General features: G+C 35.2%; 8 protein-coding genes across 12 annotated transcripts; 4 read left to right on the top strand and 4 right to left on the bottom strand.

The window, feature by feature from the left end:
* Nucleotides 1–5,269: 5,269 nt before the first annotated feature.
* On the bottom strand, nucleotides 5,270–12,053 carry LOC121410905. Its single transcript, XM_041603286.1, has 4 exons — nucleotides 11,865–12,053; nucleotides 10,777–11,196; nucleotides 9,948–10,137; nucleotides 5,270–7,232 (listed from the first exon to the last, which is right to left on the bottom strand). Exons 2-4 carry the CDS (start codon nucleotides 11,157–11,159, stop codon nucleotides 7,122–7,124), a joined length of 684 nt encoding a protein of 227 aa, XP_041459220.1. The 5' UTR covers nucleotides 11,160–11,196; nucleotides 11,865–12,053; the 3' UTR covers nucleotides 5,270–7,121.
* A 26,286-nt stretch (nucleotides 12,054–38,339) lies between these two features.
* On the top strand, nucleotides 38,340–71,111 carry LOC121410904 (pendrin-like). The gene is made up of 16 exons (XM_041603285.1): nucleotides 38,340–39,422; nucleotides 40,581–40,717; nucleotides 50,393–50,503; nucleotides 51,278–51,504; nucleotides 52,053–52,226; nucleotides 54,870–55,022; nucleotides 61,220–61,302; nucleotides 61,599–61,752; nucleotides 63,021–63,134; nucleotides 63,788–63,865; nucleotides 64,448–64,543; nucleotides 65,040–65,216; nucleotides 66,216–66,437; nucleotides 67,029–67,182; nucleotides 67,613–67,716; nucleotides 68,932–71,111. Exons 1-16 carry the CDS (start codon nucleotides 38,818–38,820, stop codon nucleotides 69,013–69,015), a joined length of 2,673 nt encoding a protein of 890 aa, XP_041459219.1. The 5' UTR covers nucleotides 38,340–38,817; the 3' UTR covers nucleotides 69,016–71,111.
* A 6,021-nt stretch (nucleotides 71,112–77,132) lies between these two features.
* Nucleotides 77,133–119,318, top strand: LOC121410903 (sulfate transporter-like). 3 transcript variants are annotated; one of them, XM_041603283.1, is made up of 18 exons: nucleotides 77,133–77,367; nucleotides 77,655–77,733; nucleotides 88,611–88,913; nucleotides 92,737–92,853; nucleotides 99,792–99,902; nucleotides 103,040–103,284; nucleotides 104,225–104,389; nucleotides 106,097–106,249; nucleotides 110,356–110,438; nucleotides 111,062–111,218; nucleotides 111,565–111,678; nucleotides 112,017–112,094; nucleotides 112,869–112,964; nucleotides 113,334–113,510; nucleotides 115,689–115,862; nucleotides 116,503–116,674; nucleotides 117,030–117,133; nucleotides 117,483–119,318. In XM_041603283.1, the coding sequence occupies exons 2-18, from the start codon at nucleotides 77,697–77,699 to the stop codon at nucleotides 117,573–117,575; spliced, it is 2,379 nt and encodes a 792-aa protein (XP_041459217.1). In that variant the 5' UTR covers nucleotides 77,133–77,367; nucleotides 77,655–77,696; the 3' UTR covers nucleotides 117,576–119,318. The 3 variants fall into 3 exon arrangements, with proteins under 3 accessions (XP_041459217.1, XP_041459218.1, XP_041459216.1); XM_041603284.1 differs by lacking the exons at nucleotides 77,133–77,367; nucleotides 77,655–77,733 and adding an exon at nucleotides 80,377–80,653; XM_041603282.1 differs by lacking the exons at nucleotides 77,133–77,367; nucleotides 77,655–77,733 and adding an exon at nucleotides 87,671–87,886.
* Nucleotides 119,319–120,999: 1,681 nt separating this feature from the next.
* Nucleotides 121,000–129,673, bottom strand: LOC121410902. Its single transcript, XM_041603281.1, has 8 exons — nucleotides 129,262–129,673; nucleotides 128,879–128,942; nucleotides 127,306–127,358; nucleotides 125,859–125,987; nucleotides 124,565–124,767; nucleotides 123,360–123,437; nucleotides 122,340–122,547; nucleotides 121,000–121,570 (listed from the first exon to the last, which is right to left on the bottom strand). The coding sequence occupies exons 1-8, from the start codon at nucleotides 129,449–129,451 to the stop codon at nucleotides 121,527–121,529; spliced, it is 969 nt and encodes a 322-aa protein (XP_041459215.1). The 5' UTR covers nucleotides 129,452–129,673; the 3' UTR covers nucleotides 121,000–121,526.
* A 4,140-nt stretch (nucleotides 129,674–133,813) lies between these two features.
* On the bottom strand, nucleotides 133,814–204,444 carry LOC121410901 (general transcription factor 3C polypeptide 1-like). Its single transcript, XM_041603279.1, has 36 exons — nucleotides 204,271–204,444; nucleotides 201,750–201,843; nucleotides 200,322–200,533; nucleotides 196,580–196,725; nucleotides 195,996–196,236; nucleotides 191,360–191,515; nucleotides 190,662–190,853; nucleotides 188,075–188,177; nucleotides 187,691–187,797; nucleotides 186,033–186,151; nucleotides 178,911–179,020; nucleotides 178,298–178,417; nucleotides 177,735–177,835; nucleotides 174,793–174,857; nucleotides 174,097–174,187; nucleotides 173,586–173,717; nucleotides 172,303–172,344; nucleotides 170,618–170,834; nucleotides 169,142–169,401; nucleotides 168,321–168,512; nucleotides 167,490–167,664; nucleotides 165,927–166,077; nucleotides 158,876–158,979; nucleotides 151,650–152,254; nucleotides 151,282–151,398; nucleotides 150,539–150,652; nucleotides 149,483–149,586; nucleotides 145,004–145,178; nucleotides 143,389–143,520; nucleotides 141,813–141,978; nucleotides 141,242–141,324; nucleotides 139,388–140,631; nucleotides 136,918–137,080; nucleotides 135,561–136,006; nucleotides 134,680–134,872; nucleotides 133,814–134,131 (listed from the first exon to the last, which is right to left on the bottom strand). Exons 2-36 carry the CDS (start codon nucleotides 201,802–201,804, stop codon nucleotides 133,946–133,948), a joined length of 6,819 nt encoding a protein of 2,272 aa, XP_041459213.1. The 5' UTR covers nucleotides 201,805–201,843; nucleotides 204,271–204,444; the 3' UTR covers nucleotides 133,814–133,945.
* Nucleotides 204,445–204,712: 268 nt separating this feature from the next.
* LOC121410900 lies at nucleotides 204,713–215,357 on the top strand. Of its 2 annotated transcripts, none has more exons than XM_041603277.1 (7): nucleotides 204,713–205,068; nucleotides 207,779–208,014; nucleotides 208,674–208,820; nucleotides 209,563–209,695; nucleotides 212,474–212,645; nucleotides 213,656–213,812; nucleotides 214,340–215,357. In XM_041603277.1, exons 1-7 carry the CDS (start codon nucleotides 204,881–204,883, stop codon nucleotides 215,044–215,046), a joined length of 1,740 nt encoding a protein of 579 aa, XP_041459211.1. In that variant the 5' UTR covers nucleotides 204,713–204,880; the 3' UTR covers nucleotides 215,047–215,357. The 2 variants fall into 2 exon arrangements, with proteins under 2 accessions (XP_041459211.1, XP_041459212.1); XM_041603278.1 differs by having other exon boundaries at nucleotides 214,417–214,509.
* A 6,228-nt stretch (nucleotides 215,358–221,585) lies between these two features.
* LOC121410897 (F-box DNA helicase 1-like) lies at nucleotides 221,586–262,284 on the bottom strand. 2 transcript variants are annotated; one of them, XM_041603274.1, is made up of 21 exons: nucleotides 262,203–262,284; nucleotides 244,799–246,037; nucleotides 244,188–244,318; nucleotides 243,590–243,728; nucleotides 240,767–240,954; nucleotides 239,881–240,003; nucleotides 239,310–239,404; nucleotides 238,878–238,956; nucleotides 238,577–238,666; nucleotides 237,497–237,725; nucleotides 237,023–237,101; nucleotides 236,027–236,113; nucleotides 235,329–235,465; nucleotides 233,708–233,807; nucleotides 233,003–233,124; nucleotides 232,069–232,138; nucleotides 229,609–229,791; nucleotides 228,614–228,715; nucleotides 227,007–227,116; nucleotides 223,449–223,580; nucleotides 221,586–222,668 (listed from the first exon to the last, which is right to left on the bottom strand). In XM_041603274.1, the coding sequence occupies exons 2-21, from the start codon at nucleotides 245,948–245,950 to the stop codon at nucleotides 222,486–222,488; spliced, it is 3,531 nt and encodes a 1,176-aa protein (XP_041459208.1). In that variant the 5' UTR covers nucleotides 245,951–246,037; nucleotides 262,203–262,284; the 3' UTR covers nucleotides 221,586–222,485. The 2 variants fall into 2 exon arrangements, with proteins under 2 accessions (XP_041459208.1, XP_041459209.1); XM_041603275.1 differs by having other exon boundaries at nucleotides 243,608–243,728.
* Nucleotides 247,659–270,971, top strand: LOC121410899 (ankyrin repeat domain-containing protein 16-like). The gene is made up of 8 exons (XM_041603276.1): nucleotides 247,659–247,774; nucleotides 265,230–265,612; nucleotides 266,010–266,132; nucleotides 266,593–266,690; nucleotides 267,232–267,383; nucleotides 267,971–268,132; nucleotides 269,184–269,262; nucleotides 269,583–270,971. Exons 2-8 carry the CDS (start codon nucleotides 265,266–265,268, stop codon nucleotides 269,729–269,731), a joined length of 1,110 nt encoding a protein of 369 aa, XP_041459210.1. The 5' UTR covers nucleotides 247,659–247,774; nucleotides 265,230–265,265; the 3' UTR covers nucleotides 269,732–270,971.
* The last annotated feature ends 7,504 nt before the right edge of the window (nucleotides 270,972–278,475 follow it).

The following is a 278,475-nucleotide window of genomic DNA, read 5'->3' as shown; positions in this document are numbered from 1 at the left end:
ATACTCGGTATCATTCAACATTCCAATATTACAAAAGTGTAGTGGTCAGTAATGTTTTACAGCCATTAGAATTCAAATTTGGCATTTTTCTTAGGCATCTAGTGCCCTCATTCTTGGTATTGAAATTTATTGAAAAGGGTGGCTTCATCTTCATTACAAAATACTATGTTTTTTTTAATCTAAAAAATATATATATATATAAATCTCGCCTTAGGCTATCCCCTCCCCCCCAAAAAAAGAAAAGAAAGCAGCAGTGACATTTGTCCTGTTCTTTGTCTATTTTTTTGGTCTTCTTTACACTCAAATCGATAGTCCCATGCACCTCTCTTTATGAGTCTGATAAGCCATTTTTGTCTCACCTGCGAAGCAAAGTGAGACTATAGGCGCCGCTTTTCCGACGGCGACGGCGGCGGCGTCAACATCAAATCTTAACCTGAGGTTAAGTTTTTGAAATGACGTCATAACTTAGAAAGTATATGGACCTAGTTAATAAAACTTGGCCATAAGGTTAATCAAGTATTACTGAACATCCTATTAGAGTTTCATGTCACATGACCAAGGTCAAAGGTCATTTAGGGTCAATGAACTTAGACCATGTTGGAGGAATCAACATCAAAATCTTAACCTGAGGTTAAGTTTTTGAAATGTCATCATAACTTAGAAAATATATGGACCTAGTTCATGAAACTTGGACATAAGGTTAATCAAGTATCACTGAACATCCTGCATGAGTTTCACGTCACACAACCAAGGTCAAAGGTCATTTAGGGTCAATGAACTTTGGCCGAATTGGGGATATCTGTTGAATTCCCATCATAACTTTGAAAGTTTATGGATCTGATTCATGAAACTTAGATATAATAGTAATCAAGCATCACTGAAAATTTTGTGCAAGTTTCAGGTCTCATGATTAAGGTCAAAGGTCATTTAGGGTCAATGAACTTTGGCCGAATCGGGGGTATCTGTTGAATTACCATCATAACTTTGAAAGTTTATTGGTCTAGTTCATTAAACTTGGACATTAGAGTAATCAAGTATCACTGAACATCCTGTGCGCATTTCAGGTCACATGACCAAGGTCAAAGGTCAATGAACTTTGGCCGAATTGGGTGTATCTGTTGAATTACCATCATAACTTTGAAAGTTTATGGATCTGATTCATGAAACTTGTACATAAGAGTAATCAAGTATCACTGAACATCCTGTGCGAGTTTCAGGTCACATGATCAAGGTCAAAGGTCATGTAAGGTCAATGAACTTTGGCCATGTTGGGGTTTTTTGTTGAATAACCATCATATCTCTGTAAGTTTATTGGTCTAGTTCATAAAAAGTGGACATAAGAGTAACCATGTATCCCTGAACATCTTGTGCGAGTTAGAGTAGTATTCAAAGTCAGCACTGCTGCTGTCTTGAACCGCGTGATGCAGGTGAGACGGCCAGAGGCATTCCACTTGTTAATGATTGCATCAATACATGAAATGTGGATACATTATACAACTATTCATTTGTCTGAAAGTACCTTTTTACACTCTTCTCTGAAATACTTATTTTTGCAGTAAAAACTGATGTTTTGTAATAATGATTGAATTTCAAACTTAGTGCTTTCATACTTTGTATCATGGCTTATATTTACACGTATCATATTTGAGTTAATACCAAAAGCAAACCACTACATGTTATATAACAGTGAACTCTTCATAGGCTTCAAATCAACCTTTTCTTTGAATACTTATGTCATAAGAAAACTGTTGCCTGGCTAGCACCAGGGATGTCCCTTGACAGTACATGCACTGTGACACTCAAAATCTACTCTATTATTACTACTGATTTATCCCACCTATAATTTCATATTTTAGAAATTAATAATTCCGTTCAGACTTTTTTGTCTTTACCCTTTCATTTTTTTATGTGTGTGCATACAGTGCAATTTATGAAGTTAATGGCTGATGATAAACTGTAATATCAGAGATAGGAGCTTATAGAGCAATTGGTGACCAAGCTTTAGCATATTTTGTGTTCAGATATGATTAGATAAAACACATTTCATCACCTTTCATTGTGCATTATGTACACATCAACTCTCAATGAGAAAGTCATGCCATTATAAAAAAAGATATGATGCTGTTCCATATCATGTATAACTTTTCATTAGTGTGTCTGTCACATTAGGTATTATTTGACCTACAACCTTACAATCATGTGTAGGTATTTAACACAAATTTTACTTTTAATATAAAGCAGGTTAAAAAAAAGGCAATAGTACATGTGTCTCAATGTAATTTATACATTCTGGTTTGTTTTAGTTATTGATTTGCAAAAATGAGTTTGGTATTTGCTAATCAATCATAAATATTTTTAGTAGAATGATTCCTTTTACATGTTTTATTCATGTAATTCGTTCATTTTAGATGAAAGACAAATTAGATAAATTAGCTATTCAATATATATTTATAATTATGTTAACTTTTTGTATTGCTGAATGCTACCATTACCATTAAAGCAAATGACTATGATTTTGATAATTCAACTTTTTATAGAAGTCTCAACCATTCCATGCATTACTTATGCCTGGAGATTAAAAAAATGATAATGCTTACATCCTTTGACTGTATTCTGACCATTTCATAGCTATTCTACAAATATCTATTTTTAAATCATGTACAGTATGTTTAAATTCTAGAAGTTATGTACCACTTTTTAAAGATACCTAACTTCACTACTGTAAGGAAGCATGATAATTAAATCTGACATTTATGCATCCAAATATTATGCATTGTAAGGCCTTTCCAAATATCCCCATAAGCTTAAGGCTTGTATAATGCACCACAAATAGTGATATGGTCATGCAGACGAAATTGACTCCAGGGGGCCATTTCATAAAGCTGTGCTTAACATAAGAGCGACTTTAAGAACGACTGGTGAACCTTTCTTATGTGCTAAACCATCGCCAATGAATATTCCATTTACCACAAGAAAGGATCACCAGTTCGTTCTTAAAGTTGCTCTTAACTTACGAACAGCTTTATGAAACACCCACCCGGGCCGTTATTCAATTTGGTTCTTAAGCCAGAATTTAAGTATTTTGCTTAAGTAAAATACTTATCCATCTTTAGTATTCAATTACATTTTTGGCTAAGTATTTTACTTTAATCTACCGTAAGTCAGCTGACTACCAGACTTAAGTCTGGCTTTGCGTGCTGTTTACCAACGTGGTAAACGCAGTCATATATTCTGTGCATTCATGGATTCATACATTGCATGTTATTTGGATCAAACTTTATCATGTCACAATGGTTATTAGTATTGTATTCTGCTTAAAGTTGGCTTGATAAAGTAAAATACTTAGATATGATCTGCAAACGAGTTTAAGGGTTTTGTTTAGCAAAATAAATTGCCCCTCCCTTTTCAGAGCCATAATCAAAATTTGTAATGTAAATATACCACTTTTACCCCCAAGTGTACCTCCCCCCCTTTTGAAAATGAGGACCCTTTTTTTTTTTGCTTTTCACGTTTTCCAAGGAGGAAATGACCGAAAAAATGTGCCCCCATTTTGGAAAATCCTGTATCCGCCCGTTTCAATTGAATACTGGCCCAGGGCCCCTAATCTGTTATGTTCAATAATTACCAATGACGTACCATCAGATGGTTTGGTTGGTGTGACTGAAGCAAGCCTACATTTTAAGCTGTGCCTTAGAAGCATCTTTTATGCATACCATACATCACATCAGGTTTCTTAAATTCAAAATAATTAGGGTTCAGAGTGGAATACAGCGCAGGATCACTGCTGAATTATAGATGTGGCTCAGACTTTTGTCAAGGTCCCTAATATGACAAGCAATTTATATCATTTTGTTATGTTCATGATATATATAAATCAACACTACAGTATGGTCTCACAAATAAAGTTTAACAGGCTGTGGTAATGAAAAATATTTAGTTTAGTGAAATAAGTCATTGTGTAATGACACTTCATGACAATCATAATTTCAGCATACGTATCACAACTGAATGCCACTTATTACGTTTATTACTTGGTACGCGGCTTTTCTTCAGTTTCTTACAGAATCAATAGGCACATTTGGTTAGTTTATAAATACATAAATCCTTGATTGTCAGTATGTTAGATTCCATTCTAATTAACTTTTACTGTTGTTACCACAACTCCTGAAACTTGTCCATTCCAGCAAAAAGTCATGTAGAAAATTTGGTGCTAAATAGGAAAGTTATGACATTTTCAACTACTGCTTATTTCCACATATTAGTAATATGCACATCATTGGCTGCATGCAAATGAGAGAGCAATTGAAGTCATACACTCATTTATGTATTTTATTACTTTTAAAATCAAGTAGTTTCCACTAAAATTGTCAAACTTTGATTTGATTCCCCCCAGAACTTTTCTTGTCTTACCTCCCACTTCCCTGGTTTAATGATATTCACAACTAAAAAAATGTTGAAACTCTCTCTAAAGTTTGTTTCTTTCTGTTTGTACAAATTGACTTGAAAGGGGTGGAATTCTCAGAATCAAGAGTGGTACATGTACAGTGATTATTCTCTGTGCAACTACAATAATGAGATCTGTAAAACAATAATTTCAAACCAAATACATATCACTTTTATTTACATATATACAATTTGCTTACAAAAAATCTCATACAGCATATTATATTTAATTTTTATGCTAAATTTGTTCATGATCATCTTCTATACATACATCATGATTTCACTCAAAAATATTTCATTCTACTAAAATACTTTTTTCTCTTCCAAATGAGACATGATTTTTTTATACTGATAAAGTTTTTGATCTTGCATAGATTACATAATACTTTAAATCAATTGTTCTCAAATTACCACAATAATATACAAAATAGTTGATTCACTGAGAAATAAAAAATGATTTTTTTTTTCAATGTTGATACATATTGCCTCTTTGATCTATTTCAATAATAAAACTGAAAGGCTATGGAAAATGCAGCACATCACCTTGCTCATTAAATAATTCAACTCACCAACAGCTCTACATGATTAACACGATAAATTTACCATAAAATTACATTATACTTCATATTCCCCTATAACCTTATCACTCAGGCTTTTACCCGATACAACCATTGCCTGTCAATATCATTTCCTCTTTTTTTTATTAAACCAAGATGATTGAGCTCTACCTTAAATACATTATGAAACATCAAGTTTAGAGTTGGTTGAACAAAAAGTTTTCTATTGAAACCTCTCCTATATAGGTTGTAGCCTATATTTTTTTGCCTGTAAATTTTGGTATTCTCCATGTAGACTTTAGTAGAGAATATAATTTATACAATATATATACATGTGGAGAACAATTTACTTTCAATTAATACTTAACTTGGCACAAATGCTGAAAATATGAGTATGATCTTAAAGATATATTTTACCTACAGGGATACATTCAACATTGAACAAGAGCTGATACAATTTAACACAATATAACTGACAATTTCATTAGAAGATAAAAATATCCAAGAATGATTATCATTTTGATAATTACAATATAATTTCAGAAACTAATTTAATGTTGACTTCCATGTTGGTCTAGATGCAGCCAGAAAAAAAAATGATGAGGCTGATTTACAAATGCCATAGCTCTGTAAATTGAGTTTATTAAAATATGTAATTTGGAATTTCAATTTGTATTTGTTATTTTACATGTATGTTTGTTTTTCTTATTATTTTTTTTTCTTGGGGGAAGGGGGAGTCCCAAACAACAATCATTGGGATGCCTTGAAATATTATGAACATTAAAATGGTGAAGAATGAAGATATATTTTTTTTTCAAATTACTTCCTCAGGTTTGTATATGGGCAATTCCATTAAATATTTACATCTGACCCCATGTTTGTGGGACCTTCATGAAATTTTCCATCTCTGATTTCTGGTTCTTTTGACAGTCTGTAATGCTCTCAAACGATCATGACTTGGTCATTACCCAAAGTGAAGTAAAACTTGAGAAAAATGGGGGTCGGATGTACAAAAAGGTTGATTAGTTTACGCAATTGCCCATATTACAGTTAGTACATAGGTAACCTTATAACAAATTACAGTACAAATCACCATATTCCCACATCCTTAAATCTGATGAACAAGTTTGTAAAATTCTTGGATTCCTTTAAAATGAAGACCCATTGGATAAAACAAGAGTAGAGGCAAAAAAAAATCAACTAAAATGTTGAGGGTCAACGTATCAATCCAATAATGTGCTATTTTCAAAAATTACTAAAAGAAATTCTGAAATATTCATGTATGTATAAGACAGGCTACCTGGGCAGTGATGATCAATTTTACCTGCATAAACTTATTCCAGGAGTACACTGTCACATATAGTCATATGTATAATATAATTTAGAATAAATTTCAAATGATGTACATGTATAGTAACACCCACTCACTGTGGAAGTACAACTCTAAATATCTTGGAAAATACTTCTGATTCTTGTGTCACTTATTATGCCATCTTTCCCCATATCTATAGTATAGAAGTAAATTATTAAAATGTTTTTTTATATTGAAATAGTTGAATTCAATACAAAAGTAATTAATGTGAGTCTGAGTAAGTCTAATCTCTTTGGACAAGAGAAGTAGGTTTGACTTGGGCAAAATTTGATTTAGAATGGGTAAATATCACATGCTTTGCATTAACTGTTCTATAAATACACATGTACTTCAACTACCGGTAAGGAGAATTAGCCTACTGTCTTTAAGTGTACGTATAGATGGTCTTGTTGCCCAAGCAGCATTTTAGTAACTGACATTCTACATGTTCATGTAGTTACACGAATGAATAGCCAACATAATTTTGGTTCTTCAAAATGTACTTCCTTATTCTATTTTTTATTCCATCTACTTCAGTTTCATACAATTAAATGATTGATAAACACAAACAAAATATCACAAAATATATACAAGAGTACATGTCAATTCAACATGAAAATAACTTAATGATACATGACCTTCACATACTCTTATGTAATATTGCAACAAATCAGCATCGTAAACAATTGCAAACATAAAAAATGTACAAAAAGTACACAAACATGACCTTTTACAATAAACAGAACAATAAAAATGGAAAAAGTTGTCATTCATCGCAACGACTGACTCCAGTTGATAGGGTTATACTTGAGGAGCTCCTGCTCTACTACATTAGAATGATCTCTGGTTTGCCTAGTGTCCTCCCACTTCTTCTCCATTAGCTGCATTGAGAGAAATGAAAAAATATGGGGGAACATTAAATTTGTGTCAAAGTTAACAACAAGCTTAAGGTATTAGCAAAAATAATCAGCATCTTGGAAAGGAATGATTAAGAGATTTTAGAAAGCATTCAATTCATGCTTGGTTTGAAACTACATGACATATGGAATTGCAAAGAATATTCTTGATAAAAAGTTTTTTTAAAATAATATAATAAATAAAGATACTTGGAAGCAAGAATCATTATTATCAAACAGTCATAAACTGTGAGCGTCTTTACCGTTTTACTGTAATTCTATCCCAGTTGTTTAAAAAGCATCTTATTCTCATGGGTGATTTAAATCATGAACATTGTGTTCTCTAAAACTAAAATGTCATGTAAAAACAGGACATTATATGACAGGACATGGTGTACTTAAAGGGGAAGTTTACCCTGACAAAAGGTTTACTGTAAGAATAGCAGAAAAATAATAAAGATATTGCTAAAGGTTTGAGAAAAATCCATCAAATAATTTAAAAGTTATTAGAATTCTAATTATGTGATTTGTGACGTCAAAAATGCAAGCAGCATTTCTACGTAGCGAATGGTAAAAAAAATATCAATGACATATTTTCTCTGAAAATTGAAAATGGTTTTTACTGTACATTTTATTTTTATATCAATAGACAAATCATTTCACACCCGATCATGAAGAGAAAACAAAGATAAGTCACAATGAACCATTAAAAAAATGAAATTTATGGATTTTATATTACATAACATACATAATATATGGGGCAGCTGCTCGTTTATGACGTCACAAACCCCAAAATTAACTTTCTTAATCTTTAATGGATTTTCGTCAAACCTTCACAAATATTTATTAGATTTTTTTCTATTTTTGTTACAATAAACTTTTCTTCAGGGTGAACTTCCCATTTAAACAGAGTTATCAGTTCAGAGGGACAGGTTATCAGTGCAATTTAAACAACCCCAATGACTATCTAATCTTTTGAATACACATAAGAAATAACTCAATAACACCCTCCTGGAATTACTGTATCTTTGGGTATTCACATCTGCTTAATATGGAAAATATCTATAAATTACTTTTTCAGGCCTCTAAATGCCAGATAATCCATTTTTTGTATTCACTTCATCTTCTACCAGATAAAATTTGCATGATAATAAGGATGTAAAAAAAATCACATTCTTAAAGCAAAAGATTTTATCAGTTTTGGCTTCAGAACAAAAGATTCCAATATGTACATGTATATTGCAAATACATATATACACCAACCTGGAAATTTGTATACTAGTTTGCTGGTGCTTTTTTGGAAGGGGGGGGGGTAAAACAAGTATAATTTTCTTTCAAAAATTTTCTGGCAAAATATGATTTTTTTTTCAATGACTGGGCAGGTGTGAAATCACCTACTTGATTTCATCAAAGTCACATAAAAGACATCACTTGAAGACAGCAAGTGTGTTTACAGATTCTATGTAAATAAAAATTTCAAGTGCCATTTCTGATCATAGGCCTACATATCAAAGAACTCTAAAAATTTGATGTAAGCTATTAAAATATTTGGTGATCATCATAATCAGTGGTATGGACAAATCTCAAAGTTTTGAGAGCTTAAAAGCAGCGGCTAATATTGATTTGACTGAGATGCAAGGTCCCACTTGTCACCTGTGTCTGTAGTATGTTTTTGAAATGAGACCTAGCAAAAAAAATTGTACCGGAAATAATTTAGTGCTTCAAAAAAGTGAAATATAAAGGGACTGAAAACACCATCTTAATTTCATCCTGTTCATATTAATCCTTTCAGGAAATCTAGTAAATGATGATTTTTCAGTCACATACATGTACATGTATCTTTAAAGTCAAGTGACTCTGCACACAAATTGGATTCATATGACTATATCAAATACATGTACTACATAAATCAAGTAAATTTTTAAAGAAGACCTTTGTAATGTTAGCCTACAAGATGCCTTTAATTTTTTTTTCCTGATATGATACACTGGTAGATGTACCACTATCAATCTGAACAAGGTTAGTATTGTTTTATTATGTATTCTAAGAAGGGTCTAAGTTTAACTTGAAAATTTCAGGTTTGCACTAAATGCTATAATGGGGATTGTAAAATGTCAAGGATGCATGATAACACCAAAACAACCTGTGCAGCCTGATCATCATCACCTACATGTATCAAAAGGTCATGGGTGGATGTCAATCATATGGGTAGTGTACATGTATGTTTTCATCGCATGCACGGATGCCAAGGAAAACTAAAATGTCTGCTGCTGTCTTCTTTTAAATGGCAGTCTTGACATGGAATTCTTTTTTACTTTATTTCTACCAATCACAAATTAACACTGTTTAAGAACACGTGTATGCCTAGTCTCAGTTAGATGTTCATTATCAACATTAATTGAGGGTAATAATGATATGTTAAGCTTATAAAGCGCTTATATTGACGGTACTATGCTCCATTAGATAAGTCTTTACGTGCTCTGAAAAATCAAGGGGCACCTGGTACTCATAGCCATTCATATTATGGAAAATAGAGTATTTGGTATTGATCTGCCAGAACAAAAGCATAACAAGACAATGCTGTTTGAAAGAACTACATAACCACTACCCAAAGCGCTAACCAAGACCTTGCACATACCATAACAGATCAATACTGCTACCTTGGATGGTTTTGTTAACATGATAGACAAACAACGTTACCTTTTTGTTCTCATCTCTGAACTGGTGCAGATAAAGGGATTTCTTCTTGAGCGCTTCTTTGTCAGCATCCAGACATTTCCTGTCATAGGCTACAGCTGTCTGACTCTCCACGAAGCGATCCTTCATAAATGTTTTGTGACGAGAATCCTTCTCACTCATCTGGTCTTTCAGTGAGCTCCGGATGTGTTTCCTTGTGGAAGGAGATAAGCAATTAACAAATCAATTAATTACATTTTTTACAGGAGGGGGTGGAATTGAATGGATATAAATCTGCTTGTCATTCAATTGGCAAGTGTTTAGTTCTGATTGCTTTGAATGCGTTTTGAATTGATTAGTCATCATTAAACATCTAGAAGATTTTGACTTATAAAAATCTCACGCAAACAGGTAGGGTGATTTTTTCCCCCACAATGTGAGAAGATAAATATACAGTATATGATTTTGGGAGGATTCAGGATTATAAAAGACAAGATGTCATGACCAGCTTTTGAAATGGTATTATCCAGCTATTTAAATACTGCAAATTAATTAACATTACCCCCAATACTTTCATCCAAAAAGTAACCAATGAACAACCTTTAAATATTTCATATTTATGCTATTAACAACGTCATGAAGCGAGAGAGTTTACAAAAGCAACAACATATTTTTGAAATATTTTTAAGATGGCCTGAGCTACTGTACGTATCTGGAATATCCTGAAAATTTATTTTTAGCTCTTAACTAGATCAATTCCTTTATCTTTATCATGCAAGTACTTCTTCTCCAGCAATTTTGTTTTCAGCAGATGCTGGTATTGTTACAACTTTCAATGCAACTTTTAACATACCTGTGGTCCTCTTGTTCCAGCTTGCTGCCATATATTGGCTTCATCCATGATCTATGATACTTATGATATTGTTCTCTTTTCATATTCAGTGATCTCAGTTCATTCTGAAAGTGTGGGTTCGTGGTTTCTAAGCTGACAGTCCTACTGAACTTAGGCGGGTGAAGGGGATCAAGGCGGGGGTACGATCTTCCTAATCCCTGAGCGGTATGTGAAGTTGGTTTGTCATCAATGTGATGGGTAGCAGATCCTCCCCATGAGTTTGATAGTTCACGGTAGCCGATAGAAGAAAAGGATTTACGTTTGGGTTCTCCATCGCAGATCCCTGGGTGGAGAATGCTTTTAATTGAAGTTTCAGCTGGAGCAAGTCGAGGAAGGGTTGTCATTTTTTAAAGCGTTGGTTCTTTGCTTGGATTCATCAAGCTGCATCAAGTGAAAAAAGGAAAAAAACTGAAATGAGTCAATGTAGGATGGGGGTCGGTGTCCGGACACTTAATATATTTGAAGTCTTCTTTTTCGTCTTTGGATTAATGGATTATACTCAAAATATAAATTCATTAGTTTTAATCATCTTCTATCTTGCTCTTTATAATATTTCCTAACATTTTATACTAAACATTGATGAAAATTTGCATGTAAATTTTTCCAAATGACTTTCTAAAATTGATCGTCCGGACACACGACTTGTCCGGACACACAACAACTGGGTATACTACTTTAACTTAGACTTAGACCTTGGTGTTAATTTAAGGCTTTTTTTAGCCAATTAAGTCAAACAAAATGAATAAAAAAAGTTTAATTTGGAATACTTATAATGAAGTACTATTGTTAGAATTTCTCAACTAAAATTTAACAGTCAAAGATTTATCATTCGAGTCTACCTTACGTCACTTTAAGGTTCTACAGACATAGTATACCATAGCATAGGCCTAGTCGATAAACGCTACGGTGGCGGTCGCAGCTCTTGAACGCGAGCCAGGACATCCCAGCCGGAAGCTCGGTGGGGGAACGGCAGGGATTCGACACTCGCACACGTCACCTCCTCAAACAAACTCAACTTATTCCTAAAAAATCCTCGAACTCAAACTTACCTGAAAATTTTAAGATTGATTTCTACTCCATGCCATAAACCAGTCTCATAATTCATGAAATCCTTTTACATTAACTTAAATTGAAATCTTTTGTTTCTCTTATCACAGAAGTTGAAATTGTTGGTTTGTTGCTATTTTTGTAGTGCCGAACCGGTACCGTGTATGCGACAGGTGTTTATAGGTCACGTGAGTCAACGTCGCTAGGACAACACACACTCACTCCGATTCCCAGCGCGACACAGCTAGAGGCTAGCTAGGTCGAGAACTTAAAAATTATTCGTCTAGGTTATATCTATTAACTATTGGTTTTTTGAACATTTGGAAAATCTCTCTCTTGTGTTATGTTGTATTTTTTTACACTCGAAAAGAGAATGAGTAGGCCTATATCCCAACGTATGATGTTGAGTTTGTAAGTTGAATCGGGAGTTTGTCTTGATGTATATGCGGCGGAAGCCAAAAAAATTAGGGGCGGTCAAAATAATTGACAAGCAAAAAAAAAAAGAAAAAAGAAGGTCATCGACCTAAATTTTAGGGGGGGGGACAAGAGACATTCTAAGGGGGGTCAACCAGAATCTAGGGGGGGGGGACGCAGGAAACAAAGATAGTGTGATATGGCGTTTCAATGTAACACGCAATGTATTTCAAAAGAAAAAAGGTAGCAAGTTAAAGAAACAGAATTTGATATATTATGTTCGTGTTTCTAAAAAGAGAGAAATCAAAATGTATAGTTATATAGCAGGGGCGGATCCAGCCTTCACCAATGGGGGGGGGGGGAGGGGTTGGCGGAATATTTTCTGCCACATTTTCCCGATCGGCCGCTCGAAGTTTAGTTTTTTTTTTCTTTGAAAGGGGTAGTCCTAATAGTCACTTCTTAACTTTATTCTTATAAATCAACAAAAATATAAAATAATCTAATAAGCCTTATCCAAACAGTGCGAGCGCGAAGCGCAAGCTATTTTTCCCCAAGTATTTTGTCCTAAAATTTAAATATTCTGGGCAGTGTTTGTGATCCTAACCATGTGTATCCAATTAATTAATTACTGTGAGCGTGAAGCGCGAGCAGACATTTTTAATATACGTTTTAATCTGACCAAAAAAGGATGTGTTAACGACTTAGTAGTTAGCCATGAAGACCTTACATATTTCACGTACCTGTATAAGAGTGTTTTTTTTTCATAGACATTGACTTATTGTTCAGACATGTACATGTAAATAGTTTTTGTTGTTCTGCTCTGTCAAAGCGTCTTGAGCATCTGATCAAGATGGAAAGTGCGCTACACAAATCTCATGTATTATTATTTATTTATTTCAACAATCAAACAATGCGAGGCGAAGCGCGAGCTGAACAATTTGACATTTTTACCTGAAGAATGGAAATCCTAGGCACTTTTTGTAATCATGATAAGGATAAGTATATAACTAAACAATTGATCCGAGCGCTTAGCGCGAGCTAAGAAAAAAATCGTGATTTCTACCTGAAAATGGGACACTCCATTCATGTTTTGTAAATAATGAAAGTGATGAGTAATTGGAAATCTTTCTTCATCAATAATGCGAGCACAAAGTGCGAGCAGAAATTTTTTGATATATTGGATAATGCTTTCAATAAAGAACAAGCTGAAGAAAATTATGAGTTAAAAAGCTGATATGTTTCAATATTATTCCTTTAGAGTTGTGACATAGGACTGGGATATTCTAAGAATATTGTGTTATCATATGAAAATGATGACTACCTTCCTATTTCCCTTCCTAAGCGCGAGATGAAACTACTCGATATTCCATTCTGAAAAATGGGATACGATGATTAAATATTTATTTATTAATCTAATAATGAGAGCGCGAAATCTGTTAATATTTTGGCTTGAAAACTGGACATTTAAAGCACTTTTGTGATAATGAATAAGATGCATGCGTTAATATATTTTAAACAATCAATACGAGCACAAATCGCAAGCCGAAACATTTTTATAAACTGTCATGAAGTTGGAATTTTAAGTCATTTAATGTTATAGAATTAATATTGATAAATACATAACTCACCAATCTTGATAAATACATAACTCACCAATCAAAGTGCGGGCGTGCAGCGCTCGCTGAAGCGTTTTGACAATGTGACATGAATAGGGATATTTAGAGAACTTTATGGAAAACAGGAAAATAATATGCACCTGACTAATCGAATTTCGAGAGCGCGCAGAGCGAGTAAAAATTTCTAATCAGACCATAAAACCTAATTTTTTACAGAGCACTTTTTAATCAATTTGTAAATCAAACAAAATAATGAAAATTCGATTTCCGAACTGTAATATGCTTTGTATATTGACTTGAAAAAATTTGGTAATTTTTATATTGAGCAAGAAGTGTAAATCACCTAAAAGGCAAAGGGAGCGCGAAGCGCGAGCGAAAATTTTAGTTAATGACATGAAATATTTCAAACTTATTTTCCAAGTCTTCTCCTCATCTCATTTTATTCACTGGTCTACCTTTTCTTTTGTTTCCCCTTCTTTTTGTTCTCCTCACATTTTCCTTTTTCTCTCTTTCCCCCTTTTCCTTTTTTTCCGCCAATGGGGGGGGGGGGGGTGGTGTGCCCCTTGGCCCCCCTGGATCCGCCTATGTATAGGAGTAGTTAACTATCTACTGATTTGTAAATAGATGATGATTCATTTGCATAATGCATTTATTTTGTATATGTCAAGAATTTAATTCATTATCGATAAAAACATCCCAATGCAATAAAAAAGCGGGAGGGGGAATCTGAAGGGAAAGAGAAAGAAGGAGGAAAGGAGAAAAAAGGATTAGTGAAAGAAAAAAGTGAATGAAACAAGAAGGGATATTGGAAAACTAAAAAAAAAATACCTTTCATATATATTTATATATATATAAACGTGCTTAAACTATGTAAACAGGGACCCGTTGCAGAATGAGTTACAATCAATCGCAATTCTAAAAATCATGCGCAACTTGATTTTCAACCAATCAACAGCGCGCATATGGGACTTGCGATTGAATTTTTGGCTTGCGTTTAAACGCAACTCTTTTTGCAACGGGCCCCTGTTCTCTTTCGAGGTCGGAATGTCAAAAGTTTTTAGCTCGCGCTTCGCACACAAATTAAAGATACCCATCCTAGTTACAAAAGGGCTTAGAGTGTCATTTTATCAGGTGGGATTATCAATTTGTTTCAGCTCCCCCTTTTTGGTGTGTGAGCGCATGTAGATGTGTATGAGGGGAGGGGGCTAGGATGTTTGGGTTTGGTTTTATATGGGGGAAAGGGGTTGGTTTCATGTTAGGGTGTATGTGTGTGCAGGAGAAGGAAGAGGGAGGGGGTCCCTCACTTGATTGTCCTCTCTTACTCCGATTTTTGTTCGGAGTAAGACCATTTTTTTCTTCTCGAAAGTTGGTATTTATTTCCGTCTCGGAGCCTCATCCTTGAAAGCTTTATCTTGTTGTTTATTTTTAATCTGATTTTAATTGTTTTACATTTTTATGCTCCATAATTTTATTTTTGTACAATACTAATTGTCTTCATGTATATTATGATTCTTGATTATTCACTTTAATAAGAAATGAAAAAAATATACATTTTTAAATATACATTTTTTTTTAAATCAGCTTTTAGCGCCAGATCAGGGGAATGTGGATAAAAAATGTCCCCAGGGCGAAAGCTAGATCCGCCCCTGTTTTATAGGGAATTAAGCTTTAAATTGACTTTATCAACTTATGAATATAAACTACCCAATGTTGTCAAATATCATGTTAAAATGGACGCTCATCGTCATTAAGAATTTGAAAAGGATGGTTGGAATGGAAATTACAATAGGTAACAATCGAAAACTAACACAGTTTAGACGTAGGCGTTTTATAATAAAGGGTCACTATTGCAGTTGGTTAAAAGAAAGGTCGCTTTTCAAAGTATTATGGGCATTTATTAATAGGCTAGAAAATGGGCAGCTTTACGCAAAAGGACACCTTTCATGGATAAAGGGGAAATTCTGAGCAGGGCGAACTATGAACTCCCGACCCCTATTATGATTGATATGAGAAATGGAAAATAAGATGAAACGTCATTAAAAGGAAAGAAAAAAAATGAAAGGAAAATCACAAAATGATACAAAAATATACAGAGTATACATAAAGCCTTTTTAGTGAATTTGGTTCGAAAACTATCCCGATCGGCGACCCTATCCGCATTAACTGAACCCCTGTTAGATTAACGAGGGAAATGAAATCTGCTTCGCAGAGCTATTTTAACTTCCCATGTTGAAAGTTAGCCACTAAGCTACACCTGGGAGGGGGGTACGTAACGACTTATTGTGCGGCACCTATACACGACAGACTGAAAATGTCCCCTGGTATTTTCAATATCATATAGTTATTACTATTATTTACTAATCTATTTATTAATTCATTTGTAATATTTTCAATAATTATTTACCCATCTGTATTTTTATTCAACCAACTAATTAAATGATTGATTGATTCATTAATGAATGAATGAATGAATTATTTCTTTTGGGGGGATTACTACTTTTGGTCATGAAAAGAACATTCCGGTTTGAAGGCTTACAAAACAAAGGCCCATACACAAAACTTAAAAAAAACGAGGTTGCACAGCATAGTGTGAAAAGATAGTCTTTTCGCCAGTGTCTTAAAATTCTTTTGAGCCAAATCGTCCGGAAGTGCCACAACTGCCCTCAGACACAGATAGTCATGGAAATAGTCTAGGGAGAAGGGGATGACTCACAAACAAACGAACAAAAGAGAAACAACGAGGCAATTTTATTTTCATGAATATTTTACAAATTGTTTTAGACACCCTCGTGTGTCACACCGGAGACGGTTCTCCCCCTGTTCCGACAACAGCCCTACAAAATATAACCTATACACAAGCAAGACAAGCGCCAAGTCCCCGGCCAAGACCACCTTTAAAAAAGCAGGTTACTGGAGAGAAACAGGTCAATCAGGGGGGGGGGGCAGGGGGACATTCCCAGTAGTAAAAAATACCCTTTTTCAAAATGGAGGGTGCCTTTTTTTCAAGACGATGTGTACCCTTTTTCAAAATAAAATACCTTTTTTTGAAGTAAGACATAATACATTTTAGTTTAGAAATCTCCTTTTCTATACTTGCGCTTCACGCTCGCATCAATTATTGTTTAGAATGTACTCATTCTGTGCTTGGTTACAAAACATGCTTAGAATGTCCAGTTTTCAGGTTGGAATATCACCTGTTTTCAGCTCGCGCTTTGCGCTCGCATTATTCGATTGGTGAGCTATGTATCCTCTTCATCAGCAGTTAAATGCAGTCCTTACCAGTTTCTTTCTATGGTCAGTGTATTCAAAAATTCAGCTCGCGCTCGCGTCAACTCTCTAGTTAGATAGACATCTTTTCATGATGACAAAAACTGCTCGGAATGATTAATATTCAGTATTAGTACATGAAATATCCAAAGATTTGAGCTCGCGATTCGCGCTCGCAACATCTCGGATATAGAAGGATGCCCGTTGACAGTAATTTCCGCGATAATTGACCAAAAAGCGAGTTTCACAACTTCAGATTTGAATTTTTTCCAAGCCATACATCTTATTAATCTGAAATCAATTTAAAAAGGCTATGCTCAACTTAATTACTACAAGACACAGCAATTGCTTAGCGCAGATGATAATCTCGTGCTGAAAATATCCGTTTCCATCAAAATGATAATTTTGACATATTAGTGCCCTATTTTGGCTTTGCCCCCAAACGAAAATACGTTCCGCTGCCCCTGGGTTCAATGAAGAATTTGAGCAAATTTCCAAATGATTAAAAGAAGGTTACGATTGTGAATTCGAAACTCTCTGCCTTTGTAAAAATGTAAAATCATCAGTTTTCTTCCCTCCGTTTCATTCCGGTAACTTATGTTAGTTGTAATAGGGGGAATGAGTACGACTATCTGACGTGCCCATTCTTATCGTCAGCTTTCAGAACTTATGGAAAAATAATGATTATTTAGTCAATGTGATTCCGGAGGTATCAATAGTAAGCATTGCCTAAACCAAATGAAACCACTTTTGAAGGGTCCATGCACTTGCGTAAAGATGGATATGTGTTTGGCGCACTGTTTGCCCAAAAGTTACACGCCCAACAACCCCCAAAATAATAAATAAAATAAAGAAATGGAAAGAGAAGGGGTGGAACATGATATTTCTGTTTAAAACGTTTTTTCCAAAATCTATCAAAAACAAGCTTTCAATTTTATTGATGCCAATGTATCCGTTCGCTCGCTCGAGCCTTTTAGAATTTTCCCCGTACGTCACGTGTTGCCCCTCAATTGTTTTGGCTCGTCTCGCCAGAGGCTTGGTCTGAAAAGTATAGTGTATTCCATTTCGTGCCTTTTGTCTGTAAAAAAATATCTGTATAGATTGGAGATTTTGTCAATCTAATCACAGTCCAGTACCTGATATTTCTTTATTACTAAAAAATACCGTCAAAATCCGAAGAAATTATGCATTTTGCGAAAGTCGGAAGTCGCAAATAAAGATTTATGTCATGTAATCTTATACAAAATATTTGAAAAGAAAATAATTATACTTGAACCTCAAATGTCTATCTTTTTTTCAAGGAATAGGGTTATATATCAATATTTTACAGGGAAAGTTAATAATATGCCTCATGATCGAATAATGTTCTCGTTTGAGAGGATTGCCATTTTGAGTTTATTCTTTCAAAATTATCAGGCACATGGTTTCGTCAGGAGGGGGGGGGGGGGGTTGGAGGTGTACAGTAATGAGTGAGAGAACAGGAAAGGGAATCTAACTATTTAAAGAAACACGATGATTCATCCTCACACCCTCCTCTATACATCAACCATTAGTTCTCATGTTCTCTTTCATATCATCAATATATAGTAAGACCAGTGACGCCCCCATCATAGCAATGCCCCTCTAATGCCTCGACCTAACAGGCCACGCCAGCAGTTTACACAGGAAGTTATAACTATCCAGATAATGCATTAAAGTAAGAAAAGTAATAGACATCAATAACTGTTGCGTAATGTCAGGGCTGGATCCAATGTAAATTTAAAAGTTGGGGCACAGAAAAATTTCTCCACTTTGACAAAAAAAAAGAATTTCCATCATCACATTAAAAAAATGATACACACAAAGGAGGTACTTTTCATTGCATGCTCGATGGCAAAAGGGTTAAACTTTTGTTTTGATGGTATCCCCTTATTCGCTTCTGCGTAACGTGTGTCACGTTGCATAGTAAGTGGTTACGAGATCTGCTCTACATGAAAGTATTAAGTTTATCGGGCAGTCTCAAGCCTACAACCACTACAAGACCCCATGGGTGTCGATCGGTGTCCATGGTTGGAAGAGATGAAATTACACATTTTTTTGTTGCTTTTCTGTGAGGTTTCTTTTCTTTTAGGGGGGGGGAACTCGTCTACAATTTTTAGGGGCCAAAATTATATTAAGAGAACAATTTCTTATATTATATTATATTTTGTTTATTAAACAAAAATTTTGACTTTTTCAACAAAATCAAATTTTGTGATATATTTTGCCGTAGTACATTTAAAAATCATATCGCATATCAATATTTTTTTTCTTCTTTTCTTTCTCTTCTACTGCTTTCTTTGTCGTGATATTTTTTTTGTTTCAATGATCCCAAGTCCCTCATCTCTCTGACAGCAGGGGAAGGGGGTGGGGGTAGTCCTTAAAACTGAAGTTTACCTTTGTGTTAGCTTTATTTATACAACAAAACTAGGTACGGCATACATGTAAAGTCTAGATAAGCGAGGTGCGAGATGAAAATTTGTCAAAAATTGATCTTTAAATGCGCCATTTTGGGGGCTCTTGTCAGTTTTCTTTGTATTCATTCCTTCTATTCATTTTTTGGAATTTCAATTTTCATTTCTTTTGTATGTTCTCCACTTATTTTGCATCATAAACCGGGAAAAATCATGAATAATTTTAACAAAAATTAAGTGACATTCAAAAATAGAGGTAGAAATAAACGGGGCACACCCCATGCACTTGGTTGCGGGAGGGGTAAATGTAAAAATATAATGTCATGATTGTGTGAAACATGAAAATTAACATGTCATTTTATTTTATTTCTCAATCCATCTGTTTCTAATAATTTATGAAAGGATTCGAAGGTTTCATTCAATAACAATCAACATAAGAAAATTCCAAAATAAACTCGATGGCCATCAATTTGTTTTACGACAATCAATAATACCATAATCATGATCATGACCATGATTTGTACTCCCTCCCGAGTCTCCCTCCTTATCATCATGATCATACTTTTTAATGATTCATCATAAATATGATGATGTTCGGCCGTAAATTATTGGGGAATGTTAGCACACGCCACCCCCCCCCCCCCTTAATCGACATCCATGACCTCTACAACGGGCGATACTATGACCTGGTGGAATCAATTAACATTTCCTGTGGGGTTTGGCGTGTTAAAATGATAAAGAAAAAAAGAGGATCACACCATATTATATACGCCTTCACGGCGCGAATGAAATTGTTAAAATACCAATCATTAATCCACCTGTCATGTCAAGAAACATCAGAGAATAATTATCATTATTTTTTTATGTTTTATTTCACATTAACTGCGTTTCGATTGGATTACAAAGTAATATTACGTACAACAGAATTGCAGGATGAATACTATCAAGACAAGAAAATCAATATTTTAGGAGCGTAAATGTAACGTTCTAACTTGAATTGTGCAGCGATGTGGCTGAAGCCGTGTCTTCATGGAGAACCTCGTAAAAAGGTTTCCTCACTGTAAGTTCATTCTAAACTTTGAAAGAAAAGGAAATAATTGCGTATTGTACCGTCGATTTAGCATTTCTTGTTTAACACAATTGTTGTGATGATTATCCAGAAAATTTGACATACTGTTAAAATTCGGGGATAAAATATGACATCTTTTACAATTGAAAATGTTATAATAATTTCAAATTTTTTATATATTGCGCAGATAGATCATCATGGAATGGTCCAGTGCTTTTAGGCCTGCCCTCAATTCAATAAAACATTGCAGGCCTATACATTGCATATAAAGATCATGACTTGTGACCATGTAAAGTTGTTTAAAATTATATTTAAACCAATGATATTTATAAAAGAAACACGAAATTTCCACAAATTTACTTTATGTTGTTACCACTACTGCTTGTATTTGGTACAACTGTATTTTTTTATCGGAAATGGAAGTAAATTTAAAATCAGGAACAAAAATTGGATCAGATTCATATCTTTACTGAACTTTGCACTACAAATACCAAGGAGCGCAAGCGACAGACACTGGTCTTATGAGGGGGGGGGGGGGGCAGGAATGTTGTCAGTACTACCTTTTTTGCGACATGTAATTTTAAAAGGGCAATTGTGTCCTTTGGTCTAGTGTGAGACACCCCTCTTCCATTTTTGCTTTTGAAAATTGTAAAGATTTTTTTTTATTTTGCTTCATGAGTACACTAAATATCCTAAATCAGTCACTGATAATCGGGCTAATATCGTAATATGATTTTTTTTATCAAATCAATTTTTCATCCATTACTTAATTCATTTTTCATTCATTATTTAATGATATGCTTTCTGTTGAGGTCAATCGTTTGATGCTAATGTTAACTTCGAGCCGAAATCTCAATAGCAATGTTCGATATCCCCTTCAGATATTGATTGCACTTTACAGCATGACGTTTGACTTAAGAGGCAACGGAGAGCATCACCCCCCCCCCCTTCCCTAACCGTCACACACAATATTTTAAATCACAATCAACAAAGAACACGATGTGCGTGTGTAGAGGAGGGGGGGGGGGTAGATTGGTAAGGGGGCTGTGTGACAGGAAATCCGTATAAGGAAGATGTATAACACCTCAATAGGAAAAGGTGATTATACTATACTTTATAATTAGATCAAAGAGGATTACATATAGGTGAATTTTATATGGATTGACACGGTCATCCTCTTGTCTAAGACCAACGTGTATGTCGATCAGGCTTCAAATAAACAAATTAAAATCTCTTATCCTCCTATGGGTGTGTTATTGAAAATTTAGCAAAGGTCAATGGTGACAAGCAAAACAAAAACACAAAAGCAAAAAAAAACACATCAGCTGCAATTTCATTTTATTGACCACTGCATATTCAATGAAGTCTTCATAATGGTTCTTACAAAATAGGAACAAAATTCAAATAAAAAACTAAATTGTTTAATCGTAGACGTCATCGATTATGAGCAAAGATATAGTTTTACATAATGATGCGCTCTGAAAGAGTCGATCATTATCATCACCATCATCATCACATAATCATCATCATCGTCATTTTTTTCTCCTTTCCTTCTTTCTTTCTTTCTTTCTTTTTGTCTACCTTCTCTTTCTTTCTTTCTTTCTTTCTTTTTGTCTACCTTCTCTTTTCTTTCTTCCTTCCTTTCCCTCTTTTGTCTTTTCTTTTCTGTTCTCATTTTCCGCTCCCTATGACTCTCTTTTTACTTGGTCCCCATGGAAGACCAGCCGCAAATATATATTGGTGCAGCTGAATATGGGTTATTTAACCGTCTCTTGTCTTAAGATTCTTTTAACTTTCTTAACATGTTTCAATAATTAATTTTTCTTTTCTTCTTTTTTTTATCAATGAATTTATTTCATTATGTATGTATATGTTACTCCTTGTATCTCTTGTATATATATTGTTATGTATTTTTATTACGGAAATAAAACAAACAAACATCATTATTATTAATAATAATAGGCCATGCATTCAAACTAATCTGCAAAAGTTGTGTATAAAGCACTTCACTCCTGTCAGAATTACACTTTTATTGTCGTGATATCTCTTGACAATACCTATCAGCCTATGGTAAAAGATTTTGTATCTTGACAATCAGGATGCGATTGGTGAATAGTTTTGATACACACTCAGAAAAAAGGGGGATCGATTTTGCATTCGTGCTGAAACACAATCATGAAGAAGTAAAGAAATGCAAATTTGCATTCCCCTAATAATGAAACCCCCTAAAAAGATGCAAAATTTAGCAATCTGCGCCCTTCAAGGAGCAAAAATAGGCTTCTTAGGGTAGAAAGTTGTATCATGGACCTAGTAGTAGCAGGTCCATGGTTGTTTAAAGGGGAAGTTCACCATGACAACAAGTTTATTGTAAAAATAGCAGAAAAAATGATAAAAAGATATTGCCGAAGGTTTGAGAAAAATTCATCAAATAATTAAAAAGTTATTAGAATTTCAATTATTTGATTTGTGACGTCATATGCGAGCAGCATTCCTACATAGCGAATGGTAAAAAATCAATGAAATGTCATTTTCTCAGAAAATTGAAAACGGTTTTCACTGTACCTTTAGTATATCAATAGACAAATCATTTCACACCCGATCATGAAAAGAAAAAAAAATTAAGTCATCAGGAACCATACAAAATTTGAAATTCATGCATTTTATATTACATAACACATGGGGCAGCTGCTCGTTTATGACGTCACAAATCCAAAACTTTGAACTCTAATAACTTTCTTACTCTTTAACGGATTTTCTTCAAACCTTCACCGATATTTTTTACTATTTTTTCTGCTATTTTTACAACAAAGTTTTCTTCAGGGTGAACTTCCCCTTTAAAGAAGCTCCCATTGTTGAATTTGACGGTGCACAATTAAACCCTTTTTATAGTGGTGGGTATGTTCCTCTTTCTATTACCTTGATATCATTTCAGCATTCCATTTCATAATCTTATAATAATATTATTATAAGCTGCGATGTTGAAAACAATATTTCGAAAACGTAATTTTCACACTTCTGCTTCCTAATCTGTTTGTGAAGAAAAATCTACTCAATTATAGGACTATCAAATCACTTTAAACTACTGGGTGAGAGATCAGTCGAATAAAGTTGTTGTTGGTCATTATATCTAATCTACATTATGGGGATAATGGGGTATCAAGATTTAAAGAAACATAATTCAACTACATGTATGTAAACTGACCCTCTCTCGGCCTCTCACGATCAGGAGTATTGGCGTATTATAGTGGAGATGATATAATCTTCTGCATGAATAGAAACCAAACGTATTCCGTTCCCAATGGGGCCTTCTAAAAGGAGATGATGATTCAGTGTATTATGTAATCATACTAGGAGGGAAGTGACTACAGTTGCTATTTTTGAACCGATTTAGATGTTAAATGTTTAAATGTTAAATAGTTTTGTATTTTTGATGATCCCCTCCAAATAGCACACTGGTGGATGGGTACAAAAAACATCCTAAATGTGATTCAAATTCCACAAAATTAACCGACAGGCAATTCATGCCATTAAATACAAGGGGATAACTACTTTATTTGATAATGACCAGTAGGACTGCTGTTTAGTTAAAGGACTTTATGGACATACAGGGCGGGGAGGGGGTTCCCCTTAAATGTATTTATGGTATTTTATTTTTACAAAAACTCAACCCAAAGTTTGCAGCAGATCATTCAATATTGTAGTTAACGAATACAAGAGCTGCCCTCACAATAAACTTGGACGCTTTGCCCCCTCGCGTAGGTAGATAATTTCCAGTATCTTTGCCCCTCCCCTAAAAAAAATTACACGTACAGACAAGAAATTACCTGATGATTCCATAGAGCCAAGCTAACTAAAATTAACTATTCAATAGCAAATTCTTATAACATAAGTTTAGATCACCGGCGCTAGCAAGTGACAGCTCCGTTTTCATTGTCACATAATGGTAAATTACATTAAAGAGGATATTTCCTCTGCCAGCGTCTATTTGGTTTGTTAAAACCAAAAATATAGCAACTTAATCCATCTAAGGATAACAGAAATAGGCTTTGAATTCATGACGTCATCTGCGAGCAGCTAAATGGCCTACTGCTTTACATTTCGATAAATTATTGGCACAGATTATCGACGGCACAGAAGCGTGTTTACACAAATAGGCGGATCCAGGGGGCGAGGGGCACGCCCCCCCCCATTGGCGGAGCAAAACAAAATAAAAAAAGGGGGAAGAAAGGAAAAGATAAAAAGAAGGGGAAAGTAGAGAGGAGGAAAAAAGTAGAGGAAAATAAGAGGAGGAAGACGAGTGAATAAAATAAGGTCAGGGGAATTAAGACTTTAAAAAGTGCTATGTACAATAATCGTTTTAGGTGTGAATATCAACATTTGCAGCTTGCACTGTACGTTCGCATTTTCATTGGTGAGTTATGTAAACCTCTATATTAATTCTATATCAAACTACTTAAAATACCCTTTTTATGACAGTTTATCGAAAAATGGCTCGCGATTTGTGCTCGCATTAATTAAAAATATATTAACCCATGCATCCTATTCATAATTAGGAATTATAATATAGGGTAATATAGATGATTCAATGCCACTTTGATTACTGCGACATAATTTACTCTAACACAGGAGTTACGAACTTACGGAAATTACAGATATTACAAAACAAAGCTCTTAGAACAGTACTTAGGAAAGAACCAAGATTTCCTTCAGATCAATTGTTATCCATTTTAAAACTAGACAATCTTGCAGTCAGAAGAAGCAAGAGAGAATTAACAATGATGCACACAATTTATTATAATGATGCCCCAAATTCTTTGTTGTGTATGTTTGAAAGATATATTCCACCATATGGAACCAGATATTCTTCTCACAATTTGTCAATTCCCAAAAGTCATACAAATTATAAATTAAGGAGCCTTACCTTTAGGGGATCAAAACTGTGGAACTCACTTCCAGAAAATATGAAAAATATAGATAACATGAATATATTTAAGAAAAGAATAATTGCACATTTCAGATCACCTACACTTCCCTTTTCTTTTTAAGTATCCTGGATCTCGGGGGGGGGGGGGGGGAGGTTTCCGTAGGTTCGTAACCCCGGTTATTATTATTATTTTTTTCATATATATAATTTCGTTATTACTTCACTTCGATGTGATTTATTTTCACTGCAAAATTCGTTTATCGTACTTCTTTGTTTTTATAAGTCATTTGCCTTATTTTTGTGCTATTCATATTGTAACTGAATCTTCATTGTTATTGTTGTTTTTTATTGTTATGTTATTTTTTTATGCATTTTCTCTACTTTTGTTTATCATCAAATAATTTGTTTATATATGTTGTTTCATATGATTTTTACCTTTGCACGGACTCACAGAAGAACAGCCAGTAGGCTGAAGTGGGTATGCCGTGATTAAATAAATAAATGAAATGAAATGAAAAAAGGAGCGCCTTGAGCACCTATAGCAAAGATGGAAACGTGCGCTATACAAATCCTTTATTATTTATATTATTTATTAAAATTACAAAAGTGCTTAAAATTTCCAGCTTTCAGGGACCTCAATATCAACAAAGTTCACGCTCTCATTAGGCTTATTAGATTAATAAATAAGATAACATTTTAATGAATTTCTATTAACTAAATTGTCCATTTTCAGAATGAAATATCGACAAGTTATATCTCGCGCTTAGGTAGAGAAATATGAAAATTTCCTTAGAATGTCCCAGTCCTATGTCAAAGTAATAATAAAAAAAATCAGCTCGCATTCGCGTTCATATCATTAATTAAGTGCGATCCACATCCACTTCAATATACAGTGCTTGAAAAAGTTCTTGAATCGACCCTTTTCAGATCGAAATATCAAATATTTTCAGCTCGCGCTTCGCGCTCGCATTATTGGTTTTCATAATAAAAATGCATTAAGAATGTCCAGATTCTGACTAACTCTATAAGAGACGCGCAAGCATGTTTATTGAGATACGCAGTTGTTCTTTATTTTAAAAATATTTAAGTTATCAAGTTTGTGGTCAGAAAATTGAAAAATTTCTGCTCGCTCTTCGCACTCACATTGTAAATTTAGGAAGACACCAAATTACCCATCCTTTTTCATGTGTGCCGTTTTTAGGTCGGAAATTTAACATTCTTCCGCTCGCGCTTCGCACTCGCATCAATTGTTTAAACCCCCATTCCACAGAGAACAAGACCGGCGAAAGACCTTTGAAAGACCATAAATTCTGGTTGATCTTTCAGAGGTCTCTCAATAAACCTACAATGGTCTTTGAGGTCTTACACGAGTCCTGACCAATCTTTCAGTGGTCTTTGTGGTCTTCATCATGTTCATGGGCTCCAAAACTTTTAGAAACGGTTCAAAACAGTCTTACATCGGTCTTACAGGAAAATGGTCTTTCAGCCGTCTTTCAGCGGTCTTTCAATGAACTTTAGACAGTCTCTCAAGATTTTTGCGAAGATCACTGTAAGACTCAGGAGAGATCATTGAAAAATCATTCAAAGATCATTGAAAGACCAGGCAAAGTCCCATGGAAAAAAATCTGAAAGTTGCACTTGTTGCATATAAGATCTCTATAGGATTAGTTTAAGACCAGCAAGGCAAGAAATATCCATCAGTCTTTCAAAGTTCTTTGAGGGGTCTTTTTGAGCCATTCCACAGAGATGATTAATTTCAGTGATATTGAATACCGCTGTAAGACCTCACCAATTTTAAGTCTTTCAGTGGTCTTTCAATGGTCTCCGTTCTGTGGAATGGGGGCCTTAAGGCTCCCATTCCACATTCCTATCACGTTCATAATTTTTTGAAAAAGGTGCTTAGAATCATAGAATGTCTTCTTTTGTTTTAGGTCGTAATTATCTACTTACATACCCATCTTGTCCAGGATCACCAAAATTGCCCAGAATGTTCAATTTTTAGGACAAAATACATGAAATTTCCAAAAGTTTTAACTCGCGCTTCTCGCTCGCACTATTTAAATAGGGTTTATGAGATTATTACACATTATGGTGTTTTTATAGGAATAAAGCTAAGAATATGCACAATAGGCCCAATGTCGTATGTCTACTGCTGAGGGTTTGGGGTGGATAAAAAATTGGAACTAATTATAATTGTGACTATAAAATTACGTACAATCGTTCCGGCACATCTGACATAATCACGAGTTAAATATGCGAACCTTCTGGTAAATAGACTGCTTATAAATAATTGGCCTAGTTAAGAAAGGTCTAGTTTAAAAGTCTAGTTTTGTAAAACACCCCAAATGAAAATACAAGAGTACTTGTTAACATAAAGATGACATTTTTTGTACTCATAAATTCCCTAGAGATGTTAATTAAATTAGCATTAAAGCACAACGTTGATACCGATGTCATCATTATTTTCTTTTGTCACCCGATTGAACTGCGTATCGTGCTAATATTTACAAGTACAAGTTTTTGTATAGATGACCAGATTTGTTTATAGAAAGTACATTAAATCTCAAGTTTAAAACGATTCCTATAACTTAAGAGATACAAGTGTGTTGCATCCCACGGGATTCCGTCGAACACTTGATGATAACTATTTGAAAGGTATCCATGTCAAACACTTCTTACGTCAAAAGGAAATTTCGATTTTTTATCTTGAGAGAGACCTGGCACCTTGTTTTCTTGGACACGCTGAGTTAAATGTCATAATCCATTCGGTTCTACGTCACCAACTAAATGCTGGCGACGTGTGAAATAATTTCATAACAGGTTTAGATTTGTTTAAGAGAATGTTAACTCTAAACAAAAACATATTTTGTTTTAATTTTGTGTTTACCATGATAAGAAAAAAATTGCACCCCGTTACTCAGGTTTAGATTTATGTTTACTTCGAAATGATCCCCACCCATTTTCAACATAATAATTCAAGCGGGAACTCCTACTTCCCTGTTTCAAGGCGCAATAACATAAATGTATGACTCAATCTTGTCATGAGGGAAACATTTCTGGACAAATTAAAAAGAAGTCAAAGGTCACCTCAATTTCAGTTATAGCACTTTCATGTCAAGATCATCACCATTCCCGAAATCAAATTTCTGATAAGAAAAGAAAACCCCTCCATGATTATTCACCATAAATGTCGATATAAGAGGTGTTTTAATGAGGTAAAAAAGTGCAGTGATAGTAAATGATGAAACATAGAAAAGGTTCATAGATTATCTTAAAACATGTTTCCATCCGGAAATACACAATAATTCTTTTAATTTAAGAGCAACTGCCCTCTCATTATAGGCTCCTTTTCATTATTATTATCATGATTTCATAATAAACCTCACCTTTTAATAAAACAATATTAGTATAGTGAATTTGGTATAAATGATTATGTACAAGTGGTTTTCTAATATGCCTATAGTAAACACGAATTTCTGATGCCATTTAAATTGAATTGAAAGCCACAACAGAGTCCGCGGAAAGGGGCCTGCTGGGTGGACACTTTTTTCACTGAAGGTGTATAACACGCAAAATGACAATCCATCTGGTCGAATGTTTTGTATATTAGCCCCTTCCCACTATAAAACAATTTCGAGCCCCTGCATAATCATTTACTTCTTCGGGACACTAACTTGTATACATGGTATATTATAAGACTTTAAAGGATAAAACAAATTGTTGAATTTTGGGTAAGAAATCTGGGATGCTATGATTAGTTTTGGGTTTATTGCTATTCAAGGTGGTTTAGAAATATTTACATCATAAAGGATGTAGATCTTCCCATTTAGACATGAAGGGTGTAACTCTGCACCTTTATAGGGTGCAAGTCTGCACCTGGCAGGGTATTAACCCTGTCCTTTGGCACATTCGTACAATTAAATTATTAATTAATTGTAATTATAAGTTTTTCCTTCTACATACACATTAGAAAGGCTCATAAACTACAATATTTCTTGGAGTATCAATGGTGCAATGTAGAGGTCTTCATTCAAAGAATTTAGCATTGAAACAGTTGTCATTATTATTCCCCAAAATTAATTCAGCGTGCAAAGAGTGTAAATCCGCATAAAGGTTATAATTCAGCACCACTTATAACGGTAGGCCTTTAACTTTCACAGGGGTGCGACTTTGCACTGTATGGGTTAAAAGTAAGCTCATAGCTCTGATATTTCTTGATTTTGAATGAGCTGTAAGTTTCAATCTCTATAATGGGCCTTCATTGTTGAATGTAAACAGGTAAACAGGTAAAGGATAACCCTTTAATCGGCATTTGCGATGAGTTGTCTCCAGATGTTGTCTGCCTTACTTTAGTAACATGTACCATACACTTATTCGTCAATACTTCATCATTGTTATGTGTTTTTTTTTTCATTTGGAAGTATATGAACTCTATGCATTCACCCTCAAATAATAACGATATCAATAACTGTATATAAAAGAGATTTGTAACAATTTGAACTATAAACCATGATTCCTCCAAAACAACATGCTTCAATTACTTACCGTATACTCATTTATAACGTGAAGAAACACGTATATTATATTGATAGTTGTTCGCATACACCACTACGATCGAGACAGCTTTTTAGGCGCGGATCCAGGAGGGGGCCGAGCCGGCCCCGGCCCCCTATTTTTGACAACCTGCAGAAAAAAGTGTACTCTTTAACTTGATAGAAAGTATGAAAAACAGAAATAGTAATAAAGAGTATCATACCCATGATGTGTAATTTACAGCCTCGTAACGGCCGGCCCGACCCCGAAAGGAAACAAGAAAAAGGTGAGAGGAAGAATTGGAAAATATATTTTATATCAAAATTTAATTTAATTGAATTGAATTGAGCTGGTTTATTAAAAAAACAAAACATGCAGCCCCAAGGCTGATACTGCTTGCTTTACAAATAACAAAATCAGCATGTCATGCAGAAACTGAATCATAATATAATACAACACAATTAAATGACACATTACTTAAAAAGTTACAAAATTAAAAATTTAGTTGTTGTGTTAAGGAGAAGGGAGAAGAATAAGGGACAGGAAAGAAAAGAATATAGAAAGGGAAGTATGGGAAAGATAAGAATAAGCACGCTCGCGCTTCGCGCTCGCATTGCCTGTGTAATGAATCCCATTCAAGAGGATTAAATGGCACTTACATATCCAGTTCTGCAATCAATTTTCACACAATATTTTAGCTCGCACATCAAGCTTTCATTATTTTGTTTGATTTACACAAATTGTTTAAATGTATCAAAATTTTGTTTGATTTGTGAGTTACCTATCCTCTTTGGAAATTCTTACCAAAATTTGTCAAAATGCTCCTTTATCATGTCAAGCTCGTGCTTCGCGCTCGCATTTAATAGTTTAAGACACACAGCTTGTTCTTTATTTGAATAAAAACGCACTTAGACTGTCCAGTTTTCAGATCGGAATATCATAATATATTGAGCGCGCGCTTCATACTCTCATTATTTAATTGGTGTTACTTGTATCCTCTTCATTAATCACTAAAACCAATCCTAATTGAGTCCCTTTTCACGTTGTTTTTGTAAAATTTCGGCTCGCGCTACGCGCACGCATTGTTTAGCTGGATACTTATCTTTTTTCATGATTAAAAAATCTCCTCAGAATCTTCAGGTCTAAGGACAAAAAATATCAAAGGACTTGAGCTCGCGCTTCGCGCTCGCATTATATATTTTGACCACATGAGATACCTTATCTTGTTTATAACAATAAAACAACATACACTTAAAACTTAAGTCTTTAATTAGGACTACCCCCAGAACCCCCCCCCAAAAAAAAAAAATCAGATTATAGCGGTCAATCGAGAAAAATGTTGATGAAAATATTTTCGCCCCCCCTATTGGCGAAGGCTAGATCCGCCCCTGCTTTTTGTAAGTGGAAATACATATTGCTTGTTGGGAAAAAAACATTTTACAGCACTTTTTAAGTGACTATATCTATCGATATGCAATATATAAATGTCTTCAATGTGATTGAAAGAGTGCAGAAAAGGGGAATTACTCAAAGCTACTTTAACATCACAGGAAGCGGGGTCAAGCAGAAAGAAGAAGACGAAAAAAAAAAGTTCCGATTCTACTAAGGAAAGGGCCGGGTAAAGGTATTACGAGTGATTATAGGAGCCCCTGTTTAGCCAGTCCATATTGATTATATCAAGGCACTCGTTCATCCTGTTCAGCATCACGAGAAATGCCTAAACGATTTCCAAAAATGGCATGGAAAGGCCAGGCAACGCTGGCAAGTGTACAAGTTCAAGAAAAAAGGGAAGGTAGCTATTTTTAAGGTCAAAAGTAGGGTGGAATGGGTTTGAAGTGAAAGAGGAAGGGTGAGAGGGCCAAAGAAGGGGGAAAACAGGTATACGAAGGAGCAGAGACAAGGGGGTCACGGCGAACACACAAACAAGAACAAACACAAAAAAAATAATATAAAAATGAGAGTGGGGGAAATGTAGGCAAGGAGAAACAAGGAGCGAGGGTAACATTAAGAATGTTATAAGGAGGAAAAGGAGAGAGAAGAAAAGAGAGAAGGGGGTGGGTGGATGCCAGAGGAGAAGAAAGGTCAACTATATCATGTAATTTCCTGAACACAAAATTTGAAATGATTTTGTTTTTTCACCAGAAAATTTTGAAAAAATCACTTAATTGAATGCCAAAATTGATGGTGAAAATCAATGACTTAATCTTTATCAGACATCCAAATCTGAGGATAGTTCACCGGAACGAAATTCGCCCTCTCGGAGGCTTGACGTACAGAGGTGGTTTCTATAATTAGTACATCTTGTACTGCAATGCTAAATACAGAAATGAACTTGATGTGCAGTTTACAGATTACGATGAATAAACTAATCCAATATTTCATGTATATCAATTGACTTTGATATTTTTTCAACAAAATCTCTTTGAAGATGCTACATACACCGTGGAGCAGAACAACAATTTAGTTAAACATGGTTAATTTGGGCGAAACGAACACTTATAGCGTCATACATCGGGAGGGATGAGGCAAACAAATTTAACAAAGCTTTTGATCAGATCCCTTGTGTGATGCAAAAAGTGTGATCTCTTTTCCAAACAGAAAAAAAGAGTAATTAAGGGCGGGGTTCCCACCTTGATTTAAAATGAACATGTAAGTGATGCACAAAAATGATCCTTTATTATGATTGAAATAGTGGTGCAGTATAGTCAAAATCAAATGAACATTTTTTTAACGGCATGAATGTCTATACATTACGCGGCAAACAAATTCAAATTAAAGTTTATTTCCCAACGAAAATATACAAATTTTTTTGCAAACTTGTGTAACATGCAATGATATAAATGAAAATTAACAAGCATAGATCATTTTGTAGACGATTTACAATACAAAATTCAAATAGAAATATATGAGTGTCTGTGGGATTGTTGTGGGATTCATCACTCTTAAAAACTCTTCAAGAATGCATTCTGTTATTTGGCAATAAAAGAATATGGATATGTGAGAATGATACCCAAATATATGTAGTGAATTGAATTTTCCAAATGTTCAGTGGCGTATCTAGGGGGCAAGTGCCAATGGCTTCACTTTCAGGGATCGCAAAAAGCCCCCTATCAGTGAATACGTGAAACATATTGATACTTTTTATCGGCATGGCCCTGAAAAGCTGGTGTACTTGAAGCACCTCCAAGATTTGTCTAGGGGTGCTGCGTATGTTATACACCATGCATGCCATTGGCACAACCCCAGCTAATAAGGTTGGCATGATAAAAAGTAGAAATTTGACCAAAATCACCTTCATTTTGTAACACAAGAACCATCTCCTCTTTTTTTTGCTTGTCAATTTTTTTTCTGACCAAATCACCTTCAACTTGTAACGAGAACTTTTTTTTTCACTTGCTTGTCATTTTTTCTCCAAAACACCAGCGCCCCCTCTTCTAAAATCATTCCCAGTGCCCTGTTGATCAGGGTCTAGAGTTTGTAGCAATTTTAAAGTTTCAATTCAAATGTGAAAGTAGCAATTTGAGAGGGAGGGGTGCAAAATACGCAAAACTGGAAAAAAGAAAGTGGAGAAATTAAGAAAATGTGACAGGGAAAATGCTTAGGGAGATATTGAAGGTTTAGCTCAGTTTTCTTGGATCCTGGGGCTCAGTCGCTTTGCTCTCTCGTTATAAAATAACTTTGTTTTCATGACCAATATTGAAATACATAATTTAAGAAAAGACAAGTTAATATTTGTAAAGGTAGATTGATTTTGTCGCGGTGGGATTCTCAGGTCATGTGCATTTGCCAAGGACTTCGTTACTTTTACTCTTACTTAATCTGTTATATTTAAGAACGGAAAGCGTTTAATATAGTCAAGTTTTTGATAATCATGATAATATTTACCATTCGATTTCAATTTAGTTTTTTTTCTGTATTAGTTTTCATGGGCAAAGTTAAAAAAACGATCTTTTATTGTTGAACTTTCCAAGCTTTTTCACGTTGCCCCCCCCCCTCCCCATAATTCGAAAATATATATATCGGCAGTCAAGAACGAACACAAAATGTAGATACGCCACTGTCCAAAGTTAATGCGTTAAAGGCCCTCTGACTTTTCACAGACATCTATCAATCAGATGATCTCGGGAAGAAGGTTTTTTTCAATGAATAGTATCAATAATCTCTACCATCAACCATTGGATAGCACTGTACTGGCACATTCACTATCACTCGCTATCTTCTTTAAGGGTATGGTCCAGGCTGTAGATATCTATATCTCAATGAATAGAGTAAAATTCACAGAGCAAAATGATGAAAATTTATCAATATCGAAAAACAAATAACGAAGTTATTACAGTTTAAAGATTTGCATTATTCCGGTGAAACAGTTCTAGGCACGTCTTTAAGAATATTAATTAGGTGGGCTAATGATGTCATATCCCCACTTGTTCTTTTGTTATTTATTATATGAAATTAGGTTTATTCAAAAAATTCTACCAAGAACAGAAACAATTGCATTGACAATTGATTAAATGCATTAGTTATTTGTTGCCGCAACTTATTTCATCATAATGGAGACACATCATTTACACATGTTTAAAAAAATTAAGCAAATCTGATTTCATGAAATAGCATAAGAAAAAGGAAAGTGGGGATGTGACATCATCAGCATATCTAATGAAAATTCATGACGACGTGCATGCAACTGTTTTCACAAAATATTGATAAACTTTAAAATTCAGTAACTTCGTTATTTGTTATCCGATTTTGATGAACTTTTCAGCATTTCGAAATTTACTCTATTTATTTAGATATAAATATTTTCAGCCCGGACCATCCCTTTAAAGGCTCGGCCACACCGTTAGAACTTTGCTGGAGCTTTCCTGGAGCGGTGAACAAAATCATCACCGCTCATTACCGTTCACCACCGTTTAACAGAAGTTGGCCCCCGTTAAGGCAACGCCGTATACGCTCGGCCACCGCTGATGGTCCCTCCTACCGCTCCGAAAGTTTTGAGCTGCACAAAATATTGCGAGCGGTGAGGAGCAGGCAATTTTCCGCTCCGGCATAGTTCACCACCGCTCCAACAACGCCAACGCGCAGTCAGAGTTTGGCGCCGCTAGACGCAAATTCGTGGACGCATGGGTCCGCTAGGCCAACGCAGATATCTTGAACTCTGGACCACCGCTGCTTCGCCAGCTTTGCTCGGACGGTGATTAAACGTTGAACAAACTTTGGTGAAGCGGTTGTAAACGTTTTACGAGCGGACACGGGATTGTCGGAACGGTTTCGGGCGTTGAAGCAGCGATCCATTGCAGTGATGAACTTTGGTATGGAGGTGTCGGAGCGCGACCAGGATTTGGCTATATAAATACGAGGAGAAATGGACCATGAGACCATTTGGAATCGAGTTGAACTTCTATCAAAGCGATCCGTTCAGCCTCTGTAGTCAAAAGCGGGATGCCGCTATACCAACTTTAAATCCCCGCTGAGCCAACGCTCGCATGCACAGAACACCAGTCTATCAACGATCGCTACCGTTAAACCAATGGCGGCTTCAGCGGTGCACCGCTAAGGCATCGCCCGTGTTTTCAAAAAAAAAATCGCATATTTTTTTGCGCGGTGACGAACGTTGCCGAAATTCGCCCTCACCCCCCCCCCTCTCCCTACCGTTCAAGGAACGCTAAACAAAGTTCGGACGTTGTGACCGGGCCTTAATTCAAACATTAACTAACTGAACTTTGAGTTGAATTATCTGAAATTTTAGTTGGCACTAATTATCGAATTTGTCAGTGATGTACATCGAGGTTTCTGATAGTGATTTTTTTTCTGTATACAAATATCATGAATGTTTGGTAATATTCTACGTTTGAGTCTGTGCTATAACATATTTAAAGTAAACTTTGTTTAATATTTTGTTTCAGTAAAATGGATTCATTAAAAATGGAAATCAATATAAAAAATCATAATAAAAATACAATTTTTTGATAATATCGAAGTAAAAATGCTTATAATGACAATACTTCTCCAGCAAATCGTAAATATCAAAATTATTTGGTAGTAGATCATATATGTCTAGAATAAAATTTTATTTAGTTCATTTTTTCGTTATGATTCATGACAAAACAGTAACCAATATATTATGTTTGTTATGTAGTGAAAGTATGATTTACGAATGTTATGAATGCAGAGAAAAATAATAAATGAAATAAAATGAAAAATTAGTTTAATTATGCTCTTGTCTTATTTAGAACTGATATAGTAGATATGACTTTGGTAACCATTACCATTAACATGCAAACGTTTAGCTCTCTCATTTGACTGTGACATAACTTAAATGTATGTTAATAGTGATAGGTGGTAATTGCATACATCACTCTATGACAAATCTACTTAACTACGTTGGTGTAGCCGACCGGATGCATGAAGGGGAAGTGGATGGATCGAACCCCTATCGGACTTCTGTCAACAAAATTTACAAACTGTATCGTAGAACCGAGTGCATATCAAAATGAGAACATAAGACAAGAGGTATACATAGTAGTAGTATATAGTAGTAGTGGTAGTAGTAGTAGTAGTAGTAGTAGTAGTAGTAGTAGTAGAAGTAGTAGTAGAAGTAGTAGCAGTAGTAGATGTAGTAGTAGAAGTAGTAGTAGAAGTAGTAGTAGTAGTAGCAGCAGTAGTAGTAGTAGTAGTAGAAGTAGTAGTAGAAGTAGCAGTAGATGTAGTAGTAGTAGAAGTAGTAGTAGTAGTAGTAGTAGTAGCAGTAGCAGCAGCAGCAGCAGCAGCAGCAGCAGTAGTAGTAGTAGTAGTAGTAGTAGTAGTAGTAGTAGTAGTAGTAGAAGAAGTAGTAGTAGTAGTAGTTGTTGTTGTTGTTGTAGAAGTATACTAATAGAAGCATTAGTAGTAGTAGTAGCAGCAGCAGCAGCAGTAGTAGTAGCAGTAGTAGTAGTAGTAGTAGTAGTAGTAGTAGTAGTAGTAGTAGTAGTAGTACTACTATATAGTAGTAGTTGTTGTTGTTGTTGTACAAGTAGTAGTCGTCGTCGTCGTAGTAGTAGTAGTACAGTGTTGGTAGAAGAAGTAGCAGTATAATAAGAAGAAATAGTCGTAACAACAGTAGTATTAGGAACAGTATAGCATAGAAGTAGTAGTAGTAGTAGTAGATTTATCGTAGCACGAAAATTACCTTTAAAGTCACCAGATCATTATAAAAAGTGGGATCAGTTCCACTCACCAATTTAAAAGGAGATTACTTGATGATATAACATTTCAATCAATTCATTGCAGTTTATGAGCGAATGCATCTACCTTTAAAAGATATTTTAAAAGAGTTGCGTCAGACTACCCAACAAATATCAATCGTCAGCTAGTGGTAATCATTAGTCTGTCACTTTTCAGTTCTTATTATGCAACTTTTATGAGGAATAAAACAAAAAAGAACAAATAACATTGCAGCCTCTCTGGTCTGTCAATATGTGACATGTTCTAACTAAGATAAACGTTTATTAAAAGGGGAAATGAAAGCGAATTCTAGATTAACAGAAAGGGGATATGTCAGTGGGGGAGGGGCCAGTGTGTTGAGATAAATTTAACTTTATTAATGGATATAACCACAGTGCGGTAAAGCTATTTAAAGAAAACCAAGATGCGGTGTTGGCTCATAGATCAGTCCAACAGGTTGCCAAAAAAAATGTCACTTGGAAATTGGTTCTCCCTACATGAATATTGCAATGTATCTGCTAAAACAGTTTTTTTAAATACTAAAACTATTTTTATAATAGGAATATTCTGCTCCAATAAACGAGACTTTGTATATCACCTGGATGAATATAATTAGTGCTGGTTTAATGTATTAATTAATCAACAACCACATTGTCATTTTCATGATCACGCGTTACATCCCAAAAGGGAAAACAGGCGTCCTCGAACTTCGCTTGGGTTCAGTCCTATCAAAGAAAGTCATGTATATATTATTCATCTCTCTGTAGCTTCCAGGTCTTTTTGGCTTCCCTGGCCAGCTCACCCCTCTCCCCACCCACTCAACAAGAGTATTCACACGTACACACACGTGCAACTTCACGTCCTGTTAGGGGGTACACACGGATCGGATGAGGAACCCCTGTAGGCCCCGCCCATCATTGCCACCGCGCATGCTTACACTTGGTGTAACTACCACAGCGAATCAAAATCAACCCTTGATATTCGTCATAGAAACCCGTCAGCAAGCCAATCTTTCTACCTCCTTTGTTGCCGCAGAGGGATGGGGTTTTAGCAGGAGTCACCGTCCTGGAAGCAACACATGATTTGAAATGTTTCATATTGGATTTCATTTGCGTTTTACTTGCATCAGAACACAGTTGATTGAACATTTACTGCTACCAGGTTTAGTCTGAGACTAAAAGGAAACCTAACTTTGTTTGGCTTGTGTCTGCTTTGTTATTCAATTTCAATCTCCCGAGTTTAGATTTCAGTTGCAACAGTAATGTTCTCCATCAGTATATAACTGGACCTAGGCTCTTCTTCGATACGCGTTGGTCTGGAAATAAAGCAAAGACATTACAGCTTACTAACCAGTGCATCAGCAATTCACCAATTCGAAGCTCTTGATTGATCACTTACATATTAAGGAAGCTAGGCTTCTGTTCATCCACCATCATTAAGCGAAGCCGTGATTCATTCTTCCTTATACTCAAAAGATTGGCTAAACGGGACAAATGCATCATGTCTAATCGGGATTTTACAATTAAAGTTGAAAATTCGCACCCAGACTTGAGCGATTTTCGTGATCTTCCCGATTTCTGTGAATTTCGGAATGGAGATCTAAGCACCCAGCGGAATGGAGGAATGGGAGGAGATGTGCGCTGCGGCAGTGGCGGTGTGGCTATACCCATGAGTAACGGTATTACTCGAACCAACAACTTTCCACTCAATGGCAATGTTAACTACGGATATGGCAGTCTAGGAACAGGGCTTGATACAATTGGTACCGGTGGTTATGATGCAGGTAGAGGTGGAGGTGGAGGTGATGGTGGTAGTGATGGAAGAAGTAGTGGGTTAGGAGGAGGTGATGGCGGTGGAGGAGGAGATGGCGATGGTAATGGAGGTGGTCGAGATCGTAGAGATCGACGAGATCGACGAAAGCGTCAGAGTAAAGATACCAACTCGAGTGCCGAAGACCGCCCCCCTAAACCACTTTCTCCAGGACAACTGAAGATGAATGTCACCAGACCGGTGTATACTAACCTTGAGTTCAATCACAAGTATACGCCGCATCAAGAACACAAGACAGCGAGGCAAAGGATAGAGAAGAGATTCAAGCAATTCCAGTAAGTCATAAATTTGGAATGTCAAATAACATGTTTTCGATGATACATGGTAATTCGCAAGGATCGTGACATATGAAACCGTTCATGTTTTCTTAAAACCCGATTATTGCAAATTTTCAAAAGATAAGTCCTAAATGATTCACCTTAATATTTTAATTCTAATCTAAAAGAAATCGATATTAACCCCCCCCCCCCTCTCAAAGTGAGAATGGTCGCTTCGGTTCCTCGCTTGTATGCAGGTATTCCATTACTAGATCCATAAGGAATACCTTTAGGGTTAGATGTATCTTATTTGTCATCGGTTCATCAATTAATCAGTTGGCCTACTTTGTAAATTTATATCGTGCAATAAACGGTGGTAAGAATTGATAAAATGAGTTGAGCTTAACGGGTTTTTTTTATTGATACCAGCATAAATAAATTTCAACAATTTAGATTTAGTTGCAAGTGAACATTAAGATTTAAGGATAAATCTGTGAAAATTTTTCTTGAAAGAGTTTGTTTGCTAAGAAGACTTTTTAAGATGCTAATTGGTGGGTAATACCTATTAGCATATATCTAGAATTTAACGTTATAGACGCCCATGTAGAAAACATCATTAAATGATTTAGTACCAAATTCTCTTTTGAATAAAATGTTCATTTATTTGATTCCTCTCGAATAAAGTCCAATCTTCCCCTAACATCAATTCTATATGAATCACTTATGAAAAATGAAAGATGCATCATACGGCGTTATGTTATTCAGAGATTTATTTACGTCACACGATCAAAGTTTTAGTACATTTATTGAAGCATGATGGTTTGATTTCTCATGAAACTTGTGAAATAATCGTTAATAAAAGTCTTTGTGTTTCTGCAGACATGACAAAGTGCTTCTTCTTTATCAAACATATAAAAAATGAAGTACGTATATATATATGTGTGTGTGTGTGTGTGTGTGAGAGAGAGAGTGTGTGTGTGTGTGTATTCTTCATTGTTTTTTAAAGCGGGTAAAAATTTCAAGTAGGGGAAATCCTTTTTTTACATCCACTGTTGATATAATTTCTAATAAACTGAAATTTAATTGAATGCATGCGAGATATTTCTCTTCTTTTATCAATTCATCTTGATGTCGTGGTTCACTATCAAGTAAATATGTATATATACATTTTTTCAGCTGTGGGGAAGCCGTAAAATCATCTATTCAGTCGGTGCTACCGGTCTGCAAGTGGTTACCTGCTTATAAATTCAGGCAATGGCTTTCAGCTGATTTGATCGCAGGAATTACTATGGGTATCGTCAATATCCCACAAGGTAAGACGTACTGTACACACACAAAAAAGGAGAGCGAAGATAATAAAATATGTGAAGGGGGTATACTGACGGGTGTGAGGTATATTGGGCATGTGTGTGTGGGTGAGTGAGGGTGTGTGCGCGCGCGCGGTTCGATGATGGGAAGGGTGAGTGTGTGAGGCTGGGTGTGTGTGTGTGTGTCAGTAAGTGAGATAGAGAGAGAGAGGGGGAGGGGGGCATGACATGAGGGGGCATGAACTAGGTGTTTGGGGGTAGGGTGGTGGGAGAAATATAATATTTATAATGGTTGGGTGTGTGTGACAGGAGAGGAGGAAAGGGAAAAGTTGAGAGGGAGCGAAGAATGAAGGTAAGGAGATGGGTACGCAGGAGAAAGACAAACATAGACAGGGGCACACCATATTCAATAGGAAGTAGTAACATTTAACCACCAATGAAAATATTTATTTGAAACAAATATTTATTATTCAAATGAAAGCAATTTAAATTATTGGCTAAGAATTACACATTCATCATACGAGACGACGTTATAATAACGCATGCGTGATTGCAAATCTTTCAACATCAAGTTAGTGACGAACTTCTTGCAAAAATTGTATTCATATTAAAGGGTATGTTACCACTGGTTAAAAATTGGGATCCGGTGGAAGGAAGGGGGGTCTTGTATTCAGATAGGAGACACGGAGAAGGGAATATAATTCGGGAAGAGGGGGATGTAAGACAGAGGGGCAAGGAGAGAAATACAGACGTGCAGACAAAGAGAAATTCCAAGGTAGGTCACTATTTCAAATATCATGAGACAAAAGCACGCGGGTGCGAAGAATGAAAGTAATAATGTTTAATATAGTGTCTTAAGAAAAAAATGTTATATTTTTAACCTTGCTTGCTTCTGTAAAGCTCTTGTAACATCCCCTCTCATTTTCCTATAGCCATGATAGCGTCAATGTTCAATAAGAAACGAGACAGACATATTGCAGTAGAAACATAAAGAGATCTTTAAAGCTTACTCATAATACCCAACTGAATATCATTCAACATGATGTGGTCTTACATTGCAGAGGTACAGAATAGGGAATTAATACATTTTTAAGCCGAAGACGCTGACATGAAATGAAAGCAAGTTTATCTCTGTATTCTTGTTTATATATTTTTTATTATTGTTTATATATTTTCATCAACTTTCCCGTTGCCATGACATATTTCCGATCACTTTCCTCTTGGATGAGACTAAAACTGTATGACCCTGTTAATTATTTATTTATGTTATGTATACTTGTAAGCAGATGAACTCATGATAAGCTCCATGGAAATGAGAAAATATTTACGCTAGATTAGATGATTAAACCATACATAAACAGAACACAAACAGTAAGCTTATTTTGTATACATTATAAGTACTAGGAACTAATCTTAAACTTCATCAGAACGAATTAATCCGCAAGGGCCACTTTTTAATCAGTATATAAGCCTTTGGCTAGAATTGTCATTTTCATAACAGCAGTGATTGTTATAGATTATCATGTAATAAGAGAAAGTAATAAGTTCGATTTTTGTCCGGAAATGTGATATGATACTTGTGAGATCAAATCAATAAATGGAAAAGGGATATTTCTAAAACATAGCACAATACAATACGACTACTGAATAGGCGGTACGATAATAGGCTTATGTCTTTTGATTCGGGAAGGATGTTATTTTTTTAGAGATGAATATGGGTAAAATTAGTTACATCACGTACGTGTATTTTGAACGTCTACTATTCTAGAATCAGATAATACTTTCAATGTTATTACTATAGATTTTGAATGACCTCTCCATTACAAAATGTGATCAATGCAATTTTGTAAAGATCTTAAACATCTTACGTAACAGTAATAGTAAAGGTCTGTAAGTCAAATTCCTTGAGAAAACAATCTCCGTGAAAAAAAATGTATTTCGAAGCCAAATATGAAAAACAAACAAAAGGAAAGTATCAATTTTTATGTATATACGGGGATGAATAAATAGAAACGGTTGTTATTTCTAATCTGTGATTATTTGAGTGTGTTCTATCGTAATCGTGTCATTACTTGTAGAATGACTTACAAAGTTTTAACAAAAGTCAAGTGCTTTGAACAATAATACTCAAGCCTTTCGTTAGTAAGATCAGTTTAATTTTTTTTTTATTTGAGGAGTGCCTTTCCTGAGTGAGTGTTAAGTCAGGAGTTTTAAAAGCCCTTGGGAATAAATGCCACACGCCCCTACTGTATCACCCGCAAACCAAAGAGCTAAAGATAGAAACATAATGTCGTAAAAAGAACACCCTGTCGAATACGTTAATCTAACAGGGGGCTCAGGACTACAAAGACATAAAGTGGAAATGACAGGGAGAAGGAACTAAAGAGAAGGTTGAATGGTAAGGATATGAGTCAGTACACGTGAGCTTTATGGATGATAACAACAGGGATTACTTGACAAAGGTATTGATGGGAGAGGTGAGAGAGAGAGAGAGGTGGGGGGGGGGGGGCTCTGAAAAAGGCATTAGTTCAGCAAGCAGCACGTCTCTCCCTAGCACACTCGTACAAGTCACTACTTTTTGTTTTTATCAGAACTTATTTCACGTAGGATAACGTCATGCCATGATAATATGTTATCATTGTCTTTGTTGCTATAATATTGACTATTATACATTATTAACGTAGTATTATTATAATGATTATGTCATTATCATTACTATTATCAATATTGTTATTGGTGTTATCATTATTTAGTAGTATTGTTGTTATCATCACTATTACATTATTACTACCATCCTCACCACATTATTATCGTACCTGCACAGATGAAAATTGAAAAAAAAATCGACCTTATAATAAAAACATTTCCTGAGGCTGCAAAACATTATTTCAGTTTTTCCAACAATGTTTTCTATATTTAGTATCATCTCCTTCCCATCGCCCTGGTTTGTTTCTGATCAGGAAGATGACATATCGTTACTAGACGTTGTGGCAGGCAGACAACCATATCCTAACACACACTGTCTGTAATTATAGAAAGGAAATTCCCTCGAATGGATCGCAATTCGAACATGGCCCAGCCGATTTGAAGCTGGTTATTTTAGCCTTACCCGGAAGTGTTTCTATGGCAACACCCGGGGGGACTTCATTAATGTATTTAGAATGCTCTTCCTTTGAACTTGATGGTGTCTTGATGGTGTGTTAAGCTACCGTATATCAACTTTGTCCAAATAAAGATTGTACAAGGTTTATAACAAATGTTTTATTGCAACTAAGAAAAAGTATTTCATAAAAGAACAACGTTCTGCGTCACCACCTATCGTAATAATTGCATTAAATAGTTCTTTTCCCCTGATTATTAACTCAGTATCAGATGAACGTCTCCATAAGAAGAATGTTTTATACGTTTAGGAGTTATTATAATACAAACCAATAACAATCAGGGGTAGATATTAAATCATTCACTAAGCCTAAAAGTGCAAAAATATGATCGTACTAATTTATCTCTTTCTTGAGCATTTTTGTTTTGCCAACGTCATTAACGTAGACAAGGTTACAGGGTATGTGGTGGGGGATAAACCAACAGGTCGTTTGTGACGTCACAGTAGGAGGGGGAAACCGATGCTGACATTCTGACCCTTAGATAGCAGACGAAAGAAATTGAAAGTCCGTCACGTGGTCATGATATTGGTAATCATCAGAAAATTACCTTATTCCTTTCCCCTGACCCTCAGTTTCAGTTGATACAAAACGAGCTTCCGATGTTCTATAAATTAGTTAGAGACGGATGGCTTTTTGAAGAAAAGTCCTCAGGGGAATTTCCATGGAAATTACCAAGACACTGACATGCATAGTCACATGATGCTGTGGTTAATATCGAGTCTATCTACCCTCGGATTTGGAGGGTTGTAAATTTCATCATAAACACGGACATCTTTGGCAGAAAAAGTTTAATATGTTCCCTTGGCGGATTTACTTCGAACAAAATATATTTTTGGTGTATGATTACTTCAAATGTAAAAATAGATACCAAAATTAATGTCTCTCTCAAAGACCACTAAATAAAATTACATAAACAATCCGTTCGAACGTTATCGTGGGAAGGGGGGGGGGCGCCTGTAATTCATGTGAATAAAAAGATAGAAAAGTGATTGAGAAAAAAATGAGTCATTAAGTGGGGACTTGATCATATAAATTTATACGGTCTCATGATTAAAAAGCAGAAAGGAATTATGAGGAAACAAAGAGCCTACATGATCATGCGAATGACATACAACCCCAACGTATAGGGCGCAAAAGAACTTGCGTATGGACAGTACATGTTTGTTATCCTGATCCGTGTCAAAATGGAGTGACTTGCTATCAATGTATTCAATGACTGTGGTTGGCTTTAAAGAGTTGTAATTTTTTAACACCGTACTCGTACTGATACGCGTACACAAAGAGAACATACAGAAATCACGATTATTTTGTGTGCAAAATCGCAAATATGACGCAGACTTGGTTCACGATTATGTATACATGAGGAGGTATTGCCATTAAAGTGATTTACTATACCATTCATTAATACGACCGTACTGTCTGACTTTGGTATGCTTATTATTACAACGAATCGGCCATGTTCATATAAGAAAATATGTTTGGTACATAGTTTATGAAAAATTAAAGAAAGAGAAATGCAGAAATGTTTATTTTGTTTTAACTACACACAATACTGCCGATATCTCTTTTCATTCTAAATTGTACAATTTTCCAGAGGTACTACATGTCATGAAAATTGTAATCTTATATATGTATTGGTTTCTACGATGGAGAAAAAAAAACACCCTCGCGGTCATTTAACTTTAATAACAACATATTCAGATCTTGATTGTTAGTGTCGCTCATTTGGTCAACTGTAATTTAAACACTTTTTTTCAAGAATATATGAAGTTGACAAATTTTGAGTGACGTAGTAGCAACAATAAATATTATGCTAAACCTCTGACGTATGAGTATAATATTTCTATTAAATACAAATGTTTTTGAACATCAACCTCATCTTATGTTGGCCGGTGTTTTCATAAACATCTCCATGTAAACGATGTGGGTGTGTGTATCTTAACGTCAAAATGTCTAATTACGATAATACTGGATCTATAATAAAACAATACCGATAACCTTTTTGCAATGACAAAGTTATTATGATTCACATCCACTTCGTCTATACTGCCTTATCAATGTCTACTATTTTCATTCCTACGTCACATGTCCTGTCACTTGAGGTCAGTATATGAGCCCTAATTGCTCTTATATTATGGACAATAAAACAAGTAAAATCTTTTGTTATCAATGGGGACTACAAGTCATAATTTGACCTTGCTCTCTTTTGCTTGCGTGACCTGGAAGATGGATAAAGAGGGCACGGTGTTTGGGGTCGTATGGTCATCACTACGATTATTCTCACTAATCTAATATCCTGTTGAGGATAAGCCTCAGAGGTTGTTGAGTGGTCATTATACATCCATTCGGTAGCTCCCATTCGAGACACTTCGAGCACCGCTGACCCGTGATATGTCGGCTTCCAATTTCAGAATCGCGATGCATGAACTCCAGGTGGTGATAGTTTTGTGCGCGTGAGTTTGAGTGTACAATATCCCAATGGTGAAACAAAAGTCTTGAGGCGATATTGCTATTTTGCTGTTTGCATTGTCATTGTCTTAAACATGTTAAATCTGTGTAGCCACTTAACTATTTGACATTTACGGGATGCTCCGAGCTGAAAATAATACGATATAAACAGATAAAGCAAATCAGACAAACAAAACACTAAACATTTGATCAAAATCGGACAAGGAATAACAAAGTTATGGCATTTTAAAGATTTGCATTATTCGGATGAAACAGTTTTAGGCATGTCTTCATGAATATTCAATGAGCAAATTGCTGACGTAATATCCCCACTTGTTTCTGTGTATTTTATTATATGAAATTAGGTTTATTCAATTAAAATGGATTGGCAACTGATTTAATGCCTTAGATATTCGTTTGTGCAACTTATTCCACTATAAAGGAGACACATTGTTTACACATGTGTTAGAATATCAAACAATTATGATTTAATTTGATATCATAAAGAAAAAGGAAAGTTGGGATGTGACATCATCAGCCCACCTAATGAATATTCATGATAACGTGCACATAACTATTTTCACAAAATATTGCTTAACTTTAAAATTCAATAACTACGTTAATTGTTATCCGATTTTGATAAAATTTTCAGCATTTTGCTCAGCGAATTTTACTCTATTTATTTAGATATAAATATTTTCAGCCCGGAGTATCCCTTTTAATAGCATTGTCACGATGTTATTGCGAAATACTGATCTCAATATACATAATATCTGCCAAACAGCTGATATGTTACATTGTGGAAGGGAATATTATTAATTCCATCGTAATAATGACATCTGTTAAAAGGTAATTGTAAATAATTTCTATGATATTTTTTAATATATTAACACAAGTCATTTCCAAAGATATGAAAATTTGTGAATCAATATTCTGTACACCCAATGCAATTTCTATAGTACGTTGTGAGTATGGGAGAGGGGAACTTCCGGTCTTTGAGTTTGAGGTTATAATTCGACCTACTTTTCAATATTCTCGTCTTACCTCTCGAAATTCAATCTCTTATATGAGATTAATTATGTCTAGCCTCTAGATATCGCGGTCTCATATTAATTATAAAAACCGCTCAGATATCATTAGCAACTGGACTTGAATAAGTAATTTTTCTATTGGTTGATTCTGATTTTGTTCCTCTACTCACTGTCATGGTCTTGACATTACAATAATCCTTGAAAAAGGGGTACATACGTAGGACTTTCTTCTAAGGTGAGGGATGGACAGCACAGGCCCATAAACAAGCGAGCGAATCGACCGAGCTAAAAAATGTAGATAAGAACTGAAATTGAAGGATCTGGTAATTAAAAAAAGATAATAGAAAAATAAAACATTTGAAAATTTTATGAATCAAGAACCCCATCCCTCTGCTGCAAATGGCCATACTTCAAAGTCATGTCAATTGAAGGTCAAACTCCCGTCAGTGTCATCCTAATTACAGCCCTTTATAGCTCCATACATCACTGTGATCTAACACCTGTAATCCGATCTCAGATGAGGTCAGAACAGCAATCCCTTCGTAATAATTGCCAGTCTTCCTCCTTGGAATATAGATTAATGTTTTCAAGTTTTCTTCTAGTATAGTCTAATCTTCGTATAGTTTTGGCATTTATTTAGTCTTAATTGCCTTCCCGATGTGCTATCTGTACACATATTTTGGCCTATTTTCTTCGATTGTATATATTGTATTATTGTTGTTGTTGTTGTTGATCTTGTGGGCCGGTTTTCTGACTTTATTACACGGAAAAGGGAATATTTAGTGATACAAGTTTGCCCCCCGTCTTTTCTTTTCTTTTCTTTTCTTATTTCATATAAAATATTGTGTATTAATAAAATATTTGGGCCATAAAACTATCACAAAAATTATTTCCCACATTGAAATGAATCTCGACGATAACTGATCGTCCTCGACATGAATTTCCTCTGCTTCTATCAGCCAAGGATATTTATAGGAGAACTTTCATGTTCACGCATCCCTGGGAGTTTGTTAAAAGATAACAGATTTTCAAATGCAAAAAACCCTAATCTTTGCAAACCTTGCATGACCGTGACTCATTTATTAAATAAACTTGGAACAGCTAGACAAGGTTGCACATGTGGGAGGATAATATGAGAGAGGGTATAGGTATATGAAGATGGAGACCCAAAGAAGTGGAGAAGGGCAAATACAGATAGAAATACAGAAACAAGATAGAAACAACAAGACAGCTATAGACAATCACATATGTCAGAAATATGTGCCAATTTAGACGAGTGTTGGTGATAATCAATGATAAATAAATCGCAATATAAAATGGAGATCTGGTGTGATTCTAGCCAAGCCAGCTGATTAATAAAATGATAATGAAAATAAAGAATATAACACAAATGTTTTTTCAAGGAAGCGTATTACAAGATAACAATACGCATCCGTATTGAACATCTCGGAGGAAAAAAAAGAAATAAAGAAATTACACAAGAGAGCAAGAGAGATTTTCAAAAGGTATACAGAATTAGGAGTTATAGAACTTCACTACATGTGTTCCCCTAATCTATGATCTCAATGAGGCACCCTACATAAGTTGTTCTCTCTCAAGACAGTATATGAGAAAGATGTAGGTGAAGCATCCGTTTAACTTGACTTCCTCACTCCTCCTAATCTCCTACACCCCCTCTTAATCCTTTCATCGGTTTGGTGACATACTGCTCCTATTCAGACTATCAATGTCTAATTCAAACATCCAATTATCCATTTAAGCTGAATTCCCAGACAAGAGAAATATCTTGAATATAACCATTTAGTCAATGATTCATAACAACTGAATAGCTGCCGATAGCGCTTTACATTCCGTGGTATTACCGAAACATCGAGATTTGCTAAAACAGGGTTTGTTTCTTTGCGATTTTTGTTCTATGATTTCTTTTTTTGTTGGTAATTTAAACGTCACATTTCACACATTCCAAATACGTCGGTAACATTACTGATAATGGCATGTAATTAGTGGTGTATGCATGGTATGTGTGTGTGTTGTTGAGTGGGTGTGTGGGGAAGGGAGGGATGATATACAGAGGCCAGAAGGACACTAGTGTCATTTGCCGGAGGGGTGTTTTTTTTACTGTACAACGTCTTACGTATAGGGGAAGGATGCAATCGGAAGGGTCATTATCACCTTCATTTCACTTCGCCCCACATGCCATGTCCATCTTTTGTCATTTCTGTATTCGATTGAGGTGGGCATTATGGCTTAAAACAAGAGTACAACCCTTACGTACCCTCCACTAACAAAATATGATTACAAATATTCAAAAGGCGCCATAATCTACCTAAGATCTTCAGACACTAACATTTATGTAGTCTCAATCCATCGTTTTAGATCAATGTCGCCTCTATAAGCAAACCATGTAGGTTCAAGGAAAGTACACATGGGCCCACTAATGTTTCACCCATCCTTGGCTTCTGACTACCTCTCTTTGACATACAACATTGTCATGATGAATACTGAATCATAGATTAAGGATACTAATAATATCAGAACGAGAAGCAGACGATACGAACCGATCAGCCTTTCCCTCGATTTTGAGTTTGTCAGCTGTCGAAGGATGCGATCCAAGGTGACAAATAATGTGAGATCTCACCCAAAATTATAGCGTCGTCATTGTGAATGTAAATAGGAGACAAGAATAAATTCCCGTTCTTGAACATTCGAAAGGGGGCAAATAGGGTTTAAAATTTGATGCTCCAAAAGGGGTACGAAACCATTTACATGATTTAATTTGTTCTTCAATAATTTTGTGGTTAAAACATCCCTCTTGCGAATATGCAGATTTAATTAGCATTCACTCGTATAATTTACCTTTACTGCATTTTCCCTGTGATAACATTAACAACATTTCTCCATTTTAATATTGACATGAATTCTAAACCAATCATTCGAATTCGTTCATTTAAATGGTTCGATATTTTTCATGGGTAGCCCTACATATGCAACTGAAATGAGATGTAAAGATACAATCGTTCTTTTCTCCCAATCTCTAATAGGTCTCGCCTACTCCATTCTCGCCGGACTTCCTGCCGTATATGGTCTTTACACGACGTTCTTCCCTGTTCTGATCTATTTCTTCATGGGCACTTCTAAACATCTGTCTATGGGTAAGAAGAGTATTGCAGTTCAGTTTATTTATTTCAAGTCATTAAAAAGCCTAAAAATATATACACAACATGACAAAACTTAGGCCTAATCTTAACCTGGAAATCATAAAGGAAAAAGACACTACATAAAAGTTTGAAAAAAATCATATACTTTCTTCCTTATTCAAGAAAGACTACCGACCGGTGAAACATTCCTGTTTTATTTTCAACATGGAACTATATATGCACACCTTTTTAATTTTCGATGCCATTGACCCTACATTAATCAGTTTTCATCAGGACTTTCCCTTTGAACTGTCAATTTTTGTACATGATACGTAACTTTTTTTCTGTTTGTTTATTCAATGGCAACGTTGAATTGAAGGATATCGTGTGCAATATTCAGTGTCTTGAGTGAATCTTTAATGTGAGACATTGTGCCTTCCAGAGGACTGTTTAATTGACCGAATTCATCACATCCTCTGAGAAGGTGGATCAACTCTAAGGAAGGGGGTCAAAGGGGGTATGATGTTCAGTACTATATGTATTGTGGGTGCTCCAAATCATCAAATAACCTAAGAATATTAAACCTATGTCGAAGAATAGGCTCCATACTACATTATAATTTCGGAGTATTTGAGCTCATTAGAATATATTAAAGTTTCATATTGTCCAACTGCCAGTGTCTATTTTGTGAATTGGTATCCTCCGCCATGTCTGTGTAAACATGGCGATATGTTTAAATTTCCTCTCTTATCTATGCACAACACCTTTCACAACTTGAATCAATTACAGGTACCTTTGCTGTGGTGAGTCTGATGTGTCGTGAAACTGTTGGTCGTGTTCTCATGGAGCGATTCCCCCACGCCTCGGCGCTGGAGATGGGTCCTCCTGGAGAAAATTTTCATCTAAATGACAACGGGACGAATACGGACAGTACAGACGCTCCTGGTGGTGTCGACATCGAAGTGGAAAGGGTGAAAATACATGTCGCCCTCTGCCTCATCGTCGGTATCCTACAGGTACGAATCTTGTCGATGATACACCGACAGCTATTGATTTAGTTCTGCCCAAATTCTGCCAGGCAGAGTTCCGTTCATCATTAGTGGCTCGTTAAGCCAAGGCTATTTGTTGTAAAGTGTGAACATGAATTGGCTTGGGGGGGGACGGGATTAATAAAGATTGTGAAATTAAACGTATAATGGGGCTGCGATGGTCAATGATGAGAAGAAAGAAGATGGTATCGATAATAAGTAACCATGAGTGGGGATGTTATTGGTAGTTGTGGGGGTGGTTGTAATGATAATGGCTATGAGAGTACTGGTACCGATGGTGGTGATGATGATGGCTATAATAGCACTAATACCGATTGTGGTTATGACGAAGATGTAGTGATGGTGGTGGTGTTTATTGGGATTGTGAGGATGTATATTATAAACAGAAACTGCAGAAAGAATGAGAAAGAATAAGGTAATATGATAAAAAAAAAGAAAGTAAAAAAATAAGAGCGTAATGGAAAGAGTAATACGTGTGTCATAAAAAATGATAGATTTGATTTGATAAAATCCAGGTTGTGATGGGTATCCTTCGATGTGGCTTTGTGACTGTATATCTGTCCGAAGCCCTTGTGAGAGCCTTCACCACAGGAGCAGCCTTCCATGTTCTCACCAGTCAGGTTCCCTCGGCACTAGGTATCAACGTTCCTGGACGATCGCTCGGTGACAAGACCCCGGAAATCATATTCGTAAGTAGACCTTCTTTTCTCCCGCAGTCAGGGTTCTGGGAATGAGCCTCACATCTCTGGCTCTGGGCTTTCACCAAATTGGAAAGCCTGCTACCCTTGAGGTTTGCTAAGGAAGTGACCTCATCCATGCAAATTTATCACCAAGGTTGCGTTCCATCTAGTATTCCTCAAGTGTTTCAATAGTCAAAATTTCTAGATAAGGGACATGAGGAATGAGAGGAGTTTCTTTTAAAACCTTGTGTAGGATTCCCTTCAAATTCAATATTTCTCCGAAGTCAACTGGATGATAGTGTCATGATATTTTTGCAATTATTAGTACTTTTCGTTTGCACAAGAGTTACGAGTTCTTTAGGGAGAATATATCGATTGGCATGACGTTATTGTGTTGACGTTAATCCTGAGAGAAAAATAAAAACAAACTAGAGGGCGCTGCAATCTTCACAATCTGAGATAGAATGAGATATGATGAATGCTATTTATGGCATCAGCACATGAAGTTCGTAAGATCCTGAGTCATGTTTCGTGCAGACCGCATTAAGTGCACATGCGGAAGAATGGAAAGGGAACTGACATGAATTAATCCAGTATTTCCACAATTATTATTGGAGGAAATTCATGGTAATCGGTTCAAATAGTATATTCACTGTTAAAGTATGTTAAGGTATGTTGAAGTATACAGGGTTTATTCAAAATTGAGGTTTTTTTTCAAATGCAGTACGTATAATAATAAGTCGGGACAATAGCATAAATGGAAACCACTATTTCAACCATATTTTTCTTTTATATTATAACTAAGACTTGTGTCTAATTTTGATCATTACTAGTAGTTGTTTTGACAGAAACTTGCAATTTCTCATGGAAAATGCGGAATGGTCAATGGCTAAATAAAATGTCATATTACATGTAAGTGATATAGTATACGAAGAAGACAATGTAATCAACATAGCCAGCTAAAAGGTTATTTCTTTATACAAGATCTGATGATAAGATGATAATCCATCTGTCCGGTATCAACATGTTTTTGGTTGTTGTTTTTTTATAACTTTTTAATAATTTTAATGGGTCGTTCATTTTACAGGTTTGTGGGATATCCTATTAAGTTAGCTTTCAGAGTCTTTAATTTTTTTAAGTTGTTGCATTAATCAGAATACATTTTGGTCACACACTGTGCTTTACATTGGATCGTATTTCGGCTTTCACCCCTCAAATTACTGGATTGTCTCGAAATGACAATGGAGTATCGCTTTCCAGTTCACGTTTTCTGTATCATAATATGGAATGCAAACAGAATTATGATATTTCCTCTAGGTCTTATCTCATCTAAATGATGTAACTGATAGTGATAAATTCGGCGATAAAGCTGGATAGCTTGAATGCAAGCACGATCTTAAATGCTCAAAATGTGTGTACTTTGATAACCTAGTCCTTGAAGCTTCATAACTAACCATATTTGCCAGCGATATAGTTGTGATTTGATATTTTTATAATCCATTTAATCAACTCACAAATTTGGAAATCCTTTCAAATTATGGATTTTGATTTCAGAATTGTGTCAATGTGAGTATAATCCCATACATCTTATTGCTAAAATATATCTAACAAGAACAATGAACACAATTCGAAATCTATTAACTTAATCATGTTTTATATATTTTCAAATATGCCTTAATTGATTTTGAATCAGTCTTTATCCCAATGGTTTATTTTGGTGATTTCAGTGACAAAAACAAATGAGCAACCGTAAACCTTATTTGGATCATCTGCATGTATGACAAGCTACATGCATAATTACGGATAGAGCTTTATGATTTTGATTTCGACTTTAAAAGAGCAAACATCATTTTAGAAACGACACTGTCTGTTAAAATAGAATTTTATCCCAAATCCATTTAAATCCCCCTTTTCCATAACCGGATCTATTACTGCGACCATATTATTCAGTCAATGGGAATAGTAAGCTTTATCTCTAGCGGATGAGAGCTATTTTCAGGAGTTTAAGAGATGGTTATCCAGTTGAATGTCCGCACTCCACCCCATGATGTAGTCCGGCTCACATTAATTTGTGTTTGTCCCGTGATTGTGAGGGGTATTATTCATATCTTGCCCTACCTCTTTCTGACCTCATAGTCCCCCGCAACCTCCCGATAAATGCCCCGTAAATGCCACCTTGATTTAAAACAGATCGTGTCAACTGTTCATGGGGCTTAGCACATGAAACATGTATTATCATGTATTTAACATGACAGAGTGATGACGCAAAATCACTGGAACATGCGTTTGACACCAAGATAATCATAGAATAAAACTATAGATGACAAGTCTTCTTAGGCTAGACAAAAGAAAACTAATTATCAAAACTGGGATTTAAGAATAGAAATTATGAGAAACATTGTCTCAAGAAATAATTGGGCGATAATTTTGCTTTTTTTATAGAAAGGCCTTTACTGTCATTTCAGTGTGGGGAGCTTTCGAATTTGTTTGTCATTTTCACTTGCATATATCTCTGAAAGAAACACCATTCGAAACAGACTTGTTATTTTGACCGATGCTACGTCACAACGTCTTATGACGGTTGTGACGTCAGTAGAAGCTGATAAACCCCTTCCTGACCAATATTCACTCTTTCTGGTTTTGTGTATTTAGGTATGGCGTCATCTCTTGACTCATCTGGGAGAAAGTAACACGGCAACAATCATCATCTTCATGATATCGTTTGCTGTGATCTTTCTAACCAAGGAGATCATTGAAAAGTTCAAAGACCGGATTAACTTCAACGTCCCTATCGAACTCATCGTGGTAAGTTCTAACATCAGAATTTACTGAAAAGGTCATTAAAATCTATCAACAACATTTAGTGAAATAATTTTGTCAGCCACAGCCCTTCTAATAAAATTTAATAGTATTTCATGAGAGATGAAATGCCAACTACTTTATTTTTGAGTATTGACCTTAATTCTTGAAGTGAAAGGTTCATGCCCGTACAATTACAAGGGGGTCACTGTGTAAAACAAATTTATTCTCGTTTACAAACTCTGTTGACCATTTGGGGGAAGAATGGTTTGATATCTTCATTTCCTCCTATAAAATATGATAATCGAAAAAAAATGATTATCCTTTTAAAAAAAGGTCATCATCCAATGATTTATTGGTATTTGCATTTCGGGGGGGGGGGGTCGCACAAACCCTAGTTTGTGCTTCCCTTTTTTGTTTTCCTAACCCTCACAAACTGGCATGGGGAAAATCGGCAGAAATATACATTGACATTTTATGTTGTTAGAACTTTAATTTAAGTCATCCAACAGTAACGCTGGAACGCTAAGAGCCTGGTGAGCGTTACATCCCCTCCCGCACGTCTACTGCCCTTTATGATTCATTTTAGTAAGTAAGAAAGAAAGTAAGTAAGAAGTAAGAAAAGAGAGGTAATACATGAAAAGAAGAAATACGAAAGCGTAATAAGTAAAGTTTAAGAAAATGAGATCAACTTTGGGCTGTCTGGTCCCCTCTCGAAATACCCCGTTGCCACCCATTCTTTTTTGAGAGGCAACACATATTTGATTCGCCATGGGTTGTCCCTCAAATCATTTTTGTGCTTAGATAGTTCTGCCAGCAATAAAAACGAAAATGAAAATGGAAAGAAAAAATGAAAATGAAATGCAAAATTAGTTCGCCATTACTACTTCCAAAAGAAAGAAGGGATGGGATAAAGGGGTAAAAGAGGTATAATCCTGAATACATTACCCTTTTAGGCGTCAACTATGTGACATTTTGGATAGTTGACAAGCATTTTGACGTCACTTCCGTTTGAGTTTCATCCTTCCATTAATTAGTATTTCCTAAATTACTCTATGAATAAAGGTGATGTCGATAGAGTCAGTGTCATATTAATTTCCAAGGTCGTACCACACAGAAAAGTCACTGTTTACGTAACTACACTCTAAGGCCCGTATTCTGAAGTCGGGTTTAACTTAAAGGTATTGTTTAACTTTGTGAGCAGCCGATTTAAAAAATTCTCAAACCAAGATGAAACATGTGTACAAGTGCATGTATTAGAACTAATAAACCCTGAAAACAACCATTATTTAGAATGAAAAGCTAAAACTACAAGGCAAACCCCGATTTTGTAAATAGGCGTCTTATAGACACCTAAATAGTACACATAAGTGTATGGGATGAAATTAAGATGGTGTTTCCGGTCACTTTATATTTCAATTTTTGAAGCACTTAATAATCATTTTCGAACGCAATTTTTTCTGGGCTTCATTTTTGGAACATATCACAGACACAGGTGACAAGTGTGACCTTCTAGATCAGATTTTTTATAAGTCAAACCAATGTTAACCAATCACTTTAAACTCAGGTCTAAAGATGTGGTTTAAGTGTGGATACCCAATTGCTACATAAATAACTAACAGTAGGGACATCATATTTCAGCCCATTTGGCAATAAATGATTGTATTCACCATCGATGAATCAGGAAAGAGCAGATTAAACATAAGAAACATACAACTGAATAAAAATGTTGACATCTTTGGCTTTCCATAATTTTAGCACAGAGTTAGACCATGGTCTAATTCAAACCTGACTTCAGATTACGGGCCTAAAAACGACGAGCTAATTCAGCTCTTAAAGAGTGTGTATAGTAACTGCACTTCGGAATGCTGATTTGTCTTGTTCAAATTTGAACGAGAAAAATCAGCACTCCGAGGTGCAGTCAGTATACACACGCTCTTAAGAGCTAAATTAGCTCTTCGTATAGCTCTTCGTTTTTTATAGTGTAAGTTGATGTACTATTTTGGAATATGATATACTATGGTGAAATGATTTAAAATATTGTGGAGCTATGGGTCATTTCATAAAAGAGACAGAATTTATGAAATTGGGGCGAGCATAATGATCATTCCAGCATTCAAGATTTCTCTTCTCTGCCCAAATGCTTAATGTCTGTTTTGTTTTGAGCAACAAAAACGCGAGTCAGCACCTGTTGTTCAACATCTTATTGAATGAAAGGAAAAATAACAAAATATTAGCAAAAGCATAACTATTGTATTGCAAAGAAAAATAAAATGTTGCCATGCTCGATAACCCGAGTATGAATGAGATTAATGTGGACACTTCCTACATGTCCTAGGGTATATACTAACAAACATGTGAGAATGACAATGTGTCATGCAAAGATTATTTCCTGTTGCCAAGTATATTTAAAGTCTTGGTGGCAAGCTATTGGTGATAAATTTAGAAACCACTCTCCTTTTGCCAGGAAACATACTGAAACACGTGACTTTAATATCACCTGACATGCTGATGATGGTGATTGCTTTAGTTGCCAAGTTTTCGTATTTTGATGATTTGCATAGTAGCTAGAAGACACCTTTTTTGTGATTTGCATGCACACAGCTAGAGTATGGGATTTGTTGTATTCAAGGAATATTATATTTGATTAATTATCTTGTTTACTATATATATATTTTTTTTTTGGGGGGGTTAATACCTGTGGAGAAAGGAAGTCTACAAAAAGAAAAATAAGCAATTATACAATAGAGTAATTAGTACTTAAATCTTATATGTTATCGAAAATTTCAACGGGCTTTACATCTTACAATATTCAATATCACACCTACAAGATAATCTGTCACCAGCCCCACTCAAGCGTACACATGCACCAGTTCATCCTGTAAATACACTGCAAAAACTCTGGTGTTGATTTAACACCAGCCCGGAATCTATATATGTCCACATCAGTGAAGTGTTTAACAACACCAGTTTCGTTTTGGTCAAACATCAGATAGGTGTTTATATACAACACCAATTAGTATTAAAACAGCATCGGTTTTATTCTAATATGGTGTTGTTTCAATACTTCTCTGGTGTGGACATATATAGATTCCGGACTGGTGTTAAATCGGCACCGGAGTTTTTGCAGTGTATGCCATAGTAATCATAAAAGTGTATTTGGACGGTATTGATGTTGATATTCAATAATTCAGATGATTGTAAACAAAAAGATGTAAATAAATTTCATGTCAGAAATACTAGTGACGCAAAGGGACTTGAATGCCATCACATGAGCCAGAGTATAAGGGATGTGTCCTCTTGACCACGCCCTCTTATGATTTTGTGCAAAATCGCCCTAATCCAAATCTAACATCAAATCTAACATCCAATAAAAAATAGAACTAATTTTCGCTATTCTTTACAGCCTGAAATCACGAATTTGTGGAACATGTGTTATTCGATTTACCCCTTGAACTATTAACAGAATATTCTTTGAACCAATGAGGTTCTCAACACTATCATTCATGTCTTATATGTTGCATGCAGAGTAAGGAAATGTCTAATATGCACAAGAAATAATTGTTTCCTGTCACACATAATTACGTAATAATCAGTGCCCCAATGGACATCGATCTCGTTTTGGCTATCTAATGCTGATGTAAAAGTACCGTTTATTGTTGGAGTAAAACACTATGACATTTGGCGGATGTTATTTTGTTGTTTATCATCATCGATTGGATATTCTATGATAGGTATTGTATACAAAAATGTACTTGATGAAGAAATGTCGTACGGCACACTCCAGACTTTGAATTATCTAGTTACCGTGCGCTAACAATGCGATAATGAGGAAATGTGTGTGTGTGTGGGGGGGGGGGGGGCTTTGTCTAGCTCGATGCCTGACTGAACTACTGATTTGACAGTATTTTTTTTACATGGCATTCTAACGCACCTTTCCTCTCAAAGTATATGGTATATGGATATTGAAACAAAAATCTTTCGTTTCTCTCCTCAAATCCATCCCGTCAAATCTGATTATGGGGATTCCGTGGTATCGAGGTGCATGTGGGATGTTGTATTTGAGTACTGACAGACTTACATGGTTTGAATCATCAATATTGGCTTTAGCGTAATCCAGTTCAAAACTATGTAAGCCACAGTGTTGGTTCTATCCCTACTTTAGGTATCACTTTGTCAACGAGAGGGTTGTATTACGGGTATTCACCGCACAAATGTCATATCGTTATCGCAATTACCTATAATCATGTTCACCCGTCTACCCCCCCCCTCCCTCCTCTCTGCAACCCTCTCCACCCCATCTGTCCCGTCTTCTATCTTACACGAACTTGCACACCCACCTTAACCAACGCCCACGCACTCCTGCCTCTCTTTTCCCTTATGGCCGTTTTCTGTGTCTGATTCATCTTTCTTATTCTCTAATGTCTTCTTTCACTTTGTCTCCCATTTTCCTTCTTACCTTTCCCTGTGTATGTATATCTCTTTGTATGATTGTCTGGTTGCCTACCCCCCCCCTTCTCATTATATTGAGTCACATCATCAAGGCAGCTGTCAGTGCCAATTAGTTTTCAAAATCTTTAGTTTAAAGTCTCACAATATCAGGGCAAATTCGCCATCACTAGACGTACGAGCCTGCATACGCCAGTCCTCATGGCTGTTGAAAATTTATTTTTTAAACTTTGCCAGACGGTGAAGATCTGAAAAGATAAAAGCTCTTATATAGGTCGGAGATGGAGGCTTATTTGGCGGGTTCATATAATTTGTTATCCTTCCACATCATGCTGTGAAACCACATGAATATTGTCGCATTCCTGCTGTGATAAATAAATTGAATCCAGTACCATGCCTGCCATACAGCAAGTAAACTTGGCACTAATGAACCTTCCAGTGAAAGCTCCCAAAACACGCATTAGAGTTGTTTAAAATCATATCATGTCTATAAAATAGTTTGGTAGTTCCTATAGGAACCATTCTCTCAATTATTATTGTAAATCTCATTAAATTAAACAAGACTAAAGTCTAGTGTCCACTTCATGAAAAACATAACACCAGTGCTGACCTAAAAAAAAAAGGTTTGACCAAATTATTTTCCTTTTCAGAATGATTTGTGTTTTTTAGGCTTATCAATTTTCTAAATTTTACTTTATTACTCACTTTATTCCTTTTCCTTATTTCCATTTTGTGTGAAATTGTTAAACGAAAAAATATCAGAGAAGAACAATAAAGTAATATATTGATTTTGGATAAGAGGAAAACACAAAGGATGAAGTTTTAATATTGATTACAATCTATCTAGTTGTATAACAATGCAAATATTGAACTGTTTACACAAGAAAAAGAAACTAACAAATGAGAACGAGAAGATATGAGTATTATTGGTTTCTTCGGACTGAGAGAGCTCACTTGCGCCTTGAAAAAAAAAATGGTACGGTATTCTTTAGTTTTGTAGGGGCGTCCACAAAATAACTTACATTATTATGCAATATTTTTATATCTATGTGAATCTAAACATGTTACACTTCTTGCCAATGGTAATGTTTTCATCATGTAGAAAAACTCACCATAGTTTCATTTATTAATAATATTTGATAGACTCCCCTGCTGACCATCTTTTTTTAAATCCCGGTCCCCTGACTCCTCCCAGGTGAAATGTCGGTCACTGGGTCCTCAAGCACGTGGTAGACATTCAAATTTATCAAATTTAAGAGCGTTACATGTTCTAGCTCGGATATTTTCTCTCTGTTTGATTGTAAGATAGACATGCGGGAGAAGTGGCATTTCCGTGCTTGGTAAATTAGATTTATCAGAGAGGGAAAGCGCGGGGTTTGGGAAGGAAGGTGTGTATACCGCAACACGTGCTATATTTCACGTGTTTCTTCGCCATGATGAATTATATATAGAGGCCTATATTTAAATATGCATATACTGCATATTTATAGTTATAGCGGTAGTAAAAAGTAGAACCGATTTAGGTACTACTATTGGGTATATTTTTTAATCTTTTCATTTTGGATATAAAAATTGTCAAACCTTAACTTGAAAAAGAAAATAGCTTAAATAAGACAGAGTAAAATGGAATGTTAATCATCGTATATTATTAAAAAATCATACTCGTGATTGTGATAACATCTTTTAACAAATCATCTATTGAATTCAATGAGGGATTAATAATGTATTTATTTTCTGTTTCATTCCTTTAATAGGTTGCTATCTCTATCATCGTCTCCAAATTCGCCTACATGCACAGCCGACATGGTGTGGACACTATCTTTGAGATTAAGACAGGGTATAAAAAATGAACATTTAACATTACAAAAGTGATTTTTTTTTAATATAACTTGATATTGCAACGAATTACTATTGTCATTGCTTGTGGTTTCGTTATCTATTGTGGTTACAATTCGTGTTACATCATTCATATCTTTTATCAACGAACATAACTATTCATTAAAATCAAATTTGATAAGAAATTAAAACACCAAATAATCTATGCCACATCACTTGCCCCACATAGTTGAGCCATGGAATATGTTCACTATCACTATGTATTAAAATTTTATTTTTTTTTATTTGTTATTTCAGTTTCCCTCCCCCACAAATGCCAAGTATGTTCGGTCCCCTATTCGGTTCCCTGATCGGTGATAGTTTTGCCATCGCCATCGTCGCCTTCGCGCTCTCGGTATCTCTTTCCAAGACTTTTGCTACCAGGAACAACTACGAAATCGACGCAAACCAGGTAGGCATATAAATTAACAGGATAACAACCTTATTTTGATCATGGTACAGCGTGGATAAGGGGGGGGGGGGTCGTATTTCATTCAATATTTCTGTGATTGAGGTGTATAATAAGTTTAAGATATATAAGGCAAAACTGGGTCTAAAAATGCCTTAAATGAAAGACAAATTGTTTTTTTTTTCAATAGTAACACTTTCTGTGATGCTTGTTTGTTCATTACTCCAAGGAATGCCCGGTACGTAATTTTATACTTAAAAGATGTAACTCACCCAATTCAATTCAATCAAATTCCTAGCCACGAAAGAAAAATACAGTAATGAACCATGGTCCTGCATCGGAGGCAGGGTGCTGGTGGTCCTGGAAATTAGGTTGGTATGGTAACAAAAAATCAAAATCCCCTTCATTTTAGAGTGAACCCTCTCTCTCTCCTTACCAAATTCCCCACATACATTCTTTTTCATCATGTTCATTTTGTAATGAAAGCCATTTTTTTTTTGCTTGTTTACAAACTAGCACCACTCTTTCAAAATCGTTCTCAGGCCCTCTGTAATGAACCTAATGTAATTAGTTTATCAGAGAATATCAACTTTTTTTATTTTTAAATGGAAAACATTCTATTTATGTGGGATTTCCAACCCTCATTTTATTTATATATATGTATATAACCTGAAACCCGTTCTAGACTCCATGAATAAAACAACTACGAAGACCCTTGCGCAGTCATCGTTATCACCACCAAAATGATATACTATAGCACATTCATGGTTTTTTTTAAGATGCCACGTTAATTCTTCAAAACAATAGCTCCAGAAATAAACAATAATTTATCACATGATTCAATCCTATTGAAATAAAGCTTTAACAAAGGTATCATCTTTCAGTGTACTTTCGGCTTCTCAATTATACCAATTTCCTCTCCGCTGTGAGCAATTTAGCGAATAATTTCATGAGTCACGGTCGGTGGCTATTCTAGGCAACTTCAAAATACAATGCAATGATATACTGAAGCAATATTTCACCTCTATGAAATATCTCTGATTGAAAATGACTATTAAGTTGATACATCCAATACAATTATTTATATGTCAAAGGATACTTCCTCTGGACAAATGAATGCAACATTGTTTAAAACCATTTCAACAGATACTTTTGGAAGGAATAAAATTCTTAAACAAAAGGGCACAAGGCCGGCACCATAATACATGAGTTTCTCAAGTTGTTTTTATTGCTTTAATCCAAGCTTGTTCTCGTTTTTGTCGGCTTACTAGGAAATGTTGTCTTATGGAGTGTCAAATATCATATCATCATTCTTCCACTGTTTCGTCTGTTGTGGAGCTCTTGCTCGTACATCCATCCAGGAAGCCGTTGGAGGAAAGACACAGGTATTTTTTTTTTCTTCTAATGGAATCAAGATGATCTTGTCGTCGCTTAACTTATTTGACCGAATGTTACAAGAGTCTTGTCCATTTAATGCATAAGAATGCACCTCTATTTATGTTGTTATGTCGCTTTCCCATAATGATGCGCATAATACTCTACAATTCTTATGTTTATTTGCTTATCAAGTATAAGCTTTATAGATTATCCTATAAAGACTTATACTAAATTATGAAAGGGGTACATGAAGTTTCATAAATTCCTATATAAAGTACAATAGTTTTCAACTATAAGGTTTATGGACTCTTATCATAAAGCCTCGGAATAATTGTTTAATTTTCAAGTGTATGGTATGTATAGTGTTATACTTTGGCTCAACTGAATACAAAAGACGAATTCTAAATTCAAATGAAAGGACATAAGAAAGCATACCCACTCTTTAGTGCTAAATCACCCCTGTTCAAAAGCTAGTTGACGCACCGCTGTCAGGATACGAATTTTCATTAAAAGGGCCCCTTAAGTGAGGATCTAGATCCATCTGTTCTGTATTTCCTGACAGCCTTGCAAACATTCTTGCTTGATCATGAAAGAAGTCACACAATGAAATTTGGGATCAACCAAATTATTATGATTTTTTTTATTATCCTTTTTTTTCCAGATCGTCACCCTAGTCTCATCCACCATGGTCATGTTGGTATTGCTCTTCATGGCCCCATGGTTCGAACCCCTACCCAAGGTGAGTTAATTATATAACATTCAGAAGGATACCCCTGCATAACTATTAAGTTTACTTCATTGAGAAAGCGTGATGTTGACCAGGTCTCACAAAAGCACCTTTCCACTTTTCACCCATTTCGACACAAAATACACAGAAAGGGGACAAAATATCAATAAAAAGCAGCTTTATCATTACACCCCCGAATACCCCCAATCTTCGCTCCAGTCTATTTCTCTTGTTCTTGTTCAGTTTCACCTTTAACATTTGATATCACTGTTTTCTAAAATAGGAATGAGGCAAAAAATTGCTTACACCCCAAATTACGAAGAAAAAATTGATCAATCCGAAAGTGAAATAGAAATTCATACATTCTGCGATCCTTAATTATAAATTGACAGTACTTGGTATCATTTAAGTCATTTTGGCGTCCAAAAAGCAAAATTATGTACTTCATTTAACACTTTTTCAAAATGTATTATCAAATAGAAAAATGACGACAATAATTGCTAACACAGTTATGTTCGAGAACTCGATGCAGCAACTTAAAATTGTGTATTGAATGTGTAACACCAATGATTTTATTTCTTCTCATTATTCCAGTCTGTGTTGGCAGCCATCATCTGTGCTGGTCTAAAGGGCATGTTCCTTCAGTTCCGGGATCTTCATTTCTTGTTCCGATATTCCAAATATGATTTCGTAAGTATTTGGCAAAGACCGAGCTCTTCGTATTCAAATAAACACGTTTAAAAAATATTGAAAACATCCTATAGTCAAAATGAAATAATAAAACAAGTTTCATGTTTCATGATTACATTGAAATCAACTTCTCTTATCACATATTTCTGCAAGGCGAACGTTAAACTTATCTGAAAAGGGGCAATACCGTGAAATAGATCCATATAGAGCAATTTTTTTATTTGCATAAAAGAAGTCAAAATTCAATTCAAAACTGACCTTACTTTTATAAAGTAAACCTGCAATATCAAAATATATGAATTATCAGTGAATAATCGTATTATCAATGGAATGGAATAATTACATTATTCGTCAAATCTTTCATTTATTATTTTTCTTTGTCATACAATGGCAAATGCAATCTCCTAATCATTCACAGATAGGCAAATTGAATATCATTTACATTCAATACTAACAACCCGTCTCTTTTCTTAAAAATCCCAAACAATGTTCACAGATTATCTGGGTATCAACCTGGGCTGCTGTTGTCTTCATCGGGGTCGATCTCGGTCTCGGAGTCGGTGTCATTGTCGCCCTCTTCGTCACTGTAGTGAGAACACAAACACCAAACTTCTCAACCAGGGGCAATGTTAACGGAACCGAACTCTACAAGAACATCAAACGATACCCAAGTGTAAGTAATTATGCGTCCCAGATTTTTTTTCCAGCAAAATTTTGTGAATGATGGTTTCTAAAAAGGAACTTGACCCAGAATTTTCTTATCACTTTTCCAGCATAGGGAAATAATTTATGATATTTTACATTCATTATAAAGTGTATTATACACTTCCTGTGACATAGACTTCGGATGATAGTGATATAATGTACATCTGAAAACGGATATTCATATTTGAGACACAGTGCATATTATAGAGAATATCTCGATCTCTCATCCCATGCATTGTTATCCATTATCTAATCTTCAAGGATCAAATGATTATCATTTTAAGAAACAACTTTAAGCATTGATAATTAAGATTGTAAAACTCGTATTTCAATATACTTATCGTGTTAACATGGGTGCAGATAAATGTTCTCATCATCTTACCGCTCTAATATTAAGCCCCTCCCTCATCATACCCATCATACCCATCATTCCTTATTGTCCAATTTCTCATTTCCTTATATTCAATATAGTTTCATATTTATTTGACTTTTTCATTGTACTTATTTTAATATGCCCTATCTCCTTTCTTTGAAATTGCTAAAAAAATGTTTATCGGTCATAGGTTTTTAATACTCGACTATGAACAATACAAAATATTGCCAGATAACATTTCAACTATATAAAAGAGTCCCATAATATAAGGAGATTCAGTAGATGTAAAGCAACCTGGAATTGAGATTGATCACAATCTGTGTATGCAAGGATACAAATGAAAATTAAATTGAATTCGATGTGAATCTTAGCGCTCTGTAAGAAGAGGCCCCACCGGGCTCCATGGTATGAACACTATGAATGCACATTCCTTGCTTGGGAAACCTGTCATCAGAGCTGATAATGTTTTGGCTTTTTAATCTTAAATTTCACTTCAAGTAACTCTTCATCACAGGGGAGAATTTTTTTTTGTAATATTATCTCCACGTATTTGATTGGTTTATCACAAATTTTACTTCTGATTTTAACATACAGGCTAAGGAATACGACCAAGTGAAGATCGTCCAAATGCAGGGTTCATTGTACTTTGCCAATGCCGAGATGTTCCGTAATCAGGTCTACGATGCCGTCGGCATCAACCCCGTCAAGGTCCTTGTCAAGATCCAGAAAGCCCAGGCAAAAGATAAGAAACTCAAGAAGAAAAAGGAAAATCCAGATATTCCTAATGACGTCATTGAACTGACTGGAGCAAACGAGGTATGGCTTAAGATATTTGTGTTTCAGAAGTACGAAAACTCTATCCAACCATATAAGTTAATTTGAAATACATGGAAAAAGACAGGTCTCATTTAAAAAAGCTTATTATGACTCGACTGGAGTTTGAACCAACGACCTATACTACTGTTCCGAAATGTGTGCTCTATCAAAAAAATGTATGTAACAACTTGCACTTGTACAAATATATGATGGTATATACATGTATATCTACAAAATATTGTATTATTGTAGCAATGCCATCGTAAGCGATATTTCCCAAAATTACAACTTAGGTGACATGTTTGGCTTGATAGTGATTTTCGTTGAAGATAGCGCTCACCTCACTTTATTCCAATCCACATTGGGTCACTTATTTATTCGTTTTCACCTTCATTTTTTTTCTTTAAGTTTAAGTTTGTCTTACATGCGTAGAATGAGGACCAAAAGGTATATACTATACGGAAACAAATACTGTTGATTTGGGGATATAAATTGAATCTGCTTTGAGTATGAATAAATATGGCGTTCTACAAAACACGAGACCTTTGATACACGACGTCCCTTTTTTACTCCTCCCCCTCCCTCCCTTAGGAACATGTGAGAACTCAGAACTTGAAAATCAAAGCTATCATCATTGATTGTGGTCATTTTGGTTTCGTTGACTCTATGGGAGCTAAGACGATGGCATCCTTAGTCAAAGACTTTAAAGCTGTAGGAGTGTGTGTTGTCCTAAGCAGCTGTTCAGGTAAGTCCGTTTGAGAAATTATCTAGATAGATTAAAAAAGAAAGACAATTTGATAAATGAATAAATAAAGAATCAAGGAAGGAAGGAAGGAAGGAAGGAAGGAAGGAAGGAAGGAAGGAAGAAAGAAAGAAAGAAAGATAGATAGATAGAAATAAAGACAGAAAGATGAGCGTGGTTCTGGACTATGATGATATAATGAACATTAGTGACCGCCTTTGAGTACGTACAATTCGCTGCACCAAATTATTGAAAATTTCATTTTCAATTTGTTTGATTTTCAATGTCTTAAAATTTCAGTTCAGTTATTTAGTTCGCGCCCTATCCACACAAGATAAACATTGAATCGTACATAAACATGATAATAGCCTATTTTGTACCTCCCATTTAATTAATAATGAAGCCTATTCAATTTTTTATTTCATTTTTATAGATTCTGTGATGCAATCATTATCGTGCCTCAGTTCGATCAGGAAAGAGCTTTTCTACATGACTGTTCATGACGCATGGCTGTCTCTTCAAAATATCAGATTACAGGTAAGTTTGATGCTTGACATTTTCTTGGACATGCTGATAATGATTTAAAAAACAAGCTTTCGGAGCTAGGCATTTCTTTTTATTTAATCACATAGACAACAAATGTCACAGAAAAGGAGAAAACTCTTAATCTTTAAGGAGTTTAAACTCAAATTTTACAAACTTGGAATTAAAATTGCAATAAGCTATACTTACTGATTTGCATATCAATATACAGATCAGTGACTAAATAAACAATTCTTCTTTCTTTATTTAAATCCAATGTAAATCTTCATACTCATATAATTACAATGTAAATCCTCATCAAGTCACCATTACCAATACTCACACTCGATCTCGAATATTTGTTTTTATCTGTGTCCTCCAAAATACCGTTGTTACTATTTTCATGATTTTTACTTATGTTTACAATATGAGACAAAATTTACTCAATATTTTATTACCCCTTCTCTCACCATACCATTTACTCACCCAAATTTGGTATGAATCCTTAATAACTATGACGATTGCTCGATAATCAACCCTTTACTAAATTCTGCAACTAAAACTCCCTTGCCCTCGCGGTGCCTTCCAAAATGTCGCCCCCATTACATCTGCTCCACCCAGGCCGAAAATAAAAATAATTATCGACTTAAACTTCATAGTGGCATTTCATGGTGGCCAAAAAGTTTACAAGAATTGAATCATGGGGTGGATGCTTATCCATCCGAAGTTTGAATAATGTTAGATAGCAATGCTAGGACCAAATAAAGAATGTGTACCTTGTACCATTTTGAGAACATCTGTTAAGCTATTAATTCGATATCTTTGTAAGTGTTATATCAGTAATTATTTCAGTAATGGTGTCTTGTTAGTTTCACTTGAGATTTAATGCAAGAGCATGTTGAATAGAGAAGGGTTTTGACATTGACACTAGTTTATATTGTATATATTCACTCCCTTTTATTTACGTGTGTGAATAATTTATTTATTATTATTTATTTACTGAGTTATTTGGATCGTTTCGGCCAAATAGAAATATAATGCTCCCCCAAATTAAGCATGTTTTCCTTCCAAACTTTAACTTTTTGAATTTCCTGATGCCATCCTGTAGTAAAATCTACTAATGTTTATACCCCGTGCTAAAACATTCACTTTAATATGACCGAATTTTCCTCTCATTTCCCTCCCTCGCCACTTTGCATGGCAACCCTTTTTTATGGTGGCTATCTTCAGGTGGAGTCTATCATGAATGGAGAGCCTCGCAAGAAACGACCATCAAGATGGAAGAGATTCAGAACACGAGAGGCAACTATCTAAGGGGGTCAAGAAGAGAAAATAAACATTGAAATATCGGGGTACGGTGAAGAATGAAAGATGGTGTGCAAATTTCGAACTACGATGGTATCCATCTTCATAGGGAGAAAGCGAAAATGAGACGGAAGAAGAAAGAATTGTGCAATAAGAACAGAGGGATGATCTCAATTAAAAAAAATAAGATTTGAAACATTACGAGGGAATGTGAACATTTCATAGTTTAATCGGTAGCGGGGGGAAAACGATCACGCAATGAGAGGCGGGGTTTTATTTCGATTAATAGTAAACAAATAAAAATGATATCAAAAAAAGTATTTTAAACAATCCTTGATTCGAGGAAGTTCTAAGTTGACTTTCATCAATTAAGTCAACTAATCTGAACTTTGTCGAAAAGCATAATTATGCAAGTTCAAAATAATTATTGTATAACGCATGTATAAGTCAATAAGAATTAAATCCGAGCTGTTTTTTGCATGATTTGTACAAGTTACTCACTATTTTGAATGAGATTTTAATGGATATTTTCAGAAATTGGCGATATAAGATTTTAATTCTAACTTTTCTTTAAAACTATAAATGAAATTCTAAAAGTGGCTGATTTATGATGTGTGTATTATTTATTTCCAATTTAAATCGTTGTCATAAAGCAATAAGAGTTTTGAAATGGTTGGTTTGGATTTTATCAATCCAAAGTAATTGTTATGGGATGTTTATTGTGTCATATGTATTGTATTTGTGTAACGTAATATACTGTAAATAGTATTGGTATTCCATGTCATATTATTCCACCTGTCGCTACAAATGTATTAAGTGCTGGAACACTGTGAATTTTTTCTGTAGAAATCTACACCTTTCCAATATAAAACTAGCATTTTGTCCCTCAATACTTAAAAAATTCATTATTGGTTTTGAGGTGTATTCGGATCGTACATATCAACTTTTTTTAAATTCACGGTTATGAGATTTGCAAATAGTAACAAGAAAATAAACCCTTCCTTATTCAAATTAATTAGCGAAACTGATATCATGGATTATTTCTGCGCATTGATTTAACACTCAGGAAAGTATATAAATAAGATATAATGCAGCAGAAACAATTAGTCCCATAGAAAACTGCTATGTATTGGTCTGTAATTACATCTCGCGTTTACTTATCATGTACATAGTACGAAAAATTCTTGTTTACTATATAATAATATATGCTGTAAAAATGGCATCTTTATCTATATGATAAGAATTTTTCGGGATAATTGTCATTATCTATGATATGAGCGATTTACTCTGCAATGTGTATGGTATTCATGGTATTAATGCTGTAGGGACGGATTCGGGATTTCATGATGTAGGGGGTGTGGAGAAAATAATTCAACTTTTTGTTTGTTTTTGTTGAAAACAAATACTAATATCATTTCAAAATCGATGACATTTTCTAAAAATTTACAAGCAACATAAAAAAGTTATCACGTCAAAATCTGTCACATTTTATCTCCCCTGTCTCAAGCAAAATAAAATCTCTCCACTCAACCCCAGGATCTATTTTCTTCGTGTTAAAAAGAGGGTCACAAGAATGGGCACTATAAATATGGCATCAAAACCATAATTATGGCACTATCTGTATATGATTTTATAAAGATATAACAAGATTTTTATTACTTTTAAGAATCACTTTCTAAAGTTTTTTTTTCATTATTGGTCAATATTATTTTTTTGCATATCAATAACAGCAATTGGTACGCAGGTTTGACCTATAACTTATGAAAAGCGAAAAGTGACTCGGCTGACGTTAATATCAAACAAGTCTTAAATAAATGATATATGTAATCACTTGGAAATGTCATTCTGTGCTATATTATACTATTCATTTTGGATTCAATCCTTGTAAATAAACAATATTAAGCATGATTTTTCCTCATGTTCAATGTATAGCTGCGATGAAGATTATATTTTGTACACTGTGATTGCAAATTTCAAAATACCTATGTGCCTAAATCCTTGCTCTTTGAAATGTCATACAATGTTGAGTATTGTGTTTTAAAGCATAATTGTATTCGGAGACAATGTAATGTATATGATTTTACTATGCAATAAAATGAAGTAATCAAAATACAATGTGGGTTTCTAATCGTCCTTTTTATTGTTCCATATCATCTAAAATACTTGTTTCATTTATTTTAGCCCAAGCTACGTAACGCTGTAGTAGATTCTAAATAATAGAATACAGTTATGTAAAACTTGATTTTATATTGTCCATGCTGGACCTTGCATATTCTATTAAAAAATGATATATGAATTATACAAGTGCAAACAGAATGATTACTGTATAGCCTAAGTACAATGATCACAATAACACACATGTATGATGATTGCATGCGGCGAATAAAAGATTACAATCATGACTAACAACAAAGTCAATGTGATTAATCATTTCATCTGTCTAAAAATGAAGACTGTGGCCCTTTTTATAAAGAACTTATAAGTAATGGTAACATTACCTTTACCTCTGAGTTTATAACTACCATGGTAATTTGGCTCAGCAAACAACAAATATACTTTTCATATAAGTATAATTAATTAATAAATTATCAAATAATAAGTATAATTTCATGAAAGTATAAAGAGATGGATGAAAGTAACATGAAATACATAGTTATGATTGAAAATATTAACAGGTATAAAATAAAAATAGATATTTGCTCCTTATATCATTGTTATTTCTTCGTGCCTATTAGTATTACTTTATAAAAACATAATAAAAATACTATTATATATAAATATATATATCATTACCTTAAAGGGACATTTTAATGTTTGTAAAATTAATGAAGAGCATTTGTATTTCCCCAATCAAATTAGCGCGTGATGAAAAGCTTTTATAATTAAACCTTTAAAATATGCATTTTAGAATTGTTTTAAACCCAGAGCTACAGGTGAAAAGTTATGATATTTGCATTTTAATAAGGAATATTGAGTAAAATTGTTCCATGGGGTAATTATGTGTCCAACCAACATCGGGCATTTTTATTTATCCAGTGTGATGAAAATTTTGCCCATTCTAAAGTAACTGCTTAGTTTCTTAACCTTACTGGACAATATACTGCCCTACATCAGTTGGACACAGAATTACCCTTGTGATGGTAACAAAATTTACCGAATATTTGGATTTTTTGAAGAAAATAAACCAAAGTTGGCACGAGTTTTCATCCCTTGGATAAAGAATGCAAGATTCATTTTCTAAATGTGTTTGGAATTGCATTGCCATTGTAATAGCATAGGACGGGAGTATTAATCACCTTCAGGGCGATCCGATCGTTTCGTACAGGACATTTCGACAACACTTTCTAGTCTGCGGCTTAACACTTGAACAAGGATTTTTTTTTGTCAATTATAAAGTTATAGTTGGTCGGCATGTGAAAAACTGATAACCAACAAAAAATGTTTGATTACGATTGAATTAAAGGTGAAAATATGTGTCATCCGGGACTCAGAAATGTCCTTTTCGACAGGAAACGTTTCAACTCTAATTCACCCATGGACATGCAACATAATTTTTTTTTTGTTGACATTTCTTACATGTTGACGAACTACTCAGTAGTACTGTACTTAATATTATTACAAAACAAATTGAAGTTCCTCGTTTGTTTGGACTCGAGGTTGAAAAGTGTTGTGAAAATGACTGATTTTTCTAGCATGGAATCGCCCTTCAGTGGTAATCACTTCCTATGCCTTTATTCCTCTGCCTTTTCTCTCCATTTTTTGTTTTCGTTTTCTTTATTTGCGCCCCCTGAAAGTGGCGCCCGGTGCACGCGCCCCTGATTTTTTTTATAGAGATCAGTGCCCCCAGCCCAGTTGATACGCCACCGCTGTCGATTAAATGCCTTGCTCACGGGCGCTGGCCGGGTCTAGTCAGGCGCCTCAGACCACTCGACCACGGCACCTCTAAGCACATGTAGGAACACTTTTGTTCATTCCAGAAAAAATACTTATACGCTAAAACTCGCTGGTATACGTCGTCATACGGCGAGGTCGTCGAAAAATTTTGTGCAAGCACAAAATTTTTCGACGTATGCCAGCGTATGGCTCATACGTCCCGCATACGCGGGCCATAAGTTGTAGGCAAGTTACGCGATCGTTGACACACGTTACTCGTAAGTTACTCATAAGTCGATGTACGTCGAGATAATGTCCAGCGTACCCTAAAACTTACTTCTAACCTATGAGTAACGTGCTTTGAACGTATGTGTAACTTAACTCCAACGTATATTGACGTATGAAGACGTGCTCCGGACGACCACAAAACTTACTGAACGTGTTTATAACTTACAGCTACCGTATAATGGCGTATTGACAACGTTTACAGGAATTGGTATATAAAGGTGGGGTTCACAGGAGTTTTCTTCGGCATGGCGGTGGTGTTGATACGGTGATGTATCGTGCGGTTATGATTTGAATAGTCGAGCGGCAGCCTTTTTATAGGCTACGACACGTGTTCGTCAGCGATACGCTGCCGCGCGCTATGCGTAAGTTAGGCTATCGTAGGGCATAAGTTGTGTACGCCAGCAATACGCTAAGCATTCGTTAGAATACGTTACTTATAAGTTAACGAAGCGTTCGATATAAGTAACTAATACGTTATGTATACGTCCAACTCGTTATGAATACGCTAAGTATACGCCCAGAGTTGAAAAAAATCAAAGTTCAGCGTATGCCGACGTTTTAGAGAAATTTTTTATACGTCGGGCATACGCTGTCTAAAACGCCAAGGTGTGACACCACCATAACTTGTTTCAGTGAGGGTTGAAAACGGGGATGGATCTAAAAGTTCGCGTCATGGCCTAACTCTAATTATCCCCAGCATTCCATCACACCATTTAGGGTGCGTTTCTTAAGTTGTTGATCAGGAGGGATTCAGAGAGCAGCCCCTCCCCCACAAAAAACTAAAGCACACTGTAAAAACGCTGTTTAAAATTTTAAGCACGTTGTTTAAGCCCGTCACTCGAACAACTTTTGTTTAAAAAGTTGAAACAATTACAAAAACAGTTTAAACAACTTTTTGTTAGAGTGACAGGCTTAAACAGCGTGCTATTTTTTTCACCGTGCATATTTGTTAATTTTCGGAGAGTTGAGCATCTTCATCATATTAATCTGTTTATTTTGTTCTGTATGGTTGAATTACTTTTTTTTCTTGACTGTTCCAAAGTCCGAATCAATTATTGTTCTTGTTAGATTTAAATGACAATAAATGCTGTGAAGATGAACGTAATGTAATTCAACAACACAAAGCAATTCATAACATAGCACACTATATCTGAAAATATAGCTGTGACCAGTGGCGTACCGTGAGTCATGGCATTGGGGGGGGGGGCACCAGCAAAAATTTTGAGTCACTAAGTGAGCGCGCGAAGCGCGCCCAGTTGCTGGGTATACTGACCTATTAGAGACATTTTAAGGACAGTGCCATCAAACGGAAATGTCTCTCACTGGTCAAATAATGCGAGCGCGTAGCGCGAGCTTAATATTGTTTATATTCAGACCTAAAAAAGGATATTGTAATCAATCGTTTGTAATGATGATACGTACTTGTCTCGCTAAATAATGCGAGCGCGAAGCGCGAGCTGAATTTTTTGTAAATATTGACCCCCAAATAGGAAGATTTTAAGGACTACATTTTAGGAATCCATTAAGATAATACACATCTCACCGTAGTAATCTAATGCGAGTGCCAATAAGCGCTTGCTTATTTTGTTAGGATTGCATCTAAACATGCACATAAAGCACTTGTAATCATGATTAACATACCCATCTCACTAATCAAATCTTGCGAGCGCGAAGCGCGAGCTGAAAATTTAGGAAATTCAGAACTGAAGAGGGACATTTTAAGGCCTGTTTGTAGGAATCCACGAAGACCATACATAGTTTACTAACCAAATAATGCGAGCGCGAAGCGCGAGCTGAAAATTTTTGATATTCAGATTAGAAAAAGGGACATTTTAAGGACTGATTCTAGGAATTCATATTTCACCAATCCACTACTGCGAACGTGAGCACGGACAGGAAATGTTTTATATTAAGACCTTAAAATGGGGCAATCACTATAAGTAGTCATGAAAAAGAAGCATACTATTGTACATAAAACAATAATATTAAACTCGAAGTGCGAGGAAATATATTTGGCAGTTTGGTGTATGTTGACTTGCAAACGGGAGGTTTTAGTATAGCATGATTATATTTCTCGGTAAACAGACAATGCGAGCACCAGGAACAATGAAGACATAGGCCCTGAGCAAATTATGTCTCATAAAGTTATGAAAAAAATGTTTCTTATGTAATATAACATAACATAATTATGATATAATATAACATTATAATGAACAATAATGTCTTCTTTTCCACTGCGTTTCTCTTCCTTTCTCCCTCTTTTTCTCCTTTTCCCCGTTTTTTTTTGTCAGCCGATTGGGGGGGGGGGCACGTGCCCCCCATGCCCCCCCCCCGTAGTTACGCCACTGGCTGTGACACATTATTATGGGCAGTAAAAATCTTCCCTTTATTTTTCTCATGATTTTATCCCAATGAAACAAACTGCAAGTGAACATATTAATATGAAGTTCAATACTTCACCTGTCTTGTGTGGATTTTTTCACCAGACACATCGAGCATCGAAGACCGAACTTGGCAATAAAGTAGGGTGCAGGATTGATATCGCAAGTGTTACATATAAGAATAATTTTAGAAGAATTGTAAAAGCAATTACATTCATCTATTAGTTATTTCCCTTTAAGGTTAGCCAAGAATTGTAAAGAACATTCAAGAATGTCTTTTTATTATGCAGGCCTTGCCTATTTAAAAGGCCAAGGAGTTGTATTGTTATTTCTGAATAGAGATTAGGAACAATAGGCTTAGCTATGCTATTGACACTCTTGATTTCAATGAGGTCATTCAAGAGTGTTCTGGATTTTGACTGCTCCTGAAAGGAGAAAGTTTTTTTAAAGAAAATGCTAGAACCTTCCTTAATAGTGAGTTCTAGAAGAATAGCTGCAAACTATATAAAGCTGGCGGATTCTTCAAGATCATCATCACACCATCACATCATATGAGAGCAGGAGATCACATCACATCATATGAGATCACTTCACCAGATCAGATCAGAGCAGTTTATGCATCAGTGAACTGTTTGCAGTTATTTTGAGAGAGAAATTATCAGTTCTCATCGAGATCATCAACATCATCAACCTGTTCAATGAACACGCTTCAACCCATGGATTGCTGAAATTGACTGTTAATCATCATCAACATCGTCTTCACGGACATTTCAACTCGTTGCAGTGACTCTTATTATTCATCGGACTTCAACATCAGTTTCATCATCGCCATCATTGTGAATTTTCGCCAGTCAACTGGGATTTTATCATTTGGATTATTACTTGGATATAGTATCATCACTTCGGGATTTTACATTGGACACTTCAAGAGATTTATGTAAGATCATTATTTGTTTTATTTATGTATGATTATTTCCTGTAATAAAAAAAAGGAAAATTTAAACTTTATATTTAAAAATCTTCTTTGTTATTTGTTGCAGTATCGTAACACCAGGTATAGGTTAATCATCTATAGCTCCATGGGTATGGGTTAATTAATTTATTGACCCCGAAGTATGGGTCCCGGGGTTAACGTTCACACGGCGAACGACAACCCCGGGACGACATCACGCAATACTCTTTGAGTCAGTTTATTCAAATCCCGGGATTCAAATCAACACGAACGCCTGTCTTGATGAGAGTCAGTTTATTCAAATCAAATGAGAGAAATTAATTGACCCCGAAGTCTGAGTGACTTGGAATAACTTTCCTTTATGTAATGAATAACAATGCTCGTCCAATTTTTTTTTTCAATGTTACACTTACTGTCTCTTTGAAAGCCATGCTCCGAGCCGTTCCATGATATACTGGGGAAGTCTCTGATCAAGAAAACTGAGATTTATGTTGTGTTTACGCCGATTTAATAGCTAATCCATTCAAACACAACAGATCACTCGAAAAGGCCCCATTCTTCCTACTAAGCTGAGCGTGAAGATCCTGTTCAATAGACCCTTTCAGCATGTTTAGTCCCATGCACTAAAACTGTTGTCACTATAAACCGTCGTCTATGCACTGCATTACACCTCAAATGGAGAAGAGTGGATTAAAAACTTACCTATAATAGACCACATTAGATGATCGAACGGAGGACCTAGCAATATCAGTGCCATGGACCACTGGATTGCGATATTTCAGTGAAGGATGGAGTCCGGGGATGGAGTCTATAGGCTCTATGTTGGGTAGAATGAATCATTAACTTCCCAATTGCTTCCTGGTAATGGTATGTAGGCTTAGTATTGATATTTATGCGTTCAGTGTGTAAATACGATACAAACAAACTATAGTAACATTATATCAACATGATATGCTTGTATTATCATATATACAAGAGTCTTCAATCTAGAAGGAGGGAGATGAACCCAGAGAAGAATATAATCAATTCACTATTATGGAGTCTCTTGCGTACAAATTGCTATCAATGGTAACATTTTTGATGGATTAGTCTTTGCCTATTGCAATTGCTGGTTGATTGATAATAGCATGATTATTTTGTTTCTTTTTTTACAGGGTCATTCTACATCTGTACGGGAACAGTATAATATTTGAACCATGAAACGAATACGGAGGTCGATGTGGCGCATTACAAGTAAGCTGATATATTTTTTCAAATATATATATATATATTACGTACAAACCATCTGGTACGTATGATGCATAGTACCTAACAACAGTATATGGGATCATTGGAGAGAGTATTTCAAATTGTGCTCCAAACTGAGAACACATTGTGGGGGAACTGTTACAGATATAGATTAGTTCTATTACAGATCTATATTAGACAGGTAAGATACATACTTCATTCCTATAGTTATGTCAATCTGTTAAATACTCGCACAGATGAGATCAATATTTAGAACTGAAATTTCTTTTTCTACTCAGTGGAATACATGTTGTAATTTGGTCTTAATGAAATGACTGAAATGAATCCATTGAACTTTCTGTGAATAAATATATCAAGATAGAAGACGTTGGTTCGGCAATTGTGGTTGTAGGTCAAAATAAATATCATACTTTTTTATTTTGTTTCTGTGATTGACGCTTTTTATGTAATTTTTATGATATAATTGATTGCATGGGGGATATTTATTTACCAACCGAATTCGGGGAGTAAGAAGTCCTTTAAAGTACAATGCATTTTAAAATCAATTCTAATCAAACTTACATGGAAAATCTCCATCTCAGATCACTGCCAAATTTCTTTTTGATAAAGATTACGATTTCATTTTGTTATGTCTTGTTTTCGCCCACCTAAATCATCTGCCAAAAAATTCCTTGCTAAGAATAGTTATCCTTTCTTAAACAAATCTTTTTTTTCCACATAATTATGTATATTACCGCCACCGCTACTATACTATACTACTATACTACTACTACTACTACTACTACTACTACTACTACTACTACTACTACTACTACTACTACTACTACTACTACTACTACTACTACTACTACTACTACTACTACTACTACTACTACTACTACTACTACTACTACTACTACTGCTACTTCTACTGCTACTACTACTACTACTACTACTACTACTACTGCTACTGCTACTACTACTACTACTACTCTACTACTACTACTATTACTACTACTACTACTACTACTACTTCTTCTACTTCTACTACTTCTACTACTACTACTAATAATAATGATTATAATCAGGGGCAACGGAACGTACTTTCGTTGGGGGGGGCAAAGCCAAGAAAGGACACTTCGGCATTTCGGTGCAAAAAGATTCACCATGAGATTATCTTTTGTGTGAAGAAGTTGTGTATATTGTGGTAATTAAGTTGAGCAAAGATTTTTAAAAAATGATTTCTGATTGATAAGATAAATATTTCGGTTTCATATTTCCGCGTGCGAGCGGTTTGGAATAAAAAATCAAATCTGAAATCGTAACACTCGCTTTTTGGTCAACTGTGGCACTGATAATTGTTATAAGGGCATTCTTGTGAGGTGATGCGAGCGCGAACCACGAGCTCAAACTTTTGGACATTTCATGTTAAAAGACATGAAAAGTAAACATTCTGAGCAGTTTTTGTAATCACGAAAAAAGAGGTATATCTAAAGTATTAACACGAGCGCGAAGCGAAAGCTGAAATTTCTAACAAATTGACCAAGAAAAGGAACCTGTGAAAGACTGCATTTAGTGACTCATAAATAGGAAAAATATCTCACCAATCGAATAATGCGAGAGCGAAGCGCGAGCTGAAAAATTGTGAAAATTGCATTTTTTCCTAACGGGGAATTCGGGGGGGGGGGGGTGGGGGGCAAGTGTAAAGTTTGATAGAAACAGGTTTCTTTTGAAACCCAATTTATTATACAAGTGTATTGGGAAATGCAAACAAATATTGACTATGTTAAACATGACTTGTTATGGTTAAAGGGGAAGTTCACCCTGACAAAAAGTTTATTGTAAAAATAGCAGAAAAAAATAATAAAAAATATTGCCGAAGGTTTGAGAAAAAATCATCACATACTTAAAAAGTTATTAGAATTTCAATTATTTGATTTGTGACGTCATATGCGAGCAGCATTCCTACATAGCGAATGGTAAAAAATCAATGAAATGTCATTTTCTCAGAAAATTGAAAATGGTTTTCACTGTACCTTTTTTATATCAATAGACCAATCATTTCACACCCGATCATGAATAGAAAACAAAATTAAGTCATCAGGAACCATACCAAATTTGAAATCCATGCATTTTATATTACATAACACATGGGGCAGCTGCTCGTTTATGACGTCACAAATCCAAAACTTTGAACTCTAATAACTTTCTTACTCTTTAACGGATTTTCCTCAAACCTTCACCAATATTTTTTACTATTTTTTCTGCTATTTTTACAACAAAGTTTTCTTCAGGGTGAACTTCCCCTTTAAGTAATAAATTATTATCACACCAACAACCAAACAAATTATTTTCGTTCAATGAAAAAGATAACCATCTTTATATGACCTAGACACTGATTCTGGCAGCTTACAAGCCATGCAGTCCAAGCATTATACAACATAGCAATCAGATAGTGATATCTCCTTGATACAACATAGCAATAAGGTAGTGCATGCATACTATGGATTCCAAGTATAGTACTTAATTCATCATTGTCACTAAGCATGCTATAGTCATTAAGAGCGCATACATCCGGGCATACAAGATTCCTCAAAGCTTTATAGTGAATCTAGGTATATAAATGGCATTTCTAATGTGCACAAAATCACAAAGTGGACAGATTTCTTTTGTGAACATTCTTTCTGAACCTGAGAACATTATCACAAATCGAATGATGCCATAATCTAATAATGCCATATTACCCACAATCAACTGTGAAGGGCTCCAGCTAGAGGCCAAACGACACCTTCTAAAACTTCTTTCAAAAAACTGTTGAGTGATTTCGTCTTTTAAGCCTAACTTCTGTTACTTTCAAATAACACTTGCACATCTGACATCTTTATAGTGTACTGAGAAGCCCAGAGGGTCTTACAAACCGATACTGGTAAGTATTTTTCTTCTCCGTAGTTAATTAAAAAGAATACACAAGCTGGTTGCGCCCTGGATGCGCGTTTCCGTTTTACACCCTGGCGAAGGCATTTTCCGGAAAAGTAGCCAAAAAGCGACTAGTGAAGAGTCTACACACGTCGCTGGTTGCATGCAGCGTGCGACACAGGCGAGTCCACCACCGCATGCAATTTGCACAGTTACTGATCAGAGCACAGAGTTCCTCGGCACTTCATGTACAGAGAGAGCGGCAGTCAGGAGTGAAATCCGAACATGCTTTTGCAGTCGCGTTGCTTATGATAGTTTTTTTTTCTAAAAATAAATTATTAACTAAATGAATAGAATGACTGGCAAAATCAAAATAAACAGATACTTATAATGGAAAGACAAACTGAAGTTTGATGGATTGATACACTTAGAAGCTGCCAAAAGATAGAAGACTGGTATTAGAGACAAGATAGACAGATAGATAGATAGAAAGAGAGAGAGAGAGAGAGAGAGAGAGAGAGAGAGGTGGATAGATAGAAAGAGAGAGAAAGAGGGAGAGATGGATGGATAGATAGATACATAGAGAGAGGGGGAGAGACAGAGAGGTCGATATATAGAGGGAGAGGGGGAGAGAGAGAAAGAGAGCTAGAGAGAAGGATAGTGAGGGAGAGAGATGTTGTAGATAGAAATATGGACGGACAAAGAGAGAGAGAGAAAAAAGACAGACAGATGCTAGAGAGGGAGAGAGATAGAGAATTTGAGAGACAGATAGATAGATGTTAGATAGATAGAAAGATAAAGAATGAGAGAGACAGAGAAGATAGACAAATCAACAGATAGATAGATATATAGATAGAGAGAAATAGAGAAAGACAGACAGATGGATAGATAGAGATAGATAGATGAGAGATAGATAGATGTTAGATAGATAAAGAGGGAGAGAGGCAAAGATTATTAACAAATTAGCAGATAGATAGATAAGTTAAAAAATAGAGAAATAGACAGACAGATGGAAAGTTAGACAGATGGATAGAGAGATAGATAGATGTCAGATATAGATCAAGAATGAGAGAGAAGAGCGACAAATTAACAGATAGATACTGTAGTTACATAGGTAGGTAGAGAGAGAGAGAAATAGAGAAAGACAGACAGATGGATGGATAGATAGATAGAGATAGATAGATGTTAGATAAAGAATGAGAGAGACAGAGAAGATTATTAGATAGATAGATACTGCAGTTACATAGATAGATAGAGATAGAATTTGAGAGATAGATATATAGACAGATAGAGAGAAAGACAGACATCAGCAAATCGGCAAGGCAAATGATCAAGGCAAACATTCGTATTGAACCTGGAAAGTGAAAGTACGGTATGTTCTGCGGATAACTTCGGTGCGGACTTTGGATCGCGCGCCCATCTGATAATGTAAACAAACGTAGACGTAGACTCTTCACTAGTCGCTTTTTGGCTACTTTTCCGGAAAATGCCTTCGCCAGGGTGTAAAACGGAAACGCGCTCCCTGCGCAAGGCGCTAGTTGGCATAAAGACTATTATGATGGCCGGTTGCGACAACGGAGACCCACAGCAAGAAAGTAAATGCAAATAAGAAGTACATCAATGTTCTTTTGTGATGTCATCCGATAACCTGGGTCTGTTGAATAATGCTCCCTTTTCAAAAGAACGTTTCGGCCTTGGATTCATTCGTACCACGGGATACATACAGTATATACCTAGAGTGCATTATTTTGGAAGAACCCGTTCATGGTTTTTTTTTTGGTGGTCTTTTTTATGCCCTTTTGCTCCACTTAGTTACATCATGTTTTAAATAATATAGGCGAACAGAATGAATGCAAATGTGTATGCCAGCCGTGGTCTGATGAAAAGATTTTGCTCATTTTGTTAGTCGGCTCAAGTACTTTACATTATCTATCATTTGTTTACTGCATCCACCCTGCCTGTGGGGAATCTACATGTAGATCTATGCAGTATACAACACACATTAAAAAAAAATCATTAAATGTCTCTTTTGGAACCAAAAATACTAATTTCCATACAGTTGCTATGTATTTTTGATTAGTAACTTGGGGATCATGTTTGTATTCACCAGAGCGCTCAAAAAACTTGAATTTTGGGCATATTAACTGAAGGCCCTCTATTGGTGAAAAATGAAATTTCAAGAAAAAAAATTAGAAGAGCTAAATTTACTTAAGAGCCAAGTTATTCGATGATTATTTGTAAAGGAAACTGACAGTGTAAAAAAAATCCAGCATTTGTCTCCAAGAATAAGAGAAAATACACCAAACATTGCTAATCTTATTTTGCCACACAGAAAGTAGTAACAGAGAACAAGGTATATATCATAACCCTATTCATTGAATGAGTGTAGATTATTATATCAAAATGCCTTTATCTGTTGATATTCATTATACAATCATGATTACTCAAACAATTAATGCCCACACAATCATTCGACCCTTCAATGCTACCGTTAACGGTTAACTCAGAGTTAACACCTACAAAAACAAATATTTCTTTGTTCCTTTTCAGATAATGTCTTAATATAACAATAGAAAGACAAACTTGTTATCTATATCATGGTGATAAGTGGCAGACATACAAGGGCATCGGAAAATTCAATAGCAAATTTTGAGTCCCATCAAAACTCTATGTATGTTAACTGGTACAAAACGAAGCACGATTCATTAAATCTAAAAATTCAAGATATTGAACAGGTAAAATCTATTTAAAAAAATACCTAGGTATTACCATGTAGCTATAAACAAATCTGTGTTAAATAGCTACATGGTATTTCTATTGATTTTGAACTAAAATGGAATAATGATAATAATGTAGAGTATATTACTAAAGCACCAAATCAACACGGGTCGTGTGGTCCAGTGGTTAGAGCATTGGACTCATAATCGCAAGGTTGTGAGTTCGAATCCCAACTCTGCCATTGTTTCCACTTTGATGAAAAGGCCCGAGAGTGATATCTGTCGTCTATATAACGTCAGCCACTATGACTGATTAATCTAGACGTAAAATGTTTCAAAGGTAATTGGTTATATGCCAGCTTGGCGTTTACCAGCAAAATGCTGCCTGCCGAGTTCCTACGGGAGTTACCACAAACAGAAACAGAAACATTGATTATGTGGTCAAAATCATGTGCTCTTTTATATAAGGCTGTAATGTTGCCACATTTTAAACTATGCAGACATCGTTTGGTCTTCATGCGACTAAATCTTGTCTAAGCATGTTACAAAAACTGCAAAACCGTGCAGGTAGGATCGTTGGTAGGATCCGTGCAGGTAGGATCATTAAAACTGTCAGAGCACCGACAGGCTGGGATACTTTACAGCAACGTCATTTTTCATACTTATTGTCTTTTATATAAAATATTCCATGATATGTCGCCTGCCTATTTAGAACAAAAATACTCGGAAAGGTAGTCAAGTTGTCTTGCCCAAACCTAATACTGAAAAATGCAAACGTACATTTCTGTATCATTGTTGAAAATTGTCGAACAGTTTACCTCTTAACATCCAAAAACTTAACTACTTTTCTACGTATATAAAAAAAGAAGTTTTCCAAATAACTGGTAAAATGACAATGAAGGTTTCATGTTTCGGACTTTCTAGCTGGGTGGGGGGGGGTAGGTAATCTTCCACCGCATGTTCATTCATCAATTCTTTTACATTCCAATATTCATTTGTTCTATATTTATTAGTGATTTACATATATATTGTAATATCAATTTAATTAATTCATCTTTAGGGACCCCGGGGAAGAACTGATTGGCTATTCACAACGGTTTTATCCCTGCGATATAATTTCACATTTTGTATACCATTCATTGCTAGGTTAAATTATTGTTGGATATACTAATTTGATCATGTAAAGTATAATTTGTTTATATTATATTATATTTAATCGTGAATAAAAACAAACCAAACCAATCGATTTTTTTCATAATTCACTTCTGAAACCAACCGCATCATACGCAGATTGTTATTGTTGGAGTTAAGAATAGAATTTGTAAACTTTTCTTAAACCAGTGATATCGGTCAGTGCAGCGGCGTAACAGCAGAGAGAGAGAGGGGGGGGGACGTGTGGCGCTGGATGATTTCGAAGTGGTGAATAAGAAGAAATACGGGAAAAGGGAAAAGATGAAAGACTGGTAAAAAGAAAGAAAAAGAAGAAAGGGGAAAGAAGACGAAATTGAAATAAAATGTGGGTAGAATGATTGAAAAAGGACTGGAAAACGGAAGTAAAGAGGGGAAATAAAAGAAAGAACAAAGAATGAACCAGAACAGACCAAAATATTAATATTTGGAGGGAAGGGGTGGGAGGTCAATTGAAGGATGACAAACTGGATTGGGAAATGAAGGAGGGAAAGGAAACGAATACAGTATTGGTGAAAACTTGGTCATTTTCATTATCTACATTTAAGACATTGCGATATTGTGTTGACATATAGGCCATCTGAACAAGTTTGCACATTAATTAAAGAAATCTGATAACATTTTTGTTTTGAACCAAAGTTCAGTTAAAGTTGACCTCTTAACACTCAAGGAGATATGAGATTCACTCAGACACTCAAAAACTCGAGAGTTCTTGACCGATTATACCTTGAAACAAAGCACACCCCCCATCAGACTTTTATTGCGGGTTTGTGTGTGTTCGAGTTTCTAAGAAACTTGTATCAATCAGATGGACGTCTCGGGCCGAGCTTTAACGTCACCATCTAAAAGATGTGAATTCAGGGCTCGAACCTAGAACCTCTGCATCGATTCGTAATTGACCCCCCCCCCATGGAGCTTTTATATATTGGCGATCGCCTAATTAATGATAATAACACAAGTAATAATAATTCTTATTTACACACAAGTAGCCCCTTGATGAACTGTTCTAAGAATGGGCCCTGCAATGTGCATGTCTAATATCAACCTTCGCCCTTCTAATAAATGAATTGAATCGGATTGAAATGATCGATAAACGTCTGATTATCACCCTTCGCCCTTATAATGCGTCAGTTCATAAATTGAATCGAATTGAAATGATCGATAAAAGTCTGATTATCACCCTTTGCCCTTATAATACGTCAATAGATGAACGGGATCGAATTGAAATAATCGATAATCGTCTGATTATCACCCTTATAAATGTTATAATGCGTCAATAAATGAATTAAATCGAATTGAAATGATCGATAAACGTCTGATTATCACCCTTCGTCCTTGTAATGCGTCAATACATGAATTGATTTGAAGTTAAATGATCGATAAAAAAAGTCTGATTATCACACTTTGCCCTTATAATAGGTCAATAGATGAACGGGATCGAACTGAAATGATCGATAATCGTCTGATTATCACCCTTTGCCCTTATAATGCGTCAATAAATGAATAAAATATTGAATCGAATTGAAATGATTGATAAACGTCTGATTATCACCCCTTTTGCGTTATTCTCCGGGTTTTCCAAGGATATAGGATCAAAGGTAAAGGCCTACGAATTTTCAGGAATTGTTGACGCTTTGAGTTTTATTGAATTAAGGGCCACAATCAAATTGACAAGTTTAGAAATCAATTTTACTTAGTAGATATCCCTCTTACAAAGCATATTTGCTCACACACACACACAAAACGATCAAGGTTAAAAATGAGAAGTTTAAATAAAACAACAAGTGACTCGAATACTGTTACGTATCTACAAACAAACAAAAATGAATTAATAAGATTCCACCCTGCCTGTCAACCATGGTGCGCCGTGGTGTAGCGGTTCTGTCTCTCGCCTTGTAATTAGAGGGTCGTGTGTTCGAATCCACCATGGCCTAGCAAGGCGTCAATCCACACATTGCCACTCTCATCCAGGAGCTAATTGGGTACCGGTTGGAAACAACCGTCATTGTGGTTGGTTTAACAAGTAAGCGGCTGCATGATATGCTATCAATCCAGTGACCGAATAATAATAATTGTGAAGCGCTTTGAACAGTCGTAGATTAATAAAGCGCTATACAAATGCCAATTATTATTAACCTAAATTAGCACTTACCGTATGGTAAAATTTGGAGTGAATTTGCAATGCATACATTATTAGGTATACTTTTATAAAATCCTTTTTAAAATTCAGTCGTGTAGGTTTCGGGATAATTAAGGGATTAAAGATAGAATGTCACATAGTAACGTGAACATTTACAAATGCAAAGGACTCTAAATAGCATGGGGCTAGATCATTTACGTAGCATGTAGACTCTTTCCTGATTCAACATTCTGCAACTGATGACTGTTTTAATTTTACTGGATCATGGTGCTATATCACGTTGATTTTATAGAAGTGACTGTAAATTACTCAAGCTAATGTATAATTGAAAATGGAAATACAAAAGTGAAGAGTCAATATTGGGGAAATATAAAAAAAAATTTAAAGTTGCTTAAATCGAAATCACATCAGCAGATGGGCATGGCAAAAAGGAGAAGGTAGATTCCTCATTCATTTTAAAATCTAATTTTGTGCAAATCCTCACAAAGAAGACGTGGGCCAGATCCTTTCGATTATAGACGCTTAAAATTATTTTATAATTAGCTCAGTCTTTTGGTTATTCTTATACAATTCACTTATTCATCACTGCCAGGAAAGAATATACCCGCGTATGGCCTTTCATGAGTCAATGTATGGGTTTAAAAATGTATAAATATGTATTTCTGTATCATATTCTGTCTGAAACAACTAAAACATTTATCATGTTTGCTTTCATTAATAAAAGAAGAAAATTGGTATACATTTAAAATGATAAGTTAAGCCAAAAATTAGATTACGTTATATTGAATATATTTCAATTTGTGTAGTTTGCTTTTTTGCAAGCAAAAAATTTCTCTTCTATATAGACTTCTACATTGATTGTACTAGGCTCTTGTATCATGCTTTACAGTGCACAAAAGCGGAGGTACATCAAAACAACTTTTGAATCACTAGCTCTACAAATGCTAGGAGTAAAGGTTTTAATCAAAGCCTCTTCATATTACTATACGGGCTAACAAAATCCCATGTTAACTCGAGTAAGGTAGGGTGGGGTTCGGCTTCAGTCAGCGCTGCCGTGCGGCCGTGTGCGTCCACTATTTTTGTGCTGGTAATATTTTCGTCAAAACCATATTAAATATCATCGGAGGTGTCACAATGCATCGGGGATCCACGACAGGTAGCGCCGCAGTCTCTCCATCGAAGTTAGATACTTATACAGGTAGGAAGGAGCTAAGTCATAAGGCATTTCAACGAGTGCAAAAATCACTCGTTTTGCTGAATTGGTGTACATTTACCTTGACTAAAACACAAGGTGAACTTTAAACCCTCTTCTGTTCCTTTCAGCTGTTAGGGGTGATAATGGTTTCTTATCTAATTGGATTCAACTATGGCAGATAAAATAGGCTTGATGAATCGTGAAATTTGATGATCATTTGACACTTGATGACAAATATACAGATAGATATTTAAGTGTAATTTCAATAGTCCTCAACTTATCGGGCTAAATGAGACTGAATAACTTTCTTAGTTAATTAGCCATTGTAACTACTTAAACATTATTACATAGTTGGCCAGCGTACGTCAATGGAGAAAGGAAGTGTCTTTTGTTGGCATCTAGACACAAGGTACGTTTATGATTTACCTCATCGAAATACAATCTGGTATGCTAATATTATTTGTTACTTTGGTGGAAAATAGAACAAACTGCATGCTTTTTCATCAGAATGCAAACACTTATCGTTCATATGAGTATGACATTTCAAGGTATAAAATTGCTAGTAAACTATTAAAAATGAAAATCATTGGCTATCAGAAAGAGAGAAAGGTGGACAGAAAAAGAGAGAAAGAAACAGATTCATATAGACACACAGACAAACAAGAAAAGGAAAAACACATCGCATTTATATAGAAATAAATACTTTTACTAATCTATTTTTGCAAAGGCCAACGTCTCTACCCTCGCTCGAATAATCTATACGTCGCGATGACCGAAGACGATCTCGAAGTGGATGTCAGCGACGACGACGCTCAGAATGGAGGCGTTACGAACAACGGCTTGAAGCGAAGAGAGGAAATGGAGGTGGACAGCGACGAGGTAACCAATCGCGTGGTCATCAATCGGGGCTGCTATTCGATGTCCGAATTTCATGAGCAGCACGGATATCACCGAAAGACTCAACCGGGCCCGAGGGAGTACGTGCAAAGCAAGATCAAGCGATGTCGATGCGGAGTGGATAAGATTGTTGGTAAGAATGATGTATCCAATTTTAATGATTATATGAATGGATGGATTAGTGCATAATAGATAGGAAGATAATTAACTTTTTGATAAAATATATTACCTTAATTATGGAAGTAAATGAAATATGATTAGCATTCTATTAATAAAAACGAAATACAAGTCGAAGAGGGTTAGCAAATTCCAGGTATATACTAGGGCAATGCTTCATACAGAAAAGTTCAAAGTAATTTAAAATTCAAATGAGCTATAGATCCCCACACAGCTATAAATGGGCAGGAATCCGAGTAAGTATTGATCATTTCAAATAATAGAAGAGTAGATCAAACAATAATGCAGACAAAAGAATACGGACATGATCATGATAAAAAAGGAATACATATTCTGTCAACTTTTGTGAAAACAGACTGGCAATGGGTGGGTAATCCTAATCCTGAGGATTGGAACCTCTATGACTTGTATTTCGTTATTAACATGATTAATAGAAGTCTAATTATACTTGAATTCATTTGCATAATTTAGGAATTCTATTACATTACATCTTATACATATCTTTTAGAGGGATAGCATGTTCAAAGAAGAGCAGGGAAGTTGACCTAAAATAGACTGAAGTGAAGAAGGAAAGAGGAGATTAATTTGACATTGATTGATGATTTGTCAAGAAAACAGTACTACCAAAATTACCATGTGGCCATAAAAAAGACATACTGTAACTCATGTTCAACACGTAATTTAATTGGTAAAATTGCCGCGGTGATTAAACAAGCCGTATAAATGCATCCAAAAGACATCCTCTCAATTGATCATTTTTAATAATTTATTGTCAATATAATATGTTGTAATATTAGACTCATATACAACGAGAAGTTGACATTGTGGTAAATCTGCAAATTTTCCAATTAAAATCTAAGATTAAGCTTTAGCTACTAGAATTTTCTCTGCCACTGATTGACAAAACACGGTATTTTCTTGATTGATCGTGCAAGATCAATATCTCTCTCCAAAAAATCAATTCGAAAAGCGAATGCATTAAAAACCACTCAGATATTACGACATTAATGTCATGATGCCTTTGCGCATTAGACGTGAAACTCCAGCTGCATTGTGATAAGTTCTGCAAAGATCTTAGTGTACTAAAATAATTGTTCAGAGGCATCAGATGGTAGAAGATCTTTCTTAGAAAGAGATAGACATCACAGCAAAATGGAGTGTCGAAATTAGACCTAAATTTTATAGCGCATAAATATTGTTTTTAAGGCGATATGCATATCAGGGATTCCATTGAGTTGAAATGGACATCGTTATACATGTATACAAATCGACAATAACGGGAGTGCGACTTTAGTACTCAGAAAGCGTATAATTAATAACAGACATAAAGGCATACAGGAACATTGATGAATCACATTTTTATGATTAACTATTCTGTATAAGAAGACCAATTATTATGTTTTATCACAAATGTGTCGTTTGTATTATCAAATGAGAAATGACGGGTAGAGAGAAATGCATATTATCCGGTTGGTTATAGGGAAAGGGCCTCTTGCTTGAAAGAAGTCTTATATTTTAAGTGTCAAAGTACATGTGTACCAAAATGAATATTCGATTTGCATTTAACAAATTTCTTTTCACCTGGGTCTCTAAGACATATAAGAGCCATTGATTTCGACATCACTGATAAACCTAACCAAAATCATTGGAATTGTGGGTAGGGAATATAAAGACCTATTATATTGCCAGTCTAAAAAAAATTATTCCCGTCTTTTTCTTTAAAAAAATCGGATTTAGTGGCAATGTCTGTGCATGGATTATGATGATGTTATTCCGATATTACATTAGTAATTGTTTATTGCGTGTATCCCATAGGGATGCATCCAGTCACAAGTCTCGGATCAAATGCCAAATTTGCACAAGAAAACATAGGAATTCACGATTTTGGAGATAGGAGCTGCATCCAATTATGAAGTGGTAAAAGGACACCGAGCCTATTCAAGACCTGTCAAATGGACTTTAAAAAAATGTTGAATGATTTTGGGGCTAGAAACGGCTTCCAATCATGTACTAGTGAAAAGGACATAGAGCTTATGTTAACCGTATCAAACGGGCTAAAAATGATTGAATGAATGAATTTGGAGATATAAGCAGCATCCGATGATAGTACACCCAGCCTGTAGGTAAATGATTTTGGAGCCATAATGTAGTGGTGTATATTATTATTGATATGTTTTATTATCATTATTATGATTGATGTCATTACGATTATTTTTATTATCATTTTTGTTTTGCCGTTGACATTATTATCATTCTTGTTACTACTAATACTACAACTACAACTACTGCTTCTTGTAGTAGTCCTAGTGACAGTAGTATATTATTGTCATGATTGTAGTATGAGAAGAGGTAGAAAAAAGCAGCAGTAGCAGCAGGAGTAGTAGTAGTAGTAGCAGTAGCAGTATTAGTAGTAGTAGTAGAAGAAAAAGAAGTAGTAGTACTAGTACTAGTGTTACGATACTGCAACAAATAACAATAAAATAATTCGAAATTTATTCCCCTTTTTTAATACAGGAAATAATTAACCATATACAAATAAATCATAAATGATAATTGTCTTACGTCTCATGAAATCAGTTCTGGCAATTATTCCAAATTAAAGTATCCAGATAAAAGTCCAAGTTGGCTTAAATTCCTTAAGTAAAAGTTCACAATGATGGTGATGATGAAACCGATGTTGAAGCACGATGAAGAACAAGGGTCACTGTAATGAGTTGAAATGTCCGTGAAGACGATGTTGATGATGATTAACAGTCAATAACAGCAATCCATAAGTTGAAAAGCGTTCATTAAAACAGGTTGATGATCTCGATGAGAACTGAGAATTCCTCTCTTCCACAGAGAGAATTCCACAGAAGATAAATATTCCAGGTGGAAATAAAGTCTGCTCTGACAAAGTCTGGCGTGAAACTCTTAAGGCCTGGTCACACCGCCCGAGCGTTGTTGGAGCGACCGTGGAGCAGTAGGGAGAGAGGGTCGAATTTCGCTCACAAAATTGGGGAAAAAAATCGAAAAAAAAAAAACATCGAAATCGAAAATGGTGATCGGTAACGAGCGGTGATGATTTCTTTCTCTCAGCTCCACGACCGCTCCAACAACGCTCGGGCGGTGTGACCAAGCCTTTAGCTCTGATCTGATATGGTGAAGTAATATGATCTGATTCACTATTCTGGAAGCTTCTGGTACTGTCTTAAAAAAAGTACATTCTGCTCATTTCTTGAAATTTCTTGACATTTAAAACACTCTTGAATGACCTCATTGAAATCAACAATGTCAACAAAATAGCCAAGCCTATTGTTCATTTCCACTACCAATACAAGTATATTATAAAGCAATTCAGAAATAACAAAGAGTACTCAAAGATTAGTGTCCAACAAAGTTGTACTGGAACATTCTTGATCATTCTATGCTATAAATATCTTTAAAGAGGAAATAACTAAATAAATGAATGAATACTTCTTCTTATATATAACAGCAGTAGTAGTAGCAGCAGCAGTAGTAGTAGTAGTAGTAGTAAAAGAAGAAGTAGTAGTAGTAGTAGTAGTAGTAGAAGAAGAAGAAGTATAGTAATAGTAGTAGCAGCAGTAGTAGTAGTAGTAGTAGAAGTAGAAGTAGTAGTAGTAGTAGTAGCAGTAGCAGAAGTAGTAGGAGTAGTAGTAGTAGAAGTAGTAATAGTAGTATTAGTAGTGGTAGTAGGGTAAGCGGGGGAAAAGCAGCATATAATATATTGGGGGCACATGTTCACTGCACATAGACTGACTGTATGCTTTTTTTTAAAGGTCTACTGCTCTACATCTTCCCTGCTTTTGACTGGCTTCGTAGGTACAACCTTAGGACTGATGCTGTTGGAGATTTGATGGCTGGAATCACAGTTGGTATTGTTAACATACCACAAAGTAAGCTTTTTTCATGATATGATACATAGGCAGGTGGGATCTAGGATTGACCATACGGGAATGGTCACTTCATGACAAGCAGAACAATTATTGATCCCGATAGAGGGAAAAACCGGGAAAAGGTAGAACACAGTGAAAAATATTTGCAACCAAACAAAGTCTAAGAATACATGCATACGTGCATTGGACTCCAATGTGCTTTACGATACAACTTAGTCAAATCATGTTTAAAAGGTATATACATACAATCTTTTATCAGCAGAAACAATTTCAAAAGATCGTAGTATATCTAATATTTCTTTGAAATATGTACACTTTATTTTTTATTCATATTTTATAGCGGTTTGCAACAGAAAACGAACAATACACACCCGAATCAAGTATATACAGATTGTAAATATGAACATTTCTTGTGAGGCTACATTACCTATTAGTTATGTGTAACTCTTGTGATTAATCATAAACTTGTAATTATATTGTTTGTAGTTTGTTTCCCTATCTTAGATTATTCCTATTTTGTTTTCATTACGTTTTTCAGGATCATTTCCTCTTGCTCAATCCTGTCAACGAAATAATTGTTTTCTCCCTCGTATTATGTAGCTTCTTAATAGAATTATTGTGAATTCATTAAGTACTTTCAGTTGATGTTGTATGTTAACAAGTGTGGGAATGCGATTGCTTGTATGTGTGGGTGTGTGTGAATGGGGTGCACATTTTTATCAAAAAAGGGAACATAAGGTGAATGAGAAAAGGGTTTTGTGCGTTTTGTGGGGGGGGGGGCTGAAGATTTATAAGTAAATGTAATTTTGCACTAGAAGGTGCCATGGCCGATTGGTCTAAGGCGCTTGATTGGAGATCCCAAGATCGGGGGTTAGATTCCCAGCACGGCACCTATGCCCTTGAGCAAGTCATTTTTAATCACATTGCTGTTTTTATCGTACATCAAGTAAATGGAAATGCTATATGCATTATGAATAGCAATGTGTGGACCTGTTTACAAAAAATGTTATTAACTGAATGTGTGTGTGGGTGTGTATGAGGGAGAAAGGGAGGGAGAGGTGGTACGCTGTGATAAGAGACGTCATTGTGTGTGTGCTTGATGTGCCTATGCTTTGTGGGGTTTCATTGGAAGGGATAAAGAAAGAGAGATTATGGCAGGGGAGATATTGTACATGAGGGTTTGAAGAGTGTGGATAAAATGTACAAAATGAGGAGGTATTATTCGCACGACCCTATTTTTTTTTTTTTACCTTAGTTGGTAAATTCCTGAGCGGCTTATTTTCATGTTCGCAAAGGAATTTCTGAGTGATAGATTCCAAATCACATTAAAAGATTTCCTTCACATCATTCTTTCCTGACAACATGAACGTCATCAATCTGTCTTTTGTCATTTGGAAAATTTACTGGCACGAATGCCTTTTCGCGTTTTCGATTGATAAAGTGACCTAGAAAATTAAAAGATGAAATGATGGATTATCCATATTAGGTACATAGACAAGAAATATTCCAATAATTTGTTTTTTTCTCTCTCTCTTTTATTTTACCTTGGGAAATTTGTTTCCGGTTTCATGCCGAGATGCCCACGTTTTACGCTTTTAAATTCGAGGGAGGGGATTACTTCTTTTTTCATTTATAAGAATATAAGATAAAAATAATAGAACATTAGAAAAGACTAGAAAATTCCATTTTGGAACAAGTGTATTTTCAGAATGATGAAATTTGGCCTCTTCCCACTACCAATTTTGTCCTCTATGATTTTTGACAGTTTGATCCGCTTAAAAAAAATCACCCATCTCCGCGTCTCTCAGTTCTATTGTCTCATGACACACAAGTTTTATTCATATATGATCTAACTGAATAGACATTGGCAGTTATTCTGTAGTCCACGGTCAATCTCTGTGCGAAAATGGTGCGAGGTAAAAATGGCAGAGGTATAATGGTAGAGGTAAACATGGCGGAGGTAAAATGGCAGAGGTAAACATGGCGGAGGTAAAAATGGCAGAGGTAAAAATGGCAAAGGTGCAAATGGCAGAGGTAAAATGGCAGAGGTAAACATGGCAAAGGTGAAAATGGCAGAGGTAAAATGGCAGAGGCAATAATGGCAAAGGCAAAAATGGCAGAGGTATAAAATAATCATAATTTCTTAGTTAACATTCTATCGAACTGTTTTGAAGGAGGAGTTTACCCTGACAAATGGTTTACTATAAAAATAGCAGAAAATATATTGTTGAACGTTTGAGGAAAACCCATCAAAGATTAAGAAAGTTATTACGAATGTTATTTTTTTTAAATCTGTTACTTCATTTTGCCCCGTATTTTGTGCACCCAAATGTATATTTTTCAATTTTTAAATCAGTGGGTCATGACTGCTTAAAAATCTTTCCGGAGCGAAGGTGAAATGATTTGTATGCTTGATATACTTAAGGTACAATAAAAACCATTTTTTACTTTTTTTTGGAAAATGACATTTCATTGATATTTTTTTATTACACCATATATAGTTGAAAATTGCTCGCAAATGACGTCACCATTAAAATACAAAATTCTAATAGCTTTTTAATCTTTGATGTTTTCCCTAAAACCCTCACCAATATTTTATTTCATTTTTAGTTTATGTCAGGGTGATTTCTCTTTTTATGAATGAAGTACAATACTTGGGATCCAAAGTGTGCTTCACTTAATTTGAATATCAGAGGGGCGATTTTACGTGAGAAGGCCGCGTGCATGTAAGTCTAGGAAAAAAAGAAACACCAACTCAAGTATTATCAATTTGATGCAGAAGATCTACAGTGTGATTTAAATATGGTACCTTTTCCATTAGTTCAACATTATAACTCCAATTTTCTTCTCAGAACATTTCTTATTTTATCTACTGTACATGGAGGGGCTTTTTGAAGTTTAATTTACATAGGGTTTAAGACTGGTCATTTACATCTCTGTCATTTAACTGCTGTCATTTGTACCTCTGCTATTTTCACATCTGCCGTTATTACCTATTAATTATTGCGGTATAAATGTATTGAGTAGATAATTAGCGTGTTGTCATTCAAGTGGGTCTTACTTTACTAGACCACACTAGCATTATGGGTCAGGAAACTGGCCATGTACGAGTAGTTGAGGACTCGAGATGGCGCTATTGGTTTGAATCTGCTTTAAATGCTTTCTGCTCTTTCCTCATGCTTAAGTGATGAAGAAAACTATTTTAGTTATCATTTCTAGACAGAAATGAATGATTTGAGTTCCAAAGGAGCTGATTAAAGAACCTGTAATGTTATAATTTTGCGTCACAATTGGCTATCCATAATTAAACCAATGATTTAGACTTAGTCCCGGGAGGCCACCTCCATTCATGAGTGGATACCATGCGCGACCATGGGGTCTCAAAAAGCACCCTACACACGTAATTTCCATATTCTGAAAATGCACCCCTTAACAAGTATTGGCGTGTGAAACCCTACCCTTAACAAGTATTGGAAACAAAACGATACTCTTGGCAAATATTCCCTGAAATGAACCCCTAAACAAGTACAGGAATGTTTTTTAATGTTACGGGTCCACCGGTCGTCGGCTTTACCTTACGACCCCACTTCTACACCTCGCGCAAATCGGACTCTAAACACGAAGTGTTGGGGCAAAAAGGACATCCTTTATAAAACATTTTAATTTTGTTTTATCATCCCCGCAAATTCGACCCTAAACACGTAATTTTCCTCGCGAAATAGATACCCTTTTCCAATATTTTTGTGTTTTTGACACCCTTATCAGGGGGCTAGACAGGGGACTTAGTTAAGCCCGAGATTATTATTACGGGCCATCAGGTATACCTTTCATGATGAGAACATGTGTGTGTGTGTGTGGAGTGTAAGGATGTGGGTGATGGATGTGTGTGTAAATATATATTGGTCATGGAAACATGCAACAAAACATTGTGTTGAATTATGTGTGCATGAGTGGAACTTTAAAAGTCCAATGATATCGAGGTAGGATGTGGGTTAAAAGCGTGTACGTTAATGTAGACACTTGTGAAGGTGTTTGGGTGTGTGTGTGTGTGTGTGTGGAAGCAGTAGAGAGATTATGGGGGGGGGCTAGACGGGGGACGGCACTGCAACGAGAGAGGGTGGTGTTTGAGGTTGTCCTGATGTGCATGTAACTGAGTGTTAACGGGGTGTTACTAGTAGATAGACGAGTCCATATGAGGTATTGTGTGGGGTGAGGTGGGTAGATGATCGGTATGTACATGTTGACCTAGACTAGAGTACATGCCACAAAAATTCGCATTACACAAGCAATATATTCATGGTAGATAGTCAGGAACTATTTAACAGGGAAACGATTCCCCCGAAAATACTATTCAGCATTCCCATGATAATAGTAATATGTGATCTTGGCACCAAAACAAGTCACGTACTTAGGGCACGTCACTTGTTATTATATTCAGATTCATCTACTTCTGTTTTTCATGTTTCTATGTCTAGTATAAATTTCATGAAAAAAATAAGTATAAAGTTTCCTTTTGCATTATGATCGCAGTCTCTTTGAGTTTCGTTTGCTGCAATCATGAAGTCTAAAATAAGACATTCCTCCTTGCATTGTTAATATCTTTTTCGCACAGTCTGTCTTCTTTGAAACCCTAGTGGAACGATTAAAAGTTATCTGAAATACTTCGAATCATGGAAGTTCATGGAATCACTTTAGGAAACAAGGCTTTGAAGTAGGGCACTTGGAATGATTTTGGTTTAGGGGGTGCTGGTGAAAATACAAAAAGCAAAGAAAAAACAATTCACTACAAAACAAAGGTCATTTTGGTCTAGAGAAATTTGACATCCCCCAAAAAAGTTTTCACTAAGAGTACGTCATTTTGGTTATATTTTTCAATTTGTCCACAACTACCAGAATTCCAGGGGGTACTGCCTAGGAGAATAAATGCCCCAGCATCCCCACTTTCCCGGGCCATGCTACATTATTTTTTATTAAACATAACCGTACACTCTTCGATGATAAGTTGGCTGATCTTTTATTTTCTGCCAGTGTTTTTTTTTTTTTCATATCCCAAATTACAAGGGAAGTGGTCCCTCGCATTGCAATGGAAAAAACCTTTCTACGTGTAACTTTCTGATTAATGGTTATAGCAAAATTAATCATTTTAATTCATTCAATCTTTTTTAATAACGTTCTGGAAATCATGAACACCAATCATCCTAATTTTCTTGAATGTACACACTAAGAAATAAAGGTTCAAAATTGAACCCCGAAAGGTTGATGCAAAATCAGCACCCTATGGGTTCAAACATTGAACCCCTGATTTGGGGTTCAACAATTGAACCCTGCTGTTGGGGTTCATTTTTGCACCCTGCGGGTTCAAAACTGCACCCTAAATTTTAAATTGAACCCCTAGGGGTGCAGTGCAGTTTTGAACCCGCAGGGTGCTCAAATGAACCCCAACCGCAGGGTTCAATTTTTGAACCCATAGGGTGCTGATTTTGCATCAACCTTTCGGGGTTCAATTTTGAACCTTTATTTCTTAGTGTGTAATGAAAACAAAAATTGTATGTAGGACGAGATAAAGGCGATACTCTCCTTAATCTATACTCTTTTAGGCAGTATATTCAGTTGACAATGACAAAGATTTTATTTCTTTGACGGCCCCTCCTGTGGCTACGAAGAAATATAACAGGTTATTACAATGACATTGATTGGCATAAGAAACATACAAACAAAGGTTTAAAAAAATCAAAGATGATAGGAAAAAACATATGTAGAATATAAGAGCAATAATAGTAACTGGCACAGATTGAGCCACCCACCTTTGTCATATCTGCAGTAAAGAAGTACGTGCCGAACACAAAAGGGAATACATCAATGTTGAATCGCACAACATCAAATAAAGTAATTCTCAGGAGGGCAGAACTGCTTCAGAAGTATAAACATGGATTTTTAACACGCTCGTTGACAACAATAAAAATTCTAGAATACAGCTGTCACTTCAAAGTAAAAACATTTCAGAAATGTGAACATGTTAGGAATAGAAATGTGTTTGGATAAATGTAAAAAAAAATAAAATCTATACATAAAGTTTTGCTTTATGCTAAGATCTAGGTTCACTATCGAACTTACTTTCAGACGCAGGAGTAAAACTATTTTTCATTAAAATGTATCAACATTTTCGACAGGAATTACCCTCAGTTTCTGAGAAAACCATGCAAAATAATTCTAAATTGTGCAAAATTGTCTGCTATGTCCATTTGATTGGCGGTCAAAAAATTATTCAAAGAGATGTTTTTTGAAAGCAACTACTGAAAATGACGAAGAATGCTTTTCCTACTCAAAACAGTGCCAATTAGATGACAGCAAACATCTTTCTGTAAATATGAAGTCTGTGCTGTAGACGTCAATAACACATATCTAAAGTCATGTGTAGTTGAATTTTACTATTATTTGATTTTACAGTGTTAATAGTTAATTGCATTTCTCTGTAATGATTTGAATAAAGGTAGCTTGGGAGGTAAATTGAATAAACTTGTTTTATCTTACTAAAATAAACTTTCTTAGTACTGAAAGTATGTCAATATGAATAAATTATATTTTCATACTTTGATTTTTTTACCATAATCATTACCTTGCTAACAATTCTAATCTTGTAAGTGCAATTTACACGTTTTCCGAACGGTTTGATATGACGGAGGAATTATTTCTGTGATCAACATTAATCACATGTGACGAAACAGTCAACTAGAAAGAACATTTTCGTTACTGATTCAATTACTGTTATTACTTGACATGTAGGTATTGCAGTTTCTGTTAACTTGGCTCTTTTTCATCATAATCATTACATTGCATGAATGTTTTTTTTACATTTTCATGATCTATTAAAAGAGTAAATTCTCTGCTTTTGGTGATGATTGTGTTATTTTCATGAATGTTTATTCTTTTTTTTTTAGGTATGGCGTTTTCTCTTTTAGCCGTTCTACATCCAGTGTATGGTCTGTATACAGCATTCTTTGCACCTCTGGCCTTCTTCTTCATGGGTTCATCCAGACATTCATCAGTGGGTAAGAAAAATACTATGTTCTTAAATGAAAAAAGTACAATTATTAACCTAGGTCCTTTGCCAGTGACAATGAGACAAACTCCCCTTCACTGGCAATAGGAAGCGTTATGCGATACATTAATGTATTTATAGACAAATGATTTATCGATGAGCAGGTGTAATTCATAAGTTGCATCACATAAGATATAACTCATGAATTACAATACGGGTTAAAAAGAGTTTTAAAATAAACTTGACTGAATGGAATGGTGGGGATGAAGTATGCTCAACATCATTAAAGGACAAGTCCACCCCCAACAAAAACTTGATTTGAATAAAAAGAAAAAAAATCAACAAGCGTAACACTAAAAATTTCGTCAAAATCGGATGTATAATAAGAAAGTTATGGCATTTTAAAGTTTCGCTTATTTTCAACAAAATAGTTATATGAACGAGCCAGTTACATCCAAATGAGAGAGTCGATGATATCACTCACTCACTATTTATTTTGTTTTTTATTGTTTGAATTATACAATATTTCAATTTTTACGAATTTGACGATTAGGACCTCCTTGCCTGAAGCACAAAATGTTAAAATAATGGAATTCCATGTGTTCAGTGAGGAATAAAACTTAATTTCACATGACAATGATGAGAAAATAAAAATATTTCATATTTCATATAATAAATTACAAAAGAAATAGTGAGTGGGTGATGTCATCAACTCTTTCATTTGGATGTAACTGGCTCGTTCATATAACTATTTTGTTGAAAATAAGCGAAACTTTGAAATGTCATAACTTTCTTATTTTACATCCGATTTTGATGAAATTTTCAGCATTGTGCTTGTCTGATTTTTCTCTATTGATTCAAATCAACATTTTTCTGAGGTGGACTTGACCTTTAAATATCAACGTACCCATCTTTCTCCCCCCTCGTCTCTCTCTCTAACGCACAGACTCACACACACATAATACGCACGGACTTTCTCTCAGACGCACTCTCGAATACACACACATCATCCAAACATACCACACACACGCACATCCCCGGCGCACACCCTACGAACCCGCCTAATAACCCCCTCTCGTGTTGTCTTGTCTTTCTCTCTTGTACATGTATATAGGCGGCCTAACTTCATCTCTCCCCCTCTCCCTTTCTCAACATGATTATCCTTGCCCCGGCTTCACTCATCTCCTATCTCCCATATATTTTCACCCAATCGCTCTTAAGATTTGTTTTAATTTGACCATTACATCATTTGACATTACAAGGGTATCCATCGTCCAAGAAACTACTATTAATTTTTCGTGTATAATCCAACATTTACCAGAATGGAATTGTTATTCCGATATCCCTCGGTTTAATGATCACGATACTTTCCTTTAATTTAGAAACTTCCCTGAAATTTTAAAACCTCATTTATTAACAGCGAAAGAAACCAGATAAATTACAGGTTGCGGTTGATTTATAAATCTGGTTACTGTTTGAAGAAGTGTGTAGTATTTCAATAATTCATTCATATGTAGTTTGATTTCAGCGACTTGTTTCTCATTGATATGTTTCTAATAAAATGAATGGACACGCCCAGTTCAAAAGACAGAATTATGTAGATCAGAGAGAAGATAAGATAGCATAAGGAAATTTGTCCTAATCATAATTACATTTGATTTTCTATTCGACCTACATCATGATCTAATCAACGTAAATGGTGTTAATGGAAAATATTGTGATAGAAGTAGGTGGAGAGGGAATAAGAATCCCTGTGAACGCTGTTAATGTCAATCAATAAGGTACGATGCCTCTTTTCCCCCTCTCTTTTCTTTAAGCTGTATCATACGAATGAGATGCATGTTCAACGAAAGATTAAATGGTTAAAACGGCGACACATTGTATTGTAATTTCCACTTTGTTGATTAGAAAAATGCAGTTCGTGCTTAAAGGTCAAGTCCACCTCAGAAAAAATGTTGATTTGAATCAATAGAGAAAAATCAGACTAGCACAATGCTGAAAATTTCATCAAAATCGGATGTAAAATAAGACAGTTATGACATTTCAAAGTTTCGCTTATTTTCAACAAAATAGTTATATGAACGAGCCAGTTACATCCAAATGAGAGAGTCAATCATATCAATCATATCAATGATGTCACTCACTCACTATTTCTTTTGTTTTTTATTGTTTATTATACAATATTTCAATTTTTATTAATTTGACAATTAGGACCTCCTTGCCTGAAGCACAAAATGTTAAAATAATGGAATTCCACGTGTTCAGGGAGGAATGAAACTTCATTTCACATGACAATGACGAGAAAATAAAAATATTTCATATTTCATATGATAAAATACAAAATAAATTTAAATTATGATCAATATGCTAGTTTCTCTCCGTGGATTTATATATGCATGTATTTCTAATTACTTTTATCTTATTATTCATGTTAAGTTTGTTGTGGATTTGTTGTGCCTATCATCATGACCATATTTGTATCATTTTTAAAATGTAAATTATGTACAATTCTGCTTTTGGCTGCGAGATATAATTTGAAATGAACCATAAATAATAATAATATGATAAGGTTGGATATCCCAGAGCTGCAGTGGAGATCTCTCTCTCTAATATGAAATTATGCAAGTGTTTGTTTTTCATTTGATTTTCGTCTTGTTTTATGCTGTTTTTGTTGCAGTTGAAATTGTGTTAGTTTGTTAGTTTGTTCAGCTTCAGTATCTCATAATATTAGGGGGTGTCGGGGGAGCCGGATGATGCATAATACTTTCATTCAGTGTATTTGATCCCGTTTGCTTAGCCGCATTTTTGTTTTATGTAATGTCATATTTTCTAACTGCTCAGCTGCAAAGCCGTTGCAAATTATGCTATTTTCTGTGATTTTGACAATGTAGATCCAACTTACCAAATATGTTATTTTTTATATTGGTGAAGTCCGAAAAATACCATATTTGGCATCGCAACATATCTCCACCACGGGCAAAGGAATTCGCCTGACCAGGCCCTTCCTTGTAAAACACCTTTTACGTACGTACCGCTGGCGGATATGCTGTCGTCCAGCTATTCTGACCTAAGATAACCTCTCATTAACTCGCTTCGCGCGTTAAGAGGTATTATTATAACTATACATTCATGATTCTTATGATGTAGGTACATTTGGTGTCATCAGTATTCTATGTGCCGATGCTGTTGAGAGGATTGTAGGTGAAAGATACCCACCCACCGAACTACCATCAACCACTGAACCACTCACAACCCTACCAATGCAATCCTCTTCCTTCTTCACTACTACATCTATGATGATGAACGCTACTACGCCTGCGCCGTGTGGACCAATCTGTGACGAGAGACTGCAGATTCATACCACACTTTGTCTTATGGTCGGCTTGATACAGGCGAGTATATATATAGTTTTTAAAAATTTCAAAGCTACTAGCAAATATACCCAAGGCATTTTATTTTATTTTTAGTGTGATAGTACCTTCATGAGAGCATGAATTAACAATCCCGGGGAATAATTTGTAATTAGCTCAGATTGATATGAGGGTTTGAAATGTTAGTGATTGATAGTTTATTATTACGGTCTCAAGTTATACACGCACAAAAAAGTGCACTACGTGATCGATTAAATGATCTATATCATTATTATTATTTTTTTTTATTATTATTATCATTATTATCACTATTATCATCATCACAATCGTTATGATAATTGACTATTTTCACTGTTATCATTACTGTTTATTGTAATTACTTCATTTTCATTATTACTGTCTTTTTTGTTTTTGTTATTGATAATTATCATTAGTAATATCATTATTATTACTACCATTACTATTATTATTATCATTATTATTGTTGTTATCATTATAATTATTATTATTGTTTTATCTGCGGGTGAATACGCAATACGCAAATAGTGGGCGGTGTTTTGATTGATTAAGTAAAATCACCGAGGAGGAATACATCGGTCCATTCTAATTCCATGATCGATCGTTTGCCTACGAGAACCACATTTTTTTTTTTTACAAAGAGAGGTAATTTTAAAGATCTACGATCTTGTAAAATAAGGAGGATATCATCTTTCATTCTCGGTAACTTGTTTGAAATTGTACATCTTTAAAAACACATGATTCTTGCGATATAACGTATTAGAGTTAGATCTTTTCACCATGGAACGTGTTTTTTTTGGCAGAGTCATGCATGTAGCTCATATTTTACAAAGTTACAAAATCACTTATTATTACGCATCTCGAATGGTGGAAGTTAAATATTTGTATGAAATGGTTATCAAAAGCACATGATATAATGACTCTTTATGCTCACTCGCTTCAGATGTTAATGGCTATTTGTCGCCTCGGCTTTGTTACTACGTACCTTGCTCAGCCTCTCGTTCGGGCATTCACCACTGGTGCTGCATGTCACGTGATCACGAGTCAGGTGCCACCATTATTTGGTCTGGTTCTCCCTCGATATGCTGGTCCACTCAGTCTTATTTACGTAAGTAGGAATCTACTTCTACGAATAAAGATAGACAAGCAATATTTTCTTCTTGTGATAGCAAAATAAATGTTAATCTCGGTTCTACTGCTCGACCGGTAGTATATAGGCCTATAACTTGGGGAGCGTTTCATGAAAAGATTTGTTTGACATTTGATCCGACAATTACCATACGAAATTCATTTCTCTGGCAATCATAATAACGAAGAGTTGCCAGATTTGACAACTTGCCGGACGACAAAATGTTGGTGAAGTTCTCTCCTGGTCTGGACACGATTTTTTTTCTGTAAGTAGAGCCGCGAGGCTGGAATTTACTCTGGTTTAAAATTCAGGCAATCTAACTGTAATAACATTTCAATGACACTGGGTCAGATGAATAAAAAGAATAGCAATTGCTTGTCAGCGATTTCTTCAAGCATAAGCCATTGCTAGCCAAGCAGAGGATACTGGGTCAGATGCATAAAAATAGCATTTGCTTTTGCTTGGCTTCTGCTTGATTCCATATGCATAGAAATGAGCGAGCAAATGCTTTTGCTAGTAAGTTCAAGCAATCACTATTACACTGACTGCTATAGCAGTTCCTTGACGATTGAGTCATTGCTAAAAAGCGTATGCATAATAAGCGAACATGTCGCTTGTGCGTATAAAAGTACTAAGGTTTTTTTTCAAGCTCTGTCAGAGGAGCTTGAACGTTTGCTTGATCAGGGCGTTCGTTTTTTTTTCATGTTTATGCACCTGAGAGAAGTCCCCAAGGTGTACCGTAGCCTACATGTACATGTTTTCTTCTTGATAATTATAAATCAAATGCCAAATATATAAATTTATTTAAAAAAAACAAGTTAGTTGAAACCACGTCTGAGGGAAAGATGTTATACATGTAGGAAAGAAGCGGTAATTTGCAGACAGAACGCAGAAAATGTAGGATTCTAATAAATTTATATATTTGACATTTGGTGCATGCTTAAACGCATAATAAAATGTTTGCATTATGCATACGCTTTTTATCAATAGCTAAATAGTCAAGGAAATGCTAGCGGTCAGTTAGCGATTAGTTGGACTTACTAGCAAAAGCATTTGCTCGCTCATTTTTATGCACACGGAATCAAGCAAAAGTCTAGCAAAAGCAATTGCTACTTTTTAGTTATCTGACCCACTATTGTGTGAATAGCAAATTGTATGTTAAATGAATGCTTTTTTTTCAGATGAATATGACACTTTCATTCAGACGATAACATTCTTTCGAGGAGATTGTCCCCTGAGTGCTTTTAAACTTATAACTCAATACAATGCTGCAACGCTGTCAATCAACATCACTATCGTTATCTTAATATTCTTTTATAGCATGTTCAGCAATGATGCGTTTGTATTGTTTATTGATGGTCTATGGTCTATCACATTGAAATCATGTAACATATTTTATTTAATAGAAATCTATTATCTTTTGAATATGTTTCAAAATTTAATTAAACTCTTTTGATTTCCGGCATTGATCGATTATCTTTCAATAGAGCGTTGATTTTTTAACCAACTTTGTGACACCATTTAAATATACATAAACAAGACACCATTTAAATATACATAAACAAGCTCTGAAATTAATATCATGTATCGTTTTGTCATGAAACTTTGGATAAGTGCACTCGCACATATTAAAATATTACCTACGAATTGATTATGAGTTTTAGGATAATTTGTTTTACGTTACAGACTTGGCGTGATATCTTTATCAACCTTCCTAAGACGAATGTGGCCACATTTCTTTTCGGACTGCTTACTTTTCTTATCTTAGCCCCCGGCAAATACCTTTCTGAGAGGTATAAAAAGCAGCTCAAAATACCAATTCCTTGGGAACTCTTTGTTGTAAGTGGATTGAACTTTTTTCAATGTGATTTAATCCCATCATACTAATATTTCCATTTCCCCTTTCTACCAATTCTGTTCGCTATCTTCTTTTAATCGCGTATTCCCCTTTTCATATTAATATTTGTTGTCATTCTTTCCCCTCCCCCTTTCTCAATTGTGACATTCTTTCCTTATACTCTTTCCTATCCTTTCCAGTAAAATGTATGCATATATATTTTTTAAAATTTTGTTGATATTTTATTCATTTTAGGTCCCTTTTTATGTTTTAATAGTTATTTTTCCTTCTCAGATAGTACATTAACGTTAACATTGTCAGTAATTATCCTGATGCGTCGAAAATCTATCATGTCTATACATTAAGAATTTAACCAGTGGCATAACTACGGGAGGCACGTGCCCACCACCCCCCCCCCCCCATCGGGTGGCAAAAAAACCGAGGAAAAGTAGAAAAAGAAAGAGAAACGTTATTGCGTAATTGGGGAAGAAGAAATTAGATCATATGTTATATCATATCATATACAAATAAGTATTTGTCATAACTTTGCGAAACTTATTTTGCTTAGGGCCTGTGTTCATCATTTTGGTGCTCGCATTTTTCTGATAAATGAGATCCAGTTGTATTAAAACATCCCGTTTTTAAGTCCATACGCACCCAATTTGCTCCCTCGCACTTCGAGTTGTTATTGTTTATGTAGTGACGTATGCTCTTTTTTTCATGACTACTTTAGGTGATTGTCCCATTTTTAGGTCTCAATATACATTTCCAGTCCGTGATTACATTTGCACTAGTGGATTGGTGAGATCTGTCAGCTCTTCATTAATTCTTAAAAACAGTACCAAAAAATGCCACCCTTTCTGGTCTGAATATCAAATTTTCAGCTTGCGCTTCGCGTTCACATCATTTGGTTAGTGAAATATGTATGGTCTTATCGTGAAATCCTACGAACAAGCCTTAGAATGCCCCTCTTCATTGAATTTGAATTTGAATTTCAAAAATTCTCAGCCAGCGCTTCGCGCTCGCAATATTTGATTAGTGAGACACGTATCATGTTTATGACTACAATGACTACAAAAAGTGCCTTATGTGTTAAGGTGCCAATCTAACAAAATCAGCAACGATTTGACGCTCGCATTAGATAACTATGGGAAATGTGTATGCTCTTTATTAATTCATCAAAGAAATATTTTGGGGTCAATACATACAACAATTTCAGCTCGCTCTTGTATCGTTTGTTCAGTGAGAAAGATATGTATCATGATTACAAAGATTGCTTATCATGTGCCTTTTTTTAGGTCTGAATATAAAAAAATCAGCTCGCGCTTCGCGATCGCATTATTGGATCATTGAGATATCCCTTTAATCCCTTTAATGGCGAAGTCCTTAAAATATCTCTATTAGGTCGGTATACCTGGCAATCGAGCGCGCTTCGCGCGCCAACTAGGTGACAAAAAAAATTCTGGTGCCCCTCTAATTCCATGACACACAGAAAGCTAATATTTTGAACTAACCTATTTTTTAGATATTGTTTAATAATGTTTCACAACTTTACATACTTTGTCTTATTCTTGTGGTTGCTTGGGATATATCAACCGAAATCATTTCGGTATGTCCTTTCGGATATTCATTTGAGATTCTTTATGCCTTATTTCTTGTATTATGCTCAGTTTCTATTTTTTCATAGTCGGGTCTAAAAATTCTTTTTAAAGAATGTTTTTGTTCACGATGTTTTTTGTTTAAAAAAATGTCATAGGAAGTCGATACATCACGCCTTTGAGGAAACATGTTTTTTTCAAAAAGACTTTATATACCCCAAATAATGTAAATAAAGCCATAAAAATGGATTGATTGATGACGTGGAATTAGTATGGGATTGAATATTTAAAGCTCATCTGTTGCTGATTCTTCAACCTACATCGAATAGAAAGGTCAAACAAGGTCAATCCAGTATTGAACATCATTTACCATTTATTTCCTTGTTTGCGTCATGAAATATTCACGATTTAACTAGGCAATTGGTTTTACTTTATACCGATAAATAGAAAAAGAGTCAAATATAAATCTTCAATTCAATACAATATATATTTTCACATCTTGAAAAAATTAAAATATAGGCCTGTTTGTAGGCATCAGCGGTAAGAAATACTAAAAACACATCTGAGACCTATCCGGCTTGATCTGGACTCATGCTTTGATCCGTGAAATTAAAACGATAAATGTCCCGCATGTCTGTGTTGTCTTCTTGTTATAATTGTAAATTAATTCAAACACAATATGTTCCTATGAATAAGCTAAATTTAAATTAGACTGAAAACAATGGCCGGGGACTTATCCGATCACTATCAATAGCATAAGCCGAGGGGAAAAATCAGAAAAACTAACAAACGAGCAAAAAAATACACCAACCAATATTTTGTTGGTTTGATATTTTTAACTACAGATCTTTTAACAGAGGAGTATTTTTCTCTTCGGTTGAAATCAAATATTCATCTTTTTACGTAGTTCTCTTTGCATATTAAATCCATGTTTCCTCTGGGTTTCCTCCATGTTCCTATACAAACATAAAACACACTTTAAATGTCAATATTTGGTAAAGTTTTCTCATGTTGACAATTTGCCTATCTGTCAATTGGAGACCTACCCAAATATCTTGTTTCTATAGAATGTTATAAAGTACGCATTCAACCAGTTTTAAATCTGTTTTCTCATGGATATTTCTTTCATGTCTTGAAATGTCAATGTATTGTTCACCCTTTTATCCACATTTACCGACAATCTCGATCTCCTCATTGTTCTCATAAAAGTTGACATTAAATAGTTTGTAAATTGACAAAATAAAAGGCAGCTTCTGGTATTTAAAAGGGGAGGGGTGCAAGAGGGCCTAAAGAAATATGCCTTTTTTCTCAATTGATTGGAGTATGGTCTTCCTCTTTTCTTCATCTCCATCTCCCCCTGTGTTGGTCCCATTTTTACTACTTGTCAAAACACAGAATTGGTTCACTCCCTGTAGCGCTTGATTCCCCATGTTCATGATTAACCAATTGAATATCTTACCCTTTTATAACATTTTTTTTGCCAAACAATACTTTAGTTCTGGAAACATAACTCTTTTGTCAGAATGTTAGAAAATCTTAGTCTTACACAACCAATAAGATACTGTTTGAAATTTAAGAACAAGATTCTTATCATTGTTGGGCCATTGTCATCATCCTTATTTACATTATCGATTTTAACTGACTGATACTTGTGTCCTTTCTGAAGATTCTGTACCTGGTGTATTCAGGTCCCAATATTATGGGCTCCCTGATAACAACGCATCTTTTCCTTACCTATTTGCTGTTTCTGCTTGGAAGACTTGTCAATAGTATGTTTAGATATTTGAAAGAAAAGGCAAAACGAATTAATGCATAACAATAAAAAATGTCATCAAAATCTGATGAACAAAAGAAAGTTATGAAAGTTACATGCACACTCTAGTCGGTATGCAAATGAGGAGACTGATGACAGCAGCGCCCACTAACTTCTTTTTAAAATTTTATTACATAAAATATTTGATTTTCTCATTGAAACAAAGTTTTATTCTTTCCTCAATATGTGGAATTATTTTGTTGTTCAGTGAAGTTGGTCAATATTGTGAAATCTGTATAAATCTATACATTATATAATTCCGACGGACATCATTGGTACTCATTTGCATATCACCTAGTTGTGCACCTAACTCTTTTGTGAAAAAGAAGCGAAACTTTAAGATTTCACAATTTTCTTATTTTACATCAGATTTTGAAGATTTTTTCAGCATTATGCTTGGTTTTTCTCTATTGATTCAAATAAACATTTTTTTTCCTCTGTTCATTGCAAGCCAACTTTATCTTTTGATTTGAAAATTTTGATGGGAGATATCATCGTATATTTATTTTTGTTTAAATATCACAACATAATTTGTATTTGTGGTTCGATGCGTTTTGGAATGTGAAATAATGAAATCTATAGGCTTAACCCATTGAAGAACTTTCATTCGTCATTGTATTATGTTTGCGTAATTGAAATGGGATAGTTTTTTATTTGACATCGCATAACTTTGGCGTATTTTCGTTGTCTTTATCAGGTCATCATCACAATTCTCATATCCTACTTGGTTAATGTCGGGGAGAAGTATGGCGTTGATATAATAGGAGATGTCCCTGTTGGGTAGGTCAAGAATAAAATTTTATTTAGTGTCTTAAATAAGATCACTTTAACATGATAATTTCTCAACGAAAAATCTTTCTAAAAGACACATAAAAATGTCAAAATCTCCTTCCCAAATAACCAGAAGAGTATTTTTTTTTTTAATTTCATATATATTTATTTTTGCATAGTGTGATGAATTATTGTTTTCGATCTATACCCACCTAGTTATATTGATTCTGGGAAGAATAATTCCTCAGTTCATATTTCTAAAACTGTAGTAATAAATTGAATTATTAGTATGATTTCGAATATTCTCACTATGTACTGCATGTTCGCATCAATCTTTCACCCTCTAACAAAGAATTTCGTTTCATTGAATTACACTGAAAAGAATCTATAAATCTCGAATCGTCAAAATATATGAAGCCATCATGGCGAATTATCTTGTGCAATGCATTCTACAAATTACATTTTTGATATATATACTTACGCCGCACAGGATTTAGTCTATGAACGCAGTTTTTAACAAAGCATGTTAATTTGAATAACATTCCGATAAAGCTTCTGCCTATAGTGTTTTCTATTTTTTTTCAAATCAAATATTTTGTTTTCTCATCAAACATTATCTTTGTTTCGGTCAGATTTCCCAAACCTACTGTCCCATCTCTGCCATCTGGTGTAGCCATCAGTGATCTAATAGGATCTGCCATCGCCATAGCTATTGTGGGCTTTGCAGTGTCTGTATCTCTTGCCAAAATTTTCGCAAGCAAAAATGATTACGAAATTGATGCAAACCAGGTGAGTAAAAGTGATATACGGATTTATTATACTTAATGATCATTTTAATATGTACGCTTCTACTTATAAGCCCTAGTACCTTTGAATTGAAACCTCTGGAATTACCTCTTTTATGCGAGGTACAAAATACGCACACGGCGCCGTTCTTGGTCATGTGATCAGCCCATCAACAGCCAATCAGTTTATATTATGGGCATATCATGCAATGCCTGATTACAGAAACATTAAAATGTTAACAATTAGCTGCAACAATTGGGTTTCATTTTGATTGACAGAAGATAATGTTTGATAATATGAAACGTATAAAAAAACTGTGTTAAAAGTGTTTTATCATGTTTTATTTTAGGAACTTCTTGGATATGGTGCCGCTAATGCGTCGTCATCCTTCTTTCTTTGCTTCGTGTCCGCCTCCGCTCTGGCTAGGGTAGCCCTCATCGATGGCGCAGGAGGAAAGTCACAGGTAATCGAATTCATTCTTATTCGTACAGCACGCCTCGTCAATCTTTAAAAATTATTAATAGCTTGATCATAGTACCATTTCTGTTTAGAATGGTAATTACGATGTTCGGATGTCGGTTGACTGATAATTCTCCGCCCACCATGAGGCGATTGCGAAGGCTGTTTTCTAAAGGTTTTTGATAAAATAGTCAACAACAAATATTATTGATATGTAGGCAATTATTGAGGTTTACTTTACTAAATAGAAATAGAATTGGCAGTATTTTTCTACAACAATATGGGCTAGAAAAGTGTTAATAATAAGTTGTCTTGTTTTTGTATACATTTTTCCATCATTAGATTTCTATGTTGGTTTCATCAATTATCATCATGTTCGTTCTTCTCGTCATAGGCCCTCTCTTTGAACCCTTACCAAAGGTATGTAACCTCACAATATTAAGTAACCTTAGAAGATCATCATGATCTCTATTCGAAATATTATCAAGAGGTATGTCACCATATAAAAAAATCAAAAGCTATAAGGTTCGGATCCGAGCAACGTCATTTGGTTAAACGTTAATCATCAAGTTCAAAGTTCATTTTATACCTAATATGATTCAATTATCGTGCCGGAAAGCTACTCAACACTTTGCATTATCATGATAATGTTAAGGTATGCTAAGACAAATCGCCTATTCTAAAAACGCAAAGTAATATTCTTCTAGTATAGAAAAAAAATGTTACGAGTCAAGATACATTTGTCACGTGTTGCAACACGCTGAAACAAGGTCTCTTGTCTCGGCAACGTTGTTTTATGTCTCGTACCCTCTTGAATTTGAACACAAAATGTTTCTCTGCACCAGGAGAGAACAAGAAAAAAAAAGTGATACAAGAAATGAGAATCTTACCTCCTTATTCTTGAAAATAGAATAATGTATATCAGGGGCCGCGAAACGGTTTCCAAAGTGGGGGGGGGGGGCTGACCATGCGAAAAATCACAATCATACGGTAATTTTTACGTTTTTGTACATGGTTTTGGAAAAAAAGTGGGGGCTGAAGCCCCCCGCTTCCGCGGATCCTGTATATGTGTGAGTAACTAGCTCTTCCCCCCAAAAGGAACAATATAATCGCATCTAAGAATGATTTCATCATTAGTGTGATTCACTTTCGAATCGTGATCACGGAGACCTTCTCTTTTGTTTCCTTTAATAGTCTGTGTTGGCTGCGATCATCATTTATGCATTACGAAGAATCGTTTTCCAAATAACCGAAATAAGAGGGCTTCTCAAGACTTCCAAAGTAGATTGTGTAAGTAAAACAATTTTTTTTAAAAATACGATTCTTCATATGTAATGGCGTATTTAAAAAATTCATAAATGAGGAATTATACAGTTTCATGTCAAAAAGTAAACGAACGAAGCATTTGTTTCACTTTAAAATGTTTGGGTTATCGATGAAATATTGATAAATTGAATTTAGGGTTCGTCGATAGATATGGTAAATGGTAAATAATTTAGGATCATTGGAGATCAATATGAAATATTTTAAAAGCATTGAAAATAGAGGTATACCGTATACACATATATTGAAAAAAAGATACAATATTGTATGCATTGATGTGGATATCCACTACACAATTACAATTTATAATCATTAGTAGACCTACTTTAATTCTAGTCCATCTTTGTCGTGACGTTCCTATCGGTTTTCATCCTCGGTGTGGATCTTGGTCTTGGTGTCGGGGTCGTATTTGCTCTCTTCACCGTGATCGTAAGGACTCAACTTCCCATCTACAGCGAGCAAGGTCGTCTTGTCGACACCGAGCTCTATCGCGATGTCCAAACATACAGATCAGTAAGTGCACTAGTAAAATGAATTGTTTTAACTTGGTTCTTTTCGAATATTATTAGCTCATCCGGCCCGAAGGGCAAGATGAGCTTATGCCGTGGCGTCCGTCGTCTGTCGTCCGTCCACAATTTCAAAATGCTACTACTTCGCCATTTCAAGTCCGATTTCAATTCTGTTTGCTTTATATGATAGCACTAGGTGGGGCATTCAAAACTTCTACACAGAATTTTGAAATTCATTAAATATGCTAATTTATGCGCATTTTTCAAAATTCACAAAAAATGCTACTTCTTTATTTGTTGACCGATTTGGATTTTTTTGCTTCCATCTGGTAGAACTTCATGAGGTACACCAAACGTCTACACAGAATTTTGAAATTTTGACCAGAACAATTTTTTTTTTTCTAATTTATGCAAAATTAATTTATGCATATTTTTAAAAATTCACATAAATGCTTCTTCTTCTTTATTTGTTGACCGATTTTGAATTTTTTGCTTCCATCTGGTAGAGCTTCAAGAGGTTCACCATTCTTCTACACAGAAGTTTGAAATTTTGACCAGAACAATTTTTATGCTAATTTATGCATATTTTTAAAAATTCACATAAAATTCTTCTTCTTTATTTGTTGACCGATTTTGATTTTTATCTTCCATCTGGTAGAGCTTCATGAGGCTCACCAATCTTGTACGCAGAATTTTGAAATTTTGACTAGAACAATTTTTATGCTAATTTATTCGAAATTAATTTATTCGAAATTAATTTATTCATATTTTAAAAATTTCAAATAAAATGCTTTTTCTTCTTTAATTGTTGACCGATTTTTACTTTTTTTCTTCTTCCATCTTGTAGAATTTTATGAGGTTCACCAAACTTCGACACAGATTTTTGAAATTTTCAGTAGAAAATTACTCATGCTAATTTATGCGAAATTTATTCAGAAATCACAGAAAATGCCTCTTCTTCTTTATTTGTTGACAGATTTTGATATTTTTTCTTCCATCCGGTAGAACTTCATGAGGCCCACCAAACTTCTACACAGAATTTTGAGAATTTTCAGTAGAAAATAATTTATGCTAATTTATGCAAAATGTATTCATAAATCACAGAAAATTCCTCTTTTTTTTATTTGTTGACAGATTTTGATTTTTTTTTCTTCCATCTGGTAGAGGGGTTCACCAAACTTGTACACAAAAATTTTAAAATTTTGTCTGGAAAATTATTTATTCTAATTTATGTAAAGTTTATTCATAAATCACAAAAAATGTTTTTTCTTCTTCATTTGTTGATCAATTTCAGTTTTGTTTGCTTTATATAATAGCTCGAGGTGGTGATACGAGATTTAAACATAGAATTTTGAAACTCATTGAATCTGCTATTTATTCATATATTTTCAAACTCACAAAAATTGCTTACTTATTTGTTGATTGAGTTTGGTTATTTTTGTTCCATCTGAGAGCTACATTAGGTTCACCAAGGTTCTACACGGAGTTAAGAAACTTTGACTAGATAATAATTATTAATACTTAATTCATATGAAATTTATTCATAGATCACAAAAAATGCTTCTATGTCATTTCTTCATTAATTTCAATTCTATATCCTCATTTTATGTCACCAATATAATTCACTAAAGTGTCAACTGGGCTGAAATTAAAATTGTGTTAAATTGTGTTGCGAGATGCCGGATGAGCTCCACATCATTGATGTGCTAGTTATTTTTTGTATTCAAAACACTATAAATCCACCCATAACAAAAAATATTTTAGATTAGAACTGTATGGCTCAACAATTCCGATAAATAACAAATTATTGGATTTATGTTACTCCATGGGCCTGCATTGCAAATATATTATTATAAGAACCCATTTTTATGTGAGAAATGTGAAAAGATTCGAATGTACTCATACTCGTATACCATTTATATAATATTTTGTAAAGCAATTCCCATATATTTGTCTTCAAATAATAGTCCTGTGTCCTGTACTTCTATCCCATAGTCTATGTCAAATTATTTAGAAATATCTGTTTATATAATAGAGCATGTTTACGGACTTATTGTTTTGTGTTGAATGTCTTGATAGTTCTGTATTCTAGAGAGTAGAGACAAAGGTTTTTTGGGGTGGTTATATACAAGTCATTGAAAGAATATTTTATTCGGTTTGTTAATATTGATCTGTAAATCAGGTGAAAACAAGACCAGGGATGGTGATTTTCAAGATGCAAACCACGTTGTATTATGCCAATGCCCAGCAGTTCAGACAGAGAGTTTTACGGGCTACTGGAATAAACCCTGTTACACGATTAGCTGAAATCCGCAGAGAAGAGGCGGCTAAAGAAAGAAACAAAGATGGAACACTGGTAAATCCTCATAATTCATTTACAGGTCAAATACTGAAAGTAACATGGATTTGGAATTCGATACGGTATTCTATCGTCATGTTATAAATGAATGAATGTTGCAAAGGAAATCTGTGAAGATTTGGTCACCATTATGTCATAGGATGCCATGCAGTTCAATCAGAGCATGTTCACAAGAATGATTAGACATGAAACCATATTGACCATTGTTTAGTAAAGATTTGTTGTTACATCATACGACACTGAGACAGATGAAAGTGCCATTATTACACCATACTAGTATACGAGATGACATGATATTCTATCTTCGCAAGCCGGCGTGGTTACAATATAATATTACTAAAGTCATTTCTACAAAGGTATGTCGCCAAGCCGACTTGGTTACAAAACTGATATTGCCAAGTCAATTTCTACAAGGTTACATGTCGACATTGCCAAGTCAATCAAAAAAAAAATACAAATTGTGTCTTGTTCTAAATTCAAGTCGTCAATGTTTTGAACTTTTTGTAGTTAGGTTTGTAGTAGATTTTTGATCCGGCAATAGTAGATACATGAGTTTTGACCACGTGCAGTCGAGAATTCATCTAGTTAGAGTTTTATTTTCACAACATATATTCATGTGATCTGTTTACAACAACAGGAAACCAGTATGGCGATGAAAGAAATCGATGTAGCCAAAGATGACTTGCATTCTCTCCTCATTGACTGTAGTTTATTTGGTTTCATCGATGTAACAGGCGTTACCACTTTACTTGCTCTCGTCAGGGATTACGACAGGATTGGCATAGCAACCGCCTTCTGCTCATGCCCAGGTTAATATCGATATGTTATAAATTTCCATATTTTCATATCAAGAATCCCTCTGTATGATTGCTCAAATTGACAGTCACGTGACAGAAGTTGAAGCTTGGCCCATAAATTATCCGTTGATGTTCATTTTCGCATTTTTTTCAGATTCAAATAAAGACAATTAGAATGATTACATCCTTTCTAAATATCTGGAATATGCGCGCATGCACGGGAAATCTCTTTGATTGTGCACCAGCTTAAAAAAAATAATTTGATATGAATCATATTTTATTTAGATCATTGCAGGTTTTAATGGCAACTAACTGGACAGTGTCGTTAACCAATAAGAAACGAGAATTCAATTTTCCATTGCTGTAGATTCTGTGATGCAGTCGATCAAGTTGATTGGTCATCTTGATGATGAGAGTGATAACTTCTATCCTTCCATTCACGACGCTGTATTGGCTTTGTCAAGGAAACATGTAGGTATTCTTTTTGTACCTCCGCCCTTCTTGTCAAAGAAACTAATTTTCTGTCTAATGAATTTGTATTGTTGGTATGCATACTTAATGATCTTTCCTTAATAATGTCTTAAACTGAGTGCACCCACCTTAAAGGAATGCAGTACATTCTATACATTTAATTAAATATATATATATTTATATGTATATCATGTATTCGATTGTGTTATTCAAAATGAATATTCATATTTTCACTATTTTCAAAACTATTCTTGGGGATCTATGAGGGCTACTCAACTATACATGACCACCTGTTATATACCTTACACCATTCGACTCTGAAATATTTCTTTTACATCTCTTTTTCCAGGCTCTTAAGGACAAAACACCATCACAAGCAGAGACGGTATCCGTTGACAACAGAGATTTCGAAAACTCAACAAATGAAGCAACAAAACTCTAGAACATTCAAATCATCGATCGGACGGGGATAATTCTTGGTGACACTGAATCGATGGTTGGTTTCCTAAGCATAGAGTATAGCATCGGTTTTATTATTTACAGTTCAGAGTAGATGTACACTTTACTTCTTTGGAAGAATGTGAATTTTGGGGGTGAATTGAAGATGAAATTCTGTGTGGTGTAGGCTTGATGGTGGGCGAAATGAAATACAAAAGAAATTAATTCAGTCATGGTTTACCAATATTAACTCTGAATATGTATAAGTGACCTTCTGTTGGCGATAAAGATATCAGATTCTTTACCAAATAAGTTGTTAAAGTTGATTCGACTAATTTAAAGAATGCATTAATTATTTGATATAGGTTCGTTAACATAGACACACATGTCTGGAGATCGGAATATTCTACGTTTGAATCTTAAAATGAAAATTATAAATCCCGTTATGTATGAATTCATTCATGGGATTGTGTATGAATTAAGCATTATTTTGGGAGTAATTGGCGTTTAATACTTAAATGTGAATATAAAGGAGTATGAACTACATTATTTACACCTTTAGTACATTTTTCCTGTAAAATGTCTTATTCTCAGAGAATGTACAATTGTCTAAATTGATTAAATCGAAATGAGTATGTTTATTTTCAGTATACCAACAATACACACCATCTCTGAACTCGAATTATTCACAATTATTTCCTATCATTTTGATGCTTGTTTAGTAATCATTAATAAACGACATTTTATCTCATAAATTGCATTGTAGTGGCCTTTTGAACAGTCATACTATATTATTCCGTGTGATATCAGCTTTATTTCATTCCGTTTATTTTGATATAGAAATGTTTAGAGTTCATACCACTTTTATAAAAAAATATATATATATCTATATCTACAAAATATGTTTGATCAATTATTCTTCTTACGGGGTTTAAAATGTGTTGTGTGTTTGCAAAATGTATGAAATAATCATCTTACTTTGATTTTCATCAATTTATGGTGCTTATGTGTTTATAAACTATATTAATCATTTGTTTTCTATTTTTTGTATAAAACTCTTCTGGAATAAAATGCAAAGATATGTTTATTCGACATGCTTTAATCCCCAATTTTGTGTCTGTTGTTGCTGAAATACATATGTTTCCATTGTAATGTAAATTTGAATTCTCTCTTCTAACCTTATAAAGGTATATTCCCCCCCCCAAACAAAAAAAAAATCGACAATGAGCAATTTAAACAAAATTTTTGAGTGATTCCTGAGTGAACTTTCATAGAATTTCATACTAGGCTTCCATGTATTTATTTTGAAAATGTAAGTTTTACTCCCTTTACTAATCATAATTAGGAAATGAAGCAAACAACTTGAAACCCTTAATTGGATTGAATGCATATGAAATTGACGATGTACTAAACTATATTAATCATTTGTTTTATATTTTGGTATCAAAACTCTTCTGGAATAAAATGTAAAGATATGTTTATTCGCCATGCTTTAATCCCCAATTTTGTGTGTTTGTTGTTGCTGAAATACATATGTTTCCATTGTAATGTAAATTTGAATTCTCTCTTCTGACCTTATAAAGGTATATTTTCCCCCCCAAAAAAATCGACATTGAGCAATTTAAACACAATTTTTGAGTGATTCCATTGTGAAATTTCATAGAATTTCATACTAGGCTTCCATGTATTAATTTTGAAAATGTGAGATTTACTCCCTTTACTAGAAACAGGCGCGTAGCCAGGGGGGCGGTCGCCCCCACAAAACGTCCCCAAAAAGAAAAAAAAAGGAAAAAGAGAGGAGAAAAGGAAAAGGGAAGGGAGGAAAGGTAGCTTTGTGTTTATTTTTCCTTTTTATTCTTTTTTTTCTCAAAAGAGAAACTCCTTCATTCTTGCTCTATGTTTTTATATGAATTTTGCTTCCGCGCTGCGCGCGGTTAAATGACAATATTGAAGTTCTCCATTGTTTCCCCCACCCTTTCCCTAACCCTATTTTTTCACCTCAGCTATAAATTATGTGTTTCTTGCCAGTTAAAGTTCAAATGTATATAGGGCATAGATTTAGAGTAAGGTTAGGCCGAAGTATATGAAGTTATCCTTTCTTTTTATCGATCGCGCAACTTTTGGTCGGGTCGGCTCCGGGCGGGTAAAATCTTTATATCAGTTTCTGCCGTCACCTCCATAAAGTCAACTTCTCCCGCTTTTCAGCTCATTACTAAACAACCACAATTTGGGGGCAAACAGGTTCCTAGTTTAAAAAGAGGAAGGTATAGAATTCATGTCGTATTGAATAAAAAAAAGTACAATATTTTTTATAAAATTCTATTAAATTTCATGTCATTTCCCTGCACGTTCATCTCCTGTCCTGTTTTGCGCCCTCAGTTTGAAATTTTGAATGACACTTACGTTTCTTTGATTTAAAATGAAGCGCTTCATGATAAGTCAAAGAAATTAGGCATCATTTTTTATATAATTTCAATAAATCACAGAAGTATCAACTGTTTGCGCACTAATTTCCTTGTAATGAAGTTCAATAATCTTAGAAAATCAATTGAATTAGAGCCGATGGGGTACAAGATACCTGCATTAGATGAAACGTCCGCCCTTTGAAATTTCAGAGTATCATTGCTCTGTGCGGGAAGGAATATCTTCCTCCCGACAAATACATTTCTTCTCCTCTGTTTTGCGAGTTAAAGATATGCACTGTCGCTAAATTGTTTTGTAATCAATTCTGATCTTTCCAAGAGAAGTATTCAATATATCTTTGAGAATACCCTTTTCTCGGGACCCTTTCCATGGATAAAAATTGATAAAACGCTTTACCTTCCGCGCTTCGCGCGGGGTTATCAGTATTTTAATTTCCACCATTGTATTCCTTGTTTGTGCGTTCACAATCACTGTTGAAAAGAAGGTTCAAAATCGTCAACTGAATTGGAGCTGATATAGGTACTAGAGACAAGAGAGATGGCTCCTTTTCATTTCAATTTATGAAACACCAAAAGCTTCGCGCGGGAGGGGAAACTCCCCCTCCCTGCATCCACCCCCTTTATAGGGAGCGCGCTTCGCGAGCATTTACCGCCCCCTCCAAAATGAAATCCTGGCTACGCGGTTGATAAGAAAATAATGCAAACAACTTGAAACCCCTATGGATTGAATGCATATGAAATTGACGATGTATACAGCTCGGGGCGGTCCTAGAATATTTCGAAAGGGTGAAGAATTTTTTTATAATTTGAACAATGGGGATTTTAAACAGTTACAGGTCCCTCTTTTCAATTCCTTTCTTTCTCTTTTCTCCCTCCTTTTCACTTTTTTCCCTACGAATTGAAAAGTAGTAGGGAGCGGTTGGCCGTCCCCTTTCCCCTGACGTGATTTTACAATGTAAAGTAGTGAAAACATATCCATAAATAAGATTCTCAGCAATTGAATTCCAAATCAAACTGGTTTATTACAACAATCTGCTTCACTTGTCTGGTGGTTAATTTACAAACGTCATCAGTAGATTCGTCAATACAAAACATGTAAAAAAAAAAGAAGAACCACTTCGTTATCATTTGAAAGAATAAAAATATATTGCCTCGTCAGCACCAATAATCGTTCCTTCTGGAAACTTAATTATTAAGATATTCATAATCACCTCGGTCATCATTGCTAAGGGTGCTGAAGGTGCTGCAGGACGCCCCAGCATTTTTTTATTTGGCCGGTATTCAATAATAGATATCATTTGGGCTTCTTTTACCAAATGAAAATATCCACAAAATGAAATGTTTTTATATCCTCACAAAATAGAATAAAACTTCGTAAAATTTAACTATACAAGAAAATTGATTAAAAATCATCCTTAACTTCGTAAAAATAAACCATACAAGAAAACGCTTAAAATTGGGCTTATGAACTTCTTGAGAAGCTGATGATGTCACTAAATCTTGTTATAAGCTTGCTGCTGTCGATATTGTTATTAGTCAAGGCACACGACATCTCCACCAAATCCACGTTGAGATCCTTTGAAAGCAAAAAAAAATATATTTTAAGTCTTTGTGAAAATTAAATCTATTTTCAATGTAGTAATTAACAATAATTCGCCTAAGTTTTCTCGATATTCTTGCATCACATATTAACACCGTTGAGCCCGCGCGGATCTGAAAACAGGGGGGGGGGGTCAAATTATCCTTTTGCATAACCACATTCCATCTTAATAGTCTTCATGAAATCATTCTGATAAAACAACTTTGGACATTTCCACGGTTTAGGGAACACAACCAGAAGATGCAAATCCAAGGGTGTCTTGCATATAAAAGTATTAAACATTTCGAATATCATTTAAAGGGTACACACATCCATTGCCGAGGAAGTTCTCATTCTCTTTCGTAGCACAAGCGACGTCAGTGTTAGGTTTCCAAATCAATCATATATCTTGTGATTAATTATAAATTTGTAATTGATTACTGGTCTTCTTCTTGCTAAAAGAAAGTAAATTTTTTATAGTTGCAATTGAGTAGTGTAGTGGTTTCATGGTACACAATGTATTCTTTCGTGTGCATATGGGGGCATATGTTGTTGCGGAAATGAAAAGTACCACCCAAACTCGACTTTTCGAAAAGTATGTTCTTGTCGTCTTCAGAAGAATATGCCCACGAAAGAATAGGACCTACACGGAGTACCGTGAAACCGCTACATTTTCTTCTTCACCATGGAAACTTTCAGAAGTCGCTATTGATTGCAAATATTTTCTTCTAATGCTCCATAAGACTGTGAGATGTGTATTGCTTACCATGTTCGTTATCTAACTTAGCGCAGATATCCTTGTAAGCTCCACTTTGTTTAAGAGCGTCAAAGGCTGGGTTCCACCAGTCAGGCAGTGTACTCTGCATAGGAGTCATAATGGATCCACCTGCTCGTTGACAATTGGTTATGGTTGGTCCAACCTGTTCAAGCCCACTGTTTAATAGTGTATGGGCATTGGTGAATACTGCCACTACCTAGCGTAAAGATCAAAGTATAAACTTATTTAGACTGAACTGTTCATTTCCAAACAACTTTATACAATAATACTGTAAATTTGGAAAGCTATGTGATTGATTTTTTTCGATAACATGCACAACGAATACTTTGATATTCATGCAAAATTCTAGTAGCCAATAACGACAAAAAGAGGTAGGTCTATATTTTTAGGTCCAAATAATGAATGATAATGCGAGCCTCTCCTGGTGACCTAATGTTAGTCAACATACCCCCCATTATACTATTCTCGTGGAATGCTAACATTATAAGTATAAGAAATCGCAATGAAAGATTCAATGAAGATATATCAAATTGTGACAGTGACCATCTTGTAAGCAACGCAGAATTTGGTGAAACTAAACCAAAATTATTCTCCAATTCCAGTAGGCCAAATTTTTCATCAGCGTCGTATCCAGCGTGAAAATGAAAACTATTCAGTAATATGAAGCCCAATTTACAGTCTTAGATGTTGAGATCACCCCAAGAACAAACACTAACAAAACACAAAAACAATCAAAACAAGCAATAAGGAGAGAACTTGATCGAAATCGAAAGTTAAAAAAAGAGAAAATAATGGCACATCAGATTTTGCTTTTATTTATGAAATTGCTATATACACCACGCAGGTGATAATGCAAGTGAGAGAGTGCCAACTTCTCTCTCCTATTGTCCTCTTTAATAATGTCTTTCCATTTATATCCTTTAACGTTTCAGTGTATGCTGCTTGATCATTGTATAACGAATGCGTAAATGAATAAATAGATGGTATATCTAGAGTGTTTATACTCGCCTCATTATTATTAACTGCATCTATCAATTGATTTCTGTTGCCATAGTGAACCACCTGGGAGGGGTCAAGGGGCACACCCTACAAAACAACAAAGAAACAAATACAAATGCGATTTATATGTCTAAAGAAAAAACATCAATAGAGGAAATATTTTTAATCCTAATCATTAACGAGATTGATATCAATCAGTACACTGTTTATCACACACAGGACGCACCATTTATCTGTGCAGAAAATTTCAAATTTCAAAATAATTGACAAATTAAATTGCCACGAGATCGTTCATTTACACAATATCATACATTCGATATTGACATTTTCGAGAGTACTACACAATATCATTTTCCAATTACAAGGATGTGGTGTAAGTTTAGAATATTGGGTTAATAACTCTTATGAATAATAAGCTAGTATTAACTTTTCACTATTCCCATTTCGGCTATTATCATTATTTATTTATGTTGAAAATTTTATACATATATTGGTCACTTATGCATGGGCTTTATGACCAGGGGAGCGTTTCATGAAAGGACTTGTCAGACGTTTTATCTGACAAGTTCTGTTTTATCCGACAGTTACTATAGTAACAGTGCTTCACAACCAATCAGAATCCAGGAAAGTTGTCAGATCTGACAACTTGTCGGACGAAAATATTGATGAAACGCCCCCAGGATGGCTGATCTATGCAAGATGCGATATAAGCCATGAACGGACTATAGAACATAAAAAGTAATCCATCTAACCAATAAGAACTGAACGGAACTAGACTAAACTTATCGGGTCTAAATTTAACTAAACGGAAAGAAATAAAAATAAACTTTTCTTAACTGAACTGAAATGAACTAAACTAAATGAATTAAAGTAAGGAAATAAACTAAACTAGACTAAACTCGGTTATACTCATCGAGTCTGTCAGTCTGAACTAAACCACACTAAACTTTAAACTAAACTGAAAAAAAAATAACAAACTGAAACTAAACTGGATAAGCTGAACAAGATAAACTAAACTGAATTTAGGGAACCTAACTTAAGTAAACTGGACTAAAAAAAACTAAACTTGTCAAACATATCAAAACGAAACGAAACCAAAAATAAAATATCAATTTAAATACTAGACTAAACTATGATAAGCTAAGGGATGTATATAAGCTAAACTAAACAGAGCTAAAATGTAAGTAGTCTTTGAATAATCTATGCTAACATACCGAAATAGTATCCGAGTTTCTTCCAAGACAATGTTCATCACTTGACCAACCGTCTCCGAATCCAATCTTCTGGGTAGAACCAATAGATGTAGGATTAAAGCTGTTTGGGTTTCCTTGTTTAACGAAGAATTGTCCGTTGAATTTCTTACGAATGGGATTGGTGAACTTGAAAGTTAAAGCTCGTTCGTATGTATTAAACCATCCTGTAAATCATATGAAATACTGCCTATGATACGAGTTGAATAGTGATGACAACCTTTAGAGACACGGCAAATACATAGTTCTATTATTCGACCAATAAAAGCACTAATTCAATAATAATAAGTCCAACAACACCAACAAGTAATATGATTATAATATAATAGAGTATAATAATTTTAGTCATACATGTATTAATAATAAAGACACGATTATAACAATCATAATAATAATCAGGATATTTTACTACGTAGGCCTATATAGGTCTTATCTACGATAGTGTTTCAGGCAGGATTTCATTTAATTCCTAAAGCACGTGATGTAAAGTCGACTATATTTTTTCCCCTAAATAATGTAGAGTATCAGAAGGCCGATACTAGTTCCTGACTTTGATTGATTTACATGTAAGAATAAACATCGATCGAATATCCGTTTATCTAGGCACTTCCTTCTGTACTTTTGCCGCTCCTATACTGGTCAGGGCATAATTATACAGACGAGGAAACGATTTCTTGGGTTAATTTGGTTTCACTCTCAGTTGTATTTTTAAGATTTTATCTCAGCGATCTGATTTTCTAGATTTCAAACCAAATTTGAATGTTCAGTTGGTGATTTATCAGAATTACATTATACATGCTTACAACAAATAAAAATACAATCTCAAAATTCAATCATTTTATAGAGTCCATGAGTGATTACATGTCACGAATATCTGATTAAAATTGAAAATACAATGAATCAAGTTTAGTATATTAATAATTATATTAATCACTCTTGACAGAAGGTAAATTACTGATCACTGGTGTGAACTGTGTTAACGAAGCTACTTTATATCCTTCATTATATCATTTCCAACGTTTCCCTATCATCATCATCACCATCATCATCACCACCTTCATCATCACCATCATCATCCGATCATCATTATCACCATCATCCTCAATATCATTGTCATTATCATCACCTTCATCATCATCATAATCATCATCATCGTCATCCTCCTCCCCATCATCATCATTATCACCACCATCATCGTCATCATCATCATCATCATTTGTCATCACAGTCAATCATGGTTGTAATCAATTCTACATACCTGTGCACGCGTCATACCATCCGCCCATAAGACCGATTCCACCCCGTGCTAACTGACCAGCTTGTGAATCCCAACAATTGCTGTAAACATCCCATATCAAACGGCAATTCTTGTTAGCTTGGGCGCAAACTACAAATACAACCACAAAACAAGAATTATGCATTATTATCAACATCAATATTAAGACCGATACACAATATTGTTTTTTTCGCCGTACTAAAAAATTGCATGAAATATTCTGTAAGACAAAATCACTAGTTTATCAATTTCATCACTGACAAATCAAGACAAATTTAATTAAGACATGATCACAAAAAGTAGGACTATGAACATGAAGATGATCTTTACCAAGCCGTCTTCGTTATACAGTGCGTCCCAGAATAAACGAAACCGAGATTTAGCGATCATTTATCATTACTTAATCATAAATAAAATAGACAAATGACCTACCAATTTAAAGCTTAGAATCTCCTCTTTCATCTAATATTACTTAGCTTATTTCTTATTCACGCATGAGTGAGCAAAAACAATGTGAAGAAAGGATACCAAAATCTCATTTGGCGAGGGGTATCTGGGTTTCAAAAAGAAAACCACATTTCTGAAAAGTTAAATATCTGCTCTTTAATTTGGTACCTCAATTACAGAAAATGGTCAAGAAATAAAAAAGTTCTGGTCATTTGAAATAAGGCTTGCATTTCCATAATTTCATGAGATAAACTGGTTTCACCTGTTTCCCACAGAAGCTTTCACATGGTGAACAAAAGATTCAATGCATGGCTGATCGTCAACAAAACGGAGTGTCGAGTGAGTTTGATAGCCAGCCTGGAGAACCTTTTCATTTTATGAAATTATTGAAATTCAAGCCTTATTTCAAATGACCAGAACTTTCTTATTTCTTGACCATTTTCTGTAATTTAGGTATCAAATTAAAGAGGAGATATTGAACTTTTCAAAAATGTGGTTTTCTTTTTGAAACCCAAATACCCCCCCCCCAATGAGTTTTTGATATCCTTTCTTCAAATTGTATTTGCTCACTCATGCGTGAATGAGAAATAATGTAAGTAATATCAGATGAAAGAGGAGATTCTAAGCTTTAAATTGGGAGGTCATTTGTCTATTTCATTTATGATTAAGTAATGATAAATGATCGCTAAATCTCGGTTTCGTTTTTTCTGGGACGCACTGTATATTGTTTTATTTAATTATCTATAAATATTAAGGAAGGAATGACAAGATCTTTCTCAACGGAAATGCATGAAAGAGGAACCTAAAAATCCCAGTAAAATACAAACATGCCCACCACTGCCGTAAATCCAAGTGGCGAACGTAATTGTTCGGGGGGGGGGATCTATTGTTTCATCCCCCTACTTGAATAGTTTGACGTTATGGATTTACGGCAATGATGCCGACTATATACTTGTTACATATTTAAAAACTTTCAACTTACCTGCATTGACAATGTCGACATGAAACCCACGAAGCGTTCCACTAGTCTGATCACTATGGATAAAGGTTATAAAACATTGTAAAATCATCAAAAAAAAAAACATAAATACAACGAACAATTATTTTCATATGTGATTCTTATCAATTATTATCCTACTAGTTAATTTTGTGTATCGGAATGGGTAAAATTGTATCTATAAACATTTACGATTGTTTATAGATAACGAGTGGTCTAAGGCGCCTGGCCATACATAGAAAGTCCGGGGTTCGATCCCCGGCTGCGGCACCTATGCCCGTGAGCCCGGAGGTGTTTAATCTGCAATGCTCTTTCATCTTGCTTTCAAATAAATGGAAATGCTATATGCATTATTGGTAACTAGGTGTGCACTTGTTTATATATATATATATATATATATATATATATATATATATATATATATATATATATATATATATATATATATAATATGAATGATGCAGCTGTAAACAAAATGATAGAAATTAAATGATAATAATTGAATATATATGAAACTGGTGGTTCATGGTGGTTCATTCGCAGGATAGAGCCATTGTTTGTATAGGCCTACAAACCCAGATTATGAATGAGACCATATAGTCAGAGATCCAAGGTTTCTATTCCGGCTCTAAATATATATCAGGGGCGGATCCAGCTTTGTTCAATAGAGGGCCCGATAAAACAATGATCTACACTGCTTAAAGAGCTAAAAGCTTGGGTGGTTTTTCTTTTATTTTCAGTGGCTATATAGGGGAATCACTATAGACTTAATCTGAAGTACATTTTGCCTTTGTGTTATTTTACCCATTATTGGGTAAACCCTTTTTTTTAGAGTGTGTAAAAAAATGGCAGCTCGCGCTTCGCGATCGCAACATTTGGTTAGTGAAATACGCATTCCTACAAACAAGCCTTAGAATGCCCCTTCAGGTCTGAATTTCAAAAACGTTCATTTCGCACCGAAAAAAGTGCTTCATGTGTTAGGTGTAATTCTAACAAAATAAGCTTGCATTAGATGACTATGGTGAGATATGTATGCTCTTCATGAATTCCTTAAAATGTCCTGTCCCTGTTTGTGGTCAATATATACAATTATTTTCAGCTCGTGCGCTTCGCCCCCTCACGGTCTGTTTTGTGAGAGAGGTTCGTATCACGATTAAAAAAAGTTGCTTATATGATATTTTTTTTTAGGTCTGAATATAAAAAAATTTCAGCTCGCGCTTCTCGCTCGTATTATTTGATAAGTGAGATGCATATCCGTTTAATGGCACAGTCCTTAAAATGTCTCTATTACGTCAGTATACCTGGCAATTGAGCGCGCTTCGCGCGCCAACTAAGTGACTCAACATTTTTGACCGTGCCCCCCCCCCATGTCATGACCCACGGTACACCACTGATCTAAAAAAAATGCTTCTCATAATCAACTAGAATCTCACTCACACTAATGTGAGGTTCGGTACAGACAAATGATCGAAACTCTTTGTAGTATACATCGGATACAATGATATACGATAATAATAATGAACAAACACTTGATCAGTTTTGTTTTAAAACCACTCACAAGTACTCAACGTTTGATCCATCGTGACCTATAGCAAAAGTCCACACGTCATCAGCAAGCTTGCCTGCAAGGATAAATTAATATTTGAGATATTTTTCTTAATTTAAAAAATCAACAATTTCTTAGAAGGCCTTATTGTGTGTAATATTTTCAAAGAAGATAAACTAATTGAAATTTTATTATAAGAAATTAGTTGCAATCAAATAAAGGAAACAAAGAGAGAAGTGATAGAGAAAAAGTGCGAGATAGACAGACAGACAGATAGATAGATAGACAGATAGATAGATAGATAGATAGATAACAAGTGAAACGCATCTGACAGTCTCGCCTGGATATATGCAAGGCTCCGGCATGCTCAGTATTTAATTCTAAAATGTGCATACCTGCAGAGCTTCCTGTGGTAGAACCGGCATCGCCAACATTGATGGTTGTCCCTTCTCTGGAAAGACTTGTAGCAGACAAGATGATGGCGATCGTAGATACCATCAAACTAATGATAACAAGGATGATCGTTATTCGGATCAAACCTTGGTTTTCATTGCTTTTTGCCATTACGAGAGTCTCCCCGTCCATCGTTGTTGTATAAGAGGGATGGTATGAAGCGTTGAGGATTCAACGTTGCAGGAGACCAATTCCGGGACGGAGAATTAATGAGAAAGAGATTTGATTACCATCCCTGAAACCAATCAGGAAGTATTATATACAGTACAGCTGCCTTACCTCCGCCCCATTATTCAGCCACAATGGATATGGAGACGCTGCATAATTATGTTCTAGAAAACTAGTATTCCGAATACCAGTGACATTTTTTTGTGAGAACTTTTTAAAGATACGATCAGGGGGGCGTTTCATGAAAGGACTTGTCGGACGTTTTATCCGACAGTTACCATAGAAACAGCGCCTCCCAGCCAATCAAAATCAAGGAAAGATGTCAAATCTGACATCTTGTCGGATGAAAATATTGATGAAACGCTCGCCAGGTGTACAAAAAGAAAAGAAAGCAGGATTTTTATTGTTTCGAAATCTATCACAAAGTTGAATTTTCAATTTAGTAATGCTAAAAAGTTTGAGAAATTTAATGTCGTGCTCCCTAAATTGTCTGGCTCATTGAGCCACTGCTTTCCAGACAGAATGAGGATTGCATGTAAATCACATATTTTTCCAATAAAATGAAAATGTCAGAATTCAGGATACTCTCAATGACAAGTGGCAGATATCGGGGGGGGGGGGGACAGCCCCACAAAAAACCCAAACAAACCACCCCTTTTTGCGGACATTACAATACAATAGTAAGAAGCATACCTTTTAATAAAAGTTTGTGCCTGTCCTTGGGTTGTGGCCTCCCAATAGATATGATACATATCAGTTTTTAATATTGAGATAGAATTCCATCCAATTATTACGGATATGGTCCAAACAGCCACTTTATCACATTTATAAAACACATTTGTTTCTTTTTCAACACACCCCCTCCCCCCGGTTCTGACCTATTTTTCTACTAATTCACACATATTAAAACCTGCAGTAGCTACTTATCATTTCCGGTCGGGATGATATAAGTTGCTCAGCTTCATAAAAAACTTTCTCTTTATATGAAATTTTCACTTTACCTTCATTCTTTCCTTTCTAAATAGATTCATATACCCAGGTCGGAAAGTAGAGTCAAGGTCTTCGGGAAATAAGCTAGTTTGAAGTTCCATTCTGCTCATGATCAGGTCATTTGAACTCAAATGGCATGCCTTAATATACGAGATAAGCACCAACTTTGATACCTTGATTATTCATAATATTCTTTTGAATTGTGCTTTTCATTGGATACATTGAAAGCAATAATGGGCGACTGGTATTACATCGCTGACCAAGAAAATTGTAATAGCAACATGCACAGGCATTCAAAGTAGAAATACCTTCATAAAGACAAGTGTTCATTGATGTGCTATTCTAGTCACCTGGTCTGTGCGATTTCTGCATCCTGCTATGGTAGACATGCTCGCATATCTTGCTTTGAGATCTGCCTATCATAGTAAAAGGAAAGGTCAATTGTTCAAACTTGACCCCCCCCCCTTCCGTCTCTCCCCTCTACTAGTCTATGAAATTTAAAACACCTATCAAACACAGAAGTCAAGAAATATGAACAATCCCTTTATATATTGGTCAATGACATAAAGAAGGAAAAAGACATGAAATCCACTGGTGAAAATTGCCCTTTTATGAGTTTTGTCTACCTTACTACAAAAATGTTCACATCAAACAGGGACCGCGGAACGGTTTTCAAAGTGGGGGGGGGGGGGCTGACCATGCAAAAAATCACAATCGTATGGTCAATTTTTTTTGTGTGTACATGGTTATGAAAAAAAAAGTGGGGGGGGGGGGTTGCAGCCCCCCCAGCTTCTGCGGTCCTTGTCAAATAGACAGTAGGTACATACATTAAACACCCTTTCCCTGATTCTCTCTATCCCTGCATGTGGGTGTGTGTGGGTATGTGAGGGTAAGGGTGGGTGGCTGTGTGTGTGTGTAGTCTATATATATCTCTCTCTCTGTTTCCCCACTCTCTTGCCTCCTTTCTCTACCAAAACACACCAACTGATTTTGTTTGTATCACTCTTTGGTTTCTGAAAATGATTGTAATGTAACAATAAAAATGATACAACATATTCCTGAAACATTAAAATCTTTTTATTAATAATAAATACCATCATAAAATGTGTGGTTAACATACTACCCACTGTAAGTGTTCATTGTTACACTCCAAATTAATGGAATGAAATTTACATATAGGGCATATTCATTTGAAATCAGTCTTAACATTTTGCATGTCTTTAGTCTGAAATTATGCAAAGCCAGCAGATATTGAAGATATTTATTAGAAATACTTGTACCAAACTTGGACAATGAATATTGATTGCTTTTTGAAAACATTTATTAGATTGATATATATTTGTTTCACCTCAAAAATTGTATTCAAGTGGCCATACATTCATATACAAGCAAGTCAGCTGAGTGTTTTGTGTTGAAGCTCTGTGTACGAGAAAAATAAAAAAAATATATAGACTGGTCTGGTTCCAATACACATTCTGCTGCCAATGCTCACCCAATTTACATTTGAATTCAAACTATTTGACTAAACAAATGGTAGTATTCTTGGAATAAATCTGGTGTTGGGCAGTTTACGCAACTTTCATAACCATATGTATAAAAGATATCTATTATTCTTGCTTGGAATTCATTTAAGTTTTATTACTTTAACTCAACTGTATGAACAATATCTTGTATTCTTATCTGAAATTCATATGGTATTATAACTTTTACTCAATGTTTAGATCTTTCATTCCCCATCATGATCATTTGAACTTGAAATTGGAGTCATAATGGAAGTGTAAAAAAACCTATGTACTACAACAAATTATATTCAGTATTGATCTAACTGGGCTTGAGGGCAGATAAAGGGCAGAACATATCCAGCTATCTGATATTACTAAGAAAATATGTATTGATCAGGGTTAATTAATTAAATACCCTTAGATGGTAGGAGAAACAGCTGGAATAGTGATACAAGGACAACTTCATACATGTAGTTTGTATTTCAGCAGGTAAACCCATATCTGAAGTAGGAAAAACACATTCACATTCCTGCTATGTGCAAATGGTATAATTTATCCTTGTAACAACTTTAATTGATGGCTCAGGAATAAATGAGATGGCAGCATAATCATTGTTTAGCTACATAAACCTTGGCCATCCTGAAGAACCAGTTCATCTGTGCTTCTATTGATTCAGCACAGTAATCTTTGTGTGTCCTTAGTGCTCAATGGATGAACAAAACACATCCTACAACATTGCACTTTGATAATTTATCATTCAATAGAGCTAGCATTCATCATCATCCATAGGTATTAAAGGTTGGTGGACTTAAGCCTTTAATTTGATGCTTTAATGAAAATTCACACAGAATCAGATAAATCACCTTAACTCATTTGACTTGACTACATTTTCCCCTTTAATACCAGCATAACTGCCAAAGGTCTGTTGTTAGAAGAGGATTTCAAATTGGATGGTCAAGGGCGGACCAAAAGAACTGAGATAGCCAGCTGGTCATTTATTTCAAATTGCTGGGGTTTCCTTCAGAAAGCTGTACTTTCAATATCAATTAGACAGATTTGTAGAGGAACGTTGTCTTGGGTTTGGTGTTCAATGGAGATCAGGGACTCATTTCATAAAGTGTTATCACTTTTGAAACTTTGTTGTTGATTGCAATAACCATGGTAACAGGACTCAGGAGCCAATCACAATCAAAGTGTCAATGGTATTTACAGTAATGGCAAAGTTGCTACAATTGTAATTCTTTATGAAATGAGACCCAGGACAGAGTCAGCATAACAAACTTTCAATACATTTTGGATTTGATAACGTTTATGATAACTTAATTACAGTTCAAAGGAAATCCGAATCGGCCATTCACAAATAGTTAGGTGTGAATGAAACCGCACTTAAATTCCAAGTTATCATAAAATGCATCACTAAATTCAGCACATTTTAAGGAGACATGTACTCCCACATGATGAGATAAAGTGTTATAATTATTGTAACTTTGCCATTGATTGCACTAACCATGGTAACAGGACTCAGGAGCCAATCACAATCAATGATGAGATAAAGGGTCATACTTTAACCCTTTGCACGCTAATTTCGCAATTTTGCACATTCGTACAATTAAATTCAGTAATAATTAGTTTTTTCCCCTACCTTCAAATTAGATAAGCTTATAAAAGGCAATAATTCTTGGATGACATCCAATATAATAATATGTATCAATGGTGTAATATGGATATCTTGAAAGACCAAGACATGGAAACAATTGTCATTATCATCCCCCCAAAATTAATTCAGCGTGCAAAGAGTTAATAACTCTTTGTGAAACAACCCTTTATTTTGTAGAAATCAGCTACTTTCTTTGGATTCATAGAGGTTTCCTGTCAATTGTTTATTTCATCAGGGATCCCTAAGGTCCAGAGGTACTTGAGTGTGTCCATGAGTCTAATGTTCAAGGCAAGTCCACAATCAGATGAGTTAGCTCTCCTCTTTATCTGAATTAGCAAGATTGTTTTTCAGCAGTGTTAAATTCAAAAGTGCTGCTACTGTTGGTTGGTAGAAGATAACCACCTTGGGTTTAGTGTTCAATGGAGCTCCAAACAGATTCAGTTTTGTGCTGGTGTATGTCGAATGCCTAGTGATGATATCTGCATTCATCAAGATCTGTAGGATGTAATAATAATCAATATTTAGACCAATGACCATGAGCAATTCATAAGCTGAAGACGGAAGTGTACGCAAACCATGAAAGATGCTAAAATTCTTATGTTACAATAATAGAAAATGTACATGTCTGGTAGCACATTCATTATTGTTTTTAATTCTAAATCATCAAAGAATAGGAAGGGGATGTCTTGATATTTTGTGCCATTATTCTGAAATGCACACAGAAAGTGTTACAAATTCTATAATTTTTTTGCATTAAGAAGGAGCTCATGACCCCCAGTAAGATATGTTCTCTATTGACATGTGTTTTGACTAAGAAAATGTGATACCTTCAGGTCTTATAACAGCTATCCACTTAAAGCACACTTCAAATCTCATATGATTTTTCCCATATTTTGGTCTCACTTTGATCAAAGTATATTGATGCGAAATTTTTTGAAAATGAAAAGGATTTCATTTGAACCATGGAATGTTCTTAAGTGACACTGTAAAAACAACCTCCTCACAGGAATGATGAGATGGAGAAGAAAAAAAGGATGATTCACCTTGAAGAGGTGTAAGCAATCTACTGGAGACATGCAGGACTGGTAATGTTGAAAGATATCACTCTCTTTGATTCCTGGCTTAGATATTATCATCAATCCAACACTACTTAGAAATAAGATGAGTGACTTGATGCTGACTGACCCATCAATGTTCGTCCAGGGATGGCACAGAATGGACACTTGTTCATATTTCCTGTAACAATAACCAATATGCAATGTTATATATCCATGATTGCTCCTGAAAACAAGACTTAGGCTTGGGATGGAGCCTCTCTGGTTCATAGTTCATTTCACTAATATTGTAATTTGATTTAAATCTAAATTATGTTCTAACATCTTAGCTGAAAATTCTCACTTCACCCTTTACATGCTTGAAATGGGATCTGATCACTCATGTACGTACTGAAAATTGTTCTCAAGCACAAAATTTGAATTAAAAATTTAATTAATCATCTTGAATAATGTCATACCCTGAATCTAGGTATTAAAAGGAATTTCATTTAGAAAACATTAATAACATTAGATGGGGAGGGGGAGGTGGTTGCTACATTTATTCATACATTCAAATTCAACAAGTTTTCGTTACTAAAGCAGTGGTGAAAAATGATACATCAGTCACTACACATTTGGAAGATATGAATGGCAGAATTTAAGTCCAATATAATCATTACATACATTAACAATAGTTAGTACAAGCCTTTCATCCAGCAAGCATCCCTAATCCTAGTTTAAATTCATCAAAAACAAAGATGAAAGGTGCCGTGTACCTTTAAAGCTGGATTCCAGCTGACAAGGCAAAGGCCTTTCTTAGGGTCTTTTGAATCTTTACTATTACAATAAAAATGCTTTGATATGACTTTAATAAGCACATGTATACTTACACTTCAACCGCTTGTATCTTTTCCTTCTTGTCACCTTTCTTCCGTTTCTTTCCCTTCGATACTAATGCTTCATCATCATCTTTAGCTATAGTCTCTGCTAAGCGATTTTCTTCTGATACCTCTTTGTCTCTCTCAAACTCTTCCCCCTCCCCTCTCCTGTTAATAGAAGCTGCCAGGAGTATCTCATCTGTTGGCACTTGATTTGAGGAGTGAGTTTCACAATGAACGTCTTGCTTGTCCCTAACAGAATTATCACCATTCATCGTCCCTCCCTGTGAAATGGATTCTTCTGGTACTTTAGTCTTCTTTGCTGGACTGGCCAAACCACTGTTATCTGGAGGGGTGCTGGTGGTAGGCAATGGTACTATCTTTACTGATTTTAGTAACCACTTGGAAGCATTCTTCTGTGCCACAAGTCTCACAACAGAGGTACCCACCTCTAGGAGCTAAGGTAAGCAAAGATAATAAATTTCTATTACAATACAGTGATATTTTTATAAAAAGTTTTTATTTACTTTACAAATCAAATATATGTATTCAAAGTGAATGATGGAGATATAAATTCACCAAATAAAACCTTTTATGAATTCAGTCATCAAGCAAAAATCTCAAATTATCATTTAGTCAGTATAAAGGGATTTCCTTAAATATTTTATTCAATTTCAAGAACAAGACACGACCTCTGAGACCTTTGACCATGTGATCCCCAAAATATAATCAGACCATTAACGATAATATGCATACATGAACCAAGTCTAAAAAAATTTTACAAGAAAAGGGAATTTTCAAGTAATTTAAGACATCTCTGAACTTACACATGCAAACATAGGGAGTTGGTCACTTAAAATATGATAAGGTCCATAATAATGATATATATATAGTGCAGTTTGTATAGGCCTATACTCTACTGCGCCTAAAGCCAGGTTAATAATAGCAAGCATTTTGTGTCCTCAGGCAAAAAGCGCTATATAAATCCAGCTATTATTATTATCACTATTATTACCCTGTCATAAAGGTGCTAAAGTTTTCAAGGAATAAATCATACAGATCACAAGAACTAATTATTTTCAGGTATATGATCTCTGAGACCCTTGATCTGAAAGCCCTAAAATTCAATCAGGTCATCTTCCATTGTGGCTTTGACAATGAATAAAAATTAAACAAGAGACCATGGCAAAAATGCAAGAAGCTAAATTTGCATCAATCATTTACATTTACATTTCACAAGAATGTTTCAATTGTGAGTTTGAATACTATAGACCTGCCTTAATTGTAATTCATATTGATTGCTGGCATAAGACTTGAGCATCATGTGCATCATAACCATAAACATATCAAGTCAAAGCCAAGTACTTACTAACTGTTCTTGAAGCAAGATCCTCAAACAGCTGAATACTCTGTTCCTTGCATGGTGTGTATTCGGATGGATGGCATGAAGAAGCCGGGGATAGGTAAGACCTAATGATCCTGCTGCCTTAACAAGTTGGTAGATAGTCAACATATGTGAATGGTCTTCATGTCTGGATGAAAATATAACAAAAGACAAATAAGTGAGTCCAGAGTTTTAAATCAAATATCCTCCCCATGAATAGGTAACCAGATTTGCCTCGCACTCACAATAATCAATATTTACCCTTACTCAATGCATTCTCCATCCTAAAACCAGAGGAAGGCCATTCTGCACTTCTTCACTTGCTACTTCCAAGAATTAATTAGTTGTCTCTTCCTCTGATCGCCTACCTCAAATTCAAAGCCCTTCATAAATGTCTACTACATGTATGTGTTAACTTCCATCACTACCATTGAAGATTGTACCAATGGATTCAAGACAAGTGGAATGCCTCTGGCTGTCTCACCTGCATCACGCGATTCAACATAGCAGCATTGCTGACTTTGAAAACTACTATAACTCGCACAAGATGTTCAGTGATACTTGGTTACTCTTATTTCCACGTTTTATGAACTAGACCAATACACTTAATACAGAGATAGGATGGTAATTTAACAAATACCCCCAATGTGGCCAAAATTCATTGACCTCACATGACCTTTGACCTTGATCATGTGACCTGAAACTTGCACAGGATATTCAGTGATACTTGATTACTCTTATGTCCAAGTTTCAAAAGTCAGATCAATAAACTTGCAAAGTTATGATGGTAATTCAACAGATACCCCCATTATGCCAAAAGTTCATTGACCTCTGACTTTGGTTATGTGACCTAAAATGCACACAGGAGGTTCAGTGATACTTGATTACTCTTATGTCCAAGTTTCATGAACTAGACCAACATACTAACAAAGTTATGATGGTAATTCAACAAATACCCCCAATTCGGCCAAAGTTCATTGACCCTAAATGACCTTTGACCTTGATCATGTGACCTGAAACTTGCACAGGATGTTCAGTGATACTTGATTACTATTATGTCCAAGTTTCATGAATCAGATCCAAAAACTTTTAAAGTTTTGATTGTAATTCAACAGAGTTCATTGACCCTAAATGACCTTTGACCTTGGTCATGTGACATGAAACTCATGCAGGATGTATGATGATACATGATTGACCTTATGTCCAAGTTTAATGAACTAGGTCCATATATTTTCTAAGTTATGATGACATTTCAAAAACTTAACCTCAGGATAAGATTTTGATGTTGATTCCCCCAACATGGTCTAAGTTCATTGACCCTAAATGACCTTTGACCTTGGTCATGTGACATGACACTCTGATAGGATGTTCAGTAATACTTGATTACCTTATGGCTAAGTTTCATGAACTAGGTCCATATACTTTCTAAGTTATGATGTCATTTCAAAAACTTAACCTCAGGTTAAGATTTGATGTTGACGCCGCCGCCGCAAAAGCGGCCCTATACTCTATAGTCTCACTCTGTTATGCAGGTGAGACAAAAACTAACCAATTCACATACGTGTGTGTGTGTATTAGTGTGTTTACCCATTGTCAGTTTTTGTACAATTTAATACATTCAGATGCATGATAATGGGGCATTTACAAATAATATGTCTCAACAATCCAAAATACAACAAGAAATAGTATGATTTCTGTCATTTGTCATAAACAAAGTTTGCAAGTTTTAAACTCATGGACTCAAGTGTAATATTCAGATTAAAGGAAATATCCAAAGTGTCATGATTGACATCTGAAAATCAATTGTGTAAACAAATATTAACCACCACTAATATCTATTTAGGGCAAAAAAACAGCACATAGCCCACATGCCTTCTCAAACAAATTTATAAACAAGCATATGTGTATGTAATCTATTTCCTCTTCTGTTGGTTTCATATTTCCTACACTATACTTTGAGATGGATGGAAGATAACTGTATCTTTGCTGTTCAATCATGGTTGTATTCAATCTGTGTACAATCAGATCTACTTCTAAGATGGTCTAATACCACATGGGTTGACGTTATTTGGTCTACTATTAATTTGGTCTACATGCTGTTTGGTCTACACAACAATTGATCTAATACCCAGTCAGTTGAATTATCATATAGTCTCAAGGAAATTGGTTGAATTTTACACTTTTTCTACTTAAGAAATAAAAAAATATAAAAAAAAATTGAAAATCAAACAGTTCATTTTAACCACACAGATTAAGTGGTGTTAGACCAAGTTGAAATAAGACAAAGTAGTACATAGACTACATAGCAATGAGACCAAATGGTTAGTAGACAAACAGGTTGGAGACGATCTAGGGTTATACCATGTGGGATGAGAAAATAAATCAAAGTTGACTGAATGGGTGAAGACCAATCAGGAATTGACCATTAATATCTGTAATAATGTCAATAACTCACCCTTTGCAAACGTCTTCCAGACTCCTACGAGGGTTGTTCATGGTGTACCTGAAGCTTGGTTTGAAATCACTGCTAGTGTGAGGACCAAGAAATGCCACAACTGGTCCACAGGGCTGGTGAATCAATTCACCAAGGGTCTGCACATATTGTGATGTTGTACTTTTACTAGTTCTAGCCTTGCTTTCTGAATGCCTTGAGGGGCTCATGGACTTTTCCCTTGGAACTAGATCCCCTCCATTGGTGCCATTCCTGGATTGGATAGGGGTTTGTTGATTACCATCATCACCTGTCCTTTCAATGTCCATGCTGTTTTCTTCACTTGAAGAAATGCTAGGTTGCGAACTGCCAGTTCTTTGATGGGAAGTGTCCTTTATGCTACGCACTTTATCTTGATCATTATGTTCTTGTCTAGAAGGCACATGAAACCTGTCTAGAATACTGATAAGACTTGGGGTCGGTGTCATGAAAACACTACATCTACGGACAATGATGTCCTCGTGGATATTTTGAGGCTTCTTGGTGTAATCCTGGGTCAGAAACCCTCTCATGGTCAACCAATTAAAGAAAGAACTAGATTTTGTAGCCCTGGGTGTTCCGTCAGTTGAAGCTGAGTTCACAGAAGCTGTGTCATCGACCTGCTTGGAATCATCTGAAGGTAATTCTTCTCTTGGAGTCTCCTGAGAGGAGTCTTCAGGATTGATTTCATCTTGGCACGTCTCTGGAGTTTGTGCTACTTTAGGCATGAAGTAATCATGGTCCAAGGCAAGAGATCGTCTAGCTGCTGATGCTGCATCAAGAGCAACAGCTGCTCGAGATGGCATAGTGGGTTTGACACTACTCGCATCCACACTGTTCATCTCCTTCTTCACATCACCCAATAATCGAGGAATCAGTGACTTCATTGCAACCTTCTTATTCCCTTGTTCTGACGTCTGCTGTTTGTCGGCCACTTTCTGACTCCATTCTTCATGTGCTGTTCTGACAAATGCTACCTTCTTCCGTCCAGCAGTTGCCACAAGGTGCCTCCTCAGCTTCCTTGGAGCTACATTCTCACTGATTTCTGATGCCTTTCGCTTCCCTTCTCTTGATTTCCCTGAAATACTGTCATCATCCTCCTCCTCAAAGTCACCCTCTTCAATGGCCAACAACATTTCTTCTTCATGTCTCTTCTGTAGATGTGCTCTCTCGCTAGCACTCAGGTCTAATGATATAATTTCCTTCGGAATGTCCACTGAGTCATATGCCTGAATGAAAAATAATGAGTCTTTTTTTAACAGGTTGTAAGGCTTAAGAGATCATAAACATATTCTTTTAAACAATAGCTGAAGAAGTATCTTTAATTAAAAATAAAAAGAAATCACATTTGTTCATGCTGTTTTTCAAGCCATGTGTTGATTCAGACATGGTTACTAAAACCCTTCCCTCATTTTTAATCACTCTCAAGTATGTATTCAAAACATATCCCTGTTGCAAAAAAAGCAAATAACAATCAAAACTTTTCAATTCCTTTTCATATTCAGGAAGACTACTATCTAACTAAATAGGCTGACTGGAAAGGACAGTTGTTCACATACATGCATTTCTGTTTTTGGTACATGATTACATAGCAAAACATTTTAACCCTAAGGGGAGGGGGGTGGAAAGGGATTCTGGATCCTCTATGTTTCATGTGATAAGTAGCCTACACATGAAAAAAAATTGCCACCACAGTTTTGTATTACCTTGAGTCTTTAATAATTCATAGAGACTTTTAAAGGCATTTCATTTTTTGGTTCTAAGTTTTTGAACATCAGACCCCAAATTAGTACCATGATTTCGACCATGTGAATGAAGCAATTAAAATATTTAACTCACCAGTTCCAGAGCTGGAATACATAGCAAACTAGATCTGTTTCCCTTCATTTTATCTAGTGCCAGAGTAGGTGCAGAACATTCATCTGAGATTGGGAAAGAAGATAACATTCTATTTTAAATTGACTCAAAACTGAGTAAAAAAAAATATCATATAGCATATCACCAATAAATTTTATATCTATCAATTGAAATGAAATGATGTACAAGTGAAGGAAAGGATACATGTGCACATTTACATGGTGTCTATCAAATACTATTGCAAGCATAAAGTAGACAACATGTAACACAAATTTTTAGGTATAACTCCCCATTATGAAAGATTTACTTTGTTTTATCAGGCAACAATCTCAAGGCTGAACTCCCCAATAAAAAAATTACTTTGTATTATTACGCACCAATCTTAAGGCTGAACTCCCCAATAAAAAAATTACTTTGTATTATTACGCACCAATCTTAAGGCTGAACTCCCAAATAAGAAAGATTGACTTTGTTTTATCAGTAAATAATCTCTAGGCTTAACTTCATGTACCCATCATGATTACTCTATAACCAATGACAATGAAAGAATTACCTCGTTTCCATGCAACAATGTCATCAAGAGCCATACTTGTTTCATCCAAGATCTTTTCAGGAATACTAGGCACTTTGAAAAGATTGAAGAATGTCTTGGTGAACTGGAAGGACATAGGCATTGCATGCAAGGCTCGTTGGGGACTCGACACATCCTGCATACCACGCTGTAAGAAAAACAAACATAATGAATGCAGATGCTGACTTTAATATACAAATAGCGAATAGGCATGAGTGCGATGGTGCAAGATTTCGCATGAGGTAAAAGAAAGATGCTCTATTCAACGAGGCATTAGCCGAATTAGCCGAGTTGAATAGAGCGTTTCTTTCACCGAATGCGAAATCTCGCACCATTGCACGAATAAGAATATTCGCTATTTGTGTTGTACAACGCCTCGGAATCTAGCGAAAATATGAATAAAACAAGAGTTTTTCCCTCCAGTAATCTATGAAAAGGGAGCAAAATATTGAAAGCGAAAAGCAAAATCCCACAAGCTGGGCCCACATGATCTTGGACAGCATTGCGCATTTAGCCAGCGGGCTGTACGCGCATTGTCACCTTATTCAATGAAATCGCATCGTGACGTCACCTCCTAAAACCGTGCAATGGTACATTTTGGATGGTACGTCTTGTGTGGAACGGTACGAATGTGTGACATTCAGCCTCCCATTTGATCGCGTACAACAAGCTAAGTAGGCGTTGTACAAAAACAACACCTGAATAATTATTCACTAGAAACACCATTCATATGATAATAAAATATTATATTCCCTGACCCTCACCTTGATCATGTGAACTGGAACTCACACAGAATGTTCAATCATACTTGATAACTCAAGAATTAGAATTTCAAGAACTAGAATTTCAAGAACTAGATACATAAACTGTCAAAAATTATGATGGCAATTCAACAAATACCCCCAACATGGCCACTGTTATTTGACACTGAATGACCTTTGACCTTGGTTATGTGATGTAAAACTCACAAAGGGTGTACAATTATAATTGATTGCTCCTATGTCCAACTTTCATGAACAAGATCCATAAAGTTTCAAAGTTATCATGGCAATTTCACAAATACCCCCAACATAGTCACATGGTCAAAGACCTTTCACCTTGGTTGTAAGACCTGACCCGAATCTCAAGGAGGATGTTTAGTGATACACCATTACCCTTATGTCCAAGTTTCATGAACTAGATCCACAAACTTTCCAAGTTATTCCAACATTTCAAAAACTTAACCTTGGTTAAGATTTTGAGATTGATTTCACAATTAATTATTCCTTTGTTTTGATATCTAATATATGAAATAGCTTGAACCCAGATCTCTAAGGACACTACGGTGGTCTAGTGGTTATGACACTGGTCTAGTAATCCAGAGGTCATAGGTTCGAAAACCGCCTGGTAGACTTCACACAGCACTTGCGTGTGTTACCCTTGTGGTGCTGTCAGAGAAAAAAATATCTTATTTCTTTTTTTTATTCCCCAACAATTTAACTATTCTTTTTAAAGCTAGTTAGCTGTAGTATAAGTAGGCATTATTATAAGAAACATTTGATACAAAAGCAATACTTACATTCCTTCCCGTAAAGCCATGGCTTTTGAGGGTATCTAGCGCCCTCTGTAGTTGCTTTGTATCATATTGCTTCAAAGCATAGTAGATCTGTTTCATCTCTCCTTGTCTGAAGTGATGTGATAGCAGTGATATCTATAAAATGAAATTAAATCATTTGCAAGTGAGGGTACATATACATATGCATTTTTATTATGTGTCAACAAAACGATTGGCAAGCTCAAACTAGCAAACTAGCAAACTCCGCTTTGTCTTTAATGTTAAGAAGTGTGCTTCCCTTACCATCACTAGGAAGCGAGCTCCCATACAACACAGCTACAGGCTTTCCAATGAGGTAATAGCAAAGGTCGACCAATACAAATACCTCGGAGTCACCATCTCCAAAGACCTCCGATGGAACACGCACTGTCAACTTATTGCGAACAAGGCCAGCAAAACCCTTGGGTTGCTGAGAAGAACTCTCTCACCTTGTTCTGAAAAGGCCAAATCAAATGCGTATATGGCCTTGGTTCGACCGCAGCTTGAGTATGGTGCTGAAGCCTGGAATCCCCACACCTCTACTACGGCTGCAAGCCTGGAAAGGGTACAGAAAACAGCTGCTCGCTTTGTCACCTGCGACTATAGAAAATCTACATCAGCCTCAGGACTTGACTCAAATTTGGGATGGGACCAGCTGCAAACACGTCGTCTCCTTGCACAAAGCACCATGCTCTATCAAATATACCACCAGCTTGTGAATATCCAGCTTCCACACTTCATAACCAAGGCTCCATACATCAGTAGAAGAGATCATATGCTAAAACTCTCTGTACCACAAGCAACGACTGATGCATACAAATTTTCATATTATCCCTGTACCATTCGTATCTGGAACCACCTACCAGCTAAAGCAGTTACTGCCCCATCAGTTCCTGTCTTCCGGGGGGGGGGGGGGCTGCCCTTCCTGTCATCAGAGGGTTAAAGCCTCCTGTAGGTTCCAGAATGCTGGAAGCACTAGGAGCATTATTTTTACTTGCACTTCACCAATTTTATTGTAAATAGAATTCCAACAAAATTGCACCATCACCTTCTGTCACAGCACATCCAATCCCAGTTTAGCTAGGAAGAGCTGCTTAAGGGATTATTCCTTCAAGGTTCAAGTTGAGTAAAAAAAAATGCACAATTTTAAAAATATTTTTTTGTGAGCGTAATGTGAATGGACTAATACTTGTCAACATTCTTTATTTAGATACATCTATAGATAAATGTACAAATAAAAGATTCAAAAAAATGTTGTATGTACTTGAATGAATGACAAGTACATGTACAGGTCTAAGAGTAATATCTATGCTGGTATGAGTCGAGGAATGATATGGCTTTTGAATTTCTGAAACATATTTAGATGCACAGATATACAGAACGTATATATTTTCTACACAACTTCAAGGTCAAATGGACAGACATGCATAAACAATACAAATTATGTAATTTTCAAGATATAACAATTAAAAAAAATTGAAATCCTCGCAATTTTTACCAAAACCTTATAATTCTTTTTAGAACTTGCTTGGGAAATTATATCTTGAAAGAAACAAATCCACTAACTACTGAATGATGCAATTCCATTTTTATGACTTACTAGTACAACTGTTAAAAGGAGATGGTGTGTGATATCTTCTTCTGACTTGACATCCATGGATTCAATCTCTTTCATTGTCATGGCAACAGGAATGTTGCTGTTTATCAAATCATAGTTCAGATAGAGCTCCTCCAAAGTTGAAGGTATTGCTAAAATGGTATCCTTACTTTGGGACCTGTATAAAGGATAGAATTTTTTTCATAACTGGACTGAACTGTCTTAAAAAAGCTCATTACTATCTTGATCTGTTGAAAATGAGACAATAGTACACTAGCGTAGACAACAAATGCATGCATCATTATCCGGGGCCCTTTTCTATTACAAAAGTTGTCACTGACTCAAATTAAACATCAACTTCCATTCTCACTTAAATATTTGAGTTTGATCTCATATGTATAAAAATAACTCCGAAGCAACAAAATGAGTAAGAATAATGGTGATCTCACAATCTTAATGAGTCAATCGGTCTTACATATTTTTACACATTCTTACAGGAATTATAGGGGAGCCGGATTCATTTGATTTACTCGTTTGAAATTCATGACATGCATATATTAAAGCGTTTATAAGAAGTAATGTGTAACTTCAAAATTTAAAGAACTCATTATTTTTCAGACAATTTTGATCAAAATATTAGTATTATTGTTTGTATCCAGTCACTCAATTAATTCAGTTTAATCAAATTTTATGCCAGAGTGACTCTTAATGGTTTTATGAATACGAAAGCAAATATCAAGTGAACATTTTAACCCTAAATGGACGGGGGGGGGGGGGGGGGACATGTTGGCCCCCCTCAACGCTTCACACGATATTTCCGAAACACAAAAAGATGGCGCCTAAGAATTTTATGACTTTTTTCTTTGAAGTCTCGCGGAACTTTTAAGACCAAATTTTCAACATAGGGGTATAGCATCGCTACGTCACATGACTTTTTATGAGACAATGTCATGCCGAAAATGTCTAATTTTTCTACTTTATTTACAAAGTCTATGGGAGATGAAATTCATAAAAAGGTGATTATTTTTCGTTCTAATTGGTCTGCTTAATTAATTTAGGGTTTAACCCTATCTAGGCCGGGGGGGGGCCTCCGAGCCGCCCCCCTCAACAAATTGCGCGATATTTTTTGACCGCGCCACTCGCTGACTTTTTACTTTAAGTCTTGTGCAACTTTTAAGACCAATTTTGCGTCACCCGGGTACGTGGTTCTGAAATTACGCAACATTATGTAAGTGCATGTCAGACCAAAAATTGCTCAAAAACATGGTTTTGTGTACAAGGTCAATGCAAATTGTGTTTTCAACCAAAAACCATGAATGTATGAATATTTTTAGTTTTCCTGGTCTAACAGTATTTATTTTATGCTTTTTATGATCTCAGAAGAGTCCCCAACAAATTTCATTGAAAAAACAATGAAAAACTAAAGGTCAAAAAAACTAAGAAATACATAAGAAATTGCAAAAAACAATACATAGGAAAATGATTTGATATCACAATTTTTTTCATGTACACTAGCTAAGAACACCACAAAGAGTTTCTATACCAAAAATTGATACATTTGGAGCTTTATTTAGGGAGTTAGAGGAAAAAGTATGATTTCGCATACTAATTACGCATAAATTAGCATAATCATTTAATAGCGATTCGCATGAAATGAATTACTTTACAATTTTGTAGATTATGTCCCAGGCAACCCGTGTGCCAATTTTCGGCGCGATCGTTAGGTCGACCGAGATCTCAAGGGGGGGGGGCATATGAACTCCCAAAATACCCCGGCCTAGGTAGGGTTAATTTAGTTGTTAAATGGTCTGTAATAATTTCCATTGAAAAAAACAATGAAAAACAAAAGATGAAAAAACAAGTAAATACATAAGAAATTCTAAAGAAAAACAAGGAAAAATTGGCTTCTGCAATTTTTCTTTTTGGAAACCTTTAAATTAATTTACAGAGATGAGATCTGCAAAAAAAGAATAAAACTTGAAGTGAAATTTTGATGTTAAATATGCAAATAATGTCTTTCATGAACAACTTTGCATATTTTATTCATAACAAATAAAAAATAATTATTTTCAGAATTTAAAAAATACTATCTTGTAGTTTATGTGGTAAGGAATGTGCGTGCCAAATTTTGGCGTGATCGCGCGAACAGCGACTGAGATCAAAGGGGGCGGCCATCATGCCCCCTGTCCTCAATACATCTCAAATAGCCCAGGGGTGGTATTCTGAGATCCATTTTATCTCAGATAAAATAAAATATTTTATCTCCGTTAAAATCAGTGAGATAAAATACCCTTAAAATCTCTCCGAATTGGTATTCTGAGAACCATTTTATCTTCATTTTATCTCTGTAAGACACACCTATTTTTTAATCAATATCCAATTAGAAAGGCGCTTTTATAGCTCTCTCATATCACTCAACCAATTAAAATCCATTCCACCAGGAGGTGTGGCAAAGGGGTGAGATTGCGTCAATTTATTGACTTCAAATACGCTTGCACTATACGCTTGCGCGTCTTTACAGAGATTTCTTTTTAACAAAAAGGACAATACTCTCATCTTTTTTCGAAGTCTTTATCCCATCTTTTCAAGCATCATTTCAAAGACATGATGTGTACATTGTACACTCTCATATTATGAAGCATTTGGAAATGCATGAAATCTTGGTTGACAACCAACATGGTTTTAGAGCAAAACGTTCTACTACCACCCAGTTAGTACTTACTATCCATGACATAACAAATGCTCTCGAGAAAGGAAAGTCTGTACATGTAGCTTTCCTAGATTTTGCCAAAGCGTTCGATAAGGTACCACATGAACGACTACTGAGAAAACTACAATCATATGGCATTACTGGATCGCTCCTAAAGTGGGAAAGACAATTCCTCACAGGACGCTCCCAAACAGTCTTGGTCAATGGATCTCCCTCCGAGGAGTTGCCAGTGCTCTCAGGAGTGCCCCAGGGCACAGTAACCGGCCCACTAGATTTTCTTATGTACATCAATGATCTACCTGATGGCCTCCTGTCAACGACAAGGCTGTTCGCCGATGATTGTGTCATTTACACTTCTGGCACAAATTCTAATGACTTTCAAATCCTCCAAGACGATCTGTCAAAACTAGAAGAGTGGCAGAATAAATGGGCCATGTCCTTCAATCCAGCCAAATGTGTCATCATGAAAATACCATCCAAGGCAATACAGATTCCTACAGAAAGAGATTACACCTTCTGTGGCCAAAAACTACAGGAAGTGTCTACATGCTCTTACCTTGGTGTTGAAGTGGATAACAGGATGCGCTGGGACGCCCAGATCAACAAAGTCTGCTCCAAAGCTTCCAGAGTACTCGGTTTCCTGAGAAGGAACTTTTGGTCTGCTCCCAAGGAAATAAAACAACTTTCCTACCAAACGTTGGTGAGACCAATCCTGGAATATGCCTCCCCTGCATGGGATCCCCATTACAAGAAGGATACCCAGAAGATAGAAGCCATCCAGAGAAAGGCAGCTCGTTTCTGCACGGGGAACTACAGACGAACCAGTAGTGTCACTACCATGTTACGGGCCTTAGAATGGGACTCATTGGAAGACAGACGGAAATACAGTAGACTTGAGCCTAATGTTCCAAATAATCAAAGGTCTTGTTGCCATCAACCCCAAAAACTTCATCCAGCAAACCACCCGGCAGACCAGAGGAAATAGTATCAAGTTCCAGCGTCTGCTAATCAAAAGGGATGCTCATAAATACAGCTTCTTTCCTCGAACTACGAAGGATTGGAATGAGTTAAACATCGACACAACATTGATAACCTCATTGGACTCTTTTAAATCCAAACTCTCTCAAAAACCCAGCAAGTGACCTGCTTACTTGGTGGTCTCACACATCAATAAAGTTGGCGGAGTACAGCAAGTCTGCATATGCCGACTTAACCCAAGACAAGACAAGACAATATTAGTCAAGAAAAGTCTTATGAAATACTCTCTGATTGTACAGGAACAACGTAAAGGTGTTATTCTCAATAAATATATAATTTTTCTTCATTTTCATGTCACCATTTGGGGTTACTTCTCCTAGAAATATTGGTGAAATCAACGTCGCAGAGATAAAATAGCCTCTACCCTCTTTTAAGTTTATTTTATTTTTTCTTCAAAGTAACATGGGCGCAAGCACATCATCTGCGTTGCAATGGCCAGATACGCGATGGGTATGTGTACGCAGGCATTGTTGTTGCGTATCATCTGTAGATACGCAAGATAAAATCTAAAATTTTATCTGAGAGATAAAATCTCATCTCAGAATACCAATTTCATTTTAAGAGATAAAATAAAATATTTTAAAGATAAAATGACCTCAGAATACCACCCCAGTCCTTTTAGGGTTAAGGGAATAAACAGTTAAAAAATATATCAATATTGCATGAAATTTGAGCTCTTTAAGAAAAACCACTCAATAATTAAGTACGGTATTGAAAATAAGATGTTGACTCACTCAAACTTCTTGCTAAGTACCATACAGAGGTCTCTGAATTCTTTGCGTCGTGCAGCCTCATTACCAAAGGTTTTATCCCCCGACATGAACTTTGACATGATCTCCTGCAGGTCAAAGGTTCAAGAATTATACACAGATCCAATTAATTTAATATATGAATTCAAGGGCAACATGGAGGAGGCCTAAGAAGTTAAATAAAAAATAGTCAGTACTGATAAGGACTGGTTGATAATGGAGTAATAAAGAAGAAAACTAAAAGGCAAGAAATAGAAAGATGAAAGTAAGAAGTATATTTTGTAATATATGATGTAGTCCTTTAAAATGACTGCAAACAAGATGAAAATGAAGACTTTGAGTAGAAGAGAGTTTAGTTAAAAAGTCCCTGTAGCATTGGTTAGATGAGTACGGATGTTTAGACGTGCAGTATAGAGGAGAAAATGAGCTATGAAGATTAGATAAGCAGTTAAGCTATTATTATTATTATCATTATTATTTGTTTGGCGTCACCTGTGCCTAGGAGGCGAAAAGCGAACTGAATCACTGTGACCCGCAGGTCTCTCCTCCCGATATAACTGATTGGAAGGAATGCAGGTGGACCACTACACCGGGGTTTCCCCTACTCTTATACGAATAGTGCAATGGGTTCTTAACGTGCAAAGGTGGTGACTCTCCTCTACACGGGGCCTCCATTTAACGTCCTATCCGAGGGACGGAGTGTTTTCCATTGTAACATAGCCTGCATCTATGAAACATGGGAGAGACGTTTACACACAACGCATTGGCTTCAGTCATCCGCTTCAATATGTTGAGGAGTTTTGATGTTCCGGACAGCTTGACTGTCTGTTCCCATGAGTTCAATGACATTTTAAGGACATTCCACAATTAAAATGAAGTCATTTTCAACTGGGTTATGCAGAGTCTAATACTTTGATACTATGAGGGCCAAATGTGTAACAAAATGATATAGGACAATATGCTTATCTTTGGATGGCATGTCAAATGAAGTTCTCAGGGAAAAACTATTTGTTAAAAGTATAATAAAAAGGAGAACATTACCAAGTCTGCATGGATGTCAGCTAAGCAGACAGTGAAGTTTGACATATTGGTGTCATTTTTTAGAAGAACTCTTATCCGACGAGCACATGATTCCGATGTCTTATCGCAGGATTCCTGCAAGACAAAAAACCCTTAATATGACAGATATTTCCATAGATCAGCCTTTAGGTTAATGCTAACTTGTCAGCATTGGTCTTTTCAATGTTCTTTAATTCTTGTTGCATTTATATACGTATGTTTCTCTGTTTTGTTTCATTGTCACTACTTTTTCTTCTCTATGTAATGCACTTTGTATCTTTTTACAAAAGGCACAATAAAAATGTTATGTTTCTTTATTACTTTGATCAAAACAATGAAAATATTAATTACTTGGTTCTTTCGTAGCATATGGCATGATATCATGTCCCAATTTATGTGTATCTGCTGATGACAATGATTCTTCTGAATTAATATAGCTAAAATAGATTGAGAAAAAATATACAGATTCAGTCACATCTAGCTAGGCACTCAGAACATAGATCAGAGAAGAATAATTGTTAGTCTCATTATTAGGAGTATCATCATTCTTGATTTTATTAAAATTATTATCAAAATTACTATTACCATTCATATGATTATTCTTGACATCTTTACAAATAATTTTAATAAAATTAATATCCCCTAAACAAACATAAAAGTCCTTTTACCATCATAATGAGCTGGTTAAAAGAAATGTAAAGAAGGGTATAGAATTGATTTCTTACCTCAAGATTTTCCCGAAGCAAATTGCGAACTTCAGACATATGTACATAATGCTTCAATGGGCCACACTTTGTAACCTTGACTTTCAAAAAGCGAAGAGCCAAACCACATAAAAGAAGCTGCAATATCAAGAGAGAGAGAGAGATAGAAACAAAAACTTTATTAAATAACAAAGAAGAATTAAATCACGATGAAGTCATTACTATTATTTATTTGTCCACACAACTTTTTGACTTTTTGGGACTTTAGACTTTGAGGCAATGGACATTTATCAGCACTGACAGTGTAATTTGTCTCACAAGATACAGGCATTCTGAAAAATATTGCTTAATATTGCTACTGTAGAAGCAATGAACATTATTCTACTCACTAAATTGTCTTCTCTTGCACTCCACTTGACCCTCTTAAGAATCTTCGTCTGTTTAGCTTGCATATCTGTCTCATCATAGATATGGAGATCATGAGCAAGGTGACTCCTTGGTGTTCTCTTTGGTCCTGTTTTCTTTTGTCCTTTGCTTTTCTTGTTTGCTTTCTCTATCCTGTTTTTGTCTCTTTCTCCTTCCACCAGGTCTGCATCTGTTGATGCAGGATCTGATCCAACTTTCTTCTGTTCCTCGCTTCTCTGGTTTATTTTCTTTACCTTGCTTCCTCCTGCTGTTTCTGCAGCTACCAGGTCTGCATCTGTTGGTCCGGAATCTGATGCAACTTTCTTCTGCTCTTTGCTTCTCTCATCAGCTTTCTCTGCAATGCGTTGGTCTGATAAAGCCCTTTCTGAAAAGCCTGAATCAGCTGGTTCTGGAACTGAAACATCGTTGTTTACTTGTGGTTTATCTGGTGTTGGTTTGGCTTTCTGGCGCTTTCGCTTTTGACCTTTGCCACCTGCCGTTGCCTTCTTATGCTCCGTGGCCAATACTTTCATTACTTTCCCTCTTTCTTTGCGCTTGGCTCCTCCTCCCTCTGAAGCAAGGTCTTGCACTGAGCAAAGAACAAACAAAAAATAGTTTACATGATTTTATTAAAAATGGATTGAAGGGAAAATAAAGGTGAGAAGTTCCGCTACAGAAATAGATAACACCAAAATAAAAATGAACATCTATTATAAATAATAATAATATTATAGGATTTGTATAGTGCACATATCCACCTTGCTAGGTGCTCAAGGCGCTCCTATATTACCCCGGCTAAGCTAGTCTACCGATTCCGGTGCACACAGCTTTTTGAGGAATTACTTCCTGCCGATACCCATTTACCTAACCTGGGTTGAGTGCAGCACAGTGTGGATAAATTTCTAGCTGAAGGAAAACATCCATGGTTAGGAATCAAAACCCATGAACCAAGGACCCAAATACCCTGAACATGGACAAAGTTCATTGACCTTAAATGATCACGTTCTTGGTCATGTGACCTGATACACGCACAGGATATTCAGGGATACATGGATGCTCTTATGTCAAAGTTTCATGAACTAGATCCATAAATTTTCAAAGTTATAATGACAATCCCACAAATATCCCCAATATTATCAACGTTTGTTGACCATAAATGATCTTTGACCTTGGTCATGTGACCTGAAACTGGCACAGGGTGTTCAGGGATATTTAATTGCAATTATGTCTAAGTTTCATGAACTAGATCCATAAAATTTGTCACAATCTTAATTATTTTCCCTATCCTTTGCAAACAGAGTCTGATTTGGTAGTCTAGTTGGGCAGCCTTTATTATAATTAGCTTTCCTTCTTGAGGTGCTATGTAGACCTCCTGTATACTGCAAAGCTAGGCATGCACTTCAGGTGTTTTCTTTTGTATTCTGGCTTGGCTGATTCTGCTATGTTGTAATTTGGTGTGATTTAATCAGTCTGAAGCCAGCTCTCCTTCTGAGAGGACCTGTGTTACGAGCTGGTGTACCTCTGGGTAGCCACACCCGTTATACCCCTTTAGGTGCTAATGAGATTTGCTGACAGTAAGTTGCTTTTATTTTGACAAGTTAATAGAATGAATAGCCTATAGTGAACCAGTTTGACTTTATTGCCATGATATAAGAGGCATTTCTCTCATTTACTATAAAATATCAAAGATATTTAACATGTTATTTAGCTTGTGAGCTTTTGCTTTTGGAAGGGCATATACTCAAGAGTAGGAAGTGTAGTTTGTTAATGTATTAAGAGCATAGGCATGTCTTACATTTATAATCCAAGTGCTTGCAGATATATATTTTTATGCCTCCAACTCATGCATTATTGAATTGATTTACTAAAAGTCACATAGGAGTTTTATATAGATCAGGCTAGTGCTGCAGCCGAACCGCCGAACCGACCGGAAGTTCGCCGAACTTGGCACTTCCGAACCGGACCGAACGCCAAGGCCTGGTTCGGAAGTTCGGTTAAAAAAAAATAATAATACGCATAAATGTGATGACTACATAGATTTAAGTATAAAATTAAACAAAAAATATTGGTTAGTGATTGTGCACAAAGAGAATTCCACTCAATATATTTTTAAAATCCACTATGATAGCTCCCATCACGTCTTTGATTGAACTGTTATCAACTTAAGAATATTTTATTAACATAAATATATTTTTTCTTGATAAAATGAGGGGACATTTTGAAGCTAAACTCGGTATAAAAGTGTGGTGTAATTACGTATTGCCATAATCGATCGTGATCGTAATCGCACCTAATCATTTTGTATTTAATAAAGAAAAAGAACCAGACATAAATTCATTCCTCGTAAATGACAAAGTATGACAGTTTCGGTCTCGTGTTTGATTAAATTTTTATCATTTTCAATTTTTTTATAAACATGAATATATTTTTTTCCTTATAAAATGTGGGGACATTTTAAGCTTTGCTCAGTTAAAAAGTGTAGTTGAATTACGTGTTGCTGCAATCGGACGTACATTTAATTGTCTTGTATTTTAAAAAAGAAAAAGACAAGACAAATTAATTCCTTGTGACTGACAAAGTAATGGTAAAGTATATATATTCCACCTTCTCAAATTTCCATATTAATAAAAAAGATAAATAAATAAGAGATGAAGGAATGAGGGTGAAAAAACCGGAAAATATAAAAATTCAAACCAAATCAACGCATGTTCCCTGATCGATGTTCCGGAAATGGTTGGTAAGGAAAGTTGAAACAGGAAGTCCAAACAACCTGCTCTCGGTTGCTGTTATACAGGTAAAATTCGTATTCCGAACTTGATGCGTTTTTCCATTGTCAATATTTTCTTAAAAGTGGTTTAATCTGGTCAATTACTGAAAATGAAATGATAAATTATCAGTTCCGTCTTAGTTCTGACGATCAACGCCGGGTGATTTCACAACACTAAAATACAGTGTACAGTCCCATGTACTCATTTTCGTGTTGGAAATATGTTTGAAGTCACGTAGCGTCGATCTTTCTGGACCAAGAATGGACTGATATTTTATCTTTTTAAAGTAATTCATTGACCAGATTTCACCACTTTTCAGAAAATAGGGACTTTCTAAAACACTCATATTCTTTGGAATGTGAATTCTACCGGTATAATAACAGTTGAGTGGAGATTGTTTGTCTACTGTTTCGACATTCCCGATCAACACTTTCCAATTTGAGCTGCGTTGGCAATGACATCGTAATTAGGCCTGGGACGATTGTCATTTTCACCATTCGATTATTTCCTGAAAAAATAATCGAATGATTCAATTGTTCGTTGGGGAATCACGTCTTTTAAGTCACAATAGGTGACCTAATTTATGGTGACCCCCCCCATGAAGAAATCTCCATCAAAGTCGCATGTTTGGCATAAATGAAAGTAGGCCCTTTTCCCCCTTTTCCATGATTTTTTTATCAAAAGAAACTACATGAAATGAGATTAAATCTTTCAGTATATTGTTCCAATGAAAATCTTTCCTAAATCAATGCTGTTACTCTGGCATCATGCATGCATCCCTCCAAGTGCCACACCCCTGCATATGAATGAATCAGCCCAGATCAGCAAAGCCCAAAGACGTAAACAACTCATTCATGAAGTATTCTTTGAGATTGACCCCAAATGGAGCATTTCACTTGAAAAATTTCATCCCTTGCCCACACCATGTCTCCGCCACCACTTGTGGCACTGCCAACGATGCTACACATGTATTTCAAAAAAATTATTTTGCAAAATATTTCATTTGAAATACCTTCAAAATTACGATTTTTTTTATCATTTGAACCTACATGTATAACTGGGTCTATTTTTGGAGACTAGTCGAGAAAGTACTGGTGAAGACGGGCGCATGTTGGAATGTCGTTTTCATTGTTTGAGGGGGATATAAAAAAGGTTGCATTGTTTTGAAACATGAAAGGAATTGTCCGGATCCCACCCTATCTTTCTCTCTCTCTCTCCCTCACACACACAGATGGGGGAGGGGTCAATTCATTTCAGAAGTCATGACCTTTCCTGATAAGGGAACCACTGCCTTCTTTTGTTTCCCAAAGTTTCATTGGCTATCCGAAGGTCCAATCAGCTCAAGTGAGCTGGTTGTGTGTTTACTTATTGTTTTGTGCACGCAGACAATGACTTATTTTGTGTATCGACGGCAAGGTCGGGTGGGATTAAAATTTTCGGAGCGCTTTCATGTTGGTGTGTAACTGTGAATGTGATACAATCATTGATAATTTTTGAAAAATTACCTCGGTAACATAATTTTTAAACCTGTATGAAGTATTCAAAAACCGTTGTCATCGTTGTTTTCTTGTTTTTGTTATTATTACTTGGGTATTCGAGTTATCCCAATGTCATAATCAGGATCTACCGAACATTTGATTAGTGTAAATTTTTCTAATCGATTGGTGATTGGCGGCATGCCAATCGAACCATTCGATCAATCGATGTTTACTCCCAGGCCTAATCGTAATCGATCATGATCATAGCTACATGAAATAATCATGAAAAAAATATTCTGATCTCTGTAATTCTGTTTCTGTCCGGATTCTCTCATTATCAATATTTTTTCTTTTTTTTTATTTTCATTTAAAAAAGAAAGTAGAAATGACTTATTTTTTGTTTAAAGATTAAAACAAAGGAAAAGTTCAACAATTTTCAGAACTATTCTTTTTAGAAACAAAATTTATTATAAATATATGACAGATCATCCTGCCAATCACTTGTTTGTGGGTCGGCGATCTTTATTTTTATGTTAAATTTAATTTGGCATTTATTGCCGAACCCCGAACCGAACCAAAGTTTGGAAAAAAATTGCCGAACCGAACCCGAACATGCCGCCTGACTTGCAGCACTAGATCAGGCCGTGGCATTTAAACTTCTGCCACTGCTAAGTTGATACTTTAATATAGACCCTATGTATTCTTATAAATATTGGGTGTCTCCTTTTTTAGGCGGCCGTTAAGTTACGCCACGTTACGGTGTTTCCTTCCACATTATTGGTCTTCTGGGTTACTGCGTAACTACTGTTACTGATACTGATATTTCTACAAACGGAAGCGTACGGCACTTCATATATTCCAAATAAGGTATATGTAGCGTTCCATAGATGTCTTCAGTTCGTCGCCGCATCTACGGAAACTGTACCACATAATATTGACTATTGTTCTGCAGTAGCTCTTGGGGAGCTAGTCCTTCAAGTTCGACTTCAAGATTCTCCAAACCTCCTTCAGAGTCTTGGTGACTGTTTTGAAGAGACATTTAGAACACTTTACAGCTTCAACGGTATCCTTATAATATAAAGAAAACTTGCGACATAATTAATTTTGGGTTAAGAGAGGGAGCTTTTTTTTTGTAATTTGGCATTAGTTTATGTGATTTATTATTGATTTACACTTTGTACAAGGCTCTGTTTTGTAAAGACTTTGCTAATTTTGTTATGAAAGGATTCCGTGATTTCTTTTAGAAATAAAGTTTATTTAAACTTTATTTGATGGCTGTTCTCTAGTTCTTGAGTCATTTGTGAATTGTGGGTGGTCAAGCAACCCGGTATTAAGATTTTTAATGAGTCGACACAATTGTCTTTGAACTTAAGTTTTAACCTGAATGTATTTAGGGTGAAAAATCCACTTTCAAAGTTAATTTGTGACAAACTTTTAAAGTTATGACAATCCCACAAATATCCCCAATATTATCAACGTTTGTTGACCATAAATGATCTTTGACCTTGGTCATGTGACCTGAAACTGGCACATGATGTTCAGGGATATTTAATTGCTCTTATGTCTAAGTTTCATGAACTAGATCCATAAAATTGTAAAGTTATGACAATTCCATAAATACCCCCAACATGGCCAAAGTTCATTGACCCTATAAAGTGACCTCTGACCTAGGTCATGTGACTTGAACCTCAAGTAAGATGTTCAGTAATACTTGATTACCCTTATGTCCAAGTTTCATAAACTAGGTCCATACATTTCCTAAGTTATCATGACATTTAAAAAACTTAACCTTGATTAAGATGATGAACTTGTTATTTCATTACAAAATTTTGAATCGTGTTAATACGGGAAAGAAAAACAAATCTTGCCATTCATATGTGGATTTTGAATTAATCTGTGAGAATTTTTTCACAACATTAAAACACTATTCTATTTCTAAATGCATGTACTATCAGAGTTAATTTATATCATGATATTATAAGTGTATTTATGGATTGTATGCTTCATCTCTTGCGGCCAGTTAACTAAAATAATGTACACCTTAAATGTACATTATTAAACTGAATCATTTAAATCTACCAGGATCTATAATAGTAGAAATTCTCATTGTTACACTCACACACACACTTTCTCCCCCCCCCCTCTCTCTTCCTCTTTTTTTCTTTTCTTTATTTCCATCTCTTCCGTGCTAATTTCTGGTTAGTCAGAATTCCTTGTTTTCATGTTATTTGGCCTCATGTATTTTCAAGTTTGGTTTATCATGATAGGGATGAATGTCATAATTTAATATATGCGCCCATAATATGATAAACAACATTTCTATGTGTTTTGATATTTCTTATGTAGAATTTGTGTAAATTGAGCTTTTTTCATTTGATGTTGAGTGTATCTTTATGAAAAAATTAATGATTGTAAAGGGTTATGCAATTCGGCTTTTCAGCCGCTATAGATGCCCTTGTTGAAATTAACCATTTTAAATAAATAAATAAAAGGATTTCAATGTTGACAACGCTGCAAGAAAAGCGGCACCTATAGTCTAGATCTGCTATGCAGGCAAGACAAAAATGGGCAAAACATAAAATTGTGGAATTATAGTACAAACATACATTATTACATGACTAGATAACAATATAGTGATCAAAAATAGAAATTAATGATTTTATAAGGATTGAATAAAAATAAAAATATAACTTTCCATATTTCTGGTGCAAAATATGAACATCATTCAAAATTCAGAAAAACTATCAAACAAAACATTGTACTCTTTCTACTATTTGACATGATTAATCGTGCAAATTCAATATCTTGATAAAAATAGAAGGGATTTCATTTTTTTTCAATCAGGCTTTGAAAAGTGTTTATTTATAGAGTTCTAGCAATCATTAAAAAAATAATAAATATTTATGTCCATTCATAAAACATAATGAACCATATGGACTTGTTTGGAACATTTTTATATCTTACCTGTCTCTTCAGCTTCTTTTTTTATTTCTGATTTCACCAAAACCTTTCCTGTTTTTTTCTTTGGTTTATGACATTTAATCCTGTCCCAGTTACTACATCGGTGCCTGAAAAATAGAATAAAAAGTTCAAATGATAAAAATGACAATAATAATGGACTATATGTTTTACTTTTAAGCCTTTCTCTAATGTATCAACTTCACTTTTCATATTATGTGTAAAGGGATACTCCTTCCTTATATCTAAATCAATCTTAAGTAAAATTCACTGAGCAAAATGCTAAAATTTCATCAAAATCTGATAACAAATAGTTAAGTTAATTAATTTTGAAGTTTAGCAATATTATGTGAAAACATTTATGTGCACATCGTCATGAATATTCATTTGGTGGGCTGATGATGTCATTTCCCCACTTTCATTTTTTTTATGTTATCAGATGAAATCATAAATATTTCATATTTTCATCAATGTGTGTATGATATGTCTCCCTCACAATAAAATAGTTTAGAATAATGAACATCTAATGCATTAAATCAAGTGTCAATCCAAGTTTTTTTAATTCTTGGAGGAAAAAATGTGAACAAACATAATTTCATAAATTGGTTATAAGAATAGAAAAAGTGGGGATATGACATCATCAGTTTGCTCATTGAATATTCATGAAGACATGCAGAGAACTGTTTTATCTTTGTTATCCATTTTCCAATTTTGATAAATTTTCAGTGTTATTTTGATTGTCTGATTTTTCTTCATCTGTTTAAATCACATTATTTTCAGCCTGGAGTACCCCTTTAAAAGACAAAGGATAATAAATAAAAACAGAGTTTTTTTAATTCGTGATTCGTGATTCCTCCCGGGCTACATAATTTTAAAATAGTCCGGGCTATAAAGGATTCATCCAAGTGCATTTGTGTTTCTGTTAACTTTCATGCACATAAAGTGTTACCTTTTTTTAGATGTCCTTAATAATATGCTAACACATTTCTTGATTAATAACTAAAATACTAAATGCATTTCACCCCTAACATACAAACACAATGCGTACAGCAGGGTGACCAGTTTTGGGTAGCCGAAATATGGGACACTTTGAGGTCATAACAATGACGTGATGAGTAAAAATTTTTGATGGGGCAGACATGGCATAAGAGGCAGAATTTTTAAAAAGATGTGAGTGAGCAAAGCGAGCAAGCAAAAAAAAAATAATACAAAAACAAAGTGTTCGATTTTGACACAAGATTCAGAAAATGATATATCATTTAACCTTTTTTTCCTTCTTTCCTTTTTTTCTTAGTGCTGAAAATTTTTGGGACCCATGGTCTCAAGCCCTCCCCTATCTGTATATCAGTGGGTAATAAAGTATATAACTTCAAATTCTACCTCTTTGGCCGGGCTTAGCTAGCCGGGCTACCGACCCTTTTAAAATAGTAAAAAAAATGGCTGAATTGAATTGTCAAAAATAATATCAAACAGATATGAACTGAGATTCACTTTATTCATGATCACTTTAGGTAATTGTTTACAATAACAATAATAACATGTAGAAATGCTTGGCGGGTCGCTCGGCCGAGCACATGTATCCCCTGGAACCACCGCATCATCCATCATTGCAATATATAGAACTCACACAGAAATTTGACAAAAATAAATACAATTATCATGGCAACAATGACCCTGCCCACATTTTGCCTCTGGGTACCAAATTTGATGACAATAGTATGACGCAGCAGGGTGACTCTGCAGAACCTAAAGTATGCTCCAGTAGCACCTGTTGGGGGATACAATTATAGAGTAATCTGGATATATTTTGTAAACCTAACCCTAACCCTTTGCTTTTCCTGCTAATATTGCTTCTGTGTGCCAACTGTTAAGACAAACTGGAAAAAAACCCAGAAGTTACATGTTTTACCAAATTTTCAACAAAAATATGGTTACCATAGCAACCACGTCTCCACCCACTCCAAAATCGATAGGCAGCTTTGCTTTACCATAATGGACCTTCATGAAAAAGTAGAAGATGATCGGAGAAGACATGCAGCCAGTAGAGCACTCACAAGGAAATCTCTGCTATTTCCACAAAAACTATTTTTACCATGGCGACAATGTCTCCGCCCACACCAAATCAATAGGTGGCTTTGCTTTACTATAATGGACCTTCATGCCAAATTTGAAGATGATCGGAGAAGAAATGCAGCTGGTAGAGCGCTCACAATGAAATCTCTTCAGCGGCGGGGCGACAAGGCCAAATCCATAGTATCAATACAATATCAATTACAATAATAATAACTGTTATTTAGCCAGGGTAGCCACTTTAGCTGTAAGCTGTTTTTCCAGCAAACCCTGCATAACATTCAGATTCCGAAACCTGTCTCTTCATAATTATGTTTTGTAAAAACCATAGAAGTAATTTCTTTTAAAATGGTTTTTGAAGTTGATACTACAACATGGTCAAAGTTCATGGACCCAAATCAACTTTTGAACTTGATCATAAGTCCTGAAAATCATGCATGATGATGAATAATACTCATGTTCATGCTTCATTGAGATGGACAAATATATTTTCAACATCAGATGACACGTCAAAAACTAATAACCTTGGTTATGATTTAAATGCTGAGGCAGCCACCACTGTAGTGGGAAAAGCAGCGCCTCTGTCTCGGTTCTGAAATACAGGTGTAACAAAACTAGCACATCAATGATGTGGAGCTCATCTGGCATCTTGCAACAAAATTTAACACAATTTTAATTTCAGCCCAGTTGACACTGTAGTGAATTATAGTGGTGACATAAATTGAGGATATAGAATTGAAATTGATGAAGAAATGACATAGAAGCATTTTTTGTGATCTATGAATAAATTTCAAGTGAATTAAGTATTAATAATTATCTAGTCAAAGTTTCTTAACTCTGTGTAGAACCTTGGTGAACCTAATGTAGCTCTCAGATGGAACAAAAATAACCAAAGTCAATCAACAAATAAATAAGTAATATTTGTGAGTTTTGAAAATATATGAATAAATTAGCATATTCAATGAGTTTCAAAATTCTATGTTGAAATTTTGTATCAACACCTCGAGCTATTATATAAAGCAAACAAAATTGATATTGATCAACAAATGAAGAAGAAAAAACATTTTTTTGTAATTCTTTGTAGAATTTTGGTGTACCTCATAAAGTTCTACAAGATGGAAGAAGAAAAAAGTAAAAATCAGTCAACAATTAAAGAAGAAAAAGCATTTTATGTGAATTTAAAAAAATAGGCATAAATTAATTTTCCATAAATTATCATAAAAATTGTTTTTTTTGTGATCTATGAATAAATTTTATATAATTATCTAGTTTCTTAACTCTGTGTAGAACCTTGGTGAACCTAATGACGCTCTCAGATGGAACAAAAATATTAAAAGTCAATCAAGAAATAAGTGACCCTAATGAAGCTCTTCCAGATGGAAGAAAAAATATCAAAATTGGTCAACAAGTAAAGAAGAAGAAGCACTTTATGTGAATTTTTCAAAATATGCATAAATTAATTTCGAATAAATTAGCATAAAAATTGTTCTAATTGAAATTTCAAAATTCTGTGTAGCAGATTGGTGAGCCTCATGAAGCTCTACCAGATGGAAGAAAAAATATCAAAATCGGTCAACAAATAAAGAAGCATTTTACGTGAATTTTTAAAAATATGCATAAATTAATTTCGCATAAATTAGCATAAAAATTGTTCTGGTCAAACTTTCAAAATTCTGTGTACAAGTTTGGTGAACCCCATGAAGCTCTACCTGATGGAAGCAAAAAATTGAAAATCGGTCAACAAATAAAGAAGCATTTTTTGTGAATTTTGAAAAATGGGCATAAATTAGCATATTTAATAAATTTCAAAATTCTGTGTGGAAGTTTTGAATCCCCCACCTAGTGCTATCATATAAAGCAAACAGAATTGAAATCGGACTTGAAATAGCGAAGTAGTAGCATTTTGAAATTGTGGACGGACAACAGACGACGGACGATGTACGCCAAGCCACGGCATAAGCTCATCTTGCCCTTTGGGCCGGATGAGCTAACTAGCACATCAATGATGTGGAGCTCATCCAGCATCTCGCAACAAAATTTAACACAATTTTAATTTCAGCCCAGTTGACACTGAAGTGAATTATATTGGAGACATAAATTGAGGATATAGAATTGAAATTCATGAAGAAATGACAAAGCATTTTTTTGTGATCTATGAATAAATTTCATATGAATTAAGTATTAATAATTATCAAGTCAGTTTCTTAACTCTGTGTAGAACCTTGGTGAACCTAATGACGCTCTCTCAGATGGAACAAAAATAACCAAAGTCAATCAACAAATAAGTGACCCTAATGAAGCTCTTCCAGATGGAAGAAAAAATATCAAAATCGGTCAACAAATAAAGAAGAAGCACTTTATGTGAATTTTTCAAAATACAGTCCGACCTCTCTTATCCGGACACGTTGGGACCAGCACCAATCCGGATAAGGGATTTATCCAGATCTGGGAGACCCAATATTAAATACACGCAGCTGCGCTGCCGGCCAGTACCGGCAGTAGCTACACTGCACTAATGTAGTGGGCGTACGGTAAAGACAATCACTGCAGAGTCAGTGCAAATTATAGGCAGTGTTTTTTATTGAAATGAAATCGATCGATGGCCAAAACTCTTGGATAATTTACCTGCTAAAATGACTGAGGTATACATCGAGCATACCTCGAAAGAAAGTGAATGACTCGATGAAACTAAGTTTTAAAATTAGATCATCGCGGCGGGTATCGCAGCTTCGCAATGTCAGCCATTGTTCCACTGACTGTAGGCTCAAACATGATAGATGGCGCTGTCCGTATTGAGGCCTAAAGTTAGCTAGCAAGACATGTGTTGTTTTTCCCGCGAAGCAAAAAGAGAAACGTGATGAAATGTTTGCGCTGCACCCTGATTTACTGGAAATTATCATTCCTAAAGTTTTTTGGTGATTTGGGTGAGATATTTTCATGAAAAATATGTTTGGTGTAGGGTGACTATGTTGGGAAATATATGTAATCAAAGTGAGTTTATGTATAGGATTGACTTTAGATTGAAATCTCATTTCCTCACGTACCTGTACTAAAAAAAAAAAAAAAAAAAAAATCTCGGCAAGTGTGCGTCCGGATAATAGAGAGATCCGGATAAGGGGAGGCCGGATAAGAGAGGTCGGACTGTATGCATAAATTAATTTCGAATAAATTAGCATAAAAATTGTTCTAATTGAAATTTCAAAATTCTGTGTAGCAGATTGCTGAACCTCATGAAGATCTACCAGATGGAAGAAAAAAAAATCAAAATTGTTCCACAAATAAAGAAAAAGAAGTATTCTATGTGAATTTTTAAATATATGCATAAATTAATTTCACATAAATTAGCATAAAAATTGTTCCAGTCAAAATTTCAAAATTCTGTGTAAAAGATTGGTGAACCTCATGAAGCTCTACCAGATGGAAGAAAAAAAATCAAATTCAGTCAACAAATAAAGAAGCATTTTATGTGAATTTTTCAAAATTTGTATAAATTAATTTTGCATAAATTAGCATAAAAATTGTTCTGGTCAAAATTCTGTGTAGAAGTTTGGTGAACCTCATGAAGCTTTACCAGATGCAAGCAAAAAATTCAAAATCGGTCAACAAATGAAGCATTTTTTATGAATTTTGAAAAATGCGCATAAATTAGCATATTTAATTAATTTCAAAATTCTGTGTGGAAGTTTTGAATCCCCCACCTAGTGCTATCATATAAAGCAAACAGAATTGAAATCGAACTTGAAATGGCGAAGTAGTAGCATTTTGAAATTGTGGACGGACGACAGACGACGGACGCCACGCCACGGCATAAACTCATCTTGCCCTTCGGGCCGGATGAGCTAAAAAAAAAAAAAAAGTGGAATGCCTCTGGCCGTCTCACCTGCATCACGCGGTTCAATATAGCAGCTGTGCTAACTTTGAATACTACTCTAACTCGCACAAGATGTTCAGTGATACATGGTTACTCTTATGTCCACTTTTTATGAACTAGACCAATAAACTTACAGAGATATGATGGTTATTCAACAAAAAACCCCAACATGGCCAAAGTTCGTTGACCTTACATGACCTTTGACCTTGATCATGTGACCTGAAACTCGAACAGGATGTTCAGTGATACTTGATTACTCTTATGTACAAGTTTCATGAATTAGATCCATAAACTTTCAAAGTTATGATGGTAATTCAACAGATACACCCAATTCGGCCAAAGTTCATTGACCTTTGACCTTGGTCATGTGACCTGAAACGCGCACAGGATGTTCAGTGATACTTGATTACTCTAATGTCCAAGTTTAATGAACTAGACCAATAAACTTTCAAAGTTATGATGGTAATTCAACAGATACCCCCGATTCGGCCAAAGTTCATTGACCTTAAATGACCTTTGACCTTAATCATGAGACCTGAAACTTGCACAAAATTTTCAGTGATGCTTGATTACTATTATGTCCAAGTTTCATGAATCAGATCCATAAACTTTCAAAGTTATGATGGGAATTCAACAGATATCCCCAATTCGACCAAAGTTCATTGACCCTAAATGACCTTTGACCTTGGTCATGTGACGTGAAACTCATGCAGGATGTTCAGTGATACTTGATTAACCTTATGTCCAAGTTTCATGAACTAGGTCCGTATATTTTCTAAGTTATGATGACATTTCAAAAACTTAACCTCAGGTTAAGATTTCGATGTTGATTCCTCCAACATGGTCTAAGTTCATTGACCCTAAATGACCTTTGACCTAGGTCATGTGACATGAAACTCTAATGATGTTCAGTAATACTTGATTAATCTTATGGCCAAGTTTTATTAATTAGGTCCATATACTTTCTAAGTTATGACGTAATTAAAAAAACTTAACCTCAGGTTAAGATTTGATGTTGACGCCGCCGTCAGAAAAGCGGCGCCTATAGTCTCACTTTGCTTCGCAGGTGAGACAAAAAAATATAACAGAGGTTTGGAATAAAAGAATGATACTCACGCATAGAAGGTTGTATCCAGTCCAGCGGCTCCACGACCATCTCCAGGAATAGTGACTGGCTCAGGAGGAACTTGGTGAATAGTCTCTGCTACCATTATCAACATCTTTTTGTCCTTGGCAGGTTCTTTGGGACCTTCATATTTGAATGCACCTGGGGAGTAATTTGTTGATTGACAGTTATTACAAGCTACTGAAACCTTTGCATCTGATTGGCTGACACTAAATGAACAGCGAAAATCACTGTAAAAATGCTTCATGGAAGAAACTGGAGCCCAAAACTTTTTTAAAAATCCATCTATCCATATTTTATTGTTCAAAACTGACATGAAATGAAATGCTCAAAAAAATTTGCTTTGCCCAATTGATCATGGGCCCGCCAGCCACTGTGCAGTGTCAGACTTGCGAGGCTCTATCCCTTTAATGTTGAACACCAAACAGGGAAGCAGCAAATCCCATTTAATTGTCTTTTGGTCTGATGTGGGCGAGTTTTGAACTCCCGACCTTCCAGTTGTGAGACGGACGCTCTACCAACTGAGCCAATAGACACAAATTATAGTCCAAAACATTTTTCAGATATTTACTTTAATTCAAATTTCATTGTTATTTGTTATAACATTCCTTGTAATGTGTTTATTTATCCTCCATGCATTTTTCTTTAATTTTTGGTAGGCTTTAAGTTTATATTATTTTGTGTTTCGCTATTCTATTCAACTCTTCAACTTACTTGTACATGTACTTATTTTTGTCTATATATCCAAATATGTAAAGCGCTCTATACTGTGTTTTTTAGGGAATATTGGATGGCCTTGAGTGGGATGCGAAGAAATATTGTACGAGCTGATAGAACAATATTGGATGAGTTGAAGACGAATCCAATATTATTTTTTCAGCGAGTAACAATATTTCTACGCATCCCACGAAAATTGGTCATCCAATATTATTATTATTTAGATACCCATACAAGACTAAACATAAAGTAATGAAGCAAAAACAATTTTTTTTTAGTAACCATCATTTATGGCAATCCATGATCATGAGTATTGTCATTTAAAAAAAATAAATCTCTGTAATGAAGTGAAGATGCGCTAGCGTATAGTGCAAGTGCATTTGAATTCAATAAATTGACGCTCCTTTACCACACCTCCTGGTAACTAATACGCAATTCAATTTCATTGCGATGAAACAATAGATTCATGTGCACAATCATTTATTAAGCAATGATATTCTTGTGGGCAGGGAAAAATATTCATTTTGTCCAATATTTTCAATATTGGATGGTTTTCATAGACATGCACGTTAAAAATAAGTTTTAATATTTTGTCTCTTTGAAACAACCTCATCACTGTTTATCTGCGCCTCAAAAACCCTACATCTAAATAATAGTTATCATTATCATTTATTAAAAAAAATATCAAAATATATTACCAGAAGATTCAGAGAAGTTTTAGTTCTTTTCTATCTGAAATCTTAATCTGTTAAATCACTGCATCAATGCATGAGCTTCACATCAATATTCATCTCAAGATAGAGAGAGACAGATGAAGAGATAAAGATTTGAAATACCTAAAGGCGTGGTGAAGCAGTTCATTTTAAAGTCAAGCCAGAACTGTTCAACATTCTCCATTGAAGTGAAGTTATAGCTTCTCTTTGGATAGGCCTTCTCCTCAACTTGAATAGACCCAGTGGCAGAGCTGGTAGTGTCTAAAAATGATCCAGTTCGACACAAGTAGAAGTTCACCTGTAAGTAGGTTAGAAATATGTGATTCCATGAGATAATATAAAAATGACTCTATAGGTTTAATACCAAACAACTTTTTTGCTAATACCTCAAAATAAAGTTTATTACAATAGCATGAATAAATGAAGAGGGAAGGGGGGGGTGAGATGGAATAGAAAGAAGATGGATGAGGATAGAGGGGGATTGAAGGAAGAGAAGCTGAAAAAAGGGGAAAACAGGAGAGAGAGCAAGAGAAAGAATAATCGAAATGAAGGATGGGAAATGAGAGGAAAGAAAAGAAGTAAAAATATCTTCTTTTTTTTAAAGAGAGATCATTAGAATGGAGGAAGGAGGGGAGAAAGGAGGAAAAAGGAAAGGGAGGGGGAAGGAGGGGGAGGAAGAAAAAAAGGAAGGAATGAATGAAAAAGGGAAGGGGGAAAAGAAGGAATGAAGGAGGGAGAGGGGGACGGAGGACGGAAGGTAGAGAGGGGGAGATGTAGGAAATGGCATAGGGTAGAAAGGAGAAGGTAGCGGAGAGGAATCAGGATGAGGAAAGGGGGAAAATGGAGTTTAAAGGGATGGTAGGAAGTGTGGAAAGGAGGAAAAGAGAAAGCATGGAAGAGAAAGGAGGAATGGATAGGGAAGAGTAATGGCAAGTCTTCCCTAAAAGTACCTACACGAGTTCTGTTCTGGAGTCGTTGATGACAATCAAAATATAGCAGTCCCATGCCACTGAGATTTAGAAGACAGGCATGAACATTGTTGATGACACGGTTGACATCAGAACCATAAAAGAGCTGAAGATGTATGATATTGATGGGGTAATGTTTTATCCTTGGATGCTTTAAAGCCTCATCCAATCCAGGTACCTGTAGCAAGATTTATTGAAGAATTGTAAGTATCACCTACCAGTACTGTTGTCTAAAATGTGCATCAAACTACTACAACAAAAATTAATAAATAAAATAAATAAATAAAACAAATAAATAAATAAATAAATAAAAAGCACTGATTCACCCACTAGACAAAATCCAAATCAACATTGGGTAACGTTTGGTATGCAAACATACATCCTGCATATTTTAAGATTTTCCAAGCAGACTTATGATAATAGTAATGCAACATTCTTCCCTATTTCACCCTTTTATCAAAAAGCAAGATCTCAGTATTGAGTACACATACAGTATGTATGTAAAAACAATTTACATAAAAATTACTTAGCCAAACTTATACAACTGCTTGAACTAGAACTAGGCGGCCACAACAGTCAAATGAATGTTATAAGTAATAGGCTTGAATAATACACTATACATGTCAACAACTAAAGGTAATAATTATAATATTGCCTCATTTTAAAGACTCTGGATAATACATCAATGAATGCTCTGTGCATCACTGAACGCTCTGTGCATCACTGGACGCTCTGTGTGTCTCTTAACGCTTTGTGCGTCACTGAGAAAAACATGCTATTACGTAATTACTTCCTCCATATACTCACCTCGTTTGTCACTGAGTTGACCTTGACAAAGATCGACAATGGCAGGGTACACAAGATGTCATTCATGGTTGCCCATCCCTTTGCCCACCCAATATGCTGTATACCAGGGGTGACATATCGCCGCCAGTCTTCGGTATCCAGATGACACTCAATGCTAGAAGGACTCTCTACCATCTCAACCTTACCCTCATTATTCGAAACCAGACTTTTATCATTGGCAGCTGCAGTCATTCTGATCCTCTCGGCTAACATAATATTAGCTGTGGAAAGAAAAAATACTCGCAAGTGAATGGACACCATGAATGGACACCAAGTAATATCTCCTTTACTATCTATTTGATGTGGCTGTATCTGACTTAGTTTATATGAGACTGGACAATCTCAAGTAATTTTTTTTCCAGATTCATATGGGCTCTTATAAGTCAGGCCAGTATTCCAATGAACAGAAGTAGATGTTTTATACCAGAAAGTCACAAATCCTGATTTCCTGTTTTTCAAAAACTGAAATTATTATTCCAGATCTAGGACAAATGAGTAGAAAATCTTTTAAACATTTTAACATGTGAAATTGAAGTCTTGGGATTGAACTGGAAAGTACATGTAACATTATTTTCCAATAAGTTTTCTCACTTACTTTTTAAACAATGATTTCACCTAACCTATCATTCTGTATATAAAGTGTGGAGTAATGATCTCACAACTATTCGGAACACAGTTGTTACAGTAAACAAGCTCTAATTAAAATGACAACTCCACTTTTTCTTGCCTCAACTGATTTACTTTTTCACGAACATTTTGAAGAAAAAAAACTGACATTCCTTTAGTACTTTATATCTTTGCAACCCAGTTTGCAAATTTTATGTATCATATTAGCTACAATAAAATAAAATGGATTTAGTTTTGACAGTGATTAAACAATTTATATCCTTTTAGGTTGCCATTATGCTATTTTACTTGATTTGATCTTGTAACTACAATTTGAATGTATGCATTCTGACTTAAAAGGCCAATGCACTATGAAGTTCCCTTTCTTATTTTCATTCTAGTATTATGTGTTGAATATTATTTAATTACACATATGTTATTGCTTGCTTTACTATGATTTTTTTTGGAGAAAGTGGTAGATGAAATGAAACTATGCTATGACCTGTGATATATAACCTTGGTACCCCCCCCCCCCCAAATAATGAGGGGCCTGTTTCATGACAAGATGAGCAATATATATAAGACCAAAACAGAAATATCAAACAGAATTTGCATTTCTAAAAAAAATAATGTCAATAGGATAGGATGTAAGCAAAAACAGAATACGGTCATCGTCTGGTATCAAATTATTTTGCTTGAATCTACCCTTTCACTGAATGGATGATGGCCAGATGTAAATCGAGAATTCAGCAATTCACAGAAAATGCAACTCCAACAATATGTATATTACAGTCTAGTTCAGTTGAAGTCTGATGCTTTGTCTCAACCAACCTTGTCCTTCTGTCTCATCGTTGCATCCTTCAGGTAATGCTCTTTTCTCCTTTGTAGACAATCTCTCCACTGGCTCCAGCTTGGATACTCCTTCTTTCTTGGTCCCATACAAGAGGTACCATAGATACTTGTGTAAGGCTTCTGCTCTCTCCATCTTGGAACAGAATCCGTACCTCTCCATATTCTTTCTATTCTCAAGGCTATGGCACATTTTGCTCTGAAACACAAAGGGGTTTATGAACTCTTACAAAGCAAATGGAATTAATTCAATGATTTTTCCAAATCATAAATGATACTTCCTTTTCAATCACCTCCACTTTTTAAAAACTTCTATACAGATATCAAGGGTGTAAATAGCCTTCTGAGCGTATAGGCATACAATGATACAATACATTATGTGTAAACGATCCTGTGCTTGTACAGCCACACACACGAGCGGACTGTACTCTCATCAACTATTAAACTGCATTGCTTCCAACTTTCTAACAAGGACTGTCAAGATGTTTGCATAAAATCATTGCTTCAAAAATAATCATACATATTCTGTGAATAATATTAGGACACTTAAGTTTGTCTAATCATGAAAACAAGATGGAAACTGCAACAATAATGAGGGATATAGAACTTTAATTTTTAGAGTCTGTTTATCATGCTTTATATTGGTAACCAGGGAAGCGTTCCATGAAAGGAGTTGTCGGACAACAAGTCCATTTTTGCTGATGTGGTTTACAGTACACCATGTGGAGTGTTATAGAAACAGTGGATAGAAGAAGAGAAGAAGTGGATAGGCGAGAAAGTGGAGATTTGAGAGTAGAGTATTCTTTCTTGAAAATAGTCCTGAAAAGGACTGTAAACCAGAAGGAATGTTGAGTGAGAACAGCTTGAGTAGTAGAGCTGATGAGGAGATGCTGGCTTGAGTCGGCGAGTAGAGATGATGAGTAGTCCTGAAGACGGACAGTCAACCTGTCCGAAACGTCGAGTCTCTCTTTTACTCATCATCCTGAAGACGGACAGTCAACCTGTCCGAAACGTCGAGTCTCTCTACTACTCATCATCTCTACTCGCCGACTCAAGCCAGCATCTCCTCATCAGCTCTACTACTCAAACTGTTCTCACTCAATATTCCTTCTGGTTTACATTCCTTTTCAGGACTATTTTCAAGAAAGAATACTCTACTCTCAAATCTCCACTTTCTCGCCTATCCACTTCTTCTATCCACTCTTTCTATAACACTCCACATGGTGTACCGTAAACCACATCAGCAATTGTACATGCCACCATGCAAACCTTCAAACAACATCTGAAGTCCATTTTTATCAGACAGTTACCATAGTAACAGTGCTTCTTAGCCAATCAGCATCAAGGAAAGTGGTCAGATCTGACTTGGACAAAAAGTTAATGTAATGCTCAGATGATGCTCTCACTCTTTACAAAACATGGCATGCTAGCTCTGTTTTTTTCCTTTAAAATGAGACCAAGTAAATTTGGATTATCTGAATGCTAGATAAAACTCTTCATTGTCGAGACAGTATTGCTCACAACTGTGAAGAATGTCTGCTTTAACAAAGTCGTCTTGAGGATAAGTATTAACTCTAAGAAATGAAAAACAAGCAAGTGGTGTGTTAAACAGGGATTGAAAAGTGAAAGAAAAAAAACATATAGAATTACGAAAAAGTGAAACTTACTTTAAGTAGGTCCGACATTGCTATTTTTGGTTTTCCAGAACTCTGTTGAAAGTTAATAAAAGAAAAAAATCAATGAAGAAAAAAATCTCAACTGTCATTTCTTTGTATGTTAAAGGACAAGTCCACCCCAACAAAAAGTCATTTGAATAAAAAAATCAAACAAGTGTAACATCCTGGTCGGTATGCAAATGAGGAAACTGATGACATCATCCACTCACTATTTCTTTTGTATTTTATTATATGAAATATGAAATATTCTAATAAAACCGTAATTTAGCTGTTAATCCTTAAATATTTCTCTAAATCTGTTACATTTTGATCTGGACATTCTTTTGGGTAATCTTATCAAATTAATATTAAAAATTGGCAATATCATTCTCTTATTTCTTATGTATTTTATCAGTTTTTCATTTCTTATGTATATCTTAACCCTATTTTTCGCAGTAAATCTGTCATCTGAAAAGATACTTATTAGGGATACCCCTATCTGATTTTACACATGTCCTATGTCATGTCAGATCCCAAATTGCTCTACAACATCATTTCAAAGCAAATTCTTTATGTAGTCAAAATTCATAGATGTATCATTATTTCTACTGTTACATATCAAAAGCAATCAATTTCATGTTATTAATGACTAAAATATTGTCACCGACGATTCCCATAAAAATACAATTAAAAAAACATAACATAGAACAAACAAAATACATATGAAATTTGTAAAGTGGAATGCCTCTGACAGTCTGGCCTGCATTGTACAATTAATTGTAGCAGCAGTACTGACTTTGAAAACAACCAAAATAATTATTCACAAAACACTCCATTTATATGATAATAAAATACTAGGTTCTTCGACCTGAAATGACCTTGATCATGTGACCCAAGACTCCTGCAAGACGATCAGTGATACTAGATTCTCTCATGTTAAAGTTTCATGAACTAGATTCATAGTCTTTCAAAGTTATGAAGGCATTTCAACAAACACCCCAAACATGATCAAAGTGAAATGACCCGAAATGACCTTTGACCTTAATCATGTGAAGCTTGATTACCCTAATGTCCAAGTTACATGAACTAGATTCATATACTTTCAACAAAAATTTAAACTTGGTTAAGATTCCGATGTTGATTCCGCCAGCATGATTTACATTCATTGACCTAAATGACCTTTGACCTAGGAAGATCTGCTGATCCATTCATATCAGCTTCACCTCGTTGAATGGATCATCATCTTTTACATCATGAAATATTCTGTCCATTGTACTCAGTATTTGAATACTAACCTTTAATTTCCGATACATGAGAGGAACTTTAACTGGTTGAGTACCAAATTGTTGTTTGGGGCTTATCTTTTCCAACAGATCTTGAACACGAGGATCGCCATCTTTGATCGAAGCAACAGACACAATCTTGATCTGACAAGGTAACATCAAAATACAAGATTAAGATGGGGAAAACTTTGCTAACTAGCTATGGTTCAGTTGTGGGAGTATTGGCACTTGGTAATTTATTTAAATCTTGTGCTTTTGTGTAATTCAAAGAATCACTCAAGTTCAGAACCAATAAATTGAGAAAATGAGCATGTTCTTTCATCAAAAAGTTCATAAATTTGTTTTATCATTGGAAAAAAAAATACATAATGTGAATACATTATGTCTAATATATTTCATAATCAATGAGAAAATTACTAAATTGCTTGCTTTATTTTAATGTCTGAACACAATAAATACATTTCAATTCTTTGTGGTAATTGAAGAGATAGGGGGAGAGAAAAAAAAGATTAAGAAAACTTACTACTTCTGTTCTAATTCCATTTTTGCCCTTGCGCTTGATTTCCTTTGTTAAGTAATTCACTTTCCCTTCTTCAGCCATGTTTAGTATCATCCTATGAAAATAAAGTTGAGTTAGCCATCATTTTGTTAAAATAATTGCCTCTAAATTTTAACACATACAAAGTTTATGGGAATCGGAGAATTTTATATTCAGTGGATATAGCAACATTAGCAGATACGACCATCAATAACATAGAAACCAAAGCAATAACAACATTGTGCATATAATACATTCTAAGTTATCAGGATCACAGAGATCACCAATCACTACCTGCCTTAACCACTAACATGCCTTCACATCATCAAAGTGCTTTCTTACAGGTACCCATTTATCATAGAAACCAACTAGCCTGAATTTACAAAAAAGCTGTTTTGAAAATTTCCCTCAAGAAAATATAAATCTGGCAGTCCAAAGAATATTGATATTACACACCCCATCAGTTTTTTTTTCTGTAAAATAAACTTTGCATATACTGGAGATGGTAGTAACACTTGTTTGACTCCGTAATCAAAGCTTTAAACTTGAGAGATCACTGAAACACAGATCACCACCTTGTGATTGAAGGGCAAAAGCTAAATTTATCACACAATTTATTTTCAATTCTTCTCATGGTAAACTTCTTAGTATCATGCTTTATAAAATAAAATATAGATGTACCTGTGTAATGACTTTCTACAACAAATTGCTGTAAGCCCAGATTCTGCTTCCTTTGCCCTGACATGCTGTAAGAAACATAAAAATATAAACATAATGTTATTTCTGCAGGACAGATAATGGAGTAAACCTATCAGTATGTCTACACACATACAAAAACTCAATACTACCAAACAGGATTGTTGATAAAGATATTGTCTCAAACGTAATGCTGCAGAAAATGTAACTCATGCTTAAATAACCTAAAGACTGGTCTCCTGCAACTGTTTCATCCTCACAATCAAATGGCTCCAGGCTGTCCAAAATACTGCGGCTGTCCTCATTAGCATCAGGTACTTTGACCATATCCTGTCAGTGCCACACGTTTTGACCTTCTGTGTCTGCCAGAGCAATGCAGAGTGCTGCATAAGGTCTCACTCCTTTTTTTATATCAAGTTCTGCACTTAGTTGTATGGTCTATTAATTCTGGGCTAATTACCATTTGGTCCAACCATCACGTGACCTAACTGTCATACTCTCATGCCCATATGGTCCATATTTCCTTTTGTCTACTTTTGAGATAGGATAAGTCCATAAGAAAGGCGAGATTACAAGGCGGAAAGTGGACAAATTGGATGGCATCCAAGAGGCAATTTACCACATGAAAACTCATGGAGTATTATGCCGAGATCAAGAAATCAATACAGACTTTCAGTATTTATTCTTTGGTAAACATTGCTATTGAATCATCCACAGTAATGCCATGAGCAGGGCGCGACAAATCCGCTTGCCCGCTTGCCCGGGGCAAGTGAAAATGACGTGCGGGCAAGCACCTCTCAAAGTCAATTGCCCGATCGGGCAAGTGGTTGTTGCGTCTTTTTTTTTCAGTACCGTACCTCGTTTTTCCATAAATCATCCAAAATCCACACTCAAAATCATGAATCAGCCTTAAAAAATAACGAGTAGCGCAGTTTCAAATTCCGAAATTGCGTTATTTTTTCTGTACCACGTATTTCCATACATGGTACCGGGTATGAAAAAAATCAACGCAATGGCCGGGAAACAGTTGAATGTAGTATAGGGGTCCATTATGACTACCACCATGTGCAATTTCTAATGCACATTTTCCCCCTTCCGATATCACAATTCTGTGATAAAATAATTAGAATTACACAGGAAATAAATCACAGAGTCTAGTAACCTCGCATTGGTGAGTTGTCATGTCATTCGGCTTTGCTTTTCAAAACGGCCTATTAACATCTAAAATAACTTGCCGTATTTGTTAATTATGACGTAAAATTCATTTGTTTCCCTTTCTGAGGGGATGAGGTAAATATCAGACAATAAATCATCAAACAAAGCTCCATCTATTTTACAAGGCCGGCGGGAGGCTCACACACGTGCGCATACTAGCTAGCCAGTCTGAGCTCTGTCTCTCTGCCAGAGCTCTGGGGGACAATTCGCTCAGTAAAGGCCTCAATGATGGTGATTTTCTGTTTCAGACAGAGTTTACATTTCGGGTATATTATTCAAAACTTCCAATAAAGTTTGATGATTTCTTTATTGTCATGTATATTTAAGTTATTAATGAATACATTCTCACCAAATTTAGACTCCCCCATAGAGAAATGCAATTTTCGTAGAAGTCTGCGTTTTCAAAGAACTTCAGGAAAAGTTAGGGTATGTGGGCCTTTATTACATGGCCGAGTACAGGTTATTGTACTCGAATAGGCGAAGTAGAAATTAGATATTGAATTCATTTATATCAAAGTTCAACTCACAGTCACACCCACACAAACACACGCACACACACCCACACACACACACACCCAAGATTCTAAGCATAGTGAAAAAGATTACTTAAAAATCATACAATATTACCGTAAACAATGTTACTAATAATTCATTAATAAGTGAAAACATGTAGATAAAATTATTGACCGAGTGGAACATCATAAAATGATGAAGAAAAGACTTGATGGTTTCCAATTAATTTTTTTTAATCAAGGAAATCAAGGAAATATGGAAAATAAATGACCATTTCATGGATTTAAAGATGCAAAATGTGAAATTTTAGCCACTCCACTATTGATGATAAAATAATTTTTTCCGAGTCAATAAAGAGCTGAACATTTTTCACTGGCTTTCTTTATAGTTTCCAACTACGGTAAATGAAAGCAATTCTAAGGAAATATGTTACGCAGGTAGCCATTTCATGGATTTAAAGATGCAAAATATGAAATTTTAGCAACTTTTGTTGAAGGGTTTTTTAAAACCTTAAATAGCCATAAAATATTGATTTTTTTTCTCCAAAATAAACGTAAAGACTCAGGCCTACGTTGCTGAAAATATCCTTTTCAATGTGTGTTCTTTTATACTGGACATGATTCTCAATTGTTATTTAGTATACCTTAATAAAAATAAGAGTAGTGCCGTCATAATGAAAAAATTTATTTAATTATTATTTTAAAAATTATTTTAAAAATTGGGCAAGCAGTTTTTTCTATCGGGCAAGCAAATTTTTTCATCACTTGCCCAACAGGGCAAGTGACGAAAAAATTTTTTGTAGAGGCCTGCCATGAGTATTTTCATGACACATCGGGGATTGTGTGATTTCAATGATGCCAATTTAAATGTAAAATGAAATTTAAGTCAGATATGTAAAGAACTTTATATTTTGAATTAAAGGGATGCTGCGGGCTGAGAATAATATGATTTAAACAGATAAAGAAAAATCAGACAAACAAAACACTGAAAATTTGATAAACTTTGATGAGTCCTAATTTTATATGAAATATCAGCATTATATCAAGGAAACAGACTACATTAAAGAAGTTACTTTTTAAAAAATTATTTGTAAAAGGTATACAGCAACCATGTTGGTGCTTTGTATGGTTTATTTTGTTTTGCTTCAATAAAATCTGAAGATAGCCTTTAATTGAAAAAAAAACTCAATATAGTTATACCTTGAGTAGGTTGTGTTCCTCTAAAATATGATGGGTCGTTACAAGATCCTGTACCAATCGACTTCTCTCAAGATTCTCAAATGTCCTTGCAAATGATGTACCTGTTAATGGTATACAAAAACATCTGGACACATTTTTCTAACAATTCCAGACAAACATACTTTGTCAGTTACTTTGATGGATATAGGCAATATTTCACAAGGCTTTGGAGGAGATGCAAACCATTTGCCTCCTACATTTACACATAAATAGACATTGAGTAACATAATAAAGAAGATTTGGGCAAACTGACAAGAAGTCTCTAAGATATATAGACCCTTGCTAATTTGCCATTAACATACATTAAAAATCCATAGTTTATTTTTGGAAACAGAAAATCCCCCAAAATTTGTTTTGCCCAATTTTATATAGCCGGAACAAATAGAGGCAAATAGGGGCAGTTTTTAAAGACTGTTTTTGTTTCATGAGTTAGCCAGTAATAATGTACATTTCTTCACAACTCCATAAAACAACAATTAAAAAGACAACATTGAATATAGATTCAAAGTTGACTTTAGACTGACCTGGCTTTCTGGATACTGCCTTTGATTTGCCTGCTGTATTTGAGTCTCCTGGTGATGATTTTATTGGATCTGATGGCTCTCCTGTATCCATCAGTGATGGGACCTGTGATACCTCATCATCTGCATTAGGGTAAAAGATTTCAATCATTCCATCCAAAGATCTTGAACATTGATCTTATAAAACCCTATGGCTTAAATAAAAAAGGGGGATTTTAATTTTTTGTTTGGAAACATGGTTTAAGCAAATTGCATGTATTGATTACACTTAATTTTGTGTGAGTATTGAATAAAATAATGAATACTCACTTTTATCAAAGGATGCTAACTATATATTTGTTGCTATGATTTGACATTCAAAGGTCAACAGTATCAAATTAATTATTTTCTCGCATCAACCACTTTCTACCCTTTCAGATTTGACCCAAATATGATGAATATCATTTCCCACTATGTCTTTACTCCATCATCCCAATCAGTCCTTCTATTCACATGATAAATCCTAAATAATTTGTATGACACTTTCACTACATTCTATTTTGAAAGCTAGCATTTATACATCTATTGCTCTCTCATTTTATCAAGCAGGGGTATCAATGGGGACAATAAAACTGACCTTTTTCTGGTGTCTGCTTCTCATCAAGAGTTATCGTTTTTTGCTGTTGATACAGCTTCAGAACTTCTTCTGGAACTGTGGCTTCATCCAATCCACGCTGAGTGAAGAATCTAGGTTAAACAAGTATGTTCCCTAATCAATACATGATCTTCAAATATTTCATTGAGTTGATTGTAAGAATGATGAGAATGATATGCTGGCAAAGTATGAGAGTAAATTCTGCACAAGAAATAAACCAGTGGAATGCCTCTGGCCGTCTCACCTGCATCACACGATTCAATATAGCAGCAGTGCTGACTTTGACTACTATAACTTGCACAAGATGTTCAGTGATACTTGGTTACTCTTATGTCCACGTTTTATGAACTAGACCAATACACTTACAGGGATATGATGGTAATTCAACAACAACAACAAAAAATCAGCAAAAGTTCATTGACCTTTGACCTTGGTCATGTGACCTGAAATATGCACAGGATGTTCAGTGATACTTGATTACTCATATGTCCAAGTTTTTTGAACTAGACCAATATACTTTCAAAGTTATGATGGTAATTCAACAAATACCCCCAATATGGCCAAAGTTCATTGACCCTAAATAACCTTTGACCTTGGTCATGTGACATGAAACTCAGGCAGGATGTTCAGTAATACTTGATTAACCTTATGGCCAAGTTTCATGAACTAGGTCCATATACTTTTTAAGTTATATTGTCATTTCAAAAACTTAACCTTCGGTTAAGATTTGGTGTTGACGCCACCGCCGTCGTCGGAAAAGCGGCACCTATTGTCTCACACTGCTATGCAGGTGAGACAATAAAAACCAGATCAATTATCAAAATCATGCAGTTAAAATTGACACCTCTATCATCCACAGATTAAACATATATTACATGCCAAACTTCAAATATTTCCAAACAATGACCTCTGTGACTTTTGATCTTGTGACCCCAATATACATTTGTATCATTATTATTCCCTTGCGCATAACATGGGCCAAGTTTCAAGGTGTCCGTCACCTCAATCTATTACTAGGTGCAAGCAAGAGATTGTATTTACAGTATTCAAAAAGTCCCCAGCAAGCCTTTAACATTCCATTCCATTGTTCATGGTGGACTATGAATGAGAGTCAAGTTAAAATGCAGAGGTACTGAGGTATTTGTTCTTATTTCATCGTAACTGTGCCATGGACCAGTGATGGTCTGGTGGTAGAGTGGCTGACCGGCAATCTGTAGATGAGAGGTTCAAATCCAGCAAATTCCAAGATTTTTTTCTGAATTATTTTCAGATCATATACGTGCAATCTTATTTACAATATCCAAACTTCCCCAGCCTGCCTTTAACATTCCAAAGAGTTACTGTTTATCACAAGATATTTTCATGTGTGTTAAGATGTTTTAACTCCAACATCTAATAAATCATCCTCATTCACTAAAGCATACATGAGTTTGACTTGATCACTTGAATGGTTGGTTATCATTGTGAGATAAGAATATTTCAATGTATATTTTGACCTCTGTGACTTTTGACCTTTACTCTTGTGACTTCAAATGAAATAAAATTATCAGGGCAAATGACGGCATGTTCCAAATTTGAACTTTATTTCTCAAATGATAATCGCCTCCAGAAATATATTGACCGAAATGACTTTAAGACCTTAAAATCTATTCAGATCATCATCTCTCATATGCATAATTGGGCCAAGTTGAAAAATAATCCCTCAAAGTAAAACTGCTCTTTAGTAATTACGAGAGCAAGATCCCTGACCAATAAAAGCTCACCCTCTATGCATTCTATTTTAATCATCATACAGCACGTGGAGGATTTTTATACAGAACACTTACATTTGAATTGATGTCACTGATCGAAATTCTATCGATATGGTTAGAATATAATGAGCATTTGATTTCTCTCTGCAAACAAACACTAATACAAGTACTGGGTGAGCAGTGGCGTTACTACAGGGGCATGGGGGGGAAGTGCCCCCCCCAAAAAAAAAAACGGGGAAAGGAGAGAATGAAAGAGAAACATAGTGGGAAAGAAATTATTGTTTATTATTATTTTATATTTTATTGTAACTATGTTATGTTATATTATGTAAGAAACATTTTTTTCATATCTATATGAAACATAATTTGCTAAGGGCCTATGTCTTCGTTGTTCCTGGTGCTCATATTGTCAAGATATATTGTTGTCTGAGAAGCATAGTGACGTTAACTCATTTTAAGCGCACAAAAACGATATCAAGAAAATCGTATTTACAGTTTGTGGACGATGTTTGGAGATGGACTTTGCAATGTTATAATTACATATTTCCTTTAATTTTTCACACAAGAACACTTAGAGATGTCTTTAAACTCATATCAAGGAATTATGAGAAAATATAAGCAATTCCAGATAAAACAGTCAATTAAAAAGTTAGCGCCCTTATGCTTCTTGAATCCTTGTGGATCGGTGGGCGTGCGTAGGGGAGTAAACTACCTAGTGACCTTATGCTTTTCACTGAATATTCGCTTCATGAGATATTTTAGGGCATAAACCCCTACACGCAAGTGCATTTTAAATTGAGTGGTGTATACCACATAATTACAATTGTTCCGTTCTCCCTTTTTAATATTCTTTAGAAACTTTTCCATGTCATTTGTATTTTTCTGCTTTCTTTCTAATCTTCATCTCCCTCTTTTTATCTTTCCTTCTTTCTGAATTTGTCTTTATTCTTCATTTTATTTCTAACATGTTCATCATCTTTTTTTTCCTCATTAGTATTAAACTTATTTTCTCCTTCTATTCTTCTCTTCATTTTGTGGCTTCGTCATATTTCCATTTATGTTATTCCCCCTCAAAATTTGTTACTTCTTTTTCATTCTCTGATTTATAATCTTATTTTCTATTTGTATTCTTGTTATTACTCTGTTTATTTTCTTTCACTTTTTTGCTCTTTAATACTTAAAATTCTCTCTTTATCAAGTCAGTTTCTTTTTCTTCTCACATTCCTTTTGATGTATTATTCTTTTTTTTCATGATTTCAATATCGTTTCTCTTACTTTCCCCCTCTTTCTGAAACATTTCTTCAAAATAATCTGAAATACTGATTATTTTCACTGTAACTGATAACATCTCTTAATATAATGCACATATTTCTTCTTAACTTTTTTGTGTGTTCTTTCATAAAATACATTCAATAAATGAAAAAAAGCTAGCTAAATAAATACATCATTGGAGCTATTTTAAAGATATATTTTCAAAAGCATTACCTCTTTTCAAAAAAGCAAACTTTTAGAGCAGGCTATCCAAAAATAAGACTACCTGTAAACTCTAGCATCATGTATACCTGCACATAGTATACAGAAATGTAACACAAATGTAAAAGGGCAATAATCAACTACTGTATATAAAATGTCTTGTTATTAATTCCTGTAATATAAATTTTCCAAAATTTTCTTGCAATTTAATCAAAATCTTATTCTAAATCCCCCTATATTTTCATGTTCTCATATATATCAATTTTACAATGATATTCATTCAATCACGCCGGTGCTCCTACAGCGCTTCTAAGAAAAAATAAGGAGAACAAAAAATCGCACTTAAAAAAAAAAAAAAAAAAGCCTTCACAAATAGTTGCTGAAATTTTACATCTTTATATTCATGAAATAGGTATGTTTTCCATAATTCCTTAATTATATGGATTTAGTTGGAAACTACCCTAAAAAAAAGAAAAATATTCATCTCTTTCCCAACTCTTGATTTGATTTTAAACTCGGTAAATATTGTAGTCCCATATGTAGATTTTCATGGCAACACCATGGAAGTCTAAATGTGGGACTACAATATTTACCGAGTGCAAATTCAAATCAGAGTTGGGAAAGAAGTGAATATTCTTCATTTTTCTGATAGTTTTCGTCTAAATCAAAATAATTTCAAGGAATTACGGAAAATAGATGGCCATTTCATGGATTTAAAGATGCAAAATGTGAAATTTTAGCAATTTTTTTGTACAGTATTTTATTTTCAAAGCAGGAGCATGATATTTTGTAAACGTATTGACCCAGGCCTAGTTTCACAACATATTAATTAATAGCTACACAGCTATTGCATATGATGTTAAGAAAAATCTACAATTTATCATACATGTATTGTATTGAATTGATTTGAGCTCCTCAAGGAGAGCAATTCTGAGGAGCTCAATTGAGCTCCTCATAAAAATAAGGAGAGCGATTTATTGAGTTCCACGAAATCATAAACGTGAAGGACTGTAAAATATGGTTGTTTTTATTCTAGTGAATGATGCCTTACAAGTCAAGGTCAGGGGTGAAAGCCTGGGGGCTAATTAAATTTTCTTTCCACAGATAACTTGGACTAGTTCTAAAAAAAAAGATCCCCAGGTTTATTATGAAGACAAACCATAAATGAATGGAACCAAGCATTTTTTTGTCATAAAAGTGATATTTGAAAGACCTTTTTAAAATTTGCATTGTGTGTTGGCTGTTGCATAGACTCACAGCAGACAGGTTAGGTGCAGAGAGCTTGTGAGTAGCCTAAGTAAGGCCTTAAACTTTAGGCCTAACTGTATTTGGCAATAGATTAATATAACTTAATAAGTTTAAACAATGACATCTAAATTGCTATACAGACTAGATAATTTTATTCTATTGTCTCTTTGACTTTAAAATGAATATAAACTAAGTTAGATCAATCTAGATTTCAAAATTCTGTGTAGAAGAATGGTGAACCTCATGAAGTTCTACCAGATGGAAGAAAAAAAAATCAAAATCTGTCAACAAGTAAAGAAGAAGAGGCATTTTTGGTGATTTATGAATAAATTTCGCATAAATTAGCATAATAAAATTTCTACTGAAAATTTCGGAGTTTTGTGTAGAAGTTTGGTGAACCTCATGAAGTTCTACCAGATGGAAGAAAAAGAAATCAAAATCGGTCAACAATTAAAGAAGAAAAAGCATATTATGTGAATTTTAAAAATACGCATAAATTAGTTTTGCATAAATTAGCATAAAATTGTTCTAGTCAAAATTTCAAAATCCTGCGTAGACATTTAGTGAACCTCATAAAGCTCTACCAGATTTAAGAAAAATCAAAATCGGTCCACAAATAAAGAAGAAGCATTTTATGTGAAATATGCATAAATTAGCATATTTAATGAATTTCAAAATTCTGTGTAGAAGTTTTGAATCCCCCACCTAGTGCTATCATATAAAGCAAACACAGTTGAAATGGCGAAAAAGAAGCATTTTGAAATAGTGGACGGACGACAGACGACGGATGCAGACCTGCCAACATTTGAAAATGGAAAAAAGGAGTCCACGAATCGCGCGGAAAGCCGAACTCCCAACGGCAGGGGTCAAGGGGCCCGCCTTAGGGCCCCTGGCCTTGTGGGGTCCAGGGGAAAGGCCCCGGCGGGGGTGCAAGGGTGCGGAGCCCCCTTGAAGCTGGAGGACATTTAGGAAATTTCACCCTAAAAACAAGCCTTCTGAAGCCCTTCTTGAGCTTTTTATGCCTTGTCCTTTCTCTGGAGCCTTTCATAAGTGGCTTTTTTTGGCACCATGTATTACCAGTACCTCTCTTGAGAAAGTATGGCAGTTTCTTTCTACTCTCCATAGCCAATTTATGTACCATCAGAGAACTTAATGTTCTTGTGCTCAGGCTTGCTCTCTGCTTAGTTTTGTTCTTTACCACGATGGAAAATACTCTTTCACAGTCACTTTTGCTATGAAAAATTAGCAGAACTGCTTTCATTGTTTTGCATAGGATTAGGAGGGAGTCTCTGTGTGCCTTTAACAGACTAAAAAAAATACAGCAGGGGTCTAAGTAAAAGTTTGCAAGAATCGGCACTGAAACGGCAGACTTGTAAAATCCAAAGCATTTAGCTCACTAAGCACAAAGCACATATAAAAATATCAGGGAAACATACATGTATTAGTTAAAAATTTAACCGTTTCTAAACCCTCAGCTGGCGAAACCATCCATTTCCCACACGGTATTCCAGAATTAGAACGGTAGTAGCTAGTAGCGGAGGCACGCAAGCGCTGCGCTGCATCGTATGCATAGAGTTACATTCGCACTACACGCGCTATGAATCCTCGCGATCGCGGGCGAACTGTCCAATGCCAATACACACGATCACTGTTGGATAAATAGAGCGCTGGCCGTGGCTTGTTGCGCTTCGTATACGCACACACGGAGCACAGGCCCATCACGCGTTCTTATCCATTGAACTCTGAACTCCACGTTCGCGCACGTAGTGCATGCGTTTAATTAACGTTACGCACGGTATATAGGTACGATCCGACACACGTGCGTACGTACGTAAATGTAACATATTGAGAGGACTCAGAGAGAGAGAGAGAGAGAGCCGTAGGCAGACGGAAAGTGCGTCATTTCCCAAAGAAAAAAGAAAATCATCTGAAATACAAAGAAAACAGAGTTCTCCGCTTTTGGGCCGCTATAAATTCTGAAAAACGGAGAAACTCCGGAAAACCCGGAGAAGTTGGCAGGCCTGCGGACGGCTTAAGCTAAAAACTTGACACATCACAAATTCCCAATTTAAGAAGAAAAAAATGTGTCATTAAAACATAATTATTATGGCAGGAAAGAGTATTTTCTCCAAAATAATTTGATATTATATTTTTGTGGTATGTCTTCACACTTGGATAATATGGAGGTATTCTTCACTGTGATATAAATTTTAATCTGTGCAAAAGTAAGGTGTGATTGCCATGAATGAACCCCAGTTGCCAATGATGTCATAATCCTACATGAACTAGTATCTTTGCAAGTCCCTTTTCAATGAAATTAGCTTGAGAATTGATATTAAAAAAGTGTTTATCCAACAATTATAATGTAAATTACTAAACAAGTTCATTTTAATACAACCCCTGTAGGTTTATGACATCTGGATTCATTGATTGCAGTCATGCATTAATTTACATCACTGCAAATAATACCTCCTGATCATCAAAGCGTCAACACATACCACATAAATATGGTATCAAATCATTTGGGAGAACATACTCTTTCAGGCCACGTATGATAATTATGTGTTCACGCCAGATTTTTTCTTAAATTGGGGATTTGTGAGGTTTATCACATGGTATAACAAAGACTCACCTCAACACCCTTGCTTTTCCTGTTGTGAAATTTAAGGGCTTCACCAATTTGTCTCTGGTTAATAACTTCATGATTATTCTCACATATGTTCTCTCCATCACTAAAGAGTGCACCACTTCCTGCATTATGTACACAAACACCAGGACAGAGTAAAAGAGAAAGTTTAGTTTAGTTTAGTTTACTCCAACGATGTTGTAGGACGAAGCCTGTTCATCGATCAAAGTAGAAATGTCTATTGTTGCTCTCCTTCAGACAAAATTAGATGCGCTACTTATGTTGGCATGGAGGGGTGGCAGGGGTATCGTAGACAGTGAAAAATCCCATGGAAACACACAAGAAACGAAAATTACTCAAAGTCATAGGCAATCTTCTCCCAATGCTTATCCAGTCTATTCTTAAAAGCAATCACTGAACAAGCAGTAACTACATCTTCTGGGAGACTGTTCCACACATCTATCACTCGGTTAGCAAAGAAAAACTTACGCACATCAAGACGCGAATATCTTTTCTCTAGCTTTAAGGAATGACCTCGCGTTTTACCACCTTGTCTCAGATAGAAAAGTTCAGAACTTGAATCATAGTAACCATGCAGATATTTGTACACATCAATCATGTCACCTCTTTTACGTCGATGACTGAGTGATGGCAATTTCAGGAGGCGAAGACGTTCAGAGTATGATAGGTGCTTAATACCTGGAATCAATTTAGTAGCTCTACGTTGGACACTTTCTAACCGCCTCTGCTCACCCAGCTTATACGGTGACCACGCAGCCTGGCCATACTCTAAGATAGGGCGAATAATACCCTTAAACAAAAGCTTAATAGAGGTCTTATCCAAATGTACAAAAGTTCTTCTAATAATACCAAGCAGTCTATTACACTTTGACACCACTTTAGTTTAGTTTGGGTTAAGCCTAGGTTTAATTAAAATGAAGTTATCGCATTTAACAAGGACTGCACAAGAGTAAAATGAAAACATGTGACTGTGACCTTGACCTTTTGACCTCAAAATCGATTAACTTCCTGGGATCTATGCCAGTATTGTACACACCAAATTATATGAGCTAAGATTAAGTTAAAATGTTTGTTATCGCGTTTACCATTTTCCAATGTTCTATCTTAGTCATGCATGCCTTGTGAATGTAAAGGTGGGTCAAAAATGATAGAATATATACATATACTTATATACATACACACACACATATATATATATATAATCTGCCCATGAAAAGACATGTTTTTCACAACTGTTTCAAAAACAGATTTTGAATTATCTTTTTTGTCACATCATGGGCACTGAAGAAGAGCGTGACTTTACCTTTCATTTTTGAGAGCTATGCTCCTTTTAAAATTTTATTTCAACGGCATTTACTAAAATTTTTTGGATTACTTTATAGATATATATATGTATATATATATACCTACATCCTACGAAAGGGCGAAGTCTATGAATGGGTTTATTCCGTCATACACATATAGACGAAGCAAGATGGTGTTAAGGTGCATTACGAACAACGAAACAAAAAAAAAATTTAAATCACCTTAAACACAGGATGTAGAGAAATATATATATATACATACACATATCTGAAGATAATATAAATAAATCCTTCCTTGAATAAAAGCTGAATAAAAATTGTTCTGAAGCTTTAACTTACGTTCAGAGAAACACCGTGTGATTCATTCTGTTTCTTCTCTGTGTAGTAATATACCTGCTGAACATCTGACAGTTCCATATCCAAAGGCAACTTAGACAAGTCAATATCTAATCAGATAAATAAAAAAGAGGGAAACATATTGTCAATATAAGGTAATTTTCAACACTTTTGTTTTATAAATACTAAATTATTAGTGCTGATAAAGCTGATATACTCAAAAGGCATGATTTTTAGCTCACTAATCAGCTTATACTCTAGAACATTTGTGAGACAAGTTTACCAATTGTCATAGAAACTTGTGGATACATCACAGCTTCATAAAGCTTATTCCCTGTTAGGTAGTCAAACAGAAATTAACAAAAGGACAAGAAAAATTAGACAAACCTCTATTGAAAATGTCATCATCATCATCAGCATCATCATCGCCATCATTCCCAATACTATCATCAGTAATGTCTCCCTGCTTGAAAAGACGAACACACACTATCTGCATAAAGGAAAAGGCAAAAAAAAGGGTAAATATTTCCAGAAGATGATCTAATAACATGAAATACTCTTGGCTGCAACTCAATATAGAACTAAACGAAGTAGTCATTACTTTTTCTTCATATACAAAATATATGAATTTTGTGCAATTTACCCCATGCAACAGCATAGATTAAAGACATTCTCTACCTTTTTGTCACAATCGTGTGATCTACAGCCAAGATCTTGGTTGAGGGGGAGCCTTTTAGGCCCCAGGGCCTGTATTCCATAAACGAGATAAGCATGCTTAAGTAAAAAATCTAAGCACTTTGTCTTATTTTCTGTCTAAGACAAAATTCTTAGCCAAAACGTATATTCCATTATAGAATTGGCTAAGAATTTAGCCAAGAGTTTTTGCACGACTAAGACAGATATATGATGAATGGCAAAGTAACTTTCTTAAAACTTCAGAATCTGTATTCAATACATACAACATGGCTAAGAATTTTGCCCTAACTTTAAGACTGTTGTGTGCTGTCTCAATTGTTTAAGTTTCAAGACAATTTCAGCCCACGCCTTTTCTTTATCCTGAAACTTGATACGTGAATTAAGCTTTGGTCTCAAGATCTCTTCCCTCTCTCTTATTTTTGCTATTAGTGTAATTTTCTCTCCTTAAGTGAAATTGGCCTTCCTTTTTTTCTCAGCCTCCATCTTAATATTTGTTATGATGCAATTTTTGCTTTAACACATAAAATGCATAGATTTTTTACCACAGACCAGCTGTTCAGATGTTGTTTGAAGGTTTGCATGGTGGCATGTACAATTGCTGATGTGGTTTACGGTACACCATGTGGAGTGTTATAGAAGCAGTGGATAGAAGAAGAGAGGAAGTGGATAGGCGAGAAAGTGGAGATTTGAGAATAGAGTATTCTTTCTTGAGAATAGTCCTGAAAAGGACTGTAAACCAGAAGGAATGTTGAGTGAGAACAGCTTGAGTAGTAGAGCTGATGAGGAGATGCTGGCTTGCGTCGGCGAGTAGAGATGATGAGTAGTACTACTACTCATCATCTCTACTCGCCGACGCAAGCCAGCATCTCCTACTCATCATCTCTACTCGCCGACGCAAGCCAGCATCTCCTCATCAGCTCTACTACTCAAGCTGTTCTCACTCAACATTCCTTCTGGTTTACAGTCCTTTTCAGGACTATTCTCAAGAAAGAATACTCTATTCTCAAATCTCCACTTTCTCGCCTATCCACTTCCTCTCTTCTTCTATCCACTGCTTCTATAACACTCCACATGGTGTACCGTAAACCACATCAGCAACAGACCAGCTGTTATGTTCACGACAAAAGTTGCGCAGTGTTTCAATTTTCTCATGATGTCATAGAATTTGAGACTTTGGCTTAGTCATATCATCTGACTTGAAACAAATGTCAAAAAGAAGCTGCTGTAAACTGCTTATCTAAAAAAAGAGCCAATGGAGTAAATAAGAGAGTCAAAAGGGGCCTAAGCTTTTGATCCTAGCAGAAACAAATGTCTTAAAGTTTATAGAATATTGTTAGGGAAGATTTCTTAGACAAGCAAACTGCTGAAGACAAATTGCTCAAACTTACATGTACGCAAAAAGCTTATCTCATTTATAGAATACGGGCCCTAGACTTTAAGTTCGCAAAATAGCCCAGGTATTAAGTTAGGGTTAAGATATTTACATTGCACACATTTTTGTTAACAACTCTTTATCTTAAAATTTGTAATGGGTATTTTATTCAATATTTTTTGTCTAAATTTTCAGATGATGCAGAATACAATGTACATATATAAGAAATAAATAGCTCCTCTTATACAGAAAACAATAAAAAAGAAATTACATAAACAAGTTGACTACACATAGTGTACACATGGATTATCATGAACATTAATTTTTTTTCGGGAGGAATTTGTAGTGAGTGTCTCTATGTTGTTATAACATTCTGCATGGTTTCTGGTTTGATATTACAAGATCCACCACCAGGCAGAACAACATAATAGTGATTTTACAAATGATGATATTCATGCACAGAAGATGATAAATCACTTTTATCATTAGAAATTGCTGTGCAGTTGCGACTTATGTGCTGTTGTTCCATAAGTTTCATTTTGAAGAGAGATGTTGATAAAATTTCAATAAATTATTTGTGATTTAAAAACATCACTTCTATTAATATCCACACAATAAATAGGATTTACATCAAACATGCTCAATAAGATCAATATTTTTTCAACTAAGGTTACATTGGTGTGAGCAAATATCCAAATCAGTATTAATATATTTCATAAATCAAAATAGTCTGATTGTTCATTTTTTTGGTCTGGCATGCTGGTCTTTTTTTCAGAAATATGCTCTCATAAAGCACATAATCTAAAGAAATCCAGAGAGGAAGTATTGCTCCTTTGAAGCTAACATAAACATTCTTATTTCCATTTTGGTAAAACGTTGTTACATTCAGACCGAGACGGTACTTACTTGGAAATCTTCGGGATTCCTCTCTTTGTTTGTATTGTCTTCTTCCTGAACCATTCTTAACTTAAACTCCTTCACAGACTGCACTGTCTCAGGGCAGTATTGAGGCAGTTCTTTGGCAGGTATGGACACTGCTTCTACAACCTTGCTGGATTTAAGATTCTTCAGAACTTTCTTGAACTGCCCATAGGAATACTAAGAAAAGGGAATAAAATAAATTCCATGGAGAAGAAGCAGAATATCACTCTATAAATATCTATGATGAAAACAACTCACTTCATATAGACTTAGTTTCTGTGATTCTCAAATATGATTAATAAATTTTATTCATCCAGCAACAATATTCGACCCCTCATTAAAAGAAAAACTTCACCCCCAACATAAAGTTGATTCAAATAAAAAGACAAAAACTTATTAAGCATGGCACTTAAAATATTACTATGAATCATTACATGTACATTTTTCTTTGAATTTAATGATGGAGAGCTTTAATTTTGATTACAATAAATTATTGTAATGATAACGGTGTCACATGTTTCATAGAGAAACAAACCAGGTTTCCATTATTGCACTGTACATGTAAGAAAAAAAAGTAATATTTAAAATTTCAAGTCATAAAACACAAAAGACGTGTATCGGCTCCCTAATTTTAGCTTACAAGGCAGATGATGTGCACTAGTGCTCTGTCTGTAAATACTCACATCGTAACTCAGCACAAAGTCCACCAACTCGTATCTGGGCACCATACTGTTTGGTTGGTCCTTTATATAGTCCAATATCATGCTAGTAAGTGAGACTTCCTTGACTGGTTGCCTCTTGAATCGAATCAGGTAGATGTATGCAATATTTCCCTTCACCTACATTAAAAGAGTTTGTAAATAACTCGATGGTAAAGAATTACACTTTCAGAGCATAAGTGGTCTTCATCAGCATAAACAAGAAATACAGTAATATAATGGCCCAAGCTCATAAAGAATTTTATTCAGACCTTGCAATTTCTTGTATCCGAACACTCCTCATTTCAGCACATGTTATAGAACTTTGATTCAATGATTTTCAACCATCTTTTTTAAATGAAAAGAAAAAATCAAATCCTCTTCAGACTTCTCAGAATTGATCCAAGAGAGGGGAAATTTACTAAATTATTCAGGCTCTTTTCGATATATATGAAGTGCTCCCTATGACAAAAAAAATAAATAGGTAGAAATTTCTAGCTTTATCTGAAAAGTGACATCCCTGTTAATAAAACAACCATGGTTTTATAGTGTCTGTATTGCTTGAGAGCAAAAAGGAACATGAGTGTTGCTAAGGCGAGCACATAATACGCCCACCTGTAATGCAGAAAATGGAGTTATTGGTCAAGCAGGAAAAGTGGAAGGTGGCAACTTCTCCTTTGACCTTCTGACCCCAAAATTAATAGAATTGCTGGAATCTATGCTAGTATCATACACACCAAATTATATGAGCCTAGGTTAAGTTCAACTAAAGTAATTGAGTAAACAAGGACTTCAGAAGGGTAAGAAGAAACATGTCAGTGTGACCTTGGCCTTTGACCTTTTGATCTTAAAATCAAAAGGATTCCTGGGTTCCATGTTAGTATCACACACATCAAATTATATCAGCCTAATTCAAACTGAAGTCATCGCGTTTACAAGGACTGCAGACGGGTAAGATGAAAATATGTCACTGTGACCTTGACCTTTGACCTAAAAATTAATAGGCTTCCTGGGATTCATTAAGTATCATACACACCAAATTATATGAGCCTAGTTTAACCCTAATTCTCCCGGGGGGGGGGGGCATAACCCCTTGACAATTTTTAAAAAATATATCTGCGCCGCTCACTCATTTTTTACTTTCAAGTCTTGCGCAAATTTTGAGACCAAATTTGTGACGCCCAGGTGCACGGTTATGACATTACGCAACAATATGTAAGTGCATGTCAGACCCAAAATTGCTCATAAACATAATTGCATGTACAAATCCAATGCAAATTGTGTATTTAGCCAAAATTCATTAATGTATCATTATTTCTACTTTTACTGATTAAACTTAATTAATTTTGCCTTGTTTATGATCAGAATTAAGTCTGGAACGATTTCCATAAAAAAACAATAGAAAGTAAAAAAACAAAGAAATACATAAGAAAGAAATAAAAAAACAATAAAATACACAAGAAATCGGTCTTGGTACCAGAATTTTTTCATTCACAATTGTTAGGAATGCTATTAAGAATATTTCACCCAAAAATAGCATTCTAGCAGCTTTATTTAGTGAATCAGAGCAAAAAGTATGATTTCATGAATATATTAGCATTATTTATTCATATAAAATAGAAATATATGAATTCAGTGAAATTTACCAATGCAACTGTGTAAATTATGTCATTCTCTACCATCATGCACATTTTCGTTGTGATCGACCAATTCACGGCTGAGGGGTGGCCATAATGCCCCCCCCTCAAACAGAAGTTATCGCGTTTACAAGGAAAAGTTAACAGGCGGATGATGGAGGGATAGCGAAGCGAGCGTAATAATAATACGTCCCGTCTAGGACGGACCTATAAAAAAATATCAATAGTGTATCTAAGTGTGACGTCAATTGCCATGGTGTCATGGCGGGGTGATTCTACACAGAGTCGCAGCTGATGATCGTCTGTACACATACAAATGACTTCGGCTCTCCTGAAAAATAGGCTGCAAGCAATGAAATTCCGATAGTAGCCATTTTCTCCTCTGAGAAACACGCTTTTATTTGGCAGGTTTATTTGTTTAGAACCAGGCTGCCATGACACCATGGCAAATGACGTCATTGCTTCGGTACTCTCATACAGTATAAATGTGCTCACTTTGCATTCATAAGTACATGTACATAGTGCCATTGCACATCATATCTGAAATGAGAAGCTGAGAATATAAAAACATATTAGAAAACGGGTTCAAGGATGTAGCCAATGGTGAGTGCGTATTCAAGTCACGTGTTCATGCTTTAATTATGCGCAACCTTCCAGTCGTGCATTTTTCGTGCAGCACTGTGCATTTTTTGTGCAGCACTGTGCAATTTTTGTGCAGCATTAGTTCCAATAGCACGTAAAACTGATACGCGTTCAGTAAAAGAGGCTGGCTAGGATTTTGATGCGCTTACTTAGGCGCACATAGTGGATACGCCTGTGATGTCATAATTGACAGTCTTGTGATCTCTTCGTCTGCCGACCCGTTTTATAAAACAATTAATGCACATTTTAAGATTCGTGATGTTAGTGACGATGCGAGCAACTCTCGGGCATTCACAATATTATGCAAAAGCACTCCGCGCAAGCGCCTCTTGCTTTCGCGTAATTGTAAATACCCTTGAGTGTGCTGCATCATCATAACACACTCATAAATGTGCATTAATTGTATAATATTCTACTTTTTAACTCTTTCCTGCTAATTAACAAACAGATTCATATTTCAGCACTTGTGCGGGCATATAAAAGTCAATTTGACAAGGCTACACCCAAACAAAATAATACGTGGAGTACCTCTGACAGTCTTGCCTGCATTGCCCAAAACAATACAGGAGCAGTGCTGACTTTGCAAAGGAATATGGAATAATTATTTGGAAAAAAAACCCAGTCATATGATAATAATATGGTCATAGACCCTAAATGAAATTTTCCCTTGATCATGTGACCTAAGACTTGTGAAAGATGATCAGTCATACTTGATTATTGAAATATGACTTGATTGAAATATAAATAATACTATGACTAATTTGGTATCAAATTAAAGTGCGTATTAAGCTCTTTCACATAAGGATGAAGTTGGGATTAAAGTACATTTCTGGTGAAATTTACTTTGAAAAAATAATATTTGTGCCACATGTATTCTATTGTTTATTATAATATTTTCAAACATCGTATCACAGAAATATATAAATTTCAAATCTATGATTTATATAATATTTTCTCACATGATATGTCACCACTGAACAAAAAGTGTTATCTGAATTTTTTGTGTTGAGAAGTAGCTAGCACAAATGTGAAATGTTTTATTCTCAATTTGTTTGAAATATGAAAAAAATTTGGGGGGAAAAATTACACCTTAATATTCTTCAACTCCTGATGACAAAGCAATGTGATGAAAGGGCATGACATATTCATTTGTTATTTATCATGATAGCACAAATATCTTGTAAGATACAGTAAATTTTATGATTTGGCAAGTAAACTTTTTTTCTTTGGATTTCCTGGGTGTATGTAAACTTCTGGCCTAAACTGTACTTTCTTAATTATGATGGCATTTCAAAAACTTAACGTTAGGTTAAGATTTCGATGCTGACTCCCCCAACAATGTCTAAGTTCCTTGAATATTCCTTGAACATCTATGCCCTAGCTCCACTTCTAAAGTATCGCAGCACATTACATCAAATCACCTGGACAGCAAGGTACAAGTGCTGGACAAGGAGCTGTGGTACTTTGAGTGAAAGAAGTGATGTACATCTGGGCATTCAAACCTTATCTCAATAAGGATGGAGGGTGATGGAAGATTCCGAATGTCTACGACTTAATTATCGATTGCTACGTCACTAGGTCAAATCAGGTCACTTCGCTCATCGTTGAAGAAGGCAGCAGCTAGCATCCAAAAATTTTGAGGTAATTCTTCAGATTTTTCATTATGTTTTGTGGGCAAAAGGTAAACTCTTTTAAGTTCATCGTCTCTAAATGACCTCTGACCTTAGTCATGTAACCTGAAACTAAAAAAAGGATGTTCAGTAATACTTGATTATCCTATGTCCAAGCTTTATGAACTAGGTCCTTATACTTTCTCACTTATAATAATATTTCAAAAATTTGACCATTGGTTAAGATGATGCTGGCGACACTGCCTTCGCCATCATCAGAAAAGCAGCAGCTACAGTTTGACTCTGCTATGCAAGCAAGACAAAAATGGGTTTAAACTTGAAAAGCGCAGCACTTAGATCCATTTAGTTTCATTATTTTCCAGCTCACAGCACAGGGCCTATTCATGGATCAAGATTGGAACTTGCCTCTAAAATTTAGAAAAGGGAATAAAATAAAATCCATGGAGAAGAAGCAGAATATCACTCTATAAATATCTATGATGAAAACAACTCACTTCATATAGACTAAGTTTCTGTGATTCTCAAATATGATTAATGAATTTTATTCATCCAGCAACAATATTCGACCCCTCATTAAAAGAAAAACTTCACCCCCAACATAAAGTTGATTCAAATAAAAAGACAAAAACTTAATAAGCATGGCACTTAAAATATTACTGTAATGTAATGTGTTGAATAGTACTAGAAAACCTTGTATTACAATGTACATACCTCTTTGGTGATAACACCAAGCTTCACCAAATTCTTGAACATGTGGAAGACATATGAGAAGGTAACATCAAACTTGGTAGAGATAATCTGTGTAGATACTCCTAGGTACCTGTTCTTTCCAGCAATCTCCAAACAGCAATAGTAAGTAGTGTTAAGGGGTAAATCTACACTGCTGACTGGTGATAGAATAGCATGTAGTCGGGCTTCCTGACTCGCAACTAGCATCAAACAATGTCCCCATCTGATATTTCAGGTGGAAAAAACAAAAACAAATAATCGTTTAGTTAAAAAAGAGTGGGGAAAAACAAATGATCTTTTAGTGATAATGGTTTTAAATGAGTTACATGTTAATATCAACAGTATTGACATTCTCAGTGTCATGTCCACGTAATGCAAATAAATGCAAAGAAAAATAAAATATATTCTGTATAGGAGTCTCATACAAAATATGAGAAACACAAAAAAATTTCTGTACATACTATTCTTAGCCTGAAAACGACACATGGGCTTTGCATATGAACTACCTGGTTATAGAAGGCAATACTGTAGGTTAACGATCAAATTCACATTGAAGGTTCACTCACTTCTCTGTAACTTGCTGTAGACTGAGAGAACCTGACTTGGCATCTTTGCGTATTTCTGCTGTGACATCTTGCCTCTCTTTGTAGAATGGACAGTATCCCATCTCTTTTCTGACCGGGTCTTCTATCAGTCCACTTGTCTGCTGGATCTTAATTATGCAAACAAGAAATACACAGTCAGTCTAAAAAAAAGAATGATTTATCACTGCTTAAAGGGGAAGTTCACCCTGACCAAAAAAATATTGTAAAAATAGCAGAAAAAATAATAAAAAATATTGCCGAAGGTTTGAGAAAAATTCATCAAGTAATTAAAAAGTTATTAGAATTTCAATTATTTGATTTGTGACGTCATATGCGAGCAGCATTCCTACATAGCGAATGGCAAAAAATCAATGAAATGTCATTTTCTCAGAAAATCGAAAATGGTTTTCATTGTACCTTTTGTATATCAATAGACAAATCATTTCACACCCGATCATGAATAGAAAACAAAATTAAGTCATCAGGAACCATACAAAATTTGAAATTCATGCATTTTATATTACATAACACATGGGGCAGCTGCTCTTTTATGACGTCACAAATCCAAAAATTTGAACTCTAATAACTTTCTTACTCTTTAACGGATTTTCCTCAAACCTTCGCCAATATTTTTTACTATTTTTCTGCTATTTTTAAAACAAAATTTTCTTCAGGGTGAACTTCCCCTTTAATCTCCATAATAAAAGGCAAATGACCTATCAATGTAAAGCTTAGAAACTCCTTTTTACCTGATATTATTTGGAAGATTACTTATTCATACATGAGTGAGTCAAACCAAAATGAACAATGTACATAAAAAAGTCACTTTGTAAAAAGAAAATAATTTGTATAGGAAGTTCAATATCTGCTCTTTTATTTGTCTAATAAATTTGAATTTAAGTTTTTATAAATCATTGATCATTCTTGTTTTATTTCTAGGAAGCACTGTAGGCAGAGAAAGAGAAAGAGTCAAAGTGGTTTGACTCTTACATCACTGGATGATATCAACAGGTGATCATTGACGGCTCACGATCTGATCCTACTCTACTTAAATGGGGGGTGCCGCAAGGCTCGGTTATCGGGCCTGTAATCTTTACATGCTACACGACACCGTTGGAAGATCTTATTCATTCCTATGGTTTCTCGTCTATGATATATGCTGATGACACACAATTATATATCTCATTCAAGTCTGGACAAGCTCTCCGAATGTTGCAGAAACTAGAAGATTGTCTTGGTGCCATTCGTTCCTGGATGACTGTGAACTATTTACTCCTTAACGATAACAAGATGGAAGTCCTGCATATCTCCTCCCATCGTAGACGTACCCCTGAGCTACCTCCAATTCAAATTGCAAATGTTCATATACATCCCTCTAAAACGGTTACTAACTTAGGTGTTTTGTTTGATAAAAACTTTTCAATGCGTCCCCATGTCAACAGCATCTGTTGTAAAGCATCCTTTGCCCTAAGAAAAATTGGTAAAATTTGAAAATATCTCTCAAAGTCATCTACTGAAGTCCTCATTCATTAGTTCACTTTTTGACAGTTGCAATAGCCTGCTCCATGGAATTCCAGAAAAGGATATTTCTAAGCTGCAGAGAATTCAAAACTCTGCAGCCCGTCTAGTTTCCCTCACTAAAAAACATGACCATATAACCCCTACTCTTAAACAATTGCACTGGCTCCCCATTAAATTCTGTATACAATTCAAAATTCTACTCCTAACATTCAAATCTCTTCATGGACATGCTCCAAAATATCTCTTCGAATTGATCCAGGCATATACTCCCAGTAGGTCCCTTCGTTCTGCAAATCAAAGTTTCGTAACAGTCAAAAAAGGAAAAACTAAAATTTTTGGTGATAGGTCCTTTTCAAGCTCTGCCCCACGTCTTTGGAACACTCTTCCAGCTTCCCTTCGTTGCATCTCAAATATCACTTCATTTCGATCAAATTTAAAAACGTACCTCATGAAGAAAGCATATCCAACATCGCCCAATTTTCAGTGTCCTTGATTTTTTTTTCTCTCTCTTAGTTTAATTATTTCTAATTTGTATATTTTGTATGTTCTACATTGTAAAGCGCTTTGATATTATTTCATGAAAAGCGCTATATAAGTTTAAGTCATTATTATTGTTATTATTATTATCAATTTAATTCAATCTTTCTTTATTCATTTTTCATTTGCTCTTTACATATTGCGTGAACTTTGATAGTTGAATTACTATTCTGTTTCTAACATAAAATATTTTGGCAAATTATCATGGAAAGGTGCTATACATTTTGCAAGACTAACATTCCCTGATCAGATACTAATCATGCCCTTTTTTGCAGGAGGTAAACTCTCTTTAGGAATAAACATCTGCCTACAGCTATAAAGGGACAATGACCTGGGGCCCATTTCATAAAATGATTTGCAACTCTTGTAACTTTGCAATAATGACAGCTACCATGGTAACAGGGCTCAGCAGCCAATCATAATCAAGGTTTCCATGGAAGTTGCCATAGTGGCAAAGTTACCACAGTTGCAAGTCCGGCCCCAGATCTTCTCTAATCAGTCAGTCGGCAAGCCCCTGTGTTAATGAGCAAATGAGCAAGATTTATCCAAGTCCTCTTGTGGCTGAATTCATGTCCCTGCAAAATCTCGTGAATTGTGAGACTTTCTTTCTCAAAGAATTTAACCACTTTCTCCTTGAGTTATATTGATTATTTTGTACCATGGGCAAGAGTAAATGTTACTCTTTTATACTGGTCATTTCTTTTGAATGAAATATTTTGATAAATAAGTGAATTTTTCACCCGAAAAGATGCATCAAACAGAATTTTCTTCGTCTGTTTTCACTTGCAAATTGTGCAACATTTTGCGTTTTAGGCACCAACATTATTTATATCATCAGAAAGCTCAAACTCTATACTTTCTTACAATGTCCCACTTGATATGTGGCATCTTTTAGATGGGTCAGCAGCCAGCTTTTTCCTTCAAGATGCAAGACGAGATTTCTGAAATTTCTGAGTAACATAAAATCCAGAGTTCTGATTGGCTGGTTTTCAGAACAGGCGCGGCTAATTTGAAGAGATTACCACATGGTGAGTGTGACCTTGCAGAGGCCCAGTGTAGGGAACATTGGAATTTGTGTGGGTGTGTGGTTTCTATGACCAATCAGAGTGCAGTATTCTTGTTTTTGAGCTGATAAATGTACTTGACCTATGAAAAGCTGGCTGCTGACCCATCTAAAATACATCTTATAAAAATCATATGATATTAAAGCTTAGATCTTCAGCTTTATCATGATCTAAAAATCATTTGTGCTCAAACAGAAATTAAGTGTGAAAACAACAACATTTGTTGCATGAAAAAATTATTTTGTTTCATGTTTTAAATCAAAAGTTGTCCCTATAAAAATCCAAACACATGACATGAAAGAATGATTCTTCTTCTTTACAAAGATAGCAAAAACATGAAATTTGGTCAATATTTAGAGGTAATGGCCGAATAAAAAGAGGTGTTTTGGTTCGCACCAAGCTCATTAACTATGCAAAAACCCTCTAGTCATGAATATCACTTGGATAAAAGAAGCTACTTTTTCAGGGCTTGCCGACTGACTGTAATATATCATGTTTTTTAAATTAGAAAATCAGCACATTTTCTACACAAAAATAAATAAACACAAAACAAAATGAAGAAGGGGGAGGAAATGATTTGAGGGAGGCAGCTTAATTTCTACCTTCAGTTGTCCTTTCTTTCTAGAAGGTCTCCTTTCCTTGACATCATTTTCATTTAGCTGTAAAAGTTCTTCTGGTACGGTGTAGAAAGAAATAGTTTCATGGTGACAAAGTAAGTCCTCCCAGATGAAGTTCTTCATGTAATCATCACACTTGAAATCAAACGAAGCTAGTCTCTGCTCCAAAAGATCCCATAAGCTTTCTAGAGTCACTCCTATTAAGATCGTGTAAGACATCATTAGAAATATCTTTAAAATAGGTACATGGAAATCAAAAGAAATAAAAATCAGAAGAAAAAATGATTTTGCTTTAATTTGTTAATTTAAAAAAGCAGATCATGCACAAAGCTGCAATGCAGGCAGTATGCAAGAGATACATTTAGCCAACCATCACAATTCATTTCTTATTTTGTACTGAAATATAATAGAATACTTGGATTTTTGACACCTGAAAATTCCAAAGCCCTATGAATTACATAGGCCTATTTTTGTTTGTTATGGTTACCGGTAATCATACTTGTGGAGAAACTGTGAAAAAAAATCACCAAATCTTAAAAACTAACTTCTATCTTTGTATATAAAATTTAGATTCTCGACCCCCCTCCCTTAAGTTACAGTTTTCTAATCAGCTTACCCTCTGTCAAGCATTACATACAGTATAAACCTTAAACATAGGTAAAATTAGTTTGACCTACCAAGAATAAATTTCTTTCTAAGGCTAAACTCTAGAACAGGGGCTACATGTATTATGATTACCATCAGTAATTTATTACCAAAAAATATTTTAATATCTACCATTTTTTTTTGGAAATCTTACCTGCCCCAAAAAATTTCGGTTGAAATCTGTGTCTAGTATGATTTGGATTCTCCTGTTAGGAAAACTTTCTTTAGGTAAGCCCTTTTGCATTGACAAGTTCTACATGAATTTTCACTTCTCAAATTTAATCTTAAATATAGATGAATGTAGTTGCAGTAAACACTGACTTCATGAGAAAGTCTGTAAAGCCTCAATTGTCACTTTATCATCGATCTAGATCTGGTACAGTTACATAAATTGAACTTTGTGAAATCATGAAATCTGCATGTACAGTACAGTTGTAGGCAGGTCACACTGTAGATTGCCGACCAGATGATCACATGTGGGACAATGTATTATTATTGATTGGAAAAATACCACACATCTGACTCAATTCCCAAGCGTATTTTGCTCATTTCTGCAGTAATTATATACAATATCTTCTAGAATTCTTAGGCACATATTCTTTATCAATACAGACACTAAAGGAGGCATTTTAGTGGATTTTGTATGGACTCATTTTCAATTAGTTCCAACTGGCATTTATCTTTATTTGTGAGAGCAAAAAAAAGTTTAGAAAATGTCCACCTACTACATGGAACTGCAAAACGCTTTTACTGAATATCAAAGCTTACCATTCAAACCTTCAAGCGCTATTTCATCTAAAACAGCATCTTCCAGGTTATCCATTTCAAAATGATATGTTGACCATTACTGCTCAATGAATATCTAATAACACAAAGAAATATAGGAAAACAAAATAACTGTATGGATTAATACATTTGCATGGGTTAGAACAGAGGGGAAATTCATTCCTGGCCCATTGTATTCATTGATTAAACAATGATAATTCTCACATTTCTGAGCACATTAACTTGTACTCTATGAAAGTGGGAAGCTCCACTTGTTCACTGCAATCACCCTGCCTGTGGGGATATCTACATGTAGATCTATGCAGTTTACAGCACACATTAAAAAGTTCATTAAAATATCACCCTTGTCACCCAAACTTCTCATTTTTCTATACAGTTGCAATTTATTTTCCATTAGTAACTTGGGGATAATCTTTGTACTTACCAGAGCGCTCAAAATCTTGAAATTTGGGCTTATTTTTTGTGTAGGACTTCTTTTGTTGGAACAACTCTGACCATACCATCTTTTAAACGACAACTCAAGTCAAATCTTTTTCCAAATATCTAGTTTTCTATTTTCATTTATTTAATATGTATTTGTTTTGATGATTTTTTGCTATCACTGTTTGGTTTGACTTGCCTAACCCATCTGGGGCCTGGTGGCCTCAAGTGATATACTATAGCTTCTGTGAATGAGTGCTGACCAGGCTTGTCCCTTCAACTGTTGGTGAATGAAGCAGCAAGCGAGACGCCACCAGGCCTCATCTGGCGCAGTTGAGAACACCAATAGTTGATGCAATTTTTATATAATTCTATACTTTTTGTTACTAACATTTATATTTTATTTCTGACAATTGTAAGCGCTGTGATACTTTTTGTGTATAGCGCATATAAATAACCGTTATTATTATTTTAAAACAAGGCAAAAGCAATTTTATGTCTCGCCCACTTATGAAAATAACCAGAAATATCATGATTTGTGAGGGCACATAAGAGGATTATATCGACACTTCATTGAGATATGAATGGGATGGAATAACACTTGTCACAAGAGCCTTGCACGTAAACTTTAATGTTGACCTGAAAATCACCTTTGACCTTACCATGTGACCTCCGACTGCAGCATAACATGCACATCGCCTGAGTACATCTACCATCCAAGTTTGGTTGAAAAGCGGCTTACAGTTGCGGAGTTAAGAGTCTTGCATTTAAACTTTAACATTGACCTGAAAATGACCTTTGACCTTACCATGTGACCTCTGACTGCAGCATAACATGCACGTCCCCCAAGTCCATCTACCATCCAAGTTTGGTTGAAAAGTGACTTACAGTTGTGGAGTTAGGTGTCATAAGAGAGTCTTGCATGTAAACTTTAACGTTGACCTAAAAATGACCTTTGACCTTACCATGGGTACCAGCTAGCTAGAGCGTAGACAGCTGGCAGCCGTCTGCTTTGAGGAGTTTAACATTTGTAATTGTTTTTTTTTAATTTCTCCTCGTACACAGACGGCTTGCAATCTTTCAGCCACCATTCACCATTACTTTTGGGGGGATTTAAATCATAAATGCAAAATTCCCCCCGACGGAGCTTATCGATTTTTTCTTTATTTCATTAATATATTACAAAAAGAACTGTAGGGGTTAGAAAATAAATATTATTATTCCGTTTTGGCCTGAAATGCACCAAAGCGGGGAAATATAAAATAAAAGTGGAAAAAACAATGACTTACTTGGCTGTTGCGCAACTTCACTTCCCTGTTTTATCCGAACTTAGATCTAATGATAAATAAACATATGGCCATTGATGATTGAGTCCCCTGGCCCAGTACAGATCGAGCTAGAAGTCTCTGTATTTGGTGAGTGGAGCCAACGCAGTTCAGCGGAACAACCAACAACAGACTCAGAGACCAAAGCTTTTTGGTCTAGCTATAACCCAGGGAACGAAAAGTTCTCTCCTTCTACCCCTGTCTCGATCGGCCATTTTTGTTATGAATCGTAATAAAAACAAAAATGGCCGATCGAGACTGGGTACATAGGAGAGAACTTTTCGTTTTTTTGAGGTTCCAGTTTGTGCCCAGATGTCAGGAAACTGCCACTCGTTAGACCTTCATCCATATACGGTAATCGTGGTAAGTGCTTGATTTCTGTTTTAACTATTCATTTGGAGAATTATTTTGACCATACTTCACGCTAGTCAGGTGAGTATGCAATTGCATGTAAGGTCCTGGGCTCCCGCCCGCGTTCCCTGGGTTAACGTTAGTCTAGCTATAGTATAGGCCTAGGCCCTAGTACCGTATGGGCACTAGTATTCAACCCGGCATAATTCAAAGATTTTTACTCTGCCTCTACTAGACTAGTAGTAGAGGCAGAGCGGAGCCGCAACAAGCTGCGCTACGGCCTGACCCGCCGTGTGGATTGCTCAGCTCTGCATGCCATCTGCCTCTCTGCAGAGCAAGTGCAATATCAATATTATCATATTACCGACTATGCCGTATTTGTACAACAAAGTTCAATTCTGACTCACCTCAGTTCAGTTACGCTCTGATCCAAGCTCCTTATACTCCTCACTCCCTCAGAATTCAGAATAAATCTAGATATAACCGTTGACTGGACTATGGTTTCTCTCCATTTCGCATTATTAATGAAACATCATGCAGGCTGCAAGGCTTGAGTTAAAGTACCCACGAAAACCTACCTCGCTAGCTAGCCGCGCTCGAGCCCGACCTCAAATCGATTCACCATTTCGTAGTCTTGATTACCTATTTTATTAACAGTTTTGTCTTGAAAAATAATTGTATTGCGTCCACTAAGACTTCATTCTAGAAATATTATTAGAAAAAAGTAATAATGCGTACATTTTCTCGATACTTTAATAAAATATAACATTTTAATTTGATTTTCACCCAATTAAATAAAACTTATAGATTAAAAGGTCTAGATTTAGACTACGTCAGAGAGATCTCCGCAGCTAGCTCCAAATCCAATCCTCTACTGCACCACCCCACATGCCTTTATCACGGTCTCCCTCTTTTGATGTTGCGATTTTGACCGGGGGAGTGTGACAGGAGATTGGGAGAGATGAGCTGAGCATCTTCTAATCATCATGAAAATTCCCAGGGACCAAGTCACAAATCATGGAGACAGAATATAGGCCTAATGATAAACGGATGTCACAAAGCGATCTTACAATTGCAGAGACAACGCCACTTTTTCCTGATGAGCTACTGGAGATGATATTTTATCATTTCTCTGCAACAACCATAGGGAGAGCCTATGCAGTTTGTCAAAAATGGAATCAAATACTAACAATGTTAACAAGCAAGTACGTATAGGGAAAGAGGCACATGGCCACTGTTTTAATAGTCTATGTATGAGTGGTTGATGCTGGAGGTGGTCGGGGCTAACTTTATTAGTGGGTGCATGCAGGTGGTGATGGTGGTGGTGGTGGTCGAGGCATAGCTGTGTTAGTGTTTAATAGCACTTGTAATCTACAACCACCAGTGTTGAGTGATATCCAACATACAACACCCAAAAAATGTCTATCAAAAGGGGAGTTCACCCTGACAAAGAGTTTGTTTTAAAAAATACCAGAAAAAAAATAATGCAAAATAAATTAAATATACTGTTGAAGCCAGGTTTGAGGAAAATCCAATAAATATTTTTAAAAATTATTAGAATTTACTTGTGTCATCATCAGAGCTACCAAGTCTCATGCATTATGCGTGAGACTCAAGCATTTTTGACTCTTGTTCATCCCCTCAAATCTCTTTCTCACGCAACTATCACAGCCTATCCCCATATACATTGTACACAATGTCTGTGATCTCACTCAGATTCACAGAAAATCTCACGCATAGCTGGTCTTAGTCCAGATTGGACCTTGTTGTTTGGAAGTGCCCTTTCCCAAAAGCTAACATAGAGGGCACATGTCTCCCAATCTCTAATCAGCGCCAATCTACTCATCTTGACAGTCAAGACAGTCTAATTAAAGAGTTTCGGGCTGGGGCATTTAATAATGGTTCTTTCTTTGTGTTCTGTTAGTGCAAAATTCAAGCATATATTTTCTAGGTCAAGAGAAATTAAGTGCACACAGGGGTTACCGGATGATGGTTGGTTCGGGGGGGGGGGGGTACTGCACAGAAGCTATCACCCCCCCAAACAAAACAAAAATACCCTGTAACAATAAAGGAATATCTAATTAAGTAATATAATGAAGTGAAGAAAAGTTAAGTACTAAAATCAAATGAAATTGAATGGAATAAAATGAAAGAAAATTAAAGTAAAACAAAATAGGATAAGATGAAATGAAACAAAATTAAAGTAAAATTAAATTAAATGAATTAAGATGAAATTACATTTTTTTAAGGAGAAGGTAATTGGTTATATACCAGCTTGACGTGACCTCTAACAGAAATGTGAATGAATAGAAAATTGATATTCAGATTGATGGTTTTTGTCTCACCTGCGAAGCAGAGTGAGACTATAGGCGCCGCTTTTCCGACGGCGGCGGCGGCGGCGTCAATATCAAATCTTAACCTGAGGTTAAGTTTTTGAAATGACGTCATAACTTAGAAAGTATATGGACCTAGTTAATAAAATTTGGCCATAAGGTTAATCAAGTATTACTGAACATCCTTTTAGAGTTTCATGTCACATGACCAAGGTAAAAGGTCATTTAGGGTCAATGAACTTAGACCATGTTGGAGGGATCAACATCGAAATCTTAACCTGAGGTTAAGTTTTTGAAATGTCATCATAACTTAGAAAATATATGGACCTAGTTCATGAAACTTGGACATAAGGTTAATCAAGTATCACTGAACATCCTGCACGAGTTTCATGTCACATGACCAAGGTCAAAGGTCATGTAGGGTCAATGAACTTTGGCCGAATTGCGGATATCTGTTGAATTCCCATCATAACTTTGAAAGTTTATGGATCTGATTCATGAAACTTGGACATAATAGTAATCAAGCATCACTGAACATTTTGTGCAAGTTTCAGGTCTCATGATTAAGGTCAAAGGTCATTTAGGGTCAATGAACTTTGGCCGAATTGGGGGTATCTGTTGAATTACCATCATAACTTTGAAAGTTTATTGGTCTAGTTCATTAAACTTGGATATTATAGTAATCAAGTATCTCTGAACATCCTGTGCACGTTTCAGGTCACATGACCAAGGTCAAAGGTCAATGAACTTTGGCCGAACTGGGTGTATCTGTTGAATTACCATCATAACTTTGAAAGTTTATTGGTCTAGTTTGTTAAACTTGGACATTAGAGTAATCAAGTATCACTGAACATCCTGTGCGAGTTTCAGGTCACATGATCAAGGTAACAGGTCATGTAAGGTCAATGAACTTTGGCCATGTTGGGGTTTTTTGTTGAATAACCATCATATCTCTGTAAGTTTATTGGTCTAGTTCATAAAAAGTGGACATAAGAGTAACCATGTATCACTGAACATCTTGTGCGAGTTAGAGTAGTATTCAAAGTCATCACTGCTGCTATATTGAACTGCGTGGTGCAGGTGAGACGGCCAGAGGCATTCCACTTGTTAGGTTTAATTATTCTTATTTCAATACAACTGTCTATTTCCAAAATGGATAAAAACAAAGCAAACATAATGCTGAAATTGTCATCAAAATGTGATGTTAAAGAAAAAGTTGGGGTATAAAAGTTTTTCACATTTTTACATGAGATGCAAAAATGAAAAGTCAATGATGGAGCACTTCCATTATCTATTTTGTAGATTTTTTTTCTTCAAATTTGACAATAAGGAAGCATAGATTGAGGTAAAGTTATATTGAGGAATTGAACCAATCTTATTTTTTCATTCACATTATAATCAGGAAAAATTGAAATATGCTATATTTCATATGATAAAATACAAAAGAAATAGTGTGTGTGACATCATCGAAAGGTAGCCCATCCTTTTTTTTTCAGGGGGGGGGGATTTCCATAACTGTTTACGGCAATGTGGTTGGATCAAGCTCAGAATCAGACAAATCATGTTGATCTTCTCTTGGCAGAACTGATATTTGGTTCCGGAAATGTACTGAGGAGATTCCAAAGTACACTCTGCTGCAGATGTGTAATCATCCTTTGAGGCCTGGATACCGAAGTGGAGTAGAATGGAAAGATGTCTATGTAAGATGGCGGCTATTCAGAGGAAATAGGGTCTTGGTCGCAGAGCTTGAACCTGTGCAAGACATAGCAAAGGCATCTGGCATGTATGGTCAAGGATGCACCACATCTTATTTCACAGGTATGTTTACCCTTATTTCTGGCCCAGCTATCTAATAAGAACAGGGGTCAGTTTCATAAAGCTGTTCGTAAGTTAATAGTGACTGATTACGCGCTAAGTAACCACAAATGAACATATCATGTACCACAAGAAAGGATGACCAGTCGTTCTTAAAGTCGCTCTTGACTTACGAACGGCTTTCACCCACCAGGCCCCATACTCCCTTCCTCCAAAATAAAAAATGAATACAAATACAAATAAATGATAAGAATGAATAAAGAAATGAAAATGAAAACAAAAAAATTCTGAATTAGGCATGATGCTTATAGGAGTACTTATCTTGTTGACCATTACAGCACATTGAACATTATCAAAATTGCAAAAATGCCCCTGCCAATATCCTACTTGAAATATGAAGGCCTGGTCACACCGCCCAAGCGTTGTTGGAGCGGTCATGGACGGAGAGAAAAAAATCATCACCACTCGCTACCGTTCACCATTTTCGACTTTGATTGTTTGTTTTGTTTTTTTTTCAATTTTTGTTTTCGACTTTTTCCCCAATTTTGTGAGTGAAATTCGACCCTCTCTCCCTACCGCTCCACGACCGCTCCAACAACGCTTGAGTGGTGTGACCATGCCTTAAAGCTTGTAACAACACATTTGTTTCCTCTTGTATCCAGATGATGTGGTGTATAGCTATATTCAAGGGCACATACTGGCTTATGACATGCATAGTGAAGCTTGTATGATAAGAGAACACTCTACTCTTACTACGTCTGCTACAGCCATCCAAGCATTAGGCATCTCTCTTCCTTTCAATGTTGAAGGTAATACTTTGCGAGAGTGAGGGCAACTTTTGCATTATTTCTGATTAATGGCAGAAAGTGATATCCAGTCAGGCTAATTAAACTGGCTTATCCACAAATATAATACTGTAATGGGTTGAAATTGACTTAACAGACAGAATCATTTTTAGCAAGATTTGGCAGTAGCTCTATTTGAATATAACAAATTCTCTGCAATATCGATAATGTAATTGACCCTTCAAGTCATGTGTGATGAGCAGATATGAAAGGCAAGTGCTTCATTTTTCAAAGTCTCAGGGCCATAGGGGATTTGTGACACAGAATTTTGTTTTCATATTAAAAGTGTATTCAGTAAGGTTTTCTTCTTGGTCGATACATTCTTATAATTTATCAAGGAACTTGCAGGCTTTCCCATGCATAGCTTTATAAATTGTGTTCCTCAATTGTCCTGTAGGACAGATATGAGAAAGTATGTTGAACTTGATGCTGACATAAAGTCTCAGTCAATGCTAACTAGATCCATCTGTTTAGTATGATTTAACTATGATTACAGAGTCAGCAAACATCTCTCTGCCCAATAAAGCCATGCTAATAATAAAAGTCAGAGTCTCCCCTTCCAAAGATTCTAAAGCAGGGATATGCAACCTAAAAATAAAACAAAGTTTTCTCCACATGTCATATCCGTTGAATCAAATATTGTTTCTCTTCTTTTCAAGAAATTCAAAGTTGAGAACTAGTACTCATTTCTTTTCTTGTTTATCAGGAAAAACCCAATTTGAAGCTAATGTTGAAAAAGCAGTGGCCATCCTTTTAATGAGAGAACATGTGGAAATTCTTGTTGGATTGGAAACGAAGGAGACAGTCATACTCGGCAATATGGTCATGCAGCCTATGTGGTAAGATATTATGTGTAGCTTTGATTTGTAATGGGATATGAATAAATAAACACTACTATGTATCTGAACAAAATATGTCATTCTTAAGATTGATTTTTTGTGAGTTCTCAAAATGCTCAACACTCGTGAATTACAATATGTTCAAATACTACAGTTTGCTTTGAATTTTCGGTATTTCATATATTGAGGTCATGTGACATTGACTCTTTTTTTCTCAAGTGATATGAATTCTATGCATATTCAGAAAGGAGATGTTCACTAAATACTAGTTACTGAGAAATAATGCAGTTAACCCTTTCCTTGCTAATTATTTATAGCCAGAATTTTTTACTCTAGCAAAAGAAATAAGCTTGTAGGCCTACTGATCTTATTCATGCTCATATCCTATACTGTGTATTCTTGACACACCTCCATTTTTTGTTTTGTTAAATCATTGTTCGAGTTTATTTTTTAAAGTATATCACCATCAATTTCTGGTTGTCCTCACTGTCTTTGAAAATGAAAGTCTATATTTTATTGTTCGAAATACAAAGCATTTCTTGGGTTTGTTTATGCACAAGAGAAAGAGTTGATGGCTCGATCTTGCAAGATATTAATTCGAACATAGATATCTGATCAAAACAAGTGAGTTTCATGAAATGTTTACTTTGTGGCATGGCTTATTGATACACTGAGTATGGTAACCCCTAGAGTGAAATACTTATTCCTATTTTATTTCTACCTAGCATTGTTCTCAAGCCTCCCAAATTGAAATGCTGAGCATGACAACCACTAGAGTGAAATATTTATTCATCTCCTTAGCATATCATTTTTGTCTCACCTGCGAAGCAAAGTGAGACTATAGGCGCCGCTTTTCCGACGGCGGCGGCGGCGGCGTCAACATCAAATCTTAACCTGAGGTTAAGTTTTTGAAATGACGTCATAACTTAGAAAGTATATGGACCTAGTTAATAAAACTTGGCCATAAGGTTAATCAAGTATTACTGAACATCCTATTAGAGTTTCATGTCACATGACTAAGGTCAAAGGTCATTTAGGGTCAATGAACTTAGACCATGTTGGAGGATTCAACATCGAAATCTTAACCTGAGGTTAAGTTTTTGAAATGTCATCATAACTTAGAAAATATATGGACCTAGTTCATGAAACTTGGACATAAGGTTAATCAAGTATCACTGAACATCCTGCATGAGTTTCACGTCACATGACCAAGGTCAAAGGTCATTTAGGGTCAATGAACTTTGGCCGAATTGGGGATATCTGTTGAATTCCCATCATAACTTTGAAAGATGGATCTGATTCATGAAACTTAGACATAATAGTAATCAAGCATCACTGAAAATTTTGTGCAAGTTTCAGGTCTCATGATTAAGGTCAAAGGTCATTTAGGGTCAATGAACTTTGGCCGAATCGGGGGTATCTGTTGAATTACCATCATAACTTTGAAAGTTTATTGGTCTAGTTCGTTAAACTTGGACATTAGAGTAATCAAGTATCACTGAACATCCTGTGCGCGTTTCAGGTCACATGACCAAGGTCAAAGGTCAATGAACTATGGCCGAATTGGGTGTATCTGTTGAATTACCATCATAACTTTGAAAGTTTATGGATCTGATTCATGAAACTTGTACATAAGAGTAATCAAGTATCACTGAACATCCTGTTCGAGTTTTAGGTCACGTGATCAAGGTCAAAGGTCATTTAGGGTCAATGAACTTTGGCCGAATCGGGGGTATCTGTTGAATTACCATCATAACTTTGAAAGTTTATTGGTCTAGTTTGTTAAACTTGGACATTAGAGTAATCAAGTATCACTGAACATCCTGTGCGCATTTCAGGTCACATGACCAAGGTCAAAGGTCAATGAACTTTGGCCGAATTGGGTGTATCTGTTGAATAACCATCATATCTCTGTAAGTTTATTGGTCTAGTTCATAAAAAGTGGACATAAGAGTAACCATGTATCACTGAACATCTTGTGCGAGTTAGAGTAGTATTCAAAGTCAGCACTGCTGCTATATTGAACTGCGTGATGCAGGTGAGACGGCCAGAGGCATTCCCCTTGTTAAATTTGATTGTTCACAGGCCCCCAAATTTTCCAAAGCAACAAAATGTCAAACAATTGTGAATGAGGACCCTTTCTTTTTTTTTTTTTGCTCGATCAATTTTCAGTTTTAAAAGAGGAAGAGTCGAACCCACTAATTGGGGCAGGTTCTGAAAGGGGAAGTTCACCCTGAAGAAAAGTTTGTTGTAAAAATAGCAGAAAAAATAATAAAAAATATTGGTGAAGGTTTGAAGAAAATCCGTTAAAGAAAGTTATTAGAATTCAAAGTTTTGGATTTGTGACGTCATATGCGAGCAGCATTCCTACATAGCGAATGGTAAAAAATCAATGAATTTCAAATTTTGTATGGTTCCTGATGACTTTATTTTGTTTTCTATTTATGATCGGGTGTGAAATGATTTGTCTATTGATATACAAAAGGCACAGTAAAAACCGTTTTCAATTTTCTGAGAAAATGACATTTCAAAGATTTTTTACCATTTGCTTTGTAGGAGTGCTGCTCACATATGACGTCACAAATTCAAAACTATGAATTCTAATAACTTTCTTAATCATTGACGGATTTTCCTCAAACCTTCACCAATATTTTTTATTATTTTTTCTGCTATTTTTACAACAAACTTTTCTTCAGGGTGAACTTCCCCTTTAAGAAAATGTCATGACATTAATCTGACGTTAAAATTGTCTTCGTTTGCATTTTCTTCTCCCATTAGTACATGGTATGATACCTTCCTGATTCAAGAAGAAGTACCTGATGGTCCTGTAGTTAAAGCTTTCAAAGTAGGGTATGATGAAGAGACCAAACAACTGTCTGTACATCACATCCAGACCTGTCATCTAAGATCATTGGAAACTGTCTATGCTATGCAACTCACAGAAAATAAGGTAAAGTCGTGAATATGTGTATTGTTTAGTCACTCAAAATATTCCTTAAAGGCCAGTTAATAATTAATTGTCTTGAATTTAAATCAAAATCATCGATTCAGCTGCTGTTTTAATCTTAATTGTAATGTTTAAGGTTGGAAAGTAATCAGCAGAGCTCATTAAACATACAGTAAACAAATATACTAAGACAGGATCTGGCTCAAACTATTCACATCAATTGAACATCAATTGTACCCTTCTCCGGAGAAGGAGAATGGTACTGTTGATGTTCCTGCATGAGACTGAATAGTTTTAGCCTGTTGCGAGAGTGAGTCATTGTATATTTGTTTATGTCCCTTCCACCTGTATCATTCCTCATCACATTCAAATAAGAAAATATAAAGAAAAAAGTTAATATCTTAGGAAAAAAATTTGATTTTTTTTTTCGGATATGCAGATCGCATGGCAGGCAGCCTCAACTCCTAGTGCTAGGCGCACCCAGTGAGATGCACACAATGGCTTGAGCTGCCATGTGCATCAGTATGTGTCTTGATCGCTGTACGTGTTATGGGGGAGGTCAGAAAAATAGTTCATTTTTTCTCTAGGGAAACAAATGGGACTATACTTGATGTAAAACTATTAATTTTCTCCTTTTGTACACTCTGAATGCAACAATCTCAAGCAAGCAATATGATAGCATATATCCAGGTTGTCACAATGAGGATACTGTAGGCATAGCACACATATGTCACATTTAGACGTTATTGCATCTGCTCTCCCAGCTTAGTACTTTCAAACATTGTGTTGTAGATCCTCAATTAAGTGTTGCTATTTTGAGATAAGATGACCCCCTTTATGTCTTTAGCTTTCAAGTATTGTTGATCATACTTCAGGACAAGATATATATGGTGTATTTTGGGCAAATTGCTGCAAATTTATGATTTATGTTAAATAATATATTGACCTGTAACATGACCAGAGTAACATGATAGGAAACTTATTTTCCTGTGTTTTTAAAAACATTTCTGTAGGCCTTCATTGTAGAAGATTCAACACTCAGTATGTGGGATATTGCTGAAGGAGAATACTGTGAAATCTGTACCAACAATGATGTAGTACGTGGATATGACAGGGCAATAGGAGTTATGTCGTGGGTTGGCAGTACGATTGCTTTCACTTTCTCTATTGGTAAGTAAATTCATTCATCTTGATGGTCTGAAGAGTATTTTCATTACTATTTTTTTTGCTGTTCCTATGCACTTTTTGTTATTAAGAGTGTGATGACAATTCAAGTTTTTTAATTGAACATGACAATAAAAATAATTGAATTGAAAAAAAAAATACTTGACTGGGTGTCTGGCCACAAATGTGACACATTGCAAATAATTACATTCCAATTATTTCATTTTCAATTTTTATATGCCAGAGGTAATCATGAGATAGTCAAAATGTGATTCTTTTTCTTCAAAAATAGAAATTACAATCATGGATAAGCTAAATATCTGGTCACAATACGACCTTGATATACATTGTTAGATATGAATACTGCATAACATGCCTCATAATGTAGTTTTGCATTTGTGGTCAGTAAATATAACTGGACTTCCTTTGCTTACTTAGATAGAAAAGATTTCTGTAAAGGCTATCAAAATGTGATCTCAGCTTCTGCTATACACATAAACTACTTGTAGTCTTCCAATTTTTTTTACTTGCAGGACCGAGTGATATTTTCCTTTATTACTTGAATGAAGAATGTACAAAGTTGAATTGTATTGGCTCTGTGGACCCACAGGAAACTGCTGAAGCTCTTGTTCTTCTGTACGATGGAAGCATCATGATGATCAACAACAAACAATGTAGTCTGCTACTGCATAAAAGAGGAGACGATAATGAAGAAAGTGAAAACAGAACAGACCATCCTGCAAAGCAGGCACATACATGTAGCCATAGAGAAGACAGGATGCAGAATTTTGAACCTGATGCTGAGTCTACAGCCCACAAGTGCAGACAAGCAACATATGAACCTGTGACTGATGAAGCCAACAGCTATAAAAGAAACATGTCCAAGTTACTTGGTATTGATGAGAGTGATACACTTTGGACCAAATTTGATACTGAAGTGGACAATTATGAGACTGAAGATAGTGAAAGCAGTGATTCTGAACAGGCTGAATATAAGAATGACCAAGGATCCAGTTCTTCACCTCACAAGGAATATGTTGTCGAATGGTGGGAAGATAATCTAAGGACTGAAGACATTTCTTTTGTTCACGAACCCGTCCTTTCTTTATCACACAAAGGCCTTGAAGGTCACTGGCTCTTTGTCTTAACAGATTCTTTAGTTGCCATGGATAATACATGTACATTGACTAATGAGATACGGGATAGGATGCTTGTTTACAAATGGAACTATATGCAATAGCATCTGTATACAAATGTCTATTTTATTTCATATGCAATAAGTTTTTCAAGAAAAGTTTTTAAGTGTTACAAGTATGACATTATAGAGATACACATAATTATAAGAATTATCTTCAGCAGTTGAAAAATTCTGACTCAAATATGTGGATTATTTTCCTTTTCACCTTTGTTGATAATATTTGGCAGTGGGATAAATGCAGCACATTCCACGTTTCCCGTTTTTATTAATCATACATGTCAACCCTCACAAACTTTGAAGTCTTAGAAGATTAAAATCCAAGAAGTTGAAAAATATAAGTCTCATCACAAATTGACGAAATTCAAAAGTGGCACAAAATATATTTAGAAATTGAAAATCTCAAATTTCAAATGATACTCCTAAGAAGTGTGTTGGTGTATACCTTATTCATATCGAACTTAATAAACATGTAGATTGCTTTTCGGAAAAAAATCCTTGAAGTAATAAAAAAATCTAAATAAAAACATCAGGAAAAAACTGGATTATCTTGATTGATATGCCAGTTACTCCCAAAATTCATTATTTTCAACCCATAAATTTGGTATTCTGAAAGCTAACCCTTGCTTATTTTGATAGGAAAAAAGAATTTTAATTATTTTTTTAGCCCACTACCAACCTTAAATTTGTTTTTATTATTCATCTAATTATCTGGGCCTGCTACAACAAAATATATTTCAATCAATTACAAATTTTCCCACAACTTGGAATAAAAGTTGATATGTTGAACAATGTTGTTAAAGTGCAAACTTCTTTGGCAAGTTTTTCAATCAATTCGTTGGACTAACAATGTGGTGCGCCATCTATCGGTTGCTGTCACCAGAGGGCACAACACAGATCTCAACCTTTTTCCCATTAGACGTTGCTAATTTTAGCCTGTCCGCTGCAACTGATAGATTGCGCATCTGGGGAGCATTTCATCAACATTTTTGTCCGACAAGTTGTCAGATCTGACAACTTTCCCTGATTCTGATTAAATGAGAGGTACTGTTACTATGGTAATTGTCGGATAAAACAGGACTTGTCAGATAATATCCTTTCATGAAACGCTCCCCAGATTGTAAATGTACTGAATTGTAATAGTCATATAATAGGACCAGGGGAACGTTTCATCAATATTTTAATCCGATAAGTTGTCAGATCTGACCTCTTTCCATGATTTTGATTGGCTGAGAAGCACTGTTCCTATGCTAACTGTCGGATAAAATGGGACGTATCGGACAAAACGTCCGACAGGTCTTTCATGAAACAGCCCCCTGATTACTCCACACTGAGAGATCTCATTCCTTGCTTAAACAAATATAAATTTTCACAAAATTGATGTATCACATAAAGAACATCAAAACAAAGAAATTATAGTTCAGTAGCTTTTATTTCAAATATTTTACATAATACATTATTTGACATAAACATAATCATAAGATGAATAATTTCTATTGCATGATTATTGCCTGTCTGTACAGAAACTGTACTTGAGACATCTCACCATACACTATATCACTTGCTCAGGAAGAGATCCACATTATTCATGGTCATTTCAGATGTGGTTTTAGATGCCAAACAGAGGGTGCTAGGTAATAATATGCCTGCAATTTATTAGGCTTACTGAATTTATCTGGCTGTCATATTTTATTCTAGGAATGACAATTCACTTGTGAGTTTTCTCAATCTTTTTCAAGTATATTAGGAACTAAAAATGCCCTTATCTTTAATATTTAATTTATACAACTAATCCCAATCTTCCATTTGCTGTGGAGCAATTCTATCCCCATTACAAAACACAATTGCATGGATGAAACTATACTGTAATTAAAATTTCAAAAAAATTACTGGGATAAACAGAAAAAAATGATTTTTATCTTTGTTTTATCACTACAAAAGTACACATTGTAAGTCACCCTTGTCTATTTATTATAAAAATTCACTGCTACTTTTGGCTGTGTCTTTCAGAAGGAATTCATTTTTTAATTGAAAAAAACAATGAAGAATGGGAAAGGTGAAAGACCCTGAATGGGTCCCTAATTTCACCAATAGTTGGTCTCAGTTTTAGGAAGATAATGTTAGAATCTTTTTGCTTTGATTCATGTATGACAAATTTTATTCAATCATTCTCAGTGTCTCCAAAATCAACTAAAAACAGATACCTATAAGCAAAACTTGTACTTCATACATAATTAAATTAAAATATACATTAAAAAAAGAAAAAGGACCCTGGCAGGATGGAGGTCATGGGCAGAAGCCCTGTGTGACACTAGGCATCTGGAGGATAGATAAGGAAAGGTAATGCATACAAAGAAATTATGTCTTTTTTTTACTGTAGATCATATTACACTAAAACATAAAAGTAGGTTATCTTAAAGGCAAGAACTTCTTGGGAGTTTTTTACCCATAGTGCCACAACACATATTTTCCATACACCCATACACAGGCTCGAGTGTATCCAAACAGGCTTAGTAAAGGATGCATTTCTCCCTTACTATCATATGTTAAGTATGATAGTACTAAAATATGTAACAAAAGTATATGTACAGTAAAAATAATGAAAACTCATGAAAACATGAAACTCTAAGGAATGTGTTCCTTGGTGCCTAATGCATACTTCATTGTACAAAATAATTATGTATGTTTTAATGATGCATAAAATTGCATTTCTTATAAAGATAAAATGAGTCTACATATTAATGTGCAAGACTTACTGTTCTAACTATGGAGGAAAAATATTGGTGCAAACAACACATGCATAACAGAGTGCAAAATACTAAGGTGCAGCCATAAAAGCAAGTAATGCTATAATAAATTATCCAATGTGAATAAACAGTAGAAATGAAGGGGCTTTTTTATTCTCATTGATATTCAACTCTTTGTTTTGTACTGCAGGCTGCAATTAATTTCTTATACATGTATTCTAATTTTGTATTTGTAACTGTTCTTCAAATAACGATTAGAAATAAATCTGATCTTCTGGACTCCGTTTAAAAAAACAGTCCTGCATCCAATCCAGGACACTTCTTTAACTCGTCTGTACTGGTGGAACATTGCCGGTGACTCCAAGGCGGCGACACACAATAGGTGTTATTGTCTTCGAGATGTCGCCAGTTCAGGCAAGGTGAAGAAGAAGCGTCTCGAATTGGATGCGAACTGTTCTCTCTGTTTCAAACAGTAAGTCCAGATGATCGATTTATTTCTAATCGTCATTTGTCTTTCTTCCTGGACAAATCAAAACATACATCAGTTAATTGTTCTCCAGTTTTACAAATATATGTTACAGAAAAATCATTACATGGGCAAAGTATATTGAATCTTTGTTTTTTTTTATTTCTGTTAGCTTAAATTACTCTTCCACTTGTCATGAGGATAATAATCTGAAATTTGTGGTTTCTCCTTATTCCCCTTTCCTTTGGGGCCAAACAAAAAATATAAAATAAAAGCGTTTAAAATGTTCCATCCTATATTCTCGCCGTTGTCCAATTTTGTTGCAACTTTTGCGCATCACCTATCCTGTGCTTTCTTTTTTTAAATTACTTTTGACCTTGATTGGATATTTTTTTAAAGGGATTAAGAACTATTTAAGGTCAAATCCATCCTAACAAATCGATTTGAAAATACTTTATCTTCACAAACACAACATTCATTCCCACCACAACACTGGCATATCTAACGAGTCAATGATGACACATACAAAATTTATTTTGTATTTCTTTATATATCCCATTATGTACATGTATGTTTCAATTCACCATCATATCAACTTTAGTTGAAGTACATTTATGTGTATGTAGATGACAAGTTTTACTAAAAACTAAAAGTCTAAAACACCTCTATTTATTTTGTTATTTAAATGATGGTAATAAAGTCACATGGGGAAACCTTGGCTCACATTTTGACACTTATTCTAATGTGTTATAATTGTAAGATTAACTTGATGAACAATATTGTGAAACAACCTAATGGGGTCTAGTGACATAAGATACTATACTGCTGGGCACCATTTTCTGAAAGTCGTCAGTACCAGTAATTTGTTCACTTTAAATTCAACAATACATGATCAGTGCTTCTTAATAAATTACAGAAAATGTGGGAGAACAACTTCTAAACAATAGCAACTTCCATTAAATGTTCCCCAGTTGCATTTGAATTCCAGTGTAACTCAATGACACCTTGAAGTCAGGCCAGATGCACAAAAAGATATGTTTAAACTAAATTCAAATTATTGCAAGGCACAAGTGAGCTTTTATACCTGATTTTAAAAAGAAATATGTCCCCCAAAAGAACGAATTACAGTAAATGGCATCTTTGCCAACCTCTAAGCACCCACTGATACTACTAAGATATAAAACTGCAACTCCTATTGTTTTAGCAATGACATTTAAAATATAGCTAGCCTAGACCAAAAACTTCACACATTTTAGTGTAATATCTCAAAGGAAATGTGCCATTATTCTTCTACATTGTAAGTTATAATGCTTTATATGACACCTACATAGATCCGAATCATTTGATTGGTTGGTCAATATCGATCATTTAACCCATAATACAATGACGTCACCAACCGTGCAATTTTAGATCCATTCATCGTGCAATTATGAATCCATACGATTTTGTCCATTGCACACGTGCACCCAGACTCGGCCATTATCTAAACAAGTGGAATGCCTCTGGCCGTCTCACCTGCATCACGCGATTCAATATAGCAGCAGTGCTGACTTTGAAAACTACTTTTACTCGCACAAGATGTTCAGTGATACTTGGTTACTCTTATTTCCACATTTTATGAACTAGACCAATACACTTACAGAGATAGGATGGTAATTCAACAAATACCACCAATGTGGCCAAAATTCATTGACCTCACATGACCTTTGACCTTGATCATGTGACCTGAAACTTGCACAGGATATTCAGTGATACTTGATTACTCTTATAACCAAGTTTCAAAAGTCAGATCAATAAACTTGCAAAGTTATGATGGTAATTCTACAGATACCCCCATTATGGCCAAAGTTCATTGACCTTTGACCTTGGTCATGTGACCTAAAATGCACACAGGATGTTCAGTGATACTTGATTACTCTAATGTCCAAGTTTTATGAACTAGACCAACATACTTTCAAAGTTATGATGGTAATTCAACAAATAACCCCAATTCGGCCAAAGTTCATTGACCCTAAATGACCTTTGACCTTGATCATGTGACCTGAAACTTGCAAAGGATGTTCAGTAATACTTGATTACTATCATGTCCAAGTTTTAATGAATCAGATCCAAAAACTTTTATAAAGTTTTGATTGTAATTCAACAGATACCCCCAAATCGGCCAAAGTTCATTGACCCTAAATGACCTTTGACCTTGGTCATGTGACGTGAAACTCATGCAGGATGTTTGATGATACTTGATAAACCTTACGTCCAAGTTTAATGAACTAGGTCCATATATTTTCTAACTTATGATGACATTTCAAAAACTTAACCTCAGGTTAAGATTTTGATGTTGATTCCCCAACATAGTCTAAGTTCATTGACCTAAATGACCTTTGACCTAAGTCATGTGACATGAAACTCTAATAGGATGTTCAGTAATACTTGATTAACCTTATGGCCAAGTTTCATGAACTAGGTCTATATACTTTCTTAGTTATGATGTCATATCAAAAACTTAACCTTAGGTTAAGATTTGATGTTGACGACGCCACCGCCGTCGGAAAAGCGGCGCCTATAGTCTCACTCTGCTATGCAGGCAAGACAAAAACTAGCCAATATCCTGAAAATCTGACATCAACGTGAAAAGTGACCTAAAATTACCCTTTGGCGTAAGTTTCTTCCGGATGACTTCAGTATTCATGATAATATTGACAAAAGATCAGCAAATTTGTCACCATTAGTGCCTGTTCCGAAGAAATCTGATATTCTCAACAAGCATCACGATATCATAATTTTGCAAGTAGATATCATCGAAAATGTGAGTTCAATGTGGTACTGACCGGTTCTAAACCACAAATATCTCACCTTTTGAGCTTGAGTTTTTGTTTAAATATAAAAAAGTTTGGTCCGCAAAGTTGGGTCACTTTTTCAAAACGGTTTTTCAGCGCAGCACGTCGATTGGAATAGAATTTTTAGATCAAGATACAGGCGAAACCCCTTGACCTACTTCACATTTACATCAATGATTTTATAGTTCATGATGTTGCAGTCAATGTGGTAACTGTTTCTTGAATTGGTTTTGTATAAATTGTGAACAAAGTTAAGCCTGAAGATTAGTTTTGAAAAGTCTGCATAGTTTGGACACCCATCGTACGTGATAATCAATAAACGGAGCTCGCACTGCATGAACATAATTTTTTTGCACAGAAATTCACAAATTTCATATGAAAAAGAATCTACTTTTAGGTGTCCTATAAACCAAATAATGATTTTGTTTTCAATTGTGCAATGAATGGACAGAATACTTAATTCGTTGAAAGATGAAATGAATGATCCATTCAACTCAGCTATGCCTCGTAAAATGATCATTTCATCTTTTACCTCATGAAGTATTCTGTCCATTGCACTCACAAACATTCATTATTTGTATAAAGTTGGCTTTACCTAATATGAAATTAATACAAATGGAGAGTTTTTCTACTTCACTGATGTTATAAACATAATTTTGATTTTCATAATTAGGTTACATCACATAAAATACAAAAAAAGTGATCTTGCACACTGGAAGTTGTAATATTTCATAAGAAGGATAAATGAAACCACTAACAGATTAATTTTCTGCAAACCTTGTTTAAAGTACAAAGACAAATGCTTTTTGGCAAAGACAATAACATGTATAAAAGAATGATTAACAATATAAATATACAATATCTTTCATACAAATTATGATAAAGTATAATTGGCTGTATCTAGTTGTTGTGGACAGATAGAACAAAGGCAGTAGATATTACATTCATCACACAATCACATGAATTTGGTTATATAACATAGAGTCCATTATCAAGTTCTAAAGCACCATGATACATTTCATTTCTGATCGCCATCAACAGGATGCATATACACGTAATTGAGAAGTTCACATGATTTTGCTTTCTGCAACATCCCATACGTAACAGTTTAGAAAATCCAGAGAAATGAGAATATTTCAGCTTGCTTGTTTAATGTCTCAGAGTAGAATTTCAGCAGCTCCAACTAAATATAACAATTCCAATTTTAGCTTCTACAAAATGGAACAGTAAAGGCACTGTCGCCAGGCCAAATGATCATATCCTAAGATGCATTCATGGCAATGTTCTGCTGATCACCTTGCTTACTAGAGATATGTGGGTGAATTGTCACTTTGGAATAGTACACAGAATCAATCCATTTCCACCATTTTATGAACCATCTCCCTGACAGAACTTGGGTGTTATTCTCTGTGCAAAGACCTCAACAGTTCTGCAGCTTCAAGGATTAAACAATATGAACAGTCCAATAGCTTGCTGTTGGGCAATCTCGGCCCTCTCCATAGCAAGAAGTTCCTCTTCAGTTGGTGGGGGTTTCCCATAAAGCTCTTCAAAGCCTGGTGCCTCTACACATTTGGGACATACAAACCCACCATCAATTGTCATTGGCCGAACGGAATGTGTCTGTGGGAATAATAAAAACAAATTAAAATTGATCTAAAATGTTTTTGCCTTCAAATGATTTTGTTGTCAGGCATTAATTGTTTTGGTATTTATTATTAGGTAATGAGCGAGGTGTTTGGGTAACATCTAACAAATAACAAAAATAGCATATTCAAAGTAAGAATAAGGTATATTGTATACTATTTAAAGAGTTAACATTGACCTAGATCATGGATTGCAGATTTTAAGGTCAGTCAGATTATGGCAAACCTTTTTTCACTTGACTAAATGACCACCGATCGGACACAACAGGAATGAATGCTGGGGGTGTTTCACATAGATTAAGGCTGTCAATTACAAGATTCCCAGCTGCATGTGGTATGTAATACACCACCACCAGATCTTGAGTCTACAATCCGATCACATTCATGAGATTGGTTCTACCTTGCGTTTAATAATAAATGCCCTTTTCTCACTTTTTGTTAAGCCCTGATTATTCTAATTCCTGTATTCTAATTTTCCCTTTTCTCAAAGGTCAATTTTTTTTGCCTAACCCCAGCTTAGGAAATGCTTGCTTTTCTCACACAAATTTCAGTAATCCCAGATTAGTGGTAGGAAGCCATTCTTGAGCGCTTTCCTGGAATCTTTGATTTTGATTGGCATCTGAGCATTGTTGCCATGGTAGTTTACCAGTACATGGTTAAGTTACCACGATGGAACCTTACATGCTAAGAGTCTCAAAACTAAATTTATTTTTAAGCAAAATTGCTGAAATAGTTTGAATAATGTAGGTTATCATACCAGCTTTATTTGTTTTCTTTCTAAAAGAAGAAGCTGTTGTTCATCATTCTGGACTGTTCCACATTCTTGGCATTTTGGAGGCCCACTTTCTCCTTTCACCTTGCTAGCAAGAACTGGATATTCAAACTTTTCCTACAAGAAATCATTTACAAAAAAGAACAAAAATAAAAGATACATGAATGTAGTTGTAGAAGACGCTGAATTCATGAAAAAGTCTGTAAAACCAAGGATGACTGTCACTATCATAGTAAATCTAGATTCGGAAGGGTAACATATACTGAACTTTGTGAAAGCATGAATTCTAAGTTGAACAAGTGGAATGCCTCTGGCAATCTCAACTGCATTTACACAACTGAACTACTGAATTACACAACCTCTGACTTTAAAAACAAGTAAGATTAATATTTATTCACGAATAACACCATTCATATGAGTTTATACTAAGTTCTTTGGCGCTAAATGACATCTATAACCTTAACATGTGACTTGAAACGTGAACAAGATTTTCAGTGATACTTTATTACCCTGATGTTCAAGTTTCATGAACTAGATCCATAAACTTTTAAAGTTATGATGAAATTTCAAAATCTTAACCTTGGTTAAGAGTTTATTAATACTGTAAACATGGTAGAAAGGTCATTGACTTTAAATGACCTAAATGACTTGGTCATGTGACCAGAAATCCTGCAAGATGATCAGTGATACTTGATTACCCTTATAGTTTCATCAAATGGACCATATAACCACATTTCAAAAAGATTTCAATGTTGACGAGGCCGACACTGCCATTAGAAAAGGGGTCTCAATCTGCTATGCATGCAAGACAAAAACAATCATAATGAAGGCTGCCAACACAAATAAGCACACGTGGGACAGTGATTATTGCTAGGAAAAAGAACAGACAAATATCCATAATGCCACTCTTATTTTTGATAATTTCTCAGCAATTACACAATTTCATTCAGAATATTTTGGGAAATATTACTTTATGAAATCATTTTGAAACCAGCACCAGACTGGCATTTATCTTTTAGTAAAAACAAAGTTTAGTGTCAGATGAGTGGGTGATTACAGTAAAGCTTGGAAAATACATAAATTGTAATACTTAATGCAGAGCTGCCAACCTGAACAAGAACATTTCAGTATTTTCATGGCTGAAAATTAGTATTTTGGTGAGGAAATTAGTATTTTCACAGGAATACCATAGGACAACACATAAACTGAAACTTTAAAAAATCAGTATTTTGCATGAAACCATCAGTATTCTTCTCTATTTTCAGTACTTCATACGGAAAATCAGTACTACTTGGCAGCTCTGTAATAATGGTACAAGTTAATTCAGGAAAGTACTGTAGAATTCACTGGCTTTCCATCAGAAAACACCAATCTGCAGTTGGCAAATACAAGCCTCTTTAGAGCCATTATTGTGAGTGTAAATGTGGGAAATGAAGTTCTGAAAATACCTCTTAAAACTTACATGAATATGAAACAAAAAATTATGCGCTGGATTAGGGCAATTGAAGAATTGACAAAACAATCAATAAAAATAAAGTTGTGTCTGATTTCCGAAATCATTTGTCAGGATATTCCGAAAACATCTTTTTTTACACTAAATATGTTCAAAATTATAACGATAAAATAGACATTTATTTAGATACAGGCATTTCCAGACAATACATGTACATTTCAGACATTTTTTTGCAACTTCAAAAGGTCAAATGTTATGATACCACATTTTTTTTGTTCTGAGCTCATATCATGGAATCAAATGACCATGCATTATACACAGTGCAAGTTTCAATCAGTACATAATGTGGGAGTTACAGTACATAATGTTCACTATTACAGACATTATTTTTTTTTGGACAAGACTTTTTTAATACCCATACATTCTTTGAAAAGTCTGTGAGTGTAGGTACACAGTTGGACAAATATACCCACATATTTATAGGTAATGAAATTGTTGGATTAAAGTTAAATTTAGAGAAACAAATGAGCCATGTACCCTCTACAGCCAAAATTTTGGCATTATGGACATTACAGATTTTTCAACCTTTTTTAAGTAGTAAGGGTCACATGTTTTATTTTCAGCTGGACACACATGAGCCAATCATTACAAAAGAGTTACAATTCAGTTTACTAATATAAAATAGAGGTGACATGAAAAAAAGACATCCTCATCCTAAAATTCTCAACATAGTTCTGCATTTCACTCTACATTACAAAAATGAGCACATTTGTGATACAACTTGAGGATTAATTTACAGCTGTGTTTCTCTCTATGCTCCAGAAATCATGAGGGTATCTTAAAAATTGACATTTGATGCCTATTTTGATAGTTCATCAAACTACATTATCAAGTAGCTTTTCCGTAGAGGACACATTATTTGACACCAAAACAGCAATGGAAGCATCTTGTGTAGTATAAACCCTTTCAATGTATTGTATTCTGATAGCCATGTTGGTAGTGCTTTATCAGTAGTGACTTGATAATTGCCATGAATATTGAGTAAAATTGTACAAAACTTGAAATTTAAATTTTCTGAAAACTAAAAAAGCAAAACTGTTGACAAAATGTGACATATTGAAAATACATTGACTGATCGGTACCTTATATATAATAACATTACAAATAGATGAATTTGCTGTAGTCTGGATGTCAGACCACAAATTTTTCCAGGATTTTCCATGACTGTGGGAACTTTGATGGATTATGGACATGAAAACAAACATTCTGAGTAGTTTCTTAAATCATGAACAAGATGCAATAATGTGAGTGCCTGAAAATCTATACTGATCTGAAAAGGGACCTGTTAATGACAATTTGACAGTGACTCATGAAAAGGTTATCTCACCAATCAACCAATCAAATAATTTATTTTCCCATCTGAAAAATGAACATTTTTAAAGCACTTTTTGTAAAACCATGACTAGGATGTGCATCTGACCAATCCATAGATGCAAAACAAGAAATTATTTGTTTTATTTCCAACCTGAAAACTGGACATTCTGGGCACTTTTCATAACCATGAACAGGGTTGATACTTGAAATATTCTAATCAGATTGTTGACATGTCACGTGATATCACATCATAACTTTGCATTTGAATTTGCAAAAAAATGGGACCAAAATACAGTGTGCTATGAAAACTAATCTAAAATGTTTAATATGGACATTACACTCAAGCACGATGGAAATAAAAAAAGTTTGAAATGGCTATCTATCAGAAATATTTATACCCTTCCAAAGTCCTGTTGGATGATGTCAAAAAGGTCATCAGTTTTATCATATGAAAATTAACACCAGAGTCATTTTATGGTGACAGTTTTACTTCAAAAGAAATACACGCAAAATGCACTGAATTTATGGCAATGTCTTTTGAAGAAATATCTTTTTTTTCACAAGGTAAAAAATACATTTTCCAACTTGGACAAACGTTTATTATATTCAATCTTGTTGAAATAACCCTTCATGGATACTGTACAGGTAATAACAAAATTGTATCTCCATTTTTTTTTTTCAGCCTTGGGTATCATTTTTGATAGGATTGCCCATACCTGAACTTTGCTGAGATAGTCTTTCAAGGATCTGTTGAGTTGAAGACTTTTCTTGGCTCTAGTAACAGCTACATATAGAATGTTCTTCTCATCTTCTAGACTCTGAGTGCCTGTTTAAATAATCATTAAAAAAAAACCTTTAATAGAAAATTATGCATAATGGCAAAAGTCCCAAGGAAGATATCTTTAGCTAAGGTTTGGGGGACAGTGCCTCTTAAAATTGATGCCCAATTGTCAGATCAGGGGAGCATTTCATCAATATTTTCATCCAACAAGTTGTCAGATCTGACATCTTTCCATGATTTTGATTGGCTGAGAGGCACTGTTCCTATGGTAACTGTCGGATAAAATGGGACTTGTCGGATAAAACGTCCGACAAGTCCTTTCATGAAATGCCCCCCTGATATATATCAAACACTTCATTAAATCAAAAACATAAGTAATCTAATCATAATCAGATAACAATCATCTACCTGCATGTTTATGAAACAATTGGATCCACAAATTATTGTGAGAATGAACAATATACAAATGATGCATGGGTTAGAGTGGGTCAGTAGGAACTGTGTGCACAAGGTAATTTTGGCATGGTTTAACCCACGAGGCACAAATGCCAAAGTTACCGCGTGCACACAGTTCCACTGACCCACGAAAGAAACCCATGCATCATCTGTTTTATAGAATGGAAAAAATTATTGAATATTCCGCAAAAATTAATGATTTACCGGACGCTTGAAAAAATAAACCGGACGCACGATTATGCATGAAAATTCCAAGGTGTAATGCAGAACCTTTGATAACCCTGGACAACATATAATGTAGGCCTAACCTGATATATGGTGGCACAAAAGCATTATTATACCCAAAATGCCAGATACAGCTTTGCATTGACTGACTATGAGGCAGCCTCAGACCTCCAATAGCTGTGTGTGTGTATGCCCGGGGGCCAGCGCCTACGCTACGGCTGCCAGGGCCTGTGCACAGCCAGCCAGGGCAGTAGATCTACTTAGATACAAACCAAGTTTTTAATTGATTGCTCAAATAGTAGTCCATGAGTTACATGAGAATATGAAATTTCCTGGTATTTAATGACCGGTGTCCTTTGACCTTGTGATACTAAATCTAATTAGATCGTTATCACTACTACATGTATATGCATGCATGAACCAAGTATGAAGATGATTCTTGAAAATTGAGTTTTATGGAAAACCAGCAATCAAAGGGTGGGTAGGCATAATAAACAAATATATCAGGCTTTGAGGAAGTATAGTGGAATTATTTATCCGAGGTTGGTCTGGCAATTACTATTTTTCCAAGGGGCGCAGCCCTGAGTGAAATATAGTAGTTTTGCAGGTCCAACCGACTATTCCATCACTGACGTCACGGAATAGCACATTTTCTTCGGTGGGCGTTTCATTTTTGACATCATCGCAAAATAGTGAGAATATGTTTGGTCACATGATGCTATTTGAACCAATCACTATACAGGATTCAATCTATGTAGGATATAATGTAAAATATATATATATACTTGCCTTTACAAATTTTACCCCCTTTTCCTGGCATTTGGAAAGCACTATATGTTAAAAATGATGATTTGAACTTACCAACAGGTATCTGCTCATAAGGATCATTTAAGAAGTCATCTGTGAGTTTCACAGTGTCATACTCCAATCCTTTAGCTTTATGGGCAGTTGTAAGGAGGTATGCTGTCAAATGTTGGAGAAATTATAACAAAATGCAACAAAATGTTGTGACAGTTTTTTGTGAAAAAATGACAGTTAATTGAATTGTATTTTTCAATGGATTTATTTGGATAGAGACATGAAAAAATTGTTAAGTCAATGAAGTCTCTGAAGTGACAGATTATACCCTATATTTATTAGCTGGAATCGTATACATTATTAATCTTCATATGAAATTATTATCTACAGAAAGAGAAGAATGAATACTACCCAATGAAAAATACAAAGAACATTAACACCACATTATTCCAAAAGTACTTCAAACCATGGGTACTTTGATGTTATGCTACATACCTCAAACAAGGAACATATAAATGAGTTTTCTTGAAGTATATGCACAGTTAAAATCAGCAAATTTACTTTTCCTTCGACTAGAAATGACAGTTCTTGAACAAGTTTTCATCATTTAATGCATGAACTTATATTTAGCATGCCTTCAAAATATTTGATTTTGTAAATTATTTCTCTGTGGAATGAGAATAATGAAAGACTTGATAACCCTTATGCAGAGGTTTAAGTTGGTATCTCACTTTTCTCAAAGATTGCAAATGAAGCCAATTTAAAACATCACAATTTTCTCAGAAGTTTACTAATTAAGCAAATTTACACATTTATCACTTTTTTTCTTTGAATGTAACTAATTAAGCAAATTACAATTTCATCACACTTCTACTTGAAGGTAATTATTAATAATCATGAAGTACCTTTACTTGGATTAGCACATGCAGATGAACTGTAATTTCATTTCTTCATGCATATGGAATAAAATGAACTTTAAGTTTATTTTCAATCCTTTCTGAAGCTTTTTGCTGCTCTACCATTACAGAAACAATAGAACTAGATTCTACTGACAATACCTCCATTCATTTTGACTGCTGCTCGTTTTATTTTCTGGACCAAACTTGGTATTCTGGAATGATACTGCATGACAAGTTTGATGCGCGATTGCAGTTCCATGTCATCAACTGTATTAGCGTAGGCCTTAATTGCTTCAAAAGTCTTGAATCGAGAGATGAATTTATCCTTCATCTTGTAATTTCCTGAAAATAGATGAAAATCACTGGTAACATGGCATAAAAATATGCAGGTATGAGGCAGTCCCGTAGCTTGTTACCCTTAGCTCGGTCCGAACCTGGCTCGTAAACTTTAACTTTAACAGGCCAGGTAACTCGGACCAGCTAATAATGTACATGCAAAAATACAATATTTTGGCCTACTTGACTCTTAATCTGTGACCGACACCACCTTCTAACCTTGTTCTCAAAAGAAGATACAAACCTCTAAAATATTCTATGCACTGTTTATATTATCCAGTAGTAGTGTCGAGAGGAGATCGATATGAAACAAGGCCAACTCGCAATCCCTTGTGTGCTTCCTTTCTTCGACAATAAGGAATTGGCCTAGTGTTGAATCAGAAGTCAACAGCACAAGTCTGTGCGCCGTTATGAGTGTTTCATTAGCTTGCAAATTACAAGAATCACTTACAGCTAAAAATGTGCTTTGAAATTTAATATTTTTATGTGTGAGCGGCAGTTTAAAAACCACAACATTTATTGCACCCTGCTGAAGAATGTCATCAGTGTGTTGACCCGATTTTCAAACGTGCTCTCACAGACATTATTTTGTCTACCATCGGATGAATTTGTTGGGGGGAGGTGGCAGAAAGGGTTATTTTCTGAGTGCATTTCATTTTTTTTATCTATGCTTTGAAGCAATAAAATATTTCACTCCTACTTTTTTTTGTGCATGATTTATTTTCATTTGTCTTATCCTACCTTTCAGCTAATATTTTTGTGTGATAGGCCAATTTACCAAAAAAAGAATAATCTAATAAAAGTTACTCTCTTAGAATTTTTTTTCCTTTTAAAATAGATGTTTGTTTGCACATTAAAATTTGACCATCAAAGTCTCAGCCCAATATCCTCGATTTAATCATCTCTCTCTTTATCTAACACATTTTTTGCTCTTGTACCCCTCCCCCTTCTCTCTCTCTCTCTCTCTCCCTCCCCTCCTCATCTGTCTAAATCCATAGTCTCCTTCCAGCCTCAGAAAAAAATGGGCCCCAAAATTAAAATGTTTTACAGCCAGCTGAACCGACTATCATTTTTGCCTCACCGACTCTGTCGAATATGTCAACACTTCAGGGATGGGGAAGAATAAAAATAAGGTAGGAAGGCTTGGCCTTTGACTACTCCCCTTGACAATCATACTAGGTGGATGGATTGCTTGTTAAAGGACAAGTCCAACCCAACAAAAACTTGATTTGAATAAAAAGGGAAAAATTCAACAAGCATAACACTGAAAATTTGATCAAAATCGGATGTAAAATAAGAAAGTTATGACATTTTAAACATTCGCTTCATTTCCCAAAACAGTTATATGCACATCTCGGTTGGTATGCAAATGGGGGAACTGATGACATCACGCACTCACTATTTCTTTTGTATTTTATTATATGAAATATGAAATATTTTGATTTTCTCTTCATTGTCATGTGAAATGAAGTTTCATTCCTCCCTGAACACGTGGAATTCCATTATTTTAACATTTTGTGCTTCAGTATTGAAGTATTGTATAATTTAAACAATAAAAACAAAAGAAATAGTGAGTGAGTGACATCATCAACTCTCTCATTTGGATGTGACTGGCTCGTTCATATAACTATTTTGTTAAAAATAAGCGAAACTTTGAAATGTCATAACTTTCTTATTTTACATCCGATTTTGATGAAGTTTTCAGCATTGTGCTTGTCTGATTTTTCTCTATTGATTCAAATCAACATTTTTCTGAGGTGGACTTGACCTTTAAAAACACTTTAATTACTTTTATTGGGGTGCCAGATGACACCTCAATAAATCTTACTAGACCAATTGGGTTCATTTACTGGGTTCGATGGATGCAAATTGGAACCTGACCCTTAATGTGCCGGACAAGCTTAACTCGGAGTGATTCAGTCTGGTAAACAATCCGAGCTACAGGACTAGTACGAGGCACATCAATAATTTCATCCATAGTTGTCACCAGAGACATTTTAAAGGAGGAAATTCCATTGCTTGACAACTTTCGATAACTGTTAGGGAGGACGAAAACTAGTTTCTACACGAAGTCAAATCAGATAAATAGTATAAAACTGTAACAAGATAAATAATAAATAGGGTAGATTTTGGGGGCCAAAGATCTCAAGGGCTCAATACTATTCTACTTGTATTATCATGAATCCAGAATGACTCAAGCATAAATCTTTTTTATATATCTTGTTGATAAATAGTCAATAATAATTTGAAAAGGTTGAGCTGAAACAGTTGAGAATATAATACCTCTTTGCTCTGGCGGTAGACTCAAGTAGTACAAGTCCAAGATCTTGTCAAAGCCATAGCCTTCTATGCCCTAAGAACAAGATTTAAAGAATGATGCACATCAAAGTTTCAAACCAACAATGCCTTCATACTTTCAAATTGAACTTCCCTGATATCAAGTATAAGAAAAAACAATACTGGACACGCTACTGAAGAAAAGGCAATTAAATCAAATAATGTTGGCCTTGTAGATGAGAAAAAAGTAAAATCTTCAAACAAGCACTGTATATCAAATCAATGGCAAAATTATTCTTTGACAACTAGTTACTATAGGTCATTTAAACTACACAACAATAGGGGAGAGGGGGATTTTTTTTTTAAGGTGAATTGAGTTTTATTCAGGTTCCCATGCTAATACAATGAGTCTGGAACTCTTCGGTAAATTTGAGAAATGCATTTTCAAAGACAATATCATATTACCTGAAAATATCAGCTAGCCACACAGTCCAGTGAAACTCCTTTATCTACTACAATACATGTAACGAAATACTTAAATTCAATTATCAATACTTGCACTCTTTACTATGGAACACACCATCCCAACTGACAAATGCAAAAGCTCTGCAAGGATTCACTTAAGATAATATGCAATAATAATATGCAATTGTTTATATAGTGCTTAATACAAATGTTTCTAAGCGCTGCATACTATTACCCCGGCTTTAGCACGGCTACCCTGATCGGGTGCATCAAGCATTCAAGGAATTCCTTCCTACTGGGTACCCATTTACTAAACCTGGGTCGAGACAGGCAAATATAGATAAACGCCTTGCCAAAGGACGCTACTGCTGTGATGGGATTTGAACTCCGGCCCTTGTGGTTCACAGTCTGGAGACTTATCCACTGAGCCACAGCACCTCTACAGATGTTCTTATTTTTGTGTGTATAAACTTACACCAGAGAACTGGATCTTGGCATTCTCATTATTGTCGACCAACTTGACTGCCTCGGTGAAAAGAGTGGCATTGCTGCGGCATATGGTAGCAAGCTGACCTACACAACCTCCATCTACTTGACCTGAAATATCAATTCATAATACCTAAATCATTGAAGACTAAGCACACATACTGTTTTGGCTATGAGGAATATGAAAAATGTTTTTAAAGCAAAATCAGCCAGTCTTTAACATATTGAATAAAGAACCATGTATTGAGTTCAGTCTAAGGCATTACTAACAATATCCAAATAAAGAGTCAGAATATTATGGATAAAATTTAGGTTAAAGTTAGATATTAAAACCTCAAGTGAAGACCATCTTAAGAAATATGAATCACTTTGCTCAAACACTGCATTGTATTCAATATAAAAAAATAATACTCTGCCCCTCCCCCTAAAGAGAGAGAGAGGGGGGTAGAAATAATATAACAAATACTTCAACCCATCATACTAATTTGTTTTAATAGGAAACTTGTCAAAAGCCTGTAACGTGTCTTTTAGCAGGAGTTCTGCATCTTTCCATAGCAGCTTTCCTGCAATCCCCATTACTTTGTCTGTAATGAAATACAAGGATCAGTATTGAAAAGCTGCAGGATTACTACACAAAAGACAAGGTGCCTTAGAGGGCTTCATATGAAATGTATTTTAACTACTCCAAACATACCTTTAGGTCCTGTACCAATTATTGTGCTCTTAGTTTCCTGTTTGAGTACTTCTAGAAGACAGCTAGCAACATAAGCAATCTCAGGACCAAACCTGAAGGACTAATTATAAATGAATAAAAAATAACATACATATACATTCTTCTTAAGTTTCAATTTTTTGCAGTACATTTTTTATTCAGACGTCGCCATCCTCCTCCTCCTCTAATATATAACAAGCTTGTATACTTTTATTTTCTAAAGAGCTGGTACACTTTTATTTTCTATTCTTGTATTTACTAAAAAATAACTTTCCAGGATATTTAATTGGAGCAATAAAGTATAGATTGGACTGATTTGAACATTGTTTTCATGTCTCCTGCAATATAAAGCTTAGCAATCAATCAAGGGGCTGATTTTTATGATGGATCATACACATTAATCAATGCAAGCAATCATAGAAATCAACTCTAAAATCAATCGTTATTATAGTCTTACATTACACAGGGCCCTGGAGACAAAACACCAAATATTCAATTAATTATTTACATTCTCAATAAAAAACATGAACAACATTACATAAGATACATACCCTGGCAAGTAAAATATTGTAACAACATACAAAAAACATATTTATGAGAATGAGGGGCCAACAAAAAAGAGCAGACCCAACATCTAAGACAAAAGTGATAAATATTCCAAAAACAGATAACATTTTAAAGGAAAACAGATATTAACACATACATTCAAAATAGTGGAGTGATACAAGCAAACTAAGAATACAAACTTAAAAGATTTGTAATACATTTGAATGAATTGAGTGTTCGGCATGTTTTAATAGAATGCAGTAAATTATTCCTAAGAAAAGGTCCTTGAAAATAAATTGAGTTATAAGAAACTGAGGTTCGTACTCATGGTAAATGATAATCAAACAGACTGCTGGTATTGTGTTGATGAATCGAAAAATTAAGGTAAAATTCAGACATGATGGAATCAGGAATAAATGATTGGAACAAAGATACATGTAGATATTGCAATGTTAAACTACCTATTTAAATCAGACAAAGTAAGTAAATGACAATCATAAAAAGTGGCAAGGTATGGGCATTATAAGAGCTATTACAAATTATCATTGATCACATATTTCAGAGTGAATAATGTATTTCAGTGTGAACATTGTATCCTCAAAGGGTTCAATTATCAAGGTTGCTTCAATGATAGTAAATAAGATCCGATAATAATTGAACAGAAGGATTATCTTCAGCCTCACTTTATTTTATTTTTCAGTCTCACTCATTTTAATATGCTAATAAACATGCATAATTTTTTTTTCTTCCAAAGTTGCATGGACACATGCCTCATGACACATCATTTTTTTATTTATGTCATTATTTAAATCCTACAATGCCCTCATATCCTATTGACTTAGCCCACAAATACATTGCTGTCCTTCTTAAAGCTTTGTCATGCTACATCTGAACGAGCCTGTAGAGTAGAATTATTATTATCAAGTGCCATTTACAGGTTGAATTCAAAATAAAAGAATCTTGTATTGGGCTTGAGTTTAGAACATCAGTAACACACCTCCCCCTTCTATCTCTTTCTCTCCATCTCTTCACCCGCCAGGCTAGATGCATTACATACCTGTGTGAGGTGGTACATCCTTGTGGCTTGCACTCTTGCCATAGCATTGGTAGCACCTCTGAAGCTATAGATCTGCTGATGCGGATCACCCACCAAGATCTTAGCACACCGCTGCTTAAGCAAGATACTCTGCTGAGCTGCAAGTCAGTACAAAAAAAAAGCAATCAGAAAGAGAAAACATTGGAGAAGAAGTTTTCTGATGACACTGACTGAATCTAAAAGCTGTGCACATCGAACCACTACAATTCTAAAGGAAGGTAAACACAGCCAATGTGAGTTTTCAAGTTAATATCTTGGAAGAAATATATTTTTGAAGAGGTCCATGACAAGGTCTCATCCATGCCTGTTTATAATAAAATGGGGGTGGGAGGGGTGAATAAGGGAATAGAGCTAAACCGCCCTCCTTCCCCGATTACAAGCAGTCTTCTCAAAGTCATAAATCTAATCTTTAGAGGAAAAATTAGATATTTTGATATATATGATGACAATGACCTATGTCATCTTTGACCTTGATACCCCAAAACTAATGAACTATGGTCACCATCATATGCATAATTGGACCAAGTTTGAAATTAATTCGTTAAATTGTTCATTATTTGGACATGTGGGATGACAGACAAAAGAACAACCCCAAAACACAATGCCAGCTGCAAACACCTAGAGTTGGTGAAAGCATGAATATATGACAAAGAATATACCTAGTGTGAGATCTTGAGCTTCATCAATAAGCAGACAGTCATAGCCTTCAAGTGTCGGATGCTGGAGCTCATACAACTTCATGTAAACTAAAAAACAAAAACAAGAAATAAGCTGGGTATTTTATGATAGAATTCATATAAACTGTAAAATTCTAAGCTCATTGACCCTAAATGAACTTTGACTCTGGTCATGTGACCTGAAACTCAGGCAGGATGTTCATTAAAACTTGATTATCCTTATGTTCAAGTTTCATGAACAAGGTCCATACACTTCATTTATTATGATGACATTTCACAAACTTGACTTTTGTTAAGATTTCAATGTTGACAACACTGCTGCCGTCTGAAAAGCTCACTCTCGCTCTGCTATGCAGGCAAGACAAAAACATATTTTTTTTCTGTCTGGATGTAGACATAATACTTCATCCAAACTCAGAAGAGATGAAGGGAAGTCCAAATAAACCACATGATATGCAAATAACCAATGACAGAAATTTGACACTCAACTCTCGGATTATTATTCATTCATGAATTTAAACATTGAAACACTCTGACAAAAGATTTGCCATAGTTTGATTTTTTTTAATGGCAAACATTTTATGTAACAGGTCCCTGGTTACCATGTGGTCTTCACTGTCAAATGGTCAGAGTTACCTTCCAAGTGATGTGAATTGGAGCATTACAATAGCAAATTTAGCTAACATTAAGAACAGATACTGTATATATATCCCAAGCCTTCAATTATACTTTCTTTCCTGAATTTGTAATATTATCCCAAAATTAGTGTCAGCGGAAGGAAAGCACACCATTGTTTTTTTTGTTGCTGAAACAATCAGTGTTAGCAAAGCTTTGCAGTGCAATCGCACCATTCAAATGTGTTTAAAAGAAAAACTCTCAATATACATCTTGTCTGCCATGATCTAAACTTGAGTTTAAAGGATTTTTTGTTCACAAGCTATGATGGCAATGGCAATTATGACAAAATCATAATCTCACCATCGTGTGTTATTTTAGCATCTTTGTTGTTCACATCACACAGAGATTGGAACACTTTTTCTGCAGCATTTGCAATAACCTGTGAAGGGATCAAAATGGGAAGAAATCGATCAATAACTCTTGGTCATAACAAATGAATGAATGAACTAGATACATAATTGTAAAGTAGGCCATTGTAAAGCTGAACCGTTAAACTATAATTGTAATATATAAAACATCAAAATCAATATTTCAATGTATACATATTATAAAGAGCAGCCCTGCTTCTATATCTTATTACACCAACATCAAATGAGGCTGTATTTAGTGCATATTCCCCCAAATGATACATTTCATTAAAAGTTATTGAAATCATCTCTCTAAATATGAAGGATATTTGTTAATATTGAAGGATGCTCTAAAGTTTTCTCTATCAGAAGACAACAGGAAATGAATCGTTTGTTCATGCTTGACCTTTCAGTAAGTGTAACTCACCATTCTGGTGCTGTGATCCAATTCCCGCCTAGGTACACGCGTCGTGTCCATCGTTGGAGCATGAGCAGTGGTGATGAACTCATCGTCTGAAGCCAAGAAGTGATTGATGGTTGTGCAGACATACTTGGCAAGGGTCATGTGATGTATCTTTACCTCTTTTTTATCGACCTTCGGCAAGAGTGAAGTGATAAAGTATGGCTTCAGCATGGTACCCATCTTACCTTTGTACCTGGACAACAAAACCAACAAGTTGATTGATGATGTGATGCTCATAGTTGGGTGAATATCTCACTTCATCCAGTCAAGATAAGTCATCAAATTAAATTTGAACCAAAGATCTGAGCACAAGTTCAAAAAATGTTGTTACTGATGGTACAATAGCACATTTCATAAAAAGAGATTGTTTATTAATCTGAAGAACCAATGTTCTAAGGAGAGTTGATGTGCCATTGTTATTTGGAATAGCAATAATCCTCATTACCAGGTCAAGGTCCCTTAAAGAAGACTTTAATAAGCTATTGGTCCTCTGATTGCTTTACACTCATGCTCTTTTTTAGTCAGGAAAAATTAAACCACTTCTGAAACTCAATTGTGAAAGGCTAAGTGTTACGATATGCAAGTATTTGATATTGATAACAATAACAGAATTGGAAGTAGACAAGTGTACTGTTAAACTACCAATTTATTTGTAATAGGGTACCAAAGCAATGACATAAAAAAATGTCTTCACATGCACCATTATGAATACCATTTCTGAGAATGATGTAAAGCATCTCCAGCCAAAAATTGGTAGGAATCACTTCTAGGAGACTTGAAATGTGGCTGCATCATCACTTGATAAGCCAAAATAAAATATATATTGGCACTATCCAAAGCTCCAATTTCTGAACCTGGCTACTATGCACTGATTTCAATCGGACTAACTAGTGTCAATGTAGCCATGTCTTGGGCCATCACGATCCAATCCACTTTAAAATTTGGTGTGCAGACATTTTTCATTGTCAACAACGCCAAAATCATCATGAAAATGCTGGGAAATGATGACACCACAACTTATGTCCTCCATACATCCATACTCACTTGAAGCCTACTGCCCTATATGCAAGAGAATGAAGGGTCCTGCATTCAACGTTCTTTGGAAACTTCTCCACTGCTTGTTGCTGCACTGTTCTGTAAGAATGAAAAAAAAATTACTCCTCTAAAACATTATCACTGCAATTGAGACAGCATTAAATGTACAGCCTTTCAATATTACATAGGCAAATAAGGAAGAGCTCACGATTAATAGATCACTGATCATCCCTGATTGAAAATGTCATCTAGAAATCACCTCGTTCCCATGACATGTTCATTATTGTGAATGTCCTTATTTGTTACTTACTTGTTGAATGCGATGTAGAGAAAGCTGAGATGTGGTCTCAACTGAGCAAATTTGATGAGAGTTGTTGTCTTCCCCGTACCTACACAAAAATAAAAGTAATTAAAAGAAACAATACTTAAAAATAAAAGAGCAATCAATTGTGAATATTTTTTAATTATTGATTTTAATTCCTGACTGATAGCTTTGGCAGGATTCTGATTGATTATTCTTTCGAAAGATTTGTCTTTGTGTTCTGACAACACATCTTTTCATTTATGTTCAGACCGTGTGGAATATACTGATTGGCAATCGACAAGTTAATCAATCATATTAAAATCTTGATAACAATAGCATCATTTTCATCTAGTCACATTGTCTCTGAATCAAGAAAGAAGTCTAAGCTTTATCGATTTTTAAGAAACTTAAGAAAAAAATAATAATTGGCATTCTGACCTGCAAAGGCAATGATTTTGATAGTATCTGTAGGGAGAAGATTATGATTGATGATCCGCAGCTGCTCTGGAGTCAGGCTTATACCTTGCCTCTGACTGTAAAGATGAAATAACATCAACATACAGTAGATGTGAGAAAAATAATTTAACTGTTATTCGATATTGAATAATCCCCATTGTCAAACTTATCACCCTCTTTAAATTAGCATTCTTCCTCATTACCAAGATAATTATAATCATCAGCATTATCACTGTCACATTGCCACTACCATCATTATCATCATCAACATCATCATTATCACCTTTGTCATTCACATCACCATTATTTCCTCTTCACCTTGACCACCACCATCATCATAATCATTGCAATCATCACCATCATTATCACCACCATTATTGCAATCATCATCATCACCGTCATTGCAATCATCATCATTGCTATCATCGTCATCAGCACCAATACCAACATCACCACCACAATTATCCTTAGCATCGTCATCATCATCATCACCGTCATATCTTCACCATCATCAGAATGCATTCTACCACCATTATTGATACTGCGAAATTACCCGTATCTGAAGAGTGACTGTTGTCCTCTATTGCTTCTTCTAGCAGTGTTTGTCATCTCTTCATCATTACCAGCCCCATCGCTCTCCAGGATATGTAAGGCATGAAATACCCTGTAGTGAAGTCTGTTATATAAATATTTATCAAGAGATCAATCAGCTAGAGCTTTTAATGGTAAGATTTGAAACAAAATGATTGTATTTTGGATGCTATACCAAATGGGAAGCCATAATTTGACATACTGTAATCCCCTCTTCTAAGTTTTTCCCATTATCAAATGTAGGCCTACTAAAATACAGGCAACATTCTCTCACATACTACCCTGACCATTTATCAAATTGCAAGTCCACAGTATTGCCAAGATATTCAGGAGTATACATTCGGTAATAAATGTCACAAACCCTTTGCCGAATTGCATACAAGCATAAATAAACATAAAATCCTCAAAATAATTTCAATAAATTTAAATATGATCATATTCGTAAATGATGTTCTCAACACACATTTCAAAGGTTCATGTAATGTATCTGATGTACCACTCAAAGACAGTCAACATAAAATACTTTACTTTTGGGTGTCCTAATAAAGGTAACTAGTGACATTGTAATATATTGACAAGGATATTTTGATACCATATAATTAATATGATATCAAAGTTATCATTTAATAATGAACAAAATAAGACAAATAAATGAAATATCATTGTATTTATGAAGAGCTACAAAAATGGTAACTTTGCCATCATTGTAACTACCATGGAAAATCTGTAAAGTGATAAGCTGCTGAACCCACTTATGGAAGGTGCCATAATGACCAAAAAAATTTAATTCTATGAAACGGGGCCCCTGGTAAATCACAGGACATCACAGAAGAGGAAAAGTAACTGACCCTCTGTTAATCTTGAATCTCTTCTGGAAGAGAAATAGAGCTGATGCAAGGCAGTACAAACACTCCGATACATCCATTCTTGAAACTGGTTCCTTCCTCAGTAGAAGACAGTCTAACACACGCAACACTTCATGAGCCGACTGTGATAATATCACAATAGTTGCAACGGTACACCACGGGTGAGGGACCTACACAAAGAAAATATTGTGTTATTAGTATCAAGAATTCTCTCATAGAATTACACACCGAATGAACAAAGGAGTTGGAAAATGATGTTAGATGACAGTCGAATAAGGCAGTGAAAGAAATGTTAATCATGGGGTAAGTAGTAAGATATCGATTAGGTATAAACAGGGTATGAACGGTGAAAATCAAAACAAAAGATAGGAGAATCAACAATATGTCTACAATGAATATTTCACTTCATGGATTACAATTATGGATTTATCAAATTATTTTTGGACAGTTTGAACACCAGGAGCATAACTCATTAGCCCTATGCCAAGGTCAAGATACCCAGATTCCAGTCTTATTTGAAAATATTTTAAAATGAGTATCATAGTCAAATCATGATCCACTGGTTAAAAGCATTTTACTTGGGAGTACCAAACCTTGATCAAACTTCCCATCCCATAATGAATTAATGATAAGCTACACTCGTTTAATGGTAGCATAATTGTACTGGAAATCTGGGGTGGTATTCTGGAACACTGTCATAACTATTGTCATAAATTTTGTCATATCTCTCCAAGATGTGACACCGCTATGATTGTCACAATTCGGTATTCTGAACACTGTCTTTTCCCTGTCATATCTCTCAAAGATCACGCCCATCTTTTCGGAAGCAAACCAATCAAAATCATTGTTAGTTCCCAGTGGGGGCCCTTTTTGCCAATAGGAAGGCCCCATGACAGGTAGGGCGTATCCCAAATACAGTTACTGGCATTGTGCAACTATGCAAATAATGATGCGCTTAATTACAAAGAGACAGGGAGCTACGAAGGATTTTAGAAGAGAAGTAGAAAAAGAAGGAAAACAGAGAAAAAGAGGGAGGAATTAATATGTAGGGCCTAACTAATTGTAGCATGAAAAAGTAATTTTGAAAATTGTTATGGATGATGAGTGAAACTAATACTACAACCTAATCTAAATACATGTAATATCATTATATGCTTGACATTCAGTCGGCAGGGTATCGGGATATTTGGTACTAAAACATATGACAAAATTTATGACTGCTACCCCCCTGTCATAACTTTTGTCATATCTTTTGCTTGTATAAAATGTTTACATGCATTTAAAGCTGCATATTTTTGGTGCGCGTTAAAGAGAAGAGATTAAATTTATGACAATTTTTGTGACAAATTATGACATCCACCAGAATACAGATTTTGTCATATCTCTGAGAAAAGATAAAATATGGAGAAAAGACAATGTTCAGAATACCGCCCCAGGTCATTTATTCATATTGATAACTTGACTATTAAACCATATGGCCCATATATTCTGAGTTCAGGTTTAATTTAAACTGCACTGAGGTGGTTGGATAGCCAATTGTAACAAATAAACAGTACAGGGTAAATTAATCAGCATCAATCAAATTTGACACTCAAATTATTAATAACTGTCTGGGAATTATAAACAAGAAACATACAGTGTAACAAAATTTTGACATGTCTGGCTTCCCATGACTTCAGAGTTGACCATGGTCTCAGTTAAGGGTCAAGTCAACCCCCAGAAAAATGTTGATTTGTATAAATAGAGAAAATCAAACTAGCATAATGCTGGAAATTTCATAAAAATCGGATGTAAAATGAGAAAGTTATGCCATTTTAAATTCTTGCTTATTTATCACAAAACAGTAATATACACAATTCAGTGACTTGCAAATGAGACAGACGAAGATGTCCCTCACTCACTATTTTGTTTTTTTATTGTTTAAATTATACAATATTTCATTTTTTACATATTTGACAATACAGACCAACTTGACTGAACCATATAGTATTAAGCAATGCTAATTCCACATGTTCAGGGAGAAATTAATTATTGTTTCACTTGACAATGAGGAGAAAATTATATTTAATATTTCTAATAATGAAATACAAAAGAAATAGTGAGTGGATGACGTCATCAGTTTCCTCACTTGCACACCGACCAGGATGTGCATATAACTGTTTTGTGAAATTAAGTGAAACTTTAAAATGCCATAACTTTCTTATTTCATATCCGATTCTGATGAAATTTTCAATGTTATGCTTGTTGGATTTTTCTCTTTTTATTCGAATCAACTTTCGTTGGGGTGGACTTGTCCTTTAAACTGGACTTAAGGATATGAGCCATACAAATTATACAAACATGTATCAAAAGGGGAAAAAATTGTCTCTTTGTGCCTTAAAATCTTTTTTATCATAGCCCTAGCTATGGCTGCTAGATATCCTAGATTCAGATATTTGTTTAGGAGCAGCTGTAAAAATAAATATGAGAAATTGATGTATCATCCCCATGAATGATTGTCAAGCAATGTACACACATTTCATTTTTACCACTTCACTTGAGATAGCATACATAATGCATTGAGAAGGGAAAAAACGGTTAAAGCTGACAATTTATTAACAATTAACTTGGACCATGGTAATCAAATATAAGAGATCCAGGTTTTTGTCACAAATTTTTATTTTTCAATTTGTGTAAGTTTTGGTGTCTGAAACATATCAAAACCCCAAAAGAGGTACATGTAATGCATTGTCAACCAAATAATTGTTTTATTTTTCTGCACATGGATACCAGCATAACATTGTGTTTCCCTCTCCTCATACATACATCATCATTGAAATTTACTTGATTTTCAAAGATGTTTGGTGTCCTTCCTTTCATAACTTGTACTGCTTCATTGTACCTTGGGTGGTCCTTCAGATAATTTACAGCAGACTTATCTGAAACACGTAAGTTCTTCATATACCTGAAATTTAAAAAGAATCAATATTACTTTCCTACAACTTCTATTGAAATGTTGATTGATTGCAAGGTAACAAGATTCGTAAGAATTTGAATTTCATTTCAAGGATCTTTTCAGAATAATGGGAGTCTGCATAGGAGATGTTTTGAAAGTTTCATTTTGATTCTGTTAATATAACATTAAAACTCAGGTATGCAAATTTCTGGGACATTTCAAAATATAAATCAAATGCAATTTGTATATGAACAGATAAAAATTTCAAATTGTGCTTGGGATTGTAATTATGCACTAAAGGGGGTTCTTTAACTGATTCTGTGTTAGTAAATGTTTTATTTACATCAAATCTGGTAAATTTTTGCATACTGCATGTTACCTGTACTATATCAAGCTTACACAATTACAAGTGCTTTAGCATGTGTGTGGATGATTTTTTTTTTAATGAAAAATAAATTGAAGACTCACTCTATAAGTCGCATCAAACAATCTCTACTTGTTATTCCCCTTCCATTTGAGATCAGGACTTCAATTTGCTGGATGTATGCAGAATTCTGAATTTTCTTCATCTGGTGGTACCTCTTTTTCCATGGAGTGAACTGGTGACAGATTTGCATGCAAGTAATATCATCAAGGAATGTGTGTAAAGAGCATGAAAAAACAATCCTTTGGCATACATGTATGTACTGAATACATGATACATGAAAACTTCAAAGAAAACAATTGCTTTACAAAGTATTCCACATTTGAAACCTTTTAACAGTTAAGGAATAAACACATATGATATGAGAAAGACATGACAAATTTAATTTTGTAATTTTTATAAAGCTTTAAAACCAGGCACCCAAAAATGTTTGCATAAACATATATTCATCTCACATGGTGTCAAACCGGTTCAACGTGCTACAAAATAACAGCAGGGCCTGCTAAGCTCTTAACTTAGTTCTCACATCATTAATTACATTATTCTATATGACTTTTTATTTTAATTATTTACATACAAGAACAGTAAATGGTAGATGAATACTGGGGCATATTAATCATTACTCAAATTGTAATCCTAATGACATGAAACTCACCCTTTCACTTGATATGATGCTGTTCCACCTCTTACAAACACTAGATGCTGTAAGGCACATATCCAGAATGGGTAACTGGCCAAAGATGTTCTCCAGAAGCTCATCAGGAAGACGATTAAAATGATCCACGTCATCTTCTATATCATCAGAAAATGACTGGTCTTCTTCTCCAAGGAGACCAAAGGTAGTCTTCTTCGGTGAGGATTTCAGGGGTCCAAATTTGACAGGACTTTGCGAGGATTGCAGAATATCATCAAACTCCTCTGTTGTCAGCGGATCTTCCTCATCCAGTGCCTTCTCAAAGTCTGCAGTCTCTGGGTATTTTTCTTCAGTCTTGACTGACGACATCAACCCTTGGGATGACTGGTCTTGCTCATTGCTTCCCAAAGCATGATCAAACATTTCAGCCGTTATAAAGTCATCTTCCTCAAATGCTTTAACAATATCTGTAGAATGTCTTGATGTACCTTTTGCTTGAAACAGAGATTTCACTGAAGAATGACCACTTTTTGAACTAGTTGAAGCAGGAAATGTATTACAGTTTCCTACATTGGTCACAGGAGTGGATGTGGTATACTGAGGGCTGGCTTTGTGATTTCCACTGGCAGGCAGAGTTCCTAAAGTCGCATGAGTACACTTTCCTGGACTTTTCCAGCTACTTGTACCAGCTGAGGATTCATTTTGCTTGTTACCAAAAGACTGAGGACATGCATGATTTGGATTGGTTTGTGCATAATCCCTGTTGCTTGGCAGATTACTGTTGGGTGTCTTCTTAGGTGATATTGGAAAATATGCATCAAGTTTTCCTTGCTTCATAGGTGATCCCAATAAAGCAGGATGTCCCGGACGAGCATTGCTTCCTTTCTTCGGGCTCCAATGATTTCTGGAAGATTTCTGTCTTGGATAAAGTCCCCTGTTGGCATCCCAATTCCGTGACTTTGACAATCCTTGTGGTTTAGGATTGGTAAGTGGCATTGCCCCTTCTGCAGTCATAGAGTGGCTAAGGCACTGCTCATCATTCATCTGAATTACTTTCTTTCTCTTTACCACAGGTCCAGCATTAGATCTTATCTCAAGGTCTGCCACAGGTACTGATGAACTTGAGTGTGGTTGGTTCAAAGGAGTGCTTCTACCTCCATCCTGACCTTCCATGATTTCAGTGCATGGATTCTAGCCTCATTTAGAAAGTGCAATTCAAAAGTCTACAGATTGAATTGAATTAAACAGGAGATCCAAATCCTGTGGAGAAAGGAAAACAAGAAAATGAGCAACAAAACATTTTTATAAACAGATATTATCAGGGGCAATTCCATAAAATATCTATGTCCAGCCCCATGTGTGGGAGACCTTCATGAAATTTTCTATATATGGCTTCTGGTTCTTTTTGACAGTCTGTATTAAATGCTCTAATAGTCAGTTTATGAAGTGAAATAAAACTTGAGAAAAATGGGGGTCGGATGTACAAAAAGGTTAATTATTTTATTGGAACATTGGAACACAGACAGAAGAGAGATGATGTTATTGAAAGATATTGCATCATGTAAAAAATAGACAATATTAATACTCTATGTGAACTCCAGAAATCAATGTATCAGAGTACCAGACTAGATGTCATTCTCAAAAGCTTGACAAAACAGACAGGAAATTATAAAACATTTATCACTAGCCAGAGTAGCTCCCAGAGAGAGCCATCAAGTCACCTACACTACGATCCTCACTTAAAAAAAAAAGATTGTTTAAATTAGGTTATTAATGGGTTACACGGTCCCCCCGAAGCCTGCCACTCTAATATCTATCTGCATGAAGATGGAAGTGTGGTGCTTCAATGTATGCTGAGGAACAACAATGAACTATACTCCTACTTAATTTCTTAGCTAGGTACTTCTGAATGGACTTCCTGTCTAGTACCGTGTACTTCTGAATAGACCTATCTATTCATAATTTGAAGCTCTTTTTGTTGAACGGAAGTATCGCTTTAAGACATTCTTTAATGCAAAGCTATTAGAATTTAAAGAATGAATAGAAGAACTTATTGATTTTCTCCACTAATAGGTAAGTCATAAACATAATGAATGCTTGTAAATGTAACATACTAATTTCATGAATTGTAAAAAGCTAGTTAACATATATTTGTCAGCATAAATTATACTGTTGTCTCCTACTACAGTAAGGGACATCTCAGTTCATCAGAATATTTTTCTTAAGCAGTTTAAAAATTATCCAAAATTCACCATGTAAACAGTGTCAGTGAAAGCTATGGCTGGGTGTGTATTCAATGCATGCATCACTGCCTGCTGGACCTTGAGAACCTCAACTGATTCATGATCCAAGCTTCATCCCAAAGACCCTTTCTCATCCATAATCAGAAGAGCAAAACCACAAGAGCTCAGTTCCTAATATATAAAATAGCTTTCTCAATCCAGGCTTTGCATAATTGGAAAGGGAACAGACACTGTTGAACATCTTTAGCCAGATAGATCGGGGGCTGAGAAAGTTTATTCAACTGATCAGGTACATAAAAAGGTTTGATGGTCCCATCATGTTGGTCATCAATGGTATCACCAACCTCCAACATATTTGTCCGATCATCTAACACATTGAGTAATTGCAACATTGTTGATCGTCCTGATACAAATCCAAATTGTTTTGCACTAAGAAGGTTGTTGCTCCTCACATGCTCATATATTGGGCGGTATTCTGAACATTGTCTTTTCTCCATTTATATTTATTTCTCAAGAAATATTCCAAGAGTTTTGGAAAATATTCCACTGATACATAGAATATTTTCCCAAACTCTTGGAATATTTCTCGTATTTTCTGAGCCATCCAATATAATGTAAATATTCATGCTGTTTGACCTGCGACCCTCGCATGAGATGTTTTGAAAAATTGGCCGTGAGGAATTAGATACTGGCCCAAAATCACCAATTTTGAGGATAACCGGAGGATGGACACAGAGTGAAATAAGGGTGTAGAGTAAGAAATCAAGCTATTTTTCTTTCTCGTTTAATTTTTTTTCTATAATTTTTACAATAAATAACTTTTTTATCCCACCTTTGTCACTCGGAATATCAGATCGAGTTCACGGTCCCGAAGTTCGGGTAGGTGGAGCGTAGTGTAGCGGTAGTGAAGTAGAGTGTAGCCTGCATGAACTTCGCTTGAGGTAATCTTTCCCAGGCCATGTCATAATCAACTGGGAAATCATTTCCTTTTGGCTTTGCCCCATGCATGTTTACTACATGTTACTACATTCTACAGAAAGGATAAATTCATCAGTTCATCTCAGTTATTTGATGGTGGGCATGGTGTAGCCTAGACCAAAAGCTTCAGTCTCTGTCACTTGTTCACTGCAACCATCCTGTGGAGAATCTACAGGTTGGACTATGGTATGCCAATGCTGTACATAGCACACACTTTAAAAATCATTAAAATATCACTTTTGTGACCAAAATTACTAATTTCCATACAGTTGCAATTTATTTTTAATTAGTAAATTGGGAATAATTTTTTTATTCACCAGAGTGCTCAAAAACTTGAATTTTGGGCATATTTTTGTATACGCCCTTTATTGGTGGAAAGTAATATGGCAAGAAAATTTCCATTTTTCAATCTCTATTTTTAATTAAGAAAAAATAATATAAAGACCCAATTTACAAGAGCCAAGTTATATGATGAATAGCTGTATTGGAAACTGACGGTGTAAGAAAATCAAGCATTTGTCCCATAGAAAAAGAGAAAATAAGCCAAAATTGCCACCCTTATTTTGCCACACATGGAGATGTAACTGAGAACAAGGTTATATCATAACCTTGTTCATTGAATGAGTGGTCTCTGTTAATGCTGGTTGTTCTGCTGAACTATGTTGGTTCCACTCACCAAATACAGAGACCTAAGTTCTAGCGCTATCTGTACAGGGGACTTAAGTTCGGATAAAACAGGAGAGTGAAGTTGCGTGACAGCCGAAGTAAGTCACTGTTTTCCCCCTTTTAAGTTTATTTTTCCCCGTTTTTGTGCATTTCAGGCCAAAACAGAATAGTAATCTCTCTTTTGGTTCAATTCTTTTTCAATGTAGTCTGGAGAAATGGCTTTCTAGTTTCTTGACTCATCACAGGCAGAGAGTTGTCATCAATGGAAAATCATCACAATGGTTACCTGTTAGAAGTGGCATGCCTCAAGGTAGTGTTCTCGGACAGATGGTCTTTGTTGTGTTCATCAACGATCTGCCTGAGGTAGTAAGCAGTATGGTAAAGATATACGCTGACGACACCAAACTGTTCAGAGAGATCAGAATGGACTGTGACAGGCTGCAAGCTGACTTAGCTAAGTGGTCCAAGAAGTGGCAGCTTCAGTTCAATACAGCAAAATGCAGATCCCTCCATCTAGGTCCTCAAAATTCTCGTCATCATTATCATCTAGATGGAGATATGCTGGAGGAAGTTTCAGAGGAAAGAGACTTGGGAGTCATCATGGACTCTCAACTGAAATTCCACTCCCAAGTAGCCAGTGCAGTCTTGAAAGCAAACTTTGTGCTTGCTACGATTCGATGAACCTTTGTGCATAGAGACAAAGACAACATCAAGAGGTTATACAAGTCACTTGTGAGACCAATTCTGGAATATGCGAATGGGATATGGTACCCAAGATATACCTCTGACCTGAAGGCTATTGAGAAAGTCCAGCGACGAGCAACCAAGCTAGTACCAACCCTGAAGAAAATGGACTATGGCAGAAGGCTACGTGCAATGAAATTACCTTCCATCAAGTACAGACTGCGAAGAGGTGACAAGATTCAAGTCTATATTAAAGATAATCCAAGGCATCGATGATGTGAATAGAGACCTGTTCTTCACGTCAGCTTCCACTCGAGCAACCCATGGTCATCCTTACAAGCTTTTCCTGAAAAGGAGTAGGTTGAGTGTGAGGCAAAACACCTTCATTGTTAGAGTGGTGAGCGACTGGAGTCCTTTGCCTGCTGAAGTAGTCACAGCATCAACAGTCAATCACTTCAAAAGAAAACTAGACAAGTTTTGGTCTGCATGGCATTATTATCATGCATGGGATTAGTACTAGTAACTGCGTTGGCACAGCAAAGGACAAATAGCACAGATAGCAATTTATCCAAGCTTGGAAGGCAACGTACAGTACAAGATAGACCTGGAAACTTGACTGCAGATACAACTGTATTTTTCCAGTAGATGCTGTATAAACGTATGAAGTAAATATTTGAAAGAAATAAAGACAAAAATTGATGTGCCCAGTCAGGGTAATTTGCATTGTTCATCCCCTAATGGTGGCTGCACGATAGCGAGCCATCTATGTACGAGAAAGTTATTTTTAACAAATTTTAAAATGTTGAAAAACTCCTCAAAACAGATGGCTGCCAGCTGGCTAGGTGTAGCCTTGAGGACTCCATGTCTGATATTTTTTAATATTTTGACATATACTTCTACAGACATGGAGCCTTGACACTTTTTCCATAGATGCTGCAGCGAGACCTACCTACACATCCGGATGGATTTCCCTGGCCTGGCCCTAGGAAATCCATAACTTACACGTTATACATGTACGTATTACGTATTAGATTTGCTTGCCATCATTTTTTCTGTTCATTCTCTTTTTTTTTCATTTAATCGGTTACAACGTTCACTCAAAGGACGAGTATTATTCAGTTTTGAGTTTTATTTATGGAGTTATGAAATAGAGATTTAGAATCAAGCTATTGTAACGGAATTAATCATATAGTTACAGAATAACTTAAATAAAAAACCTTTGAGATACAAAATCCATATTAAGAATGGAACAGAGATGACTATATTTGCTAACCATCATGTTTTTGTTAATCAATTCTGTGTTATTTTCATCACTTACGACTTTTAATCAAAGAAGATTCACTTTCCATAATTCCATTATATTCTGTTCATTAATTCTGTATTTTTTTATTTTATCAGTTACATCTGTAATACGTCGTTCATCTAAACGACAAGTGAGAATCGTCTCCCATAATTTTCTGTTCGTCAATTATGTGTTTTTTTTATTTCATCACTTACGCAGGGCTCGACAATAGCGGCGGTCCGACGGTCCCAGACCGGTAAAAATCGCTGTCGGGCCAGTAGATTTTCAGAAATTGGAAGATTTACTGGTCCGACATGACCAGTAAAAAATATCATTGTCGGGCCAGTAATTTTCCAAAAATAGCAAGATTTAAGGGTCCGACATGACCAGTAATAAAAACCATTGTTGGGCCAATAACTTTTCCAGAAATGGTCAAATTCACAGCAAACCATTTCCCCCCCCCACGTTAAATTCTGCAATTCACACACAGAATGAATCGCACGTGTTACTAGAGTACTATACAGCATGCATACAGTGTACATGTAGTCAGCCACACAACCCACATGGTAAATTCTCTACTGGCCGCACGAACGAAGCCTGGCTAAACTCTGGCAGAAATCTCTCACAGAACTGTCAAAATTCAAGGTTCATACTCATGAAAGGCTCTTATAATGTCCATATTTCCTAAAAATTGGAGTAACTCAGTCATTTGTAAGCAGTAAAAGGATAAATTTTCACTTCTGTTTGGTTCAAACAGATCGGGTTTCGAGTGATATCGTCTGAATACATATTAGCACCACACATGCATTTATGTGTGTGTTTATACACTTGATTTCTGACTTTCTTTCGTAGCTATTTTAATTGAGCCAAAAAGAAATTGATTAATTATTTATGATGATAGTTTTTGCTTTCTTCCTCTATTTTCTTCCTATCTTTCTTTCCTATCTTTTTTTGTTTCTTCTTTCATTTTTTTGTTACTTTCTTTTTTATTTCCCCTTTTTTCTTTAATTTGTTCTTTCCTTTTAAAAAATATTTTTCTCTATTTCTTTTTTTTCTTTCTTTCTTTCCTTCTTTCTTTCTTTCTTTCATTCTTTCTTTTCTTTCCTTCCTTTCTTCCTTTCTATTTGATATTTTTCTTTCTTTAATTCTTGATTCCATCCATCCTTTATTCTTCTTCCTTTCTTTCCTTCCTTTTACCCTATTCTTTCCTTCATTCTTCGTTACTTTCTTTGTTTCTTTCTTCCTTCCACCCATCATTTATTTACCTTTTTTATTCTTTTCTTTGTCTCTCAGTCTTTCTTTTTTCTTCCTTTCATCTATTCTTTTACCTTTTCTTTTTTATATTGCTTGCTTCTTTCCTTCCTTTATTTATTTCTTTCCTTCTGTCTATTATTTTACCTTTTCTTTATTTCTTCCTTAATTCCTTTCTTCCTTCTTTCAATCCTTCCTTCCTCTCTTTCTTTCTTTTGTCCTTCTTTCCATCTTTCCTTTAACCCTTTCTTTTTTATTGCTTCTTCTTTCTTTCCTTTACTACTTTCTGGATTTGTTCTTTCTTTCTGTATTGCTTGCTTCATTTCTTTCTTCATTTCTTATTTCTTTTCTTTCTTTCTTTCTTTCTTTTTTTCTTTCTTATTTTTGTTCCTTCTTTGTTCCTTCCTTCCTTTCCTTCTTTAGTTCTTTCTTTTTTCCTTCCTTCACATCTATCCTTTCTTTACCTTTTCTTTTTTTACTTCCTTCCTTTTTTATTCTTTCTTTTCCTCCCTTTCCTTCCTTTCTCTTATTCTTTCTTTCTTTTCCTTCCTTCCTTTCTTTTTTTTCTTTCCTTCTTCGTTTCTGTCTTGCTTTCTTTTTGTCCTTCATTCCTTCATTTTATTTGGGGGGGGGGGTAACGAAAGGCTAGAAAAATAAACTTGCGCCTTTTTTTATGTTTTCTTTATTTTTGGGGACCAGTAGATTTTAGGTTCGGACCAGTAAAAAATTGAAAAACTGGGTATCTACAGGTCCGACATAAATAGGTTGGACCAATAGAATAAATGGGTTAGTGTGGAGCCCTGACTTACGTCTTTTATTCGAGGAAGATTTGCTTTCCATCATTGTTCGTTGTTTTTTTTAATCCGTAATACATCGTTCATTTACAGAACGAGATGATTTGCTCACAATCATTTTCTGTTCATCAATTCTGTTTTTTTTATTTCATCACTTATGTCTTTTGTTAAAAGATTCGCTTTCCGCCATTTTCTGTTCATAAATTCTGTATTTCTTACTTTATCAGTTACGTCGTTCATTTAAAGAGCGAGTAGATTTGCTTGCCATCATATTTCTGTTCATTCTTTTTTTTTCATTTAATCGGTTACGACGTTCATTCAAAGGACGAGTATTATTCAGTTTTGAGTTTTTATCTATGGAGTTATGAATTAGAGATTTAGAATCAAGTTATTGTAACGGAATTAATCATATAGTTATAGAATAACTTAAAAAAAAACCTTTGAGATACGAAATCCATATTAAGAATGGAACAGAGATGACTATATTTGCTAACCATCATGTTTTTGTTAATCAATTCTGTGTTATTTTCATCACTTACGACTTTTAATCAAAGAAGATTCACTTTTCATAATTCCATTATTTTCTGTTCATTAATTCTGTATTTTTTTATTTTATGAGTTACATCTGTAATACGTCGTTCATCTTAAGGACAAGTGAGATTCGTCTCCCATAATTTTCTGTTCGTCAATTATGTTATTTTTTTTCATTTCATCACTTACGTCTTTTATTCGAGGAAGATTTGCTTTCCATCATTGTTCGTTGTTTTTTTAATCCGTAATACGTCGTTCATTTACAGGACGAGAAGATTTGCTCACAATCATTTTCTATTCATCAATTCTGTTTTTTTTTATTTCAACACTTACGTCTTTTGTTAAAAGATTCGCTTTCTGCCAATCTCTGTTCATAAATTCTGTATTTCTTATTTTATCAGTTACGTCATTCATTTAAAGAGCGAGTAGATTTGCTTGCCATCATTTTTCTGTTCATTCTTTTTTTTTCATTTAATCGGTTACGACGTTCATTCAAAGGACGAGTATTATTCAGTTTTGAGTTTTTATCTATGGAGTTATGAATTAGAGATTTAGAATCAAGTTATTGTAACGGAATTAATCATATAGTTATAGAATAACTTAATAAAAAACACAACCTTTGAGATACGAAATCTATTAAGAATTGAACAGAGATGACTATATTGGCTAACCATCATTTTTTGTTTATCAATTCTGTGTTTATTTTCATCACTAACGACTTTTAATCAAAGAAGATTCACTCTCAATCATTTTTCTGTTCAATTCTGTATTTTTATTTTATCAGTTACATCGTTCATTGCAAGAACAAATTTATTCCCTTTCCATCATTTTTTTAGTCCCAAAAATTATGTGTTTTAATTGTTTCATCAGTTACGTCTTTTATTCAAAGAAACGCTTTCCATCATTTTTCTGTTCAACAATTCTGTATTTTTATTTTATCAGTTACATCGTTCATTCCAAGAACCAATAGATCCCCTTTCCATCATTTTTCTCTTCATCAATTATGTTTTTTCATCAGTTACGTCAAAGAACGAATAGATTCGCTTTCCATCATTTTTCTGTTCATCAGCAACTCTTTTTTTATATTTAATCAGTTACTTTGTTTATCCGAAGGAGGGATGGATTCGCATTTTCTGATCATCAATTCTATGTTTGTTTGTTTTTTTCAGCTACGCCTTTCATTCAAAGAACATGTAGATTTGCCTTACATCATTTTCTGTTCATCAATTCTGTTTTTTTAATCACTTGTATCCATGGTTCATTCAAAGAACAAGTAGTTTTACTTTCCATAACTTTTCTATTCATCAAGACAAACATTGTACCTTGCAGCACTTCTTAAGAGGATTTGAATAGTAAATGGAAATGATCAAAACAAATTTTCAAAGCCTTCATTTTCTGAAAATAATAAATTGTTTAAAATAACGTGATAAGTAATTTTCCTATATTTCCAAATTTTCACAACATAATAAAGCACACTATCAGTAGATTTTATTTTCAAGAGACCAAACATTTTTATGGAAAGAGGGGTGCGATATTCCAAAGCTGGTGTCATATCATAAAAAAAAATTGTAATAGGCCTATCTGTATTTTGGTGTATTTTTTCGGGGGTGGAAGTCTGATTGATTTTTAAAATATTTATGTATTTGATATGATGAGTGTTACATGTAAGTCATATCTAATGGCATTGCGGCATAGACCCCAACCGCCCTTCAAAGCATTATCATATTTTGTGCGAATAAATCTTTCATCCACCCAACTAATGTATAGTGAGTGGAATATAATGTGTACAACTTGTTATAAAGTTTTGTATATTTTTCTAACAACTGCGGATCGAATGCTGAGAGAGAATATTGGGGATAATGGGAAATAAAATGCAGAATCGTGTGCAGGACACGGAGAAGATGACAAAAAGGACAACTCCATATTCCGTATATATGTCCGACCAGGACATTCATGAAATTTTTCTGTCCCTGATTTCTTTTACTTTTGACAGTCTGTGGCACTGCAAAAACTGCGGAGTTAATTCAACACCAGTCTGGAATCTATATGCCCACACTAGAGAGGTGTTAAAAAAACATCGGTTTGGTTTTGGACTAATTCCAAATATGCGTTTATACAACACCAATTATTATTAATAAATCATCGATTTAAATTAAAGCCGGTGTTGTTTCAACACTTCTTTCGTGTGGTCATATATTCCAGACTGTTGTTCAATAAACACTGCAGTTTTTGCAGTGTGGTCAGTTTATGAAAATGAAGTAAAACTTGAGAAAAAAAAGGGAATCGAACGTACAAAAAGGTTGATAATTTAATAAATTGTCCAAAAGGAAGGGAAATAAGAAAGGACCAGGTTCAGGACATGGCTAAGAAGTCGAAGAAAATTATAAGGAAAATAAAAAAAGGAATAAACTACAAAAGAGGAGGAAGAGAAGAGGAAGAAAATATTTCGCACTGTGCAATGGTCTCAATCAAAATGAACGTCTCTTTTATTGCCGTAAACATGGTAAATGCGTTTGTTTCCGAACAATTTTGTTTTGGTGCCTTCTTCAAGATCTCAAGTCGTAACGAAACTCATTTGAAAAAAAAATATTTTAGAAAAGGCAAGTACAACTCGTATCTTTCAAATGTTAGGGATGATTTCACGTCGCATAACATATTTTTGTGATATTTTTACCTCACAACTCTTTACGCATACGAACCTTCAACAATTCTTAGATTATCATTTCTTATACCTCTTTACCATGCCGTGTGCTCCAAGATCCAATCGAATTTCGTATTATTTCGAAAGTGAAGTATCCGATTTTACGTTATAAATCATATCGATATGATATGATTTATACTTCAATACATTTTACGAATCCATATGTTGAAAACCTTCAACAATATTTCTAGATTATTCATATTTTTTATCAAGCCAGGGCGCTCCAATATCCAAGCGAAACTTGTATCTTTCAAAAGCTAATAATGATTTTTTAACTCCAAATTCTTTACGAATATGTGAAGAGCCTTCAACAATTTTACATTATCATTTTCATATAATTTGATCTGGCTAAGGTGCTCCAATATCCAAGCGAAACTCGTAGCTTTCGAAAGCTAAGAAAAATTATTTTACGTCATAGATCACATGGATATGATTACTTTCTTCCTTAAAACTTTTTACGAATAATTATGTCAAGAACCTTCAACAAAATTAATAGATTATCAATCATACGCTTTAAACAGACCAAGGAGCTCCAATATCCAAGCGCAACTCGTATCTTTCAAATGCTGAGTATGATAATTTCATGTCATAAATCATAGCTGACATGATTACGTCATAACTTTAAAAAATAAAGAACCATCAACAATTTCTAGATTATTTTTTTACTTTTTTATCAGGGTCTGTGCTCCAAGATCGAAGCGAAACTCATATTTCGGAAGTAAATTTGAGTGATTTTACGTCATGAATCATATCGATATGATTATATTTTAACCTCAAAACTCTTTACGAATTTGTTAAGAACCTACAATTATTTTCAGATCATCATTAATTTCAAGTCGTAAATGGGTGATTTCAAGTTCGGTGTTGACCTTTTGGTGTTGGTGTATGGTCAATTTTTACACGATTATAACACCAAACATAAAATGAAGATGGTCCCGAAAAGTCAATCACTAGTTGTTGAGATGACAATAATGTGATCTGAATCAGTTATGCAAACTTGAATAAGTTTTAGAGTTAGGGGAAGCAATCAAAATTTCAACACCAACACCATCAGGGCCGACACCGGACTTGAAATATCTCAATCAGATGATTTCCATTTCATAACTCTTTACAAATATGTTAAGGAACTTCAACCATTTTATAGATTATCATTTTATACCCGTTTGTGTCACGCCGGGATGTCTCTATTATTCCGAAAATGCGTCTTTAATATTTCTTATCGGAGAACATAAATTCTGTTCAAAATGTAAATGGACATTATCTGAAATTGTGAAAGCCTCAAGACAATCTTAAAACATGTCCCGCCTTATAATCATGAATAAGAAGGGTTTCCTCTTTACAAAAAAAAACACATTCGGATATTCAATGAATGATCTGTGAACGAAACACGCAATATTCATGTCAGAGTAAAAATGAATTAGCAATGAAAGTCGTCAATACAGTTACATTTCCACTTCAATCCTTTTTGTTCAGTTTCGCGCAAGGGTGATCATTCCCTTTAAAATCATTTCCTGTTGTTGTTTCGCCTTTTAAAAGGTGCGCACGCATGTCCTGAAACTAGCTTGCGCATACATCTATCACGCAAAAACGCGCGTCAAACCAACGGGATCTCGGTGGAAGCATGGAAATCACGTTAGAAGCGGGGATGAAAATCATGACCGCGCACAATATAATCACGACCGAGCACGCGTCTCAGTTTGAGTTTCCCGCTACAAATCCGTTCAAATCCCGTTAGACCATCCCGCACATTTGCTAGCGTGTTTCACGATCCCAAATGCCAAGTTTCTTTTTCCCTGTAGTGTACAAAGAATAGTGGTACGTGGTAGTGACTGCAGAATATTTCAGTTTGTTTTATTCATTTTTAATTAATGTTTTTCTTTATATTTTTCGGGCCACCAAACTTTACTAATGGGCCACCAAAAAAATTATTTGAAGGTTTTGGTGGCCTGAACGGGCCACTACCAAAAAAAGTTAATGTGGAACCTTGCGGAAGGTATATATAAATTATACTTTTACTTGTGAGCACCTAAGAACAATTTAAAACGTTCCTGGTTGTCCGTTTAGTAATCTGAGATATTTACGACTTCTGTTCTGTTTAATTTTCCTTTCCACCATTGTCTAAATAATATTATGCCATTTATATTTCTTTTTGGAGAACGGGATTTCATAACGAAAGGTATATAAAATATATTTTTACTTGTTAGCACATCAAATCAATTTTAAAACGTTCCTGATTAACCGTTGAGGTAATCTGAGATATTTAGGACTTCTATTTCTATTCTGTTTTATTTATCTTACTACCGCTCCTTTTGGAGGACGGGAGTTCATAACGGAAGGTATATAAAATATATTTTTACTTGTTAGCACCTCAAAACAATTTTAAAACGTTCCTGGTTGTCCGTTTAGTAATCTGAGATATTTACGACCTCTATTCTGTTTTATTTTCCTTTCCACCATCGTCTAAATAATATGTCATTTATATTTCTTTTTGGAGAACGGGATTTCATAACGAAATACATTTTTACTTGTTAGCATCTTAAATCAATTTTAAAACGTTCACGATTGTCCGTTTAATAATCTGAGATATTTAGGAATCTTATTTCTATTCTGTTTTACTTTCCTTACCGCCGTTCCTTTTGGAGGACGGGAGTTCATAACGAAAGGTATATAAAATATTTTTTACTTGTTAGCACCTCAAATCAATTTTAAAACGTTCCTGATTATCCATTAAGTAATCTGAGATATTTAGGACTTCTTATTCTTTTTTATTTTCCTTTCCGCCGTTCCTTTCGGAGGACGAGAGTTCATAACGGAAGGTATATAAACTATATTTTTACTTGTTAGCACCTCAGAACAATTTCAAAATGTTCCTGGTTGTCCGTTAAGTAATCTGAGATATTTAGGACTTCTTATAATTTGTATTCTGTTTTATTTTCCATTCCTCCGTTCTTTTTGGAGAACGGGAGTTCATATCGGAGGGTATATAGAGTACAATGTATTTTTTAAAATTAATTAGCTCCTCAAATCAATTTTAAAATGTTCCCGATCGTCCGTTTAAGCAGCGTGCACACGCACGCGTGCATCGTGGGTGCACGTAATGCACTCGCGCGCGCAAAGGCGCGGCCCGGCGCAAAATTTGGGTGTTGGAAAATATTATCAATTCTGAAAAATGCGCCACGCGTAATTCCTTACTTTGCGAGAGCCCTGCCCCCAAGTCCCACTAAAAATAACAAAAGATTGAGACTTCCGGTTCGTTCACTTCAGATTTTTTAATCACATTTTACTGTTGCTTACCTTGCTTGGGACTCGAACTCACCTCGATTTATCTACAGTCAAGACCTTTCCCGCTATGCTAGCGAGAAGCGCTGATACCGGAAGGGGTATTTTAACAATTATCAACCGATAGTTTGGACCCATTTTGGACTCTTGTTCATCCCCTCAAATCTCTGTCTCATGCAACTATCACAGCCTATCCCCATATACATTGTTTGTACACAATGTCTGTGATCTCACTCAGAAGCATTGCCATTGGTACTAGGAGTGCTCAGAAGTCAGATTCACAGAAAATCTCATGCATCTCTGCTATGGACATTTACACGCATTAGATCCTGCTCAAAATTTGACAGAATAAAGCCATATCTTGGTATGTATTTCCACTTCCCCACTTCTATTATAAGGGGCTAGCCTGGAGGCATCTGGGGAGTAAAAAACATTTACTTCTTGGGCTTTATACTCCCAGCACAAAGTAAATGTTTTTACTCCGCAGACGCCTCCAGGCCAGGCTAATTAGGGCTAGATATATTGCCTTCTGCAGTTCTGCATGTTTTTATTTTCAAATTTATTTTCCAATTTAGTCACGTTAGTGGTAGGTGCATATGGAACTCTTGGCCAAATCGTGGTTTGGGGAACCACTCGTCGATTTGAATAAGCGCACTTGTGTACAAAGTGAATGGGAGGTGGAAATAGGGAACCGTGCGTGTGACTGAATAAAGCACTGCTGTATGAAGTGAACGGTGGTTCCCAATAGGGAATTGGGACCTTTCGCAATCATCACGGACGCTAGTATTAGGGTCCCCTAACACAAAAGTTAACGCTTAATCATACACTTGATTTTTAAGATTGATTGTGCATTACAGTCAATAGAATCAAACGTAGAAAACTGCTCTACGATCAATGCTAAGCTTTGTGTAACAGGGGGTTACAGGCCCTACAAATCTGCTTTTCGCGTGCAAAATCCCTTTCCGCGACACCCGTACCGCATACATGCATGTATATTACGATTGATGGCTGGAGATATTCAAAATGCAGGACCTAAAATAGATTTATGACATGGAGAAGAAAGTGGTTTTTCAAACAAATCGAGAACATATTGAGTGAGGAAAGACTTACTGAATGAAGGCTTAAATATAGATCATTACAGTCCATCGAATCGATATTACATTTAATGTGGATTATTGGTGGATCACTGGCAATTGATTTCATGGATAAGATCAACCTCTCCAGCCGAACATTTCGCATGCTTTGATATGTACACATCATATGCGATACCTTTGAACTCGTTTCCTTTTGTTTCTTTTGTTTCTTTGTTTCTTTTGTTTACTCCTTAAACACAAACGATATGCCTCTCGCACACGATGTGAGGGGCATTATGTTTTACATTCCCCAGAAATGGGGATTAGATTCAAATTCCGGGGGGACCACTTCCATTGATGAGTGGATACCAGGCACGACCATGGGGTTTCGAAAAGTACCCTAAACATGCTAAACAAGGGAAGCAATTCTTTTCCAGATTATGAAAATGCATCTCTTAACAAGTATTTGGTTTGTGAAACCCTACAAGTATTGAATATATATCCCTTATTTCAGCATTTTAAACATCGTTTTGGCACCCTTATAACGTTACATAGGCCTATATATAGTGACGTATTGTATTACCGGACACTATCATATTTCCGGACGCACATATAACTGCGTAGGAAATCAATTTCGTACCGTAAGACTTCCGCAGTTCAATATCACAGATCAATTCAAAGAACGAGATTGCAAAAACAAGGCGAAAATATAACTTTTACCTTATTTTTCTCTAAAAATGACAGAAAATGCTTGAAATAACATATAACACAGTTTTGGCATTAACAATTGATCCCAATTGATCTATTTTCTGATTGAAATACGGACCTGATTCGCCGAATTTCAATCTCGTACGCTCCATCGATTAAATCATCGACGGCTAGTTCTCAATGTTCCCGGTACCCCGGCCGTGCGCGAGGTTTACCGTGATGGAGAGCCGTCAATGATCGACAGCGCACCGATGGAACTTAACTTGATGACTGAGTCTTACGATATGAACGAGTGCAATATCGAACGCGCAATTAAAAAAAGGAAATTAGTTAGCCAACGCAAATTTATAACAAAGATCTGATCAGAATCGTTATAAGCAAACAAAAACTTAGAATTTACTCATGAGATGATTAATCTCGAAAAAATCACACCAATTCTTTCTTACATCATTATAATCAAGAATATTTTTACCCGTCCGGCGCGCGTCCGGAATTACAATATAATTTGTCACGCACGAAAATAATTGTTTTTCGCGGAGGGGTATGCGGCAAGTGCGGTGCAAAGAAAATGGTTGGAGAATATAAAATAATTTCATCATATTCATAATTTTCAGAATATTTGGAATAGCAAGTGATAATTTTTCTTGATTGTATTTCCTCTAGTTGTCATTTTTAAAGCACTGAAATGAATGTGTCCGGCAATAGGATACACTGCCATACGTAACGTACCTGCCCACTCTGTCCCCTTTTACGGGTGGTCGCTACTGGTATCCACTAATCAATGGAAGTGGGCCCCCCGGGCGGCCTCTCAAGCTCTAGGAGGAGTCAAATGTGGCTTTGGAAAGTCGTCCTCAATCGGATAAATCGCTGTTACCATAGTAGCAACCAGAATTTTGCACACGAAACGCATATTGAATGTTTCCGTCGCAGATGCGAAACGAAAAAAAAATCTCATGTCACACAATTTGCATTGCAGGACTGAGTTTTACGACCATGATGACGGGCCCAAAAAGTCCCTTCCAAAGTCAACTACCGTTGTAAATAAGCGTGCGCGTCCTCAAACGAAAGGTCGGGAATATCACGATAATGCCGAACTCTTCTTACCTTCCTGTTATTACGCCAGCGGCCATATGCTTGAGTTTGATACTAGTAGTCATGCTAATCTAGGTTTGCACTTGTTTGACGCCACACCGTATAAAACATAAGGTGAAATCCTGATCTAATAATGCACTCACACGTATTGCGAGGTTAATGGCACAGGTGTAAAACTAGTAATAGCCCATAGAGCTATACTGATAATGTAATAAATAGCCCCAGCTTCCTCCATGGTACGACTTCCACTCGACTCGTCTACCGCGCTGGTGTGTGATGCATTGGAAGCGAAGGCAAATATAATTATCAGTCAGAGCAATGTTAATCAAATATACACATTCATATAAAAATATGAATGTGATTAAATTTCATATTCCTTATTTTGAGAATATCGGATTTTAGCTATTCCTTTGAATTTCTTCTTAGATTTATTTAAGTTTTAGAAATTCAAATGAAAAAAAAATAATTAAATTGTCTTGAAATAAGCCAAAACTACACGGGATTTCCCGTAAATATTCATATCTGAATGACACGCGCCTTAAAACCCAAGCGAACAACAACAACAACATTCCCCTTTTCGGGTTTTCCCCCACGTTCTGCACATTTATGCAGCGACACCCCAAGCGACACCCGAGCCCGAGGACTGTTTCCTCTGAGATTTTCACAATCATGAAGGATACATGGTGATAGTTGGGCAAGATCGTCAGTGTTGGTCCATGGAAGATTCTTGTCTGTTCAAAAAGATGAGGCTAGAGAGTAGAGGCAACGTGTACAGCTAAGTGGTATTAACGTCAGAATGTTTATAGTCGTTACAGGTAATTTTTGGGATCATTTGTGTGAGCAAAAAAAAAAGCAAAGCCAAAGCCCGGGGGGGGGGGCACTCGACCAAAAAAAATGGTGTTGGTGTGCCGCGGGCAAGACAAAAAACGGGGGCCTTGGAGCGGGCTTATGTAAAAATTTAAGGAGGGTCCTCGAAACAGGCTACGGAACTACAAATGTTTGTGAAAAGGGGGGTCCTTGGAACGGATCGCCAGCGTGTGACTGAGTGCGTATGCATCCCTATGCTATGGAACGGTCAAGTGTGCATGATCAGCGAGCGCGGCCTCCGCCGGGTGTGCTCGCGGAGAACTGAGGCAATGGTAGGACAGCGCTTTGCGGCGCGGCCGCTGTTCACCAAAATTGGAGCTCATTGTCGTGGATCAATGCGACCGGAACGGCGGAGGCCGCGCTAGAGCTGCATCATGAACGTTCCATAGGGATGCTTACGCACTCACACGCTGGGGATCCATTCCAAGGACCCCCGTTTTCACAACATTTGTAGTTCCGAGGACCCTCCTTTTTACAATAAGCCCACTCCAAGACCAAGGCCCCCGTTTTTTGTCTCGCCCGCGGCACACCCCCACCATTTTTTTGGTCGAGTGCCCTCCCTGGGATTATTTGCAGGCCGGAGCCCCCTGGGTTAGTGCGAGGTTAGTATTAGTATCTTCCACAAAAAAACGCTTTTGGCAGTGGATTTCTAACTAGTGGGCCGCTTGTGCTGCGATGCCAGGGGGGGGAGGGGCAGATAAATATATTGCTGTACACACGTATGATATAAAAAACATGTTCAATACATGTAGGGTGTTTTTTCAGTTTTGGATGCGGGCCACATGTGCACTCGTTAAGGGTATGAAAAATACTGATTTTCAAAAAAGGGGTAGTTTTGAAACTGAAAGACTGGTCAATGGTCAATTGCAGGGTCAAATGTAATTAGTATCTTTTTTTCCAAAGCTGTTTTTTTAAGACTAGCCAAACGTGTTTATTTCATATGGTTTTTTTTCTTTTCCTTTCTCGATCTCGTACTTCAACAATATTGTCGACGTTCTATCTCTTAAATGCAGCTTCATTTCTTTGGAACAATCTCCCCCAAAAAATTTGCAATGCTAACTATGCTAATATATTTAAAGTTATGCTTAAAACCCATCTCTTGAAATCTTAACTTGATCATGTCGTGTTTGTTGGCCAATTTTAGTGGTATTCCTTATTCATGATTTGGTGAGGACTAGATGTAATTTGTAATATTAGTTTTTGATACATTTTGTAGTGCAAAGTATTTTTATTTCTTTTCACTTCACATTCCCTTTCTCTCAACCGCTTAGAGGCAATTTGCAATTTGCTGTGTATAAAATTATTATTATTATTACATAAACCCTCACCTGCTGAGGTAGATAACCCCAAGTTTAGTAAGAAATTTCATTTAATGACAATGCAAAAAAAGAATTGGAGGGATTATAGAACAGGAGGAAAAATTGGGTGAAGGGGTGAAATCATTTGAGTATTCATGCCTGTCAGATAGTGTTCATGGAAGTGTAGGTAGTGGATGTGAGACACATGTGACAGCTAACCAATGTTTGGTTCTTGTCTTCTTGGAGTGAAGTTTAGGAAGATCCTTTGAAGTTCCTTTGAAGATGAATGATTGGACTATTTGGTATGAGATTTTGTGTTTGATTAAAAAAAACATTTGGGAATATTGAGGATGACATAGAGAGAAATGGTGAGAGCAATGCCTGGTTTGAAGTTGATGGATGGAAAGAACTCAGAGGACTTGATGGAGGTGGTTGGGTTTGGAAGAAGTGGTGAACCTGTTAGTGAAATCTGATATGGTTAGGTGCGGGCATGTGCTGAGGAGGGATGATAGGCATGTTTTAAGAAGGGCTTTTGGTTTTGAGGAGGGGATGGCCAAACACTGGAAGAAGCAAGTGTCCAGAGGAGAGTAGAAAGTTTGGGCTGAGGATTCACTCCAATAGAGGATGTACTGAAATGTGGATTAGGGGAAGGCAATTGTTGTGACTGGTAGTACAGCCCCTCCCTATCAACATATACAAAACTATTTAAATCTCTCTATACTACTTATTGACTGAACTATTTAAATCTCTCTAAACTACCTACTAATACATAACAATAATACATAACATTTATGAAGTAAGTTACAGAGGGTAAGATCAAAACTGTCATTGCCTAGTAATTATTATGGATGGCATCTCAAAGTGCTTTGAATCTCATTGAAAAGGTGCTATAAAAATATCAATTTTTGTTATTGTTAGATCAGTAAGACTTAATTTTAATTTTAGAGTAGACAACATTTTATCGCAATTTTTTTATCTCAAACTCTTTTTATTCCAAAATGATAGGTTCTCTTGAGTGTTAGAAGTGAGAACTCTTGGGTGATGAAGAAGCTTGTAGAAGTTCTCCACACAGCCATTCAGAAAGGGGACATTGCTGAAGTTGAGAAGATCATATCCAGTGCTCAAGATGAACTTGGTAAAGAACTACATGTGAAAGAGTTATGTGAGAAGTCAAATCCACGCTCAGGGGATCGAGCCATCCACCTTGCAGCCAGACAGGGTCACATCACTATCATCAGGTGGTTGCACAACAAGGGAGTGGATTTAGAGAGTGCTAACCTAGATGGAAAGAGATCCTTACATGAAGCATCTGCTATGGGCAATCTAGATTGTGTTGATTATCTTTTGGAGCAAGGAGTTATGGTAGATCCCCTCAAAAGGGCTGATTGGTAAGATATCACTTATTTTAACAGGTTTATGTTGAATTGTAAGGACCTTAAGTAGGGCAAGATTTTGAAATAAATTTGATTTCATAACACTTTTGTAATATATTATATTCCAGCTTTCTAAGATGATTGAATAAAGAATCCTACTGAGGTCATTTATTGTATATGATTGTTTTTCTAATTGTCTATATATGTGGAAGAGACTTTCACATTGATCACTCATTGACTGTTTCTGTTCTGGGTTTTAACAAGGAGAATGAAGACTTATTCTGCATACTAGTAATTTACCAACAGTTCAAGACTTCAAGTTTATTTAGTTGTTTAAGCAATCACATTTGACAGATTACCCTTTCAATGAAATTGGAATATTGTTGATTCTCAAATTTCTGTATTTCATCAGGACCCCTCTTCATCTTGCCTGCACAAAGCCTAAACTAGATGTTGTGAAGTCACTAATCCATGCGGGAGCTAATCCAAAACTCTGTAATAAAGATGGATGGAATGCATTCCATATTGCCAGCAGGTAAGTAATTAATGGCATAAAGTAATATGAAAAATATATCCTGCAGACGCATTTTTGTCTCGCCTGACAAGTTCGGAAGAGACTTAGTAATCACTGTTCCTGTTGGTCTGTCATTCCATTAGTTTGTTGGTCTGTAAGTATGTTCAAAATTGTTAAAGTTTTTGTTTAACTTTCTCCAATTTACTTATTTCTGCATCAATTATGTTCATATTTGTATATATGATCCTTCGGTAATACCACTCTCCTACTCTCTGACCAGCAACTGGGCACCAGTTCATGAAGCTTGTATAGTAAGCAGTTTCTAAGCACTGATATTCTGAACAATTACTATAGTAATAGTCAGAGCCTAAATGCTTCCCAGCCAATCAAAACTACAGATTTCATCCAAATAATCAATGCCAACAACTGTTTATACCCCCCATCCCAATACCACCAACTGTATCTCTTTTTTCTAATACAGGGAAGGACATGTTGATATTCTGAATTTTCTCCTTGAGTCTTCTATGGACTTGTGGAACACTGTCAGCAAAAATGGACGTACCCCTTTGCATACAGCAGGTATAATATTGAGATACCTTAATAAAGAGCTATAAAATACTGTACAAGCACTAGTATCAATCAATTAGAGTACAGTTCTGTTATAATGTTATTTCACAGAATTGTAACTCCTGTAAGAGATTGTTTTTTGTTTGTTTTGCTCTCAATCTATCTTTACTCTCTAGCCTCAATTTTTCCTTTGTGCATGCATCTGTTTCCATGACTATTTACTTCCTTACATAATAAGAAAATGATGCAGTAATTGATTGTTGTTACTTTCTGATACGAAGCCAGAGTGCGTCTCCATGTATGAATTAACTTGATAATTCATCAAATAGGAGTTATAAGAAAAACTCAACAGATTAATAATGTAATCTTGAAATGAAGAACCTGAATTAGCTCACTAGTTGTGTATTCATTCCAGGTAATCTCAAGATTATTCTGATTAAGATGGTATATTGGATGAGATACAATGGTATGATTTATAACCCTGGGCTGATCGAGATGAGTCTTGAAATCTTGTGAGTCTTATTCTTTATTATGCTTTTCCGTTGATTGACAGCCTTGCATGGGTGTGTAGCAGCTGTGGAGATGATGATGGACAGATGTAACTTTCAGACAGATGAGCAAGATAGCTGCGGTTCAACACCTCTTATGGATTCTTTGAGGGCTGGACATGTAGATGTTTCAGAGATACTCATAGAGAGACACAAGGTTAGATATATTTTTGTAAATGTCAAAATTTATATGAAAAAAATATTCCTTGATGAGGACTGTCACACAGGCAATCTAAGCTTATAGTGGCAACCCCTAATATTTTTCATTGATATGTCTAAGAAAATACAATAATAATTTATTGTTTTGCTTGTAATTATATAATCCTTATTTCAAACATCTTTTTGATGCAATAAAATATTTTGTTACATACTCTTTTTATTGTATTTTCTTTCTTAATTTGTTTATGACAAATTTGCAGAAATAAATAAATGAAATGAAATATGAAATGACTAATAAGGGAGATTGTGCAAGGAAACGGAGACTAGCAATTAAATATTGCTATTTTACCTATGATTTTATTTTGTCATATATTGTTGAAATTTATACCATATTTTTTTAGATTCCTCCAAATGGAGAAATCATATGGGAAATAATTATTTAAAGTGGACTGTTTCCTCTGATGGTAGTCTAAAACAGAAGTCTGGAACTTAATTTTCTCCTAGGAAACTAGTCCAATCTAAAATTCAATGAATTTAGAATGATTGCAGAAGTCATTTCTCCTCTTTGTGTTGTCTCCATTTTAGGCTGATGTAGAGAAGACTGATGTTTTGGGTCGTCAGCCAATCCATCTTATAGCCCAGGCAGGGAGCTTAAAATCTGTAGAGTTTCTGGCAAAAAGATACAAGATCAGTTTGGATACAACTACCAGCACTGGTGGTCTCTCACCCATGCACCTAGCTGCAAAGGTATGTGAAGCAGATAATGAAAATTTCAATTTTGTTTAGTTTCTGTATTACCCTGTTTGTACATCAATACCGCAATACAATTGTATGATATGCCTCAGAATACCAAATAGAACTCAGTAATAATACTGTAATATAAATAGCCAATACACATCATCATTAAAAGCTAAGCATCATTTTTTTTTGCGTGACAGATGCAATGATTGTATTACAGTAGAATGATTGTTTACAAATTGCATGTGAGCATGTATGTAAACATATCTGCTAAAAGCCACAACATTTATGGCGTTGTGTGGCTGCAATTTTTGAGCCCTACAGTAATAATGCAGTGTTATACACGGGGGCCCATTTCCCGAAATTCCTGCCAAATAAAGTTTAAGCAATGATAAGGCCAAACACTTTTAAAGTCATTGACCCCCATTTACATATACCATTGAAGAAGCATATCCATTTTTAAAACATTATTTTTGTGCTTATAACTGTGTTATGTATTAATGTATAAATGAGAGAAATCAGAGCAAAGAGGTTATTTTTTTCTTCAAAGTTCCATTTAATACTATTCAAGCAGTAGGTTGTGCAGGTTATGGCTAAAATTCTTCAGTTTAAGTACTTGCATAACCTTTATTCAGATGTATTGAATGTTAGTAGACTGTGTAGCTTTCAACATTGATATTATTATTCATTTTTACTAGAAATTAATGACATCTTCTATCAACACCAAATGCAACTTGATGATATCTGAACAATCTGGCATGAAACTTTTTTTTAATTCTTAAAGGTGTAATTCAAGATGGAATGATATGATTTGAAAAGACGAAGTTAAATTCTAGTCACACTAAAAATTTCATAAAATTCCAACAAAGGATAACAAAGTCATAACTTATGGGGGGTTGCATAATTTTGATGAAATCCTCGATATTTTGCTCATCTAGATTTATTCTATTTATTTTTATATTATTTTTCAGCCTGGACTACCCTATAACTTACTTGTTTGTGTAAAAATCACATTCTGTTCTGTATTATGATTCTTGTATGATTTATGTATTAATCACAGGAGGGTCAAGTAGACGTTATTGAGGCTTTGATAACCCTTGGAGCAGACATCAACATCACTGATAACAAGGGTAGAACAGGTTGGTACACATTGTAGTAATATGCTGTTTTTTAATTGGTCCAAAAAGTAAACAAAAATCATGACTTCATTTTGTAAAAAAAGCTATTCAAAGATGTCTTTGACTATTAGATAATACAAGTAAAAATAATGTCTTTTTTGATTGATCTCCTACTGCATGGTCAGCATTTTTCAAAGTCATAATGTCAACAATTGATTAATATAGGTGGGACTACCAGTAGTGCATCACGTGTTATGTGGAAAAAAGTAATGCTTGATTTTAAAGCCGCATGGCAGTAGAGATATCAAAACTTACGAGCCTATTTTTTTGTGGTTAATCAGCCCTACATATTGCAGCAGGTAGTCAGAAAGCTAGCTGTGTCAGTGCTCTTCTTCAACACAATGCCAAGATGATGAGGGATAAAAGTGGAAGACTACCAAAGGATCTAGCTCAACAGGAGGACGTGGTCGTACTTTTTGATGGGTCATGACATTAACTAGGACTAGGGCATCAAGTTTTAGAACAAGATTTGTGAAGAGATCTACATCGATGCCAAAAACAACTCTTGACAAGAGGGTGGTCCATGGCATAAATAATCACTCTTGGATTCCAGAGAGTTCCTGAACATTTTGCTCAAATGTTAACTCCATGAGCTGATGATGCGTCCTTGATCAGACATATAATCACTTTTAGGCAAGTAGATGGGAAATATAGCACTATCAAGTGGAAAAAATTATACCAAACACTCCATCACAAAATGTAATGAAACAAACAAAAATTATATTTTTTAATAACATTTGCTTGCCAAACTACAAAATTTTCTTATAATCAAGTCATGACATGACAGTTTTTATGTGGAGGAATCTCATCTTGCGTCTACCAGGCCCCATGAAAAAAAAGGTTATAAAAGCGCAACTGAAGAAAACAATGCAACCTGTAATTGTAACTATTTATACTTGCTGGAAATCAAGTTGCATTTAATATTTGATGTTGCAACTCTTTCTGCAATGGACCTAGATCATCTAGGACTTTCTAAGATGTTTCTATACATTATGATTGATTGACAACCATTCATCAGTTTAAAAAAAATGTGAAATGGAGTATGCTGAAGCATTTGTTTGTATAATTCATGTAATTATTTTACTTCTGTAAACGTGAAAATTTTCTTTTAATGTAAATAAAATTGCCCATCGAGGCCAAAATGTAAAGAAAAATAATTTTTCAATTACCCTACACTACTGATTTTGTATGTCACTGGATATGCAAACTAGTTTGAAGTTGGGATTGCATTAACAAACACCCTCAAGTCTCCTCTTTTCCATTCACTTCCCTTTTTCTTTTCTTCTCATTCTCCTTCACATCTTTATCATCACTCCTCTTCAAAACAATCTGATTCCTTCAATATGACAGCACTTTGTAGTAAAGTGTATATCTCAAGGAATGTGATGAATAAAGGGAATTCACTAAATGAAGACTACTTTTGCTTGTTCAGAGTCACAAAATCATAATTTACCTGTCAATTGATTCAAAATTATGTCATCCATAATATGTTCATTGATGTATAATATTCAAACGTATTTATCAAAATCAAGTTTAGAGTGGGTAAAGATTATAATGAGATCGCACACTGCAAAACAGATGTTAGAAAGATGTCTTTTAACTTATTTTTATTAGTACCAAAGCAAGAATACAATGACATGACTGTTACAATACAAACACAGTATAACATGGATTTATAATAAAAGGGTGATATGCACGAGAATGAATACTCAGTAAAAGGTATGGCTAAATATCAATTACAATGTAAAGTTGAACAAGTTAACAACTACTACTTGTAACAACAGCTTGTTGTTACTGCACAGTCATTGCATTTGAAATTGAATATGAAGTTGGACATTTCTACAATATATCTTCCTCTTAATTCTCGTAATTGTTGAAACAAATTTTGGGTATTGTCATGTGCAGGATTGCATAATGTTATCATTCAAATTTTTAATTCATATCATATCATGGCTTATTTTTTTTTTTACATTTATTGAAATTGAAACCAATATTTTTACTCTCAGAACAATGCCAAATCCAAATATCAGTGGGCGTTTTTCATGTGGTGTCATGTGAATACGGGTTGGAGATGGATTAATCAAGCTGGAATTGTTACAATGATTCCCAGATAAAGATATTTAAATTAAATATAATAGATTTATAAACAGTGATATTTTAGTCACATGAACCTTTTTATAAGGCCACCATCATTTTCAAGATTTAACCACTCACTGACTCACTGTTGGGGTCTCCTGCATTCATAAAGTATTATTGTTATTAATATCAAAAAGTCAAGTCAAGTTATGCTCACATCATTTTTTTGTATTCATTATCTATTATGATTATACTGTTTCATTATCTATTATGATGTGCTATGTTATGGATTATTTGTATTTTGCATATAATCATGTCACATTTGATATTGTATTATTTGAACACATAAATAAAAGCAAACAAAACAAACTATCTTGGTGACTTTCTGTGCAATAAGCTTAACTGGTTTCACATATTAAAAACATTTGAAAACGTAAAGCTTTGGAATGAATTGTAGGTCATATCGTGTTATACACTGCCATCTGTGGGCGCATCGTGGTCTAGTGGTTCTGACTCTCGCCCTTCAAACAGAGGGTTGTGGGTTCAAATCCTAGCCATGGCGTGTTTTCCTTCAGCAAGAAATTTATCCACACTGCTGCACTCGACCCAGGTGAGGTGAATGGGTACCCGGCAGGATTAATTCCTTGAATGCACCAAGCGCCTTTAGCAGCTGGAGCTACAGCCGGTGTAATATATAGTGCGCCACTGAACAGGCACCTAGATAGATCGGCGCCTCATAAATGCTATATATTATTATTATCTTAGCTTGCTGTAGGTGATGTTATTGGAGCAGAAACATACAACATTTGTACCATAGTAAATGAGCCATTTTAGTATTTCAATGTCAGTCACATATAATAAGATTTCTGTGTTGTGTGTTTGTTAACTGCATATTTTAATTAATTGATTGAAAATTTGCTTAGTATGCAAAAGAAAAGAAAATTGCAAGTCATGCACTTTAAACAGTATGTGCCATCAACAAATATGTCATGATGATGTTTTAAGGTCAAGAATTCTTTTTCCATTTCCAAATTTTTGATAATGGTAGTAAGAATAATTCATAATTGTTATCAATTTCAGAAATTTTGAGGTATAACCAAATTTTAAAAAAATAAAAAATATTGAAAATTCTAATTCACCAATAATAAATGTTTTGCAGTTGGAGAAAAAAGTCATCTTATTCAACCCAGGATCACATCATTGACATCGCACCACTCTTTCTTGTCTTTGTACTACCTGTTAACTGACAACAAGAGTGAATCAGTTATGTTCCAATATATCTGCGATGTAGTCCAGAAAACTAGTAACCCGAGTAAATCCCGATGGTTGATATGGGATGCCACACGCTCCTACAAAGCGGGTCAAGCCTTGTATCGTCCACTGTCCATTGATCAGCTGGACTACTGGTCCACCACTGTCACCCTATGAGAGTGGAATCAATTCATTTATTCATTGGTCAATTGATTTCATTTTGTCAATTTTAAGTAGGAAGTATGAGCATGGGTTAGGGACATTTAGAAAAAAATAATTCAAGAATGTATAAAAAAAATATAATTCAAAGGCATTCAAACACTAGCTTTCATGAGGAATGGAATGCAATCAAATTCATTTTTTTTTATGCGCTATTTGAATAGATCAGGGGCGGATACAGGATTTCCAAAAAGCAAAAAAAAAGTTCCTCACTTTCAAAAGAGGGGGCACGCCTCTGTTTTAATGGCAGTTTTACATTACAAATTTTAATTTTGCTCTTTAAGAGGGGGGGGGGAGTGCCACGGTCATTACTCTTGCAATTCATAGGAACTTTACAATTGATTGCTGGTCTGCTTTCAACAAAGAATTTGCTGTAGTTGAAATGTATAAAAATCAAACTGTTAAATCAATATTTGCAATCAAGTTTCTAAAGTCTATTTTTATTAACCCTAGATTGTATCAACTTATCTTGATGGCAGTGGTAAATTTGGAATTAGGGGAAAGGTTCCATTTTTTTTATAATGTATCAAGTAAACTTGATAATAATATTTAAATATTTAATCCAAACATTGATATTGAGGGAGACCATGTTTTGTACATAGCAAAGGAGGCAGGAATGTTATTATGTTATCAATCTTGAAACATAGCAATATAAATTTAAAATTCTTATGCACCATTTCCCCAGAACAGAGACCCTTGAAAGATATCGTCTGAAAGCAAATTGGCCAGGTCTTCCAGCAGTTACCGAGATCATTGGATTTTGTGATTCTGTGTAATCGCTCTAAAAATCCCTGGAAGACCACCGATAGACCAACGATATTTTTTTTTCCAGCAAAATGTCTATACGATCTTGAAGACAGCTGAAAGACTGCTGAAAGTGAAAAAAAATATTGAAAGATCATTGAATGATCACCCACAAGAAAACTGAAAGACTGACTGATACTTTTTTTTCTTGCTGAACTCCCGCGAAGCTGAACTTCAGTGATCTTTCAGAGAACTTCTCTGCAAAAAATGATAATTTTCAATTATTCTATGGAAATTTACTGGCCAGTGATCTCACCAAAAATGAAACTATCAAAAGATCATTCAAAATTCTTACAAGACCTAAGTTAATTGACAGATACTAGTAGTTGAAAGACTGCTAAAAGACCATGACATTTGCTCACTTTATAAATGGTCTTTCAATCCACTTTCAATAAACAGAAGTGCGTCACAATTATTTACTAATCTTCTAGTGGTCTCTGTGGTCATCAGAACTCAAAACGATTTAAAACAGTTCAAAACACTCTTGGAGTGGTCTTTCAGGAAAAAAACGTCTTCCAGTCTGTGGTGTTTCGTTGTTCTTTCAGTAATGAACTTTCAAAGGCCCTGTTGGTCTTTCCATGATCTTTTGAAAGTCTTTCTATTTTTTCTGGGTTTTTTTCACAGATCACTGATAGATCGTCAAGAGATCCTTGAAAGATAATTGGAAGGACAATGAGAGTCCATAGAAAGATTGCTGAAATATCATATGTTGCAAAACAGATCTTTTGAAGACCATCACTATTTGTCTGTTCTACTATAGATCTCAGTTGAATAATCGACACCTTGTTTTATTCTATCGTAATGTCCACCCTTTTTTGATATTGGCTTCTAATGACTGGTTTTACCAGAATGGCATTTTTTTCTACTATCTATTTGTGTTTAAACATTTGGGCATGATCCTTCTTTCAATTCGTTCACTGCCAACCTTTTGTTCGCTCTCGCCGCACCTATAAAATAATTACTGAGAATTTGGTGTTTGGTATTCCTGATTGTCAGAATACAAAAAGGACTTGTGCTTAATAATTATATTCACTTATCATGCCTCGCATGCCATATCCCTCACATATTTTAGTATCTTGCAAGATCATAAAAGAGCGCCAAAGATATGCAAATCATTAATTACAAATGTCTTCAGTTTCGATTAATGTCATACTTGACTTCTTTATTCTTGTAACTTTAACAATACCCAATTGTTTGAGAGAAGATCTGTGTCATTAGCTCTTGACCATGTCAAGCATGCTGCCTCATTATTCTTGTATTTTACTATCGATTTCCAATTGAATAATTAACACTTTGTTTAAAAAAAAAATGCTTGATTATATAATGTCTGCCCTTTGTAATAACTTCCAATGGCTGGCTTCACCAAATGGCAATCTTCCTTTTATATTATCCATTTGGTGTTTGAACATGTTGACATGACCCCTTCTTTCAATTCGTTAAGTCCTAACTTTTTGTTAGCTCTTGCCACATCTATTAAATAATTACTGAGAATTTGGTGTTCGGTATTCCTGATTGTTTGTCAGAATACAAAAAGAACTTGTGCTTAAACAATTTTGTTCACTTATCATGCCACGCATGCCATTCCTCACATGTTTCAGTATCTTACAACATCATAAAAGAGCGCCAAAGATACGCAAATCATTTACTATAAATGTCTTCAGTTTCGATTAATGCCATGCTTGACTTACTCTTTTATTCTTGTAACATTAACATTACCCAATTTTATGAGTAAAGATCTGTGCTATTAGCTTTGACCATGTCAAGCATGCTGCCTCATTATTCGTCTATGTTACTATCGATTTCCAATTGAATAATCAACACTTTGTTTAAAAAAATGCTTGATTATGGTAATTGTCTGCCCTTTGTGATAACTTCCAATGGCTGCTTCACCAAATGGCAATCTTCCTTTTATATTATCTATTCGGTATTTGAACATGTCGGACATGACCCCTTCTTTCAATTCGTTAAGTCCTTACCTTTTGTTAGCTCTTGCCATGCACATCTATAAAATAATTACTGAGAATTTGGTGTTTGGTATTCCTGATTGTTTATCAGAATACAAAAAGGACTTGTGCTTAAACAATTATGTTCACTTATCATGCCTCGCATGCCATTCCTCACATGTTTAGTATCTTGCAAGATCATATAAGATCGCCAAAGATAAATCATTTACTACAAATGTCTTCAGTTTCGATTAATGCCATGCTTGACTTACTTTTTTATTCTTGTAACATTAACATTACCCAATTTTATGAGTAAAGATCTTTGTTATTTGCTCTTGACCATGTCAAGCATGCTGCCTCATTATTCGTCTATTATACTATCGTTTTCCAATTGAATAATTAACACTTTGTTTAAAAAAAAAAATGCTTGATTATATAATGTCTGCCCTTTGTAATAACTTCCAATGGCTGGCTTCACCAAATGGCAATCTTCCTTTTATATTATCTATTCGGTATTTGAACATGTCGGACATGACCCCTTCTTTCAATTCGTTAAGTCCTTACCTTTTGTTAGCTCTTGCCATGCACATCTATAAAATAATTACTGAGAATTTGGTGTTTGGTATTCCTGATTGTTTATCAGAATACAAAAAGGACTTGTGCTTAAACAATTATGTTCACTTATCATGCCTCGCATGCCATTCCTCACATGTTTAGTATCTTGCAAGATCATGTAAGATCACCAAAGATAAACAAATCATTTACTACAAATGTCTTCAGTTTCGATTAATGCCATGCTTGACTTACTCTTTTATTCTTGTAACATTAACATTACCCAATTTTATGAGTAAAGATCTTTGTTATTTGCTCTTGACCATGTCAAGCATGCTGCGTCATTATTCGTCTATTATCATGATTATACTATCGTTTTCCAATTGAATAATCAACACCTTGTTTTAAAAAATGCTTGATTATGGTAATGTCTGCACTTTGTGATAATTTCCAATGGCTGTTTCACTAATGGCAATATTCCTTTAATATTATCCATTTGTTGTTTGAACATGCTGGGCATGACCTCTCCTTCAATTGTTATAACTCCATGGTCCCATCCACGGGGGATTTTTTCTGTTTTTGCTTAGCATTGTCTCAGCGCCCCCCCCCCCCCTCTTGCAAGATCATAAAACAGCGTCTGAGTTATGCAAATCATGAACTACAATGTCTTCAGTCTCGATTAATGCCAATTTTGACTTCTATATTTTTGTAACATTAGCATTACCCAATTATATATATATAAAAAAAAATAATAATCTGTGTTTACTTGCTCTTGATCATGCCAGGCATGCTTGCATCACTTTTTGTTGTCAGTTTTACTATGGATTACAAGTTGAATAATCCACATTTTGTTTACACAATACTTGAAAAGGAAATGTCTGCCTCTTGTTAATAATTACTTTTATTAACATTAAATGACAATCTTCCTTTTCTATTATCCATTTGACATTTCAAATATGTTGGGCATGTCCCCTTCTTTCAACTCATTGACTTTGTTTTTGTTCGCTCTTGCCACAACTATGAAATAATTTCTGAGTATTTGGTGATTGGTACTCTTGTTCAATTATTAGAATGCAAAGATTATTAGAAGACTTGTGCTCAAATATGTTAAATTATCATGCCATGTATGTCGTATTCCTTTATTCTTTACTCACTATACATTTTTGAAATTATATCTTGATATTTGAATGTACTATTTTATAGGTGTATCTCACTACATTTTATTTTATTTTGGAGCTTCTCACTTTATCTCCTCCGCCAATGTCTGTTTCGATAATCGTTCCGTTCTCACTGACTTTGCATCGTTCACACTTAGAGGTCTTTGCCCTACGTTCTCGTTTTTGCGTAAGAATCCTTTGTGTTGCGCCTCCTCGTCCTTCTTCATGTTCTATATGTGTTTTGTGTTCTTTGCCTTCTCCCCTCACTTTGTTACTTTGCTTTACTGCCTCTTATATGACCATGACCGACACTTTATTGGACATAACACAACACTTTCGGATATGTACTGACTTCTTAGCATAGACAATACACCTCAGCTTCCATTTACATCATTGGATAATGATGACCTCTTCAGCGAATTGAGACCTCAGGATACTGTACTTAACAACCCAATGAATCCTTCATTTTATGATAATTTTGTTACTAATAATATAAATTTAGCTTCGGAAGAATTAGATCTCGATTTTGAACAGGATCATAACATATTGCAAAATCCTTCTTCTGAGTATATTACGCAACATCAGGTAAATAATCTTACCAAAAATTTTAACGACGATACATTCAGCATAATGCATGCTAATATAAGAAGTTTAAATAAACATTTTGATGAACTTCAGTTACTTTTGAATAACACTTCAAATTCTAAAAAATGCCCCTTTTCTTTAATTGGCCTTACTGAGACATGGATATCGTGTGATTCTAACCATCAATTTTCTCTTAACGGATATGATTTCGTAATGAATAACCGAGAAGACAGACCTGGGGGTGGGGTAGCGTTCTATATTTCACATGACTACGAGTATACGGTTTGTGATTATCTTAACTCCATGAACGCCACTGTAGAATCTCTATTTATTGAAATTAATATTCCTGGTAGTAAAAATATGATTATTGGTGTAGTTTATAGACCCCCAAACTCAAATACAAATGACTTTCTAACTTACCTTTCCCAAACAACAAATAATCCAGCTCTCGTTAATAAGGATGTAATATTTATAGGTGATTTTAACATTGATTTATTGAAACACAACAATATATCTCAAGATTTTCTTGAAACTTTTTTTTCGGCCTCCTTCTTGCCTCTGATTTCTAAACCAACTCGTGTAGTTAA

This window comes from Lytechinus variegatus, chromosome 3 (assembly GCF_018143015.1).
Source record: "Lytechinus variegatus isolate NC3 chromosome 3, Lvar_3.0, whole genome shotgun sequence".
NCBI classification, from domain to species: domain Eukaryota; kingdom Metazoa; phylum Echinodermata; class Echinoidea; order Temnopleuroida; family Toxopneustidae; genus Lytechinus; species Lytechinus variegatus.
The sequence above is the reverse complement of the archived record's forward strand: the minus strand, read 5'-3'. Positions and strand labels throughout refer to the sequence as shown.

Coding starts and splice junctions, on each gene's coding strand:
- LOC121410905 (XM_041603286.1), bottom strand. CDS start 11,159: ATGACAACCCTTCCTCGACTTGCTCCAGCTGAAACTTCAATTAAAAGC. Junction 10,138..10,776: donor CTGGAACAAGAGGACCACAG/GTATGTTAAAAG, acceptor TCCTTCCACAAG/GAAACACATCCGGAGCTCAC. Junction 7,233..9,947: donor TCAGAGATGAGAACAAAAAG/GTAACGTTGTTT, acceptor CTCTCAATGCAG/CTAATGGAGAAGAAGTGGGA.
- LOC121410902 (XM_041603281.1), bottom strand. CDS start 129,451: ATGGACGGGGAGACTCTCGTAATGGCAAAAAGCAATGAAAACCAAGGT. Junction 124,768..125,858: donor ATGGTATGACGCGTGCACAG/GTATGTAGAATT, acceptor TATGATTTACAG/GATGGTTTAATACATACGAA. Junction 123,438..124,564: donor GAAACTCGGATACTATTTCG/GTATGTTAGCAT, acceptor GTTGTTTTGTAG/GGTGTGCCCCTTGACCCCTC.
- LOC121410900 (XM_041603277.1), top strand. CDS start 204,881: ATGGAGACAGAATATAGGCCTAATGATAAACGGATGTCACAAAGCGAT. Junction 205,069..207,778: donor CTAACAATGTTAACAAGCAA/GTACGTATAGGG, acceptor TTCTCTTGGCAG/AACTGATATTTGGTTCCGGA. Junction 213,813..214,339: donor TGCTTTCACTTTCTCTATTG/GTAAGTAAATTC, acceptor TTTTACTTGCAG/GACCGAGTGATATTTTCCTT.
- LOC121410897 (XM_041603274.1), bottom strand. CDS start 245,950: ATGGAAGGTCAGGATGGAGGTAGAAGCACTCCTTTGAACCAACCACAC. Junction 239,405..239,880: donor CAGTCACTCTTCAGATACGG/GTAATTTCGCAG, acceptor TCATCTTTACAG/TCAGAGGCAAGGTATAAGCC. Junction 235,466..236,026: donor AGCTCAAGATCTCACACTAG/GTATATTCTTTG, acceptor ACTGACTTGCAG/CTCAGCAGAGTATCTTGCTT.
- LOC121410904 (XM_041603285.1), top strand. CDS start 38,818: ATGTCTAATCGGGATTTTACAATTAAAGTTGAAAATTCGCACCCAGAC. Junction 55,023..61,219: donor TCCCTATCGAACTCATCGTG/GTAAGTTCTAAC, acceptor TTCCTTTAATAG/GTTGCTATCTCTATCATCGT. Junction 61,753..63,020: donor ACGAAATCGACGCAAACCAG/GTAGGCATATAA, acceptor TCGGCTTACTAG/GAAATGTTGTCTTATGGAGT.
- LOC121410903 (XM_041603282.1), top strand. CDS start 87,823: ATGCATCGGGGATCCACGACAGGTAGCGCCGCAGTCTCTCCATCGAAG. Junction 112,095..112,868: donor TCTTTGAACCCTTACCAAAG/GTATGTAACCTC, acceptor TTCCTTTAATAG/TCTGTGTTGGCTGCGATCAT. Junction 115,863..116,502: donor GAAACAAAGATGGAACACTG/GTAAATCCTCAT, acceptor TTACAACAACAG/GAAACCAGTATGGCGATGAA.
- LOC121410901 (XM_041603279.1), bottom strand. CDS start 201,804: ATGGATAACCTGGAAGATGCTGTTTTAGATGAAATAGCGCTTGAAGGT. Junction 196,726..200,321: donor GAAAGAAAGGACAACTGAAG/GTAGAAATTAAG, acceptor TGCATAATTAAG/ATCCAGCAGACAAGTGGACT. Junction 174,188..174,792: donor TGTAGAAAGTCATTACACAG/GTACATCTATAT, acceptor TTATTTTCATAG/GATGATACTAAACATGGCTG.
- LOC121410899 (XM_041603276.1), top strand. CDS start 265,266: ATGAAGAAGCTTGTAGAAGTTCTCCACACAGCCATTCAGAAAGGGGAC. Junction 266,133..266,592: donor GCATTCCATATTGCCAGCAG/GTAAGTAATTAA, acceptor TTTCTAATACAG/GGAAGGACATGTTGATATTC. Junction 269,263..269,582: donor TGATAACAAGGGTAGAACAG/GTTGGTACACAT, acceptor GTGGTTAATCAG/CCCTACATATTGCAGCAGGT.